This window comes from Pseudophryne corroboree, chromosome 12 (genome assembly GCF_028390025.1).
Source record: "Pseudophryne corroboree isolate aPseCor3 chromosome 12, aPseCor3.hap2, whole genome shotgun sequence".
Classification (NCBI taxonomy): domain Eukaryota; kingdom Metazoa; phylum Chordata; class Amphibia; order Anura; family Myobatrachidae; genus Pseudophryne; species Pseudophryne corroboree.
Window position 1 is genome coordinate 59754426 of NC_086455.1, and position 285586 is coordinate 60040011.

The following is a 285586-nucleotide window of genomic DNA, read 5'->3' on the forward strand; positions in this document are numbered from 1 at the left end:
TTTTGCCATCCAAGGTGTTTTTATTGCGTCTCAGGGCGCCCCCCCCAGCGCCCTGAACCCTCAGTGACCGAAGTGTGAAGTGTGCTGAGAGCAATGGCGCACAGCTGCAGTGCTGTGCGCTACCTTGTTGAAGACAGGACGTCTTCTGCCGCCGATTTTCCGGACCTCTTCTGCCTTCTGGCTCTGAAAGGGGGCCGGCGGCGCGGCTCTGGGACCCATCCAAGCTGGCCCTGTGATCGTCCCTCTGGAGCTAATGTCCAGTAGCCTAAGAAGCCCAATCCACTCTGCACGCAGGTGAGTTCGCTTCTTCTCCCCTTAGTCCCTCGATGCAGTGAGCCTGTTGCCAGCAGGTCTCACTGAAAATAAAAAACCTAATCTAAAACTTTCACTAAGAAGCTCAGGAGAGGCCCTAGTGTGCACCCTTCTCGTTCGGGCACAGAGATCTAACTGAGGCTTGGAGGAGGGTCATAGGGGGAGGAGCCAGTGCACACCAGATAGTCCTAAAGCTTTCTTTAGATGTGCCCAGTCTCCTGCGGAGCCGCTGTTCCCCATGGTCCTTACGGAGTCCCCAGCATCCACTTAGGACGTTAGAGAAAGTATCATTAAGAGAACATCAACCGCACGAACTACTGACCGGAAAAAGAAACCTTTATGAGCTTCAATCACCCAGATTCCACGTGAGTACAGTGTGTACCCAGAAAACAACCTATACTCCTGTACTCTAGGATATCCCTTCTTGTGAATTATCCATTAAAAGATACCTTTATAGGAGGATTCACATGCGTACAAACGTAAGTTCGGTACGCAAAACTCCTCCTTGATATTCAGATTCCATCCTATTTTCCTCATCATCAGTATCTGTAAATTGGTCAAAACACACTGCACCATCAATTTTTCCACCTTTGTGTTTCCGAGGAAATCGCACATCCGTGGTTGAAGAACTCCTTCTCCGGAGACACCCCATCAGCGAACCCTTGACGGAAAAGAAACCATTACGAACATTTGACTTCCCCATGTCTACGTGAGTACGTGTGTACCCCGTGAAATTCTTCTCCGTTGTCAAGAACTTCCTTTTGTGAACTTTTCTTCTCAAGATTAGAGACCTGTTTATTGTTTGGGACATTTATCATCAATTACACATCGTTGGGGCACCCCCCATTTAATTTCATGCATTTACATAACATCGTAATTGGATAGCGCGTTTAGGTGGTAGTACTATTCTTTTTGTTCATTTGCCCCTTGGAGATTGTGTGACATCTCCCACTACCCATCTTGCGCAGCAGTCCAGAGGGCGCAGCAGGATTTCTTCCTATTTTTAATCTACAAACTCGGAATGAGGGCCTAGGTGTGAGCTGATGGACTCACTCATCGCTTCCAGTCTCGGGACATACTCTTTGGAATGAGGCTTCCATCTCCCTTAACCACTGAAGTGATTGTCAATCCTATATGACCAGACCAATACTCAGATTTTTTTGTGTGATGCATCAGTTTTACTTGAACACTTTTCTCCAATATAGGGCAGTGGTTCTCAAACTGTGTGCTGTGGCACCCTGTGGCCTTGGTTTGGTGGTCCAAGATCAATTCAGATTGTTTATGGTCCATGTAATAGGCAAAATCAGTGCTAGTGGCTGACATTCATAAAATATGAGGTCTGATCAATTTCTCCCTACCCATAATGATGATCTAATCCAATAGCAAGGTTGGCATTTCAAAAAGCCTTACTGTGACAAAATTAATGTGCAGTACCAGGGCTGGCTCTACCATTAGGCAGCTGTCTAGGGCACTGGAATCTGTGGGTCACCACTAAGCCTGCCTATCACAAAAGTAAGGATGTCTTGAAAGTACTTGGTGGCCTTAATGCTGGTGTAGTTGGGGAACTTATCAGATGCCGAATCCGCACTGTCACCTAAGGGACTGGGAAGTGGGTATTAGCAGTGGTTGAGGAGTGTGTTTTGCCTAGGGTGCTAAGTAACCTTGCATCAGCCCTGGGCAGTACTAAAATAGATTAAGCTCTCTTGGGAGCCCCTCTTGTCACTTCCCATTCTTATATGTCTCTCTATGGTTACTATACCTCCAAACATTGATGGTGTGCCAATTGAGACATGAAGGGGCATGGCCACATTACTGAGGCTTCCCTGGGGGGAAGAAAAAAATGATTACGCTGATAATGATGAGCTCTGTATGTGCCTATCTTTGTGTCACAACTGAGGGCTGGTGTCGGTAGCAGGAAGCCTCAGTTGTAGGGGCTGACGGGTACCTAAACTTAGGAGGTGCAATAGGACTCCTAGACATGCACGGGAACTGTAGTACCAAATGCCCGAAGGCGTGACCACGACAACAGGAAGTGCCTTTAAGGGTTTTTATTAAATAATAAAAGTCATGAAATATACAACGAAACAATAACTGTGAAAGAAAGTCTCTGAGTTCCTACTGGTTTGAGACCAGTTCCGGAATATAGGTTTGAAGTGCTTTAGAATACTTGAGTTCACAGAGAAAGTATTTAAGTGATGCTGGGGATCGTAGGTATAGCATTAAGTGATGCTGGGGATCGCAGGTGTAGCATGAAGTGATGTTGGGAATCGCAGGTATAGCATGAAGTGATGCTGGGGATCGCAGGAATAACTCTCCACTATAATAGTGAGAACTGTTGGTAGTGGAAACAGAGAACTGCTGGAGAGTGGCTGCTGGAAGCCGTAGTATGCACTCTGCTACACTGGGTGCGGAAGCAGGGGAAGCAGGCTGCACCGCAGAGTATAACCACAGGAGGACTGGAGCTGCACCGCAGAGTGTCACCACAGGAGAGTCAGGCTGTATCACAGAGAGCAATCACAGGAGAGTCTTTAGTGAAGCTGAAGACTGGAATCATTGGGAAGACAATTGAAGCACTGACTGTTTCCTAGGTGCTGGGACAGGATATTTATACCTGCTGGATAGCACGGATTGGCTGACGATTATGCACAGGCAGCAGCAGCGCTGCGGATTGGTGAGGAGAGTGACATGTGATACTGTCCAACATGGCTGCGCCCATGACAGTGTTTGAAGGGGAAATGGTGGTCTGAAGAACCATGTGCCAAACAGTAATGGCGGCGGAGGCCGCAGCAGCAGAGACTCCACACTCGCACAGCGACTACAGGGATGGCGGCGGCGGCCGCAGCACACGGAGGATGCCGCACTCAGCTTACATGCAGCAGGGACCACGGGCGCGGCGGTGACGTCCGTGAGTGGACTGGGAGCACCATACCACAGCCAAGTGAGTACACTAAGGAGGCCGCTGAACCAGCGCTGCGGGCAATACCAAATGAGTTGTATAACAAAACATAGTTATAAGTTATAACCCGGCCCTGGCACGCTGAGCCAGTCTCAGGAGACACCTAACTGGCAGAAAATGGTGTCCAGTTACCCGGATCGTGACAGCTTGTTAAAAATAAATGCAATCAGGTGAACATAGCTATGTTTGTTTTTTTTGTAGCCTCCTTAACCCAATATGGAAAAGCCCACCACCAGGGCCCTACTCCCCCCTGCACCCAGCTCCAACCCCTACAGTGTATGGCAAGTTACTTGCTGCCCCTATCCCCCCCCCACCATTACCACCACCTCATATGTACCTCACCTCTTCCCCCTCAGCTCCACTTTGTCCTCCCACCCCCTAACCATCCCTCCTCACCCAATTTCCAACGGCTATAGCTGAAAATGTATGGGAAATCACACAAAAAATCAGGATACCCTGAAAAAATTTACGTTTCCACTGAAAGTGTTACTATTGTAGTCTATGGGCCACACATCACACAATGTACTGGGAGAGGGATTATCTGATTACCTCCCCGGTAACAGCCACTGGTGCATGCACAGGTCTAATGGCCACGCATGCACAGTAGGTGCGAGGGTAAAGTAATCCCTGATGCGATCACTTTAGTTTACACATTGCTGGGATGGGTTCCTGTTGGAGCGCCTGTCCCTGGATGCTATTTTTAATACACGTTGGCGGAAATTAATTTATTATTGCCTGAATAGCAGCGATAAGAAATATTATTGACAGAGTCTAAAACCTCAATAAACAGTAAATGGGCCCCTTAATGTTGTATTTTTTTCAAGTACACTATTATCTGCATTTCCCATAATGCTGTTTTTTACATATTAATGTGCGTATAGACATATCAATATCAATGTCAGATATCAATGTCATACCGCTTTCAGATTGCAATGCCGGGTCGCACCCGATATTTGGAAACGGGTCCATCCCGAGTGCGACCCTGCATTGTACCCATTCACACTGGCTTCCTGGCTCGGCAATATTGGAGGGTTACCACCTGCGCACTGAGGTAATGTCAACCCCCTATTGGGTGTGGCGAGCTGCTGATGTTTGTAGGTGATCTAACCTACTGGGAAAGTTTGCAGAGTATAAACAACACAGCGCTCAACTCCTGATAAGAACTAATGCAGTGTCGGTGTTCACTTTATCTATGTGTTCTTATTCATGATAATAATAATAATAAATCACAAGTGTAAATCATACTCTGTATTGATGTTGAAAAAGTGCTGATATCAGTTTGATGTAACAATTAAACTTTTATTTCCGGAGTCACAGTGCTACTTGTAGATACTTAGTAAATATAAGGTTAACTTTATAACTAATTGGGGTTATTTCAGTCCATGCAATTGCGTGAAATTTCTCCTGTAAAATAATTATCAGGAGTACTTGACCTCTTTCAAAGGTCCAAATTAATGTGTCCAGATTAACTAGCCGAAAAAAGCATGAAAACAACATAAAAATAAAATTAAGAATAATGAAAAAAATAAGAATTTACTCACCGGTAATTCTATTTCTCGTAGTCCGTAGTGGATGCTGGGAACTCCGTAAGGACCATGGGGAATAGCGGGCTCCGAAGGAGGCTGGGCACTCTAGAAAGATCTTAGACTACCTGGTGTGCACTGGCTCCTCCCACTATGACCCTCCTCCAAGCCTCAGTTAGGTACTGTGCCCGGACGAGCGTACACAATAAGGAAGGATTTTGAATCCCGGGTAAGACTCATACCAGCCACACCAATCACACCGTACAACTCGTGATATGAAACACAGTTAACAGTATGAAACAATAGAGCCTCTCAACAGATGGCTCAACAATAACCCGATTTAGTTAACAATAACTATGTACAAGTAATGCAGATAAACCGCACTTGGGATGGGCGCCCAGCATCCACTACGGACTACGAGAAATAGAATTACCGGTGAGTAAATTCTTATTTTCTCTAACGTCCTAGTGGATGCTGGGAACTCCGTAAGGACCATGGGGATTATACCAAAGCTCCCAAACGGGCGGGAGAGTGCGGATGACTCTGCAGCACCGAATGAGAGAACTCCAGGTCCTCCTCAGCCAGGGTATCAAATTTGTAGAATTTTGCAAACGTGTTTGCCCCTGACCAAGTAGCTGCTCGGCAAAGTTGTAAAGCCGAGACCCCTCGGGCAGCCGCCCAAGATGAGCCCACCTTCCTTGTGGAATTGGCATTGACAGATTTTGGCTGTGGCAGGCCTGCCACAGTATGTGCAAGCTGAATTGTACTACAAATCCAACGAGCAATAGTCTGCTTAGAAGCAGGAGCACCCAGCTTGTTGGGTGCATATAGGATAAACAGCGAGTCAGATTTTCTGACTCCAGCCGTCCTGGAAACATATATTTTCAGGGCCCTGACAACGTCTAGCAACTTGGAGTCCTCCAAATCCTTAGTAGCCGCAGGCACCACAATAGGCTGGTTCAGGTGAAACGCTGACACCACCTTAGGGAGAAACTGGGGACGAGTCCTCAATTCTGCCCTATCCATATGGAAAATCAAATAAGGGCTTTTACAAGACAAAGCCGCCAATTCTGATACTCGCCTGGCAGAAGCCAAGGCCAATAACATAACCACCTTCCATGTGAGATATTTCAGATCCACGGTTTTTAGTGGTTCAAACCAAAGTGATTTTAAGAAAACTCAACACCACGTTGAGATCCCAAGGTGCCACAGGAGGCACAAACGGGGGCTGACTATGCAGCACTCCTTTTATAAATGTCTGAACTTCAGGTACTGAAGCTAGTTCTTTTTTGAAAGAAAATCGACAGAGCCGAGATCTGTACCTTAATGGAACCCAATTTAAGGCCCATAGTCACTCCTGCTTGCAGGAAATGCAGAAATCGACCTAGTTGAAATTCCTCTGTTGGGGCCCTTTCGGCCTCACACCATGCAACATATTTTCGCCATATGCGTTGATAATGAGTTGCTGTAACCACTTTCCTGGCTTTAGTAAGCGTAGGAATTACTTCCTCCGGAATACCCTTTTCCTTCAGGATCCGGCGTTCAACCGCCATGCCGTCAAACGCAGCCGCGGTAAGTCTTGGAACAGACAGGGCCCCTGCTGCCGCAGGTCCTGACTGAGTGGCAGAGGCCATTGGTCCTCTGATATAAATTCTTGAAGTTCTGGGTACCAAGCTCTTCTTGGCCATCCACGAGTATCGTTCTTACTCCTCGCCTTCTTATTATTCTCAGTACCTTTGGTATGAGAGGCAGAGGGGAGAACACCTAAACCGACTGGTACACCCACGGTGTTACCAGAGCGTCCATAGCTATCGCCTGAGGGTCCCTTGACCTGGAGCAATATCTTTTTTAGCTTTTTGTTAAGGCGGGACGCCATCATGTCCACCTGTGGCCTTTCCCAATGGTGTACAATCCTATTGGAAGACTTCTGGAGGAAGTCCCCATTCTCCCGGGTGGAGGTCGTGTCTGTTGAGAAGATCTGCTTCCCAGTTGTCCACTCCGGGAATGAACACTGCTGACAGTGCTAACACATGATTTTCCGCCTATCGGAGAATCCTTGTGGCTTCTGCCATCGCCATCCTGCTTTTTGTGCCGCCCTGTTGATTACATGGGCGACTGCCGTGATGTTGTCTGATTGGATCAGTACCGGCTGGTTTTGAAGCAGAGGCCTTGCTGGCCTCAGGGCATTGTAAATGGCCCTCAGATCCAGAATATTTATGTGTAGGGAAATAACCTGACTTGACCAAAGTCCCTGGAAGTTTCTTCCCTATGCGACTGCCCCCCAGCCTCAAAGGCTGGAATCCATGGTCACTAGGACCTAGTCCTGTATGCCGAACCTGCGGCCCTCTTGAAGATGGGCACTCTGCAGCCACCACAGTAGAGATACCCTGGTTCTTGGAGACAGGGTTATCAGCCTATGCATCGGAAGATGCGATCCGGACCACTTGTCCAACAGGTCCCTCTGAAAAGTTCTTGTATGGAACCTGCCTAATGGGATTGCTTCGTAAGAAGCTACCATTTTTCCCAGGACTCGCGTGCAATGATGCACCGCTACCTATTTTGGTTTCAGGAGGTCTCTGACTAGAGATGACAACTCCTTGGCTTTCTCCTCCGGGAGAAACACTATTTCTGGTTTATGTCCAGAACCATCCCCAGGAACAGTAGACGTGTCATAGGAACCAGCTGTGACTTTGGACTGTTTAGAATCCACCTATGCTGTTGTAGCACTTTCCAAAATAGTGCTACCCCGACTACCAACTGCTCCTTGGACCTCGCCCTTATAACGAGATTGTCCAATTACGGGATAATTACAACTCCCTTTTTTTTGAAGGAGTATCATCATTTCGGCCATTACCTTGATAAAACACCCTCGGTGCCATGTACAGTCCAAACGGCAGTGTCTGGACTTGGTAATGGTAATCCTGTACCACAAATCTGAGGTACTCCTGGCGAGGATGGTAAATGGGGACATGCAGGTAAGCATCCTTGATGTCCCGGGATACCATGCAATCCCCCTCGTCCAGGCTTGCAATAACCGCCCTGAGCGATTCCATCTTGAACTTGAATTTTTTTATGTTCAAGGATTTTAAATATAAAATGGGTCACACCGAACCATGCGGTTTCGGAACCCCAACCCGTGTGGAATAGTAACCCCGTCCTTGTTGAAGTAGGGGCACCTTGAGTATTACCTGCTGGGAATACCGCTTATTAATTGCCTCTAGCACAGCCTCCCTGCTTGAGGGAGTTGTCAGCAAGGCATATTTTAGGAAACGGCTGGGGGGAGACATCTCTAATTCCAGCTTGTACCCCTGAAATACTACTTGGAAGAAACAGGGATCCACCTGTGAGCGAGCCCACTAATTGCTGAAATTTTTGAGGCGGCCCCCCACCGTACCTGGCTACACCTGTGGAGCACCCGCGTCATGGTGTGTACTCACAGGAGGCGGGGGAAGAATCTTGATTCTGGGAACAGGCTGACTGGTGCAGCTTTTTCCCTCTACCCTTGTCTCTGTACAGAAAGGAAGCGCCATTTGACCCGCTTGCTTTTCTGAAGCCGAAAGGACTGTACCTTTTTCTGTGAGGAAACCTGAGGTAAAATTATTTCTTCCCAGCAGTTGCTGTGGATACGAGGTCCCAGAGACCATCCCCAAATAATTCCTCACTCTTATAAGGCTCTCTATGCGCTTTTTAAGTCAGCATCACCTGTCCAGTGACAGGTCTCTAACACCCTCCTGACAGAATGGACATTACATTTATTTTGGATGCCAGCCGGCAAAATATCCCTCTGTGCATCCCCCATATATAAGACAACGTCTTTAATATGTTTTTATGTTTGCCAACTATTATCCCTGTTTGACAGGGTCACCAACCACGCTGCAGCAGCACTATCTGCAGGTCTCAGTCTAGTACCTGAGTGTGTAAATACAGACTTCAGGATAGCCTCCTGTTTTTTTTTTTTATCAACAGGTACCTATTAAAGTGGCCGTATGCTAAGACGGCTGTGCCACCTTTTTTGACAAACGTGTGAGCGCCTTATCCACCCTAGGGGATATCTCCCAGCGTAACTTATCCTCCTGGCGGGAAAGGGTACGCCATCAGTAACTTTTTATAAATTACCAGTTTCTTAACGGGGGAACCCATGCTTTTCACACACTTCATTTATTCATCTGATGGGGGAACAAAACACTGCCTGTTTTTTCTCCCCAAACCTAAAACCCATTTATAGAGGTTAAAGTCAGAAATGTATAACACATTTTTTATTGCCGGGATCAAGTCACGGATTGGATTGTGTATATGTCTCCACCTTGTCGACACTGGAGTCAGACTCCGTGTCGACATCTGTGTCTGCCATCTGAGAGAGCGGGCGTTTTTGAGCCCCTGATGGCCTTTGAGACGCCTGGGCAGGCGCGGGCTGCGAAGCCGGCTGTCCCACAGCTGTTACGTCATCCACCCTTTTATGTAAGGAGTTGACACTGTCGGTTAATACCTTTTACCTCTCTATCCACTCTGGTGTCGGCCCCACAGGGGGCGACATCACATATAATCGGCCTCTGTTCCGTCACCATATAAGCCTCCTCATTCAACATGTCGACACAGCCGTACCGACACACCGCAGACACACAGGGAATGCTCTAAACGAGGACAGGACCCACAAAAGCCCTTTGGGGGGACAGAGTGAGAGTATGCCAGCACACACCAGAGCGCTATATACTGCAGGGACTAACTGAGTTATGTCCCCTATAGCTTTATATCTATATATATAATGTATACTGCGCCTAAATTTAGTGCCCCCTCTCTCTTTTTTTAACCCTTGTAGACTGCAGGGGAGAGCCAGGGAGCTTCCCTCCAACGGAGCTGTGAGGGAAAATGGCGCCAGTGTGCTGAGGAGATAGGCTCCGCCCCTTTTTCGCGGCCTATTCTCCCGTTTTTTATGGACTTCTGGCAGGGGTATTTACCTCATATATAGCCCCTGGGGCTATATATTGAGGTATTTTTGCCAGCCAAGGTGTTTTTATTGCTGCCTCAGGGCGCCCCCCCCCAGCGCCCTGCACCCTCAGTGACCGGAGTATGAAGTGTGTGAGAGGAGCAATGGCGCACAGCTGCAGTGCTGTGCGCTACCTTGGTGAAGACTGAGTCTTCATGCCGCCGATTTTCCGGACCATCTTCTTGCTTCTGGCTCTGTAAGGGGGACGGCGGCGCGGCTCCGGGACCGAACATCAAGGCTGGGCCTGCGGTCGATCCCTCTGGAGCTAATGGTGTCCAGTAGCCTAAGAAGCCCAATCCGGCTGCAAGCAGGCGAGTTCGCTTCTTCTCCCCTTAGTCCCTCGCTGCAGTGAGCCTGTTGCCAGCAGGTCTCACTGAAAAGAACAAATTCTAAGACTATAACTTTCTAAGAGCTCAGGAGAGCCCCTAGTGTGCATCCAACCTCGGCCGGGCACGAAATCTAACTGAGGCTTGGAGGAGGGTCATAGTGGGAGGAGCCAGTGCACACCAGGTAGTCTAAGATCTTTCTAGAGTGCCCAGCCTCCTTCGGAGCCCGCTATTCCCCATGGTCCTTACGGAGTTCCCAGCATCCACTAGGACGTTAGAGAAATAAAAACGAAAAATAGAAATAAAAAGGGTCCAATTGCTGATCGCAAAAGTCAATATTAAATGTGTTATCACTGCCCTAATTAGGGCCGTCTTTTAGTCCTGCTGATCGCAGTAAATTTCCTGGTATAAATGTCAATGGAGATGTGAGTTGGGGGATATATGTTCTGGGGGTGCGGCGTCCCGTAACCCTCAGGTGCATATACTTACCCTTCTTCCTCTTGTCGTCTTAGCCTCTCGTCCCCCGCTGTGTCCGTTCGTCTGTCCCTCCGTCTCTCTCCCCGCGGCCGGCGCAGAGCCCCTGTGTGCAGCCTGCACACCGAGGCACGGACCTTCAGGGCGACGGAATCACCAGCGGCTACGGCACTTCCGGGCACTGTCAGCCTGTTACGGGCGTTAGGTCCCCGGCGCGCTGCAGCACCGACGGCGGCTCTACTTCACTGGCCAGTGAAGGAGACTGTGGGATCTGGAAGCGGCTGATCTTTACAGCGGGTGTTCGAATGATGCTAGGTGTTAGATGTGTTGGATGTGTCGTTTTTCTCCAACGCGTTTCAGCCTTAATTGGCCTTCCTCTGGGAGCAGTGTGGATCCCACAGTCTCCTTCACTGGCCAGTGAAGTAGAGCCGCCGTCGGTGCTGCAGCGCGCCGGGGACCGAACGCCCGTAACAGGCTGACAGTGCCCGGAAGTGCCGTAGCCGCCGGTGATTCCGTCGCCCCGAAGGTCCGTGCCTCGGTGTGCAGGCTGCACACAGGGGCTCTGCGCCGGCCGCGGGGAGAGAGACGGAGGGACAGACGAACGGACACAGCGGGGGACGAGAGGCTAAGACGACAAGAGGAAGAAGGGTAAGTATATGCACCTGAGGGTTACGGGACGCCGCACCCCCAGAACATATATCCCCCAACTCACATCTCCATTGACATTTATACCAGGAAATTTACTGCGATCAGCAGGACTAAAAGACGGCCCTAATTAGGGCAGTGATAACACATTTAATATTGACTTTTGCGATCAGCAATTGGACCCTTTTTATTTCTATTTTTCGTTTTTATTTTTTCATTATTCTTAATTTTATTTTTATGTTGTTTTCATGCTTTTTTCGGCTAGTTAATCTGGACACATTAATTTGGACCTTTGAAAGAGGTCAAGTACTCCTGATAATTATTTTACAGGAGAAATTTCACGCAATTGCATGGACTGAAATAACCCCAATTAGTTATAAAGTTAACCTTATATTTACTAAGTATCTACAAGGAGCACTGTGACTCCGGAAATAAAAGTTTAATTGTTACATCAAACTGATATCAGCACTTTTTCAACATCAATACAGAGTATGATTTACACTTGTGATTTATTATTATTATTATTATCATGAATAAGAACACATAGATAAAGTGAACACCGACACTGCATTAGTTCTTATCAGGGGTTGAGCGCTGTGTTGTTTATACTCTGCTGGCTCGGCAATATGCTGGGTCGGGTTGCCATCATGGGCAGGCGGAACTGACAATATCGGGGGAGGGGCAGAGCCTTGAGATCAGATTATCTCCAAGCGCCACCTCCTCTACAGTGTGAACAGGTCTCAGGTCGCATAGACCCGGGTAACTAGCTCACACCGCACCTGACCCAGTAATAACCCGTGTTAAACCTTTCTTTTAACCTAGGTTGAAATATCGGGTCAGGGGACCTGGGAAATCGGACCTTACCCCTTTCACACCGCAACTCGACGCGCGTCGACCCTGCAATATACCGGGTCGAGTGATGTGAAAGGTGTGTCATTCGGTAGGTGGTGTGGCGGTTAAGTTCAGCTGTCCTTGAGGGGTCGACATTAAGCGATATAGCCAAAAAGAAATCATATCTTGCCCCCCAACCAAACAAAGGTTGTGGCGCCCCTGATTGGAAGTATGATAATAATAACAATCTGTGTGTGCACTGCTATCATTATACTGTCTGGAAGTAGGTGTGGCAGTTGGCCAATGATGGTTAAAAACCACTGATGGCCTGCTATCGATTCATGGCGTAGGACCGAGGCTGGTAGAGATCCAATAATGACCTGGCAGCATTTTTATTTCCATCGCACATCCCTTTTCCCAGTCCTCCCTCACTGATTGGCCAGGTGTTGGCTTCTGTTCCCACTAGCGACACTCATCGATGGATTCCTACCATTGATGGAAAGTGCCAATGGCGCCACAATGAAGACAAATGGACAGTCAATGGTGAAGCATTTGATGGCCATGCTTATCTGGAAGTAAGGCCGGGCACACATTAGAGCGGTATTGGCACGATTTGCCATATCGGAACAACATATTGTGCATACTATCTAATGTGTATGCCCGATGGCGCGCTCCCGCAGGACGCATGCCACACATTCTGGTTGGCCGTGCTGCACGGCCAATCAGAAGATATTGTGTGCGACCTGATGCAAACTGAACGAGATTTTGTGTAATGTATACCAGCAATCTGCTATGGTACCGGGGCAAAGTGAAATCGCCTCGACAATCGGCACAGTTGGCGGTCGTGCAGGTGTGTATCCAGGTGGGTAAACATAAGAACGATGTGTACTAGGCCGATTCGACGGGCGACGGGACCCTGCATTGGCAAGTGCGCACGCGCTTGCACGATGCAGGGGACAGCGCAATGTAGGATACCATGATGCATTCGGCAGCATGGCATCATACATGTCTGGCCGTGAAGCATGGTCGACCGGCAGATATCATACGTAACACGCAGGAGCACGCAATTGCTGGTACACACTGAACGCTCAAATTTGGCCACAAAAAATATATATATTGTGTCGAGATCGTTCTAGCATGTACCCAAAGAGACCCATACGACTGAGGCGGCATATAATTATCTGCCAGGGCCACAGCTGCCTCCCACATAACATGCTCAGCCAGCCCCAGCAGCAGCGTGACTCCCACAAAGAAATATACCGCAATGCAATGACTGCTGCTTGGAGCTAAGGCCAGGACTACATCTCCCGTCATGCCGCAGGGGAACACGGGGCGTGGCGTGCGCATTGACGCAGCTACGTTGACGTATTCCGGGACGTTGCTGTGGTAGCGGCGGGCGCCATGTTGGGGCAGACGGGAAGCGTTTAGGCGGCAGGTTCCGGCCGCTCATTGTTGTCCTCAGAGCCGGGTGTGCTTCGGGTGTCCGCCGGCTTCCTCATGCCCAGGGACCGCGGGCGGCGGGAGGAGTGAGGTCACCATGCCGTTGTGAGTATGCGGGGGAGGGGGAGATGTCGTGACGTCATTAGCAGGCTCCACCGCCGCTGCGACCCGCCATGGTGCCGCCAGCGCGCCCCATCCGGGGAGCTAAGTGGCCCGTGTCCTTGCGTTGCCTCTGCTGGCGGCCCCCAGGCTGCCGAGTGATGTGTCCCGGTGCAGATCTTATAGATTGGGTCCACACAGGGCACCTGCACACGCTATATGTGTGTGATGTATAGGAGAATACCCATAGGCCACTGGACACAGGTGCAGAGGTTGTATGGTATTCCTGCATGACACAGGTGCAGAGGTTGCATGGTATTCCTGCATGCAACATACATGGATAATGTGTATAGAATGCTTATGGGTTACCTGGGTGCACAGGTGCATAGTTATGATATATATTACACATAATAGTATATAATGTATATACACAGGTTAGCTAGGTGCATAAAAGCATTGTATTCATACAGGCATTATGTATATCAGGGGTATTCCACATGCTGCTATTGGGTGGGATATTGTCATGAACTGGAGGGTGGACCTCGTGTTGAATTCCCCTGATGTCTAAGGTATACTTAATGGTTGCCTAGGTGTGCGGGTTTATTTCAGGGGTAGTCAACCTCTGGCACTCCCAACTGCTGCAGAACTACACATCCCAACATGCCCCGCCACAGCTTTATCATAGCATGCTTAAACAGGCAGTGCATTCTGGGATGTATCCACAGCAGCCGGAGTGTCGTATCTTTAGGTTACTTGATACTTCTGTGTTTTACATACACATTATTATAGGGCACCAGTTTTAATGTGTCAGAATTCAGATGGTTTTCCCCTGCAGTATATGAACTACAGTATCACGTCTTGTATATAATTTGCCCACCATTAACTTACAACTGGGAAGAAAATTAAAGGTGCTGCTTTTCCATCGTTGTAGTGCCTATGGTATGTGTCCATTAAATATATACGCTCCTTATGGCTGCTCATGTAATATACTGTATCTCAAAGGTAATCAGTGATTGTAAATCAAGCAGTGAAAGGAGTTGAGAAGTTGCCCCTAGCAACAAGTCAGCTTAACATATCATTTTAAAGCATGCAACTGATAAATGCTACCTCAAAGTTGATTGGCTGCTTTGGGCAACTTCTCCACTTTTTTCACTACTTGCTACATCAACCACTAAGGGGTATATGCAATTGCGGTCGAATTCCCGAAATTGTCGAAACGGGACTTTTTCGGCAAAAAAAAATATTCGACAATGCAATTCAGTACTTTCCGTCAAAAAAACGGACTTTCAAAATTCGACTTTTTGAAATTCGACATTTGTCAAATTCGACATTTCTCTAACGTCCTAAGTGGATGCTGGGGACTCCGTCAGGACCATGGGGAATAGCGGCTCCGCAGGAGACAGGGCACAAAAAGTAAGCTTTTAGGATCACATGGTGTGTACTGGCTCCTCCCCCTATGACCCTCCTCCAAGCCTCAGTTAGGTTTTTGTGCCCGTCCGAGCAGGGTGCAATCTAGGTGGCTCTCCTAAAGAGCTGCTTAGAAAAAGTTTTTTAGGTTTTTTATTTTCAGTGAGTCCTGCTGGCAACAGGCTCACTGCATCGAGGGACTTAGGGGAGAGAATTTCAACTCACCTGCGTGCAGGATGGATTGGATTCTTAGGCTACTGGACACCATTAGCTCCAGAGGGAGTCGGAACACAGGTCTCACCCTGGGGTTCGTCCCGGAGCCGCGCCGCCGACCCCCCTTACAGATGCTGAAGATTGAAGGTCCGGAAACAGGCGGCAGAAGGCTCTTCAGTCTTCATGAAGGTAGCGCACAGCACTGCAGCTGTGCGCCATTGTTGTCACACACTTCACACCAGACGGTCACGGAGGGTGCAGGGCGCTGCTGGGGGCGCCCTGGGCAGCAATATATAATACCTTTTATGGCAAAAGAATACATCACATATAGCCATTAAGGCTATATGTATGTATTTAACCCATGCCAAATGTCTAAAACTCCGGGAGAAAAGCCCGCCGGAATAGGGGGCGGGGCTTATTCTCCTCAGCACACAGCGCCATTTTCCTGCTCAGCTCCGCTGTGAGGAAGGCTCCCAGGACTCTCCCCTGCACTACAGAAACAGGGTAAAACAGAGAGGGGGGGCATATTTTGGCGATATTTTTATATATTTAAGCGGCTATAAGGAACAACACTTATATAGGGTTGTTCCCATATATATTATAGCGCTTGGGTGTGTGCTGGCAAACTCTCCCTCTGTCTCCCCAAAGGGCTAGTGGGGTCCTGTCTTCGATAAGAGCATTCCCTGTGTGTCTGCTGTGTGTCGGTACGTGTGTGTCGACATGTATGAGGACGATGTTGGCGTGGAGGCAGAGCAATTGCCGATAATGGTGATGTCACCCCCCAGGGAGTCGACACCGGAATGGATGGCTTTGTTTATGGAATTACGTGATAATGTCAGCACATTACAAAAATCAGTTGACGACATGAGACGGCCGGCAAACCAGTTAGTACCTGCCCAGGCGTCTCGGACACCGTCAGGGGCTGTAAAGCGCCCTTTACCTCAGTCGGTCGACACAGACACTGAATCTAGTGTCGACGGTGATGAAACAAACGTATTTTCAAGTAGGGCCACACGTTATATGATCACGGCAATGAAGGAGGCTTTGCATATCTCTGATACTACAAGTACCACAAAAAGGGGTATTATGTGGGGGGTGAAAAAACTACCTGTAGTTTTTCCTGAATCAGAGGAATTAAATGATGTATGTGATGAAGCGTGGGTTAACCCAGATAGAAAAATGCTAATTTCAAAAAAGTTATTAGCATTATACCCTTTCCCGCCAGAGGTTAGGGCGCGCTGGGAAACACCCCCTAGGGTGGATAAGGCGCTCACACGCTTATCGAAACAAGTGGCGTTACCGTCTCCTGATACGGCCGCCCTCAAGGATCCAGCTGATAGGAGGCTGGAAACTACCCTGAAAAGTATATACACTCATACTGGTGTTATACTGCGACCAGCCATCGCCTCAGCCTGGATGTGCAGTGCTGGGGTCGTCTGGTTGGATTCCCTGACTGAAAATATTGATACCCTGGATAGGGACAGTATTTTATTGACTATAGAGCAATTAAAGGATGCTTTCCTTTATATGCGAGATGCGCAGAGAGAGATTTGCACTCTGGCATCGAGAGTAAATGCGATGTCCATATCTGCCAGAAGGAGTTTATGGACGCGACAGTGGTCAGGTGATGCGGATTCCAAACGACATATGGAAGTATTGCCGTATAAAGGGGAGGAATTATTTGGCGTCGGTCTATCGGATCTGGTGGCTACGGCAACTGCCGGAAAATCCACTTTTTTACCTCAGACCCCCTCCCAACAGAAAAAGACACCGTCTTTTCAGCCGCAGTCCTTTCGTTCCTATAAGAACAGCCCCTGCCCAGGAACAGAAGCCCTCCCAGGGTTCTGCAAAGCCCTCAGCATGACGCTGGGGCCTTACAAGCGGACTCAGGAACGGTGGGGGGTCGACTCAAGAATTTCAGCGCACAGTGGGCTTGCTCACAGGTGGACCCCTGGATTCTACAGATAGTATCTCAGGGTTACAGGTTGGAATTCGAGAAGTCTCCCCCTCGCCGGTTCCTGAAGTCTGCTTTGCCAACGTCTCCCTCGGACAGGGCGACGGTATTGGAAGCCATTCACAAGCTGTTTGCTCAGCAGGTGATAGTCAAGGTACCCCTCCTACAACAGGGAAAGGGGTATTACTCCACGCTATTTGTGGTACCGAAGCCGGACGGCTCGGTAAGACCTATTCTAAATCTCAAATCTTTGAACCTGTACATACAAAAATTCAAGTTCAAGATGGAGTCACTCAGAGCAGTGATAGCGAATCTGGAAGAAGGGGACTTTATGGTGTCCCTGGACATAAAGGACGCTTACCTGCATGTCCCAATTTGCCCTTCACATCAAGGGTACCTCAGGTTCGTGGTGCAAAACTGTCATTATCAGTTTCAGACGCTGCCGTTTGGATTGTCCACGGCACCTCGGGTCTTTACCAAGGTAATGGCCGAAATGATGATCCTTCTACGAAGAAGAGGCGTATTAATTATCCCTTACTTGGACGATCTCCTGATAAGGGCAAGATCCAGAGAACAGCTGGAAGACGGAGTAGCACTAACCCAACTAGTGCTGCAACAACACGGGTGGATTCTGAATTTTCCAAAATCTCAGTTGACCCCGACGACACGTCTGCTGTTCCTGGGAATGATTCTGGACACGGTTCAGAAAAAGGTGTTTCTTCCGGAGGAGAAAGCCAGGGAGTTATCCGAACTTGTCAGGAACCTCCTAAAACCAGGGACAGTGTCTGTGCATCAATGCACAAGAGTCCTGGGAAAGATGGTGGCTTCTTACGAAGCGATTCCATTCCGCAGATTCCACGCACGAACTTTTCAGTGGGATCTGCTGGACAAATGGTCCGGATCGCATCTGCAGATGCATCAGCGGATAACCTTATCGCCACGGACAAGGGTGTCTCTTCTGTGGTGGTTGCAGAGTGCTCATCTGTTAGAGGGCCGCAGATTCGGCATACAGGACTGGGTCCTGGTGACCACGGATGCCAGTCTGAGAGGCTGGGGAGCGGTCACACAAGGAAGAAACTTCCAGGGAGTATGGTCAAGCCTGGAGATGTCTCTTCACATAAATATACTGGAGCTAAGAGCGATTTACAATGCTCTAAGTCTGGCAAAACCCCTGCTTCAGGGTCAGCCGGTGTTGATCCAGTCGGACAACATCACGGCAGTCGCCCACGTAAACAGACAGGGCGGCACAAGAAGCAGGACAGCAATGGCAGAAGCTGCAAGGATTCTTCGCTGGGCGGAAGATCATGTGATAGCACTGTCAGCAGTATTCATTCCGGGAGTGGACAACTGGGAAGCAGACTTCCTCAGCAGACACGATCTACACCCGGGAGAGTGGGGACTTCATCCAGAAGTCTTCCACATGATTGTGAACCGTTGGGAAAAACCAATGGTGGATATGATGGCGTCCCGCCTCAACAAAAAACTGGACAGGTATTGCGCCAGGTCAAGAGATCCTCAGGCAATAGCTGTGGACGCTCTGGTAACACCGTGGGTGTTCCAGTCAGTGTATGTGTTCCCTCCTCTGCCTCTCATACCAAAAGTACTGAGAATTATACGGCAAAAGGGAGTAAGAACGATACTAGTGGCTCCGGATTGGCCAAGAAGAACTTGGTACCCGGAACTTCAAGAGATGCTCACGGAGGATCCGTGGCCTCTACCTCTAAGACGGGACCTGCTTCAGCAGGGACCGTGTCTATTCCAAGACTTACCGCGGCTGCGTTTGACGGCATGGCGGTTGAACGCCGAATTCTAAAGGAAAAAGGCATTCCGGAAGAGGTCATTCCTACACTGGTAAAGGCCAGGAAGGAGGTGACTGCACAACATTATCACCGCATTTGGAGGAAATATGTTGCGTGGTGTGAGGCCAGGAAGGCCCCCACGGAGGAATTTCAACTGGGTCGATTCCTACATTTCCTGCAAACAGGATTGTCTATGGGCCTCAAATTGGGGTCCATTAAGGTTCAAATTTCGGCCCTGTCGATTTTCTTCCAGAAAGAATTGGCTTCAGTTCCTGAAGTCCAGACTTTTGTAAAAGGAGTACTACATATACAGCCCCCGGTTGTGCCCCCAGTGGCACCGTGGGATCTTAATGTAGTCTTGGATTTTCTAAAATCCCATTGGTTTGAGCCGCTCAAATCGGTGGAGATGAAGTATCTTACATGGAAAGTAACCATGCTACTGGCCCTGGCTTCAGCCAGGAGAGTATCAGAATTGGCGGCTTTATCATATAAGAGCCCATATCTGATTTTCCATACGGACAGGGCAGAACTGCGGACGCGTCCTCATTTTCTGCCTAAGGTGGTGTCAGCGTTTCACCTGAACCAGCCTATTGTGGTGCCTGCGGCTACTAACGAGTTGGAGGATTCCAAGTTGTTGGACGTGGTCCGGGCATTGAAAATATATATTTCAAGAACGGCTGGAGTCAGAAAGTCTGACTCACTGCTTATATTGTATGCACCCAACAAGATGGGTGCTCCTGCTTCTAAGCAGACGATTGCTCGTTGGATTTGTAGCACAATTCAACTTGCACATTCTGTGGCAGGCTTGCCACAACCTAAATCTGTCAAGGCCCATTCCACAAGGAAAGTGGGCTCATCCTGGGCGGCTGCCCGGGGAGTCTCGGCATTACAACTCTGCCGAGCTGCTACTTGGTCAGGGGCAAACACGTTTGCAAAATTCTACAAATTTGATACCCTGGCTGAGGAGGACCTTGAGTTCTCTCATTCGGTGCTGCAGAGTCATCCGCACTCTCCCGCCCGTTTGGGAGCTTTGGTATAATCCCCATGGTCCTGACGGAGTCCCCAGCATCCACTTAGGACGTTAGAGAAAATAAGAATTTACTTACCGATAATTCTATTTCTCGTAGTCCGTAGTGGATGCTGGGCGCCCATCCCAAGTGCGGATTGTCTGCAATACTTGTACATAGTTATTGTTACAAAAAAATCGGGTTGTTATTTGTTGTGAGCCGTCTGTTCAGAGGCTCCTACGTTTGTCATACTGTTAACTGGGTTCAGATCACAAGTTATACGGTGTGATTGGTGTGGCTGGTATGAGTCTTACCCGGGGTTCAATATCCTTCCTTATTGTGTACGCTCGTCCGGGCACAGTACCTAACTGAGGCTTGGAGGAGGGTCATAGGGGGAGGAGCCAGTACACACCATGTGATCCTAAAAGCTTACTTTTTGTGCCCTGTCTCCTGCGGAGCCGCTATTCCCCATGGTCCTGACGGAGTCCCCAGCATCCACTACGGACTACGAGAAATAGAATTATCGGTAAGTAAATTCTTATTTTCTGCAATGGTACAAATGCGGCAATTCGCCAAAAGTATATTAAATTGAAGTTTGGAAATTCGATAACAGTGCTTTTAGACAGTAAATTCGTCATTTTCAATCCGCCACACTTTGGTGGGTGAATCTAATAAAAAAAAAATTAAAACATGTTTTTTTTATTGGTAATAGCATATCTATTTATATTAGAAGGGATTAGGTACTTGGTTTGTCTTTTTGGGAGGCACGAGTATTATTTATCTATATTTAAAAAAAAAATATATATATATTATTATTTTTTTATAGATGGAATGGTAAAATCCCGGAAAAAAATGGCGTGGGGTCCCCCCTCCAAAGCATAACCAGCCTCGGGCTCTTCAAGCCGGTCCTGGTTCTAAAAATCCGGGGGGAAAATGGACAGGGGATCCCCCGTATTTTTAAAACCAGCGCCTGGTGCTGGTGTTGCCCTTCGGCCTGCCAACTGCTCAGAGGGTGTTCACGAAGGTGATGTCGGAAATTATGTTTCAACTCAGGGTCCTAGTGTTCACTCTAGAATCCGGGCAGGGCGCCGGACCTAGAGGGGCACTAGTGTGCACACGTGGCGAAAAGGGGGTGGGGTCATTGCGGGTAATAAAAGTGGGTGGTTCAGCCCGCAGACGTAAAAAGAGGGCATGGGCGGTCGGCGGCGTCACTGTTGGGGGCGTGCCCAGCACCTACAGAGGTACTGGGCTTCCCCCAAGTGCGCCCTCACGCGCGGCATCTTTACACGTTGTGAGGGCAGGAAGTGGGCGTCAGTTTTAGCAAGGCGCCGCAGAAAGGGCAGGGCGGGTTATGCCCTTAAAAAATCGGGCAGGGCGCGGCGCCCTGCTAAAACTGCCTAGCGTGAACACTAGGGTCCAGGGGGTCAACGTTGTCCTTTACCTGGATGATCTCCTGATAAAAGCGAATTCTCGGGAGCTTCTCCTGCTCTATATAGATCGCACAATACAACTTCTGTCTCACCACGGGTAGATCCTAAATCTCCAGAAGTCCCACTTGGACCCGTTTCAGTGGCTCCTGTTTCTGGGTATGCTACTGGATACTGTAGCACAGCGAGTATTCCTCCCAGAGGATAAAGGAAATGGTTTGCATGGTTCTCCGACCTGCTCGAATGTCCATTCATCTTTGCTTAAAATTGTTGGGAAAGATGGTGGCCTCGTACGAGGCGATACAGTATGGAAGGCTCCATGCCAGACCATTCTGATTGGACATCCTGAACAAATGGTCGGGTTCCCATCTCCAGATGCACCGGATGATTCAGCTGTCACCCCAGGCCAGGATTTCTCAACTGTGGTGGCTACAGTCTTCCAATCTACTGGAAGGTCGGCACTTCGGGATTCAGGATTGGGTACTCCTCACGACGGATACGAGTCTAATGCTGCTTTCACATCGCAAATGCCGGATCCTACCCGGTAAGAAAAACGTGTACTTACCGGGTGGGATCCGGCATTTGCGCTCCGTTGCTGGCTTTCCGACCCGGCAATATACCCGGTCGGTTGCCATAGCAGCGGAGGGCGCAGCAGGAGCGGGGGTGGATGCGGCGTCGGGAGATGAGCTCATCTCCTGCGCCGCCTCTGCCTATACTGTGAATGGGAGCCGCGTCGCATCGGAACGGCTCCCATTCACACTGCGCCTGACCCGGTAATCAAACCGGTAATAACCCTTCTTTCTCTGACGTCCTAAGTGGATGCTGGGACTTCGTAAGGACCATGGGGAATAGCGGCTCCGCAGGAGACTGGGCACAACTATAAAGAAAGCTTTAGACTACTGGTGTGCACTGGCTCCTCCCACTATGACCCTCCTCCAGACTTCAGTTAGAATCTTGTGCCCGGCTGAGCTGGATGCACACTAGGGGCTCTCCTGAGTTCCTAGAAAGAAAGTATATTTTAGTTTTTTTATTTTACAGTGAGATCTGCTGGCAACAGACTCACTGCAGCGAGGGACTAAGGGGAGAAGAAGCGAACCTACCTAACAGGTGGTAGTTTGGGCTTCTTAGGCTACTGGACACCATTAGCTCCAGAGGGATCGACCGCAGGACCCGACCTTGATGTTCGATCCCGGAGCCGCGCCGCCGGCCCCCTTACAGAGCCAGAAGCAAGAAGTGTTCCGGAAAATCGGCGGCAGAGGACTTCGGTCTTCACCAAGGTAGCGCACAGCACTGCAGCTGTGCGCCATTGCTCCTCATGTAAACCTCACACTCCGGTCACTGATGGGTGCAGGGCGCTGGGGGGGGGGGCGCCCTGAGGGCAATATTACACACCTTGGCTGGCAAATATACACCATATATAGTCCCAGAGGCTATATAGGTGTAAATTAATACCCCTGCCAGAGTTTCAAAAACGCGGGAGAAGTCCACCGAAAAAGGGGCGGGGCTAACTCCCTCAGCACACTGGCGCCATTTTTCCCTCACAGCTCCGCTGGAAGGAAGCTCCCTGGCTCTCCCCTGCAGTCTACAAGCTACAGAAGGGTAAAAAAGAGAGGGGGGGGCACTTAATTTAGGCGCAGTGTGTATATATATATATATATATATATATATATATCAGCTATAAGGGGATATAATTCAGTTAGTCCCTGTAGTATATAGCGCTCTGGTGTGTGCTGGCATACTCTCTCTCTGTCTTCCCAAAGGGCTTTGTGGGGTCCTGTCCTCTGTCAGAGCATTACCTGTGTGTATGCGGTGTGTCGGTACGGCTGTGTCGACATGTTTGATGAGGAGGCTTATGTGGAGGCGGAGCAAATGCCTGTAAATGTGATGTCACCCCCTGCGGGGTCGACACCTGAGTGGATGGTTCTGTGGAAGGAATTACGCCACCCTGTCGACTCCTTGCATAAAAGGTTTGACGACATACCTACTATGGGACAGCCGGCTTCTCAGCCTGTGCCTGCCCAGGCGTCTCAAAAGCCATCAGGGGCTCTAAAACGCCCGCTACCTCAGATGGCAGACACAGATGTCGACACGGATACTGATTCCAGTGTCGACGACGATGAGACTAATGTAACTTCCAATAGGGCCACACGTTACATGATTGAGGCAATGAAAAATGTGTTGCACAGTTCTGATGTTACCCCCGGTACCACAGAAAAGGGTATTATGTTTGGAGAGAAAAAACTACCAGTAGCTTTTCCTCCATCTGAGGAGTTAAATGACGTGTGTGAAGAAGCGTGGGCTTCTCCTGATAAGAAACTGGTAATTTCTAAGAGGTTACTAATGGCGTACCCTTTCCCGCCAGAGGATAGGTCACGCTGGGAAACATCCCCTAGGGTGGATAAAGCGCTCACACGCTTGTCAAAGAAGGTGGCACTACCGTCTCCGGATACGGCCGCCCTGAAGGAATCTGCTGATAGAAAGCAGGAGGCTATCCTGAAGTCTATATATACACACACAGGTGTTATACTGAGGCCAGCTATTGCGTCAGCATGGATGTGCAGTGCTGCAGCTGCGTGGTCAGATTCCCTGTCGGAAAATATTGATACCCTAGACAGGGACACTATATTGCTAACCGTAGAGCATATTAAAGACGCACTTTTATACATGAGGGATACACAGAGGGATATTTGCCGGCTGGCATCCAAAATTAGTGCAATGTCCATTTCTGCCAGGAGAGGGTTATGGATTCGGCAGTGGACAGGAGATGCAGATTCCAAAAGGCACATGGAAGTTCTGCCTTATAAGGGTGAGGAGTTGTTCGGGGATGGTCTCTCGGACCTCATTTCCACAGCAACAGCTGGGAAGTCTACATTTTTACCCCATGTTCCCTCACAGCCAAAGAAAGCACCGTATTATCAGGTACAGTCCTTTCGGCCCAATAGGGGCAAGCGGGTTAAGGGCGCGTCCTTTCTGCCCAGAGGCAGAGGTAGGGGGAAAAAGCTGCAGCATACAGCCAGTTCCCATGAGCAAAAGTCCTCCCCCGCTTCCTCTAAGTCCACAGCATGACGCTGGGGCTCCACAGGCGGAGCCAGGTACGGTGGGGGCCCGTCTCAAATATTTCAGCAATCAGTGGGCTCGCTCACGGGTGGATCCCTGGATCTTTCAAATAGTATCTCAGGAGTACAAGCTGGAATTCGAGACGTCTCCCCCCGCCGTTTCCTCAAATCTGCCTTACCAACCACTCCCTCAGGCAGGGAGGCAGTGTTACAGGCAATTCACAAGCTGTATTCACAACAGGTGATAGTAAAGGTGCCCCTACTTCAACAAGGACGGGGTTACTATTCCACAATGTTTGTGGTACCGAAACCGGACGGTTCGGTGAGACCCATTTTAAATTTGAAATCCTTAAACACATATATAAAAAAATTAAAGTTCAAGATGGAATCGCTCAGGGCGGTTATTGCAAGCCTGGACGAGGGGGATTACATGGTATCACTGGACATCAAGGATGCTTACCTGCATGTCCCCATTTACCATCCTCACCAGGAGTACCTCAGATTTGTGGTACAGGATTGTCATTACCAATTCCAGACGTTGCCGTTCGGTCTATCCACGGCTCCGAGGGTCTTTACCAAGGTAATGGCCGAAATGATGATACTCCTTCGAAAGAAGGGAGTTTTAATTATCCCGTACTTGGACGATCTCCTGATAAAGGCGAGGTCCAGGGAGCAGTTGTTGGTCGGGGTAGCACTATCTCGGGAGGTGCTACAACAGCACGGCTGGATTCTAAATATTCCAAAGTCACAGCTGGTCCCTACGACACGTCTACTGTTCCTGGGGATGGTTCTGGACACAGAACAGAAAAAAGTGTTTCTCCCGGAGGAGAAGGCCAAGGAGCTGTCATCTCTAGTCAGAGGCCTCCTAAAACCAAAACAGGTGTCGGTGCATCACTGCACGCGGATCCTGGGAAAGATGGTAGCTTTCTACGAAGCAATTCCATTCGGCAGGTTCCATGCAAGAACCTTTCAGTGGGACCTGTTGGACAAGTTGTCCGGATCGCATCTTCAGATGCATCGGCTGATAACCCTGTCTCCAAGGACAAGGGTGTCTCTGCTGTGGTGGCTGCAGAGTGCTCATCTTCAAGAGAGCTGCAGATTCGGCATACAGGACTGGGTCCTGGTGACCACGGATGCCAGCCTTCGAGGCTGGGGGGCAGTCACACAGGGAAGAAACTTCCAAGGACTATGGTCAATCCAGGAGACTTCCCTGCACATAAATATTCTGGAACTAAGGGCCATTTACAATGCCCTAAGTCAGGCAAAACCCCTGCTTCAAAACCAGCCGGTACTGATCCAGTCAGACAACATCACGGCGGTCGCCCATGTAAACCGACAGGGCGGCACGAGAAGCAGGACGGCGATGGCAGAAGCCACAAGGATTCTCCGATGGGCGGAAAATCACGTGTTAGCACTGTCAGCAGTCTTCATTCCGGGAGTGGACAACTGGGAAGCAGACTTCCTCAGCAGGCACGACCTCCACCCGGGAGAGTGGGGACTTCATCCAGAAGTCTTCCAAATGATTGTAAACCGTTGGGAAAGGCCACAGGTGGACATGATGGCGTCCCGCCTAAACAAAAAGCTAGAAAGATATTGCGCCAGGTCGAGAGACCCTCAGGCGATAGCTGTGGACGCTCTAGTGACACCGTGGGTGTACCGGTCGGTTTATGTGTTCCCTCCTCTTCCTCTCATACCAAAGGTACTGAGGATAATAAGGAGAAGAGGAGTAAGAACTATACACATTGTTCCGGATTGGCCAAGAAGAGCTTGGTACCCGGAACTTCAAGAAATGATCTCAGAGGACCCATGGCCTCTGCCGCTCAGACAGGACCTGCTACAGCAAGGGCCCTGTCTGTTCCAGGACTTACCGCGGCTGCGTTTGACGGCATGGCGGTTGAACACCGGATCCTGAAGGAAAAGGGCATTCCGGAGGAAGTCATTCCTACGCTGATTAAAGCTAGGAAAGAAGTTACCGCAAACCATTATCACCGCATTTGGCGAAAATACGTTGCGTGGTGTGAGGCCAGGAAGGCCCCAACGGAGGAATTTCAGCTAGGTCGATTTCTGCACTTCCTACAGTCAGGGGTGACTATGGGCCTAAAATTGGGTTCCATTAAAGTCCAAATTTCGGCTCTATAGATTTTCTTCCTGAGAGAACTGGCTTCACTACCTGAAGTTCAGACTTTTGTTAAGGGAGTGCTGCATATTCAGCCCCTTTTTGTGCCTCCAGTGGCACCTTGGGATCTCAACGTGGTGTTGGATTTCCTAAAGTCACATTGGTTTGAGCCACTAAAAACCGTGGATTTGAAATATCTCACGTGGAAAGTGGTCATGTTGTTGGCCTTGGCTTCGGCCAGACGTGTATCAGAATTGGCGGCTTTGTCATGTAAAAGCCCTTATCTGATTTTCCATTTCTCCCTAAAGTGGTATCAGCTTTTCATCTGAACCAACCTATCGTGGTGCCTGCGGCTACTAACGACTTGGAGGCTTCCAAGTTGTTGGACGTAGTCAGGGCCCTGAAAGTCTATGTTTCCAGGACAGCTGGAGTCAGAAAGACTCTCGCTATTTATCCTGTATGCGCCCAACAAGTTGGGTGCACCTGCTTCAAAGCAGACTATTGCTCGCTGGATCTGTAGTACGATACAGCTTGCACATTCTGCGGCTGGACTGCCGCATCCTAAATCAGTGAAAGCCCATTCCACGAGGAAGGTGGGCTCTTCTTGGGCGGCTGCCCGAGGGGTCTCGGCTCTACAACTTTGCCGAGCAGCTACTTGGTCGGGGTCAAACACATTTGCAAAATTCTACAAGTTTGACACCCTGGCTGAGGAGGACCTAGAGTTTGCCCATTCGGTGCTGCAGAGTCATCCGCACTCTCCCGCCCGTTTGGGAGCTTTGGTATAATCCCCATGGTCCTTGCGGAGTCCCAGCATCCACTTAGGACGTCAGAGAAAATAAGAATTTACTCACCGGTAATTCTATTTCTCGTAGTCCGTAGTGGATGCTGGGCACCCATCCCAAGTGCGGATTGTCTGTAATACTTGTATATAGTTATTGTTTAACTAAAGGGTTATTGTTGAGCCATCTGTTGAGAGGCTCAGTTGTTATCATACTGTTAACTGGGTATTGTATCACGAGTTATACGGTGTGGCTGGTATGAGTCTTACCCGGGATTCAAAATCCTTCCTTATTGTGTCAGCTCTTCTGGGCACAGTATCCTAACTGAAGTCTGGAAGAGGGTCATAGTGGGAGGAGCCAGTGCACACCAGTAGTCTAAAGCTTTCTTTATAGTTGTGCCCAGTCTCCTGCGGAGCCGCTATTCCCCATGGTCCTTACGGAGTCCCAGCATCCACTACGGACTACGAGAAATAGAATTACCGGTGAGTAAATTCTTATTTTTTTACCGGGTTGAATTACAGGGTCAGACGACCCGCTAAATCGGCAAAGGACCTTTCACATCGCACACGTACCCGTTTCGACACGGCAATATGCCGTGGCGTACATCAATCGGCAAGGAGGGACAAAAAGCAGAAGGGCCTGCGTGCGAGAAGTGTCAAGGATACTCTGCGCGGAAAAAAAGGCAAGAGCACTGTCCGCAATCTTCATTCCGGGATTGGACAACTGGGAAGCGGACTTCCTGAGTGGCCACGATCTCCACCCGGGGGAGTTGGGACTCCACCCTCAGGTGTTTCAACAGATCATCGACACCCACAGATCGACATGATGGCGTCTCGCCTCAAGAAGCTTCGCTGCAATTGCGTGCAGACCAGAGACCCTCAGGCGAGCGTGGTGGATGCACTGACATCGCCTTGGCCTTACCAGCTGGTCTACCCATTTCCTCCGATTCCATTGATCCCAAAGGTGCTCAAGAGGATCAGGCATCAAGGAGTACAAGCAATCCTGATTGGCCCCGAAGAGTGTGATACGCGGCCACTAAGAAGGGATCTTCTTCAGCAAGGACCGTTCGTCTACCCGGACTTATGACGACTTCGTTGATGGCATGGAGGTTGAGCGGAACAGCCTAGCTCACAAAGGGCTTTCCAAAAAGGTAATTGCCACTATGGTGCAAGCCAGAAAACCTGTGACGTCAAAACACTATCATCATATCTGACAGAGATATGTCTCCTGGTGCGAGGAACGCACATATCCATCTGCAGACTTCCTCTTGGGAAGATTCCTTCGTTTCCTGCAAACTGGAGTGGATAAAGGCTTACGACTGGGATCCATTAAGGTCCAGATTTCAGCTCTTTCCGCTTTCTTCCAGAAGAAGTTGGCTCTATTGGCAGAAGTTCAGACCTTCTTACAAGGGGTGCTTCACATAAAACCTCTGTTTGTGCTACCTACGGCACCTTGGTATTTGGATGTGGTGTTACGTTTTCTGCAGTCCTCCTGGTTTGAACCTCTGACGGTGGAAGGCAAGTATCTCACGTGGAAGATGGTGATGTTACTGGCCCTGGCTTCTGCTAGACGTGTCTTGGAATTGGGGGTCTTATTGTGTAAAAGTCCATACTTGGTGTTTTACGAGGACAGAGTGGAGCTCAGGACTAGACAGCAGTTCCTGCCGAAGGTGGTCTCTGCGTTTCATTTGAATCAACCTATTGTGGTTCCGTCCAGTTCGGGCACTTCTGCCCCTCTGGAGGCATTGGATGCAGTGCGAGCCTTGAAAATCTATGTCAAGAGGACGGCTCGGATCAGAAAGACAGATTCCTTGTTCATGCTCTGATGCACAGAAGAGTTGCCCTGCTTCAAAGCAGTCCATTGCTCGTTGGATTCGACTTACTATCCAACAGGCCTATGTGTCGGCAGCCTTACCTGTTCCTAAGTCTCTGAAGGCCCACTCTACAAGATCGGTGGGCTCTTCCTGGGCGACTGCCTGTGAAGTCTCGGCCCTGCAACTATGCCAAGCTGCTACCTGGTCGTTGAAGAACACCATTGTGAAGTTCTACAAGTTTGATACCCTGGCCAAAGAGCATTCCCAGTTTGGGCAGGGGGGTGCTGCAGACATCTCCGCACATTCCCGCCCGTTCTGGAAGCTTTGGGACATTTTCATCGTACTAATGTGTCCCCAATATCCCTTATGGATGCAAGAGAAAGTAGGATTTTAATACCTACCGGTAAATCCTTTTCTCGTAGTCCATAAGGGATATTGGGCGCCCGCCTAAGTGCGGTGACTTTCTGTAGGTTCTTTGTTCTGTGTTACCTGTTCCGCTGTTGCTGATATGTTGCCAGCCGTTGCTGGTCCGGTTATGTTATGGTGTGTAAATCTCACCACACTTATTATGTTCCTTCTCTCATGTATGTCATATCTCCTTCAGGCACTATTTTACCTGTAACTGCCTGTGGGAGGGGGCATAGAGGGAAGGAGCCAGCACACCCAGGGGAAGAAATTTAAAGTGCACTGGCTCCTTTGGACTCCATCTATACCCATCGTACTACTGTGTCCCCAATAACCCTTATGGACTACAAGAAAAGGATTTACCGGTAGGTATTAAAATCCTGTTTTCCCCGAAAGCAAACAATTTTTACAACTGCAAAGATCAAACTTTTACCAACTGACCACTTCCAGAAGACAACCACTGCTCCGTTATACTTGACTAATTGCACCCCTACCCACAGGCGTGTCCTACTGCTCTGGCACCAACCCCCCATCCCCATCTTTCATACTGCTCTAACCGCACCCCCACCGGAGCCTGTCATTCTCTTCTGACTGCACCCCTACCCTCAGGCATGTCATACTACTATCACTGCACTCATCCATCCATCATATTGCTCGGACAGCACCCATCTGTCTATGTATTGAAAAGCAGTTAGCACCACTTTCAGATGCGTTAGTGTTCCAGGAGGGGAGAGTGCCGGTGTTGGGTGGCAGAGGATTTTTTTCCAGGTGGACCAACCGAAAAATAATGCTTGGGCAGAACACTGTATGCGATAATTCTTCTCAAGTACTATTCATACTTCATTTTGTAAAATAATATATTAATGGAGACCTTCAGCCACGCGATTAAAGCATAACATAATCACATTAATGCATTAACTAATCATAAGAGCAAGTTATTTAAGAGGAAATTGACAAACCCATTGGAGGGATAAATTAGTGGGAAGTAAAGGCAATGGGAAGAGGTAGAAGGTGAACTGTGGAAAATAGGGTAATAGAATGTGGGGTAAGTAGTCGCCCTATTGCTATTGTAATCAAAACTATAAAGCTATAATCTATTGTAGTGAGGTGGCTGTGTCCTGCAGTTTTCTTCAATGGAGAAAGATAACATTCGGGCAATTCAATTCTGCATGGATTGAATAGCGCAGGAGGGAACTGCCGGAGCTATTCAATTCAGGGCAATGCTAAGTCGGAGAATACCTGTACTCCCTGACTAAACAGGATGTTTAGTTGCGAGAACGGCAATCTCTGACTAAGCTGCCTAGTTGCGATGCTGTTTGCGTGGGGTGTGGTATGGCTGACTGCTGGTAGGCATACCGACGCGGGGAGGGGCAAATGCAGCAAGCCCCTTACGGGCTCACCACGCTGCGGGCTTGGTGGCGACCTGCGGTCGCCACAGGTTCTATTTCCACTCAATGGGTGTCATGGACACCCACGAGTGGAATTAGTCCCTGTTGGTCGGCATGCCGACCGTTGGGATAGTGAGGGGGTGGGATTTTGGGGGAGGTCATGTGACCGTCGGTCTGCTGACCGCCAGTCACATGAAGACCACCCGTTTGCGTGGTGCTAGGTCACAAAACAGCATTGCGGACCTAGTTTTGTCGGACTTCTACTCGCACCCCCGGAGGAGTGCAAGAAGAAATCCTTTAGTCGGGGACAGCTTTGCGTTGATTTGAATAGCTCTGGGAGCTCCCTCCTGGCGCTATTTAATCCAAATTGAATTGACACCTTTGTGTTTTAATTTGTTGATGTGTCTGGTTCTATTATGTAAGAAAGCAGCGGTGGTTCAGGGTCTGACACAACATTTTATGGCATGTAAACAGTTTTTCTGTGTTAGTGAACCTAGTTGCATATGGAGAGAATAGAACATTGTGTTTGGACTTTAGTGATCTTGTGTTCAAGTGAATTTCTTTTAAAATATGGGCACTCAACTTTTGGCACAAATTGGAAATGTTAGAAAATATTTAATGTAGCCTTGCCCACACTATAGGGCACATTCAATTAGCCAGCGGTTAAGTTGCTCATTCTGTTCTCCTGGGTAAAATGCCCAGAGCTATTCCGTTACAGATGCATGAGCAGCCTTGAGGCTCCAGTTAATGCTCATTACTGCTTGCTCTTCCGGGCACTATACCCAGGAGAGTACACAGCCTATGGCTAATTAGTCTTCCAGTCTGTGTAAAAGAAAAGCACTTGTTTGAATCGTACAATCCTATGGGTCTTACCCATGTCACTTTCCCAGGTCATCTCATGTGGATTTTTAGAAACTAGGTCATGAGTTGTGAACAGGGAATACTTATATCCTAGATCCACAACCTGAGGACTGATCTCTACCCTATGTTTTCTACATTACTTACTGTAAGACTGATTCTCCCCACTTGGGAACAGCCCTGCTCACATTGTAAATGATGACTTCTAATTGTTAAAATACTTATACGACAGTTTGTCCCTTGGCATTCCTTGGCCCTGTAACTTCACCAGTTTGTTCTGCACAGAAGATATGATATGTAGATGGTCTACCATGGGAGTCACGGTCATGCATTAGGAAGGCAGAACATATTCCAGAGCTTATCACTGTAATTCTCTATTTACTTCTAGCAATCATAATGTCCATCACCTTGGAATTATGGTCTTCAAATTGTGTAGGACTGTAGTTCAGAGTTGATGACTCTACTGTCACTAATGGAACACCTCGGTTACGGGGAATTCAGGGGGTAGAAATAAATGGCAATAGGAATAAATGGCAAAGAAGCTTGTTTTTAACATTTCATCCTATTGTCGTTTTAAAACTGTCAGAGCCATCGATGTCTGCTTTGGCAATTCGCCCCTCCCAGGAGTCTGTGCAACCAGAAATGCATAAATATAATCAAATTGTACAAGCAAAGGCATTACCTGATTAATATTATTATCCTTTATTTATATGGAGCATCAAGGGTTCCACAGTGCCCATTACACAGTGCATAATCAAATGAGCAAAGAAGAAAACAGCACTTACAGTTCAAGACAATATAGGACAGGTATGGAAAACCAGGGGTTAAGTGCCATCAAAGGGAGTATGGAGTATAAGATAGGTTAAGTAAGAAAAGGAAAGACGCATGAGGAAAGAAGGTCCTGCTCTTGCGAGCTTAGTCTGGCTGCATCACCTGTCCAGTCAGGTGCATCCTTTAATTGCTTAACTTTGCTGGACAGTTATTAACGACACCATCTCCAGGTAAAAAAAAAGGAAGTTTGGGGTTCTGCTTACCTTCTGCTTTATTGCTGCCCAGGGGCAATTTCTGTAGCCAAGCGAATTTATTGAACGTGAAAATTAGCTTGGTAAATTAAACTTAAAGGTGTTCTAAATTTTATTTAAAAGTGACTTGTTTACTAAAGGTGCTGTTAATCAGCATGTCATAAAGAATATATGACCAAATTATATTATGCTTGTTTATTGTCGTCATTGCCCACCTACACACACACACACACACACACACACACACACACACACACACACACTTCATTATAGCAGCTCTTGCAGTGTGTTCGTTCACCTCCAAGTTATGTAGGGACCCCTTTTCCCCTCAAACTTATAACCTGGGTTATAGCCAGGGCAACCCAGGTAGAACTTTGGTGGGAAAGAGTAATATCAAAATATCAGGGAATCCGACTCCTTGTAGCTGCTAGGATTGATCCTGGTACTATCTGGGTAGCCTGCTGTGTGAATGGTATGACCCAGCTCATCAGACCCGGCTAATGCTAAAAGCATACAGAGAGATGGTTCACCTGTGCTTGAATATGTCCTCTACAAGTTCTGGTAGAGTAGAGATGGGGAACCTTTGTCCCTCCAGCTGTTGTTGAACTACACATCACAGCATGCCCTGCAACCGTTTTAGCATGACCAAATTTCAAAACTGTTGTTGGGCATGCTGGTATGTGTAGTTCAGCAACAGCTGGAGGGCCGAAGGTTCCCCATCCCTGTGGTAGAGGGAAGACCTGGCAATAACCCGGAGCTAGCCTGCAGTGTGAACAGGGTTTCAAGCCCTTGTGACACAGCCTGAACCGTGTTTAATTACCCAGGTTAGAACTGGTGTTTTGGTAGAAAAGGGTTATTAAAGACACATACTGGAAGGTGTATAATGTGTGTTCCTCTTCCTCTGTATCTTTAAGCTACGTAGGTCAGGTGGCAGGTTTTATTTATTTACTTTTCTCTGACGTCCTAGTGGATGCTGGGGATTCCGTCAGGACCATGGGGATTAGCGGCTCCGCAGGAGACAGGGCACAAAAATAAAAGCTTTAGGACTAGGTGGTGTGCGCTGGCTCCTCCCCCTATGACCCTCCTCCAAGCCTCAGTTAGGTTTTTGTGCCCGTCCGAGCAGGGTGCAATCTAGGTGGCTCTCCTAAAGAGCTGCTTAGAAAAAGTTATTAGGTTTTTTATTTTCAGTGAGTCCTGCTGGCAACAGGCTCACTGCAACGAGGGACTTAGGGGAGAAGAAGTGAACTCACCTGCGTGCAGGATGGATTGACTTCTTAGGCTACTGGACACCATTAGCTCCAGAGGGATCGAACACAGGCCCAGCCATGGAGTCCGGTCCCGGAGCCGCGCCGCCGACCCCCTTGCAGATGCCGAAAAGTGAAGAGGTCCAGAAACCGGCGGCAGAAGACTTTTCAGTCTTCATAAGGTAGCGCACAGCACTGCAGCTGTGCGCCATTGTTGTCAGCACACTTCACACCAGCGGTCACTGAGGGTGCAGGGCGCTGGGGGGGGGGCGCCCTGGGCAGCAATGATAATACCTTGTTCTGGCTAAAAATACATCACATATAGCCCCTGGGGCTATATGGATGTATTTAACCCCTGCCAGGTCTCACAAACACCGGGAGAAGAGCCCGCCGAAATAGGGGGCGGGGCCTATCTCCTCAGCACACAGCGCCATTTTCCTGCACAGCTCCGCTGCGAGGAAGGCTCCCAGGACTCTCCCCTGCACTGCACTACAGAAACAGGGTAAAAAAACAGAGAGGGGGGGCACTTTTTTGGCGATATTGATATATTAAGCTGCTATAAAGGAAACAACACTTCTGTAGGGTTGTTCCTATATATTTATAGCGCTTGGGTGTGTGCTGGCAAACTCTCCCTCTGTCTCCCCAAAGGGCTAGTGGGGTCCTGTCTTCGATAAGAGCATTCCCTGTGTGTCTGCTGTGTGTCGGTACGTGTGTGTCGACATGTATGAGGACGATGTTGGTGTGGAGGCGGAGCAATTGCCGGTAATGGTGATGTCACCCCCTAGGGAGTCGACACCGGAATGGATGGCTTTGTTTATGGAATTACGTGATAATGTCAGCACGTTACAAAAATCAGTTGACGACATGAGACGGCCGGCAAACCAGTTAGTACCTGTCCAGGCGTCTCAGACACCGTCAGGGGCTGTAAAACGCCCTTTACCTCAGTCGGTCGACACAGACCCAGACACGGACACCGAATCTAGTGTCGACGGTGAAGAAACAAACGTATTTTCCAGTAGGGCCACACGTTATATGATCACGGCAATGAAGGAGGCTTTGCATATCTCTGATACTGCAAGTACCACAAAAAGGGGTATTATGTGGGGTCTGAAAAAACTACCTGTAGTTTTTCCTGAATCAGAGGAATTGAATGAAGTGTGTGATGAAGCGTGGGTTAACCCCGATAGAAAACTGCTAATTTCAAAGAAGTTATTGGCATTATATCCTTTCCCGCCAGAGGTTAGGGCGCGCTGGGAAACACCCCCTAGGGTGGATAAGGCACTCACACGCTTATCAAAACAAGTGGCGTTACCGTCTCCTGAAACGGCCGCCCTCAAGGATCCAGCTGATAGGAGGCTGGAAACTACCCTGAAAAGTATATACACTCATACTGGTGTTATACTGCGACCAGCCATCGCCTCTGCATGGATGTGCAGTGCTGGGGTGGTTTGGTCGGATTCCCTGACTGAAAATATTGATACCCTGGATAGGGACAGTATTTTATTGACTATAGAGCACTTAAAGGATGCTTTTCTTTATATGCGAGATGCTCAGAGGGATATTTGCACTCTGGCATCGAGAGTAAGTGCGATGTCCATATCTGCCAGAAGAAGTTTATGGACGCGACAGTGGTCAGGTGATGCGGATTCCAAACGGCATATGGAAGTATTGCCGTATAAAGGGGAGGAATTATTTGGGGTCGGTCTATCGGATTTGGTGGCAACGGCAACAGCCGGGAAATCCACCTTTTTACCTCAGGTCCCCTCCCAACAGAAAAAGACACCGTCTTTTCAGCCGCAGTCCTTTCGTTCCTATAAGAACAAGCGGGCAAAAGGACAGTCATATCTGCCCCGAGGCAAAGGAAAGGGTAAGAGTGCACCAAGCAGCTCCCTCCCAGGAGCAGAAGCCCTCCCCCGGCTTCTGCAAAGCCCTCAGCATGACGTTGGGGCTTTACAAGCGGACTCAGGGGCGGTGGGGGGTCGACTCAAGAATTTCAGCGCACAGTGGGCTCACTCACAGGTGGACCCCTGGATCCTGCAGGTAGTATCTCAGGGTTACAGGTTGGAATTCGAGAAGTCTCCCCCTCGCCGGTTCCTAAAGTCTGCTCTGCCAACGTCTCCCTCAAACAGGGCGACGGTATTGGAAGCCATTCACAAGCTGTATTCTCAGCAGGTGATAGTCAAGGTACCCCTCCTACAACAGGGAAAGGGGTATTATTCCACACTATTTGTGGTACCGAAGCCGGACGGCTCGGTAAGACCTATTCTAAATCTGAAATCTTTGAACCTGTACATACAAAAATTCAAGTTCAAGATGGAGTCACTCAGAGCAGTGATAGCGAATCTGGAAGAAGGGGACTTTATGGTGTCCCTGGACATCAAGGATGCTTACCTGCATGTCCCAATTTGCCCTTCACATCAAGGGTACCTCAGGTTCGTGGTGCAAAACTGTCATTATCAGTTTCAGACGCTGCCGTTTGGATTGTCCAAGGCACCTCGGGTCTTTACCAAGGTAATGGCCGAAATTATGTTTCTTCTGCGAAGAAAAGGCGTATTAATTATCCCTTACTTGGACGATCTCCTGATAAGGGCAAGGTCCAGGGAACAGCTGGGGGACGTAGTAGCACTAACCCAAGTAGTGCTGCAACAGCACGGGTGGATTCTGAATTTTCCAAAATCTCAATTGACCCCGACGACACGTCTGCTGTTCCTGGGAATGATTCTGGACACGGTTCAGAAAAAGGTGTTTCTTCCGGAGGAGAAAGCCAGGGAGTTATCCGAACTTGTCAGGAACCTCCTAAAACCAGGAAAAGTGTCTGTGCATCAATGCACAAGAGTCCTGGGAAAATGGTGGCTTCTTACGAAGCGATTCCATTCGGCAGATTCCACGCACGAACTTTTCAGTGGGATCTGCTGGACAAATGGTCCGGATCGCATCTGCAGATGCATCAGCGGATAACTTTGTCTCCACGGACAAGGGTGTCTCTTCTGTGGTGGTTGCAGAGTGCTCATCTGTTAGAGGGCCGCAGATTCGGCATACAGGACTGGGTCCTGGTGACCACGGATGCCAGTCTGAGAGGCTGGGGAGCGGTCACACAGGGAAGAAACTTCCAGGGAGTGTGGTCAAGCCTGGAGATGTCTCTTCACATAAATATACTGGAGCTAAGAGCGATTTACAATGCTCTAAGCCTGGCAAAACCCCTGCTTCAGGGTCAGCCGGTGTTGATCCAGTCGGACAACATCACGGCAGTCGCCCACGTAAACAGACAGGGCGGCACAAGAAGCAGGAGGGCAATGGCAGAAGCTGCAAGGATTCTTCGCTGGGCGGAAGATCATGTGATAGCACTGTCAGCAGTGTTCATTCCGGGAGTGGACAACTGGGAAGCGGACTTCCTCAGCAGACACGATCTACACCCGGGAGAGTGGGGACTTCATCCAGCAGTCTTTCACATGATTGTGAACCGTTGGGAAAAACCCAAAGGTGGATATGATGGCGTCCCGCCTCAACAAAAAACTGGACAGGTATTGCGCCAGGTCAAGAGACCCTCAGGCAATAGCTGTGGACGCTCTGGTAACACCGTGGGTGTTCCAGTCAGTGTATGTGTTTCCTCCTCTGCCTCTCATACCAAAAGTACTGAGAATTATACGGCAAAGGGGAGTAAGAACGATACTCGTGGCTCCGGATTGGCCAAGAAGAACTTGGTACCCGGAACTTCAGGAGATGCTCACGGAAGATCCGTGGCCTCTACCTCTAAGACGGGACCTGCTTCAGCAGGGACCGTGTCTATTCCAAGACTTACCGCGGCTGCGTTTGACGGCATGGCGGTTGAACGCCGAATTCTAAGGGAAAAAGGCATTCCGGAAGAGGTCATCCCTACCCTGGTAAAAGCCAGGAAGGAGGTGACTGCACAACATTATCACCGCATTTGGAGAAAATATGTTGCGTGGTGTGAGGCCAGGAAGGCCCCGACGGAGGAATTTCAACTGGGTCGATTCCTACATTTCCTGCAAAAAGGATTGTCTATGGGCCTCAAATTAGGGTCCATTAAGGTTCAAATTTCGGCCCTGTCGATTTTCTTCCAGAAAGAATTGGCTTCAGTTCCTGAAGTCCAGACTTTTGTAAAAGGAGTACTACATATACAGCCCCCGGTTGTGCCCCCAGTGGCTCCGTGGGATCTTAATGTAGTTTTGGATTTTCTCAAATCCCATTGGTTTGAGCCACTCAAATCGGTGGATTTGAAATATCTTACATGGAAAGTAACCATGCTACTGGCCCTGGCTTCAGCCAGGAGAGTGTCAGAATTGGCGGCTTTATCGTATAAAAGCCCATATCTGATTTTCCATTCGGACAGGGCAGAACTGCGGACGCGTCCTCAGTTTCTGCCTAAGGTGGTTTCAGCGTTTCACCTGAACCAGCCTATTGTGGTGCCTGCGGCTACTAGCGATTTGGAGGATTCCAAGTTGCTGGACGTTGTCAGGGCATTGAAAATATATATTTCAAGGACGGCTGGAGTCAGAAAATCTGACTCGCTGTTTATACTGTATGCACCCAACAAGCTGGGTGCTCCTGCTTCTAAGCAGACGATTGCTCGTTGGATTTGTAGCACAATTCAACTTGCACATTCTGTGGCAGGCCTGCCACAGCCTAAATCTATCAAGGCCCATTCCACAAGGAAGGTGGGCTCATCTTGGGCGGCTGCCCGAGGGGTCTCGGCATTACAACTCTGCCGAGCAGCTACGTGGTCGGGGGAGAACACGTTTGTAAAATTCTACAAATTTGATACCCTGGCTAAAGAGGACCTGGAGTTCTCTCATTCGGTGCTGCAGAGTCATCCGCACTCTCCCGCCCGTTTGGGAGCTTTGGTATAATCCCCATGGTCCTGACGGAGTCCCAGCATCCACTAGGACGTCAGAGAAAATAAGATTTTACTTACCGATAAATCTATTTCTCGTAGTCCGTAGTGGATGCTGGGCGCCCATCCCAAGTGCGGATTGTCTGCAATACTTGTACATAGTTATTGTTACAAAAAAATCGGGTTGTTATTGTTGTGAGCCGTCTGTTCAGAGGCTCCTACGTTTGTCATACTGTTAACTGGGTTCAGATCACAAGTTGTACGGTGTGATTGGTGTGGCTGGTATGAGTCTTACCCGGGATTCAAAATCCTTCCTTATTGTGTACGCTCGTCCGGGCACAGTATCCTAACTGAGGCTTGGAGGAGGGTCATAGGGGGAGGAGCCAGTGCACACCACCTAGTCCTAAAGCTTTTATTTTTGTGCCCTGTCTCCTGCGGAGCCGCTAATCCCCATTGTCCTGACGGAGTCCCAGCATCCACTACGGACTACGAGAAATAGATTTATCGGTAAGTAAAATCTTATTTTCTCTTGCGTCCTAGAGGATACTGGGGTCCATTTAGTACCATGGGGTATAGACGGGTCCACTAGGAGCCATGGGCACTTTATGAAATTGATTGTGTGGACTGGCTCCTCCCTCTATGCCCCTCCTACCAGACTCAGTTTAGAAAATGTGCCCGGAGGAGCCGGTCACGCTGAAGGAAGCTCCTGAACAGTTTTCTACATTTATTTTCTATGTTTGTTATTTTCAGGCAAGGCTGGCTGGCACCAGCCTGTCTGCTTCGTGGGACTTAGGTGGAGGGGAACGGCCCAGCCTCTTGAAGGGTTAATGGTCCCCTTCCCCGCTGACAGGACACTGAGCTCCTGAGGGAACTACTCGCAAGCCCCACCACGACGAGCGTACATTCCCGCAGCATGCCGCCACCCTTAACAGAGCCAGAAGAATGAAGTGTGGTGAGTACTGAGCCGGCATCCCAGCTAGCGGGTCGCCGGCCATTATGGCGGCATGAGGGTACGGAGACGCACGGCTTCTACACGGGGCGGAATGCGTCTCAGGACACACTACACAATTGCGTCCCCATACACTGTATGCAGTACCCATACTGGCACAATGGCCTTAAAATGTTTTTCTCCATTTTAAGCACCAGATTCCTCAGCCAGTATTAAAAAAATTAAAAAAAATAAAAAAGCGGGAAGACGGCGCACCATTGAAGGGGCGGGGCTTCACTATGAGAGGATCCAGCAGCTCACCAGCGCCATTTTCCCTCTGCAGTGGACACAGACGCTGACAGGACAAGGACGCGCAACTCCTCCAGTGTGACTCCAGATTACCTCAGCGGTACCAGGGGGTCATAGCAGGGGGGCAGCGACTATTAGTGTACTAAGTCCCCTATCAGGGTACTTAGTTTGCGACCCGGCTAAGCTTGGCATTAGCTATAAGGGTGCGGTGGGGGCTGGCTCCAAACAACTGTCTCCCTGAAGGACTCTTTGTGGGGTAATTGTGCTTAACCTTTCCTGTGTGTGCAATGTCACATTTACATTATGTCAGGCAAAGAGTGTGTCTCTTGTACCACAGAGTGTTCCTCTTCACCAGGGGGCTCACTACCGGGTACTCTGGTTTCACAGACTAGTGGGGCTGAACCGGAATGGGTTAATTCTCTTAAAGGAATGATCTCAACTCTGTCTACAAAATTGTACCGCAATGAGAAAGAGACGCAATACTTAAAACAGACTCTGGATGAGTTTATGAACAGAGACTCTCTTCCGTCCCATTTCTCCGTAAAAGTGATCTCTGGCCCATATCCTGCAGTCTGACTCTGATGCTGACATGTCAGACATGAAGGAGGGGGGATGTAGCTCTGTCACAGGGAATAGAGGCTCTTATAGACACTATCAGAGATGTTCTGCACATTCCTGTTAAGGTGTCAGAGGAGTGTGAGGAATCTTATTTTAATGTAGAAAAGATTTTCTCAGTTACTTTTCCTGTGTCAAAGAAATTGAATACCCTGTTTGAAGAACCATGGTTCAATCCTGATAAGAAGTTTCAGATCCCTAAAAGGTTGCTCTCATATTTTTCTTTTCCTCTGTAGGATAGGAAAAAATTGGAAAATCCACCAATAGTGGACGCATCAGTCTCTAGGCTGTCACGTAAAATTGTATTGCCTGTTCCTGGTGCAGCCTCCCTAAAAGACACGGCTGAGCGTAAAATTGAGACTACACTCAAATCATTGTACACAGCTGCTGGGGTGGCCCAAAGACCACTATTGCATGTGCGTGGATCACTAAAGCCATTGCTAAATGGACAGGTAACCTAATTGAGGGGTTAGATTCCTTATTTAGGTGGGATGTTGTCTTACTCCTGCAGCACATACAGGACTCTGCGAACTTTATGGTCGAAGCCATAAAGGTAATAGGCGTGCTTAATGCACGCACCACCGCTATAGCAGTGTCGGCACGCACGGGCTTGTGGCTACGCCAGTGGACTGCTGACGTGGACTCCAGGAAAGGCGTGAAAGGCCTACCATTCACAGGAGAGGCCTTGCTTGGAGATGAGTTGGACAAATGGATCTCCACAGCTACTGCGGGTAAGTCTACGTATCTTCCTTCCGCAGCCCCCTCAACCAAGAATACTTATTTAGCTTCTAAGTTTCAGTCCTTTCGGACGGCCAAGTTCAAGGGCAAATCCACAGGTGCTTCTACGTCCTCCAGTGGCGCAATAGGTAAACTACGCATACCAGCAACAGCAGGTGCTCAGGAACAGAGCTCAGGCTCTGCTTCCTCGAATTCTTCAGCATGACGGTGGACTGCAATATATGGAAGGCTGTCCGGTGGGAGCCTAACTACAGTTCTTCAGTCAGATCTGGTCAAATTCATACCAGGATCCCTGGGTCATAGATCTTATTTTCCAGGGCTACAGACTGGAGTTCCAAAGGCTCCCACCTCACAGATTCTTCAAATCAGGCTTGCCAGTTTCACAAGAGGCAAGTATAACTTTACAGCAGGTCATCCAAAAACTGGTACAGACTCTGCTCATTGTTCCAGTTCCACCTCATCTACTAAACAAGGGATATTATTCCAAGTTGTTTGTAGTACCGAAGCCGGACGGTTCGGTAAGACTGCTTCTGAACCTCAAGTCTTTGAACCCGTACTTACGAGTGTTCAAATTCAAGGTGGAGTCTCTGAGAGCGGTGAACTCAGGTCTGGAGGAAGGGGAATTCCTAGTGTCTCTGGATATCAAGGATGCGTACCTTCACATTCCGATCTGGCCGCCTCATCAGGTTTATCTACGGTTTGCACTGCACAACTGTCACTACCAGTTCCAGGCCCTGCCATTTGGGGTCTCCAAGGCACCGAGGGTATTCACCAAAGTGATGGCAGAGATGATGTTTATACTCTGCAAACAGGGAGTGAATATAATTCCGTACCTGGACAATCTTCTGATAAAGGTGCCGTCCAGGGAGAGGTTGCTGGACAGCATTGGTCTCTCAACCAAACTTCTTCAGGATCATGGGTGGATTCTGATCCTTCCGAAATCTCACCTAGAGCCAACACGGAGGCTTCCATTCCTGGGAATGATACTGGACACGGAGTTGCAGAAAGTGTTCCTTCAGTTGGAAAAGGCATTGGTAATCCAGTCGATGGTTCGGGGTGTCCTGAAGCTAATCCTGATATCTGTGCATCTATGCATTCGCCTTCTGGGGGAAATGGTAGCCTCTTGCGAGGCGCTTCAATACGGAAGGTTTTGCGTAAGACCCTTCCAGCTCGATCTGTTGGACAAATGGTCTGGATCGCATCTTCACATGCACCAGAGGATCCACCTGTCTCCAAAAGCCAGGATTTCCCTTCTGTGGCGGCTACAGATTTCTCACCTCGTCGAGGGTTGGAGGTTTGAAATTCAGAACGGGATTCTGTTAACCACGGACACAAGCCTCAGAGGTTGTACAGCAGTCACCCAGGGGGTGCAGTTTCAAGGAAGATGGCCCAGTCAGGAAGTCCTCCTTCCAATCAACATTCTGGAACTCAGGGCCATATGCAACGCCCTACTGCAAGCCTCATAACTTCTTCAAGATCGGGACATTCAGGTCCAGTCGGACAATGTGACGACAGTGACATACATAAGCCGACAGTGCGGAACTAAAAGCAGAGCAGCAATGTCAGAGGTGTCAAGAATTCTCCTTTGGACAGAAAAAAACACTGGCATTGTCCGCGGTCTTCATTACGGGAGTAGACAACTGGAAAGCAGACTTCCTCAGCAGACACAACTTGCACCCTGGGGAGTGGAGCCTTCACCCGGAAGTGTTCAGGTGCTTGACACGTCGATGGGGATATCCACAATTCGACATGATAGCCTCTCGTCTCAACAAGAAGCTCAAGCAGTATTGTTGGCTTCTTTCCTTGGCTTCAGCAAGACATGTGTCGGAGCTGGGGGCGTTGTCTCACAAAAACCCCTATTTCTCTGACGTCCTAGTGGATGCTGGGGACTCCTTCAGGACCATGGGGAATAGCGGCTCCGCAGGAGACAGGGCACAAAAGTAAAAGCTTTAGGATCAGGTGGTGTGCACTGGCTCCTCCCCCTATGACCCTCCTCCAAGCCTCAGTTAGATTTTTGTGCCCGGCCGAGAAGGGTGCAATCTAGGTGGCTCTCCTAAAGAGCTGCTTAGAGTAAAAGTTTTGTTAGGTTTTTTATTTTCAGTGAGTCCTGCTGGCAACAGGCTCACTGCATCGAGGGACTTAGGGGAGAGAAGTGAACTCACCTGCGTGCAGGATGGATTGGCTTCTTAGGCTACTGGACACCATTAGCTCCAGAGGGAGTCGGAACACAGGTCTCACCCTGGGGTTCGTCCCGGAGCCGCGCCGCCGACCCCCTTGCAGATGCCGAAAAGTGAAGAGGTCCAGAAACCGGCGGCAGAAGACTTTTCAGTCTTCATAAGGTAGCGCACAGCACTGCAGCTGTGCGCCATTGTTGTCAGCACACTTCATAGCAGCGGTCACTGAGGGTGCAGGGCGCTGGGGGGGCGCCCTGGGCAGCAATGATAGTACCTTATTCTGGCTAAAAATACATCACATATAGCCCCTGGGGGCTATATGGATGTATTTAACCCCTGCCAGGTCTCAGAAAAACGGGAGAAGAAGCCCGCCGAAAAGGGGGCGGGGCCTATTCTCCTCAGCACACAGCGCCATTTTCCCTCACAGAAATGCTGGTGGGAAGGCTCCCAGGCTCTCCCCTGCACTGCACTACAGAAACAGGGTTAAAACAGAGAGGGGGGGGCACTTATTTGGCGATATGACTATATATATATATATATATATATTAAAATGCTATAAGGGAAAAACACTTATATAAAGGTTGTCCCTGTATAATTATAGCGTTTTTGGTGTGTGCTGGCAAACTCTCCCTCTGTCTCCCCAAAGGGCTAGTGGGGTCCTGTCCTCTATCAGAGCATTCCCTGTGTGTGTGCTGTGTCGGTACGTGTGTGTCGACATGTATGAGGACGATGTTGGTGAGGAGGCGGAGCAATTGCCTGTAATGGTGATGTCACTCTCTAGGGAGTCGACACCGGAATGGATGGCTTATTTAAGGAATTACGTGATAATGTCAACACGCTGCAAGGTCGGTTGACGACATGAGACGGCCGGCAAACCAATTAGTACCTGTCCAGGCGTCTCAAACACCGTCAGGGGCGTTAAAACGTCCTTTTACCTCAGTCGGTCGACACAGACACGGACACTGACTCCAGTGTCGACGGTGAAGAAACAAACGTATTTTCCTTTAGGGCCACACGTTACTTGTTAAGGGCAATGAAGGAGGTGTTACATATTTCTGATACTACAAGTACCACAAAAAAAAAAAAGGGTATTATGTGGAGTGTGAAAAATCTACCTGTAGTTTTTCCTGAATCAGATCAATTAAATGAAGTGTGTGATGATGCGTGGGTTTCCCCCGATAGAAAATTATTGGCGGTATACCCTTTCCCGCCAGAAGTTAGGGCGCGTTGGGAAACACCCCTTAGGGTGGATAAGGCGCTCACACGCTTATCAAAACAAGTGGCGGTACCGTCTCCAGATAGGGCCGCCCTCAAGGAGCCAGCTGATAGGAGGCTGGAAAATATCCTAAAAAGTATAGACACACATACTGGTGTTATACTGCGACCAGCGATCGCCTCAGCCTGGATGTGCAGCGCTGGGGTGGCTTGGTCGGATTCCCTGACTGAAAATATTGATACCCTTGACAGGGACAGTATTTTATTGACTATAGAGCATTTAAAGGATGCATTTCTATATATGCGAGATGCACAGAGGGATATTTGCACTCTGGCATCAAGAGTAAGTGCGAGGTCCATATCTGCCAGAAATTGTTTATGGACACGACAGTGGTCAGGTGATGCAGATCCCAAACGGCACATGGAAGTATTGCCGTATAAAGGAGAAAAAGACAACGTCTTTTCAGCCTCAGTCCTTTCGTCCCCATAAGGGCAAGCGGGCAAAAGGCCAGTCATATCTGCCATGGGATAGAGGAAAGGGAAGAAGACTGCAGCAGGCAGCCCATTCCCAGAAACAGAAGCCCTCCACCGCTTCTGCCAAGTCCTCAGCATGACGCTGGGGCCGTACAAGCGGACTCAGGTGCGGTGGGGGGGGTCGTCTCAAGAGTTTCAGCACGCAGTGGGCTCACTCGCAAGTGGACCCCTGGATCCTACAAGTAGTATCCCAGGGGTACAGATTGGAAATTCGAGACGTCTCCCCCTCGCAGGTTCCTGAAGTCTGCTTTACCAACGTCTCCCTCCGACAGGGAGGCAGTAGTGGAAACAATTCACAAGCTGTATTCCCAGCAGGTGATAATCAAAGTACCCCTCCTACAACAAGGAAAGGGGTATTATTCCACACTATATTGTGGTACTGAAGCCAGACGGCTCGGTGAGACCTATTCTAAATCTGAAATAGTTGAACACTTACATACAAAGGTTCAAATCAAGATGGAGTCACTCAGAGCAGTGATAGCGAACCAGGAAGAAGGGGACTATATGGTGTCCCGGGACATCAGGGATGCTTACCTCCATGTCCCAATTTGCCCTTCTCACCAAGGGTACCTCAGGTTCGTGGTACAGAACTGTCACTATCAGTTTCAGACGCTGCCGTTTGGATTGTCCACGGCACCCCGGGTCCTTACCAAGGTAATGGCCGAAATGATGATTCTTCTTCAAAGAAAATGGACGATCTCCTGATAGGGGCAAGGTCCAGAGAACAGTTGGAGGTCGGAGTAGCACTATCTCAAGTAGTTCTACGACAGCACGGGTGGATTCTAAATATTCCAAAACCGCAGCTGTTTCCAACGACACGTCTGCTGTTCCTAGGGATGATTCTGGACACAGTCCAGAAAAAGGTGTTTCTCCCGGAGAAGAAAGCCAGGGAGTTATCCGAGCTAGTCAGGAACCTCCTAAAACCAGGAAAAGTGTCAGTGCATCATTGCACAAGGGTCCTGGGAAAAATGGTGGCTTCTTACGAAGCGATTCCATTCGGTAGATTTCACGCAAGAACTTTTCAGTGGGATCTGCTGGAAAAATGGTCCGGATCGCATCTTCAGATGCATCAGCGGATAACCCTGTCTCCAAGGACAAGGGTGTTTCTTCTGCGGTGGCTGCAGAGTGCTCATCTACTAAAGGGCCGCAGATTCGGCATTCAGGACTGGGTCCTGGTGACCACGGATGCCAGCCTGAGAGGCTGGGTAGCAGTCACACAGGGAAAAAATTTCCAGGGAGTGGATCAAGTCTGGAGACTTCTCTCCACATAAATATACTGGAGCTAAGGGCAATTTACAATGTTCTAAGCTTAGCAAGACCTCTGCTTCAAGGTCAGCCGGTATTGATCCAGTGGGACAACATCACGGCAGTCGCCCACGTAAACAGACAGGGCGGCACAAGAAGCAGGAGGGCAATGGCAGAAACTGCAAGGATTCTTCGCTGGGCGAAAAATCATGTGATAGCACTGTCAGCAGTGTTCATTCCGGGAGTGGACAACTGGGAAGCAGACTTCCTCAGCAGGCACGACCTCCACCCGGGAGAGTGGGGACTTCATCGGGAAGTATTCCACATGATTGTGAACCGTTGGGAAAGACCAAAGGTGGACATGATGGCGTCCCGCCTGAACAAAAAACTGGACAGGTATTGCGCCAGGTCAAGAGACCCTCAAGCAATATCTGTGGACGTTCTGGTAACACCGTGGGTGTACCAGTCGGTGTATGTGTTCCCTCCTCTGCTTCTCATAACCAAGGTACTGAGAATTATAAGACGTAGAGGAGTAAGAACTATACTCGTGGCTCCGGATTGGCCAAGAAGGACGTGGCACCCGGAACTTCAAGAAATGCTCACAGAGGACTCATGGCCTCTGCCGCTAAGAAGGGACTTGCTTCAGCAAGTACCAGGTCTGTTCCAAGACTTACCGCGGCTGCGTTTGATGGCATGGCGGTGGAACGCCAGATCCTAAGGGAAAAAGGCATTCCGGAAGAGGTCATTCCTACCCTGGTCAAAGCCAGGAAGGAGGTGACCGCAAAACATTATCACCACATGTGGCGAAAATATGTTGCGTGGTGTGAGGCCAGGAAGGCCCCACGAAGAAATTTCAACTCGGTCGATTCCTGCATTTCCTGCAAACAGGAGTGTCTATGGGCCTCAAATTGGGGTCCATTAAGGTTCAAATTTCGGCCCTGTCAATTTTCTTCCAGAAAGAATTGGCTTCAGTTCCTGAAGTCCAGAAGTTTGTCAAGGGAGTATTGCATATACAACCCCCTTTTTGTGCCTCCAGTGGCACTGTGGGATCTCAACGTAGTTCTGGGATTCCTCAAATCACATTTTAAACCGCTCAAATCTGTGGATTTGAAATATCTCACATGAAAAGTGACCATGCTGTTGGCCCTGGCCTCGGCCAGGCGAGTGTCAGAATTGGCGGCTTTGTCTCACAAAAGCCATATCTGATTGTCCATTCGGACAGGGCAGAGCTGCGGACTCGTCCCCAGTTTCTTCCTAAGGTGGTGTCAGCGTTTCACCTGAACCAGCTTATTGTGGTACCTGCGGCTACTAGGGACTTGGAGGACTCCAAGTTGCTAGATGTTGTCAGGGCCCTGAAAATATAGGTTTCCAGGACGGCTGGAGTCAGGAAAACTGACTCGCTGTTATCCTGTATGCACCCAACAAACTGGGTGCTCTTGCTTCTAAGCAGACGATTGCTCGTTGGATTTGTAGCACATTTCAACTTGCACATTCTGTGGCAGGCCTGCCACAGCCTAAATCTGTCAAGGCCCATTCCACAAGGAAGGTGGGCTCATCCTGGGCGGCTGCCCGAGGGGTCTCGGCATTACAACTCTGCCGAGCAGCTACGTGGTCGGGGGAGAACACTTTTTTAAAATTCTACAAATTTGATACCCTGGCTAAAGAGGACCTGGAGTTCTCTCATTCGGTGCTGCAGAGTCATCCGCACTCTCCCGCCCGTTTGGGAGCTTTGGTATAATCCCCATGGTCCTGAAGGAGTCCCCAGCATCCACTAGGACGTCAGAGAAAATAAGATTTTACTTACCGATAAATCTATTTCTCGTAGTCCGTAGTGGATGCTGGGCGCCCATCCCAAGTGCGGATTGTCTGCAATACTTGTACATAGTTATTGTTACAAAAATCGGGTTATTATTGTTGTGAGCCATCTTTTCAGAGGCTCCGCTGTTATCATGCTGTTAACTGGGTTCAGATCACAGGTTGTACAGTGTGATTGGTGTGGCTGGTATGAGTCTTACCCGGGATTCAAAATCCTTCCTTATTGTGTACGCTCGTCCGGGCACAGTATCCTAACTGAGGCTTGGAGGAGGGTCATAGGGGGAGGAGCCAGTGCACACCACCTGATCCTAAAGCTTTTACTTTTGTGCCCTGTCTCCCGCGGAGCCGCTATTCCCCATGGTCCTGAAGGAGTCCCCAGCATCCACTACGGACTACGAGAAATAGATTTATCGGTAAGTAAAATCTTATTTTAATTTTCCATGAGGACAGAGCTGAACTCCGAACTAGTCAGCAATTTCTTCCCAAAGTGGTGTCTGCGTTTCACATCAACCAACCTATTGTGGTTCCGGTTGTCACCGGCACCTCTGCTACTACAAAGTCTTTGGATGTTGTGAGGACAGCTCGTCACAGGAAATCCGAATCTCTGTTCGTTCTCTATGATCCCAATAAAATTTGGTGTCCTGCTTCAAAGCAGACCATTGCACGCTGGATCAGACTCACTATCCAGCATGCTTATTCCACGGCAGATTTGCCGGTTCCAAAATCTGTACAGGCCCACTCTACTAGGTCGGTGGGTTCTTCCTTGGCGGCTGCCAGGTGTGTCTCGGCTTTACAGCTCTGCCGAGCTTCTACTTGGTCTGGTTCGAACACGTTTGCTAAGGTTTTATAAGTTCGATACTTTGGCATCTGAGGACCTTCGGTTTGGTCAATCGTTTCTGCAAGAACCTCGGCACTCTCCCACCCGGTTTGGGAGCTTTGGTACAACCTCATGGTACTAAATGGAACCCCAGTATCCTCTAGGACGTAAGAGAAAATAGGATTTCTTTTTCATCCATTAGGGGTCACTGGAGTACTCTTGGGATATGGTCCGGGCGTAGCCGGGAATGGCACATTTAAATATTTAAATTAGTAACTGGTTACCCCCACCATACTCCCATAGAGACTTCAGTATTTTTCTGTGCCTCAGTCGGGAAGGTGCTAGTGGATGTCGGTTCCACAGAAAAACTTCAGGGTTTTTATTTTTTTTATTTTTTATACTTATCCACATCCCTTCCCCCCTTCCAAAAAGGCATGGGTCCGGGATAGTGGAAGCTGCTACACGCAGCTACTGGCGTGTCGGTCCTCTCTAAAAAGAGCACCCTCTCAGCCACGTGCGGACTACCTGCAGAATATATTTATTTTATTTTATTTTGGACTGCAGCCTCTGTCTGCACATGGAAGCAGGACGGCGCTTAGCAGAGAAGCCCCGTCATGGCCTCCACGGGTGGTGCAGGTACTGTGCGGCTAGGCAGCTCTCACTGCCGCCGCTCACTCACTTCTCTTACTATTATTTATATCATAACTGTTTTTATAATGATATTATCCTAAAGACTGCAAATCTGAATCATGGCTGTGGTCAGCCAAATACTGGCTTTGTTCACTGTTGTAAAGTAAAGGGCCCTACACACTGGCCGAATTTTTGAAAGATATGAACGATCTCGTTCATAAATGAACGAGAACTCGTTCATATCTTTCAGTGTGGAGACTCCAGCGATGAACGATGCGCGGCCCCGCGCTCGTTCATCGCTGGTCTCCCGTCGGCTGTGCATGCAGGCCAATATGGACGATCTCGTCCATATTTGCCTGCACTTCAATGCAGCCGCGTGACAGGGGGAGTGAAGAAACTTCACTCCCCCCGTCACCGGGTCGCTCGTCGGCGGGTCGGCCAGTGAGTAGGGCCCTTAAGATGTGTTATACAATTTGGTCAGCACATGGTGCTTATAAAACAGTATCTGTGGAGCACTGCAAGCATTGTGAGTTCAGGTCTCACCTGCAGCAGCTTTGCTTAATTCACTTAGCCACACCACACTGGATACGCCCAAAATCATCTGATCTTGGAAGCTAAGCAGTGTTTGGCCTGGTTAGTGCTTGATAGAAGACCACCTGGGAATACAAGGTGCTGTAGGTATTTTTAATCTACAGCCACACCACACTGGATACGCCCAATCTCATCTGATCTTGGAAGCTAAGCAGTATTGCATATTGTTCTGCCATCTGGGAGGAAACTGGTGATCCAACTAGATTGCATACTAATGCATGCTAGTTTAACTGTTAAAAAGATACATTCTGGTTAGCTCAGTAGGTACAGTTTGGGCTTACACTATCAACATACCCTCCAACATGACCCGCCCCACTAGGTACAAAATGCTCTGTTTCTGGACTTCCCTCTTAATTTATTATTGCCATCACCTGTGAAGAAACAGCTTTCTTATCATTTAACTAGTTCAACACAGGTGATGGAAATCATAAATTAAGAGGGAAGTTCAGAAACAGAGCATTTTGTACCTAGTGGGGCGGGTCATGTTGGAGGGTCTGTATCAATATAAACCTACCATAGGTTTTACAGTGATGATAGCTCCCCAGAGCCCGCTCCCGGCGCCGGCCACTAGATAGGGCCCATTAACTAAGCTGCGGTTAAGCAGCAGACATCTCAGGTTTTTAAGCCTGTGAGAGGTCACATTTAGTTTCAGACGTCTAAGAATTATTATACCTCTGAATCAGGATATATCTGGATATATGTATATGGGTATATAATATGTAAATGTGTATATATGTGTGTGTGTGTGTGTGTGTGTGTGTGTGTGTATGTATGCATATATGAAATATATATATTTATAAAGGTCTGAGTATGTGTGAACATACATTTTTGTGTATATGTATGTGTATATATATATATATATATATATATATATATATATATATATATATATATATATATATATATATATGTGTGTGTGTGTGTGTATATGTATATATGTATGTATATATATATATATATATATATATATATATATATATATATAACATTAAAAGTCTATTTTGCAATAAGCAAGCAGGTGGTTCTGTAGCCAAGTGGTTAGGCTTCCCGCCCCCACAGTGAACATTGTGATTGCATGGACACTGGTTCAGATCCCGGTTTAACAGGTGTTTTAAAAAAAAAAAAAACATGGTAGGACACCATTTTTAACGTTGCTTCCTGGTTCTTTCCCGGAGGTTGCTGCCCTACAACACTCAGCCTCTGGAGGAGCAGGGTGTTGTTAGGAATTTAATTTATTATTTGTTTTTGTACAGCATGACTCACTATTGCTGGTAACCACATGCACGGTAAATGCAGGTTTATACACACGTTACTTCCGTGGTGTACTTACTGGTCGGGGTACATGATCACTAAGTCTAGTGCATAGTCAAACAAGCAGCTTCGCTGCAAAAGTCGGTCACAGTGTGTCGGACAAATACGACTGCACAGACAGACCCTTACCGGTCCTCTTTGGGGGGGAATGAATCACCTCCATCCCTCCATAAGAAAGGGCGCATGTACTGCCTGAGAGGAAAAATTGACTCGGCTAGATTGTTGCGGTCGATTCGCCGCCAGCCCTCATAGCACCAGGCCAGTACGTCAGGTTCTCAGCGAAGGCTGAACAATTTCCAATGAGAGACAATTGCAATTATTGGGCGTTTAACTACCTATCAGAGTGTACCCCTACACAGCAGTAGGGCTGTTGCTTCGCCCTGCTTTGGTAGGGGTATGAGGTAACAAGGCTGTAGTGGCAGGGCACTCCAGTTCAGGTTTGCCCTACACAAAGACCACCTTACACTTCTTGCTGCCTACAGCTTCTGTGGACGTTGGCAGTTGGTTCTTGCGTTTTCAGCTTCGCTAGTGGCGCATAACGTCCACTTTGGCTACGTTCCTAACAGGCGGAGTCGGATTCCAAACGAGAATAGATCGCATACCAAGTGGGGGGGGGAATCTGATTTCCTACCATTGTCTACGCGAATTCCTGAATGAGGACTACTCAGGATATTGTCTTTACACCTCAGTTCATTCGGCGCCGTGTTCTGCCTGCAATGCATGCACTCCAGGATTCGATACCCAATGCGGCAAACAATTATTATATCTCCGGTCGTCCGTTGTGGACATCCACAGTTAAGTGGAACCACAACTTTGATTTCACAGATTATGAAAATACGGTCGACTGTTTCCTATCATTGCTATCTGCAGGACAGGTCGGCCTCCGTCAGAGGACAAGACGGCGGTTCTGCAGATAGGCTCTCATAGTCCCAGTAGTTTGATACCGCAGGTAACACCCGAGTCGCGGTTATTATTTTTGGTTTGGCATAGTTCCAAGACTAATCACGCTGTCAGTTCGTCACTGACCCTGCAGACAGTACGTCGCTTGCTATAGATTCAACGTCGAATAATGGCAGTCGGTGACGGCAGGTGAGATCCGCAGTAATACCGAATTTTGATGGATCTTATATTTCAACGAATCGGGCCTACTTATGGTTTGCTGTAGAAACCAATTTTCCTTTCATTCACTACCGTTTGACTTCTTACCGGCTCCTCGGGTAGTCACATCTAGAAGATGGCATGATAGCTCATCTCAAATTCCTAAGAAGGATAACAGTTCTGTACTTTGGAGATCTACTCATGTTGATGAGTCGAATAGGTCTCAATGCTTATTGCTGCAATGTGCATTACGAACGTACAATAATGTCGTTCACCACGGTTGGATTGTCATCCTCATGAAATCGTCCCTCATTCTGTCACAAAGGATTCATGCTTTGGAATGATTCCGTGGATAAATGGGTTCCCTGCCTGAACACAACACCGAAGTGTTCGTCATCACATACAGTTAGTATACAATCCACGGACTGTCTCGGTGCATACGGGGATTCGACTACTAGGAAGGAGGGTGGTGGCGTCTTTCGACGTACTCCAGTTCGCAAGGAGTTCACTCATGACTTTTCATCTGAATGTTATGGCACGCATCTACAAATTCATCAGATGGTGCGGTTGTCTCCAAGGGCCAGAATTTCACTACTCTGGTGGCTCAAAGTACACATTCTCTCCGCGGGGAGAATGTTCGGTGTCTGGAATTGGATAAATTATCATGGTTCACGGAAGATGGCTGTCAATTAAATGACCTGGAACTCAGGGCAATTTCCAACGCGCTACAACAAACAGTGCACATGCTCCGGTCTCAGACTATCCAGATGCACTCAGACAACGCCACAGCGGTCGCATACAGAACAAGGAGGAATTCGAAGTCACATGGCCGAGCGTCACCAGGTGATATTGTCGGCAGTGTTTGTTCTGGAGTGGACAACTGGAAGGCAGATTATCCCAGCTGTCAGGTTTTTCCTCCAGGAAACTGGGCATTGAATTCAGAAGGGAGTGGAATTACCCATAAGGGAGATCTAATGGCATCCCGGGGGGGGAGGAATCATCGGTTTCCGCTGTTTTCTCAGTTGCTAAAGCGGACCAAACGGGAGTCATACTAGTGGTGCCTTATTAGCTAGGAGAGTATGGTTCTCGGATTTCCGCAAACTACTCACAGCCGATCTTTGACCACTTCCGCCGCGTCCGGACCTGTTACAACAGGGTCCGTTTCTTTACCTCGATTTAGCGCGGCTGCGTTTGATGTGGTGGCTGTTACTGCCCTTAAAAAGAGAGGGCGTTCCAGAATCTGTTCTACTAGCCATGTTACGTGCCAGGAAGCCAGTTATGGCGGCTCATTATTACAAGATTTAGCTATATAGGTTGGTGGGAAGCTCGGACGTTTCCGACATCATCTAGTCCGTTTTATATTTTTACAGACTGGGTTAGGTGGAGGACTACGTTTCTACACTTAAAGTGCAGGTTTTTGCCTTGTCAAATTTGTCTTCAAAGGCATTTGGCTCTTTTGCCGATTGTATACATCTTCCTGCAAGGTGTCCTCAGAGTACAACCTCCATTTATACCACCTACAGCGCCATGGGACTTGAATCTGGGTTTAGTTTTTTTTTTTTTAAGTCTTAAGTTTTTCACTTGGAAACAGTTTCTCGTAGCCTTAGCCTCAGCAAGGCGTGTCTTTAGACTTGGGTGCCTTGTCATGCAAGCCACCGTATCTTGTGCTCATAGGGCGGAACTTCGCACGAATTCCTTTTTTCTCACCAAAAGATGTTACGCATCACTTAATCAATCGTAGTTCCTGGGTTATCAGTAGGTTCAGGAACTACAGTTACTTTAGAGGTGGTACGCGCATTACGCGTTTATGTAGCCCAAACATTAACTGTAAGTAGAACAGACACATTGTTTGTTCTCTATAATGTAGTTAAGATGGCTTGGCCAGTTTCCAAGCAGACCTTATGTCATACGTCAGGATTAGCTTCATCATAGGCTATAACCGCCGACATCCGTGTCAGGCCATTTTACACGTTCTGGAGAACGTCATGGGCAGGCTACAAACGCCTACATCAGTATCAGACTATTCCACACGTTCCTTGGGAACGTCATAGGCAGCAGGTCATGGACCTTCTAAGAAACAACTTAGACAAGCTGCTATAGGGTCATAGGTGCATGACCATCAGTGCACACGTTTATGCCTTTTACAGGTTTACTACGGTTACGGCATCAGCATCTAGCTTTGGCCGCCTAGTGTTACAGGTGCCAGACTGCTCTCCCGCCCACGGGGGAAGCTTTGGTACGTCCCAAGAGTACTCCAGTGACCCCTAGTGGATGAAAAAGAAAATAGGATTTTGGTACTTACCAGGTAAATCCTTTTCTTTGAATCCATAGGGGGCACTGGACGCCAACCAAGAGCAGTTTTACCTGTCTTGTGGTAAGCTCAGTGGATCTTATAGGAACACATTATCACCAATGGATACGAAGTTACAGTGATTAGGGTGTCAACTGCTTAGTGGTCAATTACGTTATGTCAACTTTCGGGTTGACAGTTGTAATTTCCATTATGTGTCAACTTTACTGTTGATTGTTATATTATAAGGTTTTATGTAATTCTCTATGGTTCATCCTCTCTATCGTTCCTGTTCGGCTCAGTAAAAATACTGAAGTCTCTATGGGAGTATGGTGGGGGTAACCAGTTACTAATTTAAATATTTAAATGTGCTATTCCCGGCTACGCCCGGACCATATCCCAAGAGTACCCCTATGGATTCAAAGAAAAGGATTTACCTGGTAAGTACCAAAATCCTATTTTTAATTACCTACTGGTAAATCCTTTTCTCGTAGCCCATAGAGGATACTGGGCGCCTGCCCAGTGCTTCGTTCTTCCTGCACTGTTACTTGGTTACAAAGTATTATTGTTGTTTGGTTCAGTTGTTGCTGTTCCTGTTTCAAGTTTGGTTAGCATGGATTTCCTCTGGTTTGTGTGTGCTGGTTCGGAATCTCACCACTATCCTTATCTATCCTGCTCTAAAGGTATGTCCGTCTCCTTGGGCACAGTTTCCTAGACTGAGTCTGGTAGGAGGGGCATAGAGGGAGGAGCCAGCCCACACTATCAAATTCTTGAAGTGCCCATGGCTCCTAGTGGACCCGTCTATACCCCATGGTACTAAATGGAGCCCCAGTATCCTCTACGGACTACGAGTAAAGGATTTACCGGTAGGTAATTAAAATCCTATTTCTCTGACGTCCTAAGTGGATGCACCTGCGTGCAGAGTGGATTGGGCTTCTTGGCTACTGGACATTAGCTCCAGAGGGACGATCACAGGCCCAGCCATGGATTGGTCCCGGAGCCGCGCCGCCGGCCCCCTTACAGAGCCAGAAGAGTGAAGAGGTCCAGAAATCGGCGGCAGAAGGCATCTTGGGGCAGATGTATTAACCTAGAGAAGGCATAAGGAAGTGATAAACCAGTGATATGTGCAAGGTGATAAAGGCACCAGCCAATCAGATCCTAACTGTTAATTTACATATTGGATCTGATTGGCTGGTGCCTTTATCACCTTGCACATATCACTGGTTTATCACTTCCTTATGCCTTCTCTAGGTTAATACATCTGCCCCCTTGTCTTCAAGAAAGGTAGCGCACAGCACTGCAGCTGTGCGCCATTGCTCTCAGCACACTTAACACTTCGGTCACTGAGGGTGCAGGGCGCTGGGGGGGGGCGCCCTGAGACGCAATGAAAACACTATTTATGGTAAAAAATACATCACACATAGCTCCTGGGCTATATGGATGTATTTAACCCCTGCCATTTTACCTCATAAAAAGCGGGAGAAAGGCTGCCGTGAAGGGGGCGGAGCCTATCTCCTCAGCACACAAGCGCCATTTTCCCTCACAGCTCCGCTGGAAGGACGTCTCCCTGACTCTCCCCTGCAGTCCTGCACTACAGAAACAGGGTAAAAAAGAGAGGGGGGGGCACTAATTTGGCATATAAAAACATATATAGCAGCTATAAGGGAGAAACACTTATTTATAAGGTTGTCCCTATACATATATAGCGCTCTGGTGTGTGCTGGCAAACTCTCCCTCTGTCTCCCCAAAGGGCTAGTGGGGTCCTGTCCTCTATCAGAGCATTCCCTGTGTGTGTGCTGTGTGTCGGTACGCGTGTGTCGACATGTATGAGGAGGAAAATGGTGTGGAGGCGGAGCAATTGCCTGTATTAGTGATGTCACCCCCTAGGGAGTCGACACCTGACTGGATGGTCTTATTTAAGGAATTACGTGATAGTGTCAGCACTTTACAAAAAACTGTTGACGACATGAGACAGCCGGCAAGTCAGTTAGTGCCTGTCCAGGCGTCTCAAACACCGTCAGGGGCTCTAAAGCGCCCATTACCTCAGTCGGTCGACACAGACACGGACACTGACTCCAGTGTCGACGGTGAAGAAACAAACGTATTTTCCAGTAGGGCCACACGTTACATGATCACGGCAATGAAGGAGGCTTTGCATATTTCTGATACTACAAGTACCACAAAAAAGGGTATTATGTGGGGTGTGAAAAAACTACCCGTAGTTTTTCCTGAATCAGAAGAATTAAATGAAGTGTGTGATGATGCGTGGGTCTCCCCCGATAAAAAATTGCTGATATCTAAGAAATTATTGGCATTATACCCTTTCCCGCCAGAAGTTAGGGCGCGTTGGGAAACACCCCCTAGGGTGGATAAGGCACTCACACGCTTATCAAAACAAGTGGCGTTACCGTCTCCTGATACGGCCGCCCTCAAGGAGCCAGTTGATAGGAAGCTGGAAAATGTCCTAAAAAGTATATACACACATACTGGTGTTATACTGCGACCAGCGATTGCCTCAGCCTGGATGTGCAGCGCTGGGGTGGCGTGGTCGGAGTCCCTGACTGAAAATATTGATACCCTGGACAGGGACAGTATTTTATTGACTATAGAGCGTTTAAAAGATGCGTTTCTATATATGCGTGATGCACAGAGGGATATTTGCACCCTGGCATCAAGAGTAAGTGCGATGTCCATTTCTGCCAGAAGATGTTTATGGACACGACAGTGGTCAGGTGATGCGGATTCCAAACGGCATATGGAAGTATTGCCGTATAAAGGGGAGGAGTTATTTGGGGTCGGTCTTTCGGACCTGGTGGCCACGGCAACAGCTGGAAAATCCACCTTTTTACCCCAACTCACCTCTCAGCAGAAAAAGACACCGTCTTTTCAGCCTCAGTCCTTTCGTCCCCATAAGGGCAAGCGGGCAAAAGGCCAGTCATATCTGCCCCGGGGTAGAGGAAAGGGAAAAAGACTGCAGCAGACAGCCTCTTCCCAGGAACAGAAGCCCTCCACCGCTTCTGCCAAGTCCTCGGCATGACGCTGGGGCCTTACAAGCGGACTCAGGTGCGGTGGGGGGTCGTCTCAAGAGTTTCAGCGCGCAGTGGGCTCACTCGCAAGTGGACCCCTGGATCCTACAGGTAGTATCCCAGGGGTACAGATTGGAATTCGAGACGTCTCCCCCTCGCAGGTTCCTGAAGTCTGCTTTACCAACGTCTCCCTCCGACAGGGAGGCAGTATTGGAAGCAATTCACAAGCTGTATTCCCAGCAGGTGATAATCAAAGTACCCCTCCTACAACAGGGAAAGGGGTATTATTCCACACTATTTGTGGTACCGAAGCCAGACGGCTCGGTGAGACCTATTCTAAATCTGAAATCTTTGAACACTTACATACAAAGGTTCAAATTCAAGATGGAGTCACTCAGAGCAGTGATAGCGAACCTGGAAGAAGGGGACTATATGGTGTCCCTGGACATCAAGGATGCTTACCTTCATGTCCCAATTTGCCCTTCTCACCAAGGGTACCTCAGGTTCGTAGTACAGAACTGTCATTATCAGTTTCAGACGCTGCCGTTTGGATTGTCCACGGCACCCCGGGTCTTTACCAAGGTAATGGCCGAAATGATGATTCTTCTTCGAAGAAAAGGCGTCTTAATTATCCCTTACTTGGACGATCTCCTGATAAGGGCAAAGTCCAGGGAACAGTTGGAGGTCGGAGTAGCACTATCTCGGGTACTGCTACAACAGCACGGGTGGATTCTAAATATTCCAAAATCGCAGCTGATCCCGACGACACGTCTGCTGTTCCTAGGGATGATTCTGGACACAGTCCAGAAAAAGGTGTTTCTCCCGGAGGAGAAAGCCAGGGAGTTATCCGAGCTAGTCAGGAACCTCCTAAAACCAGGAAAAGTGTCAGTGCATCATTGCACAAGGGTCCTCGGAAAAATGGTGGCTTCTTACGAAGCGATTCCATTCGGCAGATTTCACGCAAGAACTTTTCAGTGGGATCTGCTGGACAAATGGTCCGGATCGCATCTTCAGATAACCCTGTCTCCGAGGACAAGGGTGTCTCTTCTGTGGTGGCTGCAGAGTGCTCATCTACTAGAGGGCCGCAGATTCGGCATTCAGGATTGGATCCTGGTGACCACGGATGCCAGCCTGAGAGGCTGGGGAGCAGTCACACAGGGAAGAAATTTCCAGGGAACGTGGTCAAGTCTAGAGACTTCTCTCCACATAAATATACTGGAGCTAAGGGTAATTTACAATGCTCTATGCCTAGCAAGACCTCTGCTTCAAGGTCAGCCGTTGCTGATCCAGTCGGACAACATCACGGCAGTCGCCCACGTAAACAGACAGGGCGGCACAAGAAGCAGGAGGGCAATGGCAGAAGCTGCAAGGATTCTTCGCTGGGCGGAAAATCATATGATAGCACTGTCAGTAGTGTTCATTCCGGGAGTGGACAACTGGGAAGCAGACTTCCTCAGCAGGCACGACCTCCACCCGGGAGAGTGGGGACTTCACACGGAAGTCTTCCACATGATTGTGAACCATTGGGAAAAACCAAAGGTGGACATGATGGCGTCCCGCCTCAACAAAAAACTGGACAGGTATTGCGCCAGGTCAAGGGACCCTCAGGCAATAGCTGTGGACGCTCTGGTAACACCGTGGGTGTATCAGTCAGTGTATGTGTTCCCTCCTCTGCCTCTCATACCCAAGGTACTGAGAATCATAAGAAGGAGAGGAGTAAGGACTATACTTGTGGCTCCGGATTGGCCAAGGAGGACTTGGTACCCGGAACTTCAAGAGATGCTCACAGAGGACCCATGGCCTCTGCCGTTAAGAAGGGACTAGCTTCAGCAAGGACCCTGTCTGTTCCAAGACTTACCGCGGCTGCGTTTGACGGCATGGCGGTTGAACGCCGGATCCTAAGGGAAAAAGGCATTCCGGAAGAGGTCATACCTACCCTGGTCAAAGCCAGGAAGGAGGTGACCGCACAACATTATCACCGCATTTGGCGAAAATATGTTGCATGGTGTGAGGCCAGGAAGGCCCCCACGGAGGAATTTCAACTCGGTCGATTCCTGCATTTCCTGCAAACAGGAGTGTCTATGGGCCTCAAATTGGGGTCCATTAAGGTTCAAATTTCGGCCCTGTCGATTTTCTTCCAGAAAGAATTGGCTTCAGTTCCTGAAGTCCAGACATTCGTCAAGGGAGTACTGCATATACAACCCCCTTTTGTGCCTCCAGTGGCACCGTGGGATCTCAACGTAGTTCTGGGATTCCTCAAATCACATTGGTTTGAACCGCTCAAATCTGTGGATTTGAAATATCTCACATGGAAAGTGACCATGCTGTTGGCCCTGGCCTCGGCCAGGCGAGTGTCAGAATTGGCGGCTTTGTCTCACAAAAGCCCATATCTGATTTTCCATTCGGACAGGGCAGAACTGCGGACTCGTCCCCAGTTTCTCCCTAAGGTGGTGTCAGCGTTTCACCTGAACCAACCTATTGTGGTGCCTGCGGCTACTAGGGACTTGGAGGACTCCAAGTTGCTAGATGTTGTCAGGGCCCTGAAAATATATATTTCCAGGACGGCTGGAGTCAGGAAAACTGACTCGCTGTTTATCCTAAAATAGAGGTGGGTACCTGCGCTGGCTGCACAAATATTTAATTATAATTAATAATGATCAATAATAATTAAAGGGATGGTTTGTTCAGTGTAAAAAGTAACAATTTATTCATGAATCACATATATAGAGATCTAAAAGAAAAAGGAATTCCTATTACCACAAGGTGGCGATAAAACGTAAAAAGTCTTTCTTAGAATAAGACTTGGTGGATTTCACATTCTCCTGCATAAATGATTTGCATTCCTGTGGGCTAGGGCAACCTCCCCTTGTGCATTCACTGTGTTGAGTAGATAATTACCAGAATCCCACGTGGTTTAGACATCAGCATAGGAATGAGTCCATTTGTAGCTGTGGCGGTGGGTCCGACCTGCTTGTTTATAGGTCCAGTGATGGGAGAGAAGTCCAAAGATTTGCCAGAGGTTGAATAAGGCTGTGCGGGCCAATTAGGAGAGTGAAGTCCAATCATATGAAACAGGCTCAACGCGTTTCACTGGTATCATCCAGCTTCCTCAGGAGCATATGCTGAGGAAGCTGGATGATACCAGTGAAACGCGTTGAGCCTGTTTCATATGATTGGACTTCACTCTCCTAATTGGCCCGCACAGCCTTATTCAACCTCTGGCAAATCTTTGGACTTCTCTCCCATCACTGGACCTATAAACAAGCAGGTCGGACCCACCGCCACAGCTACAAATGGACTCATTCCTATGCTGATGTCTAAACCACGTGGGATTCTGGTAATTATCTACTCAACACAGTGAATGCACAAGGGGAGGTTGCCCTAGCCCACAGGAATGCAAATCATTTATGCAGGAGAATGTGAAATCCACCAAGTCTTATTCTAAGAAAGACTTTTTACGTTTTATCGCCACCTTGTGGTAATAGGAATTCCTTTTTCTTTTAGATCTCTATATATGTGATTCATGAATAAATTGTTACTTTTTACACTGAACAAACCATCCCTTTAATTATTATTGATCATTATTAATTATAATTAAATATTTGTGCAGCCAGCGCAGGTACCCACCTCTATTTTTTGCTTGTTGTTTTGAGGAACTGACCTTCCTCTTACCTGCTGCTGCTGGTTGCGCACCTGCATATTTATTTATTGCTCGCTGTTTATCCTGTATGCACCCAACAAGCTGGGTGCTCCTGCTTCTAAGCAGACGATTGCTCGTTGGATTTGTAGTACAATTCAGCTTGCACATTCTGTGGCAGGCCTGCCACAGCCAAAATCTGTAAATGCCCATTCCACAAGGAAGGTGGGCTCATCTTGGGCGGCTGCCCGAGGGGTCTCGGCTTTACAACTTTGCCGAGCTGCTACTTGGTCAGGGGCAAACACGTTTGCTAAATTCTACAAATTTGATACCCTAGCTGAGGAGGACCTGGAGTTCTCTCATTCGGTGCTGCAGAGTCATCCGCACTCTCCCGCCCGTTTGGGAGCTTTGGTATAATCCCCATGGTCCTGACTGAGTCCCCAGCATCCACTTAGGACGTCAGAGAAAATAAGAATTTACTTACCGATAATTCTATTTCTCGTAGTCCGTAGTGGATGCTGGGCGCCCATCCCAAGTGCGGATTGTCTGCAATACTTGTACATAGTTATGGTTACAAAAATCGGGTTATTATTGTTGTGAGCCATCTTTTCAGAGGCTCCTCTGTTATCATGCTGTTAACTGGGTTCAGATCACAAGTTGTACAGTGTGATTGGTGTGGCTGGTATGAGTCTTACCCGGGATTCAAAATCTTTCCTTATTGTGTACGCTCGTCCGGGCACAGTATCCTAACTGAGGCTTGGAGGAGGGTCATAGGGGGAGGAGCCAGTGCACACCACCTAGTCCTAAAGCTTTTACTTTTGTGCCCTGTCTCCTGCGGAGCCGCTAATCCCCATGGTCCTGACGGAGTCCCCAGCATCCACTACGGACTACGAGAAATAGAATTATCGGTAAGTAAATTCTTATTTTTTAACACCCGTGTCTGCAGTGATAAAGTAGGAAGTCCAGAAAAAGTGATTTGTACCTGGTGGAAGAGGTTCTTTCGGAGAGTCTGCATCTGGAACCATGGAAGCACTTAGTGCAGTGCATTGTCACTATGGTTTCAAATGTCAGCGTGGTCCATTGTTGCCATTTCATGCACAGGAGAATGACAGTATTTCTGAATTTCTTACGGGGATTGGGGGGGGGGGGGGGGGGGGGTTGTACAGCTGCTCTACTGTTCTGTCCCATCCTAGCCACTTGCTGAGAATTTGCTTTTGAAGAGTCAACGTCCTAAGTGGATGCTGGGACTCCGTAAGGACCATGGGGAATAGCGGCTCCGCAGGAGACTGGGCACAACTAAGAAAGCTTTAGGACTGACTGGTGTGCACTGGCTCCCCCCACTATGACCCTCCTCCAGACCTCAGTTAGATTTCTATGCCCGGCCGAGCTGGATGCACACTTGGGGCTCTCCTGAGCTCCTAAAGAGAAAGTATATTTTAGGTTTTTTATTTTACAGTGAGATCTGCTGGCAACAGACTCACTGCAGCGAGGGACTAAGGGGAGAAGAAGCGAACCTACCTAACTGGTGGTAGCTTGGGCTTCTTAGGCTACTGGACACCATTAGCTCCAGAGGGATCGACCGCATGGAACCGGCCATTGATGCTCGGTCCCGGAGCCGCGCCGCCGGCCCCCTTACAGAGCCAGAAGCAAGAAGAGTCCGGAAAATCGGCGGCAGAAGACATCAGTCTTCACCAAGGTAGCGCACAGCACTGCAGCTGTGCGCCATTGCTCCTCATACACACTTCACCCTCCGGTCACTGAGGGTGCAGGGCGCTGGGGGGGGGCGCCCTGAGCAGCAATAAAAACACCTTGGCTGGCAAATATATCACAATATATAGCCCCTGAGGCTATATATGTGATAAATACCCCTGCCAGAATTCATTAAAAAGCGGGAGAAAAGTCAGCCAAAAAAGGGGCGGAGCTACCTCCCTCAGCACACTGGCGCCATTTCTCCCTCACAGCTCCGCTGGAAGGAAGCTCCCTGGCTCTCCCCTGCAGTCTACACTACAGAAAGGGTAAAAAAGAGAGGGGGGGCACTAAATTTAGGCGCAATATACATATAGCAGCTATAAGGGGATATAATTTAGTTAATCCCTGTATTATATAGCGCTCTGGTGTGTGCTGGCATACTCTCTCTGTCTCCCCAATGGGCTTTGTGGGGTCCTGTCTCCTGTCAGAGCATTCCCTGTGTGTGTGCGGTGTGTCGGTACGGCTGTGTCGACATGTTTGATGAGGAGACTTATGTGGAGGCGGAGCAAATGCCTGAAAATGTGTTGTCACCCCCTGCGGGGCAGACACCTGAGTGGATGGACTTGTGGAAGGAATTACGTGAAAGTGTCGACTCCTTACATAAAAAATTTGATGACATGCCAAATGTGGGACAGCCGGCTTCTCAGCTCGTGCCTGCCCAGACGTCTCAAAGGCCATCAGGGGCTCTAAAACGCCCGCTACCTCAGATGGCAGACACAGATGTCGACACGGATACTGATACCAGTGTCGACGACGAAGAGACTAATGTTATGTCCAGTAGGGCCACTCGTTACATGATTGAGGCAATGAAAAATGTTTTACACATTTCTGATGTGACCCCAGGTACCACAAAAAAGGGTATTATGTTTGGAGAGAAAAAACTCCCAGTAGTTTTTTTCCCCCTTCTGAAGAATTAAATGAAGTGTGTGAAGTAGCGTGGGCTTGCCCAGATAAAAAATTGGTAATTTCTAAAAAGTTACTAATGGCGTACCCTTTCCCGCCAGAGGATAGGTCACGTTGGGAAACACCCCCTAAGGTGGATAAAGCGCTTACACGCTTGTCAAAAAAGGTGGCACTACCGTCTCCGGATACGGCCGCCCTGAAGGAGCCTGCTGATAGAAAGCAGGAGGCTCTCCTGAAGGCTATATATACACACACTGGTATTATACTGAGACCAGCTATTGCTTCAGCATGGATGTGCAGTGCTGCTGCTGCATGGTCAGATTCCCTGTCAGAAAACATTGACACCCTAGACAGGGACACTATATTGCTGAACGTAGAGCATATTAAAGACGCTGTCTTATACATGAGAGATGCACAGAGGGATATTTGCCGGCTGGCATCTAAAATAAGTGCACTGTCCATTTCTGCCAGGAGAGGGTTATGGACTCGGCAGTGGACAGGTGATGCAGATTCTAAAAGGCACATGGAAGTTTTGCCTTATAAGGGTGAGGAGTTGTTCGGGGATGGTCTTTCAGACCTAGTGTCCACAGCAACGGCTGGGAAGTCAGCATTTTTACCACATGTCCCCTCACAACCAAAGAAAGTACCGTATTATCAGGTACAGTCCTTTCGTCCCCAAAAGAGCAGGCGGGGTAGAGGCGCGTCCTTTCTGCCCAGAGGAAGGGGAAAAAAGCTGCAGCATACAGCCAGTTCCCAGGAACAAAAGTCCTCCCCCGCTGCTTCTTCTAAGTCCGCCGCATGACGCAGGGGCTCAACAGGCGGAGCCAGGTACGGTGGGGGCCCGTCTCAAAAACTTCAGCAATCAGTGGGCTCGCTCACAAGTAGATCCCTGGATCCTTCAAGTGGTATCTCAGGGGTACAGGCTGGAATTCGAGACATTTCCCCCCCGCCGTTTCCTCAAATCTGCCTTGCCAACATCTCCCTCAGGCAGGGAGGCTGTGATAGAGGCAATTCGCAAGCTGTATTCCCAGCAGGTGATAGTCATGGTGCCCCTACTTCAACAAGGACGGGGTTACTATTCCACAATGTTTGTGGTACCGAAACCGGACGGTTCGGTGAGACCCATTTTAAATTTGAAATCCTTGACCACATATATAAAAAAATTCAAGTTCAAGATGGAATCGCTCAGGGCGGTTATTGCAAGCCTGGAAGAGGGGGATTACATGGTATCACTGGACATCAAGGATGCTTACCTGCATGTCCCCATTTACCATCCTCACCAGGAGTACCTCAGATTTGTGGTACAGGATTGTCATTACCAATTCCAGACGCTGCCGTTCGGCCTGTCCACGGCACTGAGGGTATTTTACCAAGGTAATGGCCGAAATTATGATACTCCTTCGAAAAAAGGGAGTTTTATTTATCCCATACTTGGACGATCTCCTGATAAAGGCGAGGTCCAGAGAGCAGTTGTTGGTCGGGGTAGCACTATCTCGGGAAGTGCTACAACAGCACGGCTGGATTCTAAACATTCCAAAGTCACAGCTGGTTCCTGCGACACGTCTACGGTTCCTGGGGATGATTCTGGACACAGTCCAGAAAAAAGTGTTTCTCCCAGAAGAAAAAGCCAAGGAGCTGTCATCTCTAGTCAGAGGCCTCCTGAAACCAAAACAGGTGTCGGTGCGTCACTGCACGCGAGTCCTGGGAAAGATGGTAGCTTCCTACGAAGCAATTCCATTCGGCAGGTTCCATGCCAGAACCTTTCAGTGGGACCTGTTGGACCAATGGTCCGGATCGCATCTTCAAATGCATCGGCTGATAACCCTGTCTCCAAGGACCAGGGTGTCTCTGCTGTGGTGGCTGCATAGTGCTCATCTCAGAGAGGGCCGCAGATTCGGCATTCAGGACTGGGTCCTGGTGACCACAGATGCCAGCCTTCGAGGCTGGGGGACAGTCACACAGGGAAGAAACTTCCAAGGACTATGGTCAAGTCAGGAGACTTCCCTACACATAAATGTTCTGGAACTAAGGGCCATTTACAATGCCCTAAGTCAGGCAAAACCCCTGCTTCAAAACCAGCCGGTACTGATCCAGTCAGACAACATCACGGCGGTCGCCCATGTAAACCGACAGGGCGGCACGAGAAGCAGGACGGCGATGGCAGAAGCCACAAGGATTCTCCGATGGGCGGAAAATCACGTGTTAGCACTGTCAGCAGTGTTCATTCCGGGAGTGGACAACTGGGAAGCAGACTTCCTCAGCAGGCACGACCTCCACCCGGGAGAGTGGGGACTTCATCCAGAAGTCTTCCAAATGATTGTAAACCGTTGGGAAAGGCCACAGGTGGACATGATGGCGTCCCGCCTAAAGAAAAAGCTAGAAAAGTATTGCGCCAGGTCAAGAGACCCGCAGGCGATAGCTGTGGACGCTCTAGTGACACCGTGGGTGTACCGGTCGGTTTATGTGTTCCCTCCTCTTCCTCTCATACCAAAGGTACTGAGGATAATAAGGAAAAGAGGAGTAAGAACCATACTCATTTTTCCGGATTGGCCAAGAAGGGCTTGGTACCCGGAACTTCAAGAAATGATCTCAGAGGACCCATGGCCTCTGCCGCTCAGACAGGACCTGCTACAGCAGGGGCCCTGTCTGTTCCAAGACTTACCGCGGCTGCGTTTGACGGCATGGCGGTTGAACACCGGATCCTGAAGGAAAAGGGCATTCCGGAGGAAGTCATTCCTACGCTGATTAAAGCTAGAAAAGAAGTAACCGCAAACCATTATCACCGCATATGGCGGAAATATGTTGCGTGGTGTGAGGCCAGGAAGGCCCCAACGGAAGAATTTCAGCTGGGTCGTTTCCTGCACTTTCTACAGTCAGGGGTGACTATGGGCCTAAAATTGGGTTCCATTAAGGTCCAGATTTCGGCTCTGTCGATTTTCTTCCAGAGAGAACTGGCTTCCCTACCTGAAGTTCAAATGTTTGTTAAGGGAGTGCTGCATATCCAGCCCCCTTTTGTGCCTCCAGTGGCACCTTGGGATCTCAACGTGGTGTTGAATTTCCTAAAGTCACATTGGTTTGAGCCACTTAAGACCGTGGATTTGAAATATCTCACGTGGAAAGTGGTCACGTTGTTGGCCTTGGCTTCGGCCAGGCGTGTATCAGAATTGGCGGCTTTGTCATGTAAAAGCCCTTATCTGATTTTCCATATGGATAGGGCAGAATTGAGGACTCGTCCCCAGTTTCTCCCTAAGGTGGTATCAGCTTTTCACTTGAACCAACCTATTGTTGTGCCTGCGGCTACTAGGGACTTGGAGGACTCCAAGTTACTGGACGTAGTCAGGGCCTTGAAAATTTATGTTTCCAGGACGGCTGGAGTCCGGAAGAATGACTCGCTATTTATCCTGTATGCACCCAACAAACTGGGTGCTCCTGCTTCGAAGCAGACTATTGCTCGCTGGATTTGTAGCTCAATTCAGCTTGCGCATTCTGCGGCTGGACTGCCGCAGCCTAAATCTGTAAAAGCCCATTCCACGAGGAAGGTGGGCTCTTCTTGGGCGGCTGCCCAAGGGGTCTCGGCTTTACAACTTTGCCGAGCAGCTACTTGGTCAGGGGCAAACACGTTTGCAAAATTCTACAAATTTGATACCTTGGCTGAGGAGGACCTGGAGTTCTCTCATTCGGTGCTGCAGAGTCATCCGCACTCTCCCGCCCGTTTGGGAGCTTTGGTATAATCCCCATGGTCCTTATGGAGTCCCAGCATCCACTTAGGACGTTAGAGAAAATAATATTTTACTCACCGGTAAATCTATTTCTCGTAGTCCGTAGTGGATGCTGGGCGCCCGTCCCAAGTGCGGACTGTCTGCAATGCTTGTATATAGTTATTGTTAACTAAAGGGTTATTGTTAAGCCATCTGTTGAGAGGCTCTGTTATGTTCATACTGTTAACTGGGTATAATATCACGAGTTATACGGTGTGATTGGTGTGGCTGGTAAGAGTCTTACCCGGGATTCAAAAATCCTTCCTTATTGTGTCAGCTCTTCCGGGCACAGTATCCTAACTGAGGTCTGGAGGAGGGTCATAGTGGGAGGAGCCAGTGCACACCAGTTAGTCCTAAAGCTTTCTTAGTTGTGCCCAGTCTCCTGCGGAGCCGCTATTCCCCATGGTCCTTACGGAGTCCCAGCATCCACTACGGACTACGAGAAATAGATTTACCGGTGAGTAAAATCTTATTATTACGGTTTACTCACCAAATAACCCCACGGTTGGCAATGTTTACATACATTTTAATGTGCTGTAGTATTGTATGTGATGCATTATTTGTTTGTGCAGTTAATACGTGTTTTCTGCCTTTTTGGTTCTAGTTTGTTTGTTCACAAGTCTAATTAGTGGTTTGAGCTTTGATGTGGTGATTTGGAAGGTTTTGCCCATGTGTTTGTAGTATGAATCTGGACATATATTGTAATGACCAAGTTTTACTTCATTTTATGTGCCATACATACCTGTTTTTATTCTACCCACATTGTACGTATTTTATTTTTGTAGTATTTGGTATGGCACAGGAATTTTACATAGAGGAAGGGCATCAAGTGGCAAATTAGATGGGTCATGAGGTTCTTATCTGCCGTCAAATTCTATGTGCAGTATCCTATTAGCCTTGATGCAGTTTTGTCGATTAATGACCGATGGTTATTATTGTGGTATCCAATTAGAGGCCATTTTGATTTTCCAAAATTGGACCTGCGATTGCACAAGGAAAAGTCCCCGATCCCTTATGTTATCGCGGATCCAGTACCCACTTACAATGCATTTTGTATAATCTCCGATAAATGCCGGCATCTGGCTAATGGGATTGCCTCCGGTAAAGTAGGCCCTGTATGTTTCTATGTTACACCACTTCCTAATTTAAGATGGGTACACGCTTCGATCCCGGTTGATCGGGTAAAACGCTCCAGATCAGCTGGGCTCTTTGTGTATCCAGCTATGACTCCTATGATGCAGGGAGGTAGCGGCTCCACTATGGGGATCATGAGTTTGCATGTGCAGCAAATCGGGAGGTCACATGTGCAAAACATTAGAGGAGACCTCCAGGTCCCAACTGTTGCAGGAGCGTTATAGGCCGTCTGCATTGGTGCTGCTTACACACCTGTACAATCAACGACTGTTCTCCCGATATCTGGAGAACGGGACGACGATTGTATAGGTGTGTACCTAGCTTTACACTCTTGCAGTTCATACAGCCCTGAAATTTGCTCAAAAATATTATTGTAGGATACATTCGTTATAGAGCGATTTAAATGTCTTAATTCCGGTACAACAATTACAAATCCCAAAAACAAAAATGTTTATAAATAGCTGGATTTTGCTGCATTATTTAAAGAAGCCTTGCATACAGAAATGAAGCTTTCAGTAGAATTATGTGAGTTTATAAGTTATTTCCCTGTGCTCCCTTGACTTGGTGAGTCCCACAGGTAATAGAGCGGGATTTATTTTTAAAAAGCGCGCACACACGCTGGTAGCTTTGTCAAGGTTCCTCCCACAGACGCGGTAACCTCAATGGGAAGGGGATTGATAATTCTGCTAGAACTGACAGTTTGTAAATATGAATCCCAATTTGTCCAAATAGCGCTTTCTTCGGTAATTGATGGTCATTGTTTAGAGATTATGGATTGGTGTTAAAAATAAAAAATAAATATGCTTAACTTTTTTTTTTTTTTTTTTTCAATACTTAATTGCATTTCAGTGCATCAGATCTTATGCATAATAATGTTGTTTAAGCAAGTGATGCATACAAACTGAATACTTACCCAAAAGGGCTTGTCGCAGTATTCCACCCCTGATCCTGCTGCCTTCTAACATAACCAAGGCCAGGAACCCCCACAGATTTGCTGTGTTAGACAGGCAGACCTAAAGATGTATACTATCCAATCCTATATTTCCACTGGTTTGCGCGCCGGGGGCCCTTAGATGGCGCCCAACGTAGCAATTCAAGTATTGCTTCATTCAGACGTGCACAGCCGCAGACACTAACATTACTATATGATGATCCGTCATTTTGACGGGCTGGTAACTAGTAAATATTTATTTAGAAACTGGCAGAATAACAAGGTTGGGTTTTTTTGTTGTGTTTTTTTTTTTTGTTTTTTTTAGTCTTGAGATATGTATCCTCTCACAGTTCTGTGTCATGATTCTAGTTTTGAAAGCATTAAGCTGGCCAAACATTAGGACGATTTTATGGACGAATACACGATTTTGACGCCTTGATCGCTGCATCGTGTGCACATCATGCATTATTTGCGTAATGCGATGTGCGGCCACGCTGGTCGAATGTCTCATCCTTTGATCATATATGCACCCTGTACCATGTTTTATGCACATACAGTGCATCGTTCAATGGAATGTTCGATCAGCGTCTTTAAGTGTATGCTTTTTGTGAGACATACAATGGATCGAGAGACAATCCATGGTATAGGGGCGCACGATGGGTCGTAAGATCTTATGCACATTGTGTGTCCAGGACTGCCAGGGAGTTCCAAGAGAGTCCGAGGGAGTTCGTGAAAAGACTTGCATCCTAATATATGGCCAGCATTACTCTAAATCAGTGGTTTCCAAACTTTTTTGAATCACGGCACCCTAGAATATCAGAATTTTTTTCACGGCACCCCTAGGCCAAAAATTTCTTATTGAGAAATTTAGAAAGAAATATTACATTAAGTAGATCGCGTTTATATGTCATCCTTAGGGTCAGTTGTGTGGTGAGGGACAAGATTTGCTTCTGTTTGGCCACATATTTTATGACTGGCAGCCACCAGCACTGGTTTTGCCTATTCTATTGACCATGAATAATTTGAATTGGTCCTGGACCACCAACCCAGGGCACCCCTGCAAGTGTCCCGAGGCACCCCAGGGAGCCACGGCACACAGTTTAGGAACCTCTGCTCTACATATAGTCTACACCTGACCAAAATGCAAGCACCACTTCACTTGTGCTGATGTACAGGGTAACCTTTATTAATACCGGTACAAAGGTAGGTGGTGTAATCTATAGCAACTGAACTAATTCTCTTTTTGTAACAAAGTGGAAGAAAACCACTGATTCTTGAGATTATCACTGGTCTCTACCAGGACCCTGCTCCCTGAGTCTCTCTGCAACGAGTTTAGTATTTGATGTGGTCACAGCTGGAAGTTTGTTTCCGTTTGGGATGGCTTTTTCACATTTTATTTTCAATCTTTCTCTTTAGTCCGTTGGGAAACCAGGGAACACCACAGCAGACACAGAAGAATTTTGGTATCACATCCCCTATCAGCTTAGCAGTACCCAAGGACACGGATTGCACCCTCACAAACAAACTCATAGAAACTTTAAAACCATTCGGTGTGTTTGAAGAGGAGGAGGAATTGCAGCGAAGGTGAGCTGAGCTGGTTTATTGGCCTAACAGGTTATTTTGCTTTATTTATAATATCTGCTCCATCTACTAATACGTAAATGCTGTATGCATATCTCACAACTAAAGGTAAATTGAAACAGGCTCTACTTATAGTAAGGTGTGGGTGTGTGTGCATTAGACAGACGTGCAGAGATCTGGCTATTGCCCTATTGTATATCTGTGGTGGGCTCAGCAAAGGTTGACGGTCATTAGGTCGACATGAGTTTTTCACCATATTTATTTATTTTTTGGCCTTTTCCATACTTAACGATCCACGTGGACTACAATTGGGAACAGTAACCTGTGCAGAGCAAAGCACCTTACCCTGCGAGGGGACACAATGCACTAATTGAGGTTTTGCATCACTTTTCAAAGAAAATGCCACCAAAAAAAGTAACTAATTTTGACCTTTTTCCATGTCGACCTAATGACCACGTCGACCAAGGGATCCGGTCTGAAGATCGACGCTGTGTAGGTCGCCAATGTTTAGGTCGACCACTATTGGTCGACAGTCACTAGGTCGACATTGTTCCTATGTCGACATGGTTTCCAGGACGATAGGTCAAAAGGTCAACATGACCTTCTCACTTTTTTTTTTTTTTTTTTTTTTTTTTACTTTTTCATACTTAATGATCCACGTGGACTACGATTGAAAAGGTAATCTGTGCCGAGCGAAGTGAGGCACCTTGCCTGAAGCATGGCGAGCCATGCGAGGAGACACGGTGCACTAATTGGACTTCCCGGTCACTGTACGGAGAACGACACCAAAAAAACATGAAAAACTCCTGTCGACCTTTTGAACTGTCGACCTAGAACCCCTGTCGACTTTCCAACCCTGTCGACCTAGTACATGTCGACCTATAGTGGTTGACTGAAACATTGTCGACCTAGAACCTGTCGCTGCAACAATCCACACCCGTCGACCAAATGCATGTTGACCAAACGTGGTCGACTCAAGGTATGTCGGCCTTTCTCATGTCGACCTAATGAACCACACCCCTCAGCAAATCAGGACTGCAGCTTAAACTGAGCAGATGAAGCAATCTGTAGGTCACTGTGATAAAACTTTCTAGAAGGGATATTTGTGTTTAGTCATACACGAGACCATGAATACTCGGGCAGACATTTGGTAAAAATACTGAGGGAAATGTATACAATTGCTAATTGGTATGTCACATAACCCCATTAATCATACTAGATTTAAAAATAATGAAAGTGTAATTACCATTGCTCCATGTGATGTAACTTGTCCCCAGCCAGTTCATAGGCAGCTGAATACACATAGAAGATGATTAGACTTTTATGGCCGTATGATCTGCCCTGTTGGCTTCTCAACTGAGATACCCTTCAAAGGGCATAGTACCTTTTGGCACATCACAGTTGGCTGGGGACGTTACGGCACCAGCAGCATAACTGTAGGACCCTCAGAACTACATATGAGCTGATCACAGGATGTCCCAGTCACTTGCTGAGAATACAGTGTTCCGATTTCTGTTCCCTTGTTCATATGTAGTGTAATGGTACAGTGCCTCTAGTGACCAGTTTGCCATCAGTCAGTGACAACTTTTGTGATGTACTTGCTTCTGAACACAAACATATCAGTCAAGGAGTGTGACGGTAGGAACGTAAATATGACTGTTATATGATGTGAATATAATTACAGCATGTACAATTCCCTTTGATCACACACTATTTGCAGGTTATTTTGCAAGCAAATATTTTGGGACTTTACCGGTAATGCATGTAAATTGTTTGCATTTGTATTTTTTTTCTCCTTTTAGAATTTTAATTTTGGGGAAGTTGAACAATTTAGTGAAAGAATGGATTCGGGAAATCAGTGAAATAAAGGTAAGGACCCTTAAGCGTACAATAATCTGTTGTTGGGGATCAGTTCATAATGCCATCTGTAAAGATGCATAAGTTTACTTGGATGTAATTATGTGACCGGCTGTCAGGAGACCGCAGGTTGCAATACCGATGCCAGGATCGCGTTCCCCTCACAATGCCAACAGTCAGCATGCCGACTATTGGACTATTCCCACTCGTGGGTGTCCACGACACCCATAGAGTGGGAATAAAACCTGTGGCTTGCCACCGAGCCCGCAACGGGCTTAGTTTCGCTCTCTCTTCCCAGCCCCCCCCCCCCCCCCCTTCCCTTGTGCGCCAAGCATCGGTATGGTGCGGCGTCTGTATGGTGAACGCCGTCCCTCATCCGCAGGTCAGGCATACCCAACCTGAGTTTACTGTTCAGCAGACACGTGTATTATACCCTTATGTTGATTAGCTTCAGATCTTGTTCCAAGTATAGATGGGTCTTTCCACAGAAACAATGTTATGTAATGTGTGCTATATGCACCAATGGGATAACAGTGAAATAAATTGCTTCAGGCTTTCTTGTTTGAAGTGAAAGTATGAGATTAAGCCCTCTAGTATTAATTATATGGATATTGGAAGTCACCAATGAGTTTAAGTATGTGATTAATAGGAAATTATCTGCTTTTAACCAGTTAGTCTGTATTTTACAGTAGTGTTCGTCCCAACATTTAGCTATGCAAAACTAGTACAAATCCATGCCCGAACCAACCCCATCTGTTCAAAAATATCCACTTTCTTTTAAGTTCTGTGCATTTTGAAATATTTCCACAGTGTTCTCCCCAGGTTCAATATCATAGGTGCTCCACCCGTCTGCTTTTTCATGCCATGGCACTATCCTGTCGCATGCTAAAATCGGGGTCACTCTGCGCTTATGTCACTGCAACAGGCACAGTAACAGAGATTTCCCCCTCCTTCTTTAAGAATGGTTGGCGGGAACATTGCAAAGATGGAAGACAGTGCAGAGATGCACTGTGTCTCAGCCTGTATTGTGTGACACAATTACATTTGTGTTCAGCCAGCAAGTGGGCAAATATCTACAAAAACGTGTCCAGTCAGATCTGCTCCCACCTGGCTACTTAAAGCCTCCCGTGTGGCAGAATTTTCTGAGGAGAACGCTGTTTCCAAATAGGGATGTCTTGCTCAGATTGGGATATTTAAGATATGGAGTAGGTGTGTTATTCCGTCTAATACACAAGTTGCTTTAATGAATATCAAAATGTAGACATTAGAACGCACTTTTTTATACATCTTATTTGTAAGAGTTTATACATGTTAACATCACTTCTATGTTATGAGTATATTTCTGTCATCCACTAGGGGACACTAGAGAGTCAAACAGATGGGGTGTGAAGAATGGAGACCGGAGGTCGCACAATGTAAAAAACCAAAAGTGCACAGCTGGTTCCTCCCCCTTCACGCCCCCCGCCCCTCCAATTTGAAAAATTGTGCTGACTGGTGAGCGGCTGTGTAAGGGGCGCGGAGGCGGAGTAGCACTCGGCAGCATGTACAGAAGCCAGAGGACGCGGGGCTTCATTGCGGTAGGACTCGCAAAGGAAGCCCAGCGTGCAGAGGACCCGGAGCTAGAAGGAGCTCCGGGGCACTGGCGGTAGAAGGCGCCCTCGCTGTCTAGGTAGAGCAAGTAGCGAGGTGATAATTTTTAATCAGTGGCGGCCATCTTAAGGCGTGCAGGAGAGCGGGCAGTGAGTTAAGTGAGAGCGGTGGAGCCACCATATTAAAGCTCACTGATTCTCTGAGGTACATTGATATGTTTATTTCTCCCAAAGTATGTTGATGACAGGTCCTGCGGTGGGGAGCAGCAGTATCTTCTACAAATCCTGAGACAAGTTAACAATTGAGTGGGGTTTGTAAACCTCTGGCTGGTACAAAGAAATAATTTATTTTTTGTGCGTCTCTTTCAAGCTCCGTTTTATATTTTCCAGCTGAGCAAATCGATACAATCGGTCATCTCTGTTTCATTGCTCCCCATAACCGCTACAGTCTGTCTCAATCTATTCTAATAGGGTGACAGGACTGCTGTGTAAGGTGTCTGTACGTATACCATTATCATGGCATCTAAAGCACCAACCAAGATCTCTAAGATTTTTTGTGTGTTCTAAATAGGAGAGAATTCCTAATTAGACTCACACCACCTACACAGAGAGAGAAACCTGTGCGCAAATCTGCAAAGTGAACCCTTCCCGTTCTGCATGAAGAGTCCAAGAAGGAAGAGGGTCTCTTGGTACATGACGACGACAGAGAGTCGATTGAACAGGTATTTGATATTACCCCTCAAGAGGAGGAGACTGAGGTTAAGGGTTTAGAACCCATTATTGAGGCAGTAACACAGGTCCTTAACTTCAAGGAAGAAGAGGTTAAGGAAACTGAAGTTTTCGATCTGTTTGAGTCTCAAAAGCCACAATCAGCAGTGTTTCCCATACCTAAGACACTCCAGAACCAGATGGGTAAAGCTTGGAAACAACCTGATAAGCAGTTTCACTTGTCCAAGAAATTTGCGGTAAATTATCCGTTGCCTAAGGAGGTTATGACAAAATGGGAGGTTCCAGCCAATGTGGATGCGTCCTTGGCTAGATTGTCAAAAAAGACTACTTTGCCTATACCAAATTTGACTATATTAAAGGATGCTTCGGACCGCAAGTTGGACACTGCACTTAAATCCATCTTTGTGGCGGCAGGAGCATCACTCAGACTGATGTTGGTAAGTGCCTGGGTTAATAAGGCTATTGTTTCTCTAGCATCCATAAGGGATATTGGGAGAAACTAGTACGATGTGTTATAGGCAGGGTCCAAATGAGCCAGTGCACTTTAAATTTCTTCAACTGGGTGTGCTGGCTACTCCCCTTTATGCCCCCTGCCACGGGCAGTATAGAAAAAAGTGCCCTCAGGAGAGGATGCACATCTCTGCAGCTCCATAGAGTTTTCTTCAATTTAATTTTAAACTTTTATTATTTTCGGTATGCTGTCTGGGCAACAGCATACCTGCGCCGTGGGAGTTAGGGGGGGAGCGGCCACCGGCCTTACGAGATGCAGAGCCGCTTCCTCGCTGCAGGACCACCGTCCTAAGGGGTTGTTGTTCAGCGGGGCACGACGCCTTGGCTGCCACAGCCGCAGCACGCCGCACACCCCTAACGCTGCCTGAAGGTGACATTGGTGGTGAGTACAAACCGGGGCTAGGGGGGGTCCCCCGGTTCAAAGTGCGGCTGACCACAGGTGCGGCGTACAGGATCCTCATGGGGGTGGGGGGTCCCACTAAGATCCCCCGTGTAGAACTGGCACAAAAGGGCTTGAGCACTTATGTGATGTTTTAAGCTGTAAAGGAGACTTTGCCAGTATAAATATTCATTATAGCTCTGATGCCATTAGAGGGGGCGGAGCTAACTCAGAGCGGAACCTGGGGCGTTTTGGCGCCATCCTCTGCTAACAGCAGTCATCTACAGCACACACAGTGCTTCCTGCCTCACAAGACACGCTGGAAAACTGGTACAGGGTGTAGTAAAGGGGGAGAGCCGCTTGTGTACACTATCCTGATCCTCTGTAGGACATAAATTGTTAGTGTTTGTTTAGAAAGCTGCACAGCCTGTGTGCCAGTGTCCTCTTATCTGTGTCTCCTCTCATATACAGTAGGGCAGGCTTGCATTATAACTGTCTGTCTGTGTATGTTATTGTGCTTACTGTGAAATATTGGTAAACACAAGCTGTGCAGTGTATGTCACACCAGATTCCCTCCATTATCCAATGATTCTGTTTCCTGTGAACAATGCAGTCAATATTCACAAATCAGTGAAGGTGCTGGGGGAGAGGTTGCAGAGCCCCACTGGTTAGGGTCTGTTAAGACTATGATGTCAGATATGTCTTCCCAGATCACTGCTAATGTGTAGAAGACTCGGCTACTACAACAAGGTGTTGCAGATTTAGCTGTTAGGGCAGATGCACAGCCCGTCCCTCTCTTATGCAGGGCCACAGAAGCGTGGTTTACCTGCTCTGCTTTCAGATGATGATATTCAAGATGATGGGTATGACCTGGATCCCATTAGTGGGGATCCCGGTTCTGCTCAGGATATTGTACCCCTCACTTTGGCTATAAGGGATGTGTTAAAGCTCCCTCTAGAGGATGCTGCATCACAGCAGTCGTTTTTCTTTGTACAAAACAAGCCCAATGTCACTTTCCCTGATTCTCCAGAGTTAGATGACTTATTCCAACAGCCTGGTAAAATCCAGACAAAAAATTCCCAAGTATCCAAAACGTTTTTGCGCACTTTCCCATTTGCTCCTGAAGGTAGAAAAGTTTGGGAGGAACCCCCCTGGGGTGGATGTCTCAGTCTCTCGCCTGTCTAAGAAGGCGATGCTACCTGTCCATGGGCTCCTATACTATGAAGGATCCTTGGGATTGAAATATAGACTACCCTAAAATCTATATACACTACAGCCGGCCTTTCACAAAGACCGGTCGGGAGGGCCTCTCTGGGAACATGCCCTTCGTTAATATGGTAACTCTCCTGAAGCACATTCAGGACACTACCCGTGTCCTCTGTTATTCCCTCAAGGAGATGGGAACATTAATGCTTTAACGTCTGCCATGGCGGTGTTGGTGTGCAGGGCCTTGTGGTTGCGTCAGTGGATTGCGGATGCAGAATCCAAACATAATGTGGATTCCCTCCCCTCTTCTGGGGAATGGCTTTTTGGGGTTGAACTGGATGCATCGAGGTGCGAGCCCGACTGCGTCACTTCAGCCGCGTCTGGGAGACCTCATGCCAGGCTGCCTGGGCCAGGGAGCTCGTTTCTCAAGGCTACAAGCTGGAGCTTGACAGTACTCCCCCCCCCCCCCCCCCCCCCCCCCCCCCCCCCCTCTCCCCAACGGTTTTTCAGAATGGAGGAAATGCAGCTTACGTTGCAACAGGCTTATCAGAAGGTTGGTCCAGTCCCACGTCATTGTTCCTATACCATTACCGCAACGCAGCAAGGGGTTTTACTCAGACCTGTTTGTGGTGCTGAACGGTTCGGTCAGACCCATTCTGAATCTGAAATCCTTATTTGAGGGTGTTCAGGTTTAAAATGGAATCCCTGCAAGCAGAGATTACGGGCCTGGAAGAACAGAAATTGATGGTCTTCTTGGATATAAAGGACGTCTATCTCCATATTCCAATTTGGCCTCCTCATCGGGCGTACCCTGCGGTTTACCCTGCTGGACGATCACTTCCAATTCTAGGCACTGCCCTTCAGCCTGTCAACAGCCCTGAGGGTATTCACGAAAGTTATGGCGGAAATTATGCTTAAACTCCAGGTCCAGGGGATCAGTGTGGTCCCTTATCTGGACGATCTTCTGATAAAGGCAAGATCCAGGGAGCTTTTGTTGCTCCATATCGACCGCACCATCCGTCTTCTGTCCGACCATGGGTGGAGCCTCAACTTACAGAAGTCCCACCTGGAGCCAACTCAGAGGCTCCTGTTCCTGGGGATGTTGCTGGATACTGTGGCCCAGAAGGTGTTTCTACCAGAGGACAAGGCGAAAACACTTCAAGAGATGATCCGCAAGGTGCTCCGACCTACTCGAGTGTCCGTACACCTCTGCATAAGGTTGTTGGGAAAGATGGTTGCCTCATATGTCGACCTAATGCCCATGTCAACCTTCAGTAGTTGACCTAAGTTGGGTCGAACCAACGACCCATACCCGCCAGAAGAATGTTTCCCGAGCAAGTGGTACGGATCGCATCTCCAGATGCACCGGATGATTCAGCTGTTACCTCAGGCCAGTATATTTCCCTCCTCTGGTGGCTACAGTCCTCCAATCTCCTGGAGGGCAGGAGTTTCGGGATTCAGGATTGGACCCTCCTCACGACGGATGTGAGTCTGAGAGGATGGGGAGCTGTCAACCAAGGGGCGCAGTTCCAGGGCAGGTGGTCAGCCCATGAAAGCCTCCTTCCAATCAACTTTCTGGATCGTCGGGCGATCTACAATGCTCTACTTCAAGCCTGTCCTCTACTCAAGAATCATGCGATCCAGGTACAGTTGGACAATGCCACAGTGGTGGCATATATCAATCGACAAGGAGGGACAAAAAGCAGAGCCTGCATGTGAGAAGTCTCAAAGATACTCCTCTGGGCAGAAAGAATTGCAAAAGCCATGTCAGCAATCTTCATTCCGGGTGTGGACAACTGGGAGGCGGAGTTCCTGAGTCGTCATGATCTCCACACCATCTGGTGTTCCGGCAGATCATCGACCGGTGGGGTTGCTCACAAATGGACATGGCTTCTCGTCTCAACAAGAAACTTTCCTGGTAATCTTCGCGGACAAGGGACCCTGAGGCGAGGGCAGTGGATGCACTGGTGTTGCCTTGGCCGTACTGGCTGGTCTACCTATTTCCTCCGATCCCTTTGCTCCCAAGAGTGCTAAAGCGAATCAGGAATCAAGGTGTCCAGACAATTCTAATTGCCCCAGATTGGACTCGGAGGGCATGGTACGCGGATCTTCTGGACATGTCCATCAAAGACCCTTGGCCTCTACCACTCAGAAGAGATCTTCTTCAACAAGGACCGTTCGTCTAGCCGGACTTACGGCGACTTTGTTTGACGGCATGGCGTTTGAGCGGAACATCCTGGCTCACAAGGGCCTTTCCAAGAGGATTATTGCAACCGTGGTTCAGGCCAGGAAACCTGACGTCAAAACACTATCATCATATCTGGAGGAGATATGTCTCTTGGTGCGAGGAACGCACGTATCCGCTTGCAGAGTTTCACTTGGGACGTTTCCTGCAGGCTGATATGGATAAGGGCTTACGTCTGGGTTCCATTAAGGTCCAGATATCAGCTCTCTCCATTTTCTTTCAGGAGAAATTGGCGCTGTTGCCAGAAGTTGACCTTCTTGCAAGGGGTACTCGACATACAACCTCCCTTTTGTGACGCCTACGGCATCCCTGGGCATCTAGAGTCCTCCTGGTTTGAACCTCTGACGGTAGAAGATGAGTACCTCACGTGGAAGACTGTGATGTTACGGACACTGGTTTCTGCTCGATGTGTTCCAGAATTGGGGGCCTTATCGTGTAAAAGTCCGTACTTGGTCTTTTACGAGGACAGAGCGGAGCACTGGACTAGACAACAGTTCCTGCCGAAGGTTGCCTCCGCGTTTCATGTGAATCAACGTATTGTGGTCCCGTCCGGTTCTGACGCTTCTGCTCCTCCAGAGACTTTAGATGCTGTGCGTGCCTTGAAGATATATGTCAAGCATACAGCTCGGGTCAGAAAGACTGATTCCTTGCTTGTGCTCTATGATGCGCAGAAGAAGGGTTGCCCTGCTTCAAAGCAGTTCATTGCTCGTTGGATTAGGCTTACTATCAAACAGGCTTATGTGTCGGCAGCCTTGCCTGTTCCTCGGTCTCTAAATGCCCACTCTACTAGATCAGTGGGCTCTTCCTGGGCGGCTGCCCCTGGAGTCTCGGCCTTGCAACTATGCCAAGCTGCTACCTAGTGGGGGGAAGAACACTTTTTTTTGTGAGGTTCTACAAATTTGATACCCTGGCCAATCAGGATACCCAGTTTGGGCAGGCAGTGCTGCAGCAGTCTCCACACGTTCCCGCCCGTTCTGGAAGCTTTGGGACGTCCCCATCGTACTAGTTTCCCCCAATATCCCTTATGGATGCTAGAGAAATAGGATTTTAATACCTACCGGTAAATCCTTTACTCGTAGTCCATAAGGAATATTGGGCGCCCGCTTCAGTGCATGGACTTTTCTGCAGGTTTTTGTTCTATAGTTACCTGTTCAGCTACTGTTGTTACTAGCCGTTGCTGGTTGTTGTATGTTAGTGATGTGCTGGTGTGTAAATCTCACCACCCTTTCTGTTCCTTCTCCATATATGTCCTTTCTCCTTCGGGCACGTTTTTACCTATAACTGCCTGTGGAAGGGCGCATAGAGGGTAAGAGCCAGCACACCCAGTCGAAGAAATTTGAAAGTTCACTGGCTCCTTTGGACCCCATCTATACCCCATCGTACTAGTTTCCCCCAATATCCCTTATGGACTACGAGAAAAGGATATACCGCTAGGTATTAAAATCCTATTTGCGTGGGCTAATCGGATAGTTCACGCAGCAGCCGAAGATAACCAGGAGGAGATATCCCGTTTAGCGGGGCATATACGCGAGTCAGTCACTTACCTTTGCCAGGCTGCAAAGGATGCTAGCAGAATAGAGTCGCGTATTTCGATTTCTGCTAGACGAATACTCTGGCTCAGAGACTGGCAAGTGGATTCGGACTAAAAGAAGGCAGTCGAAGCCATTCCTCTTGTCGGTTAGACATTGTTTGGTCCTGAATTGGACAACAAATGGATTTCACATGCCATGGCTGGAAAATCGACTTTCCTGCCTATGGTATATCAGAGATCTGCGCCGGCTACAAGGCAGAGTTATTCTGGTCCAGCTTTTACTTCATTTAGGACACAGTCCTTTCATGCTAAAGGTAGAGGTTTTGGAGGACAATCTCGTAGAAGCAGAGGCCGTTCCGAGTCGACAGCTCAAAAGCAGAAATATAAAGCAACAGACAAGACCGTGGCATGACGGTCTCCCAGCTCATCTTGGTTCTCCCAAGTTGGGCGTCCAGTTGACAAGGTTTCAGGAAGCCTGAGCCGAAACCTCTCCAGAAGTCTGGGTCAACAGTATAGTCTTCCAGGGTTACAAGGTAGATTTTCTAATCTGTCCCCACAGTCAGTTCCTTACTATGGGTCTACCTCGGTGCCTTCAAAAGGCAAGGGCATTAGAGAGAGCAATCCAAAAGTTGCTTCTACAAGAGGTAATTGTTACGGTACCACAGAAGGGAATTTATTTGTGGTATTCAAACCAGATGGTTGTCAGACAAATTCTAAATTTAAAAGTGTTAAATCAATTCATAACAATTTAATGGTTCAAGATGGAATCGATACAGTCTGTCATTGCAGGTTTCGAACAACAGGAATTCCTAGTGTCAATGGACATAAAGGATGCATACCTTCGTATTCCGATTTGGACTCCGTATCAGGCATATCTGAGGTTTGCTGTTGAGAAAAGCCGCTACCAATTCAGAGCGCTACCGTTCGGCCTGTCATCAGCTCCAAGGATTCTCACAAAGATCATGGCGGTCATGGTAATGGTATTGAGGTCTAAGGGGATCACAATAATACCTTTATTTTAATTTCCACCTTATCAAGGCTCCGTCTCCGGAATTCTTGATTCGAGACACACTGATCACGTATCAGGTCCTGACTCAACGCGGTTGGATTGTGAACTTCAAAAAATCCAACTTACTACCAACCCAAAGAATCCAATTCTTGGGTTTCATCCTAGACACGATACGGTTCTCCCAGAGGACAAGATTCAAGACATCAGACACATGGTTCGCCAAGTTTTACAAAATCAGACTGTGTTTCTACACCTTTGTATACGACTTCTAGAGAAGATGGTAGCATCTTTCAAAGCTATTGAATTCGGCAGGCTTCACTCAGGACCTATCCAGATGAACCTGATCGCAAGGGACAGGCATGCATCTGTCTTCACAAGAAGATTAGTTTGTCACCTCAGGCCAGAATTGCACTCATCTGGGGGCCACAAGATCCTGTCTGCGGGAAAACTGTTTGTAATCTGGGATTGGATCATGTTGACAATGGATGCAAGTCTCAGAGGTTGGGATGCGGTACTGGGAAACCATCCGTTCCAGGGAAGGTGGTCATAGTACAAGAGTTGTCTACTGGTAGATGTACTGGAATTACGAGCTATCTACAATGCACTTCTGCAGCCTAGTACAAGGACGACACGTAAAGGTCCAATCGGACGATGTGACGGCAGCGGCGTATGTAAACCGACAAGGAGGAACAAAAAGCTGCTTGGCATTAAGAGGCAACAAGGATTCTGTCGTGGACAGAGAGGCACAACCTCATTGTGTTGGCGGTCTTTATTCCAGGAGTGGACAACTGGCGACTGAGGTAGTAGTCTACCGTCCAAGACACATGCACCCAGGAGAGTGGAGCCTACACCCTCAAGTCTTTGATGCCGTAGTACGAAGATGGGGGTTACCACAAGTAGGTCTAATAGCTTCTCAACAAAATCGACAACTTCCAAGATATGTGGCCAGAACTCGGGACCCAGCGGCAGAGGCAAGTAGACGCGCTGGCGATTCCCTGGTTATACGACTTGGTATACATATTTCCACCGTTTCCTCTTTTACCAAAGGTGTTGAAGAAGATGCAACAGGAAGCAGTGTGGGTGATTCTGATAGCACCGGACTGGCTTTGCAGTAGTTTGTACTCTGATCTGAGGAGCCTACTTGCGGAAGAGCCTTGGTGGTTACCGCAGAGGGAAAATCTGTTATCGCAGGGTCCATTTCTACATCCATACCTAAACCACATACATTTGATGCCGTGGTTCTTGAGACCAAGATTCTGAAGGAACAGGTTATTCTGAAATGTGCTATCCCTACCAAGTTGGCAGCTAGAAAGCCGGTTACTGCTGCACACTATTACAGAATCTGAAAGAAATACATGGATTGCTGCCTAGAAGTTGGAACCCCAGACAAAATCGCCTTACCAGATTGTTGCATTTTCTACAAGCGGGTTTGGACGGAGGTTTGAGGTTGGGGTCCTTGAAAATCTAGGTCTTGGCCCTTTCAAAAAAATTTACCAACAACGTCTGGCGTCCTTACAGGAAGTACAGACAATTCTACAGGGAGTGGGACCTAAACCTGGTGTTGGATTATTATTATTTATTTATTTTTATTTTTTTAGAGCTGACCTCTACGAGCTTTTGGAAGATGCAGATCTGAAATGTGTCCTGGAAGACTGTCTTGCTCCTTGCATTGGCTTCGGCAAGGAAAGTATCGAAATTGGGAGCCCTATCCTGAAAATACCCTTTTCTTGTTTTCCATGAGGATAGAGCGGAACTCCTTACTAGAGCTGAGTTCTTACCTAAGGTGGTTTCGGGTTTTCACATAAACCAACCAATTGTGGTCTCATCCTTTCAGGTGTCAGAGGGAGACTGTTCCTTGAATGTGGTCAGGGCATTAAGGGTTTATGTATAGGCTACAAGTCCCTTTGGGAAGTCTAGATGTTTTTGTGCTGTATAATGGACCCAAGAGGGGTTGGCCAGCTACAAAAGAAACCTTGTCCAGATGGGTGAGACTCTCCATCAGACAATTGTATGTCTCTAATGGTAAGACAGTTCCGTTTCAGGTGGGTGCTCATACCACCAGGTCGGTAGGAGCCTCTTGGGCGGCTGCCAGAGGAGCTTCTGGCCAACATTGTAGAGCAGCAATGTGGTCATCCGCACACACGTTCACGCGCTTCTACAAGTTTGATACTTTTGCCGTTAAAGAATCCAAGTTTGACCGTTTGGTTCTGCAGGCTTCGCAAAGCACTCCCGCCCATGGGAGTATCTTTGGGACGTCCCCAGCTGTTTTACTCTCGAGAGTCCCCTAATGGATGACAGAGGATTTTGGTACTTACCGATGAATCTAATTCTCTGAATCCACTCGGGGACACTGGATGCCTGCCTCGGTGCTGCCAGCCTGCGCGTTTATAGTTATTTTGGCTCAAGATAGTTTAGAACAAAGTTTGATAGTTTCTTGGTTGATGGTTAACATTATGGTATGGTTGGTTCCTTCCCGAATGTTTTTCTCTACGATCCCTCTTCTCTCTGCCAATTTTTCAAACTGGAAGTACTGGGGGCGTGTAGGGGTAGGAGCCAGCTGTGCACTTTTGTGTTTTTACATTGCGCAACCTCCGGTCTCCATTCTTCGCACCCCAGCTGTTTTGACTCTTCAGTGTCCCCGAGTGGATTCAGAGAAATAGATTTATCGGTAAGTACAGATTGAGTATCCCATATCCAAATATTCCGAAATACGGACTTTTTTGAGTGAGATAGTTTCTGATGGCTCAATATACACAAACTTAGTTTAATACACAGTTATTAATAATATTGTATTAAATTACCTTCAGGCTGTGTATACAAGGTGTATATGAAACATAAATGAATTGTGTGAATGTGTACACACTTTGTTTAATGCACAAAGTTATAAAAAAATATTGGCTAAAATTACCTTCAGGCTGTGTGTATAAGGTGTATATGTAACATAAATACATTCTGTGCTTAGATTTAGGTCCCATCACCATGATATCTCATTATGGTATCTAATTATTCCAAAATACGGAAAAATCCGATATCCAAAATACCTCTGGTCCCAAGTATTTTGGATAAGGGATACTCAACCTGTACCAAAATTCTCCTCCTTCCTTTGTGTTTTTTTTTTTTTTTTTTTTTTTAAATTCCTCCTTATCTTCTTTCATGTGTTGGATATCTCTAATGTTGTTTATCCCTCCAGAATCTTCCGCAAGCTGTAATTGAGAATGTTGGAGGCAAGATATTTACATTTGGGTCATACAGATTGGGTGTCCACACAAAAGGTATATCTTTGTGATATTTGCAGTTAAACTATAAATAAAGGCTGGTTTCTAGTGTCTGTAATTTGTGCTGAATAACTAGATCCTTACCCAGCATCCTTCCACTTTCCTTCTTTCTATTAATATATAAACTATAAAAATCTTTTTTCTTTTTCCTTATATTTTATATTCACCTGCTCCTGGAGACTTGTGTTCGGCTTTGTCTGTGTGTTTAATCTCCTATTTAATTTTTAGAGCTGTCAATAAGTCAGCCATCTCTGTCTAATTTATCTCACGGCATTCTGTCACTGCTCTCCAACATAGACTCCTCAGTTTGTTTACTTTCTTACACGTTACTCTTACAGAGTACATTTCATCTGTCTAACCCTAAAAGGGTAACCTTAAAGTGTATCTAGGCCTACACCTGTTGGAAGTCAGCCCTTTCAGTTGCTGAACCAATATTTGAGAGTGCTGCCCCTCCTATTAAAGATTAAATGATATGCGGGTAATTGTAGTACAAATTTCGGTGAGTTTTACCGCTGGTAATGCCTTGAAGACTCCTTTGCGACCTCCAGTGACCTTGAAAATACTGGTTTCAAACCCATTTTCACTCTCAATTGAACTTGGATGTTTGACACCAATAACTAATGCTGCATTCAGATCGCAAATGCCGGATCCTACTCGGTAAGAGAAACGTGTACTTACCGGGTGGGATCCGGCATTTGCGCTCCGTTGCTGGCTTTCCGACCCGGCAATATACCGGGTCTGTTGCCATAGCAGCGGAGGGCGCAGCAGGGGTGGGGGTGGAGGCGGCGTCGGGAGATGAGCTCAGCTCCTGCGCCGCCTATGCTGTGAATGGGAGCCGTGTCGCATCGGAGCGGCTCCCATTCACACTGCGCCTGACCCGGTAATCAACCCGGTAATGACCCTTCTTTTTTACCGGGTTGAATTACCGGGTCAGGCGACCCGCTAATTCACCAAAGGACCTTTCACATCGCACACGGACCCGTTTTGACACGGCAATATGCCGTGTCGATACCGGGTTTTTAGTGCGATGTGAAAGGGGTATAAGAGTACACACAGAGATTGGTTTACCTTGCATAATAGTTCCATCCACACTCTTACCTTTGTTGGAAGGTTTATGTATGAGAAGGCTTTTATTCCATTAACCTCTGTACATCTTTGTAGGTTGGTCTGAGTTTAGGCCGCCATTGAATGCTACAAGTATGCAGTCACCATTTGACACCTGGGAGTGACTAGATAAAAAGTGCATGGAAAATGGCATTGTCTATGTTAATATACTACCTCCATGCTGTAGTAATTTGTTTTTATGTACATCTGTATCATGTAGGTGCGGATATTGATGCCTTGTGTGTGGCTCCAAGACACGTTGACAGAAGTGACTTTTTTTCATCGTTTTATGACAAATTGAAACTTCAAGACAAAGTGAAAGACTTGCGTGTAAGTGTCATCTGTGCGCTCAGTTCCCAGGACCAGTACTTTCACTTACATTAAGTATTTTGCTATGCTAACTATGTCTCCAGTTGTTGAACTACAGCTCCCATTATTTCAGACCTGCGGGTCGCATAGGGACATTATAAGAAGAAGAAAAAATTGCCCTTAGTGTAAATGACCAGGCTGCCATGTGCCCTTTGTTATACTAAGATCTTTAAATGTTATATGGTTCTTACCCATTGTTATAGTAAACCAGACCTCACAATTATTAGTCTTTGCTGTAACCTGTTGAATGGCTTTACTTATAAGTGCTTTTGCTTTTCTCCTTTTTTCAGTCTGTGGAAGAAGCGTTTGTACCTGTGATTAAGCTTTGCTTTGATGGGATAGAGGTAACAAATATTACTAAGGTTTACTTTTGACCATATGTTTTACAGGTTTTGGGATATTTTTTAACAAACGTGACTTGTTTACTTTTCCATTCTATTCGGAAATGAGGGCTGTAGGCTGGGAGGGAGCCAGACTGTGGCGACTATAGGACAGGAGCTGTCCTACAGCATGTTTTGAGGGTGTTGCAATTTCAGGGTGGTTTTCAGTATGCCGTCGGCTGGGATCCCGGCGACCAGCATACAGACAGCTGGGCGAGCGCTAATGAGCCCCTTGCGGGCTCGCTATGCTTGCCACGATGCGGGCACGGTGGCGCGTGCCACGCTATTCATTCTCCCACCGGGGGGGGGGGGATGCCATCCCCCCCCGGTGGGAGAATGAATAGCGTGGCACGCGCCACCGTGCCCGCATCGTGGCAAGCATAGCGAGCCCGCAAGGGGCTCATTAGCGCTCGCCCAGCTGTCTGTATGCCGGCGGTCGGGATCCTGACGCCGGTATGCTGGCCCCCAGGATCCCGCTCACCGGCCACTCATAGTACACCCGGAATTTCATGCAGAGTGTTGTCCTTAACTATTTTGAAGAATTTGTAAATTTAAATGTTATAGTCATCCCTGGACCTCTACTACCATAGCCATGCAGGGCTTCAGAAAGAAGCAATGCTGGTGGTGCATAGGGTCTATGCTGTAAAACATTCCCATACAGTGGTCATGTTTATTCCTACGCACACGCACTGCCATGTCTGTTGAAAGACAGGAACCCATGTGGACTTGACTAAATGAGCGTAAGCTTGCATAGCTGATTTAGTGAACATGGGAATAGCTTTGGGAGGACAGTGCATTTCTTCATATAGACATGAGACTGAAGGAAGCAAAGAGAGGTGACATGGGATATGACAATGGGTGACATGGGAGATGACAATGGAGCATTTTAGGTGTAAACTACTCTAAATGTAAAGTTTAATAGTCCCTTAATGAACTTTGTATTGGGATGGTATACCCTGCCCAGGTGTATGTATTTTGCTCCACGATGATGAGGCTTTCAAAGTTGTTCTGGTTGAGGCCTGACTTTTACTCCTGTCTCCAAATTCTTTTCCAGATTGATATTTTATTTGCTAGACTTGCACTTCAGACAATTCCCGAGGACTTGGACCTGAGAGATGATAGCCTGCTGAAGAATTTAGACATAAGATGCATACGGAGTCTTAATGGTAAACACACTATCTTGGATGAAAGTAACACTTGCTGAAAACATCAGCACATCAGCCAGTGCTCTAACTTTCATTCTGCTGTAGGTTAGGCAGGCCTGCATGTAAGCTAGTGGCAGCTGGCCTGTGTGATCCCTTACAGAACCTTTTTTTTTCTCACGCATTGTAATAAGACATTTACAGCTAAATAATCTGGTTATTGTACGATTCTATAATGTTCCATAAGAGGCAACAAGCGGTAATTGCTGAATTGACTGTAGGGCAAATAAACTCATTTGCTGAAGTCTGTTTCAAAGAAACAATATAGAATTTATTACAGAAGTCATTTCATAATGGTCGCTATATTGCTTAGTCACGAAGGCACAGCCATCCTTTGCTTATTCGATAGAACAAGCACGTCACGTGCATATGTTTGTATCTGAAATTCTAAAGGCTGAGCTACGTGACACACACTATTCAGCTGCTGGAGTCAACTCCATGCATTGGCAAATGCTGGTCATGATGGGAAAAATAGCCTAGTCACCAGAAGCAGTGGCATTATTGCTTATGTCATGGCTTGACAAATTTTTGGAAGATCCAGGAGCAAGACCATCATCCACTTCATCATTGTTTCCAAACTTGTGTCCACCGCACGTGCACCTCAACCTCCCCACATGCCATTAGATCACCACACATCTCCTCAATGGTCATCAGATTCTGCCATATGTCCATACCTTCCCCCATGAATAGGTGGCCATATACTACTTACATGTCAGCTGGGATGGGCCATTCTTATTAAGACAGTGGTAAATTGCAAGCTGGGACATGGTAAGGGTTGCATTCCTCAAGCCAAGCATAGTCTTTCATCCCTGGGTCCAGTACCTTGCCAGCATCTCCTGTTCCATCTTCCGGTTGTTCTTCGCTTTAAGGAAGTATTTCTAGAGCCAGGGTGTAATTGAATTATGGGATTTCCTCTGCATTTGAACTGCTTGGTCTGACTTCCAGATTGTAGACTTCGTATCTGAATTTTATCATATTCCCAGCCTGTCGCGATGTGTTCACATGCAGCAGCAAGATAAGAAAGGACACATCGTTAGGAATGTAGAATATTTTGATGACTCTCTCTTACTTGGACAGTCTCTCAATCAAGGCAGTCTCTCTGATTCTGCTTGAAGCTCATTACCGAGAGACCAAATCAATTGCTGTGCTGGATTACTAGCTACTTGAAATCCATTTTGGTCCCTAACCAGAAACCTGTCTATCTGCATTTTCTGCTTGTCAGAGAATGTTTCTTTACCAGAAAAGATAGACCTGTTACACAGATTCATAGTAAGGAGTCTGGTTCTCGGATGGACAGTAGTTCATTTATGTGTTAAAGCCCTTGAGAAGATGGTCTCGACATTTGAATCCAAACAGTTTGCAAGGTTCCATTCCAGGTGGAACTGCTGTCGAAATTAGGAATTGTACCTTCAAAACTCAGTGATCATGTCTGATAGCTGAGGGGCATTTACATCAGCGGGGGCTGTTTTTTTAACACATGCAATTGGGCAGTTGTGATGGATGCCATCGCTCAGGGCTTGGGGGGCTGTTGCCATTCATTGCCAGTTTTAGGGACGTGGTCCCCAACGTAAGCAATGCTTCAGAACAGTGTCCTAGAATCAAGTTGGTTGTGGTAAATACTCTATTTCAGGGGCATTTTATGTTGGGGAAACCACATAATACAGTCAGATAATGCAATGACACGGTCATGCATCAGCAGTTGGCTAGGCACAAAGAACTCCCTTCCACTGAAGGAAACCATCCGGTTCATGTGTTTATATCGGCTGAGTCCATTCCAGAGATGGAGCATTGCTAATTGCCCTAGCAGCATTCCATTTAGTGGTTTCTCAACCCAGATCTTTTCCAACAAATTGTGGAGAGATGAATTCAGGCAAATTTCACCCTGGATGAACCACACTCTGGAGAAATTCTGCTCCAGGACCAGGGACTCCTAGATTTTCCGTGCCAGTGCTGTGACTATCCCCTGCTATTTTTATCTGATTTCTGTGACTTATTACAATGCTCTTGCTCGAACTCAAAAAGGTAAAAGGTCAGGGAGTCCATGTGCTTTTAGCGGCACCAGACTAGCCAAGACGGTTTGTGGTACATTGACATTCTCAGGATGTAGAAGTTGAATCCGTGATTCTTAAATAAAAGATTTCCTACAGGGTGGTTGAGAACATGCTTAGAGGTAGAAATCTGATATAAGGCAAATTATCATTGGGTCTAGGTGTATGTTTTGTGCAGGAAGAGGAAGTTTCTAATACCTCTTTCAGACCGCTATCTCCAACCTAGACAGCAATCGCAATGTCCTTATTTAACCCATGTTCAACCCTACTCGTTGTCAGAACCTGGGTTATTGATAGCGGTGAACGTGCTGCAACCCGGGTTGCGGCACAATCTGAAAGGGGCTAGTTAAAAAAAAAAAAAAAAAAAAAAAAAAATCCGGTATTTCAACTCTGGTAACGAGCAGGGTTGAACATGGGTTAAATAAGGACATTGCGATTGCTGTCTAGGTTGGAGACAGTCAGTGATAGAAGCCTCTCTTCACTCATTGTATGATGTAAAAGCACTGAAGATCTATGTCGGTAGGACACTACAGTTTAGGAAAACCAATATTCCAGTTCTTTGCATACAACAAAACAGACAATATCTTGATGAATCACTTTGGTGCAGATGAAATCTGGATAAGGATGGGGATTGGTTACTATGGGCTTTTATTACTTTCATTATCTTTGATAAATATGGGGTTTTGAAGCCTATTTTAACTTTATGGTATTGTTTGAACAAGTGCGATTTAACCTGTTTCTCCTCCATTATGTTTTTGATGGGTAAGTTGTGGACATACAAATTGTAATGGGTGCAGGATTTCCTGTGTGTTGTTAACTCCTAGGTTGAGTGCCCGGAGCAATTCAGTTATTTCCTGCGGTCAGCACTGCAGCGAACAATAAGCCATAGATTCCAAGTTAAGTGCCCAGAGCTGTGAAGTTATCGCATGCAGTAAGTCCTGAGGGACACGTAATGTGGATTTCTTTCGCACCCTTATAAGGTCCAAGCTGAAATCCGCATTAAGGGGGTAATTCAGATCTGAGCACATCTACGGTCAGTTACTCTGACATGCGGGGGGATGCCCAGCACAGGGCTAGTCTGCCCCGCATGTCAGGGTCCCCCTTCCCCGCAAGGGTGTGATAGCATTGCACGGTGGCAATGCTTTTGCACCCGCTGAGTAGCTGCCAGCCTACGCAGCCTAGCTGCAGCGATTCAGTCTGCATTACCCTCTAAGTGCAGCCTCTGGGTTTATTGCAGGGAGTGATTGAATAGCTCTGGGCTCTTATCCCAGGAGCTACAATCCCGTGGCAAATCTTCTGGCTGATTGAATTCCCCCAGAGTTAATAAATTCCAGTGTAGTGCACTGTGAGGGAGATCACATGTACACCTTTATTTGTGCCTGGTCTGCCACGCTGTGTTAGGACAATTTTGTGCACAATAAGTCTAATTCAGCATGGATTGCAAAAACAAAATCTTTCTCTAATGAAAACCATGTTGCACTGCAGGTGGGGCAGTTGTAACATGTGCAGAGAGAGTTAGATTTGGGTAAGCGTTATTTCTTTTTCATCCACTAGGGGTCACTGGAGTACTCTTGGGATATGGGCGGCGTAGCAGAACAAAGGCACTGAATATTTAAATTTAGAACTCTCCACCCCTCCATATCCCTAGAGTACCTCAGTGTACGAACCCAGTGTTTTTTCTGTGCTCAAAGCACTAACATCGGCTTGTGGGATTCCCACACTTGGATGGAAGATTTATTAATTTTTCATTTTGATTTTTTTTTTTTATTTAATTTTACACTTAGCACATCCCTTCCCAGTTTCTGGAAAAACATGGGTCCGGGATGGTGCCGCTGCAAGGCAGCGCATGGCGTGTCGGTCCTCACAAAGAGCACCCTCACAGCCACAGGCAGCCCACTGTCTCCTGCAACAGCTGGACGGAGCTTACAGAAAGAAGCCTCGTCACAGCCAGGAAGAAATGATCAAAGAGCTGGACGGAGCTTACATAAAGAAGCCCCGTCACAGCCAGCAAGAAGTTATCAAAGACGAGCTGGACGGAGCTTACAGAAGAAGCCCCGTCACAGCCAGGAACAAGCTGGACGGAGCTTACAGAAAGAAGCCCCGTCGCAGCCAGGAACAAGATGACTTGAAAGCTGGACGGAGCTTACACAGAGAAGCCCCGTCGCAGCCTTGAATAGGAGGAAGGTAAGCTGGGGAACGGGGCGGTCAGCGCAGGCTGCCGCCCCGCTAGGTGGGTCACAGTGAATGCCGCTTCCACGCACCGCCCGCCACAGCGCCCAGCCGCTACGTCTGAGACTCGCTCCAGACGGCAGCGCTACGTCCGCCCGTCCCAGCCGCTCCGTCCGGCCGACAACATCCACCCGCAGACGCTCACTAACAGCGTTAACAGGGTGACAACCGGGCCGCTGCTCCGTCCGACCGCCCAGCACCGCAGATGCCAGCCTCCCTGCAAGTCTTCCCGGCTGTTCCTGAGAAGACACAGTGTTACAGGGGGGAAGGGGGGCGGTGGAATCGGGCGACTCACTGCTGAAAGGGTATGTAAAATACATATATAAACAGCAGTTATATATGCAGCCAGAGGTGACAGTAAATAATGCAGACATGTATTATAACCTGTCCTGTGATATCAGAATATTAATGATTATCATGTATAATAGGCTATTGAGCCTATATATATTAATATCTGTGATGATCACTGTATAATAGGTTATTGAGCCTATATTAATGTATGTGATTATCACTGTATAATAGGCTATTGAGCCTATATATTAATATCTGTAATTATCAAATAGGCTATTGAGCCTATATATTAATATCTGTAACTATCAAATAGGCCAGGCCTGGCCAACCTGTGGCTCTCCAGATGTAGTGAAACTACACATCCCAGCATGCCCTGCCACAGTTTTAGCATTCCCTAATAGCAAAACTGTGGCAAGGCATGATGGGACTTGTAGTTTTACAACAGCTGGAGAGCCACAGGTTGGCCAGGCCTGCAATAGGCTATTGAGCCTATATTAATGCTGTATAATAGCCTATTGAGCATATATATATTAATGTCTGTAATTATCATAGGCTATTGAGCCTATATATATATATATATATATATATATATATATATATATATATATATATATATATATATATATATATATATATATATATATATATTCATAGAGCATGTGTTGTACCCGTACTGTGATTATACTGTATAAGAGGCTATATTAACACTGAACAATTGTAACTTGTTCAGGTGATTATCACAGTCAGCATGGCAAAGGGGCCATTTTAACATGCTTCCTGTTGTTTTTCCAGTTTGTAATTCTGGAACATTCCTGCCCTACATCTCTAAGCCACCAGAGGCGCAGGGGTGTTAGTGGGAATTTGGTTCGGGTTTCACATGCCCATGTGAATTGCTTTTCACATAAAGAATACTCTGGTTTCTCTTCAGATCGAATAAAGCTTTCGCTTTTTACTACAGATTTCCGTTGAGAGAAACAACCATGAGTTTCATATAAATATGCTTTTCAGCAATAAAATATATATATGATAATAACTTCAATAAGTCGTGCAAGTGTCTGTCCGTTGACTATTGTGGTGTCTGTCTGCATAGCGAGTAAGGCTCTAGCGCAGACTAAAAAATTGCATTGGCAATTCAAATTAAAAGAGCGGTAACGGAGTCTCGGAAGTTACTCCACCAGCACTAACGAAGGACAGTCTTTCCAAAGGGCCAATTTCCCTTTGGGTACCAGGGTGTTTATTTAACTGGTCTTATAATTTAATGCACGATTCTATGTCAAATCTCACACCGATAACTACGAGTGAGAAGGGTACATTAGTCCAGCACTCAGATAGTGCGGCCCAGTGAGTCAATGTCTACGTTTTTACAGAGACTAAGTAGACTCTTACCACTATTTAATCGTTTCCAAAATGACGCGATCCGCCATTGGTAAATGCGTCTGGGTCAAACATTATAAAGACCCAAGATACATTTGGGTCACTAGACTATGTATGGAAACAATAAACTGTTAAAAGAAGCTGCAGAGTATATCTGTAAAGCTTCTGCTAACGCCGGTTACTTCGATTCTCACTTTTCATCGTCGCTAGTTTAAGCGCGACAAGGCCAGAGCTTGTTTGGTCCTAAATTTGATATTCAGCCATTACCGCATCCAGTATCAAAACGGAAATACTTGTGCCGGCGTTTAATCCCTTTAGACTTCAGTTTTTTCAAGGCGGTGGTACAAAACAGTCACGCCTTGTAACGACAGGACGCTACAGTCAGCAAGCCAGTGGCTTGATGACCTCTTAGGCCATCTCCATTTTCCAATGTGGAAGCGCGTCTTTACACGTTACATTTGCGGGGTTTCCAGACATCAACTCATGGATGTCTCAGCTATTTACAGATTAAAGGATAAGACTGCCTCTGTCGAACGGTTTGGCAGGTTGCCATTTAGTCTCTGCTAGTTTTCAGCTGTCTTTATAACCAGGCAGTAGTACACCAACAGAGTCAGGGTTACTTATTCCCCTCTGTTTGGGGTAACAAAACCAGACAGCTCCGTCGCAGTCTCAATCAGCAAGTCACTTAATGCAGTTTGAAAATGGATTTTCTGCGGTTAGTATTTGCATATTGGAGCCACAAAATTGCATAATTTCACTTGATCTTCACAATGCGTATTTACCCATTCCGGTTTGGTCATCACAGGTTCTAGCGTTTGCAAAACGCCACAACCATTAACCATTTCAGGTCTACCATTTGGCTTCTTGTCAACGCCTCGGGTATTTACCAAAGTGATGTTGGTGATGATGGCTCATCTCAGAGACCTGCCAGTGACAATCGTTCCATACTTAGAATGTCTGCTCATAAGAACTCTGTCTCAACAAAGTTCCTTTAACTTGCGCTACTAATGTATACTGCGGTGGCAGATCAAGTTCAAAAATAATCGCATCTAATTCCGTCTAAACGACGTCAATTCCTAGGTAAGATTATAAATACGGTAAATCGAAGACATTTACCTACTACACCAGCAAGAACAAATGTACATCTAGTAATTAGTGCAAAACACGCACACTAGCGGTACATTGCTGTATTCGCCTGTTAAGAATAATGATGTGTTTCAAAGCGATTTAGTTCGCCGGCCTTCACTCGCGTTTCCCACAGAGGGGCGAGGGTGTATATAATCTGGACGAGAGTCTCAGAGGTTCAGGAGTTGTAGTTAAAAAAGATCAGCGACAGAGGTTCTGAAACGGATCACGACAGATTGCTGTCGATAAATGTCCTGGAACTCCGTGCATTTTACAATGCACTACATGCTTCGCTTTCAGTCTGACCAACAGTCAGACAACGCAACGGGAGTTGCATACACAACAACCAGGGAGAACCAAGAAGCCGCATGGCAATGCGGCAGGTAACTCGAATCCTCAATTGCCCAGAACACCATTATGTGATAATGTCAACGGGGTTCATTCCGTGAGTGGACATCTGTTAGACAGATGATCTCACCCGTCAGGATTTAGATCCTGAAAACTGGACATTAAATCCAGAGGTGTTTCATATGTGAGTCCACAGAAGGGGGTTACCCTCAGGTATACATGATGGCATCTCGCCACAATTACAAAAGCTCAGTATGTGTACAAAACAACAGATCACAAGGGCAGTGGCGGTGGAGTCTCTCACATTCGTGTGGTCATTCAGCATCGTGTATCTGGCTCCACCATTTTCCGCTGCTCTCTCCGTTGCCAAAACGGATCATAAGACAGTTCGTCACAGTCATACTAGTGATATCTCATGGGTTTCGGAGAGCTTGCTTCTCGAATCTCCAAGGAATACTTGCACACGATCTTGGCCCGCTCATAATACGTCCAGCCTGTTACAACAGGGAACGTTCTTTTACCCATAGTTACCTATGTACCTATTACCTATGTACCGCAGCTGCGGTTGACGGGGTGAGGGTTCAGACCGCCCTCTTAAGAAAAGAAATAGGGCATTACAGTATTATACCAACCATGTTACGAGCTAGTAAGCCGCTTAAGGCAGCTCATTATTACAAAATTTGGTGTGCTTACATAGGTGGTAAAGCTCGGAAGTTTCCGACATCCTTCAAGTTACCCGTATTCTGTTAAACGGGGTGGGATGGGAAACTGCGTTTATCTGCACTGAGGGTGCAGGTATCTGTGTGGTCAACTTATTTTCAAAGACGTTTGACTCTATTGCGTCTGTACACACCTTTCTACAAGGTGTCATCAAAGTGCAGCCTCCATTTATCCCACCTACAGCGCCAGGTGACTTGAGGTTGGGTTCAGATTTCTTACAGTTTTCATATTTTGAACCCTTACAATAAATGGGGATTAAGTTTCTCACTTGGGAAAACATTTTTCTTCTAGCCTTAGCTTCGGCAAGGGTTTTGTTTTCATATTTGTGTGCCTTGTATTCCAAGCCACCGTATTTGAGTTTTCTCATGACAAAGCAGATCTTCGGACGAATTCCGCTTTCTTATTCTTCACATCAATAAACCAATAGTGGTTCCTGTGTTGACAGCACATTCTAGAATTCTGAATGTGGTACACGCATTACGCGTTTATATATGTTCCGAACGTCTACAGTACGTGATACGGATACGTTGTTTGTTCTCTATAATGCTGCCAACTGGGGTTAGCCAGTTTCTCAGCAGACATTATCCAGTGGGATAATAATGACTACAAGTCAGGCTTACTTTAGGGCTAAGTTACAATCGCCTACGTCAGTAATGGCTCATCCCACAGGTTCTGTGGAAATGTCAGACCCAGCGGGTCGTGGAGCGTCTACGACGCGGCTACATAGCCTTCAGTGCACCACGTTTGTGCACGTTTACACGTTATGAATGGTTGCGGCATCAGCATCTAGCTTTGGCTGCCTACTGTTACAAGTGTCAAACAGCTCTCCCGCCCACGAGGGAAGCTTTGGTACGTCCCAAGAGTACTCCAGTGACCCCTAGTGGATGAAAAAGAAAATAGGATTTTGGTACTTACCAGGTAAATCCTTTTCTTTGAATCCATAGGGGGCACTGGACGCCCACCCAGAGCAGTTTTACCTGGGTTGTTTTAAGCTCAGAGGAGCTTAGGGTAACACGTTTTACCTGGTTTGTATTAAGCTCAAAGGAGCTTATGGTAACACATTTTAACCGATTGGTTCAAACTATAAAGGTCTATCGGTTATGCTGTCAACTGTTTAGTTGACACTAACGTTATGGGTCAACTTTGTTGTTGTCCGTTATGTTATAGGAATTCTCCATTGTCAACCTCTCTATAGTAGTTCGCTCAGTAAAAACACTGGGTTCGTACACTGAGGTACTCTAGGGATATGGAGGGGTGGAGAGTTCTAAATTTAAATATTCAGTGCCTTTGTTCTGCTACGCCGCCCATATCCCAAGAGTACTCCAGTGCCCCCTATGGATTCAAAGAAAAGGATTTACCTGGTAAGTACCAAAATCCTATTTTTGTTTCTATGCATGGTAATTCTGGCTGCTTTATTTTTACACTGCAATTTGGATTTCAGTTTGAACACACCCCACCCAAATCTGTCACTGCACATGTTATATCTGCCCCACCTGCACTGCACAAGGTTTTGCCCATTAGAGAGAGATTTTGCATTTGCGATCCATGCTGAATTAGGCCCAATATTTGCATGTCTGCAATGTGACCAGTGATCTGAGTGTCCATTCCTAATATTTCCTCTAAAGACAAGTAAAAGAGGAAAGCCTGGCTAAATATACCAAATTTTCAGTTTTACAGTTTTGGTCAAGATTTGTTCCAACTACCAGATTGATTTATTGTGTCCCTCTATAAGTATAAATGTTATTCTTATTTCTTGTTTTTACTACTTAATTTTTTTTTTTTTTTTCAGGTTGTCGCGTAACTGATGAAATCCTCCATTTAGTACCAAACATCGATAACTTCAGGTTAACCTTGAGAGCAATTAAGCTATGGGCCAAGCGTAAGTTTTATTAAATATATGTTGGACAAAATGTTTGTGCTGGTGCTTTATAAAATGTGTTGATTTTCCATTTATTTTCTCTTTATAGGCCACAACATCTATTCCAACATCCTAGGATTTCTTGGAGGAGTTTCCTGGGCTATGCTGGTGGCAAGAACATGTCAACTGTATCCAAATGCAATAGCATCTACTCTCGTGCATAAGTTTTTCCTGGTATTTTCCAAATGGTGAGTTATTGCAGAAGAGAATTAGTCGGGGTTTTTTGTGGGTTTTTTTGGGTGGTAGATGTATTAACATACAAGAATGACAGGGGTATATAGTCCCCCTGTCACCATGCACACTCTGCCGCTGTAATACATGGGGGGGAAGCGGTATCAGTGCACATAATGTGCATTGATACCACTCCCCCACCCACTATATCGCCGGTGTCTTACATCTACTCCTTTGTTTTTGTCCAAGTAACACCGCTGCTGCCTCCACTCAACCGCTGCGTCCATCGTCCAATGCTTATTTCAAGCTTTCATCTCGACTAACAGGCTTACATTTTATCCTTAGAAATATAGCATTCCATCATAATTATTTTTTTTTTTCTTTCTCTCTCTCCTTTTGTAGGGAATGGCCTAATCCAGTTTTGTTGAAGCAGCCTGAAGAGTGTAATCTTAATTTGCCTGTCTGGGACCCGAGGGTCAGTAAAAACGTATAGTAGGAAATAAGTCTACAATTCAGTGCATCTCTCGGATGTATTTCCCAGGCTGTGAATGTCTTAGTGCTTTACTTTTTGGGTGCTACAAACCAAGCACGTAGCCTTTACATATAACGGTTGTTCTGCAAAAGTGGAAACTGTCTCCAATTTTAGTAACTGTTCTTATTCTCTATTTTTTTTGTAGGTGAATCCCAGTGACAGGTACCACCTTATGCCCATCATCACGCCAGCTTATCCCCAGCAGAATTCTACTTACAATGTGTCTGTTTCCACACGAATGGTTATGGTGGAGGAATTCAAGCAAGGTAGGTTGGATGACGTTACAGGCGGTTCCTATTGATCTTGATGGAAAGGCCATAGAAATTGCGCCTTCACTCCCAGTCTATATCCAGGATGCTGCAGTTTCTTTATTGTGCTGGTTACTTGGACTATGCTAGTGAGGTCTTTGACTCTCGTTATATAGTCTCCTTGCTGATCACCCATCATCTTTTGAACCTTTAACACCCAACACAATTTTGTTTTTGCAGTTGGTTAATTTAATTCATTGTAATGCTAATACATTTTTTTTTTCCTGGTTATTCCCTGCAGGTCTGGCTATAACAGATGAGATCTTGCTGGGTAAAACAGATTGGTCCAAGCTTTTTGAAGCTCCAAACTTCTTTCAAAAATACAAGTATGTATATTATAACCTGTCTGCATTGTTTGGGGGTGGAATTAAAAATAAAATGAAAACAATTCATTTAATGAGGTATGTGTGGAGTATACTTCTTTTCTATGCTATTTATTATGATGAGTAAATTGTTCCTCTTTTGTTGAAAATTAGTTCTATTAAAGATGACTTTTGTGCTGCCTTGTGTTCTAAGCATTCTACTCTTAGCCCACGGTTATCCTTGGTTTGTGTATCTGCTCTTCATTTGGAGCTATTCCAGCCTAGGAGAGGTTGATTGACACGTTGCTGGATTTATGTGGAGTCCTGCAGAGGTGTAATGACCAATGCATGCTTCAACCAGTGCTTGGTTGACAACCCAAAGATTGGTTCCCTCCTGAAATTTAGTAACTGATTCCCCTGCAGGTCTTCACATAAGATCAGTTCACGATGTTAGGCGAAGAGGTAGGTTCTTCATAATTGAGCAGTAAGGGGGGGGGGGGTGTAAGTTGGAGTTATTGGTTCTTTGAAATGGAGAAATACTTTGAGACTCCACAGTGGTAAAGGCCATCTTTGTTTCCAAGTATGTTTGCCTGTTGTGTCTGTCTCCCTGGTTTATGTTGCCTTAAGTGTTACTGACATTTGAGAGGCTCTGCTTTTGGTTTAGGAAGGGTAAATTGAATAAATACATCAGAAGTCTTGTTTGTGGCAACAAGTCTTTAGGTGACTGATATCAGCAAATCCTATAATTCTGGTGGTGTTACCTATGTAGCAATTCTTCCTAGACTTACCCGTATTTGCCGGCGTATAAGACGACTGGGCGTATAAGACGACCCCCAACATTTCCACTCAAAATATAGAGTTTGTTATATACTCGCCGTATAAGACTACCCCCTTCCACACACCAAATAAAACTTAAAAGAACATCAGATTTGTGACATACTGTATATTATGACCTGATAAGAGATTTGGATAGGGAGTATTTATCAAGGTATGCATAAGAAGGGGGGAGGGGGCGAGGAGAAAGTTGTAAGATGTATAAAAGTATACCCCTGTGTGCATTTAGTGTTATCGGTTTCACATGAGTGCCATTAGTATTAGTATCAGTGCCATTACAGTACCTGTCATTGTCACCATTGTACGGCCACAACGCGACTGCAGCGCCTCCGGCCAGTCCCTGCATCTCCCTGTAATTGGCACTAGTGACCCGCCGCGGCCGCGCGATACTGGATGGTGAGTAGAATGAGGTGGGCGGGCATCGGAAGGCCACTATGGCAGCTATGTCTATCCCAACTGAAGTGCACTCGGCGTATAAGACGACCCCCCCACTTGGAGGCATGTTTTTCAGGGCAAAAAAGTAGTCTTATACGCCAGCAAATACTGTAAGTGTAATATAAAATGAGGCAGATTCATTTATCAGTGAGTTGTGCTGCAGGGACTCTTCTCCCAGGTGAAGTGCGATTAGAGACCCACAATGAACCCAAATGCAGCCCTGAGAGCCCGTTAATGCTGATTTCTGCTCGGTTTCATGACACAAGGCACGGCTAATTATATATGTTTCATGGAGATTACATGCTGCCACAGCAAATGTGGCAGACATGGTTGTTTAAAGCTCAATGTGTCAGTTCAGCCAAAATAAAAATGTTAGTTCTGTCCATAGGTTAGTCACTTAATGGAAGATAAACATCTTGCCTTTTCTTTAGTTGGGGAAAGGACTTTTGTAGATAGAAGCATAAATGGGGAATTCAGTTCTAGGTGGTGTGCCACCAGATATCGCTGCAATGTCCATTTATACTGCATATTGCAGTTTAATATCGTAGGGAATCTTTGTTAATTTTCCTATGCACCGACAGATGCGTCCTCGTACATCCAGCCTCAATACGCCATGCTGCGTGAGATTCCTGGTATGAGTGAAATGCCTGGCCTCGTGCAACTCTGATAACATCTGTTGTCCTTTTTTTAGCTCAATTTTATTTTTTGCTGAAAATGCGTCTTAGTCGCATTACTATGCGATGCACGACGAGACTGTGCTGATTAACTTGAAATGACACTTCTACGTTGTGTGTGTGACTGAGTCTTTATATGGAGTAGAACAGAACTTGTGTTGGGGGAAAAAAGCTGTGATTGCTACCTTTTTGCACTACGTATACTGATTCAGACTCAGTCGCACACTAATACACAAGTGTCATACTTTATATCCGTGTAATCGGCACGGTCTCCTTGTGTGTCTTAGACACGGTTGCGACTAAGGACCATTTTCTGCAAAAAGATCCCAACTCTAGAAGATTCTCACGTGACCTCGCGTGCCAAGAAGGGCTGTTTGGCGTGACTGCAGCAAAAGATGTATGAGGAAATATCATATACATTGCTATAGAGGGTGTTCCTGAGACACTCTGCTGTACATTGCTGAAAATGGGGCTGCACCCTAAGGCCGGGATGTAATGAAGTCAGAGTTCAGCGGCCGCGCGGGATGCAGGCTGAACTCGGGTGCTTTTTTAAGGGAGAACCATGTACAATGCTAAACCATGATTGCCATCCCACACAAACTCTGACTTCATTACATCACGCCCTAAGTGTCTTGTGTTACTGGGGGTTATATTAAATGTGAATTGTCACTTTAAAATAAAGAAGACAGTAGGACATTGTCTATAGACTTTCAGGTTACCTAACATTTTAGTTTTTCATAATCACAAACCGCTTCAAATTAAGTAACCCAACATATTGTACACGTTTTTTCCCCTCCCTATTAGTTTTTTATATGTACAGATTAGTCATTTCAAAATTGCTTTTACACTTTTATTATAATATTGTCCTCTTACACACAGGTGTTACAGCTAAAATAAAGGCTCATATGACCTAAAGAATTCTTATTAGCCACAACCTGAGTAAGACTGCAGCTGTATTGTGCAAATGACCACAAAGCTGTGTGTAAATAGTTACCACATTACTCAGTGCTTATCTATGGAAAGTGTTTGTCTTATATTGTAGCTTTCTACTCATTCATAGAGAACCTACCCTTTATAGATAACCAGCTAGTGTTTACCTCCAGTAAGTAAATAGGTAGCCGCCATATATGACCTAGCTAATTTGGGACGTTAACAAAACATTACACCATTATGTTATGGAGTAGTCTTGAGTGGTTGAACATTGTCACAGTTTGGCACCTAGGGGTCTATTCATGAAGCAGTGAAAAGAATGGAGAAATGAGCCAGTGTAGAAGTTGCCCATGGCATCCAATCGACTTTTAAGTAGCATTTATCAAGTGCATTACCAGATGCCACGAAAACTATACCATATTCTGTATAGTGTCTCTCTAGTGCTTGACAGAGCAAATATTCCCTAGAGCTATGCTTGTGAATTATAATAACCCTTTCACCAGCTTAATGGAGCTATTCAACCTTCCAGAAGTTGCGTCACTGCTTCCTAGAAAACGTGCCATGAAGCCTTACCTTTCACTGTTCACCTGAACAGGTTACAAACAAGATGGCTGCAAGAATAAACGTATTTGGAGATCACTGTGCATGTCACACTACAGGTGGTGCATTTTTTTTAAAACGCTGCGCTACAAAAGTTTGAAGGGGTTAGGCATAATGCAACATTTGGGGAGGAAATTAATTGGTTGACAGACTGGGTTGATTTGTGTGATGTACTTTTTATCTCTATATGAATAGATAATAAATATTAAAATGAAAAAAAAAAAAAAGCAACTGAAAAGAAATAAGCAAAAAAAAACAAACGAGATTGTGTCTGTGTTTTGTTTTAATGTAATGTAAATGTAGAACGGTATGTGTCTTATTTTGGCAGTGACCGTGACTTATTTAATAATTGGATTTACAACCGGTTTATTGCTTTAAAAAAAACAAAAAACCCATAATTTTTTTTTTTAAAAAGGCCTTGCTATCACAATACATTACCTGCTGTGATCAGGTTTCACAAGATGCAGGCAGCATTGAGGGTCAGCAGGAATAGTCAGTGCTTTATTTGAGTCCATTGTTGTTGCTCCTCTGGAAACGACTTGATGCATAGTCATACGCTTCTATAAAGCTCTACATAAGGTCTAAGTTACTCTGGTAAAGTTTAAATATATATGCTTTGAGTTCTGGGATTTCGCTTAGAAGGAAACCAATGCTGGGCTATGTTCTACCTCTAGGCAGCAGGGCATTGTGGGATAAAAATGAGAACACTCCTCCGGTAACTTCCTCCTGCTCCTCCCTCCGTAGTACCCTGCACCGGAGATGTGCCGATTTACCCTTCCCCCTTAACACCTGCTGCCCCACTTCTGAGAAAGTACTTGGCCTTCTTTAAAGATATTTCAAAGCCCAGGTTTTTGTTCCAGTTTTCCTCCGGTTTATACTGCTTCCAGATGTAAGTTGTTGTTTTTTTTTCCTGCAGCAAATGGTCTACATTCATCCACTGTTTCATTTTCCATTTTCTTCAGAGCCTGAAAGGTAATCTGTGTTCTCCCCTCTAGGCATGCCCCTGCCTTTACCACGTGCCTTTGTACTTTGTTTTTAACTAACCTAATGTGTTACTTTGCACCGTGCTATTTCCAGCCTAATATAGTCTCTCTGCTTTTCATCCAAGAGACCTGAGTAGCATAATAAGGCTAATTCACACTCTGGATTTGGCACGTTGGGTACGGACTTGTTTGACCAAAGCACTGGAGTTTGGTAAAGACGTAGTTTGGTTTTTGGCTCCTCCTCTTACTGGTGTTCCTGCTTGATTCAGTCGTAGTTCGTTGGCTTGCTATTGCCATATCTGTGCTAGCATTGTGCAGTTTGGGACTTCACTGGACTCAGGTCTGCAGAGAAGCTACTTTTCTCCCTGCATACGTTATGCATGTTATAACAGTGACTTTGTGACATCCCACTGTTTTTCTCCCCAACTGACCAGCGCACCCAGGAATGCTGTGCTGCTACTCTTAATGTATCCGTTAAGCTAGCAGTAAACCGAGAGGAGGAGAAGGGTTAATGAGGCATTGGATTTTTCTTTCCGCCCCCACCCCCGCCCATCCCTCGTCCCCCAAGGCCCTACTGCTTGCAGGTGGAGCATAACCCAGCCATTGTGACCCACTACAGCATAGGTAAGAAGGAAGTGATGGATGGTACAAAGAATATCATAAAAAATAATAATAAAAATCTGTATATAGCTGCTTCGAGAAGTGCCCATAAATGTTCCAAAAATAGCTGATTCCAATAGGCAACACGATAGAACACCTTTTTCTCTGACTGCTTAATATTCAGTCCCATGTTTCTGTTAGATTAACATTACTTTCCCTGTTCATAGTAAGGTTTTACTTGAGTTAGTGAACTGGGTTTTGTTGCATTTGTGACTCCTTGTTAAGCTCCACTTATTGTCATAGATTTGTAAGGTGGGGAATACAGCATACACAGAACATACAAAGTGGACCATAAATAAGACTGGGAGGGCTTGCTAGCGTGGGTGTTTTTACAATGTAGTGGGAAAAAGAGTGAGTGACTTGTAGATTGCCATGTAAGTGCAGTATAGTATAGGTGGGAGAAGATGCGTGATCCTGCCAACGATGGTGGTCCTCCATGCTACTGCATGAAAAGTCCAGCACCATGGCACGTGCAGACAGGAGGAAAGGTGGGTCTAGAAGTCAACCAACTTTAATGTAAATAGTCTTTCAAATGCCATGATTCATAAACGGCTATACTACACACTAGTGATCAGTCTGATATCTGATTAAAGCTGCACGTTTACCTAGTAGAAGTGATCCTGGTCAATTTCGGTATGTACCATGAACCTGGGCACTCCATGCTGCATCTCCTTATTCCGAGAATGGTGTTGCTTTCATTAAATACAGTTGTGCTCATGAGTTTACATACCCTAGCAGAATTTGCGATTTTCTGGCCATTTGTCAGAGAATATGAATGATAACTCACAAACTTTTCTTTCACTCATGGTTAGCGGTTGGGTGAAGTCATTTATTGTCAAACAACTGTGTTTTACTCTTTTTAAATCATAATGACAACAGAAACTACCCAAATGACCCTGATCAAAAGTTTACATACCCCAGTTCTTAATACCATGTATTGCCCCATTTAACATCAATGACAGCTTGAAGTCTCTTGTGGTAGTTGTGGATGAGGCTCTTTATTTTCTCAGATGGTAAAGCTGCCCATTCTTCTTGGCAAAAAGCTTCCAGTTCCTGTAAATTCTTGGGTTGTCTTGCATGAACTACACGTTTGAGATCTCCCCAGAGTGGCTCAATGATATTGAGGTCAGGAGACTGAGATAGCAACTCCAGAACCTTCACTTTATTCTGCTGTAGCCAATGACAGGTCGACTTGGCCTTGTGTTTTGGATCATTGTCATGTTGGAATGTCCAAGTACGTCCCATGCACAGCTTCCGGGTGATGAGTGCAAATTTTCCTCCAGTATTTTCTGATAACATGCTGCATTCATTTTGCCATCAATTTTGACCAAGTTTCCAGTGCCTTTGTAGCTCACACATCCCCCAAAACATCAGCGATCCACCTCCGTGTTTCACAGTAGGAATGGTGTACCTTTCATCATAGGCCTTGTTGACTCCTCTCCAAATGTAACGTTTATGGTTATGGCCAAAAAGTTCAATTTTGGTCTCATCACTCCAAATGACTTTGTCCCAGAAGTTTTGAGGCTTGTCTCTGTGCTGTTTGGAGTATTGTAAGCGGGATGCTTTGTGGCATTTGCGTAGTAATGGCTTTCTTCTGGCGACTTGACCATGCAGCTCATTTTTCTTCAAATGCTTCCTTATTGTGCTTCTTGAAACAACCACACCACTTTTTTTCAGAGAGTCCTGTATTTCAGCTGAAGTTATTTGTGGATTTTTCTTTGCATCCCGAACAATTTTCCTGGCAGTTGTGGCTGAAATTTTTGTTGGTCTACCTGACCATGATTTGGTTTCCACAGAATCCCTCATTTTCCACTTCTTAATTAGACTTTGAACACTGCTGATTGGCATTCTCAATTGCTTGGATATCTTTTTATATCCCTTTTCCTGTTTTATACAGTTCAATTACCTTTTCCCGAAGATCCTTTGACAATTCTTTTGCTTTCCCCATACCTCAGAATCCAGACACGTCAGTGCAGCACTGGATGAAAGATGCAAGTGTCTTTCAGGAGTCCAGAAACTCACTGACCTTTTATACACGCACACACTGATTACAAGCAAACAGATCACAGGTGAGGATGGTTACCTTTAGTAGCCATTCAAACCCGTTTGTGTCAACTTATGTGCCTGTTATCAGGCCAAAATCTCCAGGGTATGTAAACTTTTGATCAGGGTCATTTGGGTAGTTTCTGTTGTCATTATGATTTAAAAAGAGTAAAAACAGTTTGACAATAAATGGCTTCACCCAACCACTAACCATGAGTGAAAGAAATGTTTGTGAGTTATCATTCATATTCTCTGACAAATGGGCAGAAAATCACAAATTCTGCTAGGGTATGTAAACTTATGAGCACAACTGTAGCTCCTAGAAGTATAGAGCACAGATGGGAAGGATTGTAGGGCTTTTCTTTATATGTACTTGGAGCTGTAATTCCTATCTGTGTGTGGGATAACATAGACCAGTGGTTCCCAAACTTTGTCCTCAATGACTCATAACAGTTCACGTATTCCAGGTCTCCTCATGGAATCACAAGTAACAGGGGCAGATGTATTAACCTGGAGAAGGCATAAGGAAGTGATAATCCAGTGATATGTGCAAGGTGATAAAGGCACCAGCCAATCAGCTCCAATATGTAAATTAACAGTATGATCTGATTGGCTGGTGCCTTTATCACCTTGCACATATCACTGGTTTATCACTTCCTTATGCCTTCTCCAGGTTAACACATCTGCCCCATAATTAGCTACACCTGTTGATCTTTTAAAACGTCTGTGTGTAATGACTACATCTGTGCACCTGCTAGGTGACCTGGGAAATGTTAGTAAGTAATAAATACACGTGTGCACCTGCTGTTTCTTTGCTGGGTGACCTGGGAAATGTTATACCCCTTTCACACTACATAAATAACCCGGTATCGACCCGGTATATTGCCAGGTTGACACAAGTCGCTGTGCGGTGTGAAATGGTCACTCCAGAAATCCTGGGTCGCCTGACCCGGTAATTCAACCTGGGAATAAAGACAGGTTATTACCGGGTCAGGTGTAGTGTGAACGGGTTACCCGGGTCGATGCAGCGCGGAGATGATCTCATCTTCCAGCGCCGCTCCCGATGCCGCAGAGGGCCCCACCCCCGATGGCAACCCATCCCAGCGTATTACAGGGTCGGGAAGACAGTTTTCAGGGTCCAGTGCCGGGTTGCACCCGGGAAGGACCTGTTTCCAATTCCCGGGTGCGACCCAGTATTTGCTATCTGAAAGCGTTATTAATGAGTAATAAATACACCTGTGCACCTGCTGGAAAACATGAACTGTTGGGGGTCCTTGAGGACAGAGTTTGGGAACCACTGATGTAGACCAATAGTGATGTCTTTATTTTTCTTTAAACATGGCTCTTGGTGTTGTGTAGACATTTAGTTTACAGCTGCATTTGTTTCCCTAGAATAACACATATACGTACAAGGTAAGATTTGTTTTCCTATCTCCCACCTTCTTACTATTTCTTCATCAACTGCTGGGGACAAAACATCTACTGCTGCCCCCACCCAGGTGGTTACATCCAGTATTCCCAAGCAGGAGGGCTGGATTCAGGTCTGGGACCTCTGCTGTAATGTAACTCAGGCATTGTTTTACACCTTTACCGTAAGCTGCTGTTTTTATTTTGTTTTGTGACTTACAGACCGAGGAATTGGCAAGTTTCACACCCTTTTATAGCATGAGTTTAAAAGGTTCCATATTGTGATTGAAATATGATTGGTATTTTGTAGATAATGTTGTTGATAAATGAATAGATAATGTTGTTGATAAATGAATAAACGTGGAATTAAACCCACTCCCCACATTGAAACAACATGCTTAAATATCCATAAAAAAAAGCCCCGGTTTGTAGTTGTGAAACCGATTATTCAGGCACAGGTCTACAGTCTTGTTGGATGTGGACTGGGGTTATTTTCTAACAAAGGGGTATTTTGTTACAGATGATTCAGAATCTGTTTAAGTATACACAGTGCTGCATAGTTTATTGATGACTGAGGTTTTATTTTGGGTTTTCCCAGAAATGCCGCTTGATATAGGGAACAAACTTCTGCATAGATTGTTCAGAGTTTTGTTTATTTACATAAAAATAAATATAATGTGGTATTAGAATATTGTTCCTCTGTGACAGATGCTATATTGTGTAGTCTTTACACATGAAATGCTTTCCACAGGATTCTTGACACCCTAATGGTGTTTGTACTCTTTAAAATAAAATAGTTGTCTTTATCTTCAAAGGCATTATATTATCCTTCTTGCAAGTGCGCCAACAGAAAAGCAGCACCTTGAATGGTAAGTACTGGCCCGCTCAGGTCATAATGTTGGTAAATGTGGTTGGAAGAAGATTAGATGACCACCATCAACCAGTGTGTGTGGTCCTTTTCAGACCACACAAACAGACCCAGTAATGTAGCAGGGACTAGGCCCAAGTAGTAGAATGGCAAGAACATATCAAGTTTGGCCTCTTCACATGATGATGGTCTGATACAGGTTATGATTGGGCCTGGCAGTTTGGGTACAAGGTCAGAGGCTGGCAGCACAGATTCAGAAATGGATAGCCAAGTCAAACTTCATGTTCTAAAGCAAACATGAACTGAACCTGGGTGAGTACGCAATAGAGCAGGAAAATAACACAAGCTAGGGTAACTAGGTACAGTATAAAACCTCTTTCTCAAACACTGTTGGTAGAGCAGGGTGTTCTAGAAGTCCAACTGAAGGCTTAGGTATGCGGTCAAAGATACACAACTCGCATCATGTTGTGTGGTTACTTGGGAACATCCATAAGGCAGATGCTTTTTGGCGTGTTAACCTATAGAGCGTGACTCTTAACAGGTGTGTGCTAGAAGCAGGGTGAGCAGGAGCACCTGACATAGCTCCTCTGTTCAGACAGGGTTGTTTGGTGCGTTTGTCCTTGATTCTGTATGGGAAGCCAGTCCATTTGAGTGGTCACCACTTTTATGGTCTAGCAAAAAACAAGTTGCATAATGTAATTGTATGGATTTTATTTGTAGCCAAGATGGGAATTTTCCTTTCAGCTGAAGAAAACCAGTAAATAGATGACTTTGCTTTCGAGCATTCATCTGGCATTTTAGGAATGGTTATGTTCCCCCAGGGAGCACATTACGAATTAGGAACCCTGTCAGCTAGCTTTACTAGAGGCCATTCAAAGCCTACAGGTAAAAATCAACATTGTCCCATCTACTCAGCTGACTCAGGAGGTTTCCTGGTAGATCATGTAATTATGATATTAATCAGTCTGGCTAGCATGCTAAGCATCCCATCTTACATGCTGATGGCTCTACCCATGATCTGTGTGATGGGTGCAAGGGGAATGGAGTAGCCTATAGTTAACGAGTGAATGATCTTTCAGATGTCATAACTACAGTATATCAGAGCATTTTCAGTTTGGTTTAAATACTTTTAAGTGTTTTTGAACAAGCTGTGCCTCGTATATATAACTGGTGGAACCTTTTACAGGGTGGGTTTGGTGGAGTCAAAAATCCGTATCCTTGTTGGAAGTCTGGAGAAGAATGAATTCATCACACTGGCTCACGTGAACCCGCAATCATTCCCAGCCCCTGGAGAGAACCCAGAAAAGTAAGTCTCTGGCAATGAATGTCTGTGTCGGAATAAACTAAGCATGCAAATCTTCAGCTAGGACACCTTAAGGACATTGAGTGTAAAGCAGTTAACTTCCCCATTTATACATTGCTTTGAATTGTTAATAATTGAGCAACATTGTATTGGTGAATCACTGAATCTATTGAATAAATTAGTGAAATGTTTTAATTCCTTTTAGTGTAGGCTGCCTTGCATTGGCTGTAACCCCTTTTTACAGCAATGTGCTGTACAAAGGAAGAATCTACACCCTTTCCTATTACACGTCTCCACTTGACCAGAATTGTGTGCAGTAAGCTACATAGGGCATACTCTAACTGTAGCAATGCTAGTGAAGGTTCTGGAAAGTGCTGATAAGTCTCGTGGCTTCAGATCGGCCAAGAAGAACATGGTATTCTAATCTCAATTTCTCTAGCATTCCTAAGGGATATTGGTGGAAACTAGTACAATGGGGTATAGAGAGGGGCCCAAAGGAGCCAGTGCACTTTAAATTTCTTCAACTGGGTGTGCTGGCTCCTCCCCTCTATGCCCCCTCCCACATGCAGTTTAGAAAAAAGTGCAGGAGAGGATGCACACTCTGCTAGCTCCAGGGAGTTTTCTTCAATTTCTTTTAAAACTTTTATTGTTTTCGGTATGCTGTCTGGGCAACAGCATACCTGCGCCATGGGAGTTGGTGGGGAATGGGGGGGGGGGGGGCTAACCGCGGGCGCGGCATACGGGACCCTCCCTGGGGGGTCCCGCTAGGATCCCCAGTGTGTAAACTGGCACAAAACTGCTTGACTAGTACTTGTATGATGTTTAAAGCTATTTAGGAGACTTTGCCAGTCTAAAAAAATATGTATAGCTCTGGCGCCATTAGAGGGGGCAGAACTTCCTCAGAGCGGGACTTGGGGCGTTTTGGCTCCTTCCTCTGCTTACTGCAACCATCTACAGCACACACAGCGCTTCCTGCCTCACAGACACGCTGGAAAACTGGTACAGGGTGTAGCAAAGGGGGAGAGCCGCTTGTGTACACTATCCTGAGCATATTCAGGATTGCAATTGTTAGTGTTTACTGTGTTTTACAGAGCTGACAGTCTCACTGGAGCTGTGCAGCTCAGGGTGTGCTGGTATCATCTCCTCTCACATACAGTAGGGCAGGATTGCATTATAAGTGTGTGTGTGTGTGTGTGTGTGTGTGTGTGTGTGTGTGTGTGTGTGTGTGTTTTTGTCCTTACTGTGAAATATGGGTAAGCACAAGCTGTGCAGTATGTCACACCAGATTCCCTCCATTATCTAATTACTGTTGCATGTGAACAATGCAGTCAATCTTCACAAATTGGTGAAGGGGCTGGGGGAGAGAGGGTACAGAGCCCACTGGTTAGGGTCTCTTAAGACTAGGATGTCAGGTATGTCATCCCAGCCCACTGCTAATGTGCAGAAAACTCAGCTACTGCAACAAGCTGTTGAAGATTTGGCTGGTAGGGCTGATGCACAGCCCCCCTTCTCTCATGCAGGTCCCCAGAAGCGTGTTTTACCTGCGCTGCTTTCTGATACAGATGATATACAAGATGATGGGGATGACCTGAATCCCGTTAGTGGGGATCCCGATTCTACTCGGGGTATTGAATCCCTCATTTTGGCTAAAAGGGATGTATTGAAGCTCCCTCTAGAGGATACTGCGTCACAGCAGTCGTTTTTCTTTGTACAAAACAAGCCCAATGTCACTTTCCCTGATTCTCCAGAGTTAGATTACTTATTCAAACAGCCCTGGAAAAATCCAGACAAAAAATTCCAAGTGTCCAAAAAGTTTTTGCGCAGTTTCCCATTTGCTCCTGTAGAAAATTTTGTGAGGAACCTCCTGGCGTGGATGTCTGTCTCTCGCCTGTCTAAGAAGGTGATGCTGCCTGTGTCGGGCTTCATGGTGCTCGGACCTACTCGAGTGTCCGTACATCTCTACATAAGATTGTTGGGAAAGATGGTTGCCTCATACGAGGCGATCCAGTACCATGCCAAAACATTTCAGTTGGATCTCCTGAGCAAGTGGTCCGGCTCACATCTACAGATACACCGGATGATTCAGCTGTCGCCTCAGGCCAGGATTTCCCTACTGTGGTGGCTACAGTTCTCCAATCTCCTGGAGGGCAGGAGTTTCGGGATTCGGGATTGGACCCTCCTCACGACAGATGCTTGTCTGAGAGGATGGGGAGCTGTCACCCAAGGGATGCAGTTCCAGGGCAGGTGGTCAGGCCACAACAGCCTCCTTCCAATCAACATTCTGGAACTTTGGGCGATCTACAATGCTCTGCTTCAAGCCTTTCCTCAAGGATCACGCGATCCAGGTACAGTCTGACAACGCCACGGCGGTGACATATATCAATCGACAAGGAGGGACAAAAAGCAGAGCTTGCATGCGAGAGGTGTCAAAGATGCTCCTGGGCGGAAAGAAATGCAAGAGTCATGTCAGCAATCTTCATTCCGGGTGTGGACAACTGGGAGGCGGACTTCCTGAGTCGTCACGATCTCCACCCGGGGGAGTGGGGGCTCCACCATCTGGTGTTCCAGCAGATCATCGACCGGTGGGGTTGCCCACAAATAGACATGGCTTCTCATCTCAACAAGAAACTTCCCTGGTATTGCTTGCGGACCAGGTGCCGTCAGGCGAGGGCAGTGGATGCACTGGCGTCACCATGGACGTACCGGCTGGTCTACCTGTTTCCTCCGATCCCATTGCTCCCGAGAGTGCTAAAGCGAATCAGGAATCAAGGTGTCCAGGCAATTCTAATTGCCCCGGATTGGCCTCGGAGGGCATGGTACGTGGATCTTCTGGACATGTCAGTCAAAGACCCTTGGCCTCTACCACTCAGAAGAGATCTTCTTCAACAAGAACCATTAGTCTACCCGGAGTTACAGCAACTTTGTTTGTTTGACGGCATGGAGGTTGAGCGGAACATCCTAGCTCACAAGGGCCTTTCCAAGAATGTTACTGCAACCATGGTTCAGGCCAGGAAACCTGTGACGTCAAAGCACTATCATATCTGGAGGAGATATGTCTCTTGGTGCGAGGAACGCACGTATCCGCCTGCAGAGTTTCATTTGGGACGTTTCCTGCAGGCTGGTATGGGTAAGAGCTTATGTCTGGGTTCCATTAAGGTCCAGATTTCAGCTCTCTCCATTTTCTTTCAGAAGAAATTGGCGCTGATGCCAGCAGTTAAGACCTTCTTTCAAGGGGTACTCGACCTACGGCACCCTGGGATTTGGATGTAGTGTTGAAATTTCTACAGTCCTCCTGGTTTGAACCTCTGATGACGGTGGAAGACAAGTACCTCAGGTGGAAGACAGTGATGTTACTGGCCCTGGTTTCTGCTCGACATGTTTCAGAATTGGTGGCCTTATCGTGTAAAAGTCCATACTTGGTCTTTTACGAGGACAGAGTAGAGCTCCGGACTAGACAGCAGTTCGTGCCAAAGGTTGTCTTTGCGTTTCATCTGAATCAACCTATTGTGGTTCCGTCCAGTTCTGACGCTTCTGCTCCTCCAGAGGCATTGGATGCTGTGCGTGCCTTGAAGATATGTCAGGTGTACAGCTTGGGTCAGAAAGACTGATTCCTTGTTCGTCCTCTATGATGTGCAGAAGAAGGGTTGCCCAGCTTCAAAGCAGTCCATTGTTCGTTGTATTAGGCTTAACGATCCAACAGGCCTATGTGTCGGCAGCCTTACCTGTTCCTTAAGGGCCCCATACACTACAAAGATAATGCCCGATTTCATCCAATTTTGGGCATTCGGCCTGATATATCGGATGAAATCGGGCATTTTGGAGGTGTTTCCGATCCGATGTGCATTCCTGTGAGCATGGGATCGGATCTTCCAGATTGACCGTACTGCACTAGCGATCATGTCTGACCCCGCAGGCATGGCTGGGATCGCCCAAGCTACATTGTATGCAAAAGGACAGCATACGATGTATCTTGGGCGATTCTGCTGCCGGGGTGATTGCCGGCGACATGACGGTCGGACAAGTCGCATAAGTGTATAGGGCCCTTAAATCTCTAAAGTCCCACTCTACTAGATCAGTGGGCTCTTCCTGGGTGGCTGCTCGTGGAGTCTCGGCCTTACAACTATGCCGAGCTGCTACCTGGTCGGGGAAGAACACTTTTGGGAATTTCTACAAATTTGATACCCTGGCCAAAGAGGATACCCAGTTTGGGCAGGCGGTGCTGCAGCAGTCTCCGCACGTTCCGGAAGCTTTGGGATGTCCCCATAATACTATATTCCCCAATATTCCTTATGGATGCTAGAAAAAATAGGATTTTAATACCTACCGGTAAATCCTTTTCTCCTTCGGGCATGTTTTTACCTATAACTGCCTGTGGAAGGGGGCATAGAGAGGAGGAGCCAGCACACCCAGTAGAAGAAATTTAAAGTGCACTGGCTCCTTTGGACCCCGTCTATACCTCATCGTACTTGTTTCCCCCAATGTCCCTTATGGACTAAGAGGAAAGGATTTACTGGTAGGTATTAAAATCCTATTTTCTTGGCAGCTCCTCCCGTGTTTTCTTCTGCTGTGACCCAACTTGTTATCCTACCGACCCTACCATCACCCAAGATTAAATCCGTTAGCTCAATCGAGTGACTATTCCATCTTGTAGTCTAAGAGACTGAGACATCGTCATATAGGGCACGATTCAGACCTGAACACAGAAGCACATCTATGATCAAAAACTGACATGCGGGGGGACGGCCCGCGTGCCAGCCCAGGCACAGCGGCTATGCTTTTGCACCTGGCGAGTAGCTCCCTGCTGACGCAGCCTCGCTGCGGAGGTAGGCGTTTACCGCCATATTTTTGGAGCAGCAGCTGTGTGTGACATCACACAGCCGCCCCAGCAACGATCCTGAAATGCCTGCACTGTCCGAACCCCTCCCCCCCCCCCCCCCCCCCCCATGCCGTTCTAATGCCGCCAACATGCCCCCTCCTGCCCTGCGACCGCCTCTGCCAGTCAATCAGGCAGAGGCAGTTACACCAATGAGCTGCATTTGCACACCACATAGGGCTTCAGCCTGCAATCACTGCCGTTGCAGTGTCCAGGTCTGAATTCGGCCCATAGACTGTGATGAAGGCCAGGAAAGCCATTTCCAATAGAATCTTAAGCAATATATATAGCCTTTTTATTCCTTTTCGTCTAGTGACGATGTCTGGGACCGATAACTCTTTCAAATGTTTTAGTATTATGTACGGTCTGTAAGACTTAAAGATTTAAACAAATGTGTATAGGCTGTTGGACAAATACTAGTTTCTCTCTCCATTCCAGGGAAGAATTCAGGACCATGTGGGTGATTGGGTTGGTGTTCAAAAAGATGGAAAACTCAGAAAATCTCAGCGTTGATCTCACTTATGACATCCAGTCATTCACGGACACTGGTAAGGGTCCTTCTATACCATAGATGTTGTTTTGTGGAATAGTAATGCCCCAAATTTAAATATGAACAAGTCTAATATTCAAGACTGTACACAGTAGTAACTCCAACAGAACCATCTTGCCACAAACTTTAACCAGCCGATGACATGGCAGCAGTGAAATAACGAATCTTGGAGCACTTGCTTGCATATGTTTGGTTAAATGACTATATGACTGACATTTTGTTTTGTACAGTTTACAGGCAGGCTATCAATAGCAAAATGTTTGAAATGGACATGAAAATTGCAGCGATGCATGTCAAACGGAAGCAGCTGCATCAGCTCCTCCCCACGCACGTCCTTCCAAAAAAGAAAAAGGTAAATGCAGTGTCGGAGCACTGCAGCGGGTCTCTTGTTTGCCCTGGAGAGAGGCTCTACTTGACTTTTGAAGTGGCGGTTATTAACTGTACAGAACATTGCTTTAGACAACCCTTTAAAATCATAAATTAAGTGGTTTCTTTTGAGGCACAGAAACCCAGGCTTGGTTCTGCTGGTGGGATACAGTCATTAGGTCGACACAGCTTAGGTCGACAGTCATTAGGTCAACCTGGTCATTAGGTCAAAAGGTCGACATGAGGTTTTTTTTTTGTTTTGTTTTTTAAATTTTTTGGACTTAATTCTTTACGATCCACGTGGACTACAATTGGGAACTGTAACCTTGCCCGAGCAAGCCATGCGAGGGGACACGATGCACTAATTGGGGTTCCCCGTCACTTAACAAAGAAAACGACACCAAAAAAAGTCCAGGAACCCATGTCAACCTAATGCATGTCGACCTAATGACTGTCTACCTAAGTTGAATCGACCCAACGACCCATACCCCTGCTGGTCTTATACAACCTGTGACTGTTTCCTGTTTGATTACAGCTTTATCTTAATAACCATTACTTTGCTTATTTTTTTTGAGGGCCACTTTGTTTTCAGCAGTATCCTATATGGGCTGAAAGTTGACCCACCTTTTGCTTCATGTACAGTATATTGGATTTATCGTTCCCTCTCATGTTGCCAACAGGTGACAAGTAGCAGGTGTTCCTTGATTTATTGTCCCTTTTACATTTTGATCCATTTATGATAAAATGTACCTTGCTTTGCTTCCCGTTCTGTGAGTTTGCTTGATCACTTTTTGCCTCCTTACATGAAGTCCATCTTAGTGTAAAATGTTATAGCCTTCGAGAAGCAGGCTGTGTGAGACTTCGTGCAAGTGTGCCTGGACTTTTAAAGCGGTAATTTTACACGGCAAAATCAGGTGGTTTTGATGTATAAAGAATTGCTGCTGTAAAAATCCGGGCAGACTTGCACAAAGTCCCGCACAGCCTGCTTCTCGCAGGCCATTACATTTTACCCCTAGTGTGACAAGAGCCTAGTGATTATACCCCATGTAAGGATATCCGTACAAAGAAATAAGGATGAAAAAAGGTTTGAGATAAAAATATGGTTAAAACAAAAAACAAAAAGGCAGATTAGATGGGCCAAGTGGTTCTTATCTGCTGTCAAATTCTATGTTTCTATCAGCTCACTGGGAGCCATTTTGTGAATGGCCTTCATGTTGACGGTGAAATCAAGAAACCAAAGATAAATTATCCTTACTGTGTCCTCACTTCTATAGGTAAACTTTACTCTTGCAAATATAAAGATTTGTTTTGCCCTCTTATATTGCAGCATTCAGTGGAAGGTGTTAAGCTGGTCTCTTTGCATGAAAGCAGCCTGGACTTGTCAATGGACAGTGACAATAGTATGTCTGTGCCTTCTCCCACCAATGCCACAAAGAGCAGTCCACTTAATGTCTCTGGATTGTCTCAGGGGTAAGACGATAACATGTAATTTTATTTTTTTGTGGACACGAAACAAATAAATAAATTGTGCCAATCACTTTTGTGCTCTGAATTAAAATTATACAAAGCTTTATTTGTATTTTATTGACTCCCTTTAGTAGGAACAGTCCTGGAGCAACAATGAACTCTTCTGTGACCAACGTATCTGCTTCTGAAGTCATTGTGCCACAGGGCAATTGCGCAGACACTTCATGGGGTAAGTTTTAAAGATTTTCAATGGCAAGATCTCTCTAGTTTGATACTTGTAGTGTCTAAGTGAAGTATTTTGTTGCAGGTAATTTGAACGAAAGCATTCCTAGTGATAGTACCTCGCCGCCAGCCATTACTTCAACACCGAAACCTGTGGTGTCACGAGTTGTTACTGCAACACGGCTGGTGAACCAGGTACCCAAGCCTATTGCTGTCATAGCAACAAAAATACCCAGTCCAGTTGCGGGTTTAAAGCGGACTTCCTCTCCAACATCAGAAGATGGTCCCAAGAAAACCAAAACTGTAGAGGTATTGTCATGTTCATTGCAAATTTGTATTGATTTCTTTTTTTTTTTCCCAACTTGGTTTGAGATCATGTCGTCTGGATTTTTTCCCCAGCCGCTGTTTTTTTTAAATTTCCTGCCCGAAATCAGATTACTCCCCAAAAGGTTAGATTAAATTGCAGTCTAGCATTTTACCATCTAAATAGGCTATGAATACATTTAGATTATAAATGTATTCATTTGTAATTGAATATACTAAAAAGGTAAAATGCATGCAGAATATAATTAATAGGTTAAACAATCGATCTACAAAAGCAATGCAATAATAAGGGGATCAAAACAGAATAACCTCATACAAGGTAACTATATCTGCTGGTTGTAAGGGTTGCGACAGACAGTTGGACAGGGATTTCACCGAATCTATAGCACTTTCCTTATTTTCCTGCTGTAACTGAAACCACACAAAGAATGATGTTCTGTTCTGTAGGAAGAAGGTGATGACTGTGCAGCGACAGACCTGGATGAGTCACAGAAAAGTGAAACTGAAACTGTAAAGGTGAGGCAACTCATACAGGTCTGTGATTGGTTCCAAGTCAGATGGCGTTCATCACAGCTCTTCTTTAAAGACTTCTACTGTAATGAACATGTATTCAAACAGAATTGTGTTCCCCGTTTTTTCATTTCCATCCTATTCTATGAATCCACTCGGGGACACTGGAACTCTTCATACAGCTGTGGTGTGAAGTATGCAGACCGGAGGTAGCACAACCTAAAAAAACAAATCTATGCACAACTGGCTCCTCCCCCTTCACGCCCCATAATCCCTCAGTTTTAAAAAATTTACGGAGAGAAGAGGGAACATGAAAACTTAAGGCCCAATGGAGAGGAACCAACCGTAGCAACAAGTCAAACAGCCACCAAGAACCATTAACATAATAGTGAAAACTGTTTGAACTAAATTTAACAAGAACACGCAGGCTGACAGCACTGAGGCGGGCGTCCAGTGTCCCCGAGTGGATTTAGAGAAATGGATTTATCGGTAAGTACCAAAATCCTCTCCTCTTTCATCCACTAGGGGACACTGGAACTCTTCATACAGCTGGGGACGTCCCAAAGATACTCACATGGGCGGGAGTGCTGTCCGAAGCCTGCAGAACCAAACGTCCAAACCTGGAATCCCTAGACTCAAACGTATCTAACTTGTTGAATCGAGGGAACTTGTATGCTGATTACCACGTTGCAGCTCTACAAAGTAGGGTAGTGGAGGCTCCCCTAGCCGCCGCCCATGAAGCACCCACTGATCTGGTGTTATGAGCACCTACCCGAAAAGGCACCCTCTTACCACTAGAGATATAAGCCTATCTGATGGTAAATCTTATCCATCTGTCTATAGTCTGTTTAGAAGCCGGCCAACCCTTCTTGGGTCCATCATACAGAACAAACAGAGTCAGACTTTCTAATAGAGGTCATAGCCTGTCATAGATCCTTAAGGCTCTGACCACATCCAAAGACAAGTCCTCAAATCCCTGAAAGGAGGGGACCACAATAGGCTGGTTACTGTGGAAATTTTAAACCACCTTAGGGAGAAACTCCGCTTTTTTTTACGGAGCTCGCTCTGTCCTCATGAAAAACAAGGAAGGGACTTTTACATGATAGAGCTCTCAACTCTGAGACCCTTCTTGCTGATGCCAAATTTAAGAGCAGGGTAACTTTCCAGGATATATATTTAAGATCTGCTTTCTCCAAAGGCTCAAACTGCCGATTTTCAAAAATTTGAGCACCAAATTTAGATCCCACGGAGCCGTGGGAGGATGAAAAGGTGGTTTTGTATCCTCAGCACACCTTGCAAAAATGTCTGAAGTCTCTGTCCTCTCTATTCTGTTTCAACAGCATCTGGCGTTCTTTCAGGAGGTAAGGATGCCAGATGTTGTTGAAACAGAATAGAGAGGGCCGAGACTTGTACCTTCAAGGATCCCAACCTCAAACCTCCATCTAATCCATTTTGGAGAACCAGCAAAAGTCTATTTAGGCGGAAATCCACCCCTTAGACTGACACCAGTCCATGTACTACTTCCGTATTTGATAGTAATATGCCGCAGTGACTGGCTTCCTTGCAGATAACATGGTGGGGATAGCTGATTTTGGAATACCCTTGTCTCTTGGAATCCTGGTCTCGAGAACCACGCCGTCAAACGTAGACTGTTCAGGTCTGGCTGAAGGAATTGCGACGAGGTCCTCCTTCTGAGGGAGGCTCCAAGGATCTTCCGCCAGGAGTCCCCTCAGGTCCGAGTACCAACTCCTGCGAGGCCAGTCTGGTGCTGTTAAAATCACCCACGCTCTTTCCTTTTTCACCTTCTTTAATACTCTCTGTAAAAGGGGAAACAGTGGAAAAGATGTACCCCAGGTCGTAGACCAGGGAATCGCCAGCGCGTCCACCGCTTCTGCTGCTGGATTCTGCATCCTGGCTACATACCTCGGTAACTGATGGTTGTCTCGGGAGGCCGTTAGGTCTATTTGTGGTAGTCCCCACCGGCGTGCTACTGCCTCGAAAACCTGTGGGTGTAGACACCACTTTCCTGGATGCATATCCTGGCAACTGAGATAGTCTGCTTCCCAATTTCTCTTTCATCCATCTGGGGGACGCTGCGCTGTTACTTGTGGGTTAGAGGTGTGTGGTTGTGGAGTTTGGCACAGAACTATTAAGAACTGACCCCTCCCCCCTCTAACCCCTCCCATCTCCTTCCTGCCCAGCCAGCACCTCAGTTTTAGTTTTGTGTCTGTGGAGTACAGACACAGATTTTTCTCTCTGAAGATTTTAGTTAGGTATTTTATTGTTGGAGTGCCTAGTCCCTGTATACAGGTGACAGGTGCTACTAGAGTGGGGTTAGCTAGAGATTCCCACTCTATTCTGCCGCTGAAGGCCACCACACTTCGGTCACTGGGGCTGGATTCCTGTTCCTAAGAAGTCGGCAGTGAGGAGGTACAGGATAGACACAATCTGTCTCTGACAGTATTGGTCTATCCTTCCTATATCATATAATATAATATATATATATATATATATATTTATTACTATGTCTTTCATATTTATATTCAGACTTGTGTGCCTCCCTTCCCCCCCCCCCCCCCCCCTTCCTCCCCCTCCGCTCTCTCTCCGGAGGTGAGTGGTGGAGCGCAGTAACATATTCCACTGTGTTTTGACTGAAGAGAGAAAGGGGAAGAGAGTGGTGAGTCACTCTCCGGGGGATCGCTAGAGGCTGCCCGCACAGAGCCGCTGTATGTAGCGGTGCGCGGGAGCCGCTACCCGAACACAGCCGCTGTATATAGCGGTGTGCGGGAGCCACTGCCCGATCAGAGCCGCTGGGGAGCCGCTGGATGTAGCAGTGAGCAGGAGACGATAGCAGGGGGACGCGGCACTTACTTCAAAAGGACGGATTCCTGCCCTGCACTGCCTCGCGCGCCCTCCCGGCCAGCGTCTGCAAAGCACCGGGCGCCATCTTCTACGGAGACAGTACGAGGGGCGCTGTGCAGCACACACAGATTGAAGGTCACCTAACAGCAAGTATACTTTGGGGGCATAGTGTTATTCTACACTTGTAATGAGAGTTAACAGATTTAATTTTTGCACAAATTACTCTACTGAGCTTATAGTTCATTTGTAGTGCATTTGCTTAAAAATAAATAAAAATAAAAATGTAAATAAAAATAATAATAAAAATAAATAAATAAAATAAAAATAAAGTTTAATTATGTCAATACGTCAGACGGATCTACAAAGAGGAAAGACATCCTCGGTGGTTATTTTCCTGCTTACTATGTGGGTCAAGGCTAGCTAAGGGTAAAGCGGATGCTGATACCCTCTGTGCTTCATGCTCTGGTGCATCTGTGGTGATCCAACAGGGAGGTTCTGCGGATCAGTCTATTTCTGCTTGGGCCAGACACATCTGGTGTGGGCTCAAAATATGGGCAGATGTCTGGCTGATTGAATTCAATCCCAAAACAAGTTTGTAAACTCTGCCGGCAGTTCTTCTGCTACAAAACAGCCATAGCCGTTGCCCGCTATAACTTTCTGGGGGAGGAGTTGGAGTAATTCCCATTGGAGGTTCTGATTGACACAGCACATGTGCTGTCTGCATGCACCTAGAACAATGTTCAGGTGTAGTTTTTATAAAATGGGGAAGTAGACCCAGAGTGGGGCGAGATTTCGGTCTGGGAAGATGACTTTTCTACTAGCTCAGCTGTTAGATTGCTGATAGACTCCATCCGTCATCTTAATAACAGGGATATTTTAAAGGAGCCTGACTTAAGCCGGATTCTCGTTTCCAAGCCCCTAGGACATAAAAATTTCTATATCCTTTTACAGAGGGAGGATATGAGATTTTGGGAAACGGGCCAAAAGGTAGACGTTCCCATTTCAAATTTAGCAGGAACTACGGTTATTCCTACTGTACAGTCTGTGACGTTGAAAGATCCTACAGATAGGAAGATTGAAGCAATGCCTAAATCTGTTTTCTTTATCAGGTGTTTCTCTTCACCCACTTTTAGCTGGCGCTTGGGTCCTCAAGGCCGCGGATGACTGACTAGCACAGGTCATCTCTGGAAGGCAGTCTGACGATCCATCGGAAGCCATTCAATTAGCAGAACAGATTTCAGAAGGCTCTTACTTATGTGGGTAAGGCCTTGGTTGATCCTGCTGCGCTACAATCCCGTATTTCTGCCTTGACCGTGACAACAAGACGGTCTCTTTGGTCTCGGGTTTGGAATGCCGATTTTGACTCCAAACAGACCTTGCCGGCGGTACCCTTTGAAGGTGAGTTCTCTTTAGGTCGGAATCAAAGAATATTATCTCACATTCTACAGAAGGAACCCCTTTCTTCCAGTTGCTCCTCCGAAACCGAATTCTACAAGGTTTCGGTACTTTCATATACAAGGGATACCCACGAAGGGAGGCATTCAGAGGTAGACGTAAACCTGCCAACAAACCTACTGCATGACGGTTCACGATCCCCGGAGGGGTCAGTGACAGTTGAGACTCGGTTACTACAGTTCAAAGAAGGGTGGTTCCTGTCGAGACCAGATCGGTGGGTGACGGAGGTCATATCCAGAGAATATTTGTTAGATCACGAGGAACCAGTCCCATATCGGGTGTTCATCACTCCTCTTTCAAATGGTCCCTTCAGACGTCGAGCTCTTCATCATGCAACAGCCATTTTTCTTACGAAATGAAGTAATTCTTCTAGGTCCCGCTCGGCAGAGAGGTCGGGGATTTTACTCGTGGACAAACTGGACGGTTCATTTCAACCAAAAAGTTCAAAATGGAATCCATCCTCTCGGTTATTGTCGCCAAGGAAACAGGGGGATATTTGGCCTAATTGGACATAAGACGCCTATCTGCTTGTTTCTATTTGGACGGGTCATCAATTTCTTCTGAGATTCGCTGTCGGCCTTGACATTTTCAGTTTCAGGCAGGGAATCAACATTATTCTGTATTTGGGTAATCTGTTGATCAAGGCAGGGTTGATTCTTCATCAGAACTTGCGTCTCACTATGGAGTCTCTGCGGTCATTCGGATGAATAATATATTGTCTGAAGTCGTCTTTGCTTCCTTCACGGAAGATGATGTTTCTGGGACTTTTATTCGACACCAACAACCAGAAAAGTGGTTCTTCCTCAGGACAAGATTCAGGACATACAGTGCAGAATTCGAACACGGCTACATTTACCGGTGGTTTCGGTTCTCCGATGCATGCAAGTGAGACAAGATGGTGGCAACCTTCAAGGCAGTTCCATATGCCACGTTTCATACTCGACCCTTTTCAGGCTCAGATTCTCAACTGTTGGACTCGGACAGGGCCACATCTCGAATTACTGTTGGTCCGCGTGTCTCTACAGACTCGTCAGTCGCTTCGCTGGGGGTTTCACAGATCCAATTTGACCAAAGTAGTTCCGTTCACAATTTGGTCTTGGGTGATGGTCACCACAAACACCGGCCTCAGAGGTTGGCGGGCGGTGTTTCAGACTCATCACTTTCAGGGACTCTGGACCAGTCAAGAGTTAAAGTTGCAGATCAGCATCTTGGAGTTAAGGACAATCCGGTATGCACTACTTCGGATTCAAACCATGGTTCAGGGTCATCCAGTGCGGATTCAGTCCGACAGCGCCTCGGCAGTTTCTTACATAAACAAGGAAGGAGGTACTCGAAGCTGATCCGCAATGAAAGAAGTCGCTCAGACTCTCACATGGGCGAAACATTGGTTCCTGGCCATATTCGCGATTCATATTCCAGGAATCGAGAACTGGGAAGCGGATTTCTTAAGTCGTCACACGATGCATCCGGGAGAGGGGGAGTTTCACAAGGAGGTGTTTCTGACTCTAGTAGCCCGGTGGGGGTTGCCCGATGTAGATCTGATGGCGTCTCGCCTCAATAATAATCTTCCTCTCTACGGGTCGCGTACTCAGGACCCTCAAGCAATTCTAATCGATGCACTGACAGCACCGTGGCACTTTCAACTGGGATATGTGTTTCCACCATTTCCACTGATTCCACATCTGCTTAAACGCATTCAGAAAGAAGGTATCCCAATCATTTGGGTAGCCTCAGCTTGGCCACGCTGACAGTGGTACATTCTTCGTCACAATATGATCGTCGAGGAACCATTCCGACTCCCTCTGTGTCCGGATCTTCTGATTCAAGGACCAGGTCACCACCCAGGTTGGGTCGGCTGGCTTTGACGGTTTGGTTCTTGAACCCAACATTTTAAGGGGAAAGGGTTTTTTTCTCGTCTTGTTGTGTAAACGATGATTCAGGCTAGAAAACCGGTGACTTCTAGAGTTACCACAGAGTGTGGCGTATTTACATTGATTGGTGTGAAAAGCGTGGTTTAACACCGGATTTGTTTCGTATTCCTCGTCGGTTATGCTTCCTTCAGGAGGGTCTCAATAAGGGTCTGAGACTTCTTCACTGAAGGGTCAAGTTTCTGACTTATCGGTTCTTTCTTTCAAAAGAGACTGGCTATCTTTCCAGAAGTTCAGACGTTCCTTCAGGGAGTTCTTCGGATTCAGCCACCTTTTGTTCCTCCCTGGGACTGTAACTTAGTCTTTACGGCTCTTCAGTATTCTCCATTTGAACCTTTGGAATCTGTAAAATTGCGGTATCTAACGTTCAAAAGTTGTCTTCCTATTGACAATTGCCTCCGCAGGATGAGTATCTGCATGGACAGCTCTTTCTTGCAGACCACCCTTGTTGAGGTTTCATGATAGCCGGGTGGTTCTGCGAACAAAAACCTTCCTTCCTTACGAAAGTTGTGTCAGCGTTTCATCTAAATTAGGACATTGTCCTTCCAGCGTTTACTCCTTCTCCTTCCAGGGAGGATTCCCATTTGGCTCTCTTAGATATGCTTAGGGCCTTACGGATTTATTTATCTTGTCCGGATCCCGTCTGTCGTACGGCTGCATTGTTAGTTTTTAATTGATGCGCCCAAACGAGATTGGCCGGCTTCCAACAACACAGTGGCTCGTTGGGTGATTTCGCCATAAAAACAGTTTTCTGATATTTCAGTTTCTGAATCGATTCCAGCTCATTCGTGTTGGAGCTTCTTGGGCTGCTCGCGGGAGTGTATCTATTGAGCAGCTATGAAGGGCGGCGACTTGGTCGCCTGTGCATACGTTTCAAAACGGGTTTACCGTTTTTCATATTTTCAATTTGGAGACTGCCTCTGTTGGGCGTCAAATTTTACGGACGGCTATGCCATCTACTTCTCCCTCCTCTCATTAGCTTGCTTTGGGAAATCCCACAAGTAACGGCGCAGCGTCCCCCAGATGGATGAAAGAGAAATAGGGATTTTTGTTTACTCACCGTAAAATCTCTTTCTCTGATTCCATCTGGGGGACGCTGCGATCCCTCCCATATGGTTGTCTGGTTTAACCAGTAAATTTTTTCGGTCTATCTCCTTTGGCTTGGCTAAACGTTAACTGAGGTGCTGGCTGGGCAGGAAGGAGATGGGAGGGGTTAGAGGGGGGAGGGGTCAGTTCTTAATAGTTCTGTGCCAAACTCCACAACCACACACCTCTAACCCACAAGTAACGGCGCAGCGTCCCCCAGATGGAATCAGAGAAAGAGATTTTACGGTGAGTAAACAAAAATCCCTATTTTCCACTCCTGGAATGAAGACCACTGACAGGATTATGTTGCGCTTTTCTGTCCAAGACTGGATCCTTGTGGCCTCCTTTAAAGCCATGCGGCTTTTTGTTCCTCCCTGACGGTTTATGTAAGCCATTGCCGTCACATTGTCCGACTGTACTCTCGCGTGTTGAGCCCTCACAAGGTCCTCTGGCAGAAGTGATGCATTGTAAATGGCTCTTAGTTCCAAAATGTTTATTGGAAGTCTGCTCTCCTGCAGTGACCATCTTCCCTGAAACTGATGGTTTTCCAGCACAGCTCCCCATTCTCTGAGACTGGCATCTGAATCAGCCTGATTACTTACTCTTCTGCTAATGCCAAACCTCTTTCCTGCCACTAGATTCTTGTGGACCGATCACCAAATCAATGAGGTCCTGGCCTGGGGCGACAAGCAAATCCTTCTGTGGAGAAGCCAATGCTTGCCTGCCCCCTGAGCAATCAGATTCAGCTGAAAAGGTCTGGAATGACGCCTACTATATTGGATCACTTCGAAGGATGCTACCATCTTTCCAAGAGGTTTTACACAAAGATGCAGAGAGACCATCTGGTTCTGCAGAACCTGATGTACCATTTCCTTGATATCTAGAATCTTGTCTCCTGGGAGAAACACTTTCAGATGTATCAAATCCAAAATGAGACCCTGGAATTGAATCCTCTGTGTTGGTTTTTTTTAAATTTATTATCCATCCGTGTCAAATCAGAAACTGATGAGTGGTTAGAGTATCCTGGATCAACTGGTCCTGAGAGTGAGCCTTGATCGGAAGGTCGTCCAGATATGGGATTATAGTTACCCCTAACGATCTCAACTTCGCGACCATGACTGCCATGATCTTCATGAAGATTCTCGGAGGTGATTATAGGCCGAAAGGTAGGGCTCTGAACTGGTAGTGATTCTTGCCCACTGCAAAACTGTAAATGGGCTTGAGGTGGGGTTCAAATTGGGACATGAAGGTATGCATCCTTTATGTCCATGGACACCATGAACTCTTCCTGTTTCAGTCCTGCAGTAACCGACTGTATTGACTCCATCTTGAACCTGTAAACTTTCAGGAACTGATTCAGAACTTTTAAATTGAGCATTGGTCTGACAGACTCATCCGGTTTTGGCACTACAAAAATATTTGAATAAAATCCTGTTCCTCTTTGAGAAGTCGGGACAGGCATAATTACTTCCGTTTGAAGTAACTTTTGAATCGCCGCATCTAATGCTCTCGCTTTCTGAGGACATCGGGGAAGGCCTGTTGTAAAGAACTTGACTGTAATGGCATTGTAGAAACTCTATTTGGTATCCCTGGGAGATAATATTGTTGACCCAGAACTCTGGTGAGGTTTCGGCCCAGGTGTCCCGAAACCTTTCCAACCGTGCGCCCACCATAGGAGTCCCAAGGTGAGCTGGGAGACTGTCATGCCACGATCTTGTCAGCAGGTTTAGGATCCTGCTTTCTGGTTGTGTTCTGGAAATGGCCTCTACCTCTGCTTCCACGAGCTTGACCGCCAAAACCTCTTCCTGTAGCTCGGAAGGATTGAGACTGAAACTAATTGAACACCGGACCAGAATAATTTCTTCTGACCGGTGGTATGGTTCTAGGATATGTGGTAGGCAGAAAAGTGGATTTCCCCGCTGTTGCCTGTCAAATACACTTGTCTAATTCCGGACCGAATAAATGTCTCCCCTACAAAATGCATCGCCTCTACTGCCTTTGCCCCCCTTTCAGATAGGTTGGCTTGGCTTCAGATAATTATTTTAAAAAATTAATTCTTTAGTGGAGCAGAAGCTCCTTGTTCTGTGCTGCACCTCAGCACAATTTTTCAAACTGAGGGCTTATGGGGCTTGAAGGGGGAGGAGCCAGCTGTGCATAGATGTTGTGTTTTTTTAGATTGTGCCACCTCCAGTCTGCATACTTCACATCCCAGCTGTGTGAAGAGTTCCAGGGTCCCCAAGTGGATGAAAGAGAAATTTTATATTTATCTGAACTCTTACTTTCTCAATTGTAGGATCAAGATGGTGACGTAAAATCTTCATCTCCTGTACCTGGATCACTGCCATCTTCTCAGGTATTTTTCGGACTTGGATTTCTGCGTCTTCTAATCTAACATTTAAACACTAGGGAAGAGCTTTTTCATCAAGCATACATTTTACAACCTTTCATCCAAAATGAAATACGATTTTGACAAAGGTCCATTCAGATTAGATGGCATACAAAGCTATTTGTCTCTGGAGTAGCCTACACATGTCCCATAAAGTTTCCAGTGGTCCAGGGCTGTTGTACCCCCTCATATAGTATGCAGCAGAATGACCTGTCCTTTTTCTGTGTATTTTTCATTCACTTGAATGGCAGGTCCACAGTAGTGAGCTATGCACATATTGCCTACCCTATTTGATCATGGACTGTCCTAGTAGGAGAGAGAAATGCAGCACTGGACCACTGTGTTATGTCAGCGTTATAACACTGTATAAATGGGAAGTATGAACGGGTTAGGGCTGATATGCCGATGGTCAGAATACCGACCGCGGCAACCCTGCTGTTTAGAATCCCGACAGGGGTCAGGAAGCAAGCTACCCCTTTCTTCCCCTACTACAGCTTAACCCTAACCCTCCCTGGTGGTGCCTAACCCTAACACCCCCTCCCCGCAACCAAAACCTAACTTCTTTAGGTGGCATTAGAGAACAAAGGTAAAGAACAATTTCAGCCAAACTGAAAATGCAGATTACAATTCATTCACATACAGTTTAAACACAGCTGTGTAATATCATTATCTCATGTTGCACAACAAAATGGCAGTCATTCAGTGTTTTACACAGGAAGTCTGTGACATCCACTCTGCTGACTCTGAATGTGGCATTGTGGAAGTTGAGTCGCCACTCTCTGGATATAGCAGTCCATGCAAAGATGTGGTTATAGGATTGTTCCACTCAAAACTGAAAATGAAGTTTCAGGTGATGTAACAAACTTCATCCTACGTTTACATATTTGGGAGGTATTTATCAACGCTTGGAGAGATAGAATTGTGAGAAAAGTATCAACTAGTCAGCTCCTAACTGTCATCTTTCAGACACAGCCTGTAAAATGTAATGCAGAAGCTGATTGGCTAGTACTTTATCTCACAATTTTATCTCTTTCCGAAATTTGATAAATAACTCTTCTCCCCCCCCCCCCCCCCCCCTGGTGTCTGGAGTTCACAAGGCTGGCAGATCCCCTGAAATCTTGCTTGTGCCATGAGCCAAGTTAGGGGTAAGTGGAATTCTGCAACGTCTGCTATACCCGCATTTTTATTTCATTATTTTCATTGCCTAGCATAAGATTAGTGAATTAGTTTACACAATTTTTAAGATTTATAACAATGTGTTTTGTTGTCAGTGCCACATTTGCTGTCCTCTGTAAATCCTTATATTGAAAGACTTCAAATAAAACGTCTGCCTGGTGAGATCTAGAGGAAATAGTTCTGATCATTCGCTTCTGAACCCTGGTACTAAACTGGTTGGGTGCTGCCACTTAGCGCCACGGTTTGGTTCATATGGCAGTAATCATGGTTACTTTTGCCATCACTGGCATGAGGAAACACACTATATTCTCCTTTCTAGGGCTTATTGGGGTAAGTGTATGAAGCAGTGATAAGCGTGGAGAAGTCGCCCATGGCAACCAATCAGCTGCTCTGTATAATTTTATAGTATGCAAATTATAAATGTTACTTCAATGCTGATTGGTTGCCATGAGCAACTTCTCCACCCTTTTCACTGCTTCATACATTTACCCCATTATCTTAGACTGAACTTTCCATAGAGAGCCAGGCGCACACAGAGATTCCATATAGAGCCAGGCACACACACAGATTCCATAGAGAGCCAGGCGCACACAGAGATTCCATAGAGAGCCAGGCGCACACAGAGATTCCATAGAGAGCCAGGCGCACACAGAGATTCCATAGAGAGCCAGGCGCACACAGAGATTCCATAGAGAGCCAGGCACACTTATTGCTAATATTTACCAACACCTTTAAAAATCCATATAGACCTTGAGTTAATCACTTCAGTGCTTATTAGGAAACCTGTGTATTATAAGGAATAAATGCATCTCTAACTGTAAATCATGGATATTAGAAGTCCATGCCCTTTATCAAATATTCATATGGCCGCTGTGGCTTAACAGGCAAGCCGTGCAGACGTGTATTTGGAGAGCTCCTGCTGTTGCTCTCCTAAAGTGAGCCTTTTACCCTGTCCCTGACTCTTCTCTGCTCCCTTCTGGCTCTCCCCTGACTCCTGCCCCTTTCTAGCACTGGTGATTCAGTATCACGGAGCCGGGGAGTGGGTTTACCTGCTCTTGCAGGTTGTTGTCTCCATGCCAAGCCGGGACCGTGATTTCTCTCCCCTGATCGTCTCCCCATGTGAAGACGTTGGTGGCATCATCCCGAAATGAAGAATGTGAATGCCTTCATGACACCTGGAGATCCCTCATATGTTTTCTCTTCAATCAATCTGAACTGCAGTGACATGGTTCATTTGTGTTCTCTCCCTGCAACTCGCATTCTCTGCTGCTCTACCCTGGGAAACGAGACCCCTTCAAGAGTTGTAGGCCTGCTATCTTTATTTCTCCTTATACTCATTATGTCTAAAATCAAGAGGGCATCCCAAGCCCCATCGGCTTCCTTATTTGGCCCTAAAAACAAGCCGACTCCACCGTCGCCTGACCCTCACTCCTCATCTAGTTCTCCACCGCCTACGAACGTTGAAATTGACCTGCAAATACAAGCGGTTATGTTATCTTCTGGAGGGAGTCAAAACAGCCTTTACTCTGGAACTTTCCAAGGCTGTCAATGACTTTAAATCGGAACTATCTTCCCTTGGCGCCAGGACGGGACTCCCTGGAATCCAAGACTGACAGTCTCTGCCGTTCTTAGATTACCCTTGACAAATAACTTTTGCAGTTACACAATAAGGTTGAATCTCTTAAGGAAAAACAAGAGGATGCAGAGAATCGTTCTCGACAGAATAATCTGAAGATACGCAATGTGGCCGAAAACATTTCTACCTCTGAACTTCAGTCTTTTCTTGGTGGCCTCTTCCGGCACATCCTCCCTGTCCACAACCGACTATTTGATGGATAGAGCCCACTGAGTGAAACCTTCATCTGCTCAGCCTCCCCGTGACATCATTGTCCAGCTGCATTATTACCGTACTAAGGAACGGTTACTCCAAGCCACCAGAGATACCCAGGTCATTACTTATCAAGCTATGGATATCCAGCTATTTCAGGACCTGGCCCTCCTCCACAATCCAGAAACGTAGAGATCTCCAAGCTATAACTCTCCTTTTACGTCAACACAATGTCAGATACTGTTGGGGTTTTCCTTTCCAACTTCAAGTTTTCACTGCCAATTCCTCATAACCTGTGAAATCCATCGATCAAGGCCAGGATCTCCTGGCGCAATTGGATTTTTTAACTGAATCTTCGTCTCTGCCCCCTGCTTCACCCAAACCCCAACGATCACGCCCCCTTGCTCCGGAACAGTCAACTGTTACGAGATGTGAGCGGGATGCTGCCCCTCCATGAGACAGTTGGTTCCACTTTATCTTGCCTTCTCTACTTGCTGGATGCTTCCACCCACACACTCCCCTTGGACAATGTCCTAGGTGGTTACCGGCCTATGACTGGGATGGTGGTCAGTTTTTTATTTTTATTTTTTTACTGTTTTCATAGGTTTCTCCTAGTCACGTTTAGGTCTTCCTGGACCTTTTATATCCTGTTTTCTTTTTTTTCAATAAACTTTTTATTGAGACATCACTAGTATCACATTACATAATAAAGATGTACAGTTAGTGTAAAATATAATAATATATCCTTTTTTCAATGTTTCAACTGCTTTTGCTTTTCGTAGTTATATATTTTCTGTTTTCCTTTTGCTGCTGTTCTACATGGGACCCCAGGTCCCCATGTGGGGCGTCTCATCCCCCACTTTTCTAAGACCTGCCCCCTCCCCCCCCATGCACCCTGTACTTATTGTACATTATTTTCTATATTCTTTTCATCACTCTGAACCCTTTGCAGGTTCCTAGGTTTAAGGGGCTTCTTCCCCCTTTCCTCTGTTTTTTACTTTTTTTGTGGCTACTCTCCTTTTTTTTTTTTTTTTTTAATCTCTTCTCGTCTGGTGGATGTGCTCAGTGTTTTAGCCCTATCACTTTCTCAACTACTTTTTCTTGTGTAGCGACTATTCCCTTGACTCCATGGCCCTTAAACGACTGTCCATTAATGTAAATGGTCTTAACTCCCCACACAAGCACATTATTACCCTGTAGGCCGGTCGGAGGGAAAAAGCTGATAGTGTTTTTGCAGGAGACTCCCCTCACGGAAACCCACTCGCTAGTACAGGGGAAGCAGTTCTCTCAAACTTTTTTTTTTTTTGCTTCTGAGGACTGCAAGAAACGAGGTGTTGCAATACTTATTCAGGACTCCTTTCTTGCACTCTATCTATTCTGACCCGGAGGGTCATTCTCTTATTGTGTCTGTCTCGCTTTGCTCACAAATGTTACTCTTGTTTCAGTATGTGCACCAAACCAGACTTCGAGACTTTAATGTTATCCGAGCATTGATAGGTCCTCACACTCCTCACTTAAATCGTTGGCTCCTCTCTCAAAAGACGCGATGACTTTATCTTCCTTGCTTAAACAATATAATCTTTGACTCCTGGCATCTTAAAAACTCTACTGCTCATGACTATACCCATTTCTCCCCACTGCACAATATGTATTCACACATTGACATGATCGTTGTCTCATACTCACTAACCTCCCTGACTACCCAGGCCGGAATTACCCCCTTTTCCTGGACAGATCATGCAGGAGTCTTTATCCTCCTCGACCTCCTCAGACAGTATCCCCGCCCTTGTAGGTGGCGTCTCGACAACTCACTTTTGTTACATCCAACTACCTTCTCTACAATCAAGCAGGCTATCTCTGATTATTTCTCTTTCATCCATCTGGGGGACGCTGCGCCATTACTTGTGGGTTTGAGGTGTGTGGTTGTGGAGTTTGGCACAGAACTAATAAAACCTGACTCCTCCCCCCTCTAACCCCTCCCATCTCCTTCCTGCCTAGCCAGTACCTCAGTTTTAGTATTGTGCCTGTGGAGTACAGACACAGTTTTTCTTTCTCCTTAGATTTTTTTTTTTTTTTTTTTTCCTTTCTTATTTTTCTATACCTAGTCCCTGTCTACAGGTGACAGGTATAAATGGAACAAGGATGCTGTCAGAAAGGGCCACCATACCTTGGTCACTGGGGCCTTTTTTATTCACTAAAGCGACAGATCAAAAAGGTACTGGACAGCCACAATCTGTCACTGACAGTATTGGGCTGTCCCTAACTGCTTTTATTATTATTTTATTATTATTATTATTATTATTTTATTTAATATTTTTTTTATTTGATTTATTTTATTGATTATTAATATTTCACACCCTCCCCCCCCCCCCCCCCCCCCCCCCTGACCCCCTCTCCCCCGGCGCAAGCCCACTAGCGGGAGCTATGCCGGAGACCTGTATCCCTACACCAGCAGTAGTGTCTGAGGGGCTGTGGGGACGGACGGGGATCCCGGAGAAGCCGCCGCGTAAGTCGCTATACTTAGCAACGCGCGGCAGCCCGAACTTCCGGTTGATCGCGTAGTAACAGGAGTGCAGGGACGGCTTCCCGCCCTGCTCTGCCCGCGCGCGCGTCACTTTGCCTGACGCCATCTTCCGAGGGGGACGCTGTGCATACAGGAGAGCCTCTCAGGGGGAGACTTTATTTACAAAACCGCAAGTATAGAGGGGCTATTCATAGGGGGAGATTACAATCAAGCTAATGGGCTAAGGCTGTTTATTACTTAGCAAAGAGAGCCAGCATACTGGGTTACAGTCCCAGAGATCTCTTCAAGCTATAAATTTCCTATTGAAAGGTCACTAGTCACAATTGTATGCTACTTTCTTTAGTACATTCAGAATAGAGAAAATGACTAGTAAACCGGACAAACCTTCAAAGGGAAAAACGGCCTCAGTGGTTTAAAATTTCCTGCTCTGTGTGGCTCAAAGCTAGAAAAAGGTAGTACTGACGCGGGTACCCTATGTACAGCATGTTCTGGTGCAATTTCAGATTTGCGTCAGTCTAGAGAGACTGAATCTGCTCGGACTCAGGTGGAGCCCTTGTGGGCCCAGAATATGGGCAGGAGTATCACTGATTTAACTCAGTCCTTAAATAAGTTTGTAAATGCGGCCAGCAGTTCGACTGCTACTAAGCGATCGCAGCCGTTACCAGCTATAGCGTTTCCAGGTAAGGAGGCGGACACTCTGTCATCTCCTTTGGAGGAGGGGGAGGTAGATCCTGAATGGGATGAGGTTTCGGCTTGGGAAGTTAGATTGCTAATAGAAGCCATTCGTCAGACTCTTAATATTCAGGACGCGGCGGTGGAGGAGACTCCTTCCCCCTTTTTTCAAACGACAGAAGAGACAGGTTACTGCCTTCCCTTCTTATTCTCACTTTGCAGATATTTTAAAAGAACCCTGGCTTAAGCCGGATTCTCGTTTTCAGGCGCCTAAAAAGTTAAAGTTTCTATATCCCTTTACGGAGGAAGATACAAAATTTTGGGAGACGGCCCCAAAGGTAGACGCTCCTATTTCACATCTGGCAAAAGCTACGGTGATTCCGTCGGTACAGTCTGTGACCTTAAAAGACACTACCGATAGGAAGATAGAAGCATTACTAAAATCTATGTTTTCTTTATCAGGTGTTTCCCTCCGTCCAGTACTGGCGAGTGCCTGGGTACTTAAGGCCGTGGATGAATGGCTTGCACAGGTGGTATCGGGAATGCAGTCGGACGATCCGTCAGAAGCCATCCAATTAGCAGAGCAGATTTCGGAGGCCCTCACTTATGTGGGTGAGGCCTGGTTGGATTCGGTTGCGCTACAGTCTCGGGTTTCAGCCTTGACAGTATCCGCAAGACGCTCCTTGTGGCTTAGAGTTTGGAATGCTGATTCTGACTCAAAGCAAACCTTGACGGCAGTGCCTTTTGAAGGTGAGTTTCTTTTTGGATCAGAGTTAAAGAAGATTATTTCAGACACTACTGGAGGAAAGAGTCCTTTCCTTACATCTGCACCTCACAAACCAAAACCTACAAGGTTTCGGTCCTTTCGTACACAGGGCAGAGGTAGTTTCCAATCCTTTCGTGCTTCCTACAGATTTCCAAGACGGGGGTCTTTCAGAGGAAGAGGATCCCAGGCTATTCGCAGGCCGGCCAGTAAGCCTGCCGACAAACCTGAGCCATGACGCCTCAGGTCTCCTGGAGGGATCAAAGAAGGTTGGGGCCCGGTTACTTCAGTTCAAGGATGTGTGGCTCCTATCGAAACCGGATCGGTGGATAATGGGAGTCATATCCAGAGGATATATGTTGGATTTCGAAGAAACAGTCCCAACCCGACTATTTATAACACCTCTCCCAGACGATCCCTCCAGACGTCAAGCTCTCCTTCAGGCAATAACAACCCTCTTACAAAATGGAGTAATCATTCCGGTTCCCTCTCATCAGAGGGGTCGGGGTTTTTACTCAGGTCTTTTTCTCATAGACAAGCCGGATGGTTCGTTTCAAACCATTCTGAATCTGAAGGCTCTCAACCCGTATCCCTCAACCCAAAAATTCAAGAACATAAAAGACGCTTACTTACATGTCCCGATTTGGGTAGGACATCAATCTCTACTGAGATTTGCAGTGGGCCCGGAGCACTTTCAGTTTCAGGCTCTTCCCTTTGGTCTCTCTACGGCTCCCCGGGTTTTTACAAAGGTCATAGGTCATGTAGTCGCAGTTCTCCGTTGTCAAGGGGTCAATATCACTCCATATTTGGACGACCTGTTGGTCAAGGCACCATCAGCGGAGATTCTCACTCAGAACCTGCATCTCACGATGGAGACGCTACAGTCGTTCGGGTGGATAATCAACTTTCCAAAGTCATCTCTACTTCCTTCTCAGAAAATGATTTTTCTAGGACTTCTATTCGACACCAACAGCCAGAAGGTGTTTCTTCCGGCGGACAAGATTCAGGGACTACAGTCCAGAATCCGAACCCTGTTACACTTACCAGTAGTGTCGGTCCTCAGATGTATGCAGGTGTTGGGCAAGATGGTATCCTCTTTCGAGGCAGTTCCATATGCCAGATTTCATGCCCGACCTCTCCAGACTCAGATTCTCAACTGTTGGACTCGGACGGAACCGCGTCTCGAATTACAGTTGATCCGCTTGTCGGTAAAGACTCGTCAGTCTCTTCAATGGTGGCTTCACAGTCGGAATTTGAAAAAGGGTACACCTTTCACGATCTGGTCTTGGATGATGGTCACCACGGATGCAAACCTCAGTGGTTGGGGGGCAGTGTTCCAGACTCATCACTTCCAGGGACGCTGGAGCAATCAGGAGTTAAAAATTGCAAATCAACATTCTGGAACTAAGGGCGATTCGGTATGCACTCCTTCACATTCAAACCATGGTACAGGGTCAACCAGTTCGTGTGCAGTCCGACAATGCCACCGCAGTGGCTTACATCAACAAACAGGGAGGAACTCGCAGCTGGTCCGCAATGAGAGAAGTCGCTCAGATCCTCGCGTGGGCGGAACGTTGGGTTCCGGTGATCTCCGCGATCCACATTCCAGGAGGGAAGCAGACTTTTTGAGTCATCACACGATTCATCCGGGAGAATGGTAACTTCATCAGGAGGTGTTCCTCTCTCTAGTGGACCGATGGGGAATGCCAGACATAGACCTGATGGCGTCTCGCCTCAACGCAGAACTTCCTCACTACGGCGCAAGGACTCAGGATCCACAGGCATTCCTGATCGATGCTCTAACTGCTCCATGGCAGTTTCAACTGGGATATGTTTCCGCCAATTCCACTGATCCCGCGTCTACTTCAACGCATTCGGCGAGAGGGTCTCGCAGTGATTCTAGTGGCTCCAGATTGGCCGCGTCGACAGTGGTACACTCTACTGCGCAGTATGGTCGTCGAAGACTCCTTTCGCCTACCTCTGCGACCAGATCTTCTTATTCAAGGACCTTGTCGCCACCCAGATTTACATCGGATGGCTTTGACGGCTTGGCTCTTGAATCCAAGATTTTGAAGGCAAAAGGTCTTTCTCGATCGGTTGTTCAGATGATGATTCGAGCAAGGAAACCGGTGACCTCTGGCATTTACCATAGGATATGGCGTATTTACATTGCATGGTGCGAAAAACGGAGACTAACTCCGCATTTGTTTAGGCTACCTCGCCTACTCTCTTTCCTTCAGGAGGATCTCGACAAGGGCCTAAAGCTTTCTTCACTAAAAGGTCAGGTTTCAGCTTTATCGGTTCTTTTTCAGAAGAAACTAGAAAATATTCCAGAGGTTCAAACATTCCTGCAGGGAGTACTTCGGATTCAACCACCTTTTGTCCCTCCGGTTCCTCCCTGGGATTTAAACTTGGTCCTTACGACTCTTCAGACCTCTCCATTTGAACCTTTAGAATCGGTTGAACTCCGTTATCTGACACAGAAAGTTGTTTTTTCTCCTACACTACTTCATGGCAGCCCTTACTCTTGGGATTGTATCCCATTCCTAGACTTAGACAGGGAATCCTCTCAACACTTTAGGACCACCCACCTTGGGTATATAGCCCTGCTCCTCCCCTTCCTCCATTAGTCTTTTTCCTGTCTCCTAGCTTGACAGGGGATTATGTGTTTGATTTTTGAGAACTGTTTACCTCTATTCCCAGTAATACGCCTCTGTGTAGCCGTACTGGAAGAGGGTGGCTCCCTGGAGAAGGCAGAGTGTGCTTGGGGCGATTGTAAGTCCCCGCTGTTCAGCTTAAGGTGTCCGCCCGCTGTTTTGCTGCTGGTCCCTCTCCCTAGTGCCGCTGTCTGAAGCCGTCTCCCCGGGTGCTTTGCTCCGCTAGCCGCAGCGCCTGTATCTCCGGCGAGACCGGAAGTGCGGGTGGCCGGAAGGGCAGCGAGGCGAAGGAGAAGTGCGGCTGGCGGGCGGAAGCGCTGTGAGAGACAGCGTGCGGCGGTTGGCGGGCGGAAGTGCTGGGGCGGCCGTCCTGTAGCTGGGACGGTCTGCTCAGCGCCGCTCTCTATGATCCTTTAAAGCTTAAATATGGCGCTGCACACTAGGAGTGAGAGTCTCCTATGAGCTGGGCAGGTGTATGCTTACCAGCAGGATGGATAGAGAGCCTTCTCCCCATAAGCCGATGAGTGCCCGGAAGAGGTAAGTCCTCATAGAGGATATGGTTTTTTGATTTTCTGCGTGGTTAGGATTTTAATGTAGTACTACTGCTGTTCATTTTTTAGTGTGTCTCCTCCTAAGAAGAGGCTATGCAAGAAGAGGCATATGGATATACAGTGTGCAGCATGTGATAAGATCTTTTCTTCTACTGAGAACGTGAAGTTCTGTGAGGACTGTATACAGAGTGACATTCAGCAGGCCAGTCAAACCAGTCAGATTCAGCAATTGAAGGACTGGATGAAGAGGTCTTTTGTTACGAGAGAACAGCTGGCTGATTTGCAGGGAAATAAGAGGTCTAGATCCCTTGCTAGTATTGACTCTCAGGACGAGTCAGCCTCTTTGTATGCTGATTATCAAGTTTCCTCTAGTTCTGGGTCAGAAGAGAAGGAGGAAGTCAGAGAGTTTAATTTGGATCTCGTTGACAGTCTCTTAAAGAATATATTTAAGACCATGAACTATAGGCAAAAGGATAAAGGAGATGAAGATAAGGATGTCTTGTTTGGAGATAAGTCCAAAAGGAGCAGATACTTTCCGGTTCACAGAGCATTGAAGGATGTAGTGTCTAAGGAGTGGCAAAACATAGATAAGAGACTTGGAAGTATTAAACGAGTGGATCGGATGTTTCCAGTAGAAGATGAGCAATTTCTGGGCTGGTGCACGGTGCCTAAGATAGATGCGGCAGTAGCAGAAATGGTGTCTAAAACTACGATTCTGTTAGAGGACGGAGCTGTCCTTAAGGATGGCATGGATAAGCGTATGGAGAGTGCGCTAAAGAAATTACATGTGTCCTCGGCAGTATCCTTAAGGTCCGGTGTGGCTGTGGCATCTGTTTCCAGAGCTTTGAGAGTTTGGGGATCAGTGTTGTCCACAGATATTGAAGAGAAAATCTCAAGGCAATATTTGCAGAGAAGCCTGGGTATTATGCTCAAGGGCATAGAGTATCTGTGCGAAGCTTCTTTGGATGTGTTAGATTTCGCAGCGAAATCCATGGCGGCAGGCGTTATGGCTAGAAGAGCTTTGTGGCTTAGATCATGGTCGGCGGATATGCATTCCAAGAACCGGTTGGTGTCATTACCGTATGAGGGTTCCCTATTATTTGGAAATAAGCTTGAGGCTATTATACAAAAGATGTCAGGGGGTAAGTCAGCGAGGCTGCCTCAGGACAAGAGGAATAAATTTCCGTTTCCTTCTTCTAAACAACAATTTAAGGAAGCGAGAAGTTATAGGCCGGGGCGAGCTTATATGGGAAGGTATTCCTCGGGGACGAATAGGCAGTCCTTTCGCCAGGCCTATAGGAGAGGTGGACGGAGACAATGACTGTCGCGGAGTTCTGGTATCCTTTCCGGTGGGAGCCAGGCTCCAGAAGTTTGCCAGTCTCTGGCAGTATTCAATTCAGGACACTTGGGTACTGGATGTGATATCTCAGGGATACCGGATAGAGTTTTCCGAAGTTCCAAAGAGGGACAAGTTTGTGAGTTCAAGAAGCCCAGCTGCGAGTCTGGAACTAAAGGCTCTGGAAGACAGTTTGGAAAAATTGATCCAGGTGAATGCGGTAGAGCCTGTTCCGCCTTCAGAAAGAAAGAGGGGATTTTATTCCAGAATTTTTCTGATAAGAAAGGCGTCGGGAGATTTCAGAACCATACTAGATCTCAGACAGCTCAACGATTATGTGAAGACGATAAAATTTCGTATGGAGACGATGAAATCCATTCTGTCAGGGGTAAGGAAGGAGGATTTCCTAGCGTCCATAGACCTAGAGGATGCTTACTTTCATGTGCCGGTACACACACGGCACAGAAGATACCTGAGGTTTTCGGTCATGGGCAAGCATTTTCAGTTTACATGCCTCCCTTTCGGTCTGAAGTCGTCTCCAAGGATATTTACCAAGGTGCTGTCAGCACTGGTAACTGTAATAAGAGGTCAAAGAATTGCAATTTGGGCATATCTAGACGATCTACTAGTGTGCGGAGAGTCAAAACAGGAAGTAAAGATGGCGTTAGAAGTGACGCTGCAGATCCTACAAGAACATGGCTGGTTAATAAATTGGAAGAAAAGTCAACTAGAACCAAGACAAGAAATTCAGTTTCTCGGAGTACAGGTGGATACTGCCAATTATACAATAGGTCTGTCAGAAGAAAGATGCTCGAAGATTCGGAGTCTGGCTTCCTTACTAAGGGAATGCAACAGTGTGACTCTGCGTCAGGGGATGAGTCTTTTGGGTATGATGGCCTCCTCCATAGACGTGGTCCCGTGGGCGAGATGGCGGATGAGGGGCCTTCAGCTAGAGATACTAGGCTATTGTCGGAGACGTTATTCCCTGAATCATCGCATAGGGTTAAGTCAAGGGGCAAAACGTTCTCTAGACTGGTGGATGGAAACAGAACTGGTCGACAGGAAGACGACTGTCGGATCGTCACTTCCTCATTCTAACAACAGATGCGAGTGCAGTCGGTTGGGGGGCGCACTTGTTGCAACAGAACTGCCAAGGAAGGTGGAACCACCAGGAGAGAAGATTATCCTCAAACCACAGGGAAATGAGAGCTGTGTGGAATGCGATGAAATATTTCCAGAAGCAGTTACAGGGGAAACATCTCAGGATATTTTCAGACAATGTGGCAGTGGTAGCCTATCTCAATCGGCAAGGAGGCACCAGAAGTCATGTATTAATGGAAGAGGTGTCAAACATACTTCATTGGGCGGAACGTCATCTAGAATCCCTATCAGCACTACATGTTCCCGGAGTAGACAATTATGTGGCAGATTTCCTCAGCAGACAAGAGGTGTTACCGGGAGAGTGGGAATTGAACGACGCAGTGTTCAATCAGATTGTACAAAGGTTCGGCCAGCCACAGGTGGATCTGATGGCCACACACGTCAATACGAAAGTTCCTCTGTTCTTCTCCCGATATCATCTCCCAGGATCAAGCGGGGTGGATGTCTTCTCTCTCCCATGGGGGTTCAGACTAGCATATGTTTTTCCTCCGTTTCCAATGATTGCACGTATTCTAAGGAAGATCAGAGAAGAGAGGGCGCAGGTCATAATAGTTCTTCCATATTGGCCAAAGAGAGCGTGGTTTCCTTCAGTACTGAGGATGGCAGCAGGGGAACCTTTGACGTTGCCGCTAATAACGGATCTGTTGCATCAGGGTCCATTGCTGCACCCGAATTTGCGACAACTGCATTTGACGGCATGGAAATTGAACGGCAATTATTGAGAGATAAAGGGTTGTCTGAGCAAGTTGTTAATTTGTTGATTCAGTCGAGAAACAAGGTATCCTCTAAGATCTACTATAGAGTCTGGAAAACTTTCATTTCCTGGTCGGGCTCAAGATTTAACCCGCAGGAAGCAGAGACATCGCAGGTCCTTCAATTTTTGTTTGATGGATTTGAGAAGGGGCTGGCGGTATCTACCATCAAGGTCCAGATAGCAGCACTGAGTGTTCTATTGGAGAGAAGATTATCTGATGAAAGCTTAGTGAGGAAGTTCTGTCAGGCAATTAAAAGGATAAGACCTCGCTTCAGGTCGGTGGTCGCTCCGTGGGATCTGAATTTAGTTTTAAATTCATTAATGTTGTCTCCGTTTGAGCCATTGCAGGACGTCTCAGTTAAATTTCTAACTTGGAAAGTAGTGTTCCTGGTAGCCATTACGTCAGCCAGAAGAGTTGGAGAGCTACAGGCCCTGTGGTCAGAGGAGCCCTACCTTAATTTCCTTCCGGATAGACTTGTTTTAAGGACTAATCCAGAATTTTTGCCTAAGGTGGTGTCAGATTTCCATTTGAATCAAGACATCGTGTTGCCATCATTCTACCCACAGCCGCAGAATGAGGAGGAAAAGAGAATGCATAGTTTGGATCTAATCAGAGCAATTTCAGTGTATCTGAATAGAGTGAAAGAGTTCCGTAAGATGAAACACCTGTTTGTGTTATATTCAGGTGCAAGGAAGGGTGAGAAACCTACGAAACAGACCATCTCCAGATGGATCACAGAACTCCTGGCGTTTATTTACAAACAGAATGGTCAAGAGGTTCCGGAGCAGCTAAAGGCACACTCTACCAGGGCCATGGCAGCTTCCTGGGCTAAGAAGGCAAGGCTTTCGGCGAGGGATATATGTGCAGCAGCCACATGGTCTTCTATTCATACATTCTCCAATCATTATGCGGTGGATGTTATGGAGGCACACTTTGGGAAACGTGTCTTTGATGCAGCATTGAATTAAACAAATTATAGTTTCAGCATTGACAAGATGTCTGTGGTATTTTTTATTGCCCTCCCTATATTGAGTGTTGGTATATCCCAAGAGTAAGGGCTGCCATGAAGTAGTGTAGGAGAAAAAAGCAAATTATACTTACCGATAATTTCATTTCTCCGAGGTACTTCATGGCAGCCTACAATATACCCTCCCTTAGTGAAGTTTAAATATAGTCTGGTCACAGGAGACACTCAAAAGACTAATGGAGGAAGGGGAGGAGCAGGGCTATATACCCAAGGTGGGTGGTCCTAAAGTGTTGAGAGGATTCCCTGTCTAAGTCTAGGAATGGGATACAATCCCAAGAGTAAGGGCTGCCATGAAGTACCTCGGAGAAATGAAATTATCGGTAAGTATAATTTGCTTTTTTCTGTTGGCTATTGCCTCAGCTAGACGAGTATCTGAGTTGGCGGCTCTTTCTTGCAGACCCCCCTTGTTAGTGTTTCATGAGAACCGGGTGGTTCTACGGACTAAGCCTTCTTTCCTTCCAAAGGTTGTTTCAAAATTCCATTTAAATCAGGACATTGTCCTTCCGGCCTTTACTCCGACATCTTCTCCTGGGGAGGACTCTCATTTAGCTCTCCTGGATGTGGTTCGAGCTTTACGTGTCTATTTGTCTCGCACCGAGTCATTACGGCGTACGGATAACTTGCTGGTTTTGATTGATGCTCCGAAACGAGGTTGGCCGGCCTCCAAAAATACTGTGGCCCATTGGATAACTTCGGCCATAAGACAGGCTTACGTGTCTGCTAATGTTTCGGTTCCTGACTCAATTAGGGCTCATTCCACTAGAGCTGTTGGAGCCTCTTGGAGCTGTTCGCGGTGGTGCATCTGTTGAGCAACTGTGCAGGGCGGCAACCTGGTCGTCAGTTCATACTTTCACACATACTTTCACCGTTTTCATACTTTTGGTTTGGAGACTGCTGCTGTTGGGCGTCGTATATATTAAAGACGGCTATGCCGTCCCCATCTCCCTCCTCTTATTAGCTTGCTTTGGGAAATCCCACAAGTAATGGCGCAGCGTCCCCCAGATGGATGAAAGAGAAAAGGTGATTTTTGTTACTTACCGTAAAATCTCTTTCTCTGATTCCATCTGGGGGACGCTGCGATCCCTCCCAGATGTTTGTCTGGTTTAACCAGTTAATTTTCTTTGATCTATCTCCTTTGGCTTGGCTAAACGTTAACTGAGGTACTGGCTAGGCAGGAAGGAGATTAGAGGGGGGAGGAGTCAGGTTTTATTAGTTCTGTGCCAAACTCCACAACCACACACCTCAAACCCACAAGTAATGGCGCAGCGTCCCCCAGATGGAATCAGAGAAAGAGATTTTACGGTAAGTAACAAAAATCACCTTTTTCTAAGGAATTCTGCCTCTGACGTATCACCTGGTGTCATTTGGGAGGCCCATAAGGCCACCGTTCGCGGCCAACTTATTAGCTCCGCTTCTGTCATGCGTAAATGTGCTGCCGAAAAATATAACCTCTTTAGAGCATTGGCTTGCTGTCCTTTTAGACAGTTACGTTACGTCTGTCAGAGGCCAACTTAATACCCTTCTTTCTAGAAGGGCTGCCATCAACCTGCAAAAACGCCAACAGCGCTTTTATGATAAGGCCAACAAGGCTGATTCTATGCTGGCCAAAAAGCTCAGAAAGAAACGCTCCCTCAATTTAATTGAGAAGATTCGGTCTCCTCACTAACTACCATTTATGACCAGATCAAAATTGTCCATGAATTTAGAGAATTCTATTCCTCTTTGTATAATCTCCCGACCCCCTGTGCCGACCATTCCCCTCAGTCTGTCAGCTTGGACTACTATCTGGCGAATTCTACCCTTCCTAAACTTTCCCCAGATCAACTCTCTTCACTTAACACTAGTATTTCGCAGGACGAAGTTAGGGCTGCTGTTAAATCCCTTAAAAGCTCTTCTGCCCCCAGACCGGACGGTTTCTCGACCCAATATTACAAAAAATACTCTGATGTCCTTGCTCCATATCTGATGTACTTTTTTAATAAAGTGTTGGACGGGGCATCCTTTGAGTGTGCCACGACTACGGCTAACATAACTGTGATTCCGAAACTTGGGAAGGATCATTCACTTCGTTCTAACTATAGACCGATTTCCCTTCTCAACGTCGATCTCAAAGTATATGCTAAAATCCTAGCTAATAGACTGAATCCCCTTCTGCCAAATTTAATACACCCCGATCAGGTGGGGTTTATCCCGGGCAGACAAGCTCCTGACAACACCAGGAGGGCCATCGACCTGATGCACTCCATTCATGACGGAAAAATTTCCTCTTTGATTATGTCCTTAGATGATAAAAAGGCTTTCGACCGCATATCCTGGCCGTTCATGTTTGGTGTTCTCAGGTCGATGGGCTTCTCTGGCAAATTTCTGCAGGTTATAGCGGAACTTTACCGCTCACCCTCAGCTACTGTCTCTGCAAACGGTCTGACCTCTACGCCTTTCGTTATCTCTAACGGCACACGTCAGGGTTGCCCCCTCTCTCAACTCGTTTCCGCTCTCATTATTGAGCCCATGGGCGCTAGACTTTGTGCCAATTCCGAAATATCTGTGGTCCATGTTGGTACCAGGGATCATAAACTGGCACTCTACACCGATGTTGTCTTATTGGCACTCACTTATCCCCTCTCCTCGCTCCTGCCCACTCTAGCTGAACTGGATTTACAGCCAGGTCCATAAATATTGGGACATTGACACAATGCTCATATTTTGGGCTCTATACACCACCACAATGGATTTGAAATGAAACAAACAAGATCAAACTTTCACTTTTTAATACTTTGTTGCAAATCCTTTGCAGTCAACTACAGCCTGACGTCTGGAACGCATAGACATCACCAGACACTGGGTTTCATCCCTTGTGATGCTCTGCCAGGCCTCTACTGCAAATGTCTTCAGTTCCTGCTTGTTCTTGGGGCACTTTCACTACAGTTTTGTCTTCATCAAGTGAAATGCATGCTCGATCGGATTCAGATCAGGTGATTGACTTGGCCATTGCATAACATTCCACACATTTGCCTTAAAAAAAACTCTTTGGTTGCTTTCACAGTATGCTTCGGGTCATTGTCCACCTGCACTGTGAAGCGCCGTCCAATGAGGTCTGAAGCATTTGACTTAATATGAGCAGATAATATTGCCCGAAACACTTCAAAATTAATCCTGCTTTGTCAGCAGTCACATTATCAATAAATACAAGGGAACCAGTTCCATTGCCAGCCATACATGCCCAAGCCATGCCACTACCACCACCATGCTTCACTGATGAGGTGGTATGTTTTGGATCATGAGCAGTTCCTTTCCTTCTCCATACTCCTTTTCTCTTCCCATCACTCTAGTACAAGTTGATCTTTGTCTCATCTGTCCATAGGATGTTGTTCCAGAACTGTAAAGGCTTTTTTAGATGATGATTGGCAAACGCTTATCTGAACTTCCTGTGTTTTGTGGCTCACCAATGGTTGACATCTTGTGGTAAACCCTCTATATTCACTCTTGTGAAGTCTTCTCTTGATTGTTGACTTTGACACACATACACCTACCTCCTGGGGAGTGTTCTTGATCTGGGTGACTGTTGTGAAAGGGTTTTCTCTTCACTAGAGAAATAATTATTTTGTCATCCACCACAGTTGTTTTACATGGCCTTCTGGGTCTTTTGGTGTTGCTGAGCTCTCTGGTGCGTTCTTTCTTTTTAAGAATGTTCCAAACAGTTGATTTGGCCACATCTAATGTTTTTGCTCTCTCTCTGATGGGTTTATTTGGATTTTTCAGCCTAATAATGGCTTGCTTCACTGATAGTGGCAGCTCTTTGGAACTCATATTGAGAGTCGACAGCAACAGATTCCAAATGCAAATGTCACACCTGGAATCTATTCCAGACCTTTTACCTGCTTAATTGATTATGAAATAACGAGGGAATAGCCCACTCCTGTCCATGAAATAGCTTTTGAGTCGATTGTCCCATTACGTTTGGTCCCTTAAAAAGTGGAGGGCACATATAGAAACCATTGTAATTCCTACACCATTCATCTGATTTGGATGTAAATACCCTCAAATTAAAGCGGAAAGTCTGCAGTTAAAGCACATCTTGTTTGTTTAATTTCAAATCCATTGTGGTGGTGCATAGAGCCCAAAGTATGAGAATTGTGTCGATGTCCCAATATTTATGGACCTGACTATATAGCCACTTCTCTGGTTACAAGATTAATTTAGATAAGACTGAAGTCCTTGATTTTTATATATCACAGATGGACAAGTCGTCCTTAGAAAACCTTTTCCCATTCAATTGGCGTCTTCAGCAGATAAAATATTTAGGCATTTTCATAACTAAAAGATACCATCAGCTCTTCCAGGCCAACTTCCCCTGCCATCTTTCCCAAATTAAACTGGATTGGGAGTCCTGGTCCCATCAGCTTGTCTCATGGATAGGTCTTATTAACACTGTAAAAATGACTGTTCTCCCTAAACTCCTTTATCTTTTTCAAACCCTACTTATCCGTATCCTCCCATATGTTTTTTAATTTCTTCAGATTCAGACTTCTATATTTATTTGGGCAGGCAAAAGGCCACGGGTTCGTCTATGTACCCTCCAAAGACTGACTTGGGGAGGGGGTCTGGGTATTCCCAATTTTAAGCAGTATTATCTCTCTGCACAGCTCGCTCAATGTATTTTATGGAACCATTTTAATACCTCCTAGAGTGTGGGTTCGCCTTGAGGCTGAGTCTCTGGGATTGCTCTCCCCACCTTTCATTCTTTGGATTCTACGAGCCCGTCACCCAAAGAAGGTCTGCGATCATCTCATTGTTTCCCACTCTTTATCGATCTGAGACTTGTCCATTCATAAGTTTGGTCGATCTCCACCGCCTGTCCCGGTTATCCTCCTGTTCAACTCTAAGGACTTCCCACTTGGTCTGGACCCTCTGGCGTTTACCCCATTTATGAAAAAAGGTATCCGATTTCTCAATGGTATATCACATTACCACACATTTCCCCTTTTTTCCGACATCCAATCTAAATTTGATATCCCCTCCCAAAAATATTTCCAATACCTACAACTATGTAATTTTTGTCTTGTTTTCCACCCCCTAACATCTTCTGAGTCGCTTTCCCTCTGCCAATCTTCCACATCTGGTCTTATTTCTTCCTTGTATTCTGAATTGTCATCTTTCTTACTGCACACACGGGACTCTTGAGCTGGCCTGGGAACAGGATTTGGCCGAGTCCTTAGATCCTGAAGATTGGGATGATATTAGAGGGGGAGCAGTGTCGAGCTCAATATGTCTTAAAATAAAAGAAAGCGTCTACAAAATTCTTTATAGATGATACTTGGGACCTACAGCTGCAAATTCTTCAGCAGTTGGGCAAAACCATGTGCACTGCAGGGGGGGAAGATATAACATGTGCAGGGAAAGTTAGATTTGGGTGTGGTGTGTTCAAACTGAAATCTAAATTTCAGTGTAAAAATAAAGCAGCCAGTATTTACCCTGCACAGAAACATAATAACCCACCCAAATCTAACACTCTGCAAATGTTATATCTGCCACACCTGCAGTGCACATGGTTTTGCCCAACTGCTAACAAATTTGCTGCTGCGATCAACTCTGAATTACCCCTTTGATTCCCTCCAGAATAGCTAAGATATTCCCGAGGCCTCTAATCAGTGCTGGCGAGGTTTCAGATTGGAATGCTCATTTCTCCACATTTGGTGGCGCTGCCCCAAGCTCTCCGTCTTTTGGGCTGATATTAGGAACCTTCTCTCCTCACTCCTGCAACTCACGCTTCCCTAGATCCTACATTTTTCCTCCTACCATTGCCTTTCCCGGAAGCTATCCACCCACCATCAGAATAAACTTATTAGCCACGTCCTTTCAGCAGCCACTTGTCAACTGGCAGCCGATTGGAAACATCCCCTCCCACCCACTCTTACCTCAGTTATCACCACGATTTGGTCAGTCCATCACGCGGAGTTTATCTCCAGCGTTATTAAAAGTTCCTTAAAATATTTCGACAAAATATGGGGCTCCTGCCTGTCCTTCTTTAAAGCTAGTTCTCCTGTCACATAACTCCCCCACTGCCTTTTTTTTTTTTTTTTTTTCCCCCTCTCAATTGTTCTCCGTTCCTTTCTTTTCCCCCCATTTTTTTAATGGATCTAGTCATGCCATTTACTTTTCTTGCATTTCTGTTTATAATTTTCTAGATGCCCCTCTCGTTGATAAAAATGAAATTTGGGTCTTGCAGTGACACACATTACATGTTGGCCGATTTAGCCTTTGTTTCCAATTCATATAACTCGGCTGGTTTCAGACTTAGCGGGTTATGCAGTTAGCTCCACCATTTCGCTATTTTTAGTGCGAATACAGTTTCGCCTTATGCAATAGCAGTGCCGGATTTTTGCCTAGGTAAAAGATGTGGCAGGGGCGTAAAACACGTGGATCGGCGAATTCTCTGGTTTTCCAATGAAAATGGGGGCCATTTTTTCCGATTTTTAAGCATTTTTCGGCAATGCCTTTTCACTTAATACAAAGGTGAAAAGGTATTGACGAAAGCCTTCAAAACGGCCCTAATTGAATACTCATGTGGGGCGAATTCATTAGCTCCGAAACGATCGGAACTAATTGCATACCCCCCTAAATGCCTCAATATGTATCACCTTATTTGTGTTTTATTTATTTTTCTCTCTGTTGGACTGTGTTCTAGCTTTGACCTTCAATAAACACATTGTTTAAATATTCATATGGCCACAGAACTTGACACTTTAGAATTTACCATAGGGTATACACTGTACCATTATATAATACAGGAGTAGTGTCAATCCTTATGTAAATAGCTGTAAAAGATAACATCCTATCGATGTCTTGTAAAGATAATGAGGCAGATGTATTAAGCCTGGAGAAGGCATAAAGAAGTGATAAAGCGGTGAGAAGTGCAAGGTGATAACGCACCAGCCAATGGGGCAGACGTATTAAGCCTGGAAAAGTGATAAAGCAGTGAGAAGTTCAAGGTGATAATGCACCAGCCAATCAGCTCCTAACTGGCAATTTACATATTGGAGCTCATTGACTGTTGCATTATCACCTTGCATTTATCACTTCTCCAGGCTTAATACATCTGCCCCAATCAATTTACATATTAGAGCTGATTGGCTGGTGTGTTATCACCTTGCACTTATCGCCGCTTTATCACCTCTCTGCCTTCTCCAGGCTTAATTACTGTACACCTGCCCCAATGTTGCAGTCGGGCATGTTTGGACATTCCTAATAAAAGTGTCCTATGTAATATACTGTCATATGGTAATTTTACTTTCAGTTTCTCTCCTACATTCGCATTGATTGTCTCCGCTATTACACTATATAAAATATATTCCACCCATGAACCTTCCGGTCACAGAAATATGTCCACAATGTTATATGGAACAGCGTCAGGTTTTGTATTTTTTTAAATTTAAAATAAAACCGCTCCCATTACATTAAAGTGCCAAAACGGCACTTTATATAGCAGTTAAATACTGTAAGGCTTTAATTTACTTGTGATTAGACTCTAAGCAGAAAAATAATTGAAGCCACCAAGGAGAGTGCCTTAGCTGGTTTATGGTTGCCTAACTTTTTTGTGGCTTTTATCCTTAATATTAATACATCAAATTAGCATGTGATGTCTTATCCCATGATACAAAAATGACATTTGAAACAAAAATAAACCTGTAAACTATATTCGACTGACTTTGAGTACAGTGCTGTCATTCGTGTCACATGTCTCATTCATGAATGTCTTTCCATAATGGAATGTAAAACATGAAAACGCCTCCTTTTGTTCCAAATTGAAATGTGTATTCTAAGGAAAATAAACTCCTGCTGTAAAATAGAATGGATATTCAAACTCGCCTTGGAATCCTATTGTCTTTAGAATGTTGAATATCCGCATTTTGCAATTGGAGGTGTATTATTCTCGTTAAAATACTTGATCACTGTTCCTAACCTTCGCTTTTAGCAAGTCCCTTCTGCTCGAAGATATTTGTGGTAAGCCTTACCCCCAAGGTATGATTTTTCATTTTTATTTAATAAAAAAAAGAAAGTCCTTGAGTTTAAGGGGGGTATCCTATTAGCAGCGGTACTTTACCGCTGCTAATAGGATCGCCGGGGGCTATACTATTAGCCCCGATGCCAGCACCTATAGGGGATTATGCTTCGGGTGCCTCAGGCGATAAGTGATCCGCCAGAGCCACGATAACACATGGGATACGGGACGTATCCCCGATACCGTGTGTTTTTGCGCGGGTCCATTATCTGCCGCTAATGGGATACCACAATAATTACCATCGGTCATTAAGCGCGATATCCGCCCTTTTGACCTGCTGAAATCACTTCGGGGCTAATAGGATACCGTCCCATGTGTTTTGGTAAAGAAAGCAGTACGTTACTGGTCTAGTATGAATTGATCATCCCGCCACTGAAACCATTATTTATTTCTCTGACGTCCTAGTGGATGCTGGGAACTCCGAAAGGACCATGGGGAATAGCGGCTCCGCAGGAGACTGGGCACAAAAGTAAAAGCTTTAGGACTACCTGGTGTGCACTGGCTCCTCCCCCTATGACCCTCCTCCAAGCCTCAGTTAGATTTTTGTGCCCGAACGAGAAGGGTGCATACTAGGTGGCTCTCCTGAGCTGCTTAGTGAAAAAGTTTAAGTATAGGTTTTTTATTTTCAGTGAATCCTGCTGGCAACAGGTTCACTTCACCGAAAGACTAAGGGGGAGAAGAAGCGAACTCACCTGCGTGCAGAGTGGATTGGGCTTCTTAGGCTACTGGACATTAGCTCCAGAGGGACGATCACAGGCCCAGCCATGGATGGGTCCCAGAGCCGCGCCGCCGGCCCCCTTACAGAGCCAGAAGACAGAAGAGGTCTGGGAAATCGGCGGCAGAAGACGTCCTGTCTTCAATAAGGTAGCGCACAGCACCGCAGCTGTGCGCCATTGCTCTCAGCACACTTCACACTGAGGGTGCAGGGCGCTTGGGGGGGGCGCCCTGAGACGCAATAAAAACACGTTAGATGGCAAAAAATACATCACATATAGCTCCTGGGCTATATGGATGCATTTAACCCCTGCCAGTTTTTCCTTAAAAAAGCGGGAGAAAGGCCGCCGAGAAGGGGGCGGAGCCTATCTCAGCACACAAGCGCCATTTTCCCTCACAGCTCCGCTGGAAGGACGTCTCCCTGACTCTCCCCTGCAGTCCTGCACTACAGAAACAGGGTAAAACAAGAGAGGGGGGGCACTAATTTGGCAGATAAATCAATACAGCAGCTATATAAGGGAAAAACACTTATATAAGGTTATCCCTGTATATATATAGCGCTCTGATGTGTGCTGGCAAACTCTCCCTCTGTCTCCCCAAAGGGCTAGTGAACACGTTACATGATCACGGCAATGAAGGAGGTTTTGAACATTTCTGATACTACAAGTACCACAAAAAAGGGTATTATGTGGGGTGTGAAAAAACTACCCGTAGTTTTTCCTGAATCAGATGAATTAAATGAGGTGTGTGATGAAGCGTGTTTTTCCCCCGATAAAAAACTGCTAATTTCTAAAAAATTATTGGCATTATACCCTTTCCCGCCAGAGGTTAGGGCGCGTTGGGAAACACCCCCTAGAGTAGATAAGGCACTCACACGCTTATCAAAACAAGTGGCGTTACCGTCTCCTGATACGGCCGCCCTCAAGGAACCAGCTGATAGGAAGCTGGAAAATATCCTAAAAAGTATATACACACATACTGGTATTATACTGCGACCAGCAATCGCCTCAGCCTGGATGTGCAGTGCTGGGGTGGCTTTGTCGGATTCCCTGACTGAAAATATTGATACCCTGGACAGGGACAGTATATTATTGACTATAGAGCATTTAAAGGATGCATTTCTATATATGCGAGATGCACAGAGGGATATTTGCACTCTGGCATCAAGAGTAAGTGCGCTGTCCATTTCTGCCAGAAGAGGGTTATGGACGCGACAGTGGTCAGGTGATGCGGATTCCAAACGGCATATGGAAGTATTGCCGTATAAAGGGGAGGAGTTATTTGGGGTCGGTCTATCGGACCTGGTGGCCACGGCAACGGCTGGGAAATCCACCTTTTTACCCCAGGTCACCTCTCAGCAGAAAAAGACACCGTCTTTTCAGGCTCAGTCCTTTCGTCCCCATAAGGGCAAGCGGGCAAAAGGCCACTCATATCTGCCCCGGGGCAGAGGAAGGGGAAAAAGACTGCAGCAGGCAGCCTCTTCCCAGGAACAGAAGCCCTCCCCCGCTTCTGCTAAGTCCTCAGCATGACGCTGGGGCCTTACAAGCGGACTCAGGCACGGTGGGGGCCCGTCTCAAGAATTTCAGCGCGCAGTGGGCTCACTCGCAAGTGGACCCCTGGATCCTGCAGGTAGTATCTCAGGGGTACAAATTGGAATTCGAGACGTCTCCCCCTCGCCGGTTCCTGAAGTCTTATTTACCAACGTCTCCCTCCGACAGGGAGGCAGTATTGGAAGCCATTCACAAGCTGTATTCCCAGCAGGTGATAATCAAGGTACCCCTCCTACAACAGGGAAAGGGGTATTATTCCACGCTGTTTGTGGTACCGAAGCCGGACGGCTCGGTGAGACCTATTTTAAATCTGAAATCCTTGAACACTTACATACAAAGGTTCAAATTCAAGATGGAGTCACTCAGAGCAGTGATAGCGAACCTGGAAGAAGGGGACTATATGGTGTCTCTGGACATCAAGGATGCTTACCTCCATGTCCCAATTTGCCCTTCTCACCAAGGGTGCCTCAGGTTTGTGGTACAGAACTGTCACTATCCGTTTCAGACGCTGCCGTTTGGATTGTCCACGGCACCCCGGGTCTTTACCAAGGTAATGGCCGAAATGATGATTCTTCGAAGAAAAGGCGTCTTAATTATCCCTTACTTGGACGATCTCCTGATAAGGGCAAGGTCCAGGGAACAGTTAGAGGTCGGAGTAGCACTATCTCAAGTAGTACTACGACAGCACGGGTGGATTCTAAATATTCCAAAATCGCAGCTGATTCCGACGACACGTCTGCTGTTCCTAGGGATGATTCTGGACACAGTCCAGAAAAAGGTGTTTCTCCCGGAGGAGAAAGCCAGGGAGTTATCCGAGCTAGTCAGGAACCTCCTAAAACCAGGCCAAGTGTCAGTGCATCAATGCACAAGGGTCCTGGGAAAAATGGTGGCTTCTTACGAAGCGATTCCATTCGGCAGATTCCACGCAAGAACTTTTCAGTGGGATCTGCTGGACAAATGGTCCGGATCGCATCTTCAGATGCATCAGCGGATAACCCTGTCTCCAAGGACAAGGGTGTCTCTCCTGTGGTGGTTGCAGAGTGCTCATCTTCTAGAGGGCCGCAGATTCGGCATTCAGGACTGGGTCCTGGTGACCACGGATGCCAGCCTGAGAGGCTGGGGAGCAGTCACACAGGGAAGAAATTTCCAGGGCTTGTGGTCAAGCATGGAAACGTCATTTCACATAAATATCCTGGAACTAAGGGCCATTTACAATGCCCTAAGTCAAGCAAGGCCTCTGCTTCAGGGTCAGCCGGTGTTGATCCAGTCGGACAACATCACGGCAGTCGCCCACGTAAACAGACAGGGCGGCACAAGAAGCAGGAGGGCAATGGCAGAAGTTGCAAGGATTCTTCGCTGGGCGGAAAATCATGTGATAGCACTGTCGGCAGTATTCATTCCAGGAGTGGACAACTGGGAAGCAGACTTCCTCAGCAGACACGACCTCCACCCGGGGGAGTGGGGACTTCACCCAGAAGTCTTCCACATGATTGTGAACCGTTGGGAAAAACCAAAGGTGGACATGATGGCGTCCCGCCTCAACAAAAAACTAGACAGATATTGCGCCAGGTCAAGGGACCCTCAGGCAATAGCTGTGGACGCTCTGGTAACACCGTGGGTGTACCAGTCAGTGTATGTGTTCCGTCCTCTGCCTCTCATACCCAAAGTACTGAGAATCATAAGAAGGAGAGGAGTAAGGACTATACTCGTGGCTCCGGATTGGCCAAGAAGGACTTGGTACCCGGAACTTCAAGAGATGCTCACGGAGGACCCGTGGCCTCTACCTCTAAGAAAGGACCTGCTTCAGCAGGGACCCTGTCTGTTCCAAGACTTACCGCGGCTGCGTTTGACGGCATGGCGGTTGAACGCCGGATCCTGAAGGAAAAAGGCATTCCGGATGAAGTCATCCCGACCCTGATCAAAGCCAGGAAGGATGTAACTGTGCAACATTATCACCGTATTTGGCGTAAATATGTTGCGTGGTGTGAGGCCAGGAAGGCCCCTACAGAGGAATTTCAACTGGGTCGTTTCCTGCATTTCCTGCAAACAGGACTGTCTATGGGCCTAAAATTAGGGTCCATTAAGGTTAAAATTTCGGCCCTGTCGATTTTCTTCCAGAAAGAACTAGCTTCAGTTCCTGAAGTTCAGACGTTTGTCAAGGGGGTACTGCATATACAGCCTCCTTTTGTGCCTCCAGTGGCACCTTGGGATCTCAATGTAGTTTTGGGGTTCCTAAAATCACATTGGTTTGAACCACTCACCACTGTGGACTTAAAATATCTCACATGGAAAGTGGTAATGCTGTTAGCCCTGGCTTCAGCCAGGCGTGTCTCAGAATTGGCGGCTTTATCCTATAAAAGCCCTTACCTAATTTTTCATACGGACAGGGCAGAATTGAGGACTCGTCCTCAATTTCTCCCTAAGGTGGTTTCAGCGTTTCACTTAAACCAGCCTATTGTGGTACCTGCGGCTACTAGGGACTTGGAGGACTCCAAGTTGCTGGACGTAGTCAGGGCCCTGAAAATATATGTTTCCAGGACGGCTGGAGTCAGAAAATCTGACTCGCTGTTTATCCTGTATGCACCCAACAAGCTGGGTGCTCCTGCTTCTAAGCAGACTATTGCTCGTTGGATTTGTAGTACAATTCAGCTTGCACATTCTGTGGCAGGCCTGCCACAGCCAAAATCTGTAAAAGCCCATTCCACAAGGAAAGTGGGCTCATCTTGGGCGGCTGCCCGAGGGGTCTCTGCTTTACAACTTTGCAGAGCAGCTACTTGGTCGGGGGCAAACACGTTTGCTAAATTCTACAAATTTGTTACCCTGGCTGAGGAGGACCTGGAGTTCTCTCATTCGGTGCTGCAGAGTCATCCGCACTCTCCCGCCCGTTTGGGAGCTTTGGTATAATCCCCATGGTCCTTTCGGAGTTCCCAGCATCCACTAGGACGTCAGAGAAAATAAGAATTTACTTACCGATAATTCTATTTCTCATAGTCCGTAGTGGATGCTGGGCGCCCATCCCAAGTGCGGATTGTCTGCAATACTTGTACATAGTTATTGTTACAAAAATCGGGTCATTATTGTTGTGAGCCATCTTTTCAGAGGCTCCTCTGTTATCATGCTGTTAACTGGGTTCAGATCACAAGTTGTACGGTGTGATTGGTGTGGCTGGTATGAGTCTTACCCGGGATTCAAAATCCTTCCTTATTGTGTACGCTCGTCCGGGCACAGTATCCTAACTGAGGCTTGGAGGAGGGTCATAGGGGGAGGAGCCAGTGCACACCAGGTAGTCCTAAAGCTTTTACTTTTGTGCCCAGTCTCCTGCGGAGCCGCTATTCCCCATGGTCCTTTCGGAGTTCCCAGCATCCACTACGGACTATGAGAAATAGAATTATCGGTAAGTAAATTCTTATTTTATTTTTTGTAATCTGGTTAATATGTGGCTTTAATATAAAAGTTGAAAAACTGATTCTAAACCAGACATCGTATATTATACATTTTCGTAAGTCAACCGTCTTTCTTTCCCCTTCCACCATATCTGTTTCTCTCCAGCGATCGTCCAGTACAGACCTGTCTGATATCCCGGCACTGCCCGCTAATCCTATCCCAGTTATCAAGAATTCAATAAAACTGAGACTGAACCGGTAAAACGCCTCCAACCATAGCACCTCAGGGTCCATTAACAATATATCCGCCAGATGAACTGTGGTCGCCTTCAAGTTCTTGAGAAGAGTACGACAGTGTGGCGTGATTGAAACAGAGTTAAGACTTATTTTATTGGGCTGTAAGCACCCTTTCTGGAAGTCCAGGTTAGTATGATGAGAATGAAGTACTAAAAATGCGTTTCCATCGGTATAATGACTATACTAAAGGACTCAAATTGTAAAGAAAACAAATGAGACTGATAACTGTATCTGTACTAAATGATAATTCATGTATCTTTTTGCAAAATTGACAATACAACTGGCCTAAAATCTCTCAGCAGGTGCACTTTTTATGTTTCTTTTAACAGTAGTGAGGAACATTTAGACGGGTTTCTTTTAATTGTCTTTTGGTTTCATTCATGTTTTACATGTTGGATGCCAACACTGGATGTGTAATTTTGATTGGTTTACCGAAAAAAGAAAAAAAAAGGAAAGTGAAATTGTGATTGTCTTATTAGGGTATTATTTGTGCGAGTTCTGAAGCTTCGATTTAGGCCAATTTTTAAAGGTCTGTTGTATTTTATTTTTTGTTATTTACGGGACATAAAGGCTGGTGACAGTACAAAGTAACTATCTGCCGGTTCCTCCTAACGTTTCCAGCTACTAACATCAGTCTGTCAAAGTACAGGGTGAACTTTTTAATTCCTCAAACCACCTTGAAAAATTGGTGTATAGGTTTCTAAAAGCACCTTACCTATGAAGACCATTGAGGAAGGTGATCAATTTTCAGTCTCCAACCTGTTTTAGAAACGGGGAGCTTTGTAAGATCTACTTTAATTTTTGGAGTTTGTTGGGGGGGTTTTTTTGTTTTTTTTTAAACTATGCCTCAAAAAGTGCTAGCTGAGCAAAGCTAGAGAACAGCCAGATGGAATTTACTAGTGAGGCCCTCAAACCTTTTGTTTATGTTCTCTAGTTAAAGAATTTAAGCTGTTATCTGCCTCCTGAGTTAAGTAGCATATAGGGAGTATGTCGGAAATGGGGTGTCCGTAGTAACGTCATAGATAGTTAAAATGAAACAATGAAAATATTGTCGTCGGAACCCAAATAAAGCATTTTGGTTTCTTTGAAGAGGGGCAGACACGTGACCGCCTGCTATGCTTATTACACTTTCTCCTTCCGCACACGCATGTACATTTTCTGTGTTGGGTTTTTCAGGTAACCATTTGAAACGACTCTTGACCCTAAACTTGTATGAAGTCTGACTTTGGGTGTATTTTACTTTTCTTTACGTGTTAGAATCACAACTGATCTTCAACCCCCATTGGTCATAATGCTTTTACCTTATTCTTTATAGTTTTAAACCTACAAAATGAACCATGCAAGGCCTTCGTGTATGCCATGTTACACCAGGCACGAGATTGGTACAGTCGTTTTTGTTCTCCCGTTTTTATTATGGTCCGCTGGTTTCTAGCAACTACACAAGTTGGTTGTATTTTTGTTTTGTTTTTTTCTTGTTTTCGTTTTTCAAAACAGTTGGCTCTTTTCTTGCCCTAGCCAGCCAGCCACCCACAGTGTTGTACATTTTAGCCCTAGTTTCCACAACCTGAACATCAGACTGTTGCTTCCGCATGATGTATGTATTGTCTTATGATCGGAGTTTGCTTTGTTTTATAGTACCCGTACTACTTGTATTTTTCAAAAGCTATTTTGTAAACAGATGTATTTCTCCATTGAAAAAAAAACAAAATAAAATGAATAAATAAAAACCGCACAATACCGTGATGAATTTCTTTTTGATTGTCGTCTCTTTACTGTCTATTCCAGGGGTTCTCAACCACTAATCACAAATTCCAACAACTGGTCATGTGTTGTGGATTTTGTTAATCATGCACAGGTGAGTTAGGGGTCTATTTTTGAAGATAAAGTACCAGCCAATCCGCTCCTGACATGTCACAGACTGGGTTTGAAATCTGACAGTAGCTGATTGGCTGGTACTTTATCTCTGTGGACGTTATAGCCATCCAAGGCTTAGTAAATAGACCCCTATGTTGCTGGGTTAGTAGTTATTCCTCTGGTTTCCATACAGAAATCCACAACACATGACCTGTTGGTCTGTGCACAGCACAGTCAGCCAGTTTGTGGGCCAGATCATGGGGGATCTGTGGGCCAGATCATGGGGGATCTGTGGGCATCACTTGTGCCTAAAGGGCTGTTTCCAGTGTGTGCGTGTCACTGGCTTACTTCAGGGGCTTCTACACATTTCACCTCGTAATTGAACATGATACTGTATAAACTTGAGTTCTATTCTGTATGGGAGAATCCAAAACGTATCTGCACCTAAGACACTGTGAGAACTGTTCCTCTGATTCTTATTTGGTAAGGTTTTGGTGTAGATGGGACATCCACTGTACTGCTGGGGATTGTCAGTCCCTTAGAGCTACACTCGCTCATTAGGCTGAGTTTCACCCCTGTCTGCTTCAAAGGAACAACCAAAAAGACAATGCCTAATGCACGAGTCCAGCTGATCCTCTCATGATACAATATGTGGGCATTGAAGGCAGATTGTGACAGTGGAGGCAGTGTTGCCTCGTCCTGCAACCGGTATTCGGATGACAGTCAATGTATAGGTCGACACGATATGGCCAACATGCAAAAGGACGACAGTTGAAAGGTCGACAGGTTTAAAAGGATGATGAATAGTCGACACGTTTTCATTTAATGACACATGCTTCGTCAACATAAGCTTTATTTACTATCCGTTTGAACATCTATTGGGAAAAGTAACGTGTGGCAAGTGCAGTGAGCCACCTTGCCCATAGCGTGGTGGGCATAGAAGTTTCTACTGATGGTGGTCATGTAACGGGAAAGAAACTAGATTAGAAGAAAAGAAAAAACACAAAACCCATCTGTCTACCATTTTCACGTCAACCTTTTGTACTGTAGACCTTTTGTACTTGTTGCCCTAAACAGTGTCGATCTATTTAGCCACTCCCCTGCTACTGGTGTTCTGATGGTTAATTAGGATAATGGGCTCACCTAGAACCTGCGGCATACATTTTCTTGATGTCTCTGTTATTATCAGTTATTTATATACACACATTCTGCAGCGCTTTACAGAGAATATTTGGCCATTCACATCGGTCCCTGCCCCAGTGGAGCTTAGTCTATTACCACATATGCACACTATAGTTAATTTTTGATGGAAGCCAATTAACCTACCAGTATATTTTTGGATTGTGGGGGGAAAAAACCACGCAATTATGGGGAGAATATACAAACTCCACATAGTTAGGGCTGTGATGGAAATTGAACCCATGACCCTGGTGCTGTGAGGCATAATGCTAACCGTTACACCATCTATAGCAACATAAGGATTCTGAGCACATTAAAGGTGTGTAGAAATGCAAGTATTACATTTTATGAAAGTAATGCAATATTACGCAGTGCTGTACATTGAGGGAATATTAACCACCTCATACAATGACCTGAAACTAGTGATGTGCACCGGACATTTTTTGGGTTTTGGTTCCGCTGCCGTGTTTTGGATTCGGACGCGTTTTGGCAAAACCTCCCTGAAAATGTTTTGTCGGATTCGAGTGTGTTTTGGATTCGGGTGTTTTTTTTACAAAAACCCCTCAAATCATAGAATTTGGGGGTCATTTTGATCCCATAGTATTATTAACCTCAATAACCATAATTTCCACTCATTTTCAGTCTATTCTGAACACCTCACAATATTATTTTTAGTCCTAAAATTTGCACCGAGGTCGCTGGATGACTAAGCTAAGCGACCCAAGTGGCCGACACAAACACCTGGCCCATCTAGGAGTGGCACTGCAGTGTCAGGCAGGATGGCACTCCAAAAAAAATAGTCCCCAAACAGCACATGATGCAAAGAAAAATGAAAGAAAAAAGAGGTGCAAGATGGAATTGTCCTTGGGCCCTCCCACCCACCCACCCTTATGTTGTATAAACAGGACATGCACACTTTAACAAACCCATCATTTCAGCGACAGGGTCTGCCACACAACTGTGACTGAAATGACTGGTTGGTTTGGGCCCCCACCAAAAAAGAAGCAATCAATCTCTCCTTGCACAAACTGGCTCTACAGACGCAAGATGTCCACCTCCTCCTCATCGTCCGATTCCTCACCCTTTTCACTGTGTACATCCCCCTCCTCACAGATTATTAATTCGTCCCCACTGAAATCCACCATCTCAGGTCCCTGTGTACTTTCTGGAGGCAATTGCTGGTGAATGTCTCCACGGAGGAATTGATTATAATTCATTTTGATGAACATAATCTTCTCCACATTTTCTGGAAGTAACCTCGTACGCCGATTGCTGACAAGGTGAGCGGCTGCACTAAACACTCTTTCGGAGTACACACTGGAGGGTGAGCAACTTAGGTAAAATAAAGCCAGTTTCTGCAAGGGCGTCCAAATTGCCTCTTTTTCCTGCCAGTGTACGTACGGACTGTCTGACGTGTCTACTTGGATGCGGTCACTCATATAATCCTCCACCATTCTTTCAATGGTGAGAGAATCCTATGCAGTGACAGTAGACGACATGTCAGTAATCGTTGTCAGGTCCTTCAGTCCGGACCAGATGTCAACACTCGCTCCAGACTGCCCTGCATCACCGCCAGCGGGTGGGCTCGGAATTCTTAGCCTTTTCCTCGCACCCCCAGTTGCGGGAGAATGTGAAGGAGGAGCTGTTGATGGGTCACGTTCCGCTTGACTTGACAATTTTCTCACCAGCAGGTCTTTGAACCTCTGCAGACTTGTGTCTGCCGGAAAGAGAGATCCAACGTAGGTTTTAAATCTAGGATCGAGCACGGTGGCCAAAATGTAGTGCTCTGATTTCAACAGATTGGCCACCCGTGAATCCTGGTTAAGCGAATTAAGGGCTCCATCCACAAGTCCCACATGCCTAGCGGAATCGCTCTGTTTTAGCTCCTCCTTCAATGTCTCCAGCTTCTTCTGCAAAAGCCTGATGAGGGGAATGACCTGACTCAGGCTGGCAGTGTCTGAACTGACTTCACGTGTGGCAAGTTCAAAGGGTTGCAGAACCTTGCACAACGTTGAAGTCATTCTCCACTGCGCAGTCAGGTGCATTTCCCCTCCTTTGCCTATATCGTAGGCAGATGTATAGGCTTGAATGGTCTTTTGCTGCTCCTCCATCCTCTGAAGCATATAGAGGGTTGAATTCCACCTCGTTACCACCTCTTGCTTCAGATGATGGCAGGGCAGGTTCAGGACTGTTTGCTGGTGCTCCAGTCTTCGGCACGCGGTGGCTGAATGCCGAAAGTGGCCCGCAATTCTTCAGGCCACCGACCGCATCTCGTGCACGCCCCTGTCGTTTTTTTAATAATTCTGCACCACCAAATTCAATGTATGTGCAAAACATGGGACGTGCTAGAATTTGCCCAGATGTAATGCACGCACAATATTGCTGGCGTTGTCCGATGTCACAAATCCCCAGGAGAGTCCATTTGGGGTAAGCCATTCTGTGATGATGTTCCTCAGTTTCCGTAAGAGGTTGTCAGCTGTGTGCCTATTCTGGAAAGCGGTGATACAAAGCGTAGCCTGCCTAGGAACGAGTTGGCGTTTGCGAGATGCTGCTGCTGTTCTTGCTGCGGGAGACAATACATCTACCCAGTGGGCTGTCACAGTCATATGGTCCTGAGTCTGCCCTGCTCCACTTGTCCACATGTCCGTGGTTAAGTGGACATTGGGTACAACTGCATTTCTCTAACGTCCTAGTGGATGCTGGGGACTCCGTAAGGACCATGAGGAATAGACGAGCTCTGCAGGACACAGGGTACCTCAAGAAAGAATTTGGATACTGGTGTGCTCTGGCTCCTCCCTCTATGTCCCTCCTCCAGACCTCAGTTTGAATCTGTGCCCGGACGAGCTGGGTGCTACTTAGTGAGTTCTCCTGAGCTTGCTATAAGAAAGTATTTTGTTAGGTTTTTTATTTTCAGAGAGATCTGCTGGAAACAGACTCTGCAGCGTGGGACTGAGGGGAGAGAAGCAGCCCTACTCACTGAAGATAGGTCCTGCTTCTTAGGCTACTGGACACCATTAGCTCCAGAGGGATCGTACACAGGATCTCACCCTTTGTCGTCCGATCCCGGAGCCGCGCCGCTGTCCTCCTCGCAGAGCCGGAAGACAGAAGCCGGTGACAGAAGCAAGACTTCAAAAGCGGCGGCAGAAGACTCCAGTCTTCAAACTGAGGTAGCGCACAGCACTGCAGCTGTGCGCCATTGCTCCCACATTAAACCCACACACTCCGGTCACTGTAGGGTGCAGGGCGGGGCGCCCTGGGCAGCAATTAGGAACCTCTTGGCAAAAAGTAGCATATATACAGTTGGGCACTGTATATATGCATGAGCCCCCACCATTATTTTACACACAAACGCGGGACAGAAGCCCGCCGCTGAGGGGGCGGGGCTTCTTCCTCAGCACTCACCAGCGCCATTTTATCTCCACAGCTCCGCTGAGAGGAAGCTCCCCAGGCTCTCCCCTGCAGAAACACGATAGAAAGAGGGTAAAAAGAGAGGGGGGGCACATAAATTAGGCGCAAAAAGCTTTATATACAGCAGCTTCTGGGTTAACACTAAGTTACTGTGTGATTCCTGGGTCATATAGCGCTGGGGTGTGTGCTGGCATACTCTCTCTCTCTGTCTCTCCAAAGGGCCTTGTAGGGGAACTGTCTTCAAAAAAGAGCATCCCCTGTATGTGTGGTGTGTCGGTACGCTTGTGTCGACATGTTTGACGAGGAAGGCTATGTGGTAGCAGAGCGGGAGCAAATGAATGTGGGGACGGCGCCGACACCTGATTGGATGGATATGTGGAAGGTTTTAAATGATCATGTTAATTCCTTGAATAAAAGGTTGGATAAAGTTGAAACCTTAGGACAGTCAGGGTCTCAGCCCATGCCTGATCCTATGTCGCCGAGGCCGTCAGGGTCTCAGAAGCGCCCACTATCCAAAATTGTTGACACAGACACCGACACGGAGTCTGACTCCAGTGTCGGCTATGATGATGCAAAGTTACAGCCTAAATTGGCTAAAGCTATAAGGTTATATGATTATAGCAATGAAGCAGGTGTTGCACATCACAGAGGAAACCCCAGTCCCTGACAAGAGGGTTCATATGTATGGGGAAAAAAGGCAGGAGGCGACCTTTCCCCCTTCACTTGAGCTAAATGAGTTATGTGAAAAGGCTTGGGAATCTCCAGATAAGAAACTGCAGATTTCCAAACGGATGCTTGTGGCGTATCCTTTCCCGCCAACGGACAGATTGCGTTAGAGCTTTATCCACCCTAGGGGAGGATTCCTAACACGCTTATCCAAGAGGGTAGCCCTGCCGTCACAGGATACGGCCACCCTAAAAGATGCTGCGGATAGAAAGCAAGAGGGTACCCTGAAGTCAATTTATACACATTCAGGTACCTTGCTAAGGCCGGCAATTGCGTCGGCCTGGGTGTGTAGTGCTGTAGCAGCATGGACGGATACCTTATCTGAGGAACTGGATACCTTAGACAAGGATACTATATTAATGACCCTGGGGCATATAAAAGACGCTGTCCTATATATGAGAGATGCTCAAAGACACATTAGCCTACTGGGCTCTAGAATAAATGCAATGTCGATTACTGCCAGAAGGGTCCTGTGGACTCGGCAATGGACAGGCGATGCCGACTCAAAAAGGCACATGGAGGTTTTACCTTACAAGGGTGAGGAATTGTTTGGGGAGGGTCTTTCGGACCTGGTCTCCACAGCTACTGCTGGAAAGTCACATTTTTTGCCATATGTTTCCTCACAACCTAAGAAAGCACCGTATTACCAAATGCAGTCCTTTCGTTCACAAAAAGGCAAGAAAGTCCGAGGTGCGTCCTTTCTTGCCAGAGGCAAGGGTAGAGGAAAGAAGCTGCACAACACAGCTAGTTCCCAGGAACAGAAGTCCTCCCCGGCTTCTACTAAATCCACCGCATGACGCTGGGGCTCCACAGGCGGAGCTAGGCCCGGTGGGGGCGCGTCTCCGAAATTTCAGCCACGAGTGGGTTCACTCCCAGGTGGATCCCTGGGTAATAGAGATTGTGTCTCAGGGATACAAGCTGGAATTCGAGGAGATGCCCCCTCACCGATACCTCAAATCGGCCCTGCCAGCTTCCCCCGTAGAGAGGGAAATTGTGTTAGCTGCAATTCACAAATTGTATCTTCAGCAGGTGGTGGTCAAGGTTCCCCTCCTTCAACAAGGAAAGGGTTATTATTCGACCATGTTTGTGGTTCCGAAACCGGACGGTTCGGTCAGACCCATATTGAATTTAAAATCCCTGAACATATACCTGAAAAGGTTCAAGTTCAAGATGGAATCGCTCAGAGCGGTCATCGCAAGCCTGGAAGGGAGGGATTTTATGGTGTCTCTGGATATAAAGGATGCATACCTTCATGTCCCCATTTATCCACCTCATCAGGCGTACCACAGATTTGTGGTACAGGATTGTCATTACCAATTCCAGACGTTGCCGTTTGGTCTCTCCACGGCACCAAGAATTTTTACCAAGGTAATGGCGGAAATGATGGTGCTCCTACGAAAGCAGGGGGTCACAATTATCCCATACTTGGACGATCTCCTCATAAAGGCGAGGTCCAGAGAGCAGTTACTGATCAGCGTAGCACGCTCTCTGGAAGTGTTACAACAGCACGGCTGGATTCTAAATATTCCAAAGTCGCAGTTGATTCCTACGACTCGTCTGCCCTTCCTGGGCATGATTCTGGACACAGACCAGAAGAGGGTTTATCTCCCGATGGAGAAGGCTCAGGAGCTCATGACACTGGTCAGAGACCTATTAAAACCAAAACAGGTGTCGGTGCATCACTGCACGCGAGTCCTGGGAAAGATGATGGCATCATACGAGGCCATTCCCTTTGGCAGGTTCCATGCGAGGACCTTTCAGTGGGATCTGTTGGACAAGTGGTCCTGATCACATCTACAGATGCATCGGCTGATCACCCTATCCCCCAGGGCCAGGGTGTCTCTCCTGTGGTGGCTGCAGAGTGCTCACCTTCTCGAGGGCCGCAGATTCGACATTCAGGACTGGGTCCTGGTGACCACGGATGCAAGCCTCCAAGGGTGGGGGGCAGTCACACAGAAATTTCCAAGGTCTGTGGTCAAGTCAGGAGACTTGCCTTCACATCAATATCCTGGAACTAAGGGCCATATACAACGCCCTAAGTCAAGCAGAGACCCTGCTATGCGACCAATCGGTGCTGATTCAGTCAGACAACATCACCGCAGTGGCTCATGTAAACCGCCAAGGCGGCACAAGGAGCAGTGTGGCGATGGCGGAAGCCACCAAAATTCTTCGCTGGGCGGAGAATCACGTAAGAGCACTGTCAGCAGTGTTCATTCCGGGAGTGGACAACTGGGAAGCAGACTTCCTCAGCAGGCACGACCTCCACCCGTGAGAGTGGGGACTTCATCAAGAAGTCTTCACGCAGATTGCAAGTCGGTGGGAACTGCCACAGGTGGACATGATGACATCCCGCCTCAACAAAAAGCTACAGAGGTATTGCGCCAGGTCAAGAGACCCTCAGGCGATAGCTGTAGACGCACTAGTGACACCGTGGGTGTTCCAGTCTGTTTATGTATTTCCTCCTCTTCCTCTCATACCCAAGGTGCTGAGAATCATAAGAAAAAGAGGAGTGAGAACAATACTCATTGTTCCAGATTGGCCAAGAAGGACTTGGTATCCAGATCTGCAAGAAATGCTCACAGAGGACCCATGGCCTCTGCCTCTAAGACAGGACTTGTTGCAACAGGGGCCCTGTCTGTTCCAAGACTTACTGCGGCTGCGTTTGACAGCATGGCGGTTGAACGCCGGATCCTAGCAGAAAAAGGCATTCCGGATGAGGTTATTCCTACGCTGATAAAGGCTAGGAAGGACGTGACGGCTAAACATTATCACCGTATATGGCGAAAATATGTGGCTTGGTGTGAGGCCAGGAATGCCCCTACGGAAGAATTCCAGCTGGGCCGTTTCCTTCACTTCCTACAGTCGGGAGTGACTTTGGGCCTGAAATTGGGTTCCATTAAGGTCCAGATTTCGGCCCTATCCATTTTCTTTAAAAAGGAACTGGCTTCTCTTCCTGAAGTTCAGACGTTTGTAAAGGGAGTGCTGTATATTCAGCCCCCTTTTGTGCCTCCAGTGGCACCTTGGGATCTTAACGTGGTGTTGAGTTTCCTGAAGTCACACTGGTTTGAGCCACTCAAGACCGTGGAGTTAAAATTTCTCACGTGGAAGGTGGTCATGCTATTAGCCTTGGCTTCAGCTAGGCGTGTGTCAGAATTAGCGGCTTTGTCACATAAAAGCCCCTATCTGGTTTTCCATATGGACAGGGCAGAATTGCGGACCCGTCCACAATTTCTCTGACGTCCTAGTGGATGCTGGGAACTCCGTAAGGACCATGGGGAATAGACGGGCTCCGCAGGAGACTGGGCACTCTAAAAGAAAGATTAGGTACTATCTGGTGTGCACTGGCCCCTCCCTCTATGCCCCTCCTCCAGACCTCAGTTAGATTTCTGTGCCCGGCCGAGCTGGATGCACACTAGGGGCTCTCCTGAGCTCCTAGAAAGAAAGTATATGTTAGGTTTCTTATTTTACAGTGAGACCTGCTGGCAACAGGCTCACTGCAACGAGGGACTAAGGGGAGAAGAAGCGAACCTACCTGCTTGCAGCTAGCTTGGGCTTCTTAGGCTACTGGACACCATTAGCTCCAGAGGGATCGACCGCAGGACCTGTCCTTGGTGTTCGTTCCCGGAGCCGCGCCGCCGTCCCCCTTACAGAGCCAGAAGCATGAAGATGGTCCGGAAAATCGGCGGCAGAAGACTTCAGTCTTCACCAAGGTAGCGCACAGCACTGCAGCTGTGCGCCATTGCTCCTCATACACACTTCACACTCCGGTCACTGAGGGTGCAGGGCGCTGGGGGGGGGGGGCGCCCTGAGCAGCAATAAAAACACCTTGGCTGGCAAAATAATCACAATATATAGCCCCAGAGGCTATATATGTGATAATTACCCCTGCCAGAATCCATAAAAAAGCGGGAGAAAAGTCCGCGAAAAAGGGGCGGAGATATCTCCCTCGGCACACTGGCGCCATTTTCTCTTCACAGTGTAGCTGGAAGACAGCTCCCCAGGCTCTCCCCTGTAGTTTTCAGGCTCAAAGGGTTAAAAAGAGAGGGGGGGCACTAAATTTAGGCGCAATGTTGTTTATACAAGCAGCTATTGGGGAAAATTCACTCTGATAGTGTTTATCCCTACATTATATAGCGCTCTGGTGTGTGCTGGCATACTCTCTCTCTGTCTCCCCAAAGGGCTGTGTGGGGTCCTGTCCTCAGTCAGAGCATTCCCTGTGTGTGTGCGGTGTGTCGGTACGGCTGTGTCGACATGTTGGATGAGGAGGCTTATGTGGAGGCGGAGCAGATGCCGATAAATGGGATGTCGCCCCCTGTGGGGCCGACACCAGAGTGGATGGATAGGTGGAAGGTATTAACCGACAGTGTCAACTCCTTACATAAAAGGCTGGATGATGTAACAGCTGTGGGACAGCCGGCTTCTCAGCCCGCGCCTGCCCAGGCGTCTCAAAGGCCATCGGGCTCAAAAAACGCCCGTTACCTCAGATGGCAGACACAGATATCGACACGGAGTCTGACTCCAGTGTCGACGAGGTTGAGACATATACACAATCCACTAGGAACATCCGTTGCATGATCTCGGCAATAAAAATTGTGTTACACATTTCTGACATTAACCCAAGTACTCTAGAGAGAGAAAAGAAGACTCTATCTTGGGGGCACTCTTTGAAATATGACAAGGGCCAGATATACCCTCAAGTATCATTAAAATGTAACTTTTAATAGTATTTTTAAAAGAGAAATTTTTAACATATACACACACAAGTTTATTCATATACACCTTGCGATCAATTGTTTATCACAGGGGATTCAGAAAAAACACTAATTGCTCACTATGGAGCTTTTTGGTTCAAGGAACACTAATTGCTCACACACAGAAGTTTATTCATATACACCTTGCGATCAATTGTTTATCACAGGGGATTCAGAAAAAACACTAATTGCTCATTATGGAGCTTGTTTGTTCAAGGAACACTAATTGCTCACTAGGGAGCTAGTTTTTATTCATAGTTTTATATTCAGATTTTTTTAAAATCAATAATGGTGTCTCACTGATTAAACAACCATATCGTGAACAGGTATAAATTTACCAAGCGTCTGCTGCTATTTTCTCAAAAAAACCATGTGTTATTGTATAAATTCAATAAATACTCAAATAGCGTATATACACACACAGTGTAGAGAGATACAGAATGCCCATCACATTTATATGGTATCTTATGCGCTCATTCGTAGCCCAACATGAGTATTTGTTATAAAAGAAAGAAAAAAGGGAAAGAATGAGAGAAACTGATCAGTATGCCATGGTACATTGCCTCTGCTGTCTCACCGTCATGAGCACAAACTTTTTTTGTTAGCTCAGCGGCCGGTGGATGAGAGGGCAGCGACCTTGAAATTACTGACCGGAAAGAAGATAAATGGCCTTACTGCTTTCCCTGTTAGAGCGAATGGAATGTCCTGATATTCTAGAACATTGCAGGACACTGCATCGCAATCCTGGGATGAGTGTTAACCGAAATAAGGTATAATTCCTGCCTGCTTGTTTTCAGGTGATAGCAGGGAGATGACCGGCAGTAGTTCAAGGTTAAGCTGGTGCCGTGCACATTAATAACTATTTCGGTTAACACTCATCCCAGGATTGCGATGCAGTGTCCTGCAATGTTCTAGAATATCAGGACATTCCATTCGCTCTAACAGGGAAAGCAGTAAGGCCATTTATCTTCTTTCCGGTCAGTAATTTCAAGGTCGCTGCCCTCTCATCCACCGGCCGCTGAGCTAACAAAAAAAGTTTGTGCTCATGACGGTGAGACAGCAGAGGCAATGTACCATGGCATACTGATCAGTTTCTCTCATTCTTTCCCTTTTTTCTTTCTTTTATAACAAATACTCATGTTGGGCTACGAATGAGCGCATAAGATACCATATAAATGTGATGGGCATTCTGTATCTCTCTACACTGTGTGTGTATATACGCTATTTGAGTATTTATTGAATTTATACAATAACACATGGTTTTTTGAGAAAATAGCAGCAGACGCTTGGTAAATTTATACCTGTTCACGATATGGTTGATTAATCAGTGAGACACCATTATTGATTTTAAAAAAATCTGAATATAAAACTATGAATAAAAACTAGCTCCCTAGTGAGCAATTAGTGTTCCTTGAACAAACAAGCTCCATAATGAGCAATTAGTGTTTTTTCTGAATCCCCTGTGATAAACAATTGATCGCAAGGTGTATATGAATAAACTTCTGTGTGTGAGCAATTAGTGTTCCTTGAACCAAAAAGCTCCATAGTGAGCAATTAGTGTTTTTTCTGAATCCCCTGTGATAAACAATTGATCGCAAGGTGTATATGAATAAACTTGTGTGTGTATATGTTAAAAATTTCTCTTTTAAAAATACTATTAAAAGTTACATTTTAATGATACTTGAGGGTATATCTGGCCCTTGTCATATTTCAAAGAGTGCCCCCAAGATAGAGTCTTCTTTTCTCTCTCTAGAATATTTGGTTTTCTGACTCTGGGGAGCAACACCAACCCTATATTATAGGTGATTCGACCTGAATAATTATAGGTATTTGGTCTTTTTTTGAATTGACCCCCCTTGTGTGGTCATTTTGTGTGTAACTATGTTACCCATGCACAAACAAGGGGGTATCTTGTCGCGGATCATCACAAATGTTTCTTCCTATTAACCCAAGTACCACATAAAAGGGGTTTTATGTTTGGGGAGAAAAAGCAGCCGGTGTTTTGTTCCCCCATCAGATGAGTGAATGAAGTGTGTGAAGAAGCGTGGGGTTCCCCCGATAAGAAACTGGTGATTTCTAAAAAGTTGCTGATGGCGTACCCTTTCCCGCCAGAGGATAGGTCACGTTGGGAGATATCCCCTAGGGTGGATAAGGCGCTCACACGTTTGTCATAAAAGGTGGCACTGCCGTCTTAGGATACGGCCACTTTGAAGGAGCCTGCTGATAAAAAGCAGGAGGCTATCCTGAAGTCTGTATATACACACTCAGGTATTATACTGAGACCTGCAATTGCCTCAGCATAAATAGTGCTGCTGCAGCGTGGTCTGATACCCAGTCAGATAATATTAATACTCTAAGACAGGGATAATAGTTTGCTAACATAGAGCATATTAAAGTCGTCATCTTAGATATAAAGGATGCACAGAGGGATATTTGCCGGCTGGCATCCAGAATTAATGCAATGTCCATTCTGCCAGGAGGGTATTAGAAACCCGGCAGTGGACAGGTGATGCTGCCTATAAAAGGCACATGGAGATTCTGCCTTATAAGGGTGAGGAATTGTTTGGGGATGGTCTCTGGGACCTCGTATCCACAGCAACAGCTGGGAAGAAAAAAATTTACCTCAGGTTTCCTCACAGCCTAAGAAAGCACTGTATTTTCAGGTACCCGTCCACAATTTTTGCCAAAAGTGGTTTCATCTTTTCATATGAACCAACCTATTGTGGTGCCTGTGGCTACTCGTGACTTGGAGGATTCCAAGTTACTAGATGTGGTCAGGGCTTTGAAGGTTTATGTAGCCAGAACGGCTAGAGTCAGGAAAACGGAGTCGCTGTTTATCCTGTATGCATCCAACAAGCTGGGTGCTCCTGCTTCAAAGCAAACTATTGCTCGCTGGATCTGTAACACGATTCAGCAGGTTCATTCTGCGGCTGGATTGCCGCTTCCAAAATCAGTAAAAGCCCACTCCACAAGGAAGGTGGGCTCTTCTTGGGCGGCTGCCCGAGGGGTCTCGGCATTACAGCTTTGCAGAGCAGCTACTTGGTCAGGTTCGAACACTTTTGCAAAGTTTTACAAGTTTGATACCCTGGCTGAGGAGGACCTTGTGTTTGCTCATTCGGTGCTGCAGAGTCATCCTCACTCTCCCGCCCGTTTGGGAGCTTTGGTATAATCCCCATGGTCCTTACGGAGTCCCCAGCATCCACTAGGACGTTAGAGAAAATAAGATTTCTCTATCGTCCTAAGTGGATGCTGGGGTTCCTGAAAGGACCATGGGGAATAGCGGCTCCGCAGGAGACAGGGCACAAAAAAGTAAAGCTTTTACCAGATCAGGTGGTGTGCACTGGCTCCTCCCCCCATGACCCTCCTCCAGACTCCAGTTAGATTTTGTGCCCGAACGAGAAGGGTGCAATCTAGGTGGCTCTCCTAAAGAGCTGCTTAGAGAAAGTTTAGCTTAGGTTTTTTACTTTACAGTGAGTCCTGCTGGCAACAGGATCACTGCAACGAGGGACTTAGGGGAGAAGTAGTGAACTCACCTGCGTGCAGAGTGGATTTGCTGCTTGGCTACTGGACACTAGCTCCAGAGGGACGATCACAGGTACAGCCTGGATGGTCACCGGAGCCGCGCCGCCGGCCCCCTTGCAGACGCTGAAGAGAGAAGAGGTCCAAAATCGGCGGCTGAAGACTCCTGAGTCTTCATAAAGGTAGCGCACAGCACTGCAGCTGTGCGCCATTTTCCTCTCAGCACACTTCACACAACAGTCACTGAGGGTGCAGAGCGCTGGGGGGGGGCGCTCTGAGAGGCAAATAAAAACCTTATTAGAGGCAAAAAATACCTCACATATAGCCCACAGAGGCTATATGGAGATATTTAACCCCTGCCTAACTTCAAAAATAGCGGGAGACGAGCCCGCCGAAAAAGGGGCGGGGCCTATCTCCTCAGCACACAGCGCCATTTTCTCTCACAGAAAAGCTGGAGAGAAGGCTCCCAGGCTCTCCCCTGCACTGCACTACAGAAACAGGGTTAAAACAGAGAGGGGGGGCACTGATTTTGGCGATATTGTATATATATATAAAAGATGCTATAAGGGAGAAACACTTATATAAGGTTGTCCCTATATAATTATAGCGTTTTTTGGTGTGTGCTGGCAGACTCTCCCTCTGTCTCCCCAAAGGGCTAGTGGGTCCTGTCCTCTGTCAGAGCATTCCCGGTGTGTGTGCTGTGTGTCGGTACGTGTGTGTCGACATGTATGAGGACGATGTTGGTGAGGAGGCGGAGAAATTGCCTGTAATGGTGATGTCACTCTCTAGGGAGTCGACACCGGAATGGATGGCTTATTTAGAGAATTACGTGAGAATGTCAACACGCTGCAAGGTCGGTTGACGACATGAGACGGCCGACAATCTATTAGGACCGGTCCAGGCGTCTCAGAAACACCGTCAGGGGTTTTAAAAACGCCCATTTACCTCAGTCGGTCGACACAGACACGGACACTGAATACAGTGTCGACGGTGAATAAACAAACGTATTTCTCATTAGGGCCACACGTTAAGGGCAATGAAGGAGGTGTTACGTGTTTCTGATACTACAAGTACCACAAGAAAGGGTATTATGTGGGAGTGAAAAAACTACCTGTAGTTTTTCCTGAATCAGATAAAATAAAATGAAGTGTGTGATGATGCGTAGGGTTACCCCGATAGCAAATATTGGCGTTATACCCTTTCCCGCCAGAAATTAGGGTACGTTGGGAAACACCCCTTAGGGTGATAAGGCGCTCACACGCTTATCAAGTGGCGTTACCGTCTCCAGATACGGCCGCCCTCAAGGAGCCAGCTGATAGGAAGCTGAAAAAATATCCTAAAAAGTATATACACACATACGGTGGTTATACTGCGACCAGCGATCGCCATCAGCCTGGAGATGCAGTGCTGGGTTGGCTTGGTCGGATTCCCTGACTGAAAATATTTTATTCATGTAGAGCATTTAATAGGATGCATTCTATATATATGTATGTGAGATGCACAGAGGGATATTTGCTCTCTGGCATCAAGATAAGTGCGTTGTCCATATCTCCCAGAAGATGTCAGGGACACGACAGTGGTCAGGTGATACAGATCCCATACGGCAGATGGAAGTATTGCTGTATAAAGGGAAGGAGTTATTTGGGGGTCGGTCCATCGGACCTGGGGACCACAGCAACAGCTGGGAAATCCAACCTTTTTTACCCCAAGTTACATCTCAGCTAAAAAAGACACCGTCTTTTCAGCCTCAATCTTTCCTTTCCCATGAGGGCATGCAGGCAAAAGGCCAGTCATATCTGCCCAGACATAGAGGTAAGGGAAGTAGACTGCAGCAGGCAGCCCTTTCCCAGGAAAAGAAGCCCTCCACCGCGTCTGCCAAGTCCTCAGCATGACGCTGGGGCCGTGCAAGCGGACTCAAGGTGGGGGGGTAGTCTCAAGAGTCTCAGGGCGCAGTGGGATCACTCGCAAGTTGACCCCTAGATCGTACGAGTATTATCCCAGGGGTAAAGATTGGAGAGTCGAGACATCTTCTCCTCGCAGGTTCCTGAAGTCTGCTTTACCAACGGCTCCCTCCGACAGGGAGGCAGCATTGGAAACAATTCACAAGCTGTATATCCAGCAGGTGATAATCAAAGTACCCCTCCTACGACAAGGAAAAGGGTATTATTTTTCCACACTATATTGTGGTACTGAAGCCAGACGGCTTGGTGACACATAGTCTAAATCTAAAATGTTTTGAACACTTACATAAAAGGTTCAAATCGAGATAAAGTCACTCAGAGCAGTGATAGCGAACCGGAAAAAAGGGGACTATATGGTGTCCCTGGACATCAAGGATTACCTCCATGTCCAAATTTTGTCCTTCTCATCAAGGGTACCTCTGGTTCGTGGTACAGAACTGTCAATATCAGTTTCAGACGATGCCGTTTGAATTATCCACGGCACCCCGGGCCTTTTTACCAAGGTAATGGCCGAAAAGATGTTTTCTTCAAAGAAAAAAGGCATCTAAATTATCCCTTACTTGCACGACCTAAAAAGGGCAAGTTCCAGAGAACAGTTGGAGGTCGGAAGAGCACTATCTAAAGTAGTTCTTCGACGGCACGACTGGATTCTAAATATTCCAAGAATCGCAGCTGTTTTCCGACGATACGTCTGCTGTTCCTAGGGATGATTCTGGACACGGTTCAGAAAAAGGTTTTTCTTCCCGAGGAAAAAGCCAAGGAGTTATCCGACCTGTCAGGAACCTCCTAAAACCAGGAAAGGTGTCTGTACATCAATGCACAAGAGTCCTGGGAAAAATGGTGGCTTTTTACGAAGCAATTCCATTCGGCAGATTCCATGCAAGAATTTTCCAAAGGGATCTGTTGGACAAATGGTCAGGGTCGCATCCTCAGATGCACCTGCGAATAACCCTGTCGCCAAGGACAAGGGTATATCTTCTGTGGTGGTTGCAAAAGGCTCATCTATTGGAGGGCCGCAGATTCGGCATACAGGATTTGATCCTGGTGACCACGGACGCCAGCCTGAGAGGTTGGGGAGCAGTCACACAAGGAAGAAACTTCCAGGGGGTATGGACGAACCTGGAAAAGTCTCTTCACATAAACATTCTGGTACTAAGAGCAATCTAAAATGCTCTAAGCCAGGCGGAACCACTCCTGCAAGGAAAACCGGTGTTGATTCAGTCGGACAACATCACGGCGGTCGCCCATGTAAACAGACAGGGCGGCACAAGAAGCAGGAGTGCAATGGCAGAAGCTGCCAACATTCTTCGCTGGGCGGAGAATCACGTAATAGCACTGTCAGCAGTGTTCTTCCCGGGCGTGGACAACTGGGAAGCAGACTTCCTCAGCAGACACGATATTCACCCGGGAGAGGGGGGTCTTCATCCAGAAGTCTTCCACATGCTAATAAACTGTTGGGAAAGACCAATGGTAGACATGATGGCGTCTCGCCTCAACAAGAAACTGGACAAGTATTGCGCCAGGTCAAGAGATCCACAGGCAATAGCTGTGGACGCACTGGTAACACCTTGGGTGTACAAATCAGTATATGTGTTTCCTCCTCTGCCTCTCATACCAAAGGTATTGAAGATTATACGGTGAGGAGGAGTAAGAACAATACTAGTGGCTCCGGATTGGCCAAGAAGGACTTGGTACCCGGAACTTCAAGAGTTGGTCACGGACGACCCGTGCCCTCTACTTCTGAGAAGGGACCTGCTACAACAGGGTCCCTGTCTCTTTCAAGACTTACCGCGGCTGCGTTTGACGGCATGGCGGTTGAACGCCAGATCCTAAAAGGGAAAGGCATTCCAGAAGAAGTCATTCCTACCTTGATTAAGGCAAGGAAGGAAGTCACCGCGAAACATTATCACCGCATTTGGCGAAAATATGTCGCGTGGTGCGAGGATCGGAGTGTTCCGACGGAGGAATTTCAACTGGGTCGTTTCCTACATTTCCTACAATCAGGATTGTCTATGGGTCTCAAATTGAGATCTATTAAGGTTCAAATTTCGGCCCTGTCAATATTCTTCCAAAAAGAATTGGCCTCAGTTCCTGAGGTACAGACTTTTGTTAAAGGAGTACTGCATATACAGCCTCCTGTGGTGCCTCCGGTGGCACCGTGGGATCTAAATGTAGTTTTAGATTCCTCAAATCCCATTGGTTTGAACCATTGAAAAAGGTGGATTTTAAATATCTCACATGGAAAGTGACTATGTTACTGGCCCTGGCTTCCGCCAGGAGAGTATCTGAATTGGCGGCTTTATCTTATAAAAGCCCTTATCTAATCTTCCATTCGGATAGGGCAGAACTGAGGACTCGTCCGCATTTTCTCCCTAAGGTGGTATCAGCGTTTCACCTGAACCAACCTATTGTGGTGCCTGCGGCCACTGGCGACTTGGAGGACTCCAAGTTGTTGGACGTTGTCAGAGCCTTAAAAATATACATTTCAAGGACGGCTGAAGTCAGAAAATCTGACTCGCTGTTGATACTATATGCACCCAACAAGTTGGGTGCCCCTGCTTCTAAGCAGACGATTGCTCGTTGGATTTGTAACACAATTCAACTTGCTCATTCTGTGGCAGGCCTGCCACAGCCTAAATCTGTTAAGGCCCATTCCACAAGGAAGGTGGGCTCATCTTGGGCGGCTGCCCGAGGGGTCTCGGCATTACAATTCTGCCGAGCAGCTACGTGGTCGGGGGAAAACACGTTTGTAAAATTCTACAAATTTGATACCCTGGCAAAAGAGGACTTGGAATTCTCTCATTCGGTGCTGCAGAGTCATCCGCACTCTCCCGCCCGTTTGGGAGCTTTGGTATAATCCCCATGGTCCTTTCAGGAACCCCAGCATCCACTTAGGACGATAGAGAAAATAAGAATTTACTTACCGATAATTCTATTTCTCGGAGTCCGTAGTGGATGCTGGGCGCCCATCCCAAGTGCGGATTATCTGCAATACTGTACATAGTTATTGTTAACAAATTCGGGTTATATTGTTAAGGAGCCATCTTTAAGAGGCTCTTTCTGTTATCATACTGTTAACTGGGTTTAGATCACAAGTTGTACGGTGTGATTGGTGTGGCTGGTATGAGTCTTACCCGGGATTCAAATTGCCTCCCTTATTGTGTACGCTCGTCCGGGCACAGTACCTAACTGGAGTCTGGAGGAGGGTCATGGGGGGAGGAGCCAGTGCACACCACCTGATCTGGTAAAAGCTTTACTTTTTTGTGCCCTGTCTCCTGCGGAGCCGCTATTCCCCATGGTCCTTTCAGGAACCCCAGCATCCACTACGGACTCCGAGAAATAGAATTATCGGTAAGTAAATTCTTATTTTTACTTACCGGTAAATCTATTTCTCGTAGTCCGTAGTGGATGCTGGGCGCCCGTCCTAAGTGCGGACTTCTTCTGCAATACTTGTATATAGTTATTGCTTAAATAAGGGTTATGTTGTGGTTGCATCAGGGTTGATCTGATGCTCCGTTGTTGTTCATACTGTTAACTGGGTAAGTTTATCACAAGTTATTTGGTGTGACTGGTATGAGTCTTGCCCTGGATTCCAAAATCCTTTCCTTGTACTGTCAGCTCTGCCGGGCACAGTTTCTCTAACTGAGGTCTGGAGGAGGGACATAGAGGGTGGAGCTAGAGCACACCAGTATCCAAATTCTTTCTTGAGGTGCCCTGTCTCCTGCGGAGCCCGTCTATTCCCCATGGTCCTTACGGAGTCCCCAGCATCCACTACGGACTACGAGAAATAGATTAACCGGTAAGTAAAATCTTATTTTTTAGGACACTGGTGACTCTTTTTCTGAGGTCTGTGTACATTTTCGGTATCGCCTGCCTAGAGAAATGGAACCTAGATGGTATTTGGTACCGGGGACACAGTACCTCAATCAAGTCTTTAGTTGCCTGTGAATTAACGGTGGATAACGGAAACACGTTTCTCACCGCCAAGGCCTGAGTTATCCGCTTTGCAACAGGATGACTGCTGTGATATTTCATCTTCCTCGCAAAGGACTGTTTGACAATCAATTGCTTACTGGAAGTAGTACAAGTGGTCTTCCGACTTCCCCTCTGGGATGACTATCGACTCCCAGCAGCAACAACAGCAGCGCCAGCAGCAGTAGGCGTTACACTCAAGGATGCATCGGAGGAATCCCAGGCAGGAGAGGACTCGTCAGACTTGCCAGTGACATGGCCTGCAGGACTATTGGCTTTCCTGTGTGAGGAGGAAATTGACACTGAGGGAGTTGGTGGTGTGGTTTGCAGGAGCTTGGTTACAAGAGGAAGGGATTTAGTGGTCAGTGGACTGCTTCCGCTGTCATCCAAAGTTTCTCTTATGTCCTAGGGGATGCTGGGGACTCCGTAAGGACCATGGGGTATAGACGGGCTCCGCAGGAGATAGGGCACCTAAAAAGAACTTTGACTATGGGTGTGCACTGGCTCCTCCCTCTATGCCCCTCCTCCAGACCTCAGTTAGATCTTGTGCTCAGAGGAGAATGGGTGCACTGCAGAGAGCTCTCCAGAGTTTTCTGTTGAAAAAGATTTTTGTTAGGTTTTTTATTTTCAGGGAGTCCTGTTGGCAACAGGCTCCCTGCATCGTGGGACCGAGGAGAGAGAAGCATAGCTGGCTTGTCAAGTTGGGCACTGATTCTAAGGCTACTGGACACCATTAGCTCCAGAGGGAGTCGGAACACAGGTCTCACCTGGGGTTCGTCCCGGAGCCGCGCCACCGTCCTCATAGATGCCGAAGATAGAAGCCGGATAGAGAAGGCAGAAGACATCTTAGGTGGCAGAAGACATCAGATCTTCATGAGGTAAGGCGCGCAGCGGTAACTGAAGGGTGCAGGGCGCCCTGGGCAGCAATAAACCTCACATTTTGGCCAAATACAGTTTGATTAGGCTGCGGAGGCAGTAAATCTATGATCCCCCGCCATTTTATTGAAAAATCACTGGGACCGAAGCCCGCCGTCGGGTGGGTGGGGCTTGATCCTCAGCACTAACCAGCGCCATTTTCTCCACAGAAGCTGCATGCATGAGGAAAACGCTGGCTCCCTGGTCTCTCCCCTGCTGAACTTCACAGGCTTGAAAAAGAGGAGGGGGGCACATTAGCAACGCAGTGAGTGGGAATTGGCATATTATATATAAAAAAGCGCTATCTGGACATTTTTTCCAGTGTTTTAAAGCGCTGGTGTGTGCTGGCATACTCTCTCTCTGTCTCTCCTTAGGACCTGGTTGGGGTTTTGTCCCCTTATAGGTTAATCCCTGTGTGTGTGGGGTGTCGGTACGTGTGTGTCGACATGTCTGAGGCGGAAGGCTTCTCCAAGGAGGAGGTGGAGCAAATGAGTGGTGTGTCACCGTCGGTTGTGCCGACTCCAGATTGGATGGACATGTGGCATATGATGAATGCAAGTGTGGCATCTTTACATAAAAGGCTTGATAAGGCTGATTTAGGGGGGACATCAGGGGGTCAATCCTCGGATTGGACCGACTCACAGGGCCTGTCGGGGTCTCAAAAGCGTCCCTTAACACAAGACACTACTACCGACACGGATTCTGATTCCAGTGTCAACTATGACGAAGTAAAATTGCACCCTAGGGTGACTAAATCCATTCAGGGTATGATTGTGGCAATAAGGGATGTGTTGCATATTGTGGATGAACCCTCGGTCCCCGGCACAAGGGTACACATGTTTAAGGAAAAGAAACAGATTATTAACTTTCCCACATCTCATGAATTAAATGAATTCTTTGGAAAAGCTTGGGAGACTCCGGATAAGAGACCGCAGATCCCCAAAAGAATTTATATGGCATACCCCTTCCCTAAGCAGGACAGGAAAATTTGGGAATCACCCCCCACTGTGGACAAGGCCCTGACGCGCTTGTCCAAGAAAGTGGCGCTACCGTCTCCTGACACAGCAGCCCTTAAGGACCCTGCAGATCGCAGGCAAGAAACTACCTTAAAGTGTATTTATTCTCATACGGGGGCTGTGCTACGACCGACAATTGCGTCGGCATAGGTGTGTAGCGCAATTGCAGCTTGGACAGATGAGCTGACAGATCAATTTGATAATATGGATAAGGATACTATATTCCTAACTCTAGCCCATATTAAAGACGCAGTCTTATTTATGAGGGATGCTCAAAGGGACATTGGATTGCTAGCTTCTAGGGCCAATGCCATGTCTGTCTCAGCGAGAAGATCCTTATGGACTCGCCAATGGACGGGTGATGCGGATTCCAAAAAACATATGGAAGTACTACCCTATAAGGGTGATGTATTGTTTGGGATGGGCTGACGGACCTGGTTTCCACAGCTACAGCAGGTAAATCTAATTTTTTACCATATATTCCCCAACAGCAAAAGAAAGTAACACCCTATCAGATGCAGTCCTTTCGGTCGCACAAGTCCAAAAGAGGTCGGGGATCCTCTTTCCTCGCCAGAGGTAAGGCCAGAGGCAAGAGAGCGCCTGCTTCGGCAGGTGCCCAGGAACAAAAGTCCTCCCCGGCTACTCCAAAACCCACAACATGATGCTGGGGCTCCCCTGAGGGAGTCCGCACCGGTGGGGGCACATCTTCGACTTTTCAGTCAGGCCTGGGTCAGTTCGGACCTGAATCCCTGGGTGTTGGAAATAGTTTCCCAGGGTTACAAATTGGAATTCGAGGAGGTGCCCCCGCGCCGATTTTTCAAATCGGCCCTACCAGCTTCCACATCGGAAAGGGATATAGTGTTAGCTGCAATTCAAACGCTGTGTATACAGCAAGTGATAATCAAGGTTCCCCTGCACCAGCAGGGAAGAGGTTACTACTCAACCCTATTTGTGGTCCCGAAACCGGACGGTTCAGTCAGACCTATTTTGAATCTGAAATCCCTAAACCTGTACATAAAAAGATTCAAATTCAAAATGGAATCTCTCAGAGCGATAATAGCCAACATGGAGGAGGGGGAGTTTATGGTGTCTCTGGACATAAAGGATGCGTACCTTCATGTCCCCATATATGCCCCCCATCAGGAATACCTGAGATTCGCTGTACAGGATTGTCATTACCAATTTCAGACGTTGCCGTTTGGACTCTCCATGGCCCCGAGGATTTTCACCAAGATAATGGCGGAAATGATGGTGGTCCTGCGCAAGCATGGAGTCACAATTATCCCATACTTGGACGATCTCCTGATAAAAGCGAGATCAAGGGAGAAATTGCTGAGCAGTGTGGCGCTCTCTCTGAGAGTGCTCCAGCAACACGGTTGGATTTTAAATCTACCAAAGTCACAGTTGATTCCGACAACTCGACTACCGTTCCTAGGTATGATACTGGATACGGAACAAATGAAGGTCTTCCTCCCAATAGAGAAAGCCCAAGACATCCAGAACATGGTCAGAGACCTGCTAAAACCGAAGAGGGTGTCAGTTCACCAATGCACTCGAGTTCTGGGGAAAATGGTGGCGGCCTACGAGGCCATTCCCTTCGGAAGGTTCCATGCAAGGACTTTTCAATGGGACCTTCTGGACAAGTGGTCCGGGTCCCATCTGCACTTACATCGGAAAATAACTCTGTCCCCAGGGACCAGAGTGTCCCTCCTGTGGTGGTTGCAAAGTGCTCACCTCCTAGAAGGTCGCCGGTTCGGAATTCAGGATTGGATCCTGGTTACCACGGACGCGAGCCTCCGAGGATGGGGAGCGGTCACACAGGGAAAAAATTTCAGGGTCTTTGGTCAGACCAGGAGTCCTGTCTACACATCAATGTGTTGGAACTCAGGGCCATTTACAACGGCCTTCGACAAGCGGAGAGTTTTCTTCGAAACCTACCGGTTCTGATTCAATCAGACAATGTCACAGCAGTGGCTCATGTGAACCGCAAAGGCGGGACAAGAAGCAGAGTCGCAATGGCGGAAGCCACAAGGATCCTTCGCTGGGCGGAAAATCATGTAAGCGCTCTGTCAGCTGTCTTCATTCCGGGAGTGCACAACTGGGAAGCAGACTTCCTCAGCAGACACGATCTCCATCCAGGAGAGTGGGGACTTCATCAAGAAGTCTTTGCAGACGTAACACTTCTTTTGGGAACTCCTCAAATAGACATGATGGCGTCACGCCTCAACAAAAAACTTCGGAGGTATTGCGCCAGGTCTCGGAACCCTCAGGCAGTAGCAGTAGACACTCTGGTAACACCATGGGTGTTCAAATCGGTCTACGTGTTTCCTCCTCTTCCTCTCATCACAAAAGTGTTGAGGATCATAAGACGAAGAAGAGTACAGACGATACTCGTTGTCCCAGACTGGCCTCGAAGGGCCTGGTACTCGGATCTACAAGAGATGCTCACAGGAGATCCCTGGCCTCTTCCTCTGAGGGAAGACCTGTTGCAGCAGGGGCCCTGTGTATTTCAAGACTTACGCGGTTACGTTTGACGGCATGGCGGTTGAACGCCGAATCCTAGCGAAAAAGGGGATTCCGGAAGAGGTCATCCCTACTTTAATAAAGGCTAGGAAGGAGGCGACGATAAAACAATATCACCGTATCTGGCGAAAGTATGTGTCTTGGTGTGAGACCAAGAATGCACCTACGGAAGATTTTCATCTGGGTCGTCTTCTCCACTTCCTATAGACAGGAGTGGATATGGGCCTGAAATTAGGCTCTGTTAAGGTACAGATTTCGGCCCTCTCGATTTTCTTTCAAAAGGAATTGGCTTCTCTTGCAGAAGTCCAGACATTTGTAAAGGGAGTGCTGCACATCCAGCCCCCTTTTGTGCCTCCAGTGGCACCATGGGACCTGAACGTGGTGTTCCAGTTCCTAAAATCACACTGGTTTGAACCACTTAACAAGGTTGAGTTGAAATTTCTTACCTGGAAGGTGGTCATGTTGTTGGCCTTAGCATCGGCAAGGCGAGTGTCAGAATTGGCGGCTTTGTCACACAAGAGCCCCTACTTGATTTTTCATTTGGATCGAGCTGACTTGAGGACACGTCCGCAATTTTTGCCTAAAGTGGTTTCTTCGTTCCATATGAATCAACCTATTGTGGTGCCTGTGGCTACAAGTAACCTGGAGGATTCCAGATCCCTGGACGTAGTCAGGGCCTTAAAAATTTAGGTAGCCAGGACGGCTAGAATTAGGAAAACAGATGCTCTGTTTGTCCTGTATGCGGCCAATAAGATTGGCGCTCCTGCTTCGAAGCAGACTATTGCTCGCTGGATCTGTAATACGATTCAGCAGGCTCACTCTACGGCTTGATTGCCGATACCAAATTCGGTTAAGGCCCATTCCACTAGGAAGGTGGGCTCTTCTTGGGCGGCTGCCCGAGGCGTCTCGGCATTACAACTTTGCCGAGCGGCGACTTGGTCGGGGTCAAACACTTTGCTAAATTCTACAAATTTGATACCCTGGCTGATGAGGACCTAGCGTTTGCTCAGTCGGTGCTGCAGAGTCATACGCACTCTCCCGCCCGATTGGATGCTTTGGTATAAACCCCATGGTCCTTACGGAGTCCCCAGCATCCTCTAGGACGTAAGAGAAAATAAGATTTTAAACCTACCGGTAAATCTATTTCTCCTAGTCCGTAGAGGATGCTGGGCGCCCGTCACAGTGCGGAAACTCTGCAAGACTTGTATATAGTTGTTGCTTACATAAGGGTTATGTTACAGTTGACATCGGTCTTGGGCCGTTACTGTTGTTTGTTCATACTGTTAACTGGTTATGTATGTTTCAGGTTACACGGTATGATTGGTGTGGGCTGGTATGAATCTTGACCTTGGATTGCTAAATCCTGCTTTGTATTGTCCATCTCCTCTGGGCACAGTTCTCTAACTGAGGTCTGGAGGAGGGGCATAGAGGGAGGAGCCAGTGCACACCCATAGTCAAAGTTCTTTTTAGGTGCCCTATCTCCTGCGGAGCCCGTCTATACCCCATGGTCCTTACGGAGTCCCCAGCATCCTCTACGGACTAGGAGAAATAGATTTACCGGTAGGTTTAAAATCTTATTTTTTTAACTTGTCACTGACTTATGATGAATGCGCTGCAGGTGACGTATAAGGGAGGATGTTCCGAGGTGTTTAACGTTCTTACCCTTACTTATTACAGCTTGACAAAGGCAACACACGGCTTGACACCTGTTGTCCGCATTTGTGTTAAAATAATTCCACACCGAAGAGGTGATTTTTTTTTGTAATTTGACCAGGCATGTCAATGGCCATATTCGTCCCACGGACAACAGGTGTCTCCCCGGGTGCCTGACTTAAACAAACCACCTCACCATCAGAATTCTCCTTGTCAATTTCCTCCTCAGAGCCAGCAACACCCATATCCTGGTGTACTTCAACAGTGACATCTTCAATTTGACTATCAGGAACTGGACTGCGGGTGCTCCTTCCAGCACTTGCAGGGGGCGTGCAAATGGTGGAAGGCGCCACCTCTTCCCGTCCAGTGTTGGGAAGGTCAGGCATCGCAGCCGACACAATTGGACTCTCCTTGGGGATTTGTGATTTAGAAGAATGCACAGTTCTTTGCTGTGCTTTTGCCAGCTTAAGTCTTTTCATTTTTCTAGCGGGAGGATGAGTGCTTCCATCCTCATGTGAAGCTGAACCACTAGCCATGAACATAGGCCAGGCCCTCAGCCGTTCCTTGCCACTCCGTGTCATAAATGGCATATTGGCAAGTTTACGCTTCTCCTCAGACGCTTTTAATTTTGATTTTTGGGTCATTTTACTGAACTTTTGTGTTTTGGATTTTACATGCTCTCTACTATGACATTGGGCATCGGCCTTGGCAGACGACGTTGATGGCATTTCATCGTCTCGGCCATGACTAGTGGCAGCAGCTTCAGCATGAGGTGGAAGTGGATCTTGATCTTTCCCTATTTTACCCTCCACATTTTTGTTCTCCATTTTTTAATGTGTGGAATTATATGCCAGTAATATATCAATAGCAATGGCCTACTACTGTATATACTGCGCACAACTGAAATGCACCACAGGTATGGATGGATAGTATACTTGATGACACAGAGGTAGGTAGAGCAGTGGCCTACTGTACCGTACTGCTATATATTATATACTGGTGGTCAGCAAACTGCAAAACTGAAATGCACCACAGGTATGGATGGATAGTATACTTGACGACACAGAGGTAGGTAGAGCAGTGGCCTTCTGTACCGTACTCCTATATATTATATACTGGTGGTCAGCAAAATTATGCACTGTACTCCTACTATATACTACAATGCAGCACAGATATGGAGCGTTTTTCAGGCAGAGAACGTATAATACTGGTGGTCACTGGTCAGCAAAACTCTGCACTGTACTCCTCCTATATAATACTGCTGGTCCCCAGTCCCCACAATAAAGCAGTGTGAGCACAGATATATGCAGCACACTGAGCACAGATATGGAGCGTTTTTCAGGCAGAGAATGTATAATACTGGTGGTCACTGGTCAGCAAAACGCTGCACTGTACTCCTATAATACTGCTGGTCCCCAGAATAAAGATATTTGCAGCCCCCTGAAAGTTCTGAAACAAAGTGAGAGGACGCCAGCCACGTCCTCTCACTATCATTTCCAATGCACGAGTGAAAAATGGCGGCGACGCACGGCTCCTTCTATAGAATCCGAATCTCGCGAGAATCCGACAGCGGGATGATGACGTTCGGGCGCGCTCGGGTTAACCGAGCAATACTGGAGTATCCGAGTATGCCTCGGACCCGTGTAAAATGGGTGAAGTTCGGGGGGGTTCGGATTCCGAGGAACCGAACCCGCTCATCACTACCTGAAACAGAAGGTAATGACTACCACTATGAGCTTACAATGTAATTTCTTTTTCATCCACTAGGGGTCACCGGAGTACTCTTGGGATATGGACGGTGCAATAGCAGGGATAGGCACATTTAAATGTGTAACTCTCCTTACCCTCCATACTACCCAGATGCCACAGTGGTTTTTGTGCCTTCACAGGGAAAGGACATGATACGGAAGTCTCCAAGACTTAATTTTTAAATTTTCCTTTTTCTTCCACAGTCCCTTCCCAGCTTACTAAGAAGCGTGGGTCTGGGACTGTGTATGGTGCTATCGCAGCATAAAGCTTGTCAGTGCTTAACAAGAGAAGTACCGCCATAGACCTTCATCAGCAATTGCTGACTCAGCCATGGCTGCAGGAGCAGGACGGAGCTTACAGAGAAGCCCCGTCATTGCATCCAGATCCCGGCAGGTGCGGTGAGTAAGGAGAGGACGGTCAGCTCACGCTGCCGCTGCTCCGTATGTATTTTCACTATGGGAGGGTTACAGGTGCTGGGCCCGACACCCTCTCCCCAGAACAGCTGCTATGCAACTACAAGGCGGTCAGCTTCCGCCGTCCTGTATGTATGTGAAAGGACAGGGGCTGCTATCGCACACTCCCCAAACCACTGCACAGTTCACGGAGCACTACATAGCTGCAGCGGTCAGCTCCCGCTGCTTCACTGACATCCAATGGTGCTAGCTGCCACCGCTCCACTGACCTCTAATGGTGCTAGCCGCGGCGGTCAGCTCCCGCTGCTGCTGCCACTCCACTGACCTCTAATGGTGTTAGCTGCGGCGGTCACCACCCGCTGCAGTCGCTCCACTGTGATCCCATGGTGGTTGGTGCTAGCAGTGGCGGTCAGCTTCCGCTGACGCCACTCAGATCCTGCAAGCCAGATTAGACTACATGTGCGGCAGTCAGCTCCTGCTACCTCCACTTACTGTGTGAGCGTGCTGTACGTGAACCAGAAGCAGCTTCACAGGAGGCGGGAGGCATGGTAGAGTACACTCAATTTCATTCCCGCCCTCTGCAGAGGTTAATACTTTCCAAGTGGGATGGCCTACCTCATCGGATCAGGTCTCACATGATCTCCTTGACTCCGGAGGTTCGTCTATTGCTGACCTGGTGGCTATAGGACCAGCAGTTCAACAGGGGCCGTCCCTTCTGGATCCCCAACATGGTCTTACTGACTACGGATGCCAGTCTGAGGGGCTGGGGCGCGGTGTTGGAGCAACACTCTTTCCAGGGTTGGTGGACCAGGAGGAATCACTCCTCCCGATAACCATTCTGGAATTGCAGGCAGTGTTCAATGCTTTGTCTCTCGCCCTGCCTATGTTAAAGAACAGGCCTGTTCAAGTACGGTCAGACAACGCCACCATGGTGGCATACATAAACCATCAAGGAGGCACTCAAAGCTGCATGGCAACGATGGAAGTGTCAAAAATCCTTCGTTGGGCGGAACGCCATCTGCCAGCAATATCGGCAGTGTTCATCCGGGAGTCCTCAGCTGGGAAGCGGATTTCCTCTGTCGTTAGGACGTGCATGCCGGAGAGCGGAGTCTTCATCAGGAAGTCTTTCAACTCTAGTGGACAAATGGGGCCTACCAGATGTAGACTTAATGGCGTCTCGACACAATCACAAAGTTCCGGTCTTCGGATCAAGAACCAGGGATCCTCAAGCAGCGTTCGTGGACGCACTGGCAATTCCATAGAAATTTCGGCTGCCCTATGTGTTCCCTCCAGTGTCACTCCTGCCCAGGGTACTACGTAAGTTCAATGCACAAATATTGAAAAGCTGCTCAATCAGATGTAATATCAGTCAGGTGCTAAAAGGGAGGGGTAATTCTGTGTAAGAAAAAACAATTTGTGTTCCCTAATGCACACTGAGTGAGTAATAATACTAGATAATAAATCAGATAATACGGAGATCTTAGTTGCGTATATCTGCAGATATAGGGTTAAGCCCCCAGGCCGATCGACAAGGCTTCTCCGTCACTGGGGGTCCCTAATACTAGGTATGGGTCCGGGGTGCAGGACCCCATCATGCCGGCACAGGTCGGCTACCCCGGGCCACACACAGGAGAACGTTAATAAGGGTTAATAAGAAGCACAGAAGTGCTATATAAGTGTGATTAAAATACAAAAATATATACAAAGTGATAGGGAAAATCGTGAGTGTTAATAAAGTGTTAGGGTGTGCCGACCTGAAGCCACCCAGCCATACCGACACAGGGGCCACCGCACCCCACACCCACCCCATAAATAATTACAAATATGTCTGGGTCTAAATGCCCAGTGTAAGGCCACATGATAATGGCTCCTACAGCATCTGAGAGCCGGCTTACCTGGAGACACCCCTGGCTTCCCCAATGGCACTGGAGTCAGCAATCCCTCCTAATGCTGACCCATCCATGCCTCTCTAAATACAATGCACAAATATTGGAAAGCTGCTCAATCAGATGTAATATCAGTCAGGTGCTAAAAGGGAGGGGTAATTCTGTGTAAGACGACTTGATAATCCTGGCAAACTCCCACGATGTCCTCCTCAGTCATCTGCAACTGACTGTAAACTCCCTACAAGCCCACAGATGGCTCCTCAACTGGAAGAAGTCCTTGCTGGTCCCTGCTCGGAGGATGGTGCACCTGTGGGCACTGCTGGACACACACAGTCAACAGCTGTTTTTGTCTCCAGAGAAGGTCCTGAAGCTTCAGGACAGGATAAGATACTTCCTCTCTCGCCCAAGAGTGTCGATACACTCGGCGATGCAAGTATCAGGCCTGATGGTGTTGGCTTTCGACATGGTAGAGTACACTCAATTTCATTCCCGCCCTCTGCAGAGGTTAATACTTTCCAAGTGGGATGGCCTACCTCATCGGATTAGGTCTCACATGATCTCCTTGACTCCGGAGGTTCGTCTATTGCTGACCTGGTGGCTATAGGACCAGCAGTTCAACAGGAGCCGTCCCTACTGGATCCCCAACATGGAGGTAAATTTACTAAGATTCGTGTTTTCCCGTTTGAGGTCAAAGTTCAATCACGAATGACATCGAAAGTGTAAATATGCAACTTTTTGAATTTATTACGACTAATTTACTAAGCTGCCGTATTCTGCATTTTCGGGTTTTCCGATGTCGATGTCATTCGTTTTTTTTTTCAGTTTTTTACGGCAGTGATTAGCAAAACACTGCCGACTTTTTCAAAATGAATCTCGGCCGGATCTGTGTGATCCATGCTGGGGTTCATTTTTTTGTTTTTTTTTCAATAAACACTGTAAAACTTAAAACTAAATTGCGTGGGGTCCCCCCTCCTAAGCATAACCAGCCTCGGGCTCTTTGAGCCGATCCTGGTTGCAGAAATATGGGGGAAAAATTGACAGGGGTTCCCCCATATTTAAGCAACCAGCATCGGGCTCCGCCTGGTCCTGGTTCCAAAAATACGGGGGACAAAAAGAGTAGGGGTCCCCCGTATTTTTAAAACCAGCACCGGGCTCCACTAGCTGGACAGATAATGCCACAGCCGGGGGTCACTTTTATATAGTGCCCTACGGCCGTGGCATCAAATATCCAACTAGTCACCCCTGGCCGGGGTACCCTGGGGGAGTGGGGACCCCTTCAATCAAGGGGTCCCCCCCCCCAGCCACCCAAGGGCCAGGGGTGAAGCCCGAGGCTGTCCCCCCCCATCCAATTGGCTGCGGATGGGGGGCTGATAGCCTTTTTTGAAAATGAAAAGATATTGTTTTTAGTAGCAGTACTACAAGGCCCAGCAAGCCTCCCCCGCATGCTGGTACTTGGAGAACCACAAGTACCAGCATGCGGCGGAAAAACGGGCCCGCTGGTACCTGTAGTACTATTACTAAAAAAATACCCAAAAAAAGACAAGACACACACACCGTGAAAGTAAAGATTTATTACATACATGCACACAAACATACATACATACTTACCTTATGTTCACACGCAGGTCGGTCCTCTTCTCCAGTAGAATCCAAGGGGTACCTGTTAAATAAATTCTACTCACCAGATCCAGGGTCCTCGGGGCAACCATTTGTAATCCAGGTACTTGAATAAAATAACAAAACGGATACCCGAGCCACGAACTGAAAGGGGCCCCATGTTTTCACATGGGACTCCTTTCCCCGAATGCCAGAAACCCACTCTGACTTCTGTCTAAGTGGGTTTCTTCAGCCAATCAGGGAGCGCCACGTTGTAGCACTCTCCTGATCGGCTGTGTGCTCCTGTACTGAGTGACAGGCGGCACACGGCAGTGTTACAATGTAGCGCCTATGCGCTCCATTGTAACCAATGGTGGGAACTTTCTGCTCAGCGGTGACGTCACTTTAGGTCAACCGCAGGGCAGAAAGTTCCCACCATTGGTTACAATGGAGCGCATAGGCGCTACATTGTAACACTGCCGTGTGCCGCCTGTCACTCAGTACAGGAGCACACTGCCGATCAGGAGAGTGCTACAACGTGGCGCTCCCTGATTGGCTGAAGAAACCCACTTAGACATCAGTCAGAGTGGGTTTCTGGCATTCGGGGAAAGGGGGCCCATGTGAAAACATGGGTCCCCTTTCAGTGCGTGGCTCGGCTCTCCGTTTTTTTATTTTATTCAAGTACGTGGATTACAAATGGATGCTACGAGGAGCCTGGGACCCTGGATCTGGTGAGTAGAATTTATTCAACAGGTACCCCTTGGATTCTACTGGAGAAGAGGACCGACCCTCGTGTGAACATAAGGTAAGTATGTATGTATGTTTGTGTGGATGGATGTAATAAAACTTTACTTTCAAGGTGTGTGTGTATTGTCTTTTTTTGGGTATTTTTTTAGTAGTAGTACTACAGGTACCAGCGGGCCCGTTTTTCCGCCGCATGCTGGTACTTGTGGTTCTCCAAGTACCAGCATGCGGGGGAGGCTTGCTGGGCCTTGTAGTACTGCTACTAAAAACAATATCTTTACATTTTCACAAAAGGCTATCAGCCCCCCATCCGCAGCCAATTGGATGGGGGGGACAGCCTCGGGCTTCACCCCTGGCCCTTGGGTGGCTGGGGGGGGGGGACCCCTTGATTGAAGGGGTCCCCACTCCCCCAGGGTACCCCGGCCAGGAGTGACTAGTTGGATATTTGATGCCACGGCCGCAGGGCACTATATAAAAGTGACCCCCGGCTGTGGCATTATCTGTCCAGCTAGTGGAGCCCGGTGCTGGTTTTAAAAATACGGGGGACCCCTACTCTTTTTGTCCCCCGTATTTTTGGAACCAGGACCAGGCGCAGAGCCCGATGCTGGTTGCTTAAATATGGGGGAACCCCTGTCATTTTTTTCCCCATATTTCTGCAACCAGGGTCGGCTCAAAGAGCCCGAGGCTGGTTATGGTTAGGAGGGGGGACCCCACGCATTTTTTTTTGGGGAAAATAACCTCTTTCCCACCCCTTCCCACTGATATACATGCACGGATCTCATGGATCCGTGCATGCCTATCCAATCACGGTAAAAAAAAGCAGGTCTGTTTTTTTAAGCACTTTTTTACGAGTTGTAATTTTTCACGGCAGTGTTTGTTTTTTTTTTTGCTTTGCACTTCTTAGTAAATTACCGAGATTCATAGTTAAACAGCCGCGTTTTGACCGATGGTGTATTCATTCGTAATTTTTTTCTTGGACTTCCAAAAAATTACGAATGCCCTCATCACTGCCGTGATTATTGCTTAGTAAATTACCGAGATGACACTTTGATGAAAAAACGGCATCTCGGTCAAAATCGGGACCTTAGTAAATTTACCCCATGGTCTTACTGACTACGGATGCCAGTCTGAGAGGCTGGGGCGCGGTGTTGGAGCAACACTCTTTCCAGGGTTGGTGGAACAGGAGGAATCACTTCTCCCGATAAACATTCTGGAATTGCAGGCAGTGTTCAATGCTTTGTCTCTCGCCCTGCCTATGTTAAAGAACAGGCCTGTTCAAGTACGGTCAGACAACGCCACCATGGTGGCATACATAAACCATCAAGGAGGCACTCAAAGCTGCATGGCAACGATGGAAGTGTCAAAAATCCTTTGTTGGGCGGAACGCCATCTGCCAGCAATATCGGCAGTGTTCATCCGGGATCCTCAGCTGGGAAGCGGATTTCCTCAGTCGTTAGGACGTGCATGCCGAAGAGCGGAGTCTTCATCAGGAAGTCTTTCAACTCTAGTGGACAAATGGGGCCTACCAGATGTAGACTTAATGGCGTCTCGACACAATCACAAAGTTCCGGTCTTCGGATCAAGAACCAGGGATCCTCAAGCAGCGTTCGTGGACGCACTGGCAATTCCATAGAAATTTCGGCTGCCCTATGTGTTCCCTCCAGTGTCACTCCTGCCCAGGGTACTACGTAAGTTCAAACAAGAAAGAGGAATACTACTTCTAGTCGCTCCAGCGTGGCCCAGGCGGCATTGGTTCTCAGACTTGCAGGGTCCATCGATACAGCGTCCTCTTCTACTTCCTCAGTGCCCAGACCTCCTCATTCAGGGCCCTTGTGTCTACCCGGACCTGGCCAGACTGGCTTTGACTGTGTGGCTCTTGAAGCATCACTCCTGAGGGCTAAAGGATTCTCCGAGGCGGTTATCCAAACTATGCTAAAGGCCCGAAAGCCGGCATTTGCACGGATATATTACAGGGTCTGGAATTCTTACTTCACCTGGTGTGCTGCTAAGAATTACGATGCATACAAATTCGGAACTTCCAGACTTCTGGCTTTTCTGCAAGAAGGCCTGGACTTCTGGCCTCCCTCAAAGTTCATATATCTGCCTTGTCGGTGTGGTTTCAGAGAAAAATTGTGTCTATTCCTGACGTTCATACTTTCACTCTGTGTTTTACGGATTCAGCCATCCTATGTCCCTCCTGTGGCTCCTTGGGATCTGTCTGTTGTCCTGAATGCCCTGCAAGAGTCTCCATTTGAATCTCTTGAGTCAGTGGACCTTAAATGGCTCACAATCAAGGTCCTGTTCCTACTAGCTATTACCTCTGCTAGGAGGGTGTCAGACCTAGGCGCTTTGGCCTGTCGTCCACTCTTCCTGATATTTCACCGTGACGGGGCAGTTCTTAGAACTTGCCCTGGTTATTTAACTAAGGTGGTGTCATCTTTTCACCTAAACCAAGAGATTGTGGTTCCGACCTTCATCTCTTCTGGTTTGTACTCCAAAGACCGGTCTTTGGATGTGATACGGGCTCTCCGTATATACATGGAGAGGACTGCCTCTATCTGGAGGTCAGATTCCCTTTTTGTACGGTTTGGTTTTCACAAACATGGCTGGCCTGCGAATAAGCAAATCCTGGCCAGATGGATTAGAATGGTGAATGCACAAGCTTAAGCACAGGCTGGACTCCCAGTTCCTGCTGCTATTATTGCCCATTCTACTCTGTCTGTTGGACCTTCTCGAGTCGCCCGCTGTGGCGCGTCCGCTGTACAATTGTGCAAGGCGGCTACATGGTCCTCAGTGAACACGTTCATTAGATTCTATGCCTTTGATACTTCCGCCTCCCAGGATGCTTCCTTTGGACGCTGGGTTCTCATACCCGCGTCCCCTCCCTTGAGGAACTGCTTTAGGACATCACCCAATGTTTCCCTGTGGAAACCAATGTACCCTGCTGCAGAAAAGGAGATTTATGGTAGACTTACCATTGTTAAATCTCTTTCTGCGATGTACATTGGGTTCCACAGGGCGCCCACCCTGACGCACTTAGCTTCTATGGCATTTGCCGCTGGTCCCTTCTCCTGTCGTGAGAATGTGGTTTTATGTGACTAACATCTGCCTTCTCTTTAGCCTGCTCCTACATTGGACTGGTTAACAAAACTGAGCTCACAGTGCCTGGAGGCGGGGTTATAGAGGAGGCCCCACAATGCATCCTGGGACAGCCTAAACCTTTAGCCTGTTCGTGCCTCTCTGGATCAAGATCCACTCTACACGCGATGTTTGCCTGACTGGAACTCAATGTACTTCGCAGAAAGAGATTTAACAATTGTAAGTCTACCATGAATATAATATTTTCAAGAATGGATAGAGTGCTTTCATTCTGTCCGGTTTATATACCTAACTAAATTGGTCCTAATTAGATCCTAATTACACTACTTCCGGCTTACTTCCGCCGGAAGTGACGTGTAAAAGGTCCATCATTCCCCACTGTGCCTATTCTATAATGTACTATGGTTTCCTTAGGTTCTGTTTTACCGGAACCAGAAGTGACATGGTGCGCTTCACCGGTCACTTCCGGTTGCGTTCCACCTCGGAATGTACATATTTAATAGATTTCTCTTATACATACCAGATTATTTACATGGTAAGGGGTGAAGTACATGTAAATAATCTGGTATGTATAAGAGAAATGAGACTCATCCTGAACTTTACCTTTAAAAACGTCCTCAGTCCACTGCTATATACACCAATAGAGTATATATCAGTATGGTAATACACTGAATACCATCGTTTATACCATTTGAAATAATCATAACCTGTGCTTTTACTGTGGACAAAGAAGGAGCAGTTACTTTGGAGGGTCTGGATAAGCCATCTGCGGTGGTGCCGAGCATTCCAGCCGGGGACCTTGTTTGCTATTCCAGCTAGCCCACCGCAGCACCAATATATGGTAAGACTCATCCTGAAGTTTTTCTAAGAACATCCTCAATCCACTATTATACATGTAGCATCTATCAGTATGGTATCACATTGAAAAACATTGTTTGTGCCATTTGAAATAATCACAACCTGTCACATTAAATGTCGTATATTTTTAACATTGTATGAATTTTGTACTTATTTGTAAGATGATTCATGTTTCCTAATCATGTTCGTATATGATCTTATTTTACTGTGTATGTTTTTTTAAGAATACTTTTTAAAAAAAAATTCTTATCTGTGAGAAATCTCTGGGTTTTAAGCACCTATTAGTGACCCTACCATTTGAAATTATTCATGCCAAACGGGAAACATACTGCTCGTTTCCAAGGTGCACTAAGGCTGCTACAAAAAAAACCTCTAACTGCGCAGAACTTGGCATATTGAACCTTTTTTTATAATCGGTCATTTGCTACCGAACACTGGAAAATGGTCAAAACTTGTCTGTGATTTAACCAATTTGTATCTGACAGGTTTTGTCCATTTTCCAGTGTTTGGGAGCAAGTGATCGATTGTCAGTTGCTCTCATCCATTACCAGGTTTTCATTCCAACCACAGATTATCTGGCAGATAATTGTATAGTGAATGCCATTTTAGACTCTTGTGTTGGTGAAAGGATTATTCTTTTTGTAATGTTATATTTAGTACGCACATTTTACTCTTAAACATTCAATTGCATCAATGATAGCTGTGACCTATTGCTGAAACATGCTCCATGGACCCATAAAGGCTTTGTGCTAATTGATGAAATCTAATCAGACTGTACGAAACCAAGAACAGAAGAAAATGGTTACTGTGAGAGGGGTGGAATAAATGTGAAAATAAACAAAGATAGAGCAAAGAACTCAGGGAGGATCTCACTTCACTTTTTCCAGACAAACACTTGTCCTTGTGAGTGGTGGCCGGTTCACACTCAGAGCAAGCAGTGCAGGCTTCACTGATCACTAGAGGCACACAGCGATAGCAATGCGAGGCCCCGCGTTTCGCTATCGCCGGTGCTAGATTGGTCTGCTTGCAGGCACAATCTAGTCTGGTCGCTCATTTCACCGCTGGGTGAAATGAGCGGCCCCCCCTCGCTCAGCACGCTGTGTGCTAGATCACTCAGCACACATCTCTCCCCATGTGTACTAGCCTTTAAAGTCTTGGTGGTCACTTAAGGTTTGTGTGAAAACGTAGGTTAGAGACAAAATGAGGGGTATTCAATTGTTTGAAAAGTCAGTTGGGTGTCTGTTTTTTTCCTGTCTATTAGATAGGAAAAAAACAGACACCCAACCGACTTTTCAAACAATTGAATTCACCCCCAATAAATCTAATTCCTCATTACCCTATACAATGTTTTGCGTTCTGCATGTGATACTATGGGAGAAACAGGCCATGATAGTGGTACATGTACGTTCTGTGATCTCATTAAACACTGGAATGCGAAAGATCCATTGTTTTACTTCTAATATGGGAGAACTACAGCCACATTCATCAGCTGTTTTAATCACAAAGTATATAACTATAACAGACTACATTTATTTGGAGTGAAGCTGTTAAAGAATTGTCAGATAAATGGCTGTACTACTGCTATGTCAGTTTCAGCCCGCAGGGCTCTGTGGTTGCGTCACTGGTCAGCGGATGCTGATTCTAAAATAGGGGTGGAAAATCTTCCCTTTACAGGTGATGCTCTTTGTTTGGAGACGAGTTGAATAAATGGATTTCTCATGCAACGGCGGGTAAGTCCACCTATCTGCCGTCAGCTCCACCTCCTGCTAGACGCTCTTACTCAGGACCCTCCTTGCAGTCTTTTCGTGTGGCAAGTTTCAGAGGCAGAGCCCGAGGAGCCTCCAATGCTCCTAGAGGATCTCGTGGTAAGTCCCGAAAACCTGCAACTGCAGCTTCCTTGGACCAATCCCCCGGAACCTCTACCACCAAGCCTTCCGCATGACGGTTGGTCCCAACAACAGTGCGAATTTCCAGTAGGTGCTCACCTTCAACACTTCGCCCATTTGTGGGAAAAATCCTGCCTGGATCCTTGGATGAGGGACCTTATTTGTCACGGATACCGGCTGGAATTTCAAACACTTCCTCCTCACAGATTTTTCAGTTCAAGCTTGCCAGCTTTACCTGCAGCAAAAGTTATCTTGCAGGAAGCCATTAAGAAACTTTTACAGATGGGAGTCGTGGTTCCAGTACCTCCTCTGTTACACACCAGGGGGTTTTACTCCAGTCTTTTCGTCGTGCCAAAACCGGACGGTTCGGTGCGGCCCATATTAAATCTGAAGGTTTTGAACCCTTATATGCGGGTTTTCAAATTCACGATGGAATCCCTGGGGGCAGTGGTGACCGGTCTAGAGGAGGGGGAATTCCTTGTGTCCCTAGACATCAAGGATGCTTACCTACACATCCCTATGTGGCCTCCTCATCAGTCTTACCTCAGGTTCGCCATTTTGAACAGCCACTTCCAGTTTCAGCATACGCTTGCTGGGCAAGATGGTGGCCGCATACGAAGCAGTCCAATAGGGCAGGTTTCATGCCCGGCCTTTTCAACTGGATTTGCTGGACAAATGGTCGGGATCTCATCTGCACATGCATCAGCTTGTGACCTTACCTCTGAAGGCGCGGATTTCTCTGTTATGGTGGCTACAAATTCTTCCACTGGTGGAAGTCCGGAGTTTCAGTACCCACTTGTGGACTCTTCTGACGACGGATGCAAGCCTACGAGGTTGGGGGGCTGTGACTCAGGGGGCCCAGTTCCAGGGGAGGCGGTTGAGTCAGGAATCGGCACTACCGATAAATGTCCTGGAACTCAGGGAAATTTGCAATGCCCTTCTTCAAGCCTACTATCTCCTCCGGGATCAAGCTATCCAAGTTCAGTCGGACAACGCCACGGTAGTAGCGTACATAAACCAACAAATGGGGAACAAGAAGCAAGGCAGCAATGCGAGAGGGGTCAAAAATACTCCACTGGGCGGAAGCCAACGCAAGGGCCATCTCAGCCATATTCATTTCAGGAGTGGACAACTGGGAGGCGGACTTCCTCAGCAGGCCCGACCTCCATCCGGGGGAATGGAGCCTTCATGCTCAGGTGTTTCAGCAATTGATTCGCCGGTGGGGGTGTCCACAGATAGATCTGATGGCTTCTCGTCAAAACAACAATCTACGCCGTTACTGTTCCAGAAGGAGGGATCCGCAGGTGGTGGCAGTGGATGCGCTGACGTCTCCATGGAATTACCAGTTGGTTTGTCTGTTTCCTCCAATCCCGCTCATTCCAAGGGTTCTAAAAAGACTCAAAAGGGAAAACGTTCAGGCAATCCTCATTAACCCGGATTGGCCTTGACGGGCCTGGTACACAGACCTCCTGACCATGTCTCTGGAGGTACCCTGCTCTCTGCCGCTTCAAAAGGATCTTCAGCAAGGGCCGTTCGTCTATCCAGACTTACATTGGCTACATTTGACGGCTTTGAAGTTGAGAGGGAAATTCTAGCCAGAAAGGGTCTCCCTTCCAAGGTAATTTCCACTATGATCCAGGCCCGGAAGATGGTTACGTCAAAACACTACCACCGTTTCTGGAAGAAATGTTTCTTGGTGTGAGGGTAGAAAGTTTTCTCCTGGGGAATTTCGTATTGGTCATTTTCTGCTTTTCCTGCAAGCAGGTGTGGTATGGGCCTACGATTGGGCTCCATCAAAGTACAGATTTCGGCGCTCTCAATTTTCTTTCAGAAACAACTTGCACTTTTTGCTAGAGGTGCAGACTTTCCTGAAAGGGGTTCTTCATATGCAACCGCCTTCCGTCCCTCCCATGGCTCCGTGGGATCTCAATGTGGTTTTGTCTTTTCTTCAGTCGGACTGGTTTGAACCTTTATAGAAGGTGGAATTGAAATTTCTCACTTGGAAGACCGTCATGGTGCTGGGTTTGGCGTCTGCAAGGCGTGTCTCTGAATTGGGTCCTTGTCCTGTAAGAACCCGTACTTGAGTTTTCATAAGGATAGGGCTGAACTCAGAACCCGACCTCAATTTTTGCCTAAGGTGGTCTCAGCTTTTCATGTGAATCAGCCTATTGTGGTTCCGGGGGTTGGCTGACGCTTCTGTGGGCCCAGATTCCTTGGATGTGGTGAGGGCTCTGAGGATTTATGTCAATAAGACGGCTCGTCATCGGAAATCTGGCTCGCTGTTTGTCCTTTATGATGCCTGCAAGATTGGTCGGCCAGCTTCTAAGCAATCTCTTGCTCGCTGGCTCAGGTTGACTATTCAACAGGCCTATACTTCGGCGGCTCTGCCTTTGCCGACGTCTATTCAGGCGCACTCGACGAGGTCGATGGGTTCTTCCTGGGCGTCTTCCCGGGGAGTCTCGGCCTTGCAGTTGTGCCGAGCTGCTACGTGGTCTGGTTCAAACACTTTTGTAAAGTTCTATAGGTTTGACACCTTGGCCAAGGATGACATTGTTTGGTCAGGCGGTTTTACAGGGGTCTCAGCACTCTCCCACCCATTTTGGGAGCCTTGGGACTTCTCCACGGTACTAAAGTACAGTTCCCCAGTATCCACTAGGACGTTAGAGAAAATAAGAATTTACTCACCGGTAATTCTATTTCTCGTAGTCCGTAGTGGATGCTGGGTACTCCGTAAGGACCATGGGGAATAGACGGGCTCCGCAGGAGACTGGGCACTCTAAAAGAAAGATTAGGTATTATCTGGTGTGCACTGGCTCCACCCTCTATGCCCCTCCTCCAGACCTCAGTTAGGGAAACTGTGCCCGGAAGAGCTGACATTACTAGGAAAGGATTTGGAATCCAGGGTAAGACTCATACCAGCCACACCAATCACACCGTACAACTTGTGATAACTATACCCAGTTAACAGTATGAACAACAAATAAGCCTCATTAACAGATGGCTCATAACAAAACCCTTTAGTTAAGCAATAACTATATACACGTATTGCAGAGAGTCCGCACTTGGGACGGGCTCCCAGCATCCACTACGGACTACTAGAAGTAGAATTACCGGTGAGTAAATTCTTATTTTCTCTGACGTCCTAGTGGATGCTGGGTACTCCGTAAGGACCATGGGGATTATACCAAAGCTCCCAAACGGGCGGGAGAGTGCGGATGACTCTGCAGCACCGAATGAGCAAACTCAAGGTCCTCCTCAGCCAGGGTATCAAACTTGTAGAATTTTGCAAATGTGTTTGAACCCGACCAAGTAGCAGCTCGGCAAAGTTGTAAAGCCGAGACCCCTCGGGCAGCTGCCCAAGAAGAGTCCACCTTCCTCGTGGAATGGGCTTTGACTGATTTAGGATGCGGCAGTCCAGCCGCAGAATGTGCAAGTTGAAACGTGCAACAGATCCAGCGAGCAATAGTCTGCTTAGAAGCAGGAGCACCCAGCTTGTTGGGTGCATGCAGGATAAACAGCGAGTCAGTTTTTCTGACTCTAGCCGTCCTGGAAACATAGATTTTCAGGGCCCGGACTACGTCCAGCAACTTGGAAGCCTCCAAGTCCCGAGTAGCCGCAGGCACCACAATAGGTTGGTTCAAATGAAACGCTGATACCACCTTAGGGAGAAATTGGGGACGAATCCTCAATTCTGCCCTGTCCATATGGAAGATCAGATAGGGGCTTTTACATGACAAAGCCGCCAATTCTGACACACGCCTAGCCGAAGCCAAGGCCAAAAGCATGACCACTTTCCACGTGAGATATTTCAACTCCACGGTCTGAAGTGGCTCAAACCAATGTGATTTTAGGAAATCCAACACAACGTTGAGATCCCAAGGTGCCACTGGGGGCACAAAAGGGGGCTGAATATGCAGCACTCCCTTAACAAACGTCTGAACCTCAGGCAGTGAAGCCAGTTCTTTTTGAAAGAAAATAGACAGGGCCGAAATCTGGACTTTAATGGATCCCAATTTTAGGCCCATAGTCACTCCTGACTGTAGGAAGTGCAGAAATCGACCCAGCTGAAATTCTTCTGTTGGGGCCTTCATAGCCTCACACCAAGCAACATATTTTCGCCATATGCGGTGATAATGTTTTGCTGTCACATCCTTCCTAGCTTTTATCAGCGTAGGAATGACTTCAACCGGAATGCCCTTTTCCATCAGGATCCGGCGTTCAACCGCCATGCCGTCAAACGCAGCTGCGGTAAGTCTTGGAACAGACAGGGCCCCTGCTGTAGCAGGTGCTGTCTGAGAGGCAGAGGCCAAGGGTCCTCTGAGATCATTTCTTGTAGTTCCGGGTACCAAGTCCTTCTTGGCCAATCCGGAACGATGAGTATAGTTCTTACTCCTCTCTTTCTTATTATCCTCAGTACCTTTGGTATGAGAGGAAGAGGAGGGAACACATAAACCGACTGGTACACCCACGGTGTCACTAGAGCGTCCACAGCTATCGCCTGAGGGTCCCTTGACCTGGCGCAATATCTTTTTAGCTTTTTGTTGAGGCGGGACGCCATCATGTCCACCTGTGGCCTTTCCCAACGATTTACAATCAGCTGGAAGACTTCTGGATGAAGTCCCCACTCTCCCGGGTGGAGGTCGTGCCTGCTGAGGAAGTCTGCTTCCCAGTTGTCCACTCCCGGAATGAGCACTGCTGACAGTGCTATCACGTGATTGTCCGCCCATCGGAGAATCCTTGTGGCTTCTGCCATCGCCATCCTGCTTCTTGTGCCGCCCTGTCGGTTTACATGGGCGACCGCCGTGATGTTGTCTGACTGAATCAGCACCGGCTGGTTTTGAAGCAGGGGTCTTGCCTGACTTAGGGCATTGTAAATGGCCCTTAGTTCCAGAATATTTATGTGTAGGGAAGCTTCCTGACTCGACCATTGTCCTTGGAAGTTTCTTCCCTGAGTGACTGCCCCCCAACCTCGGAGGCTTGCATCCGTGGTCACCAGGATCCAGTCCTATATGCCGAATCTGCGGCCCTCGAGAAGATGAGCACTCTGCAGCCACCACAGCAGAGACACCCTGGCCCTCGGGGACAGGGTGATCAGCCGATGCATCTGAAGATGCGATCCGGACCACTTGTCTAACAGATCCCACTGAAAGATCCGTGCATGGAACCTGCCGAATGGAATTGCCTCGTAAGAAGCTACCATCTTTCCCAGGACTCGCGTGCAGTGATGCACCGACACCTGTTTTGGTTTTAGGAGGTCTCTGACCAGAGATGACAACTCCTTGGCCTTCTCCTCCGGGAGAAACACCTTCTTCTGTTCTGTGTCCAGAATCATACCCAGGAACAGCAGACGCATCGTAGGAACCAGCTGCGACTTCGGGATATTCAGAATCCAGCCGTGCTGTTGTAGCACTTCCTGAGATAGTGCTACTCCGACCAACAACTGCTCCCTGGACCTCGCCTTTATAAGGAGATCGTCCAAGTACGGGATAATTATACCTCCCTTCTTTCGAAGGAGTATCATCATTTCGGCCATTACTTTGGTAAATACCCTCGGTGCCGTGGACAGACCAAACGGCAACGTCTGGAATTGGTAATGGCAGTCCTGTACCACAAAACGGAGGTACACCTGGTGAGGTGGGTAAATGGGGACATGTAGGTAAGCATCCTTGATGTCCAGTGATACCATGTAATCCCCCTCTTCCAGGCTTGCAATAACCGCCCTGAGCGATTCCATTTTGAACTTGAACTTCCTTATATAAGTGTTCAAGGATTTCAAATTTAGAATGGATCTCACCGAACCGTCTGGTTTCGGTACCACAAACATTGTGGAATAGTAACCCCGTCCCTGTTGAAGGTGGGGAACTTTTATTATCACCTGCTGGAGGTACAGCTTGTGAATTGCCGCCAGTACTACCTCCCTGTCCTGGGGAGTAGCTGGCAAGGCTGATTTGAGGTAACGGCGAGGGGGAGACGTCTCGAATTCCAGCTTGTATCCCTGAGCTACCACTTGTAGAACCCAGAGATCCACCTGTGAGCGAACCCACTGGTCGCTGAAGTTCCGGAGACGGGCCCCCACCGCACCTGGCTCCACATGTGGAGCCCCAGCGTCATGCGGTGGACTTAGTGGAAGCAGGGGAGGATTTTTGTTCTTGGGAACTGGCTGTATGGTGCAGCTTTTTCCCTCTACCCCTGCCTCTGGGCAGAAAGGACGCGCCTTTAACCTGCTTGCCTTTCTGAGGCCGAAAGGACTGTACTTGATAATACGGTGCTTTCTTAGGCTGTGAGGGAATCTGAGGTAAAAAAAGTCGACTTCCCAGCTGTTGCTGTGGATACGAGGTCCGAGAGACCGTCCCCAAACAATTCCTCACCCTTATAAGGCAAAATTTCCATGTGCCTTTTAGAATCAGCATCAACCGTCCACTGCCGAGTCCATAATACTCTCCTGGCAGAAATGGACATCGCATTAATTCTAGATGCCAGCCGGCAAATGTCCCTCTGTGCATCTCTCATATATAAGACTACGTCTTTAATATGCTCTATGGTTAGCAATATAGTGTCCCTGTCAAGGGAATCAATGTTATCAGACAGGGAATCAGACCACGCTGCTGCAGCACTGCACATCCATGCTGAAGCAATAGCAGGTCTCAGTATAGTACCTGAGTGTGTATACACAGACTTCAGGATAGCCTCCTGCTTTCTATCTGCAGGCTCCTTTAAGGCGGCCGTATCCTGAGACGGCAGTGCCACCTTTTTTGATAAGCGTGTGAGCGCTTTGTCCACCTTAGGGGATGTCTCCCAGCGTAACCTATCCGTTGGCGGGAAAGGGTACGCCATTAGTAACCGCTTAGAAATTACTAGTTTCTTATCTGGGGAACCCCACGCTTCTTCAAACAATTCGTTTAACTCATCAGATGGGGGAAAAGTCACTGGCTGCTTTTTCTCCCCAAACATAATACCCTTTTTTGTGGTAACCGGGTTTATGTCAGCAATGTGTAAAACATCTTTCATAGCCGTAATCATACATCGGATGGCCCTTGTGGACTGTACATTTATCTCATCCTCGTCGACACTGGAGTCAGACTCCGTGTCGACATCTGTGTCTGCCATCTGAGTCAGCGGGCGTTTTTGAGCCCCTGATGGTCTCTGAGACGCCTGGGCAGGTGCGGACTGAGCTGCCGACTGTCCCATGGCTGTCACGTCGTCAAACCTTTTATGTAAGGAGTTTACACTGTCGGTTAAAACCTTCCAAATATCCATCCACTCCGGTGTCGGCCCCACAGGGGGCGACATCACACTTATCGGCTCCTGCTCCGCCTCCACGTAACCCTCCTCCTCAAACATGTCGACACAGCCGTACCGACACACCGCATACACACAGGGAATGCTCTGACTGAGGACAGGACCCCACAAAGTCCTTTGGGAAGACAGAGAGAGAGTATGCCAGCACACACCACAGCGCTATATAATCAGGGATGTACACTAACACAAAGTGATTTTTCCCTATAGCTGCTTTACATATACAATTTGCGCCTAAATTTAGTGCCCCCCCTCTCTTTTTTACCCTTTGAGCCTGGAAACTGCAGGGGAGATCCTGAGGAGCTGTCTGCCAGCGGAGCTGTGAAGAGGAAATGGCGCCAGTGTGCTGAGGGAGATAGCCCCGCCCCCTTCTCGGCGGACTTCTCCCGCTCTTATATTTATATTATGGCGGGGGATTTTGCACATATATAGTTTATTGGACTATATTATGTGCTTTTTGCCATAGAAGGTACTCTAATTGCAGCCCAGGGCGCCCCCCCCCCCCCCCAGCGCCCTGCACCCATCAGTGACCGGAGTGTGTGGTGTGTATAGGGAGCAATGGCACACAGCTGCAGTGCTGTGCGCTACCTTCATGAAGACCGAAGTCTTCAGCCGCCGATTTTCAGGATGTTCTTCTTGCTTCTGGCTCTGCAAGGGGGACGGTGGCGCGGCTCCGGGACCAGACGATCGTGGACGGGCCCAGTGTTCGATCCCTCTGGAGCTAATGGTGTCCAGTAGCCTTAGAAGCCCAAGCTAGCTGCAAGCAGGTAGGTTCGCTTCTCTCCCCTCAGTCCCTCGTAGCAGTGAGTCTGTTGCCAGCAGATCTCACTGAAAATAAAAAACCTAAATATACTTTCTTTACTAGAAGCTCAGGAGAGCCCCTAGTGTGCAACCAGCTCGGGCCGGGCACAGATTGTAACTGAGGTCTGGAGGAGGGGCATAGCGGGAGGAGCCAGTGCACACCAGATAGTACCTAATCTTTCTTTTAGAGTGCCCAGTCTCCTGCGGAGCCCGTCTATTCCCCATGGTCCTTACGGAGTACCCAGCATCCACTAGGACGTCAGAGAAAATAGGAATTTAATACCTACCAGTAATTCCTTTTCTCGTAGTCCGTAGTGGATACTGGGCACCCGCCTCTGTGCTTCGAATCCTGCTTACTGGCTGTAAGTGTTTTGGATGGTCCGCCATGCGGTCCCTTGGTTTTATTGGGTTAGCTTTGCTATCCTTGTTATTATGGACGTTGCTACCCTCTGTTCCGGTTAGCGCATCTTTGTTACTTATGGTTGTGTGTTGGCTTGTTGCCTCACCGCTGTTGTATATGGTTTCTTCTCTCATGGTATGTCCGTCTCCTCGGGCACAGTTACCTAGACTGAGTCTGGTAGGAGGGGCATAGAGGGGAGGAGCCAACACACACACAAAAAGGTTTTAAAGTGCCAGGCTCCAGTGGACCTATTCTATACCCCACAGTACTAAAGTACAGTTCCCCAGTATCCACTATGGACTACAAGCAAAGGAATTACCGGTAGGTATTAATTTCCTATTGGGTAGGTATTAATTTCCTATTTTTTTTCCCATCAATTTTTGATTAAATTTTTGTTCCGTGTATACGGAAAGGGTAGGGTACAGAAAGGAAAAAAGGGAAAGAGTGGGGGAAGAGGGGAGGGTATAGGGAGTCAATCAAAGCAATCACATAGCATTCAATAGAATATACATAAACGCAATGGTCAGATGTTATTCTTATTTTTTTAAATTGGGTGCTTAGTCCCTGTTCAGAGGCGACAAGCACCAACAGAGTGGGTCTACTTAGGATAGGGGCCAGTGTTACCCGTTGTCCCACTCTATTCAAGCCTCTGCAGAGTCACCAAACCAGAAGCTGGTCAATGGGGCTCTGCCAGCGCTGGACTGCGATCCGAGGAGACACCGGTCAGGTAGCAACAGTCATAGCCTACTTACTAACGCTGGGCCATGACCATTGCTGCTGTGCGACCCAGCACCAAGCTCTCTGACCAGTGTCGGACTGGGGCATGAAGGGCCCACCGGGGAAATGCAGTGGTAGGGGCCCATGGTTAGAGGCTTGGCAAAGCATTAGTGTATGGTCTGGGCCCCTTGATAAATATATATAGTGTATACATGATAATGTACCAGATTAATAACAGCAAGGTACTGTAGTGAATACACCATAGTCCTGTGCAGTATAAGGAAACCTATGTATAGTGTATAACTCAAGTGCCCAGTCTGGTACCTAATCCCTAGAGGAGGGGGTGGGTCCACAGGCAGTGGGGCCCACCGGTGGTTTCCCCCTGTACCCCTGTGGGCCAGTCCGACCCTGTTTCTGACTGCCATGGCTGAGTCTCCCTTTCCTCTCAGTGCAGCTTCCGTTGGCACGGCTCTGCATAGGTACTGAAGCCAGCTTACAGAGCGCACTATATTGTGAGTGCAGGTTGGGGCAGTGGCTGCTGGTGGTGTGCTCCTACTCAGTCAGTAAAGGTTGAAGGCATCCTTTCAGTCAGCTGGTGCTGCTTAAGCCCCACCCCCTACACTCCTTGGCGGGCTTAGAGAGCTCTAGGTGCCATTTTCTCTGCACAGCTCCGCAGACTGGGTTAACGCTGCTCAGAGGGAGACTTTCTCTTGCTGGGACACAGATAAACCGCTGATAGGAGTATAGCATGCCTTGTTTATAATCTAATCTGATTTCTGTTGCCTTATCCAGTAGAGCACTTGTATTTCACTATAGATATAGTACTGTGCAAAGGTTTTAGGCAGGTATGGGAAAAAATGCTGCAAAGTAAGTGTTAATAGTTTATTTGTATCAATTAACTAAATGCAAAGTGAATGAACAGAAGAGAAATCTAAATCACATCAATATTTGGTGTGACCGCCCTTTGCCTTCAAAACAGCTTAAAATCTTCTAGGTACACTTGCACACAGTTTTTGAAATAACCACGGATCTCCTGTGGGCTTACAGTCATTAGATCGACCACTATTGGTCGACATGAACAAGGCCCACATGGAAAAAGATCGACATGGGTTTTTCACATATTTTTTCTTCATTTTTTTAACTTTTCATACTTTACAATCGACGTGGGCTACAATTGGGAACAGTAACCTGTGCCGAGCGCAGCGACGCACTTTGCCCAAAGCGAGCCATGCGAGGGGACACGGTGCACTAATTGGGGTTCCCCGTCACTTTACGAAGAAAATGACACAAAAAGAAGTTAAAAACTCATGTCAACCTTTTTCCATGTCGACCTTGTTCATGTTGACCTAATGACCATCTCGATTTAGTGCATGTTGACCAATAGTGGTGGACCTAATGACCCATAGCCCTCCTGTGGATGTAGGCTTGCTCAAAGACTTCTGTCTCTTCATGTAATCCCAGACATGTCATCGCTAATGATGAGATTGGGGCTCTGTGGGGGGGCCATAACATCACTTCCAGGACTCCTCCTTGTTCTTTTATGCTAAAGATAGTTCTTAATGACATTGACTGTATATTTGGGGTCATTGTCCTGCTGCAGAATAAATTTGGCTTTAAGTAAGGTGACCAATCTGAGGCTATCACCTTAACAGACCAGATCACAGAGGCTCTCACTTATATGGGGGGATGCCTTGTTAGATTCCTTTTCTGTACAGTCTCTCATTTCCGCATTGGTGATGTCAGCAAGACATTCCTTGTGGCTTTGGTCCTGGAAGTTAGAGGCAATTCCCTTTTTAAAGTGTATTCCTGTTTGGTTTGGAACTTACCAAAATTATTTCACAGGCTACGGGTGGTAAGAGCTCTTACCTTCCCATTTCATCCCCAAAATCTGTCATGAGGCTAGGGTTGGGCGCAGGGACGGATTGGGAACAAAAAGCGGCCCTGGAAAAATTTGTACTAGTGGCCCCACATGGGCAGCACCAGAGGTGTAAGGTCTAGCCATGGGCCATGGCAGCAGTACCCTCCCCCCAAGACTTTCCATATAGTGGGCTTTTTCAGCATCAAGGGGAAGTTAAAAATAAATAAAATTAAATATTATGAGCACATTATATGATACATCTTCAGAATTTAGGAAACTTTATAATTCTTTAGAAATATATATTTTCTTGCTTATTACACCAACCGTATCCCAATCACTATTCACTCAATCTTATATGTCAGCCAAGCAGGCAGACAGAGCATACACTAGATCAGTGGTTCTCAAACTCGGTCCTCAGGACCCCACACAGTGCATGTTTTGCAGGTAACCCAGCAAGTGCACAGGTGTATTAATTACTCACTGACACATTTTAAAAGGTCCACAGGTGGAGCTAATTATTTCACTTGCGATTCTGTGAGGAGACCTGCAAAACATGTACTGTGTGGGGTCCTGAGGACCGAGTTTGAGAACCTGTGCACTAGATCATCTGCAATCACAGGCTAAGTGGCAAAGTAATTTTCATATATGAAAATTATTTAGCATCTTATTCATTATGTCTATAAAAAGGACCACATGTCCTCAAACAAAACAGGCCCCGTGGTTGCGTCGGCCCACCGGAAATCTTCCCCCTGTAAGCCCTATGGCCAATCCGCCTCTGGTTGGGCGTAAGTTTTTTAGTTAGCTTGCCTTGGGAAATCCCAGAGTCATAAGGCAGTGTCCCCCCAGATGGATGATAGAGAAAATTGGATGTTTCCTGCAATCCTGAAACTCGCATCCAGATGTTTTCCTATGAAAAACATATAACTCGGCCAAGATTTAAACTCGCACTCAAAACATTACCAAAAAGTCACCTATAAATGGACTACCTTTTTATAAGCGTGTTTGACAGAAGCATGCACAAATCAGTGAGATCCGTGCATGCTTCTGTCTGTAAAAGTTATGAAATAGGTAAAAATAAAATAAAATGTGGTGTCCATTCTGTAAAAGCCATTATTAATCAAACTTATAATTTAAATTTTATTGCTATCAACTCAACCCCCACTGATGAGGTTGCCGGGGATAGCCCCAGGCTTCAGCCCTGCCCTTAGGTGCCCTGGGGTGACCCTTTATTGGGATGGTCCACACTTCCCCATGGACCCCCAGCTTGGGCTGACTAGTTAGGTATGACTATTTACTTTTTTGACTGGGTGACTAAAGTAATATATCAAAGTGGGACCATAGATGTAGCTTATCTAGAGCAGGCATGTCCAAACTGCGGCCCTCCAGCTGTTGAGAAACTACACATCCCAGCATGCCCTGACACAGCTTTAGCATTCTCTGACAGCAAAACTGTGTCATGGCATGCTGGGATATGTAGTTTCACAACAGCTGGAGGGCCGCAGTTTGGACATGCCTGATCTAGAGTAAAGGTACCACAACTCAGACTGCTAAAAAAAAAAACTGGATAGCTTGGGATTGGATTCTAAGATGGCTGAATGGATAAGATCTTGGTTGCAGGATAGGAAACAGAGAGTTGTAGTAAATGGAGTGCATTCACAGGAGGGAAATGTTACCAGTGGAGTACCCGAGGGATCTGTACTTGGGGCCAGTGTCTTTTAATATCTTTATTGGTAACATTGCAAATGATACTAAAGGGAAAGTATGTCTGCAGATGACACAAAGTTATGGAACAGGGTGGGCATGCCAGAACAGGTAAAGCAAATGAGTGATGATCTAGGTCAGAGGTTCTCAAACTCGGTCCTCTGGGGCACACACAGTGCATGTTTTGCAGGTAACCCAGCAGGTGCACAGGTGTATTAATTACTCACTGACACATTTTAAAAGGTCCACAGGTGGAGCTAATTATTTCACTTACGATTCTGTGAGGAGACCTGCAAAACATGCACTGTGTGTGCCCCCGAGGACCGAGTTTGAGAACCTCTGATCTAGGTAGACTAGAAGAATGGTCAAGAATGTTGCAAGTATAATTTAATTATAAAAAAATGCTAAATCATGCACTTGAGTCTCAAAAATCCAAAGGCTAAATATAGTATTAACAGCACTATAATGGAACCTACAGAGGAGGACAGACATCTAGAAGTCAATATTCCAAATTACATATAGGCAGGTAAGCAATACAACAACGCAATGAGGTAGGCAAGTCAGATGCTTGGTTGCATAGGGAGAGGAATCTGTAGCACAAAGAAATAATAATGCCACTGTATAGATCATTGGTACGGTTTCATCTAGAATACCGAGTTCAGGGGGCATGACGTTCAAAATCCATTGATTGTTTACGGCGATGGCAAATACTTTTACCATCAATGGTGAAAACCTAGGTGGTTTCCTGCCATCTATGGTGAATGTGGGACTGATGTCGATTTTTTTTTATTAAGTCATGAATGGATGGCCACACGTAGCTCACTTGCCCACAGCACTCACTAGTGCTGCTGGTCCGCACCAGTGCCACCTGCTGAGCTGACAGAGACAGTTTCCTTCTCACCCCCTCACAGTGACCAATCAGTGAGGCTGTGTGCCAGGATAGGGTGGAGCGTGGGCTATTCCATTTTACTGACTGGATCTGCCTCTTGAGCTCAGTTATCAGTCAGTAGTAGCACCAACTCATCCTTGTCATCAGCACTAGCACTGAGGGGTAAATTTATGAAGCAGTGATAAGAGTGCAGAAGTTGCCCAGGGCAACCAATTAGCTGCTCTGTATAATTTTATAGTATGCAAATTATAAATGTTACTTCAGTGCTGATTGGTTGCCATGGGCAACTTCTCCACTGGCTCACTTCTCTACTCTTATCACTGCTTCATACATTTACCCCTGAGAAAGAACAGTGCACTAGTCCAGTGGTTCTCAAACTCGGACCCCACACAGTGCATGTTTTGCAGGTAACCCAGCAAGTGCACAGGTGTATTAATTACTCACTGACACATTTTAAAAGGTCTACAGGTGGAGCTAATTATTTCACTTGTGATTCTGGGAGGAGACCTGCAAAACATGCACTGTGTGGGGTCCTGAGGACCGAGTTTGAGAACCTGTGCACTAGTCAGTAACTTCTTGGAACAGCTGCTGCAGCACAAATAAGAGAAAGCACCCGCTGGCGCTGCTGAAGGTGACAGTCCTCACTAAATAGTGCAGTGCACAACAGCAGCCAACTACCGGGGGAGCTACGCCGGGCATGCGCAGAGGAAACTTTTGCCTGCTGACCTTCTCCAGCAAAGCCTCTTCTGCACATGCACGGCTTTTTGATAGTAGGAACTAGCGATGGTAGATGGTAATATAGGGGGTAATTCCAAGTTGATCGCAGCAGGAATTTTGTTAGCAGTTGGGCAAAACCATGTGCACTGCAGGGGAGGCAGATATAACACGTGCAGAGAGAGATAGATTTGGGTGTGGTGTGTTCAACCTGCAATCTAAATTGCAGTGTAAAAATAAAGCAGCCAGTATTTACCCTGCACAGAAACAAAATAACCCACCCAAATCTAACTCTCTCTGCACATGTTATATCTGCCTCCCCTGCAGTGCACATGGTTTTGCCCAACTGCTAACAAAATTCCTGCTGCGATCAACTTGGAATTACCCCCATATTTTCTAAATGGTTCCCGGTAAAATATCTATTTATGGATACCATCGATGGGGAAGGTACTGATGGCCATCCCTACTCCTGTGTCAGCAGGTGTGTCTGTACCTGATATCAGGTAGTGATATCATTTAAAGAAGCAGAAGTGGTTTCTTTGCCCAGCAGGTAAAACAAAAGCCAGCTATAGGGCTAAATTGACTAAGAAGCACTTGTCAAACCTCTTTGGCAGTTTCAGCCAATGGATAATATTACATTCAACACCAGGCATATTTTTATTTAATATTATTGATCCTTTAAACCAAGTGTCGAAACTGTCCGAAGACTCTGGAAATCTCGTCCCATTCTCCGGATATCGGGAGAATGTCCGTTGATTGTACAGGTGTGTATGTAGTGCTGATGCAGGAGCATTAGCTGATAAATGGCTTAGAACGCTCCTGAAACAATTGTTCTCCCGATTCCCAAAGCGAAGCCGCTCTCCCCCACCTGCTGCTGTCCCCACCTCACAAAACGTCACCGCTGGATACACACAGCCCAACTGATCGTGAGTGTTGGCAGGATCAGACAGAAATGGAACAAGTGTGTACCCAGCTTTACATTACAAATCCCAAAAGCATCAACATGGTACAATTATATAAAACCCAGGCTGATTCTGACTTGCTCAGTGGTACGTACAAGTGTTACGCCCCTTTGCGTACCACTGTTGTAACACATGTTTATTTAACTATCGCCGCCTTGTCTGTCTGATCCACACTGCTCATTCTCTGCTGTTTCCACTCCTTAAGAAGGCGTTTCCTCCCACAGAACTGCTGCTCCCTGGATGTTTTCTGCTTTGAGCACCAGTCTCCCTGAAGCCTAGCAACAGTTCCAAGCTAAATTTCCAGGAGATCAGTAGTTTCTGATCTGCTCTACAGCAGAAGCGTAACTAGGGTTTTTGGAGCCCAGGGCAAGATCAATAATGGCACCCCCCCCCCCAAAAAAAAAAATACAAATACAAAAGGAAAGTATGTGCGCACGCCACTGGCGCACTCTGAAAAAAATGGCCATGAGGGGGCGTGGACACTGAAAATAGGATGTGCCAACATGACACGCCAGCTGTTTCATGTCATACTGGGAACATTCTTTATAATTCCACATGCACCTTACCATCATCATCTCCTACACAAATAGGTGTCACTGTGTATAAAGATGTCTGGGTGTGTATGTATAGATGTAGGTGCAGTGGTTGAAGTGGAAGTTTTGAAGTGAGGGTATGGAAAAGTGAAGGGTGTAATTATGCGCTCGCACTCCGGAAAAGGGGGCGTGGCCACTCAAAAGGGGGGGGGTCCTTCAGTGTAGTAGGACCCCTTATACTATCTAGTACTGGTTATACTAGTACTAGACCTTATACTATTCTTATACTATTTAATACTAGACCTTTCACATTATAGCACACAGGATGACCCGAAATTCACATTATAGCACACAGGATGACCCGAAATTCACATTATAGCACACAGGATGACCCGAAATTCACATTATAGCACACAGGATGACCCGAAATTCACATTAAAGCACACTGAATGAGCCAAAATTAACATGATAGTACACAGGATGAGCCGAAATTCACATGATAGCACACAGGATGACCCGAAATTCATATTATAGCACACAGGATGACCCGAAATACACATTATAGCACACAGGATGACCCGAAATTCACATTAAAGCACACAGGATGACCCGAACTTCACATTATAGCAATTAGGATGACCCGAAATTCACATTATAGCACACAGGATGACCCGAAATTCACATTAAAGCACACTGAATGAGCCGAAATTCACATGATAGCACACAGGATGAGCCGAAATTCATATTATAGCACACAGGATGAGCCAAAATTCACATTATAGCACACTGAATGAGCCGAAATTCACATGATAGCACACAGGATGAGCCGAAATTCATATTATAGCACACAGGATGAGCCGAAATTCACATTATAGCACACAGGATGAGCCGAAATTCATATTATAGCACAGAGGATGAGCAGAAATTCACATTAAAGCAGACTGAATGAGCCAAAATTCACATTATATATATATATATACATATATATACATACATACACACAGTCACAATTGTGGCGGCACTCGGATATAAATACAGTAGATGCAGAGTTTTACTACAACAATAGTAGCGGGGGTGACTTGCCTCTGCTCTGTGTATACCACCCCCCCACTATTCTATGTCTCTCTTTCTGTGTACCTCCCCCATTCTATGCCTCTTCGTGTATAGTATACCCCCCCTATTCTATGCCTCTGTGTGTATAGTAAACCCCCCCTCTCCCCCTATTCTATGCCTCTCTTTGTTTATAGTATACCCCTATTCTATGCCTCTCTTAGGCATAGGGGAAAGGGGGGGGTATACTATACTATAAACAAAGAGAGGCATAGAATGGGGGAGAGGGGTATACTATAATACTATAAACATAGAGAGGCATAGAAGAGGGGGGGTAGTCTCTTTGTGTGTCGCTGTCTAGTGATACCCCCCCCCCCCCTTCTGCCTCCTCACCTCAGCGGCAGGCAGAAGTTCGGCCTCTTCCCCTTCATCCTCCTCCGACTCCCCAGGGGCCTCCATCACCGGCCGCACCGGGACCTCTGCAGCGTCTTCTGCCTCCTCCGCCTCATCGCTGTCCTCCTCACACCCGGCCGCGGCCTCTTCTCCGCCATCGTCTGTGGGTGCCGCCGGCAACAGCAGGCCCGTCCCCGCAACAGCAGGCCGTCCCTCCTCAGCACTCAGCGGCAGGTGGAAGTTTAGGGAGCGTGACGCTGGCATCGCGGTCACGCTCCCGGCAGCAGCAGTAACGCCGCTGAACACCACAGCTGTTCTTGCTCGGCGGCGTACAGGTGCGCTGGCAGTGGCGGCAGCTGCGGGCAACGTCTGCGGGCGGCTGTGGGTGCGTGGGCGGGAACAATGCCCTGGACGGCGGTGCGGGCACCCCCCTTAGCTGTGCCCGTCACGGCGCCCAGGGCACGTGCCATGCTCGCCCTACCCAAGTTACGCCTCTGCTCTACAGTACCAACAATCATTCCATAGACCAGAGTTTCCTAAACTGCTCCATTGCAGTACACTTTTTAAGGGTATCCATGATGAGCATGGGTGACTTAATTAGTACCTCAGTTAATTTGATAACCATTTGGACTCAAGCATGGATATTCTTAAAACCTGAACTGTAATGCATACCTCCCAACTTTGTCCTCCTATGAAGAGGGACACATGCGCGGTGAAGCTGCGCGCACTCCCGAAAAGTGGGCGTGGTTTTGTGGGAGGACCCACAATCGTGAGCCACGCCCCCATTTTCGTCACTGAGGGGGCATGCCCAGCGCTCTGTGAGCTGCTGGCATGCCCTCTCTCCCACTGTCTGCACTGAATAGACGCTGTGCGCATGCGCACAGTGTCTTCACCACTGCTTTGCTAAGCAGGACAGAGAGTGCAGGAGCCTCCCAACTGCCCCCTTCCCCCACTGCGGCACGCGGGGTGGGACAGCGGGACTGTCCAGCGAAAATTGGGACAGTTGGGAGGTATGGTAATGGTGGAGTTTGGGAAACTCAAATTCTGCCGTACACAAAGTCACTTATATTACAGTAGCACGGATGATGTAATGGTTAGTATTACTGTCTCACAGCACTGAGGTCATGGGTTTAATTTCCACTGAGGCCCTAACTGCGTACAGTCCTAAAATTAACGCTATTGTGCGTGAGGATATAAACTGTAAGCTCCACTGGTGCAGGGATAGATTTGAATGGGCAAACGTTCTCTGTAAAGCGCTGGGAAATATGTGTGCGCTATATAAACTGGTAATAAATGTATTCCCCATTTCTCTGACGTCCTAGTGGATGCTGGGAACTCCGTAAGGACCATGGGGAATAGCGGCTCCGCAGGAGACTGGGCACATCTAAAGAAAGCTTTAGGACTATCTGGTGTGCACTGGCTCCTCCCCCTATGACCCTCCTCCAAGCCTCAGTTAGATTTTTGTGCCCGACCGAGCAGGGTGCAATCTAGGGGGCTCTCCTGAGCTTCTTAGATAAAAGTTAGTTTTAGTTTTTTTATTTTCAGTGAGACCTGCTGGCAACAGGCTCACTGCATCGAGGGACTAAGGGGAGAAGAAGCGAACCTGCCTGCTTGCAGCCAGCTTGGGCTTCTTAGGCTACTGGACACCATTAGCTCCAGAGGGATCGAACACAGGCCCAGCCTCGGAGTCCGGTCCCAGAGCCGCGCCGCCGGCCCCCTTACAGAGCCAGAAGCAAGAAGAGGTCCGGAAAATCGGCGGCAGAAGACATCAGTCTTCATCAAGGTAGCGCACAGCACTGCAGCTGTGCGCCATTGCTCCTCATGCACACCTCACACTGCGGTCACTGATGGGTGCAGGGCGCTGGGGGGGGGGCGCCTTGAGCAGCAATATTAACACCTTGGCTGGCAAAAATACATCACATATAACCCCCAGGGCTATATGGATGTACATTAACCCCTGCCAGAATCCATAAAAATGCGGGAGAAAAGTCCGCGAAAAAGGGGCGGAGCTATCTCCTTCAGCACACTGGCGCCATTTTTCCCTCACAGCTCCGTTGGAGGGAAGCTCCCTGGCTCTCCCCTGCAGTTAATACACTACAGAAAGGGTTAAAAAGAGAGGGGGGTCACAATTTAGGCGCAGTATACAATATATATGCAGCCATAAGGGAAAACACTTTTTTATAGGTGCTATCCCTGTGATATATAGCGCCCTGGTGTGTGCTGGCATACTCTCCCTCTGTCTCCCCAAAGGGCTTTGTGGGGTCCTGTCCTCTATCAGAGCATTCCCTGTGTGTGTGCTGTGTGTCGGTACAGCTGTGTCGACAGGTATGTGGAGGATAATGAGGTGGAGGCGGAGCGAATGCCTGTAAATATGTTGTCACCCCCTGCGGGGTCGACACCGGTGTGGTTGAACTTATGGAAGGATTACGTGAAAGTGTCAACTCCTTACATAAAAGGTCGACGACACGGAACAGCCGGCTACTCAGCTTGTGCCTGTTCCAGCGTCTCAAATGTCATGGGGGGCTCTAAAATCGCCCGCTACCTCAGATAACAGACACAGATGTCGACATGGATACTGACTCCAGTGTCGACATCGATGAGACTGGTGTACCCTCCAAATAGGTCCACCCGTTACAGGATTGAGGCAATGAAAAATGTATTACACATTTATGATTATACCCCAGGTACCACATAAAAGGGTATTGTGTTTGGTGAGAGAAAACTATTAGTAGTTTTTCCTGCATCTGAGAAATTAAATGAGGTGTGTGAGGAAGAGTGGTCTTCCCCCGGTAAGAAATTGATAATTTCTACAACGGTTATTGGCAGCGTACCCTTTCCCGCCAGAGGATAGGTCACGCGGGGAAACACCCCATAGGGTAGATACAGCGCTTACACGCTTATCAGAAAAGGTGGCAATACCGTCTCCGGGTACGGCCGCCCTGAAGTAACCTGCTGATAGAAAGCAGGAGGTTACCCTATAAGATATGGTCACACACTAGGGCATTATATTGCGACCAGCCGTTGCTTCAGCATGGATGTGCAGTGCTCCCGCAGCGTGGTCAGATTCCCTGTCGGAAAATAACTATGGATAGGGACAATATTTTGCTGAAAATAGAGCATATAAAAGACGTGGTCTTATACATGCGTGATGCACAGAGGGATATTTGCCGGCTGGCATCAAAAATAAGCGCTAGGTCCATTGCCGCCAGACGGGGGTTATGGACTTGGCAACGGTCAGGCGATGCCGACTCGAATCGGCACATGGAAGTTGCCCTATAAGGGGGTAAAACTGTTTGGGGATAGTTTTTCAGACCTCGTTTCCACAGCTACTGCTGGGAAATTGATTTTTTTGCCACAGGCTACCCCACAACAAAAGAAAGCACCGTATCATCAAGTACAGTCCTTTCGGCCCCAGAAAAGCAAGAGGGCTAGAGGCTCATCCTTTCTGCCGAGAGGCAAAGGTAGAGGAAAAAGCTGCAACACACAGCTAGTTCCCAAGAGCAGAAGTCCTCCCTACGTCCGGTAGGTCCACAGCATGGTGCTGGGGCTGCTCAGGCGGACCCGGGTACGGTGGGGGCCCGTCTCAGATATTTCAGCGGACAGTGGGCTCTCTCACATGGATCCCTGGGTCCTTCAAGTAGTATCTCAGGGGTACAGGCTGGAGTTCGAGACGTTCTTCCCCCCGCCGTTTCCTAAAATCTGCCTTACCGGCACCTCCCTCTGCCAGGGAGACGGTGTTGGTGGATATTCAACACTATAATCACAACAAGTGATTGTCAAGGTGCCCCTCCTTCAGCAAGGAAGGGGTTACTATTCCACAGTGGTTGTGGTACCGCAACGGTTCGGTGAGACCCATCTTGAAATTAAAATACTTGAACTTTTATATCAGAAGATTCAAGTTCAAGATGGAATCGCTCAGGGCGGTTATTACGAGACTGGACGAGGGGGATTACAGGGTCTCCCTGGACATCAAGGATGCGTACCTGCATGTCCCCATTTACCCCCCTCACCAGGAGTACCTCAGATATGTGGTACAGGACTGTCACTATCAGTTCCAGACGTGGCCGTTGGAGTTGTCCACGGCACCGAAGGTCTTTACCTAGGTAATGGCCGAAGTGATGATACTCCTTCGCAAGAAGGAAGTTTTTATTATCCCGTACTTGGACGATCTCCTGATAAAGGCGAGGTCCAAAGAACAGTTGGTAGTGGGGGTAGCACTCTCTCGGGAAGTGCTACAACAGCACGACTGGATTCTCAATATTCCAAAGTCACAGCTGGTCCCGACGACACGTCTTCTGTTCCTGGGAATGTTTCTGAACGCAGACCAGAAAAGAGTGTTTCTTCCAGTGGAAAAAGCCGAGGAGTTGTCATCTCTAGTCAGAGACATCCTAAAACCAGGACAGGTGTCGGTACATCAATGCACACTAGTCCTGGGAAAAATGGTAGCTTCGTACGAAGCATAATTCCATTCGGAAGACTCCACGCAAGGACGTTCCAGTGGGACCTGTGGGACTAATGGTCCGGGTCCCATCTACAGATACAACAGCGGATAACCCTGTCAGCAAGAAACAGGGTGTCGCTGCTGTGGTGGCTGCAGAGGGCTCATCTACTAGAGGGCCGCAGATTCGGAATACAGGACTGGGTCCTGGTGATCACGGATGCCAGCCTTCGGGGCTGGGGTGCAGTCACACAGGGAAGAAATTTCCAAGGAGATTTCACTTCACATAAATATTCTGCAGCTAAGGGCCATTTACAATGCCCTAAGCCAAGCAAGGCCCCTGCTTCAGAACCAGCCGGTACTGATCCAATCAGACGACATCACGGCGGTCGCCCATGTAAACAGACAGGGCGGCACAGGAAGCATCGGAGAATCCTTGTGGCTTCTGCCATCGCCATGATGGCAGAAGCCACAAGGATTCTCCGATGGGCGACCTACACCCAGGAGAATGTGGACTTCATCCAGAAGTTTTCCAAATGCGGGTAAACCGCTGGGAATGACCACGGGTGGACATGATGGCGTCCCGCCTCAACAAGAAGTTGAAAAGATATTGCGCCAGGTCAAGGGACCCTCAGGCGATCACTGGGGACGCTCTAGTGACACCGTGGGTGTACCAGTCAGTTTATGTGTTTCCTCCTCTACCTCTCATACCCAAGGTACTGAGAATAATAAGAAGGCGAGGAGTGAAAACCATACTCGGGGTTCCGGATTGGCCATGAAGAGCTTGGTACCCGGAACTTCAAGAGATGCTGGCAGAGGACCCTTGGCCTCTGCCGCTCAGACAAGACCTGCTGCAGAAGGGACCCTGTCTGTTCCAAGACTTACCGCGGCTGCGTTTGACGGCATGGCGGTAGAACACCGGATCCTAAAGGAAAAGGGTATTCCGAAGGAAGTCATCCCTACCCTGATCATAGCCAGGAAGGATGTCACCGCAAGACATTATCGCCGCGTTTGGCGAAAATTTGTTGCTTGGTGGGAGGCCATGAAGGCCCCGACGGAGGAATTTCAACTATGTCGATTCCTGCACTTCCTGCAAGCAGGGGTGACGTTTGGGCCTCAAATTGGGGTCCATCAAGGTCCAGATTTCGGCTCTGTCGATTTTCTTCCAGAAAGAACTGGCTTCACTGCCTGAAGTTCAGACTTTGGTTAAAGGAGTACTACATATTCAGCCTCCTTTTGTGCCTCCTGTGGCACTTTTTGGATCTCAACGTGGTGTTGGATTTCCTAAAGTCGCATTGGTTGAGCCACTTAAAACCATGGAGCTAAAGTATCTCGCGTGGAAAGTGGTCATGCTGTTGGCCTTGGTCAGGCGTGTGTCAGAATTGGCGGTTTTGTCATGTAAAAGGCCTTATCTGATTTTCTATATGGATAGGGCAGAGTTGAGGACTCGTCCTCAGTTTCTCCCGAAGGTGGTCTCAGGTTTTCACTTGAACCAACCTATTGTGGTGCCTGCGGCTACTGGGGACTTGGAGGATTCCAAGTTGCTGGACGTAGTCAGGGCCCTGAAAATTTTATTTTTCCAGGACGGCTGGAGTCAGGAAAACTGACTCGCTGTTTATCCTGATGGCACCCAACAAGCTGGGTGCTCCTGCTTCTAAGCAGTCTATTGCGCGCTGGATTTGTAGCACTATTCAGCTGGCGCATTCTGCGGTAGGATTACCGCAGCCTAAATCAATAAAAGCCCATTCCACAAGGACGGTGGGCTCATCTTGGGCGGCTGCCCGAGGGGTCTCGGCTTTACAACTTTGCCGAGCAGCTACTTGGTCAGGGGCAAACACGTTTGCAAAATTCTACGAATTTGATACCCTGGCTGAGGAGGACCTGGAGTTCTCTCATTCGGTGCTGCAGAGTCATCCGCACTCTCCCGCCCGTTTGGGAGCTTTGGTATAATCCCCATGGTCCTTACGGAGTTCCCAGCATCCACTAGGACGTCAGAGAAAATAAGAATTTACTTACCGATAATTCTATTTCTCGTAGTCCGTAGTGGATGCTGGGCGCCCATCCCAAGTGCGGATTGTCTGCAATACTTGTACATAGTTATTGTTAACTAATCGGGTTCTTGTTGTGAGCCATCTATTCAGAGGCTCCTCTGTTATCATGCTGTTAACTGGGTTTCATATCACAAGTTGTACGGTGTGATTGGTGTGGCTGGTATGAGTCTTACCCGGGATTCAAAATCCTTCCTTATTGTGTACGCTCGTCCGGGCACAGTATCCTAACTGAGGCTTGGAGGAGGGTCATAGGGGGAGGAGCCAGTGCACACCAGATAGTCCTAAAGCTTTCTTTAGATGTGCCCAGTCTCCTGCGGAGCCGCTATTCCCCATGGTCCTTACGGAGTTCCCAGCATCCACTACGGACTACGAGAAATAGAATTATCGGTAAGTAAATTCTTATTTTTGGATGGACAACAACTGAGCATCTTGGCCATGACCGCATACATTTAGCAGTGGTTACATGATTGCTGTCTGCATTAATAGGTACCTAATAAAATGGCAGTGCTAATGAAGTACATCTGTAAGTATTAGAGATGAGCGGGTTCGGTTCCTCGAGATCCGAACCCCCCCGAACTTAACCTATTTTACACGGTTCCGAGGCCGCCTCGGATCTTCCCGTCTTGCTCGGTTAACCCGATCGCGCCCGAACGTCATCATCCCGCTGTCGGATTCTCGCGAGATTCGTATTATATATAAGGAGCCGCGCGTCGTGCTTTGGAGATGATAGCGAGAGGACGTGGCTGCGTTCTCTCAGTTTCTGTGTTCACTGTTCAGTGTGCTGCAAATATCTGTGCTCAGTGTGCTGCAAATATCTACGTTCTCTGCCTGAAAACGCTCCATATCTATGCTGCATTGTAGGAGGACAGTGCAGAATTTTGCTGACCACCAGTATATATATATAGCAGTACGGTACAGTAGGCCATTGCTCTACCTCTGTGTCGTCAAGTATACTATCCATACCTGTGCTGCATTGTAGTTGTGCGCAGTATACAGTAGGACAGTGCAGAATTTTGCTGACCACCAGTATATATATATAGCAGTACGGTACAGTAGTCCATTGCTCTACCTCTGTGTCGTCAAGTATACTATCCATACCTGTGCTGCATTGTAGTTGTGCGCAGTATATAGTAGGAGGACAGTGCAGAATTTTGCTGACCACCAATATATATATATATATATATAGCAGTACGGTACAGTAGTCCATTGCTCTACCTCTGTGTCGTCAAGTATACTATCCATCCATATCTGTGCTGCATTGTAGTTGTGCGCAGTATATAGTAGGACAGTGCAGAATTTTGCTGACCACCAGTATATATATATAGCAGTACGGTACAGTAGTCCATTGCTCTACCTCTGTGTCAAGTATACTATCCATACCTGTGCTGCATTGTAGTTGTGCGCAGTATATAGTAGGAGGACAGTGCAGAATTTTGCTGACCACCAGTATGTATATATATATATATATATATATATATATATATATATATAGCAGTACGGTACAGTAGTCCATTGCTCTACCTCTGTGTCAAGTAAACTATCCATACCTGTGCTGCATTGCAGTTGTGCGCAGTATATAGTAGGAGGACAGTGCAGAATTTTGCTGACCACCAGTATATATGTATATAGCAGTACGGTACAGTAGTCCACTGCTCTACCTCTGTGTCGTCAAGTATACTATCCATACCTGTGCTGCATTGTAGTTGTGCGCAGTATATAGTAGGAAGACAGTGCAGAATTTTGCTGACCACCAGTATATATATATATATATATATATATAGCAGTACGGTACAGTAGTCCATTGCTCTACCTCTGTGTCAAGTATACTATCCATACCTGTGCTGCATTGTAGTTGTGCGCAGTATATAGTAGGAGGACAGTGCAGAATTTTGCTGACCACCAGTATCTATATATATATATATATAGCAGTACGGTACAGTAGTCCATTGCTCTACCTCTGTGTCAAGTATACTATCCATACCTGTGCTGCATTGTAGTTGTGCGCAGTATATAGTAGGAGGACAGTGCAGAATTTTGCTGACCACCAGTATATATATATATATATATATATATATATATAGCAGTACGGTACAGTAGTCCATTGCTCTACCTCTGTGTCAAGTATACTATCCATACCTGTGCTGCATTGCAGTTGTGCGCAGTATATAGTAGGACAGTGCAGAATTTTGCTGACCACCAGTATATATATATATATATATATATATATATATATATATAGCAGTACGGTACAGTAGTCCATTGCTCTACCTCTGTGTCAAGTATACTATCCATACCTGTGCTGCATTGTAGTTGTGCGCAGTATATAGTAGGAGGACAGTGCAGAATTTTGCTGACCACCAGTACCTATATATATATATATATATATATATATATATATATAGCAGTACGGTACAGTAGGCCATTGCTATTGATATATTACTGGCATATAATTCCACACATTAAAAGATGGAGAACAAAAATGTGGAGGGAGGCCGGCCACTTGGGTTGCTTAGTTTAGCCATCCAGCGACCTTGGTGCACCTCTTTTTTTCTTTGCATCATGTGCTGTTTGGGGACAATTTTTTTAAGTGCCATCCTGTCTGACACTGTAGTGCCACTCCTAGATGGGCCAGGTGTTTGTGTCGGCCACTTGGGTAACTTAGCTTAGCCATCCAGCGACCTTGGTGCACCTCTTTTTTTCTTTGCATCATGTGCTGTTTGGGGACAATTTTTTTAAGTGCCATCCTGTCTGACACTGCAGTGCCACTCCTAGATGGGCCAGGTGTTTGTGTCGGCCACTTGGGTCGCTTAGCTTAGATCAAAATGACCCCCAAATTCTATGATTTAAGCTGTTTTTGAGAGGTTTTTGAAGAAAAAAAAAACCTGAATCCAAAACACACCCGAATCCGACAAAAAAATTTCAGGGAGGTTAGGCCAAAACGCATCCGAATCCAAAACACGGCCGCGGAACCGAATCCAAAACACAAAACCCGAAAAATTTCCGGTGCACATCTCTAGTAAGTATACAGATTACCCTATCTATAGGCTCACAATAAATAAACCCTGTAAATCAGTATTATATTGGGGATAGCAAGCCCAAAAGGTTGGACTACCAGTTTTGTTAAATAATGGGAAAATAAGCTTTGTGAGATACAGAATGGGTGGGTGGGTTGTGCTGGGAAAAGCGGGACAAGTTGGAGCCCAATAATCGATGTTATTATTATGTACATTAAATTGTCTCCTAGTAGGAAGCGAAATAAGAAAACACGAAAACACGTATAGTGTCAATTGTCTGTATCATTCGCAATAAAGTTTTTAAGCGGAATAAAAAAAGACCTCCATGTCTGTCTCCGTGGTAACTGGTGCTCGCGTTGCATGTTGGGATACGCCGGGAGCAAGGCTAGGCCTCGCCGCGCTGCATGCCGGGAGGGCCGGGCATGTTGATTAGCGCTTGCGCGGCTCCGCCTCTTCCTTTCCCCGAGCTGCGAGTCGGAGAAGATGGGTCACCAGCAGCTGTACTGGAGCCACCCCAGGAAGTTCGGCCAGGGATCCCGCTCCTGGTGCGTGTCCGGCGGCTCGATCTGCGCGGCGGGGATTTTTTTTTGGGGGGGGGAAGGGGCCAAGGTATTTGGGCGCCTGGCGGGGGATGGGGTACAGCGTGGGGACAGGCCGCATGCGGTGTGTCATGGCGGCCGGTGTGGCTGCCCCCTTTATAGGGGGGACTGAAGCTGGAAAATGAATAAAATGGATGCGTATCGCTAAGCCCTCCGTCACTGCTCACTATAGACTGCACGTGTATAGTACCCAGCACTAATGTGTGTTATAGACCGAGAGAGAAAAGATAATTTTTGTGTTACATTGGGCTTAAGTTCAGAACATGACACCCTCACCCCGTACACACACACAGGTCTAGCATAGCTAATCGAAGCTTACCCTTAGACAACAGTTCAGGGGATAAATACCCCAAATAACCCTGATCATCATAATTAGCCCTTTGTTGGGTAGATTTTAGAACTATTACAATTAGAGTTCAAACACTTAGTCCACAATTTTGCCTATAATTGATACCTATGTGCTGTTGCAGCCATTTACATACCTCCCAACACAACCCTCTCCAGGAGGGACACAATGCTCTGCTCCTGGACTTCTCTTAATGTATGATTGCCATCACTTGTTTTGAACAGTTGGCTAAGACCGGTGTTTAGGCACAGGTGACTGCAATCATACATTAAGAGGGAAGACCAGGAGCAGAGCATTGTGTCCCTCCTGGAGATGGTCATGTTGGGAGGTATGCATTTAGGTGCCCATGGTTGTGCTGATTGTGCCCCATATTCACCCAAAATAAAGCTTACACTGCAGAGTAGATTTCCCCAGCGATGTGTGGACTGCATGTGTGTCATTTTGGGCAGGATGTTCACACACGTGCATCAGACATCTCATCTGGGTGTCCACAGCTGAAAGCAGGTTGAACCCAGTATATTTAGGAAGCAACCGTTGCAAACCCAATATCAAAAGAAAAAGGTATTTCCATGAAACTGGGAATATTAATGGTTGCCAACCAACTGTTTCTAATCTCAATCCATGCTAGGGGGGATGGCATTGTGAAGTATGCAAATTAGGGAGTACTGTACATCTGGCTTTTATGTGCACGTCTCCAAATTAAATTAACTCCATATAGTGCTGGCATCTGCACAAGGGCGTCGTGCAATAGTTCCCAGGCCATGGGGTTGATGTATCTAGTGGAGAAGTTGGTTCCTGTGGCAGTCGGTTGTGAGGAAGCATTTATTAACTTCATCCCAGAGAATGATGGGCTTATTAGTTGCTATGAGCAATTGGTCCGCTTCTCAACTATTTTTTGCTGTGTGATGTGTCAACTCATAAGTATTGAATTCTCCCCTAATTAGGAATGGACATCGGAAGCCAACCATCAAATGATGGCTGGGCTTCCACCATCTAAACTTTCAATGTGATGGTAACTAACCATCACATCAAAAGTATTAGATGGAAAACATTATTCATATGATATGTAAAAAAAACATTTGGGCATGCGCAATACCCCTTCAGCGAAGCTGGCAGTGGGCGGGGTTAGGGGCAGGGACCGGGATTGTAACTGATGCGGTTATATGGAATATAACCACATGGCCGGAGAGGGGGTGGAGTTGCAGCCTGGACGGAGAGGAGGTGGGCAAAGCGTCTGTCAGCAGTGGGAGGAGTCGGAGGTGGAGCGCCTTTCTGCAGAATGTCTTAGTTGCTAGAGTTGGACTGGACCACAACAGCACACACAGACGTGTGACATGCTAGGAGTCAGGAGGACAGTGTCTTCTGATTCTGACTCCAAGCGCAGTGGTTATCTTTTCTCAACAATGACAACCTCATGAGCTGTGTAGCTGCTGCAGAGACGAGGGATGCACTCTGAGGGAGTGAGTACCAATCAGAGCTTGATTTGTGCCCTGTTGCCTAGCAGCAGCCTAGAGAGCGGAGGTATCAGAGCAGGCACGTCTGAGGCAGACAGTCAAACAGCCTCCAACAAACCCAAGATGCCCTGAAACAGACACACAACAGAGAGGAAGGAGTAAGGGACAGTGCAGCTGTCATGAATTAAAGAAACTGTAAACCATCGGAACACCATCGAATGGTAAAACCACTAACATCAAAAGAAAAACATCGATGGTTAGCAAACATCCACCATCGATGTCCATCACTACCATAATTAATTTCCCAAACCATGATTTCCTGTACAGGACAATAGTTCTTTAGGACTGTGTGGCTGGCCTTGCTTATATAAGCTGATATGCCAATTCTGCACAGAATACTAAATAAATGAGTAAGCGGGATTGCTGCCAGGCGTAATGTAACGGTAAGCAGTAAGAATGTATTGTAGTATTTAAGTAACAAAACACTACGAACCTTGCCTCCCCCCCTTCTGTCATTTGGTCATGTTTTCTTACAACTGGTAATGTGTGTTTGGCTATTGCAGATTGTTTACATTAATCACGTATGTTTCCACTTTACAGCCGTGTGTGCTCTAATAGGCATGGACTGATCCGCAAGTATGGGCTGAACATGTGCCGGCAATGCTTTAGGCAGTATGCCAAGGACATCGGCTTTGTTAAGGTAGGTACTCCTTATGCTGTGCTTGCCACTGACAAGCTGCTGGACTGGGGATATATCCAATCCTGGCTTATTGACAGTCTACTAACATTTGTTAAACCTCTACCTATTCCAGAGGGAGCTTCATTTTGCTTAGTGAATTCAGAGGCATTATTGTAGTTAAAGCTTGATGAGCAAAATCCCATACAGTGTGAATGCGGCAAGGTGATGTACTGCTGAATTCTAACAACTTGCTGACTTGTGCAAGTGTTGGCCTCTGCTTTGTGTTATGCTTCAGTGTGATTGTACTGCTTTAAGATTGATGGCTGATGTAGTATGAAAGGTGAATTAGCAGATCAGCACTTAGACTTGGTAAATGTTGCCAGTGCGGTTTGTTTTGTGATGACCAGGAAAATAGGGTGTTCTGTGTCTGACAGCTGTCCTGTCAAACAAAACTGTGGGCCTGATTCAGACCTAATATATAAACAAAAATCTGTACTCCCCTGGTTTGACACATTCTAAGATGTTCCTCATGTTGTTTTTATTGTTTTAGACATGTAAAAGAAAACAGAGGCATATATCCTCGTGTAATACAGTACGGGTATATGCACACTTCTAATGACAATTTGGATACAACAAGTCCAAAATAATGATTCAGTGATATACTGGGGTTACCCCCTATATCCAACCACTCACAAGTGTAGGTTGTTTATCGTCTTATCACCACCTCCGATTAAATAAGATACTTCCACCAGGAAAAAGATAGTTTCAGGGGATGCCTCCTTATCTATAGAACTCACAGATGAGATACTGGTGTGTAAGCCAAAGATAGCCAAAGTGTGTAAGCCAAAGATAGAGCGATCAGGGGATGCCCCCTTATACAAAGCACTCGCATACAAAACCTTGTATAGTTTGCAGAGTAGATGTGTCTATTAAGGTTCCTTAATACCGTTGCCCATATTTGCTGTGAGCTACTCCAAACATGAAGAATAGATGGCCGAAACAGGTTTTGGCGTTTTTAAGAAAACCCGGCATACCCGGGCTGGAGATTGAGGAGGTGGTGGTGGTGATGATGGAAACTGGCCCTGTTTTATCACTCCAAGCGTCCTCTCCTCACTGGATAGCGTCCCCTCTATCACAGACTGCCCTACCTATGCGTTTCAATCCTTTATGGATCTTTGTCAAGGAGTAGCAAATATTGTGATTGTCTTAGGCGCCCATATGAATCCAAGATACTTTGTTCTAGAGAAATCGGTATTTGGGGCTTAAGGTGTTACCCTACATCTTGTGATTCATTAAGGCAACTTAATTGTGCGCACTCAGACAGTACCGTTCGAGCTCCCGATTCAGACCTGATTGCTGCTGTGCGTCTTCGCACAGCGGGCGACTATCGAACTACAGCGACAGGATGGTGTGTAAATTTTGATCGCACGGGTGTTCCCAAAGTGATAGGAAGAGGCTGTTTGTGGGTGTTAACTGGGTGTGTCCGGAAAAATGCAGGCGTTCCCAATCGTTTTCAGGGATGGTGTGTGATGCTGGCTCCTGCCCCACTCAGCCTGTTTGGGTCGCACTGGATGAGTACGAATTGAGCTCTGCACAGAATGGGAAAAACATTCGATGGTGACTGATGTGAACGGCTTTGCAACTGTCCGCTGACTGAGGGGAATTTTTTTTGCACAGCATACACACATGATTGCACAGGGTGAATTTTCACTCCCCCTGGATGGCAACTCTCTGATCGTAGGACAGTGTAACTTGCAGCACAGCAATCAGGTTTGAATTAGGTCCTGTATTTGAAGTGTCCTGTTAGCAGCAGTTACTCCAGTTAGGTGTGATCCATGGCATCTGATAATGAGGGCACGTGTTTATTTAATGAAAAGCTGATGTTTTATTTGTCTTACAGAAGTAGTACATTTGTATTTTGGGTGTCTGCATTTATGTAAAGGCTAATACCTGGATTAGCACTGACATTGCATGAATAGAATTGAACCAAGCAAAACAGTCGGAATAAATATGACTGCTTCAATTTTGCTCAAAAAGACTTTAGGAGAGACACTTCCAACTGTAACCAGTACATGCTTTATGTATATCCTTCCTAAACACCAGCTAATAATTGACCATTTACTCCGAAATGTCAGAAAAATGGTCAAACAGACAAATTGGCTAAATCCATTTGATTAAACTACTTTGACCATTTTTGGCATTTTGGAGTAAACATAGAAACATAGAATTTGACGGTAGATAAGAACCACTTGGCCCATCTAGTCTGCCCCTTGAGTAAATGGTAACTGTCATTTGCTTCCATACATTACCACATTTTCATTCCAACTAGCCAGATTGGATAATAAATCTTTAGCTGTATGGCCAGTCCCTCTGTTTTGTTGGTGTATTCTTAGTGTGACATCTGTATTCTTGTTTTGTAGCTGGATTAATTGGCTGTTTGTACAAGATCTATGACCAGAATCGCACCAGACGTTCCACCTGCATCAACACCCACAGGAGACTTCAGAGGAAACCCTGATTTGTACATAAACAAATAAAATTGGTGCAGTCTTCACAAGTCTGTTTCTCCTGTTTTTATTCCATTTTATAAATATAATTACTTATTCCTACATAATCACAACAGGATGTGGAGCATCTGATAGAGTAGGCGGTCAAAGTTACTCAGAACAACAATGGAATCCACAATGGATATTCAGTGATAATTTAAGTACAGAATCTACATTTTAGTGGTATACTCTAAATACAATGGTTTCCATATTCTACTGGATAGAGGTCATCGTCTTGCCAGTGTACAATTACAAACTCTGGGAACACCAGCTTATTGTAAATGTACCTTTGCCTAATTCTATAAATAGTTTCCACTATACAGCTGGTGAATCCTAAACCATTCCTGTTCTAGCTGATCACTCCATAAAGCACTGATGTGCTAAGTTGCACTTTGTGACTGGAATTTAGTATGTATTGTATAGACCAGGGCTGGCCAAACTGGTCCTCGAGATCTACCAACAGTTCATGTTTTCCAGGCCTCCTGGAGATCTGTAGAATTGTCAGTTAGGAATGAATGCAGCACATCTTAATTAGTAATGACTACACCTGTGCACCAGCTAGGTGGTCTGGAAAATGTGAACTGTTGGTAGATCTCGAGGACTGGTTTGGCCAGCCCTGCTATAGACTGTTAGAAAACTAATCTTAAACGATTGTATGGTCTTAAAGGTATTGGAGACACGTGGTAATATAATTAGACATACATTATTGGAACTGTAGACCAATAAGAATCTTAATGGCATGTGCATAATGAAATTAAGAATGCAGTTTTATCTTAACGGATCACCTTTCCCAAAGTATATGTATTCAGGTATGCACTGTTAAGGTAAAACCTAGGTCAGTGGTCATCTGATGCAAATGCAGCGCTGTAAAACTGGGTACGCCTATACATTAGTCGGCTTGTTCTCCTGACACTGGGAGACTGGGCTGTCCGTTGTATGTGTGTATGCTGATAGAATGCTCCTGTAATGGCGGTTGGGTCATATGTGCTGCATAGCTGACCTCCCGTTCCCCACAAAGGAGCTTCTAGCGCCCTGTTCCTGGGAATCAGTTGGATATACACTCGGCTGATCAAGAATGTTTGCCCAATCAGGCAGGGGCTGAAGTGTGTACACCACTTTAGACATGACAGCGACAAATAGCCCCTCCCACATTAGGTACATGTGACAGTCTCACCCAGGACGACAAAATATTCTGCTGACAATTCATATTGGCCCTGCTCCTCTGAATCCATCATCCACACAGCACCTCTGCAAAGCTTGCTCTCACTGGAAGGGAAGTAAGCACATCACTGACAGGGCCCCCTTCTCTAGCGAAGGGACAGGACCCCCTGGACCTATTTTGCCAAGTTAAAGTCCACCTGTTCTTTATGTATTTCCAGACTTAAAGCTATGCTACCAGTTGGTGGCGGGCCATGTTTTCCTTTTGTGTAGAAGCATCATTCACATGTGATCCATGTGCTTGCTGGCAGTGAAGTCTAATCTAGTTACATCGGTGGCTGGAGAGCTATCATGGAGTAACTGGTTTTGTACAGCGCATGGATAAACAGGCATTCCAAATCCTTAGCAATAAGACCAGGAAACCCCCCAAACATTTCTTTGTACAAGCCCAAGGAATTAGGGGGTGTTTAATTGCACAGATATGAGCAACAATTTCCTCTTCTTGATAAAGCTGCCCTGTGTTGTGGTGAAATGTGTTGCTGATACGGAGGGATCAGCTGACACTTTTTCTGCTTCCCAATATCTGTAGTGGATTATGTCTCTTACGCCCTAGAGCAGGCATTCCCAGCCACGGTCCTCAAGGCACACCAACAGTGCAGGTTTTAGTGATATCCAGGCTGCAGCACATGTGGTTAAATCAAAATAACTGAGCTACTAATTAAGTCACCTGTGCTGAAGCCTGGATATCACTAAAACCTGCACTGTTGGTGTGCCTTGAGCACCGTGGTTGGGAATGCCTGCCCTAGAGGATGCTGGGGACTCCGTAAGGACCATGGCGGTATAGACGGGCTCTGCAGGAGACATGGGCACTATAAAGAACTTTAGATGGGTGTGCACTGGCTCCTCCCTCTATGCCCCTCCTCCAGACATCGGTTAGATCCTGTGCCCAGAGGAGACTGGGTGCATTACAGGGGAGCTCTCCTGAGTTTCTCTGAAAGAATTTTGTTAGGTTTTTTTATTTTCAGGGAGCACTGCTGGCAACAGGCTCCCTGCATCGTGGGATTGAGGGGGAGAGAAGCAGACCTACTTAAATGATAGGCTCTGCTTTTTAGACTACTGGACACCATTAGCTCCAGAGGATCGGAACACAGGTCTCACACTCGCCGTTCGTCCCGGAGCCGCGCCGCCGTCGTCCTCACAGAGCCGGAAGATAGAAGCCGGGTGAGTATAAGAAGAAAAGATATAAAAGGCGGCAGAAGACTTCAGATCTTCTCTGAGGTAACGCTGCGCGCCATTGCTCCCACACACAGCGGGCACTGAAGGGTGCAGGGCGAAGGGGGGGGCGCCCTGGGCAGCAATAATAAATCTCTAGGGACTGGCTAACAAGTATATAGGCTGCGGAGGCAGTATATTTAATAATCCCCCGCCAGTATTGAAAATTTGAGCGGGACCGAAGCCCGCCGCTGAGGGGGCAGAGCTTGAACCTCCAGCCCTAACCAGCGCCATTTTTTCCACAGCACACTGCAGAGAAGCTGGCTCCCCGGACTCTCCCCTGCTGAACACTGACAGAGGGCAAACGAGGGGGGGGGGGCACTTTTAATTGGCGCAGTGAGTGTGTGTGTATATATATATATATATATATATATATATATATATATATATATGCGCTGTTTTATCTGGGAATTTCTCTGACGTCCTACTGGATGCTGGGAACTCCGTAAGGACCATGGGGAATAGACGGGCTCCGCAGGAGACTGGGCACTCTAAAAGAAAGATTAGGTACTATCTGGTGTGCACTGGCTCCTCCCTCTATGCCCCTCCTCCAGACCTCAGTTAGATTTCTGTGCCTGGCCGAGCTGGATGCACACTAGGGACTCTCCTGAGCTCCTACAAAGAAAGTTTATTTTAGGTTTTTTATTTTACAGTGAGACCTGCTGGCAACAGGCTCACTGCATCGAGGGACTAAGGGGAGAAGAAGCGAACCTACCTGCTTGCAGCTAGCTTGGGCTTCTTAGGCTACTGGACACCATTAGCTCCAGAGGGATCGACCGCATGGAACGGGCCTTGGTGTTCGTTCCCGGAGCCGCGCCGCCGTCCCCCTTACAGAGCCAGAAGCAAGAAGAGGTCCGGAAAATCGGCGGCAGAAGACATCAGTCTTCACCAAGGTAGCGCACAGCACTGCAGCTGTGCGCCATTGCTCCTCATGCACACTTCACACTCCGGTCACTGAGGGTGCAGGGCGCTGGGGGGGGGAGCGCCCTGAGCAGCAATAAAAACACCTTGGCTGGCAAATATATCACAATATATAGCCCCAGAGGCTATATATGTGATAAATACCCCTGCCAGAATCCATAAAAAAGCGGGAGAAAAGTCAGCGAAAAAGGGGCGGAGCTATCTCCCTCAGCACCCTGGCGCCATTTTCTCTTCACAGTGCAGCTGGAAGACAGCTCCCCAGGCTCTCCCCTGTAGTTTGCAGGCTCAAAGGGTTAAAAAGAGGGGGGGCACAAAATTTAGGCGCAATATTGTATATACAAGCAGCTATTGGGAAAAATTCACTCAATATAGTGTAAATCCCTAAATTATATAGCGCTCTGGTGTGTGCTGGCATACTCTCTCTCTGTCTCCCCAAAGGGCTGTGTGGGGTCCTGTCCTCAGTCAGAGCATTCCCTGTGTGTGTGCGGTGTGTCGGTACGGCTGTGTCGACACGTTTGATGAGGAGGCTTATGTGATGGCAGAGCAGATGCCGATAAATGTGATGTCGCCCCCTGTGGGGCCGACACCAGAGTGGATGGATAGGTGGAAGGTATAAACCGACAGTGTCAACTCCTTACATAAAAGGCTGGATGACGTAACAGCTATGGGACAGCCGATTTCTCAGCCCGCGCCTGCCCAGGCGTCTCAAAGGCCATCAGGGGCTCAAAAACGCCCGCTCCCTCAGATGGCAGACACAGATGTCGACACGGAGTCTGACTCCAGTGTCGACGAGGTTGAGACATATACACAATCCACTAGGAACATCCATTACATGATCCCGGCAATAAAAAATGTGTTACACATTTCTGACATTAACCCAAGTACCACTAAAAAAGGGTTTTATGTTTGGGGAGAAAAAGCAGGCAGTGTTTTGTTCCCCCATCAAATGAGTGAATGAAGTGTGAAAAAGCGTGGGTTCTCCCGATAAGAAACTGGTAATTTCTAAAAAGTTACTGATGGCGTACCCTTTCCCGCCAGAGGATAAGTTACGCTGGGAGATATCCCCTAGGGTGGATAAGGCGCTCACACGTTTGTCAAAAAAGGTGGCACTGCCGTCTTAGGATACGGCCACTTTGAAGGTACCTGCTGATAAAAAGCAGGAGGCTATCCTGAAGTCTGTATTTACACACTCAGGTACTAGACTGAGACCTGCAGATAGTGCTGCTGCAGCGTGGTCTGTAACCCTGTCAAACAGGGATACTATTTTGCGAATATAAGACGTCGTCTTATATATGAGGGATGCACAGATATTTTGCCGGCTGGCATCCAAAATTAATGCAATGTCCATTCTGTCAGGAGGGTATTAGAGACCCGACACTGGACAGGTGATGCTGACTTTAAAAGGCACATAGAGCCTTATAAGGGTGAGGAATTGTTTGGGAATGGTCTCTGGGACCTTGTATCCACAGCAACAGCTGGGAAGAAAATTTTTTACCTCAGGTTTCCTCACAGCCTAAGAAAGCACTGTATTATCAGGTACAGTCCTTTCGGCTTCAGAAAAGCAAGCGGGTCAAAGGCGCTTCCTTTCTGCACAGAGACGAGGGAAGAGGGAAAAAGCTGCACCAGTCAGCCAGTTCCCAGAATCAAAATTCTTCCCCCGCTTCCTCTGAGTCCACCGCATGACGCGGGGGCTCCACAGGCGTAGCCAGGTACGGTGGGGGGCCGCCTCAAAAATTTCAGCGATCAGTGGGCTCGCTCACAGGTGGATCCCTGGATCCTTCAAGTAGTATCTCAGGGGTACAAGCTGGAATTCGAGGCGTCTCCCCCCCCCGCCGTTTCCTCAAATCTGCCTTGCCGACAACTCCCTCAGGCAGGGAGGCTGTGCTAAAGGCAATTCACAAGCTGTATTCCCAGCAGGTGATAGTCAAGGTGCCCCTACTTCAACAAGGACGGGGTTACTATTCCACACTGTTTGTGGTACCGAAACCGGACGGTTCGGTGAGACCCATTTTAAATTTGAAGTCCTTGAACACATACATAAAAAAATTCAAGTTCAAGATGGAATCGCTCAGGGCGGTTATTGCAAGCCTGGAGGAGGGGGATTACATGGTATCCCTGGACATCAAGGATGCTTACCTACATGTCCCCATTTACCATCCTCACCAGGAGTACCTCAGATTTGTGGTACAGGATTGCCATTACCAATTCCAAACACTGCCGTTTGGACTGTCCACGGCACCGAGGGTCTTTACCAAGGTAATGGCAGAAATGATGATACTCCTTCGAAAAAAGGGAGTTTTAATTATCCCGTACTTGGACGATCTCCTTATAAAGGCGAGGTCCAAGGAGCAGTTGTTGGTCGGAGTAGCACTATCTCGGGAAGTGCTACAACAGCACGGATGGATTCTATACATTCCAAAGTCACAGCTGGTTCCTACCACACGCCTACTGTTCCTGGGGATGGTTCTGGACACAGAACAGAAAAAAGTGTTTCTCCCGCAGGAGAAAGCCAAGGAGCTGTCATCTCTAGTCAGAGACCTCCTGAAACCAAAACAGGTATCGGTGCATCACTGCACACGAGTCCTGGGAAAAATGGTAGCTTCTTACGAAGCAAAATTCCATTCGGCAGGTTCCATGCAAGAACCTTTCAGTGGGACCTCTTGGACAAGTGGTCGGGATCGCATCTTCAGATGCATCGGCTGATAACCCTGTCTCCAAGGACCAGGGTATCTCTACTGTGGTGGCTGCAGAGTGCTCATCTTCAAGAGGGCCGCAGATTCGGCATACAGGACTGGGTCCTGGTAACCACGGATGCCAGCCTTCGAAGCTGGGGAGCAGTCACACAGGGAAGAAATTTCCAAGGACTTTGGTCAAGTCAGGAGTCGTCCCTACACATAAATATTCTGGAACTGAGGGCCATTTACAATGCCCTAAGTCTGGCAAGGCCTCTGCGTCAAAACCAGCCGGTACTGATCCAATCAGACAACATCACGGCAGTCGCCCATGTAAACCGACAGGGCGGCACAAGAAGCAGGATGGCGATGGCAGAAGCCACAAGGATTCTCCGATGGGCGGAAAATCACGTCTTAGCACTGTCAGCAGTGTTCATTCCGGGAGTGGACAACTGGGAAGCAGACTTCCTCAGCAGACACGACCTACACCCGGGAGAGTGGGGACTTCATCCAGAAGTCTTCCAACTGTTGGTAAACCGTTGGGAAAGGCCACAGGTGGACATGATGGCGTCCCGCCTAAACAAAAAACTAGATATTGCGCCAGGTCAAGGGACCCTCAGGCAATAGCTGTGGACGCTCTAGTGACACCGTGGGTGTACCAGTCGGTTTATGTATTCCCTCCTCTGCCTCTCATACCAAAGGTACTGAGAATAATAAGAAAACGAGGAGTAAGAACGATACTCGTGGTTCCGGATGGGCCAAGAAGAGCTTGGTACCCAGAACTTCAAGAAATGATATCAGAGGACCCATGGCCTCTACCGCTCAGACAGGATCTGCAACAGCAGGGGCCCTGTCTGTTCCAAGACTTACTGCGCCTGCGTTTGACGGCATGGCGGTTGAATTCCGGATCCTAAAGGAAAAGGGCATTCCGGAGGAAGTCATTCCTACGCTGATAAAAGCCAGGAAAGAAGTAACCGCAAACCATTATCACCGTATTTGGCGAAAATATGTTGCGTGGTGTGAGGCCAGGAAGGCCCCAACAGAGGAATTTCAGCTGGGTCGTTTTCTGCACTTCCTACAGTCAGGAGTGACTATGGGCCTAAACTTGGGTTCCATTAAGGTCCAGATTTCGGCTCTGTCGATTTTCTTCCAGAAAGAACTGACTTCACTGCCTGGAGTTCAGACATTTGTAAAGGGAGTGCTACATATTCAGCCCCCTTTTGTGCCTCCTGTGGCACCTTGGGATCTCAACGTGGTGTTGAGTTTCTTAAAATCACATTGGTTTGAGCCACTTAAAACTGTGGATTTGAAATATCTCACGTGGAAAGTGGTCATGTTATTGGCCTTGGCTTCAGCCAGGCGTGTGTCAGAATTGGCGGCTTTGTCATGTAAAAGCCCTTATCTGATTTTCCATATGGATAGGGCAGAATTGAGGACTCGTCCCCAGTTTCTCCCTAAGGTGGTATCAGCTTTTCACTTGAACCAACCTATTGTAGTGCCTGCGGCTACTAGGGACTTGGAAGATTCCAAGTTACTGGACGTAGTCAGGGCCTTAAAAATGTATATTTCCAGGACGGCTGGAGTCAGGAAAACTGACTCGCTTTTTATCCTGTAGGCACCCAACAAAATAGGTGCTCCTGCTTCTAAGCAGACTATTGCTTGCTGAATTTGTAGCACAATTCAGCTGGAGCATTCTGCGGCTGGATTGCCGCATCCTAAATCAGTAAAAGCCCATTCCACGAGGAAAGTGGGCTCATCTTGGGCGGTTGCCCGAGGGGTCTCTGCTTTACAACTTTGCCGAGCTGCAACTTGGTCAGGGGCAAATACGTTTGCTAAATTCTACAAATTTGATACCCTGGCTGAGGAGGACCTTGAGTTTTCTCATTCGGTGCTGCAGAGTCATCCGCACTCTCCCGCCCGTTTGGGAGCTTTGGTATAATCCCCATGGTCCTTACGGAGTTCCCAGCATCCACTAGGACGTCAGAGAAAATAAGATTTTACTCACCGGTAAATCTATTTCTCGTAGTCCGTAGTGGATGCTGGGCGCCCATCCCAAGTGCGGATTGTCTGCAATACTTGTATGTAGTTATTGCCTAACTAAGGGTTATTGTTGAGCCATCTGTTGAGAGGCTCAGTTATATTTCATACTGTTAACTGGGTGTAGTATCACGAGTTATACGGTGTGATTGGTGTGGCTGGTATGAGTCTTACCCGGGATTCAAAATCCTTCCTTATTGTGTCAGCTCTTCCGGGCACAGTATCCTAACTGAGGTCTGGAGGAGGGGCATAGAGGGAGGAGCCAGTGCACACCAGATAGTACCTAATCTTTCTTTTAGAGTGCCCAGTCTCCTGCGGAGCCCGTCTATTACCCATGGTCCTTACGGAGTTCCCAGCATCCACTACGGACTACGAGAAATAGATTTACCGGTGAGTAAAATCTTATTTTTATTTCCAGTGTCAGTTGGCGCTGGGTGTGTGCTGGCATACTCTCTCTGTCTCTCCAAAGGGCCTTATTGGGGAACGGTCTCCATATAGATATATTCCTGAGTGTGTGGGGGTGTCGGTACGCGTATGTTGGCATGTCTGAAGCGGAAGGCTCATCTAGGGAGGAGGTGGAGCAGATGATTGTGGTGTCTCCGTCGGCAACGCTGACACCTGATTGGTTGGATATGTGGAATGTTTTAAATACAAATGTGTCTTTATTACATCAGAGATTGGACAAAGCAGAATCCAGGGATAGAACAGGGAGTCAATCCATGGCTTTGACTGTGTCTCAGGGCCCTTCGGGGTCGCAGAAACGTCCCCTGTCCCAAGTAGCAGACACTGATACAGACACGGATTCTGACTCCAGTGTCGACTACGATGATGCGAGGTTACACCCAAGGGTGGCCAAAAGTATTCATTATATGATTATTGCAATAAAGGATGTTTTACATATCACAGATGACCCCTCTGTCCCTGACAAGAGGGTACACATGTTTAAGGAAAAGAAACCTGAGGTAACCTTTCCCCCATCTCATGAACTGAACGCGTTATTTGAAAAGGCTTGGGAAACTCCAGACAAGAAACTGCAGATTCCCAAAATAATTCTTATGGCGTATCCTTTTCCTGCGCAGGACAGGTTACGGTGGGAATCCTCACCCAGGGTGGACAAGGCGTTAACGCGCTTGTCCAAAAAGGTGGTGCTACCGTCTCCAGACACGGCAGCCCTCAAGGATCCTGCTGATCGCAGACAGGAAACTACCTTAAAATCAATTTATATACATACGGGTGCCTTGGTCAGACCGGCAATAGCGTCGGCTTGGGTTTGTAGTGCGGTAGCAGCTTGGACAGATACCTTGTCAGCTGACATTGATACCCTAGATAGGGATACCATTTTATTGACCTTAGGTCACATTAAAGACGTAGTCTTATATATGAGAGACGCTCAGAGAGACGTTGGTCTGCTAGGTTCGAGAGCCAACGCCATGGCGATTTCTGCTAGGAGAGCCCTGTGGACCCGCCAATGGACGGGTGATGCCGACTCAAAGAAGCATATGGAAGTCTTACCTTACAAAGGTGAGGATTTATTTGGGGACGGTCTCGCGGACCTGGTTTCCACAGCTACCGCGGGTAAATCTACTTTTCTCTGATGTCCTAAATGGATGCTGGGACTCCGTAAGGACCATGGGGAATAGCGGCTCCGCAGGAGACTGGGCACAACTAAAAGAAAGCTTTTGGTCTACCTGGTGTGCACTGGCTCCTCCCTCTATGACCCTCCTCCAGACCTCAGTTAGAATCTTGTGCCCGGCTGAGCTGGATGCACACTAGGGGCTCTCCTGAGTGAGAAAAGAAAGTATATTTCTCTAACGTCCTAGTGGATGCTGGGCACTCCGAAAGGACCATGGGGAATAGCGGCTCCGCAGGAGACTGGGCACAACTAAAGAAAGCTTTAGGTCACCTGGTGTGCACTGGCTCCTCCCACTATGACCCTCCTCCAAGCCTCAGTTAGATCTTTGTGCCCGGTCGAGCTGGATGCACACTAGGGGCTCTCCTGAGCTTCTAGAAAGAAAGTATATGTTAGGTTTTTTATTTTACAGTGAGATCTGCTGGCAACAGGCTCACTGCACCGAGGGACTAAGGGGAGAAGAAGCGAACCTACCTGCTTGCAGCTAGCTTGGGCTTCTTAGGCTACTGGACACCATTAGCTCCAGAGGGATCGACCGCAGGCCCGTCCTTGGTGTTCGGTCCCGGAGCCGCGCCGCCGTCCCCCTTACAGAGCCAGAAGCAAGAAGAGGTCCGGAAAATCGGCGGCAGAAGACATCAGTCTTCACCAAGGTAGCGCACAGCACTGCAGCTGTGCGTTATTGCTCCTCACTTCACACTCCGGTCACTGAGGGTGCAGGGCGCTGGGGGGGGGCGCCCTGAGCAGCAATAATAAGACCTTGGCTGGCAAAATAATCACAATATATAGTCCCAGAGGCTATATATGTGATAAATACCCCTGCCAGAATCCATAAAAAAGCGGGAGAAAAGTCAGCGAAAAAGGGGCGGAGCTATCTCCCTCAGCACACTGGCGCCATTTTCTCTTCACAGTGCAGCTGGAAGACAGCTCCCCAGGCTCTCCCCTGTAGTTTTCAGGCTCAAAGGGTTAAAAAAGAGAGGGGGGGCACTAAATTTAGGCGCAATATTGTATATACAAGCAGCTATTGGGGAAAATTCACTCAGTTATAGTGTTAATCCCCACATTATATAGCGCTCTGGTGTGTGCTGGCATACTCTCTCTCTGTCTCCCCAAAGGGCTTTGTGGGGTCCTGTCCTCAGTCAGAGCATTCCCTGTGTGTGTGCGGTGTGTCGGTACGGCTGTGTCGACATGTTTGATGAGGAGGCTTATGTGGTGACGGAGCAGATGCCGATAAATGTGATGTCGCCCCCTGTGGGGCCGACACCAGAGTGGATGGATAGGTGGAAGGTATTAACCGACAGTGTCAACTCCTTACATAAAAGGCTGGATGACGTAACAGCTGTGGGACAGACGGCTTCTCAGCCCGCGCCTGCCCAGGCGTCTCAAAGGCCATCATGGGCTCAAAAACGCCCGCTCCCTCAGATGGCAGACACAGATGTCGACACGGAGTCTGACTCCAGTGTCGACAAGGTTGAGACATATACACAATCCACTAGGAACATCCGTGACTTGATCCCGGCAATAAAAAATGTGTTACACATTTCTGACATTAACCCAAGTACCTCTAAAAATGGGTTTTATGTTTGGGGAGAAAAAGCAGGCAGTGTTTTGTTCCCCCATCAGATGAGTGAATGAAGTGTGTGAAAAAGCGTGGGTTCCCCCGATAAGAAACTGGTAATTTCTAAAAAGTTACTGATGGCGTACCCTTTCCCGCCAGAGGATAAGTTACGCTGGGAGATATCCCCTAGGGTGGATAAGGCGCTCACACGGTTGTCAAAAAAGGTGGCACTGCCGTCTTAGGATACGGCCACTTTGAAGGTACCTGTTGATAAAAAGCAGGAGGCTATCCTGAAGTCTGTATTTACACACTCAGGTACTAGACTGAGACCTGCAGATCGTGCTGCTGCAGCGTGGTCGGTGACCCTGTCAAACAGGGATACTAGTTTGCTAACATATGAACATATTAAAGACGTCGTCTTATATATGAGGGATGCACAGAGGGATATTTTGCCGGCTGGCATCCAAAATTAATGTAATGTCCATTCTGTCAGGAGGGTGTTAGAGACCTGTCACTGGACAGGTGATCCTGACTTTAAAAGGCGCATAGAGATTCTGCCTTATAAGGGTGAGGAATTATTTGGGGATGGTCTCTGGGACCTCGTATCCACAGCAACAGCTGGGAAGAAAATTTTTTACCTCAGGTTTCCTCACAGACTAAGAAAGCACTGTATTATCAGGTACAGTCCTTTCGGCTTCAGAAAAGCAAGCGCTTCCTTTCTGCATAGAGACAAGGGAAGAGGGAAAAAGCTGCACCAGTCAGCCAGTTCCCAGAATCAAAATTCTTCTACCGCTTCCTCTGAGTCCACCGCATGACGCGGGGGCTCCACAGGCGTAGCCAGGTACGGTGGGGGGCCGCCTCAAAAATTTCAGCGATCAGTGGGCTCGCTCACAGGTGGATCCCTGTTTCCTTCAAGTAGTATCTCAGGGGTACAAGCTGGAATTCGAGATGTCTTCCCCCCGCCGTTTCCTCAAATCTGCCTTGCCGACAACTCCCTCAGGCAGGGAGGCTGTGCTAGAGGCAATTCACAAGCTGTATTCCCAGCAGGTGATAGTCAAGGTGCTCCTACTTCAACAAGGACGGGGTTACTATTCCACACTGTTTGGGGTACCGAAACCGCACGGTTCGGTGTGACCCATTTTATATCTAAAATCCTTGAACACATACATAAAAAATTCAAGTTCAAGATGGAATCGCTCAGGGCGGTTATTGCAAGCCTGGACGAGGGGGATTACATGGTATCCCTGGACATCAAGGATGCTTACCTGAATGTCCCCATTTACCATCCTCACCAGGAGTACCTCAGATTTGTGGTACAGGATTGCCATTACCAAGTCCAGACACTGCCGTTTGGACTGTACACGGCACCGAGGGTGTTTACCAAGGTAATGGCCGAAATGATGATACTCCTTCGAAAAAAGGGAGTTTTAATTATCCCGTACTTGGACGATCTCCTTATGAAGGCGAGGTCCAGCTTTACCAGCTTCTTCCCCAGAAAGGGAGATAGTTTTAGCTGCAATTCAAAAACTGTGTCAACAACAAGTGGTTGTCGAGGTCACAGTATCCTAACTGAGGCTTGGAGGAGGGTCATAGTGGGAGGAGCCAGTGCACACCAGGTGACCTAAAGCTTTCTTTAGTTGTGCTCAGTCTCCTGCGGAGCCGCTATTCCCCATGGTCCTTTCGGAGTGCCCAGCATCCACTACGGACTACGAGAAATAGATTTACCGGTGAGTAATATCTTATTTTTAGGTTTTTTATTTTCAGTGAGATCTGCTGGCAACAGACTCACTGCTACGAGGGACTAAGGGGAGAAGAAGCGAACCTACCTGCTTGCAGCTAGCTTGGGCTTCTTAGGCTACTGGATACCATTAGCTCCAGAGGGATCGAACACAGGGCCCGACCTCGATCGTCCGGTCCCGGAGCCGCGCCGCCGCCCCCCTTACAGAGCCAGAAGCAAGAAGATGGTCCTGAAAATCGGCGGCAGAAGACTTCGGTCTTCAACAAGGTAGCGCACAGCACTGCAGCTGTGCGCCATTGCTCCTCATGCACACCTCACACTCCGGTCACTGATGGGTGCAGGGCGCTGGGGGGGGGGGGGGCGCCCTGAGCAGCAATATTAACACCTTGGCTGGCAAAATAATCACAATATATAGTCCTAGAGGCTATATATGTGAAAAATACCCCTGCCAGAGATCCATAAAAAAGCGGGAGAAGCCCGCCGAAAAAGGGGTGGGGCTATCTCCCTCATCACACTGGCGCCATTTTTCTCTCACAGCTCCGCTGGAAGGATCGCTCCCAGGCTCTCCCCTGCAGTTTCAAGACTACAAAGGGTAAAAAAGAGAGGGGGGGCACTAAATTTAGGCGCAGCAGTATATATATAAGCAGCTATGAGGGAAAATCACTCAGTTATAGTGTTCATCCCTGTGTTATATAGCGCTCTGGTGTGTGCTGGCATACTCTCTCTCTGTCTCCCCAAAGGGCTTTGTGGGGTCCTGTCCTCTGTCAGAGCATTCCCTGTGTGTGTGCGGTGTGTCGGTACGACTGTGTCGACATGTTTGATGAGGAGGCTTATGTGGAGGCGGAGCAGATGCCGATAAATGTGATGTCACCCCCTGCGGGATCGACACCTGAGTGGATGGTTATGTGGAAGGAATTACGCGACAGTGTCGACTCCTTACATAAAAGGTTTGACGACATACCAAATATGGGACAGCCGGCTTCTCAGCCTGTGCCTGCCCAGGCGTCTCAAAAGCCATCAGGGGCTCTAAAACGCCCGCTACCTCAGATGGCAGACACAGATGTCGACACGGATACTGACTCCAGTGTCGACGACGATGAGACTAATGTAACTTCCAATAGGGCCACACGTTACATGATTGAGGCAATGAAAAATGTGTTGCACATTTCTGATATTACCCCAGGAACCACAAAAAAGGGTATTATGTTTGGAGAGAAAAAACTACCAGTAGTTTTTCCTCCATCTGAGGAATTAAATGAAGTGTGTGAAGAAGCGTGGGCTTCCCCCGATAAGAAACTGGTAATTTCTAAAAGGTTACTAATGACGTACCCTTTCCCGCCAGAGGATAGGTCACGTTGGGAAACATCCCCTAGGGTGGATAAAGCGCTCACACGCTTGTCAAAGAAGGTGGCACTACCGTCTCCGGATACGGCCGCCCTAAAGGAGCCTGCTGATAGGAAGCAGGAGGCTATCCTGAAGTCTGTATATACACACACAGGTATTATACTGAGACCAGCTATTGCTTCAGCATGGATGTGCAGTGCTGCAGCTGCGTGGTCAGATTCCCTGTCGGAAAATATTGATACCCTAGACAGGGACACTATATTGCTAACCGTAGAGCATATTAAAGACGCAGTCTTATACATGAGAGATGCACAGAGGGATATTTGCCGGCTGGCATCTAAAATAAGTGCAATGTCCATTTCTGCCAGGAGAGGGTTATGGACTCGGCAGTGGACAGGTGATGCAGATTCTAAAAGGCACATGGAAGTTTTGCCTTATAAGGGTGAGGAGTTGTTCGGGGATGGTCTCTCGGACCTCGTTTCTACAGCAACAGCTGGGAAGTCAGCATTTTTACCCCATGTTCCCTCACAGCCAAAGAAAGCACCGTGTTGTCAGGTACAGTCCTTTCGGCCCCATAAGGGCAAGCGGGTTAAAGGCGCGTCCTTTCTGCCCAGAGGCAGAGGTAGAGGGAAAAAGCTGCAGCATACAGCCAGTTCCCAGGAGCAAAAGTCCTCCCCCGCTTCCTCCAAGTCCACCGCATGACGCTGGGGCTCCACAGGCGGAGCCAGGTATGGTGGGGGCCCGTCTCAAAAACTTCAGCAATCAGTGGGCTCGCTCACGGGTGGATCCCTGGATCCTTCAAGTAGTATCTCAGGGGTACAAGCTGGAATTCGAGACGTCTCCCCCCCGCCGTTTCCTCAAATCTGCCTTGCCAACAACTCCCTCAGGCAGGGAAGCAGTGCTAGAGGCAATTCACAAGCTGTATTCCCAGCAGGTGATAGTCAAAGTGCCCCTCCTTCAACAAGGACGGGGTTACTATTCCACAATGTTTGTGGTACCGAAACCGGACGGTTCGGTGAGACCCATTTTAAATTTGAAATCCTTGAACACATATATAAAAAAATTCAAGTTCAAGATGGAATCGCTCAGGGCGGTTATTGCAAGCCTGGACGAGGGGGATTACATAGTATCACTGGACATCAAGGATGCTTACCTGCATGTCCCCATTTACCATCCTCACCAGGAGTACCTCAGATTTGTGGTACAGGACTGTCATTACCAATTCCAGACGTTGCCGTTTGGTCTGTCCACGGCACCGAGGGTATTTACCAAGGTAATGGCCGAAATGATGATACTCCTTCGAAAAAAGGGAGTTTTAATTATCTCGTACTTGGACGATCTCCTGATAAAGGCGAGGTCCAGGGAGCAGTTGTTGGTCGGGGTAGCACTATCTCGGGAGGTGCTACAACAGCACGGTTGGATTCTAAATATTCCAAAGTCACAGCTGGTCCCTACGACACGTCTACTGTTCCTGGGGATGGTTCTGGACACAGAACAGAAAAAAGTGTTTCTCCCGGAGGAGAAGGCCAAGGAGCTGTCATCTCTAGTCAGAGGCCTCCTAAAACCAAAACAGGAGTCGGTGCATCACTGCACGCGAGTCCTGGGAAAAATGGTAGCTTCCTACGAAGCAATTCCATTCGGCAGGTTCCATGCAAGAACTTTTCAGTGGGACCTGTTGGACAAGTGGTCCGGATCGCATCTTCAGATGCATCGGCTGATAACCCTGTCTCCAAGGACAAGGGTGTCTCTGCTGTGGTGGCTGCAAAGTGCTCATCTTCAAGAGGGCCGCAGATTCGGCATACAAGACTGGGTCCTGGTGACCACGGATGCCAGCCTTCGAGGCTGGGGGGCAGTCACACAGGGAAGAAACTTCCAAGGACTATGGTCAAGTCAGGAGACTTCCCTACACATAAATATTCTGGAACTGAGGGCCATTTTCAATGCCCTATTTCAGGCAAAACCCCTGCTTCAAAACCAGCCGGTACTGATCCAGTCAGACAACATCACGGCAGTCGCCCATGTAAACCGACAGGGCGGCACAAGAAGCAGGACGGCGATGGCAGAAGCCACAAGGATTCTCCGATGGGCGAAAAATCACGTGTTAGCACTGTCAGCAGTGTTCATTCCGGGAGTGGACAACTGGGAAGCAGACTTCCTCAGCAGGCACGACCTCCACCCGGGAGAGTGGGGACTTCATCCAGAAGTCTTCCAACTGATTGTAAACCGCTGGGAAAGGCCACAGGTGGACATGATGGCGTCCCGCCTAAACAAAAAGCTAGAAAGATATTGCGCCAGGTCAAGAGACACTCAGGCGATAGATGTGGACTCTCTAGTGACACCGTGGGTGTACCGGTCGGTTTATGTGTTCCCTCCTCTTCCTCTCATACCCAAGGTACTGAGGATAATAAGGAGAAGAGGAGTAAGAACTATACTCATTGTTCCGGATTGGCCAAGAAGAGCTTGGTACCCGGAACTTCAAGAAATGATCTCAGAGGACCCATGGCCTCTGCCGCTCAGACAGGACCTGCTGCAGCAGGGGCCCTGTCTGTTCCAAGACTTACCGCGGCTGCGTTTGACGGCATGGCGGTTGAACACCGGATCCTGAAGGAAAAGGGCATTCCAGAGGAAGTCATTCCTACGCTGATTAAAGCTAGGAAAGAAGTAACCGCAAACCATTATCACCGCATTTGGCGAAAATATGTTGCGTGGTGTGAGGCCAGGAAGGCCCCAACGGAGGAATTTCAGCTGGGCCGTTTTCTGCACTTCCTACAGTCAGGGGTGACTATGGGCCTAAAATTGGGTTCCATTAAGGTCCAGATTTCGGCTCTATCGATTTTCTTCCAGAGAGAACTGGCTTCACTACCTGAAGTTCAGACTTTTGTTAAGGGAGTGCTGCATATTCAGCCCCCTTTTGTGCCTCCAGTGGCACCTTGGGATCTCAACGTGGTGTTGGATTTCCTAAAGTCACATTGGTTTGAGCCACTTAAAACCGTGGAATTAAAATATCTCACGTGGAAGTGGTCATGCTGTTGGCCTTGGCTTCGGCCAGACGTGTGTCAGAATTGGCGGCTTTGTCATGTAAAAGCCCTTATCTGATTTTCCATATGGATAGGGCAGAATTGAGGACTCGTCCCCAGTTTCTCCCTAAGGTGGTATCAGCTTTTCATTTGAACCAGCCTATCGTGGTGCCTGCGGCTACTAAAGACTTGGAGGCTTCCAAGTTGTTGGACGTAGTCAGGGCCCTGAAAATCTATGTTTCCAGGACAGCTAGTGTCAGGAAAACTGACTCGTTGTTTATCCTGTATGCACCCAACAAGCTGGATGCTCCTGCTTCAAAGCAGACTATTGCTCGCTGGATCTGTAGTACGATTCAGCTTGCACATTCTGCGGCTGGACTGCCGCATACTAAATCAGTGAAAGCCCATTCCACGAGGAAGGTGGGCTCTTCTTGGGCGGCTGCCCGAGGGGTCTCGGCTCTACAACTTTGCCGAGCAGCTACTTGGTCGGGGTCAAACACATTTGCTAAATTCTACAAGTTTGACACCCTGGCTGAGGAGGACCTAGAGTTTGCCCATTCGGTGCTGCAGAGTCATCCGCACTCTCCCGCCCGTTTGGGAGCTTTGGTATAATCCCCATGGTCCTTACGGAGTCCCAGCATCCACTTAGGACGTCAGAGAAAATAAGATTTTACTCACCGGTAAATCTATTTCTCGTAGTCCGTAGTGGATGCTGGGCGCCCATCCCAAGTGCGGATTGTCTGCAATACTTGTATATAGTTATTGTTTAACTAAAGGGTTATTGTTGAGCCATCTGTTGAGAGGCTCAGTTATTGTTCATACTGTTAACTGGGTATAGTATCACGAGTTATACGGTGTGATTGGTGTGGCTGGTATGAGTCTTACCCGGGATTCAAAATCCTTCCTTATTGTGTCAGCTCTTCCGGGCACAGTATCCTAACTGAGGTCTGGAGGAGGGTCATAGAGGGAGGAGCCAGTGCACACCAGGTAGACCAAAAGCTTTCTTTTAGTTGTGCCCAGTCTCCTGCGGAGCCGCTATTCCCCATGGTCCTTACGGAGTCCCAGCATCCACTACGGACTACGAGAAATAGATTTACCGGTGAGTAAAATCTTATTTTTTACCTTATGTTTCCCCACAGCAAAAGAAAACGCCGCAATATCAGATGCAGTCCTTTCGGTCGCATAAGTCCAGAAGAGGTCGGGGCTCTTCCTTCCTCGCCAGAGGTAAGGGTAGAGGGAAAAGACTGCCTGCTACGGCTAGTTCCCAGGAGCAGAAGTCCTCCCCGGCTTCTACTAAATCCACTGCATGACGCTGGGGCTCCACTAAGGGAGTCCGCGCCGGTGGGGGCATGTCTTTGACTCTTCAGCCACGTCTGGGTTCAGTCAGACGTGGATCCTTGGGCAATGGAAATTGTATCCCAGGGTTACAAACTGGAATTTGAAGACGTGCCTCCTCGCCGGTTTTTCAAATCAGCTTTACCAGCTTCTTCCCCAGAAAGGGAGATAGTTTTAGCTGCAATTCAAAAACTGTGTCAACAACAAGTGGTTGTCGAGGTCCCCCTAGTTCAACAGGGTAAGGGGTACTATTCAACCCTCTTTGTGGTCCCGAAACCGGATGGCTCAGTCAGACCCATTCTAAATTTAAAGTCCCTAAACCTGTACTTGAAAAAGTTCAAATTCAAGATGGAATCGCTCAGGGCAGTTATCTCCAGCCTGGAAGGGGGGGATTTTATGGTGTCACTAGACATAAAGGACACATACCTTCATGTCCCCATATATCCCCCTCATCAGGCGTACCTGAGATTCGCTGTACAGGACTGTTATTACCAGTTTCAGACGTTGCCGTTTGGGCTTTCCACGGCCCCGAGGATTTTCACCAAGGTAATGGCGGAAATGATGGTGCTCCTGCGCAGGCAGGGAGTCACAATTATCCCGTACTTGGACGATCTCCTGATAAAAGCGAGATCGAGAGATCAGTTGCTGAAAAGCGAGGCGCTCTCCCTGAGAGTGCTGCAGCAACATGGCTGGATTCTGAATCTACCAAAGTCACAATTGGTTCCAACAACTCGGCTATCTTTCTTAGGCATGATTCTGCACACGGAACAAAAGAGGGTTTTTCTCCCAATGGAAAAAGCCCAGGAACTCCAGAACATGGTCAGAGACCTGTTAAAACCGAAAAGAGTGTCAGTCCATCAATGCACTCGAGTACTGGGAAAAATGGTGGCGACCTACGAGGCCATCCCCTTTGGCAGGTTTCATGCAAGGACATTTCAGTGGGACCTTCTGGACAAGTGGTCCGGGTCCCATCTTCAAATTCATCAGAAAATAAGCCTGTCCCCCAGGGCCAGGGTGTCTCTCCTGTGGTGGCTGCAGAGTGCTCACCTTCTCGAGGGTCGCAGGTTTGGCATTCAGGACTGGGTTCTGGTGACCATGGACGCGAGCCTCCAAGGATGGCGAGCAGTCACACAAGGAAAAAACTTTCAGGGACTATGGTCAAGCCAGGAGGCTTGTCTACACATCAACGTACTGGAATTGAGGGCCATATACAACGGCCTACGTCAAGCGGAGAATCTTCGCGACCTACCGGTTCTGATTCAATCAGACAACGTCACAGCCGTGGCTCATGTAAACCGCCAAGGCGGGACAAGGAGCAGAGCGGCAATGGCGGAAGCCACCAGGATTCTTCGCTGGGCGGAAAATCACATAAGCGCATTGGCAGCAGTCTCCATTCCAGGAGTGGACAACTGGGAAGCAGACTTCCTCAGCAGACACGATCTCCATCCAGGAGAGTGGGGACTTCATCAAAAAGTTTTTGCAGAGATAACAAGTCATTGGGGACTTCCTCAAATAGACATGATGGTGTCACGCCTCAACAAGAAGCTTCGGAGGTATTGTGCCAGGTCAAGGGACCCTCAAGCAGTAGCAGTAGACGCCCTGGTGACACCGTGGGTGTTTCAGTCAGTCTATGTGTTCCCTCCTCTTCCACTCATCTCAAAGATATTGAGAACAATAAGACGAAAAAGCGTGCGGACAATACTTATTGTTCCAGATTGGCCTCGAAGGGCCTGGTATTCAGATCTTCAGGAAATGCTCACAGAAGATCCGTGGCCTCTTCTTCTCAGAGAGGACCTGTTGCAACAGGGGCCCTGCGTGTTCCAAGACTTACCGTGGTTACGTTTGACGGCATGGTTGGTTGAACACCGAATCCTAGCCGGGAAAGGTATTCCTGAAGAAGTCATCCCTACTCTGATAAAGGCTAGGAAGGAGGTGACGGCGAAACATCACCGTATCTGGAGGCAGTATGTATCTTGGTGTGAAGCCAAGAATGCTCATACTGAGGAGTTCCATCTGGGCCGTTTTCTCCATTTTCTACAGACAAGAGTGGATATGGGCCTAAAATTAGGCTCCATTAAGGTACAGATTTCGGCCCTATCAATTTTCTTTCAGAAGGAATTGGCTTCTCTCCCAGAAGTCCAGACTTTTGTAAAGGGAGTGCTGCACATCCAGCCTCCTTTTGTGCCTCCGGTGGCACAATGGGACCTTAACGTGGTGTTACAGTTCCTAAAATCTCACTGGTTTGAACCTCTTCAAACGGTTGAATTAAAATTTCTCACTTGGAAGGTGGTCATGTTGTTGGCTTTGGCATCTGCAAGGCGGGTGTCAGAATTGGCGGCTTTGTCTCACAAAAGCCCCTATCTTATTTTCCATGTGGATAGAGCGGAATTAAGGACTCGTCCTCAATTTTTGCCAAAAGTGGTTTCATCTTTTCATATGAACCAACCTATTGTGGTACCTGTGGCTACGAGTGACTTGGAGGATTCCAAGTCCCTTGATGTAGTCAGGGCCTTAAAAATTTATGTAGCCAGGACGGCTCGGGTTAGAAAAACAGAGGCACTGTTTATCCTGTATGCAGCCAACAAGGTAGGCGCTCCTGCTTCTAAGCAGACTATTGCTCGCTGGATCTGTAACACGATTCAGCAGGCTCATTCTACGGCTGGATTGCCGTTACCAAATTCGGTAAAGGCCCATTCCACTAGGAAGGTGGGCTCTTGGGCAGCTGCCCGAGGCGTCATGGCATTACAGCTTTGCCGAGCGGCTACTTGGTCGGGTTCAAACACTTTTGCTTAAGTCTACAAGTTTGATACCCTGGCTGATGAGGACCTCATGTTTGCTCAATCGGTGCTGCAGAGTCATCCGCACTCTCTCGCCCGGTCTGGAGCTTTGGTATAATCCCCATGGTCCTTACGGAGTCCCCAGCATCCTCTAGGACGTAAGAGAAAATAAGATTTTAAACCTACCGGTAAATCTTTTTCTCCTAGTCCGTAGAGGATGCTGGGCGCCCGTCCCAGTGCGGACGTATTTCTGCAAGGCTTGTATATAGTTATTGCTTATATAAGGGTTATGTTACAGTTGAGATCAGTCTTTGGCTGATGCTGTTTTGTTCATACTGTTGACTGGTTGTGTATATTCCAGGTTATACGGTGTGGATGGTGTGGGCTGGTATGAATCTTGCCCTTAGATTAACAAAAATCCTTTCCTCGTACTGTCCGTCTCCTCTTGGCACAGTTCTCTAACTGAGGTCTTGAGGCGGGGTATAGAGGGAGGAGCTAGTGCACACCCATTCTAAAGTTCTTTATAGTGCCCATGTCTACTGCGGAGCCTGTCTATACCCCATGGTCCTTACAGAGTCCCCAGCATCCTCTACGGACTAGGAGAAAAAGATTTACCGGTAGGTTTAAAATCGTATTTTTTGTCTTACGTCCTAGAGGATACTGGGGTCCATTTAGTACCATGGGGTATAGATGGGTCCCCTAGGAGCCATGGGCACTTTAAGAATTTGATATTGTGGGCTGACTCCTCTCTCCTACCAGACTCTGTTTAGAAAATGTGCCCGGAGGAGCTGGTCCCAGCTAGGGGAGCTCCATAGGAGTTTTTCTAGTTTTATTTTTTTTCATTAGTGTTTAGGCACAGGGAGGCTGCTGGCAACAGCCTCCCTGCTTCGTGGGACTTAGGGGGGGAGTAGTGTCCAACCCTGGGAGGTTAATGACCACTATATCCGCTGAAAGGACACTGAGCTCCTGAGGGTGATGATCGTTAGCTGCCCGAGGTGACCGCTCACTCTCTCAGCGGTGAGGTGGCGCCCTGAGCCAGCGCAAATACTCTACACTGGTTACTCAAGGCTACCAGGGACCTCGGTGACGCTGTTGGCAAAATCCTCAGGCCAGTATAATCTTTTGAAAGTGTGGGAAGAGCCGCCATTTCCTGGGGGCGGAGCTTCTCAGAGCGGACCCAGTAGCGTTTTGGCGCCATTTTCTCCCTGCAGAGACAGATCCAGAGATGCTGACGGAGTGCTGTCCCTCCACATGACTCCAGCTATCCTGTGCGGTACCAGGGGGTTGTAGAAGGGGAGGGGAGGCTGTAAATTTCTGTGTAGTCTATTAAGGGTACACAGTCAGCGCCAGGTATTTTGTTATATCTTCCTAATTAAGCGCTGTGTGTGTGCTGGCTCCAAGCTCTGTGTTTCTCTGAAAGTTCTTGGGGAAAAAAATAAGAATTTACTTACCGATAATTCTATTTCTCATAGTCCGTAGTGGATGCTGGGGACTCCGTAAGGACCATGGGGAATAGCGGCTCCGCAGGAGACTGGGCACATCTAAAGAAAGCTTTAGGACTATCTGGTGTGCACTGGCTCCTCCCCCCATGACCCTCCTCCAAGCCTCAGTTAGGATACTGTGCCCGGACGAGCGTACACAATAAGGAAGGATTTTGAATCCCGGGTAAGACTCATACCAGCCACACCAATCACACCGTATAACCTGTGATCTGAACCCAGTTAACAGCATGATAACAGAGGAGCCTCTGAAAGATGGCTCACAACAATAATAACCCGATTTTTGTAACAATAACTATGTACAAGTATTGCAGACAATCCGCACTTGGGATGGGCGCCCAGCATCCACTACGGACTATGAGAAATAGAATTATCGGTAAGTAAATTCTTATTTTCTCTAACGTCCTAAGTGGATGCTGGGGACTCCGTAAGGACCATGGGGATTATACCAAAGCTCCCAAACGGGCGGGAGAGTGCGGATGACTCTGCAGCACCAAATGAGAGAACTCCAGGTCCTCCTCAGCCAGGATATCAATTTTGTAGAATTTTACAAACGTATTTGCTCCTGACCAAGTAGCTGCTCGGCAAAGTTGTAAAGGCGAGACCCCTCGGGCAGCCGCCCAAGATGAGCCCACCTTCCTTGTGGAGTGGGCATTTACAGATTTTTGGCTGTGGCAGGCCTGCCACAGAATGTGCAAGCTGAATTGTACTACAAATCCAACGAGCAATAGTCTGCTTAGAAGCAGGAGCACCCAGCTTGTTGGGTGCATACAGGATAAACAGCGAGTCAGATTTTCTGACTCCAGCCGTCCTGGAAACATATTTTTAGGGCACTGACAACGTCTAGCAACTTGGAGGCCTCCAAGTCCCTAGTAGCCGCAGGCACCACCAATAGGTTGGTTCAGGTGAAACGCTGAAACCACCTTGGGGAGAAACTGAGGACGAGTCCTCAATTCCGCCCTGTCCGAATGGAAAATCAGATAAGGGCTTTTTCAGGATAAAGCCGCCAATTCTGACACGCGCCTGGCCCAGGCCAGGGCCAACAGCATGACCACTTTCCATGTGAGATATTTTAACTCCACAGATTTAAGTGGTTCAAACCAATGTGACTTTTGGAACCCAAAACTACATTGAGATCCCAAAGTGCCACTGGAGGCACAAAAGGAGGCTGTATATGCAGTACCCCTTTTACAAACGTCTGAACTTCAGGGACTGAAGCTAGTTCTTTTTGGAAGAAAATTGACAGGGCCGAAATATGAACCTTAATGGACCCCAATTTCAGGCCCATAGACACTCCTGTTTGCAGGAAATGTAGGAATCGACCCAGTTGAATTTCCTCCGTCGGGCCTTACTGGCCTCGCACCACGCAACATATTTTCGCCAATTGCGGTGATAATGTTTTTGCGGTTACATCCTTCCTGGCTTTGATCAGGATAGGGATGACTTCATCCGGAATGCCTTTTTTCCTTCAGGATCCGGCGTTCAACCGCTATGCCGTCAAACGCAGCCGCGGTAAGTCTTGAAACAGACAGGGTCCTTGCTGGAGCAGGTCCCTTCTTAGAGGTAGAGGCCACGGATCCTCCGTGAGCATCTCTTGAAGTTCCGGTTACCAAGTCCTTCTTGGCCAATCCGGAACCACGAATATAGTGCTTACTCCTCTCCATCTTATCAATCTCAGTACCTTGGGTATGAGAGGCAGAGGAGGGAACACATACCCTGACTGGTACACCCACGGTGTTACCAGAGCGTCTACAGCTTATTGCCTGAGGGTCCCTGGACCTGGCGCAATACCTGTCGAGTTTTTAATCATGTGGAAGACTTCTGGGTGAAGTCCCCACTCTCCCGGGTGGAGGTCGTGCTGAGGAAGTCTGCTTCCCAGTTGTCCACTCCCGGAATGAATACTGCTGACAGTGCTATCACATGATTTTCCGCCCAGCGAAGAATCCTTGCAGCTTCTGCCATTGCCCTCCTGCTTCTTGTGCCACCCTGTCTGTTTACGTGGGTGACTGCCGTGATGTTGTCCGACTGGATCAACACCGGCTGACCTTGAAGCAGAGGTCTTGCTAAGCTTAGAGCATTGTAAATGTCCCTTAGCTTCAGGATATTTATGTGAAGTGATGTCTCCAGGCTTGACCATAAGCCCTGGATATTCCTTCCCTGTCTGACTGCTCCCCAGCCTCGCAGGAAGGCATCCGTGGTCACCCGGACCCAGTCCTGAATGCCTAATCTGCGGCCCTCTAGAAGATGAGCACTCTGCAACCACCACAGGAGGGACACCCTTGTCCTTGGTGACAGGGTTATCCGCTGATGCATCTGAAGATGCGACCCGGACCATTTTTCCAGCAGGTCCCACTGGAAAGTTCTTGCGTGGAATCTGCCGAATGGGATTGCTTCGTAGGAAGCCACCATTTTACCCAGAACCCTTGTGCATTGATGCACTGAGACTTGGCTCGGTTTTAGGAGGTTCCTGACTAGCTCGGATAACTCCCTGGCTTTCTCCTCCGGGAGAAACACCTTTTTCTGGACTGTGTCCAGGATCATCCCTAGGAACAGAAGACACGTCGTCGGAACCAGGTGCGATTTTGGAATATTGAGAATCCAATCGTGCTGCCGCCACACTACCTGAGATAATGCTACACCGACCTCCAACTGTTCCCTGGATCTTACCCTTATCAGGGAATTGTCCAAGTAAGGGATAACTAAAATTCACTTCCTTCGAAGGAATATCATCATTTCGGCCATTACCTTGGTAAAGACCCGGGGTGCCGTGTACCATCCATACGGCAGCGTCTGAACTGATAGTGACAGTTCTGTACCATAAACCTGAGGTACCCTTGGTGAGAAGGGTAAATTTTGACATGAAGGTAAGCATCCTTGATGTCCCGAGACATCATGTAGTCCCCTTCTTCCAGGTTCGCAATCACTGCTCTGAGTGACTCAATCTTGAATTTGAACCTCTGTACGTAAGTGTTCAAAGATTTTAGATTTAGAATCTGTCTCACCGAGCCGTCCGGCTTCGGTACCACAACAGTGTGGAATAATACCCCGTTCCTTGCAGGAGGGGTATCTTGATTATCACCTGCTGGGAATACAGCTTGTGAATGGCTTCCAAAACTGTCTCCCTGTCAGAAGGAGACATCGGTAAAGCCGACTTTAGGAAACGGCGAGGGGGAGACGTCTCGAATTCTAATTTGTACCCCTGAGATATCACCTGAAGAATCCAGGGGTCTACTTGCGAGTGAGCCCACTGCGCGCTGAAATTCATTGAGACGGGCCCCCCACCGTGCCTGATTCTGCTTGTAAAGCCCCAGCGTATACTGAGGGCTTGGCAGAGGCGGGAGAGGGTTTCTGTTCCTGGGAACTGGCTGATTTCTGCAGCCTTTTTCCTCTCCCTCTGTCACGGGGCAGAAATGAGGAACCTTTTGCCCGCTTGTCCACGAAAAGACCGCCTGATAATACGGCGTCTTCTCATGTTGAGAGGCGACCTGGGGTACAAACGTGGAATTCCCAGCTGTTGCCGTGGCCACCAGGTCTGAAAGACCGACCCCAAATAACTCCTCCCTTAATAAAGCAATACTTCCAAATGCCGTTTGGAATCCGCATCACCTGACCACTGACGTGTCCATAACCCTCTACTGGTAGAAATGGACAACGCGCTTAGACTTGATGCCAGTCGGCAAATATTCCGCTGTGCATCACGCATATATAGAAATGCATCTTTTAAATGCTCTATAGGCAAAAATATACTGTCCCTATCTAAAGTATCAATATTTTCAGTCAGGGAATCCGACCACGCCAACCCAGCACTGCACATCCAGGCTGAGGCGATTGCTGGTCGCAGTATAACACCAGTATGTGTGTAAATACCTTTTAGGATACCCTCCTGCTTTCTATCAGCAGGATCCTTAAGGGCGGCCATCTCAGGCGAAGGTAGAGCCCTTACAAGCGTGTGAGCGCTTTATCCACCCTAGGGGGTGTTTCCCAACGCACCCTAACCTCTGGCGGGAAAGGATATAATGCCAATAACATTTTAGAAATTATCAGTTGTTATCGGGGGAAACCCACGCATCATCACACACCTCATTTAATTTCTCAGATTCAGGAAAACTACAGGTAGTTTTTCCTCACCGAACATAATACCCCTTTTTTGGTGGTACTCGTATTATCAGAAATGTGTAAAACATTTTTCATTGCCTCAATCATGTAACGTGTGGCCCTACTGGAAGTCACATTCGTCTCTTCACCGTCGACACTGGAGTCAGTATCCGTGTCGGCGTCTATATCTGCCATCTGAGGTAACGGGCGCTTTAGAGCCCCTGACGGCCTATGAGACGTCTGGACAGGCACAAGCTGAGTAGCCGGCTGTCTCATGTCAACCACTGTCTTTTATACAGAGCTGACACGGTCACGTAATTCCTTCCAACAGTTCATCCACTCAGGTGTCGACCCCCTAGGGGGTGACATCACTATTACAGGCAATCTGCTCCGTCTCCACATCATTTTTCTCCTCATACATGTCGACACAAAAGTACCGACATACAGCACACACACAGGGAATGCTCTGATAGAGGACAGGACCCCACTAGCCCTTTGGGGAGACAGAGGGAGAGTTTGCCAGCACACACCAGAGCGCTATATAAATACAGGGATAACCTTATATAAGTGTTTTTCCCCTTATAGCTGCTGTATAGTTAATACTGCGCCTAATTAGTGCCCCCCTCTCTTTTTTAACCCTTTCTGTAGTGTAGTGACTGCAGGGGAGAGCCAGGGAGCTTCCCTCCAACGGAGCTGTGAGGGAAAATGGCGCCAGTGTGCTGAGGAGATAGGCTCCGCCCCTTTTTCGCGGACTTTTCTCCTGCTTTTTTATGGATTCTGGCAGGGGTTAAATGCATCCATATAGCCCAGGAGCTATATGTGATGCATTTTTTGCCATCCAAGGTGTTTTTATTGCGTCTCAGGGCGCCCCCCCCCCAGCGCCCTGCACCCTCAGTGACCGAAGTGTGAAGTGTGCTGAGAGCAATGGCGCACAGCTGCAGTGCTGTGCGCTACCTTGTTGAAGACAGGACGTCTTCTGCCGCCGATTTTCCGGACCTCTTCTGCCTTCTGGCTCTGTAAGGGGGCCGGCGGCGCGGCTATGGGACCCATCCAAGCTGGGCCTGTGATCGTCCCTCTGGAGCTAATGTCCAGTAGCCTAAGAAGCCCAATCCACTCTGCACGCAGGTGAGTTCGCTTCTTCTCCCCTTAGTCCCTCGATGCAGTGAGCCTGTTGCCAGCAGGTCTCACTGAAAATAAAAAACCTAAACTAAAACTTTCACTAAGAAGCTCAGGAGAGCCCCTAGTGTGCACCCTTCTCGTTCGGGCACAGAGATCTAACTGAGGCTTGGAGGAGGGTCATGGGGGGAGGAGCCAGTGCACACCAGATAGTCCTAAAGCTTTCTTTAGATGTGCCCAGTCTCCTGCGGAGCCGCTATTCCCCATGGTCCTTACGGAGTCCCCAGCATCCACTTAGGACGTTAGAGAAACTGACATTTCCTGTGTGGGTGTATGCTCTCTCACATAGCCATATCCAGGGACTCTGTATCTTACGCTGCAGAGGATATTTCTTCCCCAGAGGAATCCATTCCATGTACCCAGGAATGTAATGTATTGTCTCAGAATCCTATTAAAGAGCCAGAATGGCTGACTTCTATTAAGGGAATCATCTCTCAGATCTCTACTAGGTTAGCTCATACTGAGACGGAAACTCAGGTTTTAAAGAATTATATGGCTGTTTGGTCGGGTTCTGTTCCAATTTCTTCTCAATCCCCTAGCATATTCCCAAAGAAATGTGCACTTGCCCAGATTCTGCAAGATTACACGGATGCCGACTTTGATACGGCAGACGGTGATGGGGATGTCCTGAGGGGGGGGGCATCCCTGGCTAAGGGGGTGCAGCTCATGACTGAGGCCATTTGAGATGTTACACATTACTGACACACCACCTGAGCAGGTTGAGGAGGCTTACTTCACAGACAATAAATAATAAAGAATTAAACGCTATATTTGAAAAATCCTAGGAAAACCCGAAGAAAAAATTCCAGCTCCCCAAGAGGGTTCTGGTTGCTTTTCCCTTTCCTGAGGATAGGAAAACCCACCCATAGTTGATGCATCTGTCTCCAGACTGTCAAAAAAGGTGGTTTTACCTGTCCCTGGATCTACCGCGTTAAGAGAACGAGCTGATCGTAAGATTGACACTACGCTCAAATCCATATACACTGCCTCAGGGGTGGCGTCAAGGCGCACTATTGCCTGTGCATGGATCTCAAAAGCTATAGTAAAGTAGTCAGGTGCGTTACTAGAGGACTTAGATACAATGGATAGAAGTGACATTGAACTGTTTTTACGTAACATACGGGATTCATGGTGGAATCCATGAAGGCCCTGGGTACGCTGAATGCAAGGATATCTTCCATTTCTGTCTCAGCTCGCAGGGGACTCTGGCTACGCCAATGGTCTGCAGATGCGGAATCCAGGAGAAGTGTGGAGAACCTACCCTACACAGGTCCGGCTCTATTTGGGAAAGCGTTGGATGCGTGGATTTCCACGGCAACCACGGGTACGTCACCTTTTCTTTTTGTTCATCTGCATCGCAGTCCTTTCGGACCACTAAATGCAAAAAAGTTCAAGCCTCCTACCACCTTTTTTAGAGGTGGGCATGCAAAATCCAAAAAGCCTGCACCTGCAGGCTACCAGGACCAGAAGCCTGCTTCTGGTTCCTCAAAAGTCTCAGCATGACGGTGGACCGCACAAGCCTGGAGGACGGACTGGTGAGTGCAAGGCTCAGACGTTTCAGCCTCGTCTGGGTGTCGTTCGGCCTGGGTACAGGATATTGTGTCCCAGGGGTACAGACTGGAATTTCAAAAACTCCCGCCTCACCGGTTCTTCAGATCAGGCTTGCCAGCTCTACTGACAGACAGGGCTATCCTACAGGAAGCCATCCAAAAATTGGAAAAGTCAGAGGTCATTGTTCCAGTTCCACATCATATGCAACACATGGGTTACTATTCAAACCTTTTTGTGGTACCAAAACCGGATGGTTCGGTCAGACCGATTTTGAGCTTGAAATCGTTAAACCCTTATCTGAGGGAGTTCGAGTTCAGAATGGAGTCTCTGAGAGTGGTGATCTCAGGTCTGGAGGAGGGAGAGTTTCTGGTATCCCTGGAAATCAAGGATGCGTACCTCCACGTTCCGATTTGGCTGCCGCACCAGGCTTATCTCAGATTTGCACTGTTAGACAGTCACTATCAGTTTCAGGTACTATCATTCGGTCTCTCCACGGCACCGAGGGTATTCACCAAGGTGATGGCGGAGATGATGGTTCTCTGCAGACAGGGAGTGAACATAGGGGGTAATTCTGAGTTGATCGCAGCAGGAACTGTGTTGGCAGTTGGGCAAAACCATGTGCACTGCAGGGGAGGCAGGTATAACATGTGCAGAGAGAGTTAGATTTGGGTGGGTTATTTTGTTTCTGTGCAGGGTAAATACTGGCTGCTTTATTTTTACACTGCAATTTAGATTGCAGATTGAACACACCCCACCCAAATCTAACTCTCTCTGCACATGTTATATCTGCCTTCCCTGCAATGCACATGGTTTTGCCCAACTGCTAACAAAGTTCCTGCTGCGATCAACTCAGAATTACCTCCATAATTCCATATCTGGACGATCTGCTGATAAAGGCATCGACCAGGGAGACGTTGTTGCAGTCCATTGCTCTCATGACTTGTCTGCTCAGGGAACATGGTTGGATCCTGAAGTTTCCAATGTCACATTTGGAGCTGACAAGGAGATTGTCTTTCCTGGGGATGATCCTCTACACAGAAGTGCAGAGGGTGTTTCTACCGGAGGACAAAGCGTTGGTGATACAAACAATGGCCGGGATGTCCTGTAGCCAGCCCGGGTTTCGGTTCATCAGTGCATCCGCCTTCTTGGGAAGATGGTTGCCTCCTACGAGGCTCTACAATACGGAAGATTTCATGCTCGATCCTTCCAGCTGGATCTCCCAGACAAGTGGTCGGGTTCTCATCTACATATACACCTGAGGATACGTCTGTCACCGAAAGCAAGGATTTCACTCTGGTGGCTGCAAATACATCGCCTTCTGGAGGGCCGCAGGTTCGGGATCCAGAAATGAATCCTTCTAATCACGGATGCAAGTCTCTGGGGATGGGGCGCAGTCACTCAAGGGGAAACCTTCCAAGGAAGGTGGTCAAGTCTGGCATCCATCCTTCCAATAAACATTCTGGAACTAAGAGCCGTGTACAACGGTCTTCTCCAAGCGGCACATCTTCTGCGAGATCGAGCCATTCAAGTACAGTCGGACAATGTAACGACTGGCCTACATAAACCGACAGGGCGGAACGAAGAGCAGAGCTGCAATGTCAGAGGTGACAAGAGTCATCCTCTGGGCAGAAAAACACGCGCTGGTGCTGTCAGCAATCTTCATTCAGGGAGTGGACAACTGGGAAGCGGTCTTCCTCAGCAGACACGATCTCCATCCAGGAGAGTGGGGCCTCCATCCAGAGGTGTTCACGGAGGTGACAAATCTTTGGGGGGGTTCCTCAAATAGACATGATGGCCTCCCATCTCAACAAGAAGCTTCGGAGGTATTGTTCCAGGTCAAGAGACCCGCAAGCAATGGCGGTGGACGCCCTGGTGACTCCGTGGGTGTTCCAGTCAGTGACCGTGTTTCCTCCACTTCCACTCATTCCAAGGATTCTAAAGCTCATAAGGAGAACAATGGTTCAGGCAATCCTCATTGCTCTGGACTGGCCAAGAAGGGCTTGGTACGCGGATCTTCTGGGTCTACTGCTGGAAGATCCGAGGCCTCTTCCTCTTCGGGAGAACCTGCTACAACAGGGGCCGTTCACTTATCAAGACTTACCGCGGCTATGTTTGACGGCGTGGAGGTTGAACGCCAGATATTAGCTTGGAAGGGCATTCCGAACAAGTTTATTCCTACCCTGATACAGGCTAGGAAAGGAGTAACGTCCAAACATTACCATCGTATTTGGAAGAAGTATATATCTTGGTGTGAATCCAAGAGGTTTCCTATGGTGGAGTTTCAACTGGGACGGTTTCTCCTATTCTTGCAAGCAGGTGTGGCTATAGGCCTGAGGTTGGGAACTGTAAAGGTCCAGATTTCTGCCTTATCCATTTTCTTCCAGAAACAGCTGGCTTCCCTCCCTGAGGTTCAGACTTTTTTGAAAGGGGTTCTGCACATCCAGCCTCCCTTTGTGCTGCCTACGGCACCCTGGGATCTTAATGTGGTGTTGCAGTTCCTCCAATCGGATTTGTTCAAACCTCTACAGGAGGTTGAGGTCAAGTTTCTCACGTAGAAGGCTGTCACTCTGTTGGCCTTAGCTTCTGCTAGACGTGTGTCGGAGCTGGGGGCTTTGTCTTGTAAAAGCCTCTACTTGATCTTCCATGAAGATAGAGCAGAGCTCCGGACACATCAGCAGTTCCTTTCAAAGGTTGTGTCGGCTTTTCATATCAACCAACCTATTGTGGTGCCAGTTGCTACTGACTCCTCAATTCCATCAAAGTCCTTGGATGTTGTAAGGGCGCTTAAAATATATGTGAAGAGGACTGCTCGTCACAGAAAATCGGACTCTCTCTGTATGTCCTGTATGATCCCAAGAAACTTGGGTGTTCTGCTTCTAAGTAGATGATCTCTCGCTGGATTAGGTTTACTATAAAGCATGCGTATTCTACGGCAGGATTGCAGTGTTCAAAATCTGTTAAGGCCCACTCTACTCGTAAGGTGGGTTCTTCCTGGGCGGCTGCCCGGGGTGTCTCGGCTTTACAGCTTTGCAGAGCGGCTACTTGGTCTGGGTCGAACACGTTTGCAAAATTCTACAGGTTCAATACTTTGTCTTATGAGGACCTTGAGTTTGGTCAATCAGTTCTGCAGGAGCCTCCGCGCTCTCCCTCCCGTTCTGGGAGCTTTGGTACATCCCGATGGTACTAATGTGGACCCCAGCATCCTCTAGGACGTAAGAGAAAATAGGATTTTAATTACCTACCGGTAAATCCTTTTCTCGTAGTCCGTAGAGGATGCTGGGCGCCTGCCCAGCGCTTCGTTATCCTGCAGTGGTTACTTGATTCAGTACTGCTTTGTTCTTTGTTAAGTACTGCGTTATTACTTGGTTCAGTAATGTTCTTCAGCTGTTGCTGAGTTTTCAAGCTAGTTAGCTTAGTTTGCCTTGTTTGTGTGAGCTGGTATGAATCTCGTCACTATCTGTATATTATCCTTCTCTCGAAGTTGTCCGTCTCCTCGGGCACAGTTTCTAGGGGTGGCGGCATGCTGCGGGAATGTACGCTCGTCGTGGTGGGGCTTGCGAGTAGTTCCCTCAGGAGCTCAGTGTCCTGTCAGCGGGAAGGGGACCATTAACCCTTCAAGAGGTTGGGCCGTTACCCGCTAAGTCCCACGAAGCAGACAGGCTGGTACCAGCCAGCCCTGCCTGAAAATAACAAACATAGAAAATAAATGCAGAAAACTCTTCAGGAGCTTCCTTCAGCGTGACCGGCTCCTCCGGGCACATTTTCTAAACTGAGTCTGGTAGGAGGGGCATAGAGGGAGGAGCCAGCCCACACTATTAAACTCTTAAAGTGCCAGTGGCTCCTAGTGGACCCGTCTATACCCCATGGTACTAATGTGGACCCCAGCATCCTCTACGGACTACGAGAAAAGGATTAACCGGTAGGTAATTATAATCCTATTTTCAGGCAGGGCTGGATGGCACCAGCCTACCTGCTTCGTGGGACTTAGGGGGGGGGGGGGGGGGAACGGCCCAACCTCTTGAAGGGTTAATGGTCCCATTCCCTGCTGACAGGACACTGAGCTCCTGAGAGACCTGATCGCAAGCTCATCATGGTGAGCGTACAGTCCTGCAGCACGCTGCCACCCCTAACAGAGCCAGTAGAATTAAGAGTGGTGAGTACTGAGCCGGCGTCCCGGCTAGCGGGGCGCCGGCCATTATGGCAGCATGAGGGTATGCAGACACACGGCTTCTAAATAGGGCGGAAAGCATCTCCTGACACAGTACACAACTGTGTCCCCGTACACTGTACCCATACTGGTACAACAGCCTTAAAACGGTTTACTCCATTTTAAGCACCGGATTCCTCAGCCAGTATGAAAAAAGTGGGCTGACTGCGTGCCATTGAAGGGGCGGGGCTTCACTATGAGAGGATCCAGCAGCTCACCAGCGCCATTTTTCCTCTGCAGTGGACACAGACGCTGACTGACAGGGAAGTGCAGCTCCTCCAGTGTGACTCCAAATTACCTCAGCAGTACCAGGGGGTCATACAGGGAAGGGGGAAGGGGGGGAAGCGATTACTAGTGTACTAAGTCCCCTATCAGGGTACCTTGTCTGCGACCCGGCTAAGTTTGCCATTAGCGATAAAGAGTGTTCCTCTTCACCAGGGGGCTCACTACTGGGTACTCAGGGTTCACAGACTAGCGGGGCTGAACCAGAATGGGTTAATTCTCTTAAGGGAATTACCTCAACTCTTTCTACAAAATTGTCCCGCAATAAGAGATGCAATACTTAAAACAGACTGTGGATGAGTTTATGAACAGAGACTCAGTCCCCAAGACAGTGTCTCAATCCCCTCCCATTTGTCCACAAAAGTGATCTCTGGCCCATATCCTGCAGTCTGATGCTGACAGGTCAGACATGGAGGAGGGGGGATGCAGCTCTGTCACAGGGAATAGAGCCTCTTATAGAGGCTATGGGGGTCATTCTGAGTTGATCGCAGCATCAAGTTTGTTAGCAATTGGGCAAAACCATGTGCACTGCAGGGGGAGCAGATATAACATTTGCAGACAGAGTTAGATTTGGGTGGATTATATTGTATCTGTGCAGGGTAAATACTGGCTGCTTTATTTTTACACTGCAATTTAGATTGCAGATTGAACACACCCCACCCAAATCTAACTCTCTCTGCACATGTTACATCTGCCCCCCCTGCAGTGCACATGGTTTTGCCCAGCTGCTAACAAAGTTCCTGCTGCGATCAACTCAGAATTAGGCCCTATAAGAGATGTTCTGCATATTCCTAATAAGGTGTCAGAGGAGTGTGAGGAATCCTATATTAATGTAAAAAAGAAGTCCTCAGTCACTTTTCCTGCATCAAAGAAATTGAATACCCTGTATGGAGAACCATGGGTTAATCCTGATACGAAGTTTCAGATTCCTAAAAGGTTACTCTCATCTTTTCCTCTGGAGGATAGGAAAAAAACGGGAAAATCTGCTGATAGTGGACGCATCAGTCTCTAGGCTGTCACGAAAAATTGTATTGCCTGTTCCTGGTGCAGCCTCCCTCAAAGACACGGCTGATCGTAAAATTGAGACTACACTCAAATCATTGTACACAGCTGTTGGGGTGGCCCAAAGACCCACTATTGCATGTGCGTGGATCACTAATGCCATTGCAAAATGGTCAGGTAACCTAATTGAGGGGTTAGATTCCTTATCTAAAGGGGATGTTGTCTTACTCCTGCAGCATATACAGGACTCTACGAACTTTATGGTGGAAGCCATAAAGGAAATAGGTGTGCTTAACGCACGCACCACTGCTATGGCAGTGTCGGCATGCAGAGGCATGTGGCTACGCCAGTGGACTGCTGACGCGGATTCCAGGAAAGGCGTGGAAGGCCTACCATTCACAGAAGAGGCCTTGTTTGGAGATGAATTAGACAAATGGATCTCCACAACCAAGAAGACTTATTCAGCTTCTAAGTTACAGTCCTTTCGGACGGCCAAGTTCAAGGGCAAATCCAGAGGTGCTTCTACATTCTCCAGCGGCGCAAGTGTTAAACCACACAAACCAGCAACAGCATGTGCCCAGGAACAGAGCTCAGGCTCTGCTTCCTCAAAGACTTCAGCATGACGGTGGACCGCAATGCCTGGAAGGCTGTCAGATGGGAGCTCACCTACAATTTTTCAGTCAAATCTGGTCAAATTCTTGCCAGGATCCCTGGGTCATAGATCTTATTTCCCAGGGCTACAGACTGGAGTTCCAAGAGCTCCCACCTCACAGATTCTTCAAATCAGGCTTACCAGTTTCACAAGAGGCAAGTATAACTTTACAACATGTCATCCAAAAACTGGTACAGACTCACGTCATTGTTCCAGTTCCACCTCATCAGCTAAACAAGGGGTACTATTTCAACTTGTTTGTAGTACCGAAACCGGACGATTCGGTAAGACCAATTTTGAACCTCAAGTCGTTGAACCCGTACTTACGAGTGTTCAAATTCAAGACGGAGTCTCTGAGAGCGGTGATCTGAGGTCTGGAGGAGGGGGAATTCCTAGTGTCTCTGGATATCAAGGATGCGTACCTTCACATTCCGATCTGGCCGCCTCATCAGGCTTACCTACGGTTTGCACTGCAGGACTATCACTACCAGTTCCAGTCCCTACCATTTGGTCTCTCCATGACACCGAGGGTGTTCACCAAGGTGATGGCAGAAATTATGTTTCTACTCCGCAAACAGGGAGTGAACATAATTCCGTACCTGATAAAAGCACCGTCCAGGGAAAGGTTGCTGGACAGCATTGCTCTCTCAACCAAACTTCTACATGATCATGGGTGGATTCTGAACCTTTCGAAATCTCACCTAGAGCCAACACGGAGGCTCCCATTCCTGGGAGTGATACTGGATACCGAGTCGCAGAAAGTGTTCCTTCCGTTGGAAAAGGCATTAGTGATCCAGTCGATGGTTCGGGATGTCCTGAAACCAACCCGGATATCGGTGCATCTATGCATTCGCCTTTTTTTGGAAAATGGTGGCCTCTTACGAGGCTCTTCAAAACGGAAGGTTTCACGCAAGACCCTTCCAGCTCGATCTGTTGGACAAATGGTCCGGATCGCATCATCACATGCACCAGAGGATCCGTCTGTCGCCAAAAGCCAGGATCTCCCTTCTGTGGTGGCTACAGACTTCTCACCTCGTCGAGGGTCGGAGGTTCGTAATTCAGAATTGGATTCTGTTAACCACAGACGCAAGCCTCAGAGGTTGGGGAGCAGTCACTCAGGGGGTGCAGTTTCAAGGAAGATGGTCCAGTCAGGATGTTGTCCTTCCAATCAATATTCTGGAACTCAGGGCCATATACAATGCCCTTCTGCAGGCCTCACATCTTCTTCAAGATCAGGCCATCCAGGTCCAGTCGGACAATGTGACGGCAGTAACATACATAAACTGACAGGGCGGAACGAAAAGCAGAGCAGCAATGTCAGAGGTGTCAAGAATTCTCTGGGGAAAGAGAAACGCTGTGGCGTTGTCAGCAGTCTTCATTCCGGGAGTAGACAACTAGGAAGAAGACTTCCTCAGCAGACACCACCTGCAGCTGGGGGAGTGGGGCCTTCACCCAGAAGTGTTCAGGTGCTTGACAAGACGATAGGGATATCAACAGATTGACATGATGGCCTCTCGTCTAAACAAGAAGCTCAAGCGGTGTACGTGTTTCCTCCACTTTCTCTGATCCCAAGAATTCTAAAGAGAATAAAAAGGGTGTCACGATCCGGGTATCTGGACGCCATTTCTTACCTATCAGATGCCTCCTAAGGCTGGCTCAGCGCTCCAGGACCGGATCCCATCTGTTATCCTGATGTGCACATTCCCGCATCCTCGCCTGTCTCTCTGGACGCAGTCACAGTAACGCCTTATACATCTGGCATGGCGTCTCCCGCGGCCTCCGCCGCCGTCCCTGAGCTTCTGCATTCAGAGTGGCGATTACGTCAGCCGCGGCCTCCGCTGTGTCCGCGTGGTTGGATGTGCATCTGTCAGCCTGGCGTCTCCTGTCTCCGGTGGCCGGCGCCGCCATTACTGTTTTCCAGACCACATGGATTACAATCCAAACTTCCCTCCAAGTGTCTGCATGGGCGCAGCCATCTTGGATTCTGTCAGCTGATCTTTCCTACCAATCCGTTGTCAGTATTATTAATTTGCATAATTGCCTAGCCAATGCCTTCCTTGCTGCAGGTATAAATAGGTTGTGCCTGAGCAAGGAAGGCGTCAGTGCTTTGGTTGTCAAACCTAGTTCCAGTTTGTCTCTCTCCTGTGATTGTCTTCCAGGTTCCAGCTCCTGTGTCAATCCTTCCACTACAGAGACCCGCACCAGCATTCCATCTGCGGTGTAGCCTGACTCTCCGATCCATTCTGGACTCACCTGTTTCCAGCTACAACAATCACCTGCTTCCAGCCCAGCTTCCAGCAGTGTACAGCTTCTCTTAAAGGGCCGGTGTACCAGCATTCCATCTGCGGTGTAGCCTGTCTCTCCGATCCATTCTGGACTCACCTGTTTCCAGCTACAACAATCACCTGCTTCCAGCCCAGCTTCCAGCAGTGTACAGCTTCTCTTAAAGGGCCGGTGTCCTTTCTGCAGTTTACCTCTCTCCACCGGTCTTATTATTTCTCCGTTCTCAAATTCTACATTTCATCTATATTGCATCGCTCTCAAGCTTTATTTACTATTTAACTGGTTCCAGCCAGTATCCACTCCGTGCCAACACCTGTCTGGTTCTAACCAGTACCCACAGCAGCATTTTATCTACAGCAGTCCAGCTTTCCCTGGAACACCAGCTGGTACGACCCTGGGCTTTCCTCATTGCTACAGTTGAGCCTGGTAAGGACTTTCCAACTTGCAGATAATAAGAACTGTCTCATACCACCAGAGCTCTGTGGCCCCTGCCACCCTGTAGTACCCAGGAACTGTATTATTATTTCTCTGCTGATTTTTATGTTCTTTTACTGCTACTGTGATGCATGGAGTTTGTCATAAATAAACATCATTGACTTTTATTCCTGGTTGTCGTGGTCACGCCTTCGGGCAATTCTTCTATATGTCTAGGGGTCTGATACAACCTGCCAGGTTCCATTACACCTCAGCCCCTACAACTGAGGCTGCCTCCCGTCAGCTCAGGCCCTCAGTTGTGACAAAGGGAAATGGTTCAAGCAATTCTAATTGCTCTGGAACGATGACCCAAGCCAAGAAGGGGGTAACGACTAAGCATTACCATCGTATTTGGAAGAAATACGTCTCTTGGTGTGAGAGCAGAAAATTTTCTGCGGTGGAATTCCATCTGGGACGTTTCCTGCTTTTTCTACAAGCAGGAGTGGATGTAGACCTACGTCTGAGCTCCATAAAAGTCCAGATTTCGGCCTTGTCCATTTTCTTTCAGAAACAATTGGCTTCTCTCCCTGAGGTCCAGACGTTCTTGAAAGGTGTTCTACACATTCAACCTCACTTTGTGCCTCCCATGGCACCTTGGGATCTCGATGTGGTGCTGCATTTCCGCTAATTGGACTGGTTTGAACCATTACAGGAGGTGGACGTAAAATATCTTACGTGGAAAACCGTCACACTGTTGGCCTTGGCTTCAGCAAGACGTGTGTCGGAGCTGGGGGCTTTGTCTCACAAAAGTCCCTATTTAATTTTCCATGAGGATAGAGCTGAACTCAGAACTCGCAGTGTCTGCGTTTCACATCAACCAACCTATAGTGGTTCTGGTTGTCACCGACACCTCTGCTACTTTAAAGTCTTTGTATGTCGTTAGGGCTGTTAGGGCTTTGAAGGTGTATGTGAAAAGAACAGCTCGTCACAGAAAGACTCTTTATGATCCCATTAAGACTGGGTGTCCTGCTTCAAAGCAGACAATTACACGCTGGATCAAACTTACTATCCAGCATGCTTATTCCACGGCAAGTTTGCAATGTCCAAAATCTGTACAGGCCCACTCTACTAGGGCGGTGGGTTCTCCCTGGGCGGCTGCCCGGGGTGTCTCGGCTTTACAGCTCTGCCGAGCAGCTACTTGGTCAGGTTCGAACACGTTTGCAAAGTTCTACAAGTTCGATGGCCTCTGAGGACCTTCAGTTTGGTCAATCAGTTCTGCAGGAACATCAGCACTCTCCCATCCGGTTTGAGACCTTTGGTACATCCCCATGGTACTAAATGGACCCCAGTATCCTCTAGGACGTAAGAGAAAATAGGATTTTAAATTAATAATTTTCTCGTAGTCCGTAGAGGATACTGGGCGCCCGCCCAGTGCTTCATTCTTCCTGCACTGTTACTTGGTTAAGTAATGTTGGTTCAGCCATTGCTGTTCCTGTTTCAAGTTTAATTAGCTTGGCTTTCCTCTTGTTGTGTGTGCTGGTTCGGAATCTCACCACTATCCTTATCTATCCTTCTCTCGAAGTATGTCCGTCTCCTCGGGCACAGTTTCCTAGACTGAGTTTGGTAGGAGGGGCACAGAGGGAGGAGCCAGCCCACACTATCAAATTCTTAAAGTGCCCAAGGCTCCTAGTGGACCCGTCTATACCCCATGGTACTAAATGGACCCCGATATCCTCTACAGACTATGAGAAAAGGATTTACCGGTAGGTAATTAAAGTCCTATTTTTTGTACCTGTCAAGTGAAGCCACTGTGTTAGTGACTGTTATATGGAGACTCCGACAGTGTCGGCCACAGAGAATCTCTGGAGGTGCTCATACTGAGTGCATGAGAGATCTGATATAATGTAGCTCTGATATAGCTGTGTAGAGATTGACTGCAATATTTGGAATCTGCGCAGCTGCTAGTGTTATCTGCTCTTCCACGTTAAAAGAACTTTGTATCATTGTTTCTACTATTGATATACATATTCCCTGTGCAGACTGGGATTTAAAGCAAGATCAAGTTTTATACAATTTAGAAACTTATGTTGCTTTCACTATATACAACAGGTTAGTGTTTATACTTCCTAATATAAAGGCGGTAACCAGCTAGCCATGAAAAATCTTTCTCTAGCATTCATAAGGGATATTGGGGAATCTAGTATGATGGGTATAGATGGGGTTCAAAGGAGCCAGTCCACTTTTAATTTCTTCAACTGGGTGTGCTGGCTCCTCCCCTCTATGCCCCCTCCCACAGGCAGTTTAGAAAAAAGTGCCCTCAGGAGAGGATGCACATCTCTGAGCTCCAGAGAGTTTTCTTCAATTTCTTTTTTTCTCCGGCAGGGTCCACAGGTTAATATTGGCATATGATGAAGCGACAGCGGATTTGCACCAATCAGTCAAAACTTTTTCGGCCTCCCAGCATGCAACGGGCCCATCCATATATCCCTGCCTCCTGGCTCAGGCAAATCAGTTTTCTCCGGCAGGGTCCACAGGTTATCCACAGGATAACATTGGGATATGATGGAGCGACAGCGGATTGGCACCAAACAATCACAAGCTTTCTGGCCTCCCAGGATGCAACGGGCTCATCCATATATCCCTGCCCACTGTCTCAGGCAAATCAGTTTTTTTGTTTGTTGCGGCAGGAGTCGGAGCATGGTCACAGGGCTGCTGTTTTGGGCAGCCCTAAGCTTTTTTATTTTATTTTTATAGTCTTACTACATTGTTTTGAGTGATCTTTCCTAACAGCGTCTTACACGCATATTGGAAAGAGTCGCTCCAACAACTCTCCGCCGGGTTGCAACAACGCTTACAAGTGCTGTCTCGACGGGTGTCTGTGTCAGATATACTAGCAGGTCCTTGCAGACGTTACCAGGCTGTGGCCGGAGCACGGGGAGAAGGTAAGGCATCGGTTCCGCATAGAAGGGGAATACGGACACAGCCACACTGTTTTGGGAGGAGACTACCAAACAGTAGCTGGCGCTCCGCCACCACGGGTGCTCCAGCGCTAGGCCTTAGGGATCATAAGGATTAGTTTGAGGCTGCGATCCCTAGGGTTGATGTTAGCGGTGGGGAGTCAGACGCTCTCCTGGTCACCCCTCCCCCCAGTTCATGACCAGTTTCCGCGCGTCTCCCGCCATGAACTGATTGCCTCACTTCCGTCTCAGACGCTACCACGAGGGGTCTCGGTCGCAGCATAGGCCACTGCATTTGTGTACACTAAGGTTACCGCTAGGAAGACCGGGTCGCAGACAGGTGCGTCTGCATGCACTAGCGTTCACTGAGCGTCTGTGTCCACTAAAAAGTTCCCGGAGCGGCAGTGTACACCAGTAGCGTCTGGATCCACTCAGCGTTCGCTAACGTATTGATCGATCCTGGAAGTGGGGTGAGTCTCCCTGTATCCCACTCTACGGAGTACGGGTTATACAGCACTTAATTTCTATCTACTTTTGTTAGTATGAATAGTTAACTTTAGTGCCTATTGCACATGAGTCTGTGTACATTACTGTGGTTTTCTTCGCAATGCATCTGAATACGTTAAATAATTGTATAGAACAGAATTCAGTAAAGGTACTCCTACATACTTGAAATGTGTTCGTAGTTGATAATATGCTCATATGACTAATATATAACATGTGACTGACTGCTAGTGTGATTGCTGACTTTATATATGTTTGTCAGTGTTCTGAGCCTCAATGCTGGTGCTTGGGTTGGGGTCAGATTGATATCACTTTAATACAGTAAAGTGATTACAGTCACAGATTGTGTAGTATACTGTGTAAAGCTGATTATTTATCATGTCTAAGAGCGGCAAAGGTGATGAGGTTGCATTAACAGCTTGGGCTACATCCAATAGGAAATAATAAGATTTTAAACCTACCGGTAAATCTTTTTCTCCTAGTCCGTAGAGGATGCTGGGGACTCCGTAAGGACCATGGGGTATAGACGGGCTCCGCAGGAGAAATGGGCACTATAAATAACTTTTAGTATGGGTGTGCACTGGCTCCTCCCTCTATGCCCCTCCTCCAGACCTCAGTTAGAGAACTGTGCCCAGAGGAGACGGACAATCCGAGGAAAGGATTTTGTTAATCTAAGGGCAAGATTCATACCAGCCCACACCAATCATACCATATAACCTGGAATACACGTAACCAGTTAACAGTATGAACAAAGAACAGTATCAGCCAAAGACTGATCTTAACTGTAACATAACCCTTATGTAAGCAACAACTATATACAAGCCTTGCAGAAATATGTCCGCACTGGAACGGGCGCCCAGCATCCTCTACGGACTAGGAGAAAAAGATAAACAGATAGATTTAAAATCTTATTTTCTCTTACGTCCTAGAGGATGCTGGGGACTCCGTAAGGACCATGGGGTTTATACCAAAGCTCCAAACCGGGCGGGAGACTGCGGATGACTCTGCAGCACTGATTGAGCAAATGCGAGGTCCTCATCAGCCAGGGTATCAAACTTGTAGAATTTTGCAAAAGTGTTTGAACCCGACCAAGTAGCTGCTCGGCATAACTGCAAAGCTGAGACGCCTCGGGCAGCCGCCCAAGAAGAGCCCACCTTCCTAGTGGAATGGGCCTTTACCGAATTTGGTAACGGCAATCCAGCCAAAGAATAAGCCTGCTGAATCGTGTTACAGATCCAGCGAGCAATAGTCTGCTTCGAAGCAGGCGCGCCAATCTTGTTGGCTGCATACAGGACAAACAGAGCCTCTGTTTTCCTAATCCTAGCCGTCCTGGCTACATAAATCTTTAATGCCCTGACTACATCCAGGGACTTGGGAGTCCTCCAAGTCACTTGTAGCTACAGGCACCACGATAGGTTGGTTCATATGAAATGAAGACACCACCTTAGGCAAAAATTGAGGACGAGTCCTCAATTCCGCTCTATCCACATGAAAAATCAAGTAGGGGCTCTTGTGAGACAAGGCTGCCAATTCTGACACCCGCCTTGCCAAAGCCAAGGCTAATAACATGACCACCTTCCAGGTGAGAAATTTCAATTCAACCGTTTGAAGGGGTTCAAACCAGTGTGATTTAAGGAACTGTAACACCACATTCAGGTCCCATGGCGCCACTGGGGGCACACAAGGAGGCTGGATGTGCAGCACTCCCTTCACAAAAGTTTGGACTTCTGGGAGAGAAGCCAATTCTTTCTGAAAGAATACGCAAAAAGTACTCCTCATGAGCCAGCTGGGACTGCGTCCGTTACAGGCACCACGATAGGTTGGTTCATATGAAATGAAGACACCACCTTAGGCAAAAATTGAGGACGAGTCCTCAATTCCGCTCCATCCACATGAAAAATCAAGTAGGGGCTCTTGTGAGACAAGGCCGCCAATTCTGACACCCGCCTTGCCAAAGCCAAGGCTAATAACATGACCACCTTCCAGGTGAGAAATTTCAATTCAACCGTTTGAAGGGGTTCAAACCAGTGTGATTTAAGGAACTGTAACACCACATTCAGGTCCCATGGCGCCACTGGGGGCACACAAGGAGGCTGGATGTGCAGCACTCCCTTCACAAAAGTTTGGACTTCTGGGAGAGAAGCCAATTCTTTCTGAAAGAATACAGATAGGCTCCATTAAGGTACAGATTTCAGCCCTAACTTCAGGCCCATATCCACTCCTGTCTGTAGGAAGTGGAGAAAACGGGCCAGATGGAAATCTTCCGTAGAAGCATTCTTGGTTTCACACCAAGAGACATACTTCCTCCAGATACGGTGATAATGTTTCACCGTCACCTCCTTCCTAGCCTTTATTAGAGTAGGTATGACCTCCTCCGGAATACCTTTCCCAGCTAGGATCCGGAGTTCAACCGCCATGCCGTCAAACGTAACCACGGTAAGTCTTGGAACAAGCAGGGCCCCTGCTGCAACAGGTCCTCCCTGAGAGGAAGAGGCCAAGGATCTTCTGTGAGCATGACCTGAAGATCTGAGTACCAGGCCCTTCGAGGCCAATCTGGAACAATGAGTATTGTCTGTACTCTTTTATGTCTTATGATCCTCAAAACCTTTGCGATGAGAGGAAGAGGAGGAAACACATAGACCGACTGAAACACCTATGGTGTTACCAGGGCGTCTACTGCTATTGCCTGAGGCTCCCGGGACCTGGCACAATACCTCCAAAGCTTCTTGTTGAGGTGTGACGCCATCATGTCTATTTGAGGAATTCCCCAGAGACCCGTTATCTCTGCAAAGACTTCTTGATGAAGTCCCCACTCTCCTGGATGGAGATCGTGCCTGCTGAGGAAGTCCGCTTCCCAGTTGTCCACTCCCGGAATGAAGACAGCTGACAGAGCGCTTACGTGATTTTCCGCCCAGCGAAGAATCCTGGTGGCTTCCGCCATCGCGACTCTGCTCCTTGTCCCGCCTTGGCAGTTCACATGAGCCACGGCTGTGACATTGTCTGATTGAATCAGAACCGGTAGGTCGTGGAGAAGACTCTGCGCTTGTCGAAGGCCATTGTATATGGCCCTTAATTCCAGCACGTTGATGTGCAGACAAGACTCCTGGCTTGACCATAGTCCCTGAAAGTTTCTTCCTTGGATGACTGCTCCCCATCCTCGGAGGCTCGCGTCCGTGGTTACTAGAACCCAGTCCTGAATCCTGAACCTGCGACCCTCTAGAAGGTGAGCACTTTGCAGCCACCATAGGAGAGACACCCTGGCCCTGGGGGACAGTGTTATTTTCTGATGTATTAGTAGATGGGACCCGGACCACTTGTCCAGAAGGTCCCACTGAAACGTCCTCGCATGAAACCTGCCAAAGGGAATGGCCTCGTAGGAGGCCACCATTTTTCCCAGAACTCGAGTGCATTGATGAACTGACACTCTTTTTGGCTTTAGCAGGTCTCTGACCATGGAGGTCCTGGGCTTTTTCCAACGGGAGAAAAACCTTCTTTCGTTCTGTGTCCAGTATCATGCCTAGGAACGATAGTCGAGTTGTTGGAACCAATTGCGACTTTGGCAGATTGAGAATCCAACCATGCTGTTGGAGCACTCTCAGGGAGAGCGACACGTTCTTCAACAATTGATCTCTTGATCTCGCCTTTATCAGGAGATCGTCCAAGTATTGGATAATTGTGACTCCCTGCCTGCGCAGGATCACCATCATTTCCGCCATTACCTTGGTGAAAATCCTCGGGGCCGTGGAAAGTCCAAACGGCAACGTCTGAAACTGGTAATGACAATCCTGTACAGCGAATCTCAGGTACTCCTGATGACAGGGATATATGGGGACATGAAGGTAAGCATCCTTTATGTCTAGCGACACCATAAAATCCCCCCCTTCCAGGCTGGATATTACAGCTCAGAGTGATTCCATCTTGAATTTGAATCTTTTCAAGTACTGGTTTAGGGATTTTAGATTTAAAATGGGTCTGACCGAACCATCCAGCTTCGGGACCACAAACAGGGTCGAATAATATCCTTTTCCCTGTTGGACCAGGGGAACCCTGACAATCACTTGCTGTTGACACAGCGTTTGAATTGCAGTTAACACTACTTCCCTCTCTGGGGAAGAAGCTGGTAAGGCCGACTTGAAAAACCGGCGCGGGGGCACCTCCTCGAATTCCAGCTTGTAGCCCTGGGAAACAATATCCATCACCCAAGGATCCACGTCTGACCGAACCCAGACTTGGCTGAAGAGTCGAAGGCGTGCCCCCACCGGTGCGGACTCCCGTAGGGGAGCCCCAGCGTCATGCGGTGGACTTAGTAGAAGCCGGGGAGGACTTCTGCTCCTGGGAACCAGCCGAAGCAGGTGTTCTTTTTCCTCTACCCTTACCTCTGGCAAGGAAGGAGGAGCCCCGACCTCTTCTGGACTTTTGCGACCGAAAGGACTGCATCTGATACTGTGGAGTTTTCTTATGCTGTTGGGGAACAAAAGGTAAAAAGGTAGATTTACCCGTTGTAGCTGTGGAAACCAGGTCCGCGAGACCGTCCCCAAACAACACGTCACCCTTGTAAGGTAAAACCTCCATATGCTTTTTTGAGTCCGCATCACCCGTCCATTGTCGAGTCCATAAGGATCGTCTCGCAGAAATAGCCATGGCATTGGCTCTGGAATCCAGCAATCCAATGTCTCTTTGAGCGTCTCTCATATATAAGACTGCGTCCTTAATATGGGCTAAAGTTAACAAAATGGTATCCCTATCTAGGGTATCAAGGTCAGCAGACAGGGTATCTGTCCAAGCTGCAACTGCGCTACATACCCATGCCGACGCAATTGCCGGTCTGAGCAAGGTACCAGTATGTGTATAAATAGACTTTAACGTAGTCTCCTGCCTGCGGTCCGCAGGATCCTTGAGGGCCACCGTGTCAGGAGACGGCAGCGCCACCTTCTTGGACAGGCGTGTTAAAGCCTTGTCCACGCTGGGAGAGGATTCCCAACGTACCCTGTCCTGCGTAGGGAAAGGGTATGTCAAAAGAACCCTTTTGGGAATCTGCAGTTTCTTATCTGGAGTTTCCCAAGCTTTTTCAAATAACTCGTTAAGTTCATGAGATGAGGAAAAGGTTACTACTTGCTTCTTTTCCTTAAACATGTGTACCCTCGTGTCGGGAACAGAGGGTTCATCAGTGATATGCAAAACATCCTTTATTGCAATAATCATACACTAAATACTTTTTGTCACCCTAGGGTGCAATCTTGCTTCATCATAGTCGACACTGGAGTCAGAGTCCGTGTCGGTATCAGTGTCTACTATTTGTGACAAGGGACGTTTCTGAGACCCCGAAGGGCCCTGTGAGTCGGTCCAATCCGTGGATTGACCCCCTGTTGTCTCCCTGGACTCTGCTTTGTCCAGTCACTTATGTAAGGATGCCACACTTGCATTTAACATATGCCACATATCCATCCATTCTTGAGTCAGCACCACCGACGGGGACTCACCTCTCATCTGCTCCATCTCCTCCTTGGACGAGCCTTCCGCTGCAAACATGCCGACACGCACATACCGACACCCCACACACACCGGGATATAACTATAAGGGGACAAATCCCCAACCAGGCCCTTTGGAGAGACAGAGAGAGAGTATGCCAGCACACACCCAGCACCAAACTGACACTGGTATAAACCCAGGTAGCGCTTTTATGTTATACTAATGATTTTCCCACTCACTGCGTTAATAATTGTGCCCCCCTCCTCTTTTTCAGCCCTCTGATCCGTGTTCAGCAGGGGAGAGTCCGGGGAGCCAGCGTCTCTGCAGCTTCTGTGGAGAAAATGGCGCTGGTTAGTGCTGAGGGATCAAGCTCCACCCCCTCCAGCGGCGGGCTTCGGTCCCGCTCTGATGTACAAAAAATGGCGGGGGTTTATCTATTTACTGCCTCCGCAGCCTAATATTGTCTAATATGCCATCCATATTTACCGACTTCTGGGCTGCTCTCTCCGGGAGAGAGCAGCCCGTCGGCTCAGCAGGGGGGGCTGGCAGTCAGGTGACGTGCAAGGGGGGCGGGCCGGAGGTGGAACGGGGCATGGCTTATGGAACACGTAATTTAAGCCACGCCCCCCGCTGTGTAATGCCACGATTACCGGCATTATACAGCAGGGGGCGTGGTTACGATGACGCGATTCAACAAGAATCGCGTCATCGCCTGCCCGGACCGCCCACTTTACTCGTTAAGTGGGCGGCGGGCAGGGGGTGACCCCCGTAAATCGGGAGACTTGCCTGCTCTTCCGGGGGGCCGGGAGGGTCACCCATTTTTCGGGAGCCTCCTGGCCATTCCGGGAGGGTAGGCAAGTATGATGCCATCCTTGAGGTTTATTGCTGCCCAGGGCGCCCCCCTGCGCCCTGCACCCATCTGTGCCTGCTCTGTGTGTGTTGTGTGGGAGCAATGGCGTGCAGCGTTACCGCTGCGCGCTTACCTCAGTGAAGATCTGAAGTCTTCTGCCGCCTTGAAGTCTTCTTTTCTTCTAATACTCACCCGGCTTCTGTCTTCCGGCTCTGCGAGGAGGACGGCGGCGCGGCTCCGGGACGAACTGCAGGGTGAGACCTGCGTTCCGACTCACTCTGGAGCTAATGGTGTCCAGTAGCCTAAGAAGCAGAGCCTATCATTTAAGTAGGTCTGCTTCTCTCTCCTCCCACGATGCAGGGAGCCTGTTGCCAGCAGTGCTCCCTGAAAATAAAAACCTAACAAAATTCTTTAAACAGAGAAACTCAGGAGAGCTCCTCTGTAATGCACCCTATCTCCTCTGGGCACAAGATCTAACTGAGGTCTGGAGGAGGGGCATAGAGGGAGGAGCCAGTGCACACCCATACTAAAAGTTCTTTATAGTGCCCATGTCTCCTGCGGAGCCCGTCTATACCCCATGGTCCTTTCGGAGTCCCCAGCATCCTCTAGGACGTAAGAGAAATAGAATTCCAAAAAAATGGGATTCCTATTACCCTTTTCTCATACGTCCTAGAGGATGCTGGGGTCCACTTCATGGCCATGGGGTATAGACGGTTCCGCAGGAGTTATGGGCACTCTTAAGACTTTTCAATGGGTGTGAACTGGCTCCTCCCTCTATGCCCCTCCTCCAGACCTCAGTTATAAGAACTGTGCCCAGGGAGACGGACATTTCGAGGAAAGGATTTACTTTAATACTAATGGTGAGATACATACCAGCTCACACCTCAAACATGCCGCACAACATGGCATTAAACATAACACACGCCAACAGGCATGAACCAATTACAGCAAACATGCTGAAACTAATAAAACACATGTATATGTAATAAACAAAACTGCAGGTAAAGTACACACTGGGACGGGCGCCCAGCATCCTCTACAGGCTAGGAGAAAAGGATTTACCGGTAGGTATCAAAATCCTGTTTTCCAACTGGGGACTGTTTAAAAAGAGAAGTGCCTCCTAAGGTAGATACGCACATCATTCGATTAGTGCCAAAATCTATTTTGCCTTTACCATCAACATCATTAAATTATGTCACAGACAGAAGAGTGGATAGTTTTTTGAAAAACATATTTTCTCTGTCAGGGGCAGTCATAAGGCCAGCTATGGCCTCAGCCTGGATGGCAAAAGCAGTAGCTGAATAAGCTGACGAACTGGAAAACGGGCTTTCGGCACCTACTAGGGAGCAGATATCCCATATAGCTCATATAAAATAGGCTGCGCTATTCTTAGAAGAAGCAGCAATGGATATGGGTACACATGCTTCTAAAGCATCAGCCTAAACAGTAGCTGCTCACAGAGCAATTTGGCTACGTACATGGAAAGCTGATTCAGAATCCAAGAATGTTCTGGAAGCTTTGCCTTTTGTTGGGAACATTCTCTTTGGTAAGGAATTGATAGATATTCTAGAGTCAGAAGCAGAATCCAAGAAGGTCAGGTTTCCTGCCAGTTATAACCCTAACCCTAGGGGTTCGGGGTTTCGGCCATTTCGGTGGAAAGGTAAAACAAAAGACAAAAATGATTCTAAGCAGACCCAGTACATTAAGTCTGGTAAAGCAAAGAAGCAATGGGACACCAGAGGGCCAGCTTCCAAACCAGAACAGAAAACTCAGAAAAATCAGCCTGATGGTCCCGGCTTCCACCTGGGGGACCCCAAGGTAGGGGGCCGACTTCTTCAATTTGCATACATATGGCATCAGTCGACGTAGGTGAGAACTGTTTAGCCACCATAAGAGCGAAATCCTGGCTTTGGGGGACAGGATTATTTTCCGGTGCATGTGTAGGTGGGATCCGGACCACTTGTCCAACAGGTCCCACTGGAATACTCTGGCATGAAATTGGCCAAACTATATGGCCTCGTAGGCCGCTACCATTTTCCCCAACATTGATGGATCGACACCCTTGTTGGTTTCAATATTTGTTTGACCATTTTCTGGATTTCCAGAGCCTTTTCTACTGGAACAAATACTCTCCGTACTTCTGTGTCCAGAATCATCCCTAAAAAGGACAATCTTGTCGTCGGTTCCAACTGCGACTTTGGAAAATTCATGATCCAACCGTGTTGTTGGAGTATTGACAGGGAGAGTGCGATGTTCTGCACCAACTGTTCCCTGGATCTCGCTTTTATCAGGAGATCGTCCAGATAAGGAATTATATTGACTCCTTTTTAACGAAGGAGGACCATCATCTCCGCCATCACCTTGGTGAATACCCTCGGTGCCGTGGAAAGTCCGACTGGCAACGTCTGGAACTGGTAATGGCAATCCTGTACTGCGAATCTCAAATAAGCTTGGTGAGGAGGATAAATGGGAACATGCAAGTAAGCATCCTTTATGTCTACTGACACCATGAAGTCCCCCTCCTCCAGACTGGAAATCACTACCCTCAGGGATTCCATCTTGAACTTGAACCTTTTCAGGTAGAGATTCAGATTTTTCAGGTTTAAAATCGGTCTGACCGAGCCGTCCGGCTTCGGAACTACGAAGAGGCTTGAATAAAAACCTTCTCCTTGCTGTGCCAAGGGTACCAGGACAATGACCTGATCCTGACATAATTTTTGAATTGCCGTTGTTACTGCCTCTCTTCCCGGAAGAGAAGCTGGCAAGGTCAATTTGAAAAATCGGCATGGGGGGCGTCTTGAAACTTTAGTTTGTACCCATGGGACACTATTTGTAAGACCCATTGGTCCAGGCCAGATTGAATCCAGATTTGGCTGAAAAGTTTCAGACGTGCTCCCACCCGAGCGGACTCCCGCAAGGGAGCCCCAGCGTTATGCTGCAGATTTGGCAGAAGCAGGGGTGGTCGGGTGACGCTGCGGATTTCTTTCCTTTTCCCCTTCCCCTACCAGCAAAAAAGGGGGAACCTTTGGCCTTTTTTGTATTTGTTGGGCCAAAAGGACTGCATGTGAGAGTGATGTGTCTTTTTCGCCGGTGTAGGAGCATAAGGCAAGAATGTCAACTTACCTGCGGTAGCCGCCGAGACTGACACATCCAGCCCGTCACCAAACAAGGCCTCACCTTTATACGGGAGAGCCTCCATATTTCTTTTGGAATCTGCATCAGCATTCCACTGGCGAATCCACAACGCCCTCCCAGCCGATACTGCTATGGTAGCGGTTCTTGATCCCAAGAGACCAATATATTTCATGGTTTCTAGTACGTACGCAGCAGCGTCTTTGATATGACCTAACGTTAGGAGTATCTCGTCTCCATCTATTGTGTCAATGTCTAATGACAAGTTTTCTGACCACTTTTCAATAGCACTACTCACCCACTCACAGACAATGGTAGGCCTTAGTGTCCCATTGGCCACATCAATAGATCACATCACTCACTTGCGGTCTGTCGGCTCCTTAAGTGAAGCCATTCCAGGTGCAGGGAGAAACACCTTTTCTCTTTTATGACAGGGCCCTGTTTAAAATGCGGGGTGACTCCAACCTTTTTTGGAAAAAGGTAAGCTGCCTGATATCCTTTTGGGAATCAGAAATTTCTTTTCAGGTTAAATCAGACCTGAGGTGGAGGGAAAAATAAGAATTTACTTACCGATAATTCTATTTCTCGGAGTCCGTAGTGGATGCTGGGGTTCCTGAAAGGACCATGGGGAATAGCGGCTCCGCAGGAGACAGGGCACAAAAGTAAAGCTTTTACAGGTCAGGTGGTGTGTACTGGCTCCTCCCCCTATGACCCTCCTCCAGACTCCAGTTAGGTACTGTGCCCGGACGAGCGTACACAATAAGGGAGGATTTTGAATCCCGGGTAAGACTCATACCAGCCACACCAATCACACCGTACAACTTGTGATCTAAACCCAGTTAACAGTATGATAACAGAGGAGCCTCTGAAAGATGGCTTCCTAAACAATAACCCGAATTAGTTAACAATAACTATGTACAAGTATTGCAGATAATCCGCACTTGGGATGGGCGCCCAGCATCCACTACGGACTCCGAGAAATAGAATTATCGGTAAGTAAATTCTTATTTTCTCTATCGTCCTAAGTGGATGCTGGGGTTCCTGAAAGGACCATGGGGATTATACCAAAGCTCCCAAACGGGCGGGAGAGTGCGGATGACTCTGCAGCACCGAATGAGAGAACTCCAGGTCCTCCTTTGCCAGGGTATCAAATTTGTAAAAATTTACAAACGTGTTCTCCCCTGACCACGTAGCTGCTCGGCAGAGTAGTAATGCCGAGACCCCTCGGGCAGCCGCCCAAGATGAGCCCACCTTCCTTGCGGAATGGGCCTTAACAGATTTAGGCTGTGGCAGGCCTGCCACAGAATGTACAAGTTGAATTTTGTTACAAATCCAACGAGCAATCGACTGCTTAGAAGCAGGTGCACCCAACTTGTTGGGTGCATACAGTATAAACAGCGAGTCAGATTTTCTGACTCCAGCCGTCCTTTAAATGTATATTTTTAAGGCTCTGACAACGTCCAACAACTTGGAGTCCTTCAAGTCGTCTGTAGCCGCAGGCACTACAATAGGCTGGTTCAGGTGAAACGCTGATACCACCTTAGGGAGAAAATGCGGACGCGTCCGCAGCTCTGCCCTATGTCGAATGGAAAATTAAATAAGGCTTTTATAAAACAAAGCCGCCAGTTTAGATACTCTCCCGGCCGAAGCCAGGGCCAGTAACATAGTCACTTTCCATGCGAGATATTTCAAATCCACCTTCTTTAGTGGTTCAAACCAATTTGATTTGAGGAAATCTAAAACTACATTTAGATCCCACGGTGCCACCTTAGGCACCACAGGAGGCTGTATATGCAGTACTCCTTTGATAAAACTCTGGACCTCAGGGACTGAGGCCAATTCTTTTTGGAAGAATATTGATAGGGCCGAAATTTGAACCTTAATAGATCCCAATTTGAGACCCATAGACAATCCTGATTGCAGGAAATGTAGAAAAACGACCCAGTTGAAATTCCTCCATCGGAGCACTCCGCTGCTCGCACCACGCAACATATTTTTGCCAAATACGGCGATAATGCTTCGCGGTGACTTCCTTCCTTGCCTTTATCAAGGTAGGAATGACTTCTTCTGGAATGCCTTTTCCTTTTAGGATCTGGCATTCAAACGCCATGCCGTCAAACGCAGCCGCGGTAAGTCTTGAAAAAGACAAGTACCCTGCTGAAGCAGGTCCCTTCTCAGAAGTAGAGGCCACGGATCGTCCGTGACCATCTCTTGAAGTTCCGGGTACCAAGTCCTTCTTGGCCAATCCGGAGTCACTAGTCTTACTCCACTTTGCCGTATAATCCTCAATACCTTTGGTATGAGAGGCAGAGGAGGAAACACATATACCGACTGGTACACCCAAGGTGTTACCAGCGCGTCCACAACTATTGCCTGCGGATCTCTTGACCTGGCGCAATACCTGTCCAGTGTTTTGTTGAGGCGAGACGCCATCATGTCCACCATTGGTTTTACCCAACGGTTTAATAGCATGTGGAAAACTTCTGGATGAAGTCTCCACTCTCCCGGGTGAAGGTCGTGTCTGCTGAGGAAGTCTGCTTCCCAGTTGTCCACGCCCGGGATGAATACTGCTGACAGTGCTATCACGTGATTCTCCGCCCAGCGAAGGATCCTGGCAGCTTCTGCCATTGCCCTCCTGCTTCTTGTGCCGCCCTGTCTGTTTACATGGGCGACTGCCGTGATGTTGTCCGACTGGATCAACACCGGTCTTCCTTGAAGCAGAGGTTCCGCCTGGCTTAGAGCATTGTAGATTGCTCTTAGTTCCAGAATGCTTATGTGAAGAGACTTTTTCAGGCTCGACCACACTCCCTGGAAATTTCTTCCCTGTGTGACTGCTCCCCAGCCTCTCTGGCTGGCACCCGTGGTCACCAGGATCCAATCCTGCATGCCGAATCTGCGGCCCTCCAATAGATGAGCCTCCTGCAACCACCACAGAAGGGATACCCTTGTCCTCGGCGACAGGGTTATCCGCAGGTGCATCTGAAGATGCGACCCTGACCATTTGTCCAACAGATCCCTTTGCATGGAATCTGCCGAAAGGGATTGCTTCGTAAGAAGCTACCATTTTTTTTCCCAGGACTCTTGTGCATTGATGTACAGACACCTTTCCTGGTTTTAGGAGGTTCCTGACCAGGTCAGATAACTCCTTGGCTTTTTCTTCGGGAAGAAAAACCTTTTCTGAACTGTGTCCAGAATCATCCCCAGGAACAGCAGACGAGTTGTCGGCATTAATTGGGATTTTGGAATATTCAGAATCCATCCGTGCTGCTTTAGCACCTCTTGAGATAGTGCTAAACCCATCTCTAGCTGTTCTCTGGACCTTGCCCTTATTAGGAAATCGTCCAAGTATGGGATAATTAATACGCCTTTTCTTCGAAGAAGAAATATTATCTCGGCCATTACCTTTGTAAAGACCCGAGGTGCCGTGGACAAACCAAACGGCAGCGTCTGAAACTGATAGTGACAGTTTTGTACAACGAACCTGAGGTACCCCTGGTGTGAGGGGTAATTGGAACGTGGAGATACGCATCCTTGATGTCCAAGGATACCATAAAGTCCCCTTCTTCCAGGTTCGCTATCACTGCTCTGAGTGACTCCATCTTGAACTTGAACTTCTTTATGTACAGGTTCAAGGACTTCAGATTTAGAATAGGCCTTACCGAGCCATCCGGCTTCGGTACCACAAAAAGAGTGGAATAATACCCCTTCCCTTGTTGTAGAAGAGGTACCTTGACTATCACCTGCTGAGAATACAGCTTGTGAATGGCTTCCAAAACCGTCTCCCTTTCTGAGGGGGACGTTGGTAAAGCAGACTTCAGGAAACGGCGAGGTGGCTCTGTCTCTAATTTCAAACTGTACCCCTGAGATATTATCTGCAGGATCCAGGGATTTACCTGCGAGTGAGCCCACTGCGCGCTGTAATTCTTGAGACGACCGCCTACCGCCCCCGAGTCCGCTTGCGAAGCCCCAGCGTCATGC

The 285586-nt window shown here is 47.3% G+C and overlaps 2 protein-coding genes and 1 non-coding gene across 3 annotated transcripts; all 3 read left to right on the forward strand.

Moving 5' to 3' along the window:
• The first annotated feature begins 13380 nt into the window (after positions 1–13380).
• PAPOLA (poly(A) polymerase alpha) lies at positions 13381–159664 on the forward strand. Its single transcript, XM_063947539.1, has 22 exons — positions 13381–13596; positions 71795–71962; positions 73762–73828; positions 86205–86286; positions 87614–87723; positions 88053–88106; positions 89197–89308; positions 99269–99358; positions 99447–99585; positions 99971–100043; positions 100246–100366; positions 100650–100734; positions 110092–110145; positions 111331–111450; positions 116759–116868; positions 117101–117222; positions 118564–118706; positions 118835–118932; positions 119011–119234; positions 119697–119765; positions 129384–129443; positions 157799–159664. The coding sequence occupies exons 1-22, from the start codon at positions 13589–13591 to the stop codon at positions 157892–157894; spliced, it is 2205 nt and encodes a 734-aa protein (XP_063803609.1). The 5' UTR covers positions 13381–13588; the 3' UTR covers positions 157895–159664.
• Positions 94821–94941, forward strand: LOC134981606 (U5 spliceosomal RNA). Its single transcript, XR_010190725.1, has one exon. It is a non-coding gene; the product is annotated as a U5 spliceosomal RNA (small nuclear RNA).
• Positions 159665–224890: 65226 nt separating the features above from the next.
• RPS29 (ribosomal protein S29) lies at positions 224891–230089 on the forward strand. Its single transcript, XM_063947540.1, has 3 exons — positions 224891–224999; positions 227454–227553; positions 229953–230089. Exons 1-3 carry the CDS (start codon positions 224938–224940, stop codon positions 229959–229961), a joined length of 171 nt encoding a protein of 56 aa, XP_063803610.1. The 5' UTR covers positions 224891–224937; the 3' UTR covers positions 229962–230089.
• Positions 230090–285586: the final 55497 nt, after the last annotated feature.

What these genes read in the sequence shown, in the direction of transcription:
- PAPOLA (XM_063947539.1), top strand. An exon ending in ATTGGGTGTCCACACAAAAG is followed by an intron (nt 86,287 to 87,613) that starts GTATATCTTTGT and finishes TGTATCATGTAG; the next exon opens with GTGCGGATATTGATGCCTTG. An exon ending in TTTGCTTTGATGGGATAGAG is followed by an intron (nt 88,107 to 89,196) that starts GTAACAAATATT and finishes ATTCTTTTCCAG; the next exon opens with ATTGATATTTTATTTGCTAG.
- RPS29 (XM_063947540.1), top strand. Translation starts at nt 224,938, where the DNA reads ATGGGTCACCAGCAGCTGTACTGGAGCCACCCCAGGAAGTTCGGCCAG. An exon ending in GGCCAGGGATCCCGCTCCTG is followed by an intron (nt 225,000 to 227,453) that starts GTGCGTGTCCGG and finishes TCCACTTTACAG; the next exon opens with CCGTGTGTGCTCTAATAGGC.